This window comes from Pinus tabuliformis, chromosome 4_2 (genome assembly GCF_031772625.1).
Source record: "Pinus tabuliformis cultivar Carrire ecotype Pingquan chromosome 4_2, CPIR1, whole genome shotgun sequence".
Lineage (NCBI taxonomy): Eukaryota > Viridiplantae > Streptophyta > Pinopsida > Pinales > Pinaceae > Pinus > Pinus tabuliformis.
The window spans coordinates 943,865,732-944,154,089 of NC_142304.1; positions in this window are offsets into that span (position 1 = coordinate 943,865,732).

The following is a 288,358-nucleotide window of genomic DNA, read 5'->3' on the forward strand; positions in this document are numbered from 1 at the left end:
GACTAGATCCATGAATAACATCAATCAAACATCAAGTATATCTATATCAACCAATCTCCTTTGCACCAAACAAAACTGAATCAAATAGTCACTTCTCTGAATGTTGTACCCAGAAAACAATAACAGTAACCAGACACCAATTTTGAACCTAGACCACTGCAACAATAAACAGAAGTAGCTAAAACATATATCAAGAGATGTACGCTACTTCAATGTGTACAACCTGCGTGCATACTCTTCTAAATTAAGGCCAACCTACATATACACTATTTTGAATTACAAAACCAGCATGTATATGCGCCTTTGCTTCGCTGAACCTGCATATAGATCTATAAAAGATAATTTATCCTTTTCACTTATTCAGACATCGGTTATACCTAGATTATCAGATTTATAGATCAAGTCATGCGCCAACAATAACAGATCAAAATCACACAAATATACTACTATTCAAGCCTTAAGATCTTGACCCATCAATAATACTTCTCCTTCTTCTTACACTCAGGTTCCTCCTTGATTCAGATCCAGCAATGCACAATAACCAATGACTAGTATTTCAGATTTATCTCTTCATCAGATATTCAATGCTTAATTCAATGTCCATGCCTAATGATCTTCTTCCCCTTTTATAGTCTTAGGCCTTACACAATACCATGTTCCAAAACCATAAAGAATCAATACCTTGGACCAAATACCTAGGTTCAACACTTTGGACGAGATACTATGGTCCAAAACCATAGGTCCAAATACCAAGGACAAAATGCCATGGACCAAAAATAAGTTTTCCCACATGTACATGCTTTTTCGTGCATGAAAGTGCGTGCATACACATACGTGACTTTTGATCGTCAATCCCGCATGTATACATGACTTAGTCATAGGAAACCTGCGTATATCTCTTTTTCATTCATTCTGAGAGCCTGAACAGTGATCTTCCATCTGAGTGAGTTGCCATCAAGGACAAGACCTGTGTCATAGTGCCAAACCTGTGTCATAATGCCAACAAGAAGTACATTGGTGACTCTGCTAAGATCAACACCATGTTGTCCCTGTTAAAGAAGGAAACACAAACTGACTTCGAGATAGTATAATTGAATTCCATGGAGGCTAGAGTTTGCTTCTAGCCTGATCTTGTCACATAGTTTGGGGAAATCATCACACAGTATAAAGCTTGGCATCACTATCTAATCGAGGAGCTACAAGTTGAAGTGTTATTTGTCTTATTAGTATTTGTCTCACTCTGCCCAATTTTTAGTTATATGGGTATGAGAAATATTGTATTTGAAATAAATTTGTAAGTGGAAGTCCAAGTGTCAATTGTGGGATATGAAAAGTCATTATGTAAAGAAGTCAAAAAGTCATGGTTTAGATAGAATTCAAAGGGTGATGAGGGAATTACATGAGTCATAAAGGGAGATGGATATTCATCTCATATGTTATAAATATACCCTCATAACTCATGTGAAGGCACTTTGGCAAGGCTTAGAACCGAATTCTTGGGAGTTTTGTTGAGAGCCTTAGCTTCTCCTTTAGCATAGAAGGGCCATCTTTCTTTGGAGAAACAGGTGTTGGGTTCATGCCTCATCACCAGGTATAGTTTTTTGGCAATTTTATATGTATGATTGGAACTTTCAATTTTAATAAAAACTTAGAGCCGATAGGTCTTCATGCATATATTGTGGATGTAGTAAGACTATTCGTTTTATGTTTGCAATATATTTTATTTAATTTAAGTTAACAATTATGGAATATTTCATTTTCCTTAGTACGAATATTGTTGAATGTGTGTTGTTATGTATTTCGATCATGGTTATCTTTTGACATATTTTGCAAGCTAAATTATGATTCATTTAATGCTCATGTGCCCCTTTTAGCTGTGTACTATTACAGGATTCTAAGGGGCCCACTCACTCTCCCTTGATATGATGGAACTTATCATGCATTTCACTTGACACTTCACAAATTTATACACTTATTTCCACCAAAGTCATGAATACATAATTCTATGTGCTATTGCATCCAAACAATACAACTAACACCCCTTATTTTGGCAACTGGACCATATTCAGGATGGGACTCCTACACAAGATGGTGTGAGGTCTAGTTGGGACTTCACATCGAGAAGATCCACTTAAACGGGTCCAACACCTTCAAAAATTTCACAAGTAATTATCAAGAACGAAAATAAAGTATCCTATTCATTTTATTTGATTTTCTAACATGTTATCAACACTAAGGTGAAGAAAGAAAGATCACATTTTGTTGATAATTGGAGACACTTTTACAAGGTAGAAAGAAGAAGATCATCATTGTAGCAACCATATTTGACAAAAACTCTATTCCATTTCTATATGTCTAATCCAATGGAATTTATATGCAAGGAAAGTTAATAAACTTCATGGAGCATCTAACTTTAAAGCCTGGAATAAGAGAATTAACTTAACCCTTAAAGAAAATGATGTCATGAAATTCGTTCAAGGAAAATTTCCAACACAAAATAAGGATAATGCTCAAGAAGTGGAAAAATATGAAAAATGAGAAATTAGGACTCAAAGGATTCTATTTGAATCCATCAAAGACAACCTTATCACTTTTTTATCATAATTATCTATTGCCGAAGAAGTTTATGATACCTTGGTAAAATTATACTCTGCCGACACAACAAATCAAAAATAGCCTTACAAACTCAATTCTATCAATCAAAGATGATGAAATAAGACACCATAGCTTCATATTTCATGAAGATATGAAATATTAAATACCAATTTCAAGTACTTCGTGGGAAGGTATCTGATTCATAAATCATTACTATTGTAATCAATGCTCTACCTAAAGAATGGGACAATTTTGAAAGTAACATCTATGCTAGAAAAAAAAACACCATCATTTGAATAATTATGGGCTCAATGTACACTAGAAGAAACTATACTAAAGTCTAGTCTAAATTTTGAAACTTTTAATGAGGACTCTCAAGCCTATGCAACTAAATCAAATAAGAAATTTGAAAACAAGAAGAAAAACAAAAATAAAGACATGTCCAAAATCCAATGTTTTGGTTTTCATGAATACATACACTGCAAGGAATATTGTCCTAAGAACCCTAAGAATAAAAAAAAGAAGGAAATATCTAAAGCATTAATAATTGGAGATGAGGAATCTACAAATAAACAAAAGGAAGACTCCAAAGATATCTACTATTAAAAGATGTTAAGGTTTATGACTAGTGTAACATGCACTAGATTTAAGGTTTGATGTTTACATTTTCATAAAAGATAGTCAACTAATCATAAAAGCTAGTATATGTGAATTAAATTTTGTTGAGCAGGAAGATTTGTAGGAGCTTCATGGAAAGAGGATCTAGCATAAGTATTATAGAGACCATGCATGATAAAAACCCTTGAAAATAATCTAGTAGTAGATGGAGGAATTAGAATGTATGTAGGAGATGCAGTGAATTTAATTACTTCTTATCCAAGTGAATTTCATCATATAATACTCAGTAGAAGGCCATTGACCTAAAGGCGTTGAGCTGCATGGGAGGAAAAGGACATGCATTAGTATTTTATCTTATTTTTTTGGCAGGTTGATCTCAAAGAAAGCTAAAATGTGGGTTATTCTGAGCATAAGTATATTTTTATATGTGGTAAATCCGTATATTAAGGACAACCTAGTATTATGTGTTTGAATGAGGGTTGTGACCCTTGGATGATGTGAGAAACAAGGCCTGGTGAGGGATAAATTCCGTCAAGAAACAACACAGAAGATTTCGGATCATGGAGGAGGATTATCACATGTTTTAATGATTATGTGATCGTAAGTTCACATGTGGTCACAGGTTCAAAATGTAGTAGACCAAGAATTGCAATCTATTTGGTGCCTAAAAGTTGTGGCTTCTTAAGGAACGAAGCCAAGTTCCTATGAAGGTGATCCAAGAGGATCATCGTCAGATCAGTTGCACAGGTTCACCGTTGTCATCAATGTTCTGTGTCATCGTCAGCATCCAATTCAATTTCGACAGTTTCGACAATGTTGTTTATGGTTTAGGTTGTTCAAGTAATGTCTATGGTTGATATGGTTTAGCATCTCGTTGTTGACATGAGTTTGTCATCAGTTCTACTAGGATTTGGTCGACGACATGTGTTTGTCATTCTCCTCGAAGGGTTTGGTTTTCAACAAAGATTATCTTCCACCTTCACAGGATTTGGGTGTCGACAAAGGGTTGTCATTGCAAATGTCGCTTGTGTTGACGATATGCATGTGGTTTATTGTCACATTGTGATAGTTGTGTTATAAAAACATACACTATGTGGTGAGCTCCAGTATTGTAGCAATAATGCTACAACTCCTGGGGCTTCCTGTCTCTTAATTTTATCAACCCGGTAGTTCGTACAAACTTGGAAGCGACGGTGCTATATGCACAAGTACTAGCTCTTGTCGCAGCTGTCACTTGGTCAGCTGGCACAAGTCCGCTAGGGCTCAAGCCAACTTCTATAGGCTCTCAGAAGAAGCTTGCTAATTGATGGACGAAAGCTATTCTCAAAGGAAAGCTACTCTACTTGACAAAATGAACTGAAAGCAAATCAAAGCATGTAAACCTAGGAAACCCTAATTTAACTAGTCTAACCTCTATAATGCAAAGAATGTGAATGAAACTTCTACCAATGCTGCTGTTACCTCTAATAAGTGAAAATGCATGGATCTAAGCTGCTTGCATCATAAAATACATGTTTTTGTGTTTTTCCTTTAAGTGTGTGGGATGATTGTGATTTTGTGCTAACTAGGGTTTGGTTGTGCAGATGGGATGGAGAAGGAAGGAAAGCGTGGGAAAGGTTGGGGAGGCTAGGAGAGGTCCCTAGGGATCCTCAGCATCCATCCACAGAGGTTCCTCACATTCAGAAGCTCAGCAACCAAGTGAGTGGCCTCCTACAGGATGTCTGCAGGGGATCCTACAGGATACGCAGAGGTTTCTACAGGATGTCTACAAATTGCTACAGGATGGCCTACCGTGAGTGTTTGAAGTGATGGAGGAGTGATGGAATGGTAGGGGGAGATGTGTAAGGTAGGAATAAGGTTGGTGATGGCTTTAGAAGTGGAGGAATAGGATAGGGAGTGAATGTAGGGAGTAGGTTGGAAGATAGAGGGCTAGGTCAACGAAAGGGCTAGAGAATGGAAGTACATGAGGAGTGAAAGACTTTGGGAGACAACAGAGCGGAGCAGAGGTCAAAGATGTGTTGGCATGCGCGATCAAGATGGAGAATGAGGTAATGGGACGAGATAGAGCAGTGTAAATGAAACAGATGCTTATGACTGTTACCAAACCGAAAATGCATTGACCTAGTCTACCTGTGCTATGAATTCAAATGAACAGCAATCCAAAACGCGAAGGAAAATGTGTATGAAGCGGTGATGAAGGTGTGTGGTGCAGGTGTGAATGACATGGAAGCATCTAAAATAACTGTGACTTGTGTTGCAGCAATCATAAGTAAAGAAATGCGTATTTTTGGTGGCTAGCTATGGACTGCACCCCAATCCCAAATGAGATGGCAGTGAGCCTTAACAACCTTTTTGCTGGAGCTCCAATGGATTATATCTATCCTCTGCTAACCTAAGCAACTGGAAACAAATTCACCATAAGCAAATCCTATCTAAATTCATGAAAGAAACTAACTTAACAACCTGTAATTCAAATTGCATGTGCAAGTAAAAACTCAGAGTGCTGAAATGAAATGCAAACAACACTACAACAGAGGGGATCTATGGCTCTCAGGTTGGGCCCTAACCTGAGAGCTATAGTCTCCTTAGTAATTCAGAATGAGCTCAAATCTGCCTTCTTTATTCATAACCAAAAATCAGATGTCATGCCAAAACTGGCTTACAACTCGAATTACAACATGACTACCAACTAGATACAAAAATGACTAACTAGCTAATCCCAAAAATGACTAACTAGCTACACAAAATGACTACCCCCTAGCTAACCAAAATGAGGTCCCAAGCCTTCTTATTTATACAATTTGAGGACCCAACATTCCTCCTAAAAGTTAGGGACTTGGCTGCCCAAGACTTGTAGTTAACAGCAGTCCTACTTGACTTGCTTGGCTGCCCTTGTGCTCATTGATTTGGTGGCCTTTGAACTCCGAGCTGATGGTGGAGAATTCGACGTAAGGGCCCATAAATGAGGGGGACACCTTCCTACAAATCCTCTAGCTTGTTCTCCCACGAATTTGGCTGCCAAGTGCTCATTAAGACCTTCAAATTTGTCTCCAAGTTGACCAAAAAGGCTACACAAAGCACCCATTAGACTTGTTGGCATAATGACTAACCAAATTCACTCTATTAACATAAAAATAATCAAAAACATGCAATAAACAAATGAGAATGGTGGATCAAGTCGAATTAGGAAGTTGAATGAGCCCAAATAATTGTACATTGTTGGGGCTCATCATCACCCCCTACTGAAAGTGTTGCTCATCCTCTGAGCAACCAAATCTCTCCCCTTGTATTTGATGGCCTTGGTGACTTTCTTGGCTAGCATTTCGGCCGATTTGTCCTTTGGATTCCCGCTTTTCAAACTTTCCTGTAGAAACTGTTCGCTGGCTTCCTGTAGAAACAGTCTCTGTCTTCCTGTAGAAACAGTCTGCTAACTTCCTGTAGGAACAATTTTCTCTGATTTTGCTTGCTTGGCTGGGGATGCCTTCTCCTTGAACTGTGCTGCCTGAAAGCTGACGAATCCAACATGAATGGCAAGTCTAATGTATTATAAAAGCACACAAGTACAATGAACTGCCCGAGAATAGATAGTGCATGCCAAATCTGGATGGGAAAGAGTGTTTCCAGGCCTTTAACTGAATCGAATGGCATTCTTAATCTTGGATTTGAACTCTACTAAGAATTGATAATAGAGGCAGAGCAGAACATAAGATAGATCAAGGGCAGAGAAAATATGACTTGCTCACATATCATTGCTATGAATCAGCATTTCCCTTCAATCTGCAATTGCTTCAAAACAGGCCAAAAATGAGAATTCCCAAGTTGTGTTCCAAGCTGCTGTATAACCAGGAGTAGAGCAAAACTTCATACTGAATCACACTTTTAAGATGCAGCTGTTGTGTCATTTGTTCTTTAGGGCAATGCTGTAGACATAGCAAGGTTTGCATAGGTATTAGCAGCTTTTTCTCTCAAAGAAAATATAGTTGACAGTGGTGTGCATAGAAGGTCCAAGATGGGTCAGACCACCCCATCTTTGATCATTTGTAACGCATTCTCAGGTAAACTTGAAAGATTTTGAAGTGTTTAAATGGCTGCTAATGTTGCCTTCAAATGAACATTGGAAATCATTTCAAGAAGTGGAAATACAACCTCCTCTTTGAGCAATGCAGCGTTGCTTTGATCTGTTAAACCTATCTCTGACAACTTCCTTGCCATAACAATCTTCATTGTTTCAGACCCTTCTCTCAGGTTCTGTATCAAGGGCTTGAAATAGTCCGCCTATGCCATTTGAAGTACATGATGCTCACTGCATGGGAGATTCTCCAGAACTTCGTTTGCATCCTTAGCAGTTTTAGGATTGTCACTATTTGACATTGTTACAAGGAGGAGGATACAACCTTGTACCTTGCCAATCTGTTCACACACAGCCATATCCTTTGAAAGATCTAAAAGCAATTCTATGGCTTTCATACCCTTTGCAATATCACATGCAAGTGAACAAACAATAAAATCAATAGCATGATCCACCTCAGCTATTTTCACCTTTCTTCAAGCTCCAAACTTGATGAAGAGAAACTCAGGCTCCTCTGCTCTGCTGCACTTTCCTGTAGACGACATCGTGTAGGCGGCTCTCGCTTCCTGTAGAACGAAACAGTGCTCCCTGTAGAATGCCGATGAGCCGAAGGGTCTTGAAAAATGGCCGAGAAAGATCGGAGGAGGATATAAAGTTAATAGATTGTGGAAACTTCAGTGGAGGATGTGGAAAGTGCAGATGGACAACAGTTCATGAGTTTCAGCCAAGCCGTCTTTAATTTCTCCGTGATTTGTGATGTGGTGGCAAAAACATGTGCACTAGATTTTTCAAACTGCAGTGATACATGTCTTCTTCTCTCTGTTAATTAATTGACATCCTGTTCATTGGAGTTAAACTTTCTATCACTGTTTTTTCTTTTAATTTTTTTTTAATTTTTACGAGAATCCATTGTCCACGTGCACTGCGTGGCTGCCGGCGGAGTTCTGAAGCAGAAAATCAGTTGAGCCTTGCTACATTCGTGGCTTAATCCCTCATCCCATTCGTTTATGCAGTTCCCAATTAAATCTATGCAATAGAAGAATGAGATTAGTCACATACCTCGAAGTTAAATGGTTGTCGTGAGCTGTTGTGGCCTGTCATTGCTGCATGCATTGGTTTTCCTGATTGCATGTGGCTTGGCTGCTAATCTTTGATTGTTTTTTTCCTTGTGCAGGTGTCCTCTGGCCGGATCTGAGCTGCGTGCATTGATTTCCACGTTCAACTCTGCCCGTTCAAGCTGCTGCTGCTGCATGGTCACAAAACCAGACTTCTTTTTGCCATTTCTCCCAAACGGTAGATCGGTTTGATCTGAAACTTGGTGAGCATGTTACTACCATCATTATGCATCTCCCATATCAAATTCGTGATCAATGGATGCACGGATTTCGAGAAAAATGGAAAATGGCTGAAGATTTCAGAGCTCGATTTCTCGGAAACTGTGCATCGGAATCGGCTGAAACTGCTTGGGTAGGTTACTACCATCCATGTGCATCTCCCCATGAAACAGGTTTTGGAAACGGATGCACGGTTATGGAGAAAAGGCAAAAATGGCTGATGGTGATGGAGGCTGATTTCTTGGAAACCGTGCATCGGAATTGCATGAAACTGTTCAGGCATGATGTCATAAACCTTGTACAATTCCCCATAAAACGGTTTGTCAAATGGATGCATGGTTTTCAAGTTATGGCAAAAACAAATTTGGCTCTAGGTATTTTTGCTTCAAGGCCTTTTGCATTTTGGTTGCATGGTATGACAAAATGAATTTTGGCTGTGATGCAGGTATGGAGATGATGGAGGAGGAGTTGGAAGACTGCATGAGGACTTCTGAACCCTTGAGGAAGCTACCATGTTCGCCAAACCACTTTTTGAAATGCATGCCTAGCTTCCCACAATTTCTACAGGAAGTTCCTGTAGAAGCACAATGAGAAGCACAAGGAGGTGAAACAAATGATGGATGAAGGCAAGGGATGGACACACAAGTGCTTGTAGGCCTAATCAACAGATTCCCACCATCAGATTCACTTTTGAAATTGGATTTGGCTCGTCCAAAGGTTCTATAGGATGTTTCCTGTAGAAATACAGAGCTTCCTGTAGAAGGCACAAGAAAGAGTCCTTTGACCTTGATTTGAGTGCTCCTCCTATCATGAAACGTTCTTCTTTAACCTGCAATGTCATTGCTGCAACATGAACTTATTCAATGGAGATTAGCTTTATTTTTCTTTTTCTTTTTCTTTTTTTTTTGAAAAACAACTAGGGCGCCTCATGGAGGTTTTCACCCTAATTGCCTGCCTTGGGCACCTCCAAGGGAGGTTTTCACCCAAAGATCTTTTTCTCTTTTCTCTTTTTTTCCAACCCATTGACCGCCTCATGGAGGTTTTCAATCAATGAGCCAATCTAAGGCACCTCCGAGGAGGTTTTCACCTTAGATTTCTATTTTCCTCTTTTTTCATTTTTTTTTTCTTTTTCTTTTTTTTTTCTCTTTTTTTTTCCTTTTCTTTTTTTTCTACCCTACCCTACTTGAAAAAAACAAAATCATTTTCAAGTATAAGAATACTTCCAATGGAGCCATGTGCCCATCGAAATTAGAGACAAAACGATGTGAAGGCTCGAAATGCATGCTTTGATAGGTACCCAGATCTTAGAGAGCAAGTGATCTGGCTTTGAAGGGATCAAACGAAGTTGAGGAAGAAAGTACTGCTGCAACTTAGTGACCTTCTGAAACCATATCTCAATATAGCTTTGATATCCTTGGTCCTTTTGCTGATCTGAATCATTCTTCATGTCACCTTCTGTCATGACCGTCTCATCTTCCTCTTTTTGCTGATCTTTCTCTTGAGTACATGGAGGATTTGATGATAACCATAAAGGATCTTTCTTTATCTCTGATTCTGATCTCTTCTCTTCATCAAGTGCAGCCCATGATTCTTTGATCTCCTCTTTTGAATCTTCTTTTGCCTTTGGTCCTTCAATGTTGTCAATAGATTCTCTCTTTTGCAACACTCTCCCTGAGCTATGGTGAAGATCATTGAGCTCAAAAGGAGTCATTTGCACACGTTGTGCCTCAGCTTTGCAATTGGGTTGAGCTGCTCCAATGTGTGGGTTTGGAGATGATGGTACGGGTAGTTGAGTGGAGGTGTGAAATTGAGATGGAGATGGATGGCATTGCAGTTGGGTAGGCATTTGGGGTTGCCTTGGTGGAGGAGGAGGCGATGGTTGTGGATGAGCAGGTGGTGGAGGAAAATGAGCGGGATGAGAATTGTACTGGGGCCTCCACTCCTGATAAGGTGCATTCCACTGAGGCTGTGGCTGAGCATAAGAGTGAAATGAATGAGCAACTGGTTGGGCATAATATGGATCTGTGAAGGAACAAGGAGGATATGACCAAGGAGGAGGTGTAGACCAGGAAGGATGAGCATGGGGACCCCAAGAAGGCATGAAGGTGGCCTGGTAAGGGTCATAATAAGTCTCGGGTGTCCCTTGTAGTTCCTGCTGGTAGGGTACGGGTCCATGTGGCCTCCTTTGGTTCATATAACAGAGTGATTCAGTGGCTCCCTTGGCTCTTTGATATGTAGCTTTGATTCTGGGCAAGGAAGGGCACTGATCTGTAGGATGGTATTCTTCACAGATGAAACACACTTCTAGAGAGTGCATTGGACATTCGTTCCAAGGATGCTTTCTAGTGCACCTAGGACAAAAAATGGCCAAAGCCCTCTTGGCTAAATCTTTCTTCTTTTGGATCCGCAAGGTATCCAATTGCATGGAAAGAAACTGCCTCATATCACTCTTGAAACCTTCGATCTGATTTTCAAATTCATCTTTGGACAAGATGTTGCTCCCAACATCTCTGCTTGTAGCCATTTGCTTCAGAGGAATGTTTCTTCTTCTTCTCCCCTAGAGGTTCTTCAGATATGTCTTGATGTCCACCCAGGGGTTCTTTCATCACAGCCATCGAAGAAGAACGTTGGATGTGTGAAGCAGTGGGGGTGTTGTGCAATCATTTTTCTAACTTATCTCTACTCCTACAAAGCATGAAATGAAATCTTTTTGGTTGATTTTTGCTTTTTTCTACTTCTACTTGCAAAAATGAAATAAATGGAACTACAACTAACTATCTTGCGAAAATGAAAATGCGGAATTGAAATGAAAGCAGGAAAGGACTAATCTATTTTGCTCAAATCAAATTGCAAGAATGAAATGCTAGGTTACGCTTGCGGAATTGAAATGCTACCCTACGCTTGCAGAAATGAAATTGCGGAATTGAAATGCTAATCTATGAAAGCAAGAAATGCTAATCTACTTTTGCATAAATGAAATTACATAATGGAAATGAAATAAACTACTTAGCAGAAGGTTGTAGTAGAAAATAGAAGAATAGCAACAATCACCAATACTCTGCCGCTTCCCCGGCAACGGCGCCAAAAAACATGGTGAGCTCCAGTATTGTAGCAATAATGCTACAACTCCTGGGGCTTCCTGTCTCTTAATTTTATCAACCCGGTAGTTCGTACAAACTTGGAAGCGACGGTGCTATATGCACAAGTACTAGCTCTTGTTGCAGCTGTCACTTGGTCAGCTGGCACAAGTCCGCTAGGGCTCAAGCCAACTTCTATAGGCTCTCAGAAGAAGCTTGCTAATTGATGGACGAAAGCTATTCTCAAAGGAAAGCTACTCTACTTGACAAAATGAACTGAAAGCAAATCAAAGCATGTAAACCTAGGAAACCCTAATTTAACTAGTCTAACCTCTATAATGCAAAGAATGTGAATGAAACTTCTACCAATGATGGTGTTACCTCTAATAAGTGAAAATGCATGGATCTAAGCTGCTTGCATCATAAAAGACATGTTTTTGTGTTTTTCCTTTAAGTGTGTGGGATGATTGTGATTTTGTGCTAACTAGGGTTTGGTTGTGCAGATGGGATGGAGAAGGAAGGAAAGCGTGGGAAAGGTTGGGGAGGCTAGGAGAGGTCCCTAGGGATCCTCAGCATCTATCCACAGAGGTTCCTCACATTCAGAAGCTCAGCAACCGAGTGAGTGGCCTCCTACAGGATGTCTGCAGGGGATCCTACAGGATACGCAGAGGTTTCTACAGGATGTCTACAAATTGCTACAGGATGGCCTACCGTGAGTGTTTGAAGTGATGGAGGAGTGATGGAATGGTAGGGGGAGATGTGTAAGGTAGGAATAACGCTGGTGATGGCTTTAGAAGTGGAGGAATAGGATAGGGAGTGAATGTAGGGAGTAGGGTGGAAGATAGAGGGCTAGGTCAACGAAAGGGCTAGAGAATGGAAGTACGTGAGGAGTGAAAGACTTTGGGAGACAACAGAGCGGAGCAGAGGTCAAAGATGTGTTGGCATGCGTGATCAAGATGGAGAATGAGGTAATGGGATGAGAGAGAGCAGTGTAAATGAAACAGATGCTTATGACTGTTACCAAATCGAAAATGCATTGACCTAGTCTACCTGTGCTATGAATTCAAATGAACAGCAATCCAAAACGCGAAGGAAAATGTGTATGAAGCGGTGATGAAGGTGTGTGGTGCAGGTGTGAATGACATGGAAGCATCTAAAATAACTGTGACTTGTGTTGCAGCAATCATAAGTAAAGAAATGCGTATTTTTGGTGGTTAGCTATGGACTGCACCCCAATCCCAAATGAGATGGCAGTGAGCCTTAACAACCTTTTTGTTGGAGCTCCAATGGATTATATCTATCCTCTGCTAACCTAAGCAACTGGAAACAAATTCACCATAAGCAAATCCTATCTAAATTCATGAAAGAAACTAACTTAACAACCTGTAATTCAAATTGCATGTGCAAGTAAAAACTCAGAGTGCTGAAATAAAATGCAAACAACACTACAGCAGAGGGGATCTATGGCTCTCAGGTTGGGCCCTAACCTGAGAGCTATAGTCTCCTTAGTAATTCAGAATGAGCTCAAATCTGCCTTCTTTATTCATAACCAAAAATCAGATGTCATGCCAAAACTGGCTTACAACTCGAATTACAACATGACTACCAACTAGATACAAAAATGACTAACTAGCTAATCCCAAAAATGACTAACTAGCTACACAAAATGACTACCCCCTAGCTAACCAAAATGAGGCCCCAAGCCTTCTTATTTATACAATTTGAGGACCCAACATTCCTCCTAAAAGTTAGGGACTTGGCTGCCCAAGACTTGTAGTTAACATCAATCCTACTTGACTTGCTTGGCTGCCCTTGTGCTCATTGATTTGGTGGCCTTTGAACTCCGAGCTGATGGTGGAGAATTCGAGGTAAGGGCCCATAAATGAGGGGGACACCTTCCTACAAATCCTCTAGCTTGTTCTCCCACGAATTTGGCTGCCAAGTGCTCATTAAGACCTTGAAATTTGTCTCCAAGTTGACCAAAAAGGCTACACAAAGCACCCATTAGACTTGTTGGCATAATGACTAACCAAATTCACTCTATTAACATAAAAATAATCAAAAACATGCAATAAACAAATGAGAATGGTGGATCAAGTTGAATTAGGAAGTTGAATGAGCCCAAATAATTGTACATTGTTGGGGCTCATCATCACCCCCCTACTGAAAGTGTTGCTCATCCTCTGAGCAACCAAATCTCTCCCCTTGTCTTTGATGGCCTTGGTGACTTTCTTGGCTAGAATTTCGGCCGATTTCTCCTTTGGCTTCCTGCTTTTCAAACTTTCCTGTAGAAACTGTTCGCTGGCTTCCTGTAGAAACAGTCTCTGTCTTCCTGTAGAAACAGTCTGCTAACTTCCTGTAGGAACAATTTTCTCTGATTTTGCTTGCTTGGCTGGGGATGCCTTCTCCTTGAACTGTGCTGCCTGAAAGCTGACGAATCCAACATGAATGGCAAGTCTAATGTATTATAAAAGCACACAAGTACAATGAACTGCCCGAGAATAGATAGTGCATGCCAAATCTGGATGGGAAAGAGTGTTTCCAGGCCTTTAACTGAATCGAATGGCATTCTTAATCTTGGATTTGAACTCTACTAAGAATTGATAACAGCGGCAGAGCAGAACATAAGATAGATCAAGGGCAGAGAAAATATGACTTGCTCATATATCATTGCTATGAATCAACATTTCCCTTCAATCTGCAATTGCTTCAAAACAGGCCAAAAATGAGAATTCCCAAGTTGTGTTTCAAGCTGCTGTATAACCAGGAGTAGAGCAAAACTTCATACCGAATCACACTTTTAAGATGCAGCTGTTGTGTCATTTGTTCTTTGGGGCAATGCTGTAGACATAGCAAGGTTTGCATAGGTATTAGCAGCTTTTTCTCTCAAAGCAAATATAGTTGACAGTGGTGTGCATAGAAGGTCCAAGATGGGTCAGACCACCCCATCTTTGATCATTTGTAACGCATTCTCAGGTAAACTTGAAAGATTTTGAAGTGTTTAAATGGCTGCTAATTTTGCCTTCAAATGAACATTGGAAATCATTTCAAGAAGTGGAAATACAACCTCCTCTTTGAGCAATGCAGCGTTGCTTTGATCTGTTAAACCTATCTCTGACAACTTCCTTGCCATAACAATCTTCATTGTTTCAGACCCTTCTCTCAGGTTCTGTATCAAGGGCTTGAAATAGTCCGCCTATGCCATTTGCAGTACATGATGCTCACTGCATGGGAGATTCTCCAGAACTTCGTTTGCATCCTTAGCAGTTTTAGGATTGTCACTATTTGACATTGTTACAAGGAGGAGGATACAACCTTGTACCTTGCCAATCTGTTCACACACAGCCATATCCTTTGAAAGCTCTAAAAGCAATTCTACGGCTTTCATACCCTCTGCAATATCACATGCAAGTGAACAAACAATAAAATCAATAGCATGATCCACCTCAGCTATTTTCACCTTTCTTCAAGCTCCAAACTTGATGAAGAGAAACTCAGGCTCCTCTGCTCTGCTGCACTTTCCTGTAGACGACATCCTGTAAGCGGCTCTCGCTTCCTGTAGAATGAAACAGTGCTCCCTGTAGAATGCCGATGAGCCGAAGGGTCTTGAAAAATGGCCGAGAAAGATCGGAGGAGGATATAAAGTTAATAGATTGTGGAAACTTCAGTGGAGGACGTGGAAAGTGCAGATGGACAGCAGTTCATGAGTTTCAGCCAAGCCGTCTTTAATTTCTCCGTGATTTGTGATGTGGTGGCAAAAACATGTGCGCTAGATTTTTCAAACTACAGTGATACATGTCTTCTTCTCTCTGTTAATTAATTGACATCCTGTTCATTGGAGTTAAACTTTCTATCACTGTTTTTTCTTTTAAATTTTTTTTAATTTTTACAAGAGTCCATTGTCCACGTGCACTGCGTGGCTGCCGACAGAGTTCTGAAGCAGACAATTAGTTGAGCCTTGCTACATTCATGGCTTAATCCCTCATCCCATTTGTTTATGCAGTTCCCAATTAAATCTATGCAATAGAAGAATGAGATTAGTCACATACCTCGAAGTTAAATGGTTGCCGTGAGCTGCTGTGGCCTGTCATTGCTGCATGCATTGGTTTTCCTGATTGCATGTGGCTTGGCTGCTAATCTTTGATTGTTTTTTTCCTTGTGCAGGTGTCCTCTGGCCGGATCTGAGCTGCGTGCATTGATTTCCACGTTCAACTCTGCCCGTTCAAGCTGCTGCTGCTGCATGGTCACAAAACCAGACTTCTTTTTGCCATTTCTCCCAAACGGTAGATCGGTTTGATCTGAAACTTGGTGAGCATGTTACTACCATCATTATGCATCTCCCATATCAAATTCGTGATCAATGGATGCACGGATTTCGAGAAAAATGGAAAATGGCTGAAGATTTCAGAGCTCGATTTCTCGGAAACCGTGCATCGGAATCGGCTAAAACTGCTTGGGTAGGTTACTATCATCCATGTGCATCTCCCCATGAAACATGTCTTGAAACGGATGCACGGTTATGGAGAAAAGGCAAAAATGGCTGATGGTGATGGAGGCTGATTTCTTGGAAACCGTGCATCGGAATTGCATGAAACTGTTCAGGCATGCTGTCATCAACCTTGTACAATTCCCCATAAAATGGTTTGTCAAATGTATGCATGGTTTTCAAGTTATGGCAAAAACAAATTTGGCTCTAGGTATTTTTGCTTCAAGGCCTTTTGCATTTTGGTTGCATGGTATGACAAAATGAATTTTGGCTGTGATGCAGGTATGGAGATGATGGAGGAGGAGTTGGAAGACTGCATGAGGACTTCTGAACCCTTGAGGAAGCTACCATGTTCGCCAAACCACTTTTTGAAATGAATGCCTAGCTTCCCACAATTTCTACAGGAAGTTCCTGTAGAAGCACAATGAGAAGCACAAGGATGTGAAAAAAATGATGGATGAAGGCAAAGGATGGACACACAAGTGCTTGTAGGCCTAATCAACAGATTCCCACCATCAGATTCACTTTTGAAATTGGATTTGCCTCGTCCAAAGGTTCTACAGGATGTTTCCTGTAGAAATACAGAGCTTCCTGTAGAAGGCACAAGAAAGAGTCCTTTGACCTTGATTTGAGTGCTCCTCCTGTCATGAAACGTCCTTCTTTAACCTGCAATGTCATTGCTGCAACATGAACTTATTCAATGGAGATTAGCTTTATTTTTCTTTTTCTTTTTCTCTTTTTTTTTGAAAAACAACTAGGGCGCCTCATGGAGGTTTTCACCCTAATTGCCTGCCTTGGGCGCCTCCAAGGGAGGTTTTCACCCAAAGATCTTTTTCTCTTTTCTCTTTTTTTCCAACCCATTGACCGCCTCATGGAGGTTTTCAATCAATGAGCCAATCTAAGGCGCCTCCGAGGAGGTTTTCACCTTAGATTTCTATTTTCCTCTTTTTTCATTTTTTTTTCTTTTTCTTTTTTTTTTTCTCTTTTTTTTTTCTTTTTCTTTTTTTCTACCCTACCCTACTTGAAAAAAACAAAATCATTTTCAAGTATAAGAATACTTCCAATGGAGCCATGTGCCCATCGAGATTAGAGACAAAACGATGTGAAGGCTCGAAATGCATGCTTTGATAGGTACCCAGATCTTAGAGAGCAAGTGATCTGGCTTTGAAGGGATCAAACGAAGTTGAGGAAGAAAGTACTGCTGCAACTTAGTGACCTTCTGAAACCATATCTCAATATAGCTTTGATATCCTTGGTCCTTTTGCTGATCTGAATAATTCTTCATGTCACCTTCTGTCATGACCGTCTCATCTTCCTCTTTTTGCTGATCTTTCTCTTGAGTACATGGAGGATTTGATGATAACCATGAAGGATCTTTCTTTATCTCTGATTCTGATCTCTTCTCTTCATCAAGTGCAGCCCATGATTCTTTGATCTCCTCTTTTGAATCTTCTTTTGCCTTTGGTCCTTCAATGTTGTCAATAGATTCTCTCTTTTGCAACACTCTCCCTGAGCTATGGTGAAGATCATTGAGCTCAAAAGGAGTCATTTGCACACGTTGTGCCTCAGCTTTGCAATTGGGTTGAGCTGCTCCAATGTGTGGGTTTGGAGATGATGGTACGGGTAGTTGAGTGGAGGTGTGAAATTGAGATGGAGATGGATGGCATTGCAGTTGGGTAGGCATTTGGGGTTGCCTTGGTGGAGGAGGAGGCGATGGTTGTGGATGAGCAGGTGGTGGAGGAAAATGAGCGGGATGAGAATTGTACTGGGGCCTCCACTCCTGATAAGGTGCATTCCACTGAGGCTGTGGCTGAGCATAAGAGTGAAATGAATGAGCAACTGGTTGGGCATAATATGGATCTGTGAAGGAACAAGGAGGATATGACCAAGGAGGAGGTGTAGACCAGGAAGGATGCGCAGGGGGACCCCAAGAAGGCATGAAGGTGGCTTGGTAAGGGTCATAATAAGTCTCGGGTGTCCCTTGTAGTTCCTGCTAGTAGGGTACGGGTCCATGTGGCCTCCTTTGGTTCATATAACAGAGTGATTCAGTGGCTCCCTTGGCTCTTTGATATGTAGCTTTGATTCTGGGCAAGGAAGGGCACTGATCTGTAGGATGGTATTCTTCACAGATGAAACACACTTCTAGAGAGTGCATTGGACATTCATTCCAAGGATGCTTTCTAGTGCACCTAGGACAAAAAATGGCCAAAGCCCTCTTGGCTTCTTCTTGCTTCTTTTGGATCCGCAAGGTATCCAATTGCATGGCAAGAAACTGCCTCATATCACTCTTGAAACCTTCGATCTGATTTTCAAATTCATCTTTGGACAAGATGTTGCTCCCAACATCTCTGCTTGTAGCCATTTGCTTCAGAGAAATGTTTCTTCTTCTTCTCCCCTAGAGGTTCTTCAGATATGTCTTGATGTCCACCCAGGGGTTCTTTCATCACAGCCATCGAAGAAGAACGTTGGCTATGTGAAGCAGTGGGGGTGTTGTGCAATCATTTTTCTAACTTATCTCTACTCCTACAAAGCATGAAATGAAATCTTTTTGGTTGATTTTTGCTTTTTTCTACTTCTACTTGCAAAACTGAAATAAATGGAACTACAACTAACTATCTTGCGAAAATGAAAATGCGGAATTGAAATGAAAGAAGGAAAGGAATAATCTATTTTGCTCAAATCAAATTGCAAGAATGAAATGCTAGGCTACGCTTGCGGAATTGAAATGCTACCCTAGGCTTGCAGAAATGAAATTGCGGAATTGAAATGCTAATCTATGAAAGCAAGAAATGCTAATCTACTTTTGCATAAATGAAATTGCATAATGGAAATGAAATAAACTACTTAGCAGAAGGTTGTAGTAGAAAATAGAAGAATAGCAACAATCACCAATACTCTGCCGCTTCCCCGGCAATGGCGCCAAAAAAGATGGTGAGCTCCAGTATTGTAGAAATAATGCTACAACTCCTGGGGCTTCCTGTCTCTTAATTTTATCAACCCGGTAGTTCGTACAAACTTGGAAGCGACGGTGCTATATGCACAAGTACTAGCTCTTGTCGCAGTTGTCACTTGGTCAGCTGGCACAAGTCCGCTAGGGCTCAAACCAACTTCTATAGGCTCTCAGAAGAAGCTTGCTAATTGATGGACGAAAGCTATTCTCAAAGGAAAGCTACTCTACTTGACAAAATGAACTGAAAGCAAATCAAAGCATGTAAACCTAGGAAACCCTAATTTAACTAGTCTAACCTCTATAATGCAAAGAATGTGAATGAAACTTCTACCAATGATGGTGTTACCTCTATTAAGTGAAAATGCATGGATCTAAGCTGCTTGCATCATAAAAGACATGTTTTTGTGTTTTTCCTTTAAGTGTGTGGGATGATTGTGATTTTGTGCTAACTAGGGTTTGGTTGTGCAGATGGGATGGAGAAGGAAGGAAAGCGTGGGAAAGGTTGGGGAGGCTAGGAGAGGTCCCTAGGGATCCTCAGCATCCATCCACAGAGGTTCCTCACATTCAGAAGCTCAGCAATCGAGTGAGTGGCCTCCTACATGATGTCTGCAGGGGATCCTACAGGATACGCAGAGGTTTCTACAGGATGTCTACAAATTGCTACAGGATGGCCTACCGTGAGTGTTTGAAGTGATGGAGGAGTGATGGAATGGTAGGGCGAGATGTGTAAGGTAGGAATAAGGCTGGTGATGGCTTTAGAAGTGGAGGAATAGGATAGGGAGTGAATGTAGGGAGTAGGTTGGAAGATAGAGGGCTAGGTCAACGAAAGGGCTAGAGAATGGAAGTACGTGAGGAGTGAAAGACTTTGGGAGACAACAGAGCGGAGCAGAGGTCAAAGATGTGTTGGCATGCGTGATCAAGATGGAGAATGAGGTAATGGGACGAGAGAGAGCAGTGTAAATGAAACAGATGCTTATGACTGTTACCAAACCGAAAATGCATTGACCTAGTCTACCTGTGCTATGAATTCAAATGAACAGCAATCCAAAACGCGAAGGAAAATGTGTATGAAGAGGTGATGAAAGTGTGTGGTGCAGGTGTGAATGACATGGAAGCATCTAAAATAACTGTGACTTGTGTTGCAGCAATCATAAGTAAAGAAATGCGTATTTTTGGTGGCTAGCTATGGACTGCACCCCAATCCCAAATGAGATGGCAGTGAGCCTTAACAACCTTTTTGCTGGAGCTCCAATGGATTATATCTATCCTCTGCTAACCTAAGCAACTGGAAACAAATTCACCATAAGCAAATCCTATCTAAATTGATGAAAGAAACTAACTTAACAACCTGTAATTCAAATTGCATGTGCAAGTAAAAACTCAGAGTGCTAAAATGAAATGCAAACAACACTACAGCAGAGGGGATCTATGGCTCTCAGGTTGGGCCCTAACCTGAGAGCTATAGTTTCCTTAGTAATTCAGAATGAGCTCAAATTTGCCTTCTTTATTCATAACCAAAAATCAGATGTCATGCCAAAACTGGCTTACAACTCGAATTACAACATGACTACCAACTAGATACAAAAATGACTAACTAGCTAATCCCAAAAATGACTAACTAGCTACACAAAATGACTACCCCCTAGCTAACCAAAATGAGGCCCCAAGCCTTCTTATTTATACAATTTGAGGACCCAACATTCCTCCTAAAAGTTAGGGACTTGGCTGCCCAAGACTTGTAGTTAACAACAGTCCTACTTGACTTGCTTGGCTGCCCTTGTTCTCATTGATTTGGTGGCCTTTGAACTCCGAGCTGATGGTGGAGAATTCGAGGTAAGGGCCCATAAATGAGGGGGACACCTTCCTACAAATCCTCTAGCTTGTTCTCCCACGAATTTGGCTGCCAAGTGCTCATTAAGACCTTCAAATTTGTCTCCAAGTTGACCAAAAAGGCTACACAAAGCACCCATTAGACTTGTTGGCATAATGACTAACCAAATTCACTCTATTAACATAAAAATAATCAAAAACATGCAATAAACAAATGAGAATGGTGGATCAAGTCGAATTAGGAAGTTGAATGAGCCCAAATAATTGTACATTGTTGGGGCTCATCACTATGTATTGTAAAACCCTAAACGTAGAGCTAAATGCAACTATGTATAAAAAAAAATACATTAATCCAAAACCTAAGTTCTAAACTATCAAAACCTAAAGTCCTACGAAATCTATCACATTAACACTATGTGTTAAAACTTATGCCTAAGTCATAAAACCTAACACATATAATCCTCAGCATAATGTTTAAACATTATAAAAACGAACAAATAACAATACCCAGTCACCTAAACTGCCAGCTCTAACCGCATCAGAGGTCTGAGCATATGAACAGAGCATTGATTAACCGTTGGGGTCTTCGGAACCACAGAGGTTACCATAACTATGTTGGGAGTGGAACTCAACATGTGAACGTGCTTAGGTTATATCACCGCAAAGGTTAGATTTTACCATCACCTCTAACCGCGTGGGATTCTAACTGCTACAGAGACATGTGATCAAGATACGTAACCATCAGGATTGGAGTTAACTGTTAGATGTTGACCGTAGCGGGGACATGTGAGTGCAACTATGTAAATATCGTTGGGGTTAGCATAGATCATAAATTCTAAATTGTTAGCGGAACTTTCGGCACCCAAACCGCAAGTTCGGTCACCACTCACATGAGCTATCCAACCTTTGCCCGGTTAACCTAACCGTAAATGGTTATGTGCTTATCCAACGTTTATGTTTGGTTTTGTATGGTTTTGTTTGTTCGAAACTAATTCCTCCACCATGTAACTTAATCCTATGTGTCGAATTTCAACTAGACTGAGTTCAAAATCTCGTCTAAAAGCAACCAATTCATCCTGAAATTAGCCAAAGGTGGTTTTGATGTACCTGTAGACCTTTAAAAGGAAGTTTTTCTTCATTGAAGGAAGGAGAGTGGTTTTGGTTTTTGTATGCATATTCTGGAGGTCATAGGCATTTTTTTCAGTGTAATAGGATCATCCAAAGTCAGAATCGAGAGCCGTGACAGGCATTGGAAAGATGGTTCAGAGAGATTCCTTTTGACAATGACCAAAAGTTCTTGTGTGCACATTCAGTCTGGTCTATTCTCTATGTAATTTAACTCCTTGGTTTCAATCCTAATAAAGCGGTCGCCCATCTTGAAAGTAGACCCAGACACGTAGTCCATCAGGGACAAACTCCATAATCCAATTTTCTACCTGGTATCAGTTTGTTTTTATTGTTTTCACTTCTGTTATGCATCTTACTTATGTTTAATCAGCGGTCATAAATTCCTCTTCTCAAGCAAGTTTGCTCGATTTCCGCACTTTTAGCTAACATTCAAATCATTAATGGCTAAGCAATTCTACATTAGTTTTAACTTATGATCATTTCAGATCAGAAGGTATACTTTTTGGTCTTCTGTTGATGATTTTCTAAGGAGGTACGGTTGTCAACAAGAGTATTTAATAATAGTTTATGCATGCCCTAGAGGACAGTGGGGTTTTGAAGAGATAAAATCACTATTGTATGGGATGGTAATTGAGCCCTAGTTATTATGATTCTATGTGACAAGGCACTATTGAGTGGGCCAATAATAGAATCCCTAAGTAAATTAATAAAAGTGTCATGTTATCATTATTATCTAGGCAGATTCGTAAATGGCCTAATTATTTTGGATGTAGGAGACTATTCACTATTATGTCAATGGAATCAAGGAAATGATGAAATTTTGTTCAATAGGTTCATTGGACAATGTGTTGGATGCCTTAGTATAGTGATGTTTGATGAGATAGTGTGTCAATTCCCTAGATAAATTTAATTGATGAACTATATGAGGATAGATGCATTGTGTCATAGGAACAACATCCTAGAGCAATCAGGAAGTTGAAAAGTGGATGCCTAGAAGACCACATGTACAATGTTTATTGAAGGTGTCAATGGAGGTAGTGTATTCTGCCCTAATTCAGTGGGTTGTAACAAGGAAAAATCAATGATAATAGGGAAACCTGAGGCATCTATATGTGAAGTTACAACATATCTCCACAAAAGAACAAGTAATTAACGTAAGGGAAGTATGAGTACTTCTGACACAAGCTTAGGCTTGTAGATATACCCTCCCTATTTCAGAGGGAGTGAGTATGAATTTCTCCTCTTAGGTTGAGAGGGAGTGAGATTAGACACATGGTTCTCCTTGTGTCATGTAATATGAAAGATTAAGATTAACACCCTAAGTCAAGTACATGGACATGTATAAGGAGAATAGGGGGTTGGATTAGCATATTGGAAAAATACTCTTGATTCATGTATTGTAATAGATTAGGATTGAAATCCTAATTCAAGTACTTGGACTTGAATAAAGAATGGTTTGGTGGACACATATTTCCTTGAGGGAAATGGTTTGGTGGAGGACGTACTCTAATAATCCTAGGTGGAGTATGTGCCTCAATGAGACGACTTGCTGTCCTATGGAATGTCTCTCAACATTGTTCTCTGATCTTATGGAGAGATAGAACGTACCTATCAAGGTGTTGTTATTGTGACAATGTTGATTATGATGATTGTATCATCATTGACGCTTCTTATATGAATATTTCAACTTGAGATAGTCTTATTGAGTCATTATGAATACCTCCATAGTTAAGAGGGAGTGTTTTAAATGTAACTAGTGTTAGTATTCTTAATGAAATATAATTATTGTTGTATTTATTATTTTTATTTTATTTTTGGTCAAGCATGTTCTTCATGCTCAATAAGCTAAAAAGAGTCAAATTATTTTGTATTTGAGTCGTGTCATATTTGACATTTGAAAGAAAAAGAAACAAAATTTTTATTTTAGTAAAAAATATTCAAATAAAGGTCCAGGTTTCCCCTCCTTGTCAAGTCAGCATGTATGGTAGTTTAGCACCCTCTTAGACAACTATATAAAGGATTGTATTCAACCTCTTGGGAGACAAGGAATTTCATCACATAACAATTTGATCTCTGCACCAAAAAAGGAAGAAAGAAAGTTGAATTTAGAGGAGAAGTTAAAGTCAAAGGAAGAAAGTAAAATTGATTATTTTTACCTTGTCTATCACACATGTGAAGCTTTGTGAGAGTTATGAGTTAGTCACATAGCCAAAATTCAACAGGGCCTAAAGTTCAAATATTGTTGACAGGTTTGCACAATATTTGACCACCTTTGACTTCCATTGAATTTTACCTATTAAAGAAGACTTAGAGGAGGGTTGACTTGGAATCTTCGATAGTTTTGGTCTTGGGTTGGTGATATAGGAGGATCCCTAAAAGGATTAAAAATAAAAGCCCTCAAATTTTAGTGAAACTAAGACCAAGTCGAAGACCTCATTGCAAATAATCCAACATCGTAAATGATGCCTCAGTATTTCATATGCAAAAGTTATGCTCATTCAAAGTTGTGGTCAAACTTGGAAAAAAGGATAGGATTTAGCTAGTGCTAGATAAATTTGGAGCATTGCCAAATTGGCAGTCTAGCCAAACTAACAACTAAATTCTGTAGAGCTTGGATAAACATGGTGGAGGTTTTAGTAATGATTAAATTTGGGATAATATTTAAATCTTGCAGCACTAAATTTGGAAGCAAAATGGTGGCGCAATAGAATGGGTCCATGTGGCCCAAAGAATGGGTGTCATGTGGCATCCAACTAGTAGCCAAATGGGGCCAACCCAAGCTATTAAACTTGGCTACATTGCTTAATTTTGTTAAAAGATTTAACATTTGGTGGAATATATATAAATAACGATGGTCCATTATATATTTGAATGGTTAAATATTCAGCGAAACTATTATAACAATATATGCTATATATGGGAGGTGGTTTTTTGTTAATGGTTTGTTTTATATATAAAAAAGAGGTTGGCTAGGTTTGGAACCTGAACTAACCATAATGTTAACATTCAAAGTATAGTACCAACAATCGACCTTCCTAATTGATGGTATTTGTAAACTCTTCCTCCCACATTTATTTAACATCATTTTCCCATTCGACTAGGACAAAGCCGGGAGCATAGGAAGGCCAATGGGCCATGGAACCAGAACATTTTAGAACCCTATGCAAGTGAAACCAGGATGGAACACCATATGGGAGTATATTCTTAGGGAATATTCCTTATAACATTCTCTAGTATATTCTCTATTAGATTTTCTATTCAAAAAAATTCCCTTTTAGATTCTGCTATGGAATCTTAAATATTCTCCGAGGGCTCTAGAGTTGACAATGGAAGAATATAGCTAAGTTTATACTCATTTTTCTTAGAATTTCACAAAGATTTCACTAGTGCAGTCAAATTTGGGTTTTGAGCAGCAAATTTAAGGGTTTATGATAGAAGACCACGTGTTCCATTAATTTTTGGAATAAACATTGAGGTAGCATTGCACAGGTGAGAAGGTGGTCACGTTTATACTATAAAGTTGCAAACTTCTGAGATAGAGTTGTTGGTATGGAGTATGCTATAGTTTGAACAACCCATTTTTAGTTCATCCCCATAAATGGAGGTATTATGATGTATTTTTCCATGTACTCTTTTTCATTTTTGTTGATATGAATGAAGAGGGATCCCCACTATTAAAGTAAGGCCTAAATATGTAATCTACATTGAACAAACTTCGTTATCAAATATTGGTTCCATTTTCTTTGTGGTCTACTTTATATTGCTTCTTCTTTAAGTGTTTGCATATATGGTTTTTATATACACTTTCATGCAATTTTGAAAACATCATAGAAGAAAACATCTCAAATCATGTGTAGGTACCAGAGAATACCATATTAGTTGGATATATCATATTGAATTGATTCTACAAGAAGAGGTTTGTTGGGTTTTTCCCCTTGTGGGTTTTTTCCTGACTTGGAGCCTAAATTTTTGTGTCTCTTATTTCTTTGTCATCATGGAAGAATGAATATTGTACAATTTGTCGATGAAGAAAGAATAATAAGAAATAAGAAGAAGATTAACATTCAAAAGTAATTATCAAGAAGGAAAATCAAGCATCACCTTTATTGTCCTTGATTTTCCAATAGACTTAAGATGTTCTACACTTTTCATTTAATTTATATTTAATTTCTTCTATCTCTCTTTATTTATTGCTTATTTTGAAACATTGAGTAATTCAATGAGACATTTCCTCTAATCAACCATACCACATTTCTCTATGGTTTCTTTTCAATTGAACTCAATTGGATAGTAGATTTTGGAAATATTTGAGAAATAATGGACAAGAGTGAGGTAAATTTAACTGACCTCACTCTTTTACACTGAATTCCAAGATATTATCAAAATCCACAATTGAGAATCCATAATGAAGAATCCATAATCAAGATAAGGATGGTTGTTTCCTTTCACCTATAAGTGCATAGCATGAGAGGGCCTTTATAAAAGGTAGCTCACAACAAAGAAAATGTTGTGCCTTAGCATTAAATAACTTTATTGTGTCCAACGACGATTGATTTGGATAGAGAAACAAAATTTCCTTACTTTGCAAACCCATTTGTTAGTGGAGAAATGATGAAACTAAGAGAAATATGTCAATTTAAAAGGCCAAATTTGGTGAAAACCTTGTCTCTTTGGTTTGTGTGAAAGTTGGGTCATTTAATATACACAACCTTTAGGATTTCTACTCCTATGGCTTTAATGGTGACACTTTGCCCAGTCTCTCATGTGGCAGAATTCGATTACCATCTAGGAAAAAAATCACAAATTTGCCTACTAATACGTCTTCCTTGTGTAGAGTCTGTCCCATTTCAAAGCTGAGAATTTACTGATCTATTTGAATAACCCTTCTATATCTATGAATGCTAACTTGTTTACAAATCATAAGCTAGGAAATGTTTTTAAGATGATAATTGTATGAAGCATTTTGATGCATTTAAGATTGAATATGGCTCACTCTGATACTCTCATGGTTTTTCTGCCCATGATGCTAATCTCACTTAATTATATGTGCATGTGTTAGATATTTATTTTATCCTAGGTACAAATGCCACACCTTGAGAGACTATATAATTCTTCTCCAACAGTTCAAAGAGGACACCATCCCTACTCGATGATTGCATAGGGAATTTTGACCTAGGATGTTGAGTGCTTATTGAGAAGCATTGACCTTGAGGGGTCTTAACTTAAAATTGATGTTACTCTTTCCTCTCTCCAAGATCTTGGATGCTTCCTTCCAAAGCCATGTTGTTTCCTTAAGAGTATATGTTCCCTAGAGATGACAGTACACTCATAGGATGGCATTTCACCTACTTGATGGAAGTTGCACTATTTCTAATGATGTTTTATGATGATGGTAAGATGAGACCCCTTTAGAGGGTGTGATACACTATTTTCCATGATGATGTCATGCCCTAGCATTATGATGTCCCATTCATGATGTTTGGATTAATTATGCGAACATCCCTTTTGGAGAACATTGGGGTTGATTATGGATTTCTTGATGATTTAACCTTTATTTGATGAGCACACATGTATTTTGATGAGATTCACCCTTTTGGACCCATACATTGCACTTTTATAGAGAGATGCAACTTTTTGAAGGATGATGTCACCCTTGGAGGAAATTTAACTCACATGCATGGGTTAATTAAGGCATATTTTTATGCTTTATCATTGAATGTTCTATTTTTTCAGGTCATCTTGTGACCTATCCACCTTAAAAATATGATTTAATGGTGTTTTAGGAGTTTTTGGCTAAATTTATAACAAATCGACTTGGTTTCCCTTGTATAGATAGAGGCAAATTGAATTTTCTAAGATCATTATCACACTTGGAGATAAGATGCACTAGCAATTTGTCTCTACTCCCTTGTGCACTATGAAACACTAGTTGAATGAACTTCTGATGGAGGCATGTTGGTTCTATGGTTTTTTCTCTTGGATGATTATTGGTGATTCTTTGATGATATGTGTTAATTTGATGTAATTTATACTCTTCCATCTTTTACTTGATGAATTAGAGATTCATGAAATTTTCACCATAGTTTTGTTTATATTTTATGACTATAAAATCTTCTTGAACAAGATCATTATCACGCTTATCTTAAGGAACCTAGGTTTAGGTTACTCCCTTTCAATATTCAAATAAGATAGAGAGATGATGTGTTTTAAAGGTGTGAGAAACACATGTTTGCCTTCCTCATTTTGTTTGAAATAACTTGCACCTTTATTCTCCCATAAATTTATACTTCTAGACTCCATGAGCCCTTGATATTTATTCTCCCATAAATTTATACTCTTGGATTTTGTTAGCCCTTGATTGAAAAACACACCAATCTTGTATCTTGTGTCAATTCTATAAAACCAATTTAGCCATAAATATATTTTATTTTATTTTATTATTTTTAGGGTAAATTAGGGCTAGGTTACAACAAAATCATCATCTTTCAACATTATTTTCTTTGGACCTTATTTAGTACTTGCATACTTTCATTTGGAAAAGTAAAAATAGCATTTTACATGCATTTTTTTAGCCAATAACTAGGGCTAATGTTTAGGGTGTTTTCCACCATACAAAAGTGGTACAATTTACTCTCTTGTTTACTCATTAATTAGCCCTAATTTTCCACTTTCTTATTATTGATTAGGGGGTAATTTATTATTTTTGTTATAAAATATTTACATGCTGTAAATTGTTGGTCGAAATGCTAGTTTATAACTTCAAAGGGTGCTTTCTTGGTTGTATATATTTCTAAATCTATTTGAGACTCTATTTGGGTGAATATTGTTGTATAATTCTTATGGAGCATATTTCCTATGTCTAGTTGGATTAATTGATCCCACATATTGCTGGGAAGGTTTCCCTTATGGAAATCTATTTACATAATTTCAATTGGAATGTCAAAATTAATATGTAAATCCTCAATCACACGATTGTTCAAGATCCTTGGGATAGTGTAAGCATTGCGTGTTGCAAAATGTTCATTGAAAACTTAGTTTATAACTTACAAGGGTAGTTTCTTGGTTGCATACATTTCTAAAATGTTCATTGAAACCCTAGCTTATAACTTCCAAGAGTGGTTTCTTGGTTGCATAAATTTCTAAAACTATTTGAGACTCTATTTGGTGAATATTGTTGTATAATTCTTATGGAGTATTTAGCCTATGTCTAGTCTATTTGGCAAATATTGTTGTATAATTCTTATGGAGAATTTAGCCTATGTCTAGTTGGATTAATTGATACCCCACATATTTGCTGGTGAAGTTTCCCTTATGGGGATCTATTTACATAAACTCGATTGGAATGTCAAAATTGATATGTAAATCCTCAATCCTTGGGATAGTTTAAGTCTCCCAAAAGTGGAATACATCTCAATCCCTCCCCATGCGATTTGAACCTATGACATAGTGAGAACTAATCCCCACACAAAACAATTGGTCTACACGTCATGGGTGCATTATTCAAATATTTTCAAATCAAAATAAATATATAAATTTTATGCACATATAGAAAAAAATATTAAACATTTCACTATATTATTAAATAACTGAAAAATATAATTAAAAAATACACATCAAATTTTTTCCCTTAGAAAAAGTCGTAATTTCTATTAACTTAAGAAATTACATTTTGTAGATGCCAAGGCATATGCATATGGAGGCATTACTTGCCTTATCAGGAGACATATAAGTCTGTTTACAAAAACTTGAACTGCTGAGTGGTGATTCTCCTTGCAGGGAGTCTGGAATCAGAGTTGTATCAAAACTGCCCTCAACAGCTAGAGGGAAAAAGATGCAAAAATATATATATCTTCTCTATACAGAGAGAGTACTATGTGTATCTATACAAGAACTATTTCTACAGCCGACTGATGGATATAAGAAAATAAAACATGTTTTTACAATGAGCACTACAAAAAACGTGGGCTTAATGCCCAATTTGTCCCTGTTCTATAAACGGTCTGTGGTAATATTGATGGTGAGTACCATCAATATCCTCCTGTATCAACCAGACATTGTCCTGTAGATGTGTTGCCTCTTTTGAAAGTTGGTCAGCCTCCGTGTTTTGTTCCCTGTAGATATGTCGACAGACAAAAGAGTCAAATATGTTTATCAATCTGTGAGCTTCCTCCAGGATATGTCTGAGAGAATATGCATTGCAATGAGATGCATTATTGAGCCAATTACATATGATTTTTGAATCACCAAATAACTACAGATGTGTACAATGATGAGATAATGCAAAGTATATGAGGTGTTTTGCAGAGCAGAGTTCGACAAAATTGTTCGTGCCCATCCCCAAGTTTATTTGGATTTTGAAACAGTGTTTATCATTCAGGTGTAGGATGAGTCCCCCTCCACAGCCTGCTTCCTAGGCTGAACCATCAAAATATGCCCAAGGTTTATATTTATCAATGATCTCTAGGGTGATGATGCGGTGAGGGGCTACGGGGTCCTCTTCTGGAAGGTGATCATAATCTGAGATTATGAGCTGAGTGATAGATTGCCAGTGTGGTTCTCTGAGATTGAAGATGGACTGATTCCTAGCTATCCAGATGGCCCAGTTGACAAGGAGAGGCATGTTCCTGGCTTTGCCTTTGTGGGCAAAGCACCATGAGTTCCATGCATCTTGGATATTGTTTCCCTGCCAGGGGAGTAAGGAAGGGTAGTGAGCAGATATACCGTTCCATAACTCTTTAGATGAAGTGCAATTCAGGAAGAGATGTTCGGTGTTCTCATCAGCCATACGACACAGATGGCAGCGGAAGGGGCCATGAAAGGATCTCTTCATCAGATTGGCACCCGTAGGGATCTTGTCTAAGAGTATGTTCCACATTAACAGGCGGGTGCGAGGGGCGGCCTTGCGTTTCCAGAAGGATTTCCAATTTGGGTCAATAGATTGAGGTTTATGGGGATCCATGAGGCTGATGTATCCCTCTTTTGGGGAGTAAAGACCTGTCTTGGCAAGGGCCCAGATGATTTCGTCGGGTTCCTCTGTTAAGCGAATATGGGCCTGTGTGAGGGCTTCAATATATAGCTGCCAGTCTTGTCTCCAATGCTCAGGTATGTCCAAATCATAAGCTGATTTCCAAGCTTGTTGAAGGACAGTGGAGTTGATGTGGTCGCCAATGTGCTTGATGTATATGATGCCTCTATCATTTAGGTAGCTGATTAAGTCGGCAGGTAATCTGTGAGCGTTCCCGCATCCTACCCATGGGTCCGTTCCAATGCGGACAACGTTGCCTTCCTTTATTCTCCAGGTAATTCCAAGTCGCAGCAGGGGGAGCACGTTCATCATTGCCTTCCATATGTTGGAGATATTGCTAGCTGGGGGCCGAGACTGTCTGAGCCAATCCATCAAATTTGTAGGCCATATATATTTTGCTAGTGCTACTTGGGTCCAGAGACTGTTTGAGCTGATAAGCTGCCAGCCCAGCGTAGCTGCCAAGGCTTTCGAGAATAGCTCAAGCCTTTTTATGCCCCATCCTCCCCATCGTTTAGGTATAGCAATGCGATCCCATTTGACCCAAGAAAAAATTTTCCCAGGTTGATTTTCCTTCCATAAGAATCTGCAACAAATGTTTTTTAGTCTGTTTAATATGCCTTTTGGTATCCATGCAAGTGTCATCCAGAAAACTGGAGTGGCCTCAATAACTGCCTTGATGAGGGTTAATATGCCAGCCTTGGATAGATATTTGTGGTACTAGATCTGTAATCGTTTCTCCAATTTTGCGATAAGCCACGTCCAATCTACTATCCTACACCCGAGAAGCTTTAATCGGAAGCCCAGATATTTAAGCCTGTCATCCAAGTTAAGTGCAGAGAAAGGAAAACGTTGGGTAGTATATATAGACTCATGCTGAGAACAACCGATAATGGTGATGGTGGATTTACCTTCGTTAATCATCATCCCCGTAGCCTGTTGGAAGAGTTTGAAGATATTGTGCATGATTGAAGAATCTTCGATGCTTCCATTTAAGAAGATCAGAACATCATCAACAAACACAAGATGAGTAAGAAAGAAATTATCTGAAATCTTGATGCCAGTAAGCTGTTGTCTGTCCTTCGCAGCAGAGATGGATCTGCTCAGACCTTCCATAATAAGGAGGAAGAGTAGCGGGGAGAGGGGGCAACCCTGTCTGAGTCCCCTTTCTGATAGGAAGAAAGGGGTAGCTTCACCATTAAGGAGGACACTATAGGATACATCCTTGATACAACTCATTATCCATTTAATGTAGGCATAAGGGAAGCCAAGGTTAGTAAGAATTAACCTGATATAGAGCCAATTTGCTCTATCAAATGCCTTAGAAAGGTCCACCTTGAGAATCATGCCCTTTTGTTTCTTAGTATTCAGTGTATGGAGGAGTTCTTGTGCAGTGGCAATCGCTTCATGCATCTATCAATGCTGGAGAAAAGCAAATTGTTCGGGGGATATATGACAAGAAAGTATAGGCTTCAGGCGATTTGCTATGATTTTGGCGATAATATTGTACTGAACATTACAGAGAGAGATGGGTCTAAAGTCATTAAAGGAGGTAGGAGAATCAGATTTCGGAATAAGGGCAATGAAAGTGGATTTGATGGCTGCATGTATGCTACCATTCCTCCTACTGTCCTCCACGATTCTGAGAAGATCATCCCCCAAGATGTCAAAAAATGCAATAAAGAATTCGATGGTCCACCCATCCGATCCAAGGCTCTTGTCTTTTTTGAACCATTTAATGGTGGCCTCTAATTCCTCCTTCGACACAGCCATCATCAGGTTCTTTGAATCCTCTTGTTCTACATATCTGGGGAAGTGTTCAGTGACCCACATTATCTCTAGTATGTTAGCCACATGGGGTGCCTTGTAGATGGTTTTGAAGTGTTCGTTAGCAAGTCTAGCCAGACCCTGCTGATCAGTAATCCTCTGCCCCTGAGCATTTTTTAGTTCCCAAATGGTGTTAATGGCTTTTCTGCCATTTGCAAATTTGTGGAAGAACTTAGTGTTATTGTCTCCCTCAGACAGCCATATGGATCTACTTCTAAGGCGTCAGCTCTCCTCTCTTTCCTTTAGAATATGTGTGCGCTTAGATATAAGAGTAGAGTATAGATCCTTGTTTTCCGGTGCTGTGAAGGTGCCATATGACGAATCCTCAAATGTTACAATGGCTCATTCAGCCTCCTTTAGTATCTTGTCATCGTTAATCCGCTTCAGGTGTGCCCAGTTTTTGGAGAGCCTTTGAAATTCAGATAATTTCCTTAAAAAACCAGTAGTATGCTCCTCCTCTTCCGTGATAGGATTTGATCTCCAATACTACAATACAAGCTGATGATAGTTGGGATCCTTGAGCCAAGAAGCATTGAATTTAAAAGGGCTTTTGATCTTCGGGATATCCTCAGAGAGTTCCAGGAAGATAGGCCTGTGATCAGATAAACCCCCAGTTCCAACCCATTGTCTAATACGAGGGTGGAGAGTAAGGAATGCCTCTTTGATGAGGAATCTGTCGAGTCTTCTAGCTAGACTATGATCACCACTTCTATTGTTGGACCAGGTAAAATGTAACCTGACAGGAGGGATGTCAACCCAATGATGAGCTTCAAGTAAGGTTGAGATCGAGTCGGACAGGTTATCCGCTTGGGCCAAGTATCCTCAAGATTCACGGTGTCCCAAGGAGAAGTTCAAATCCCCTCCCAGGATGATGTTGTCTGCCCAGAAAAGTTCAGATGCGAACAGGGTTCTCCAAAATGGTTCCCTGTCCACACAAGGTCCATAAACATTGATGATACGAATCTCAGCGTTAAGGGAGCGGTCCAATAAGTCCATACCGATGTAGCCTCTGCCTCCCTAGGTGTTTCGAAGAACCAAGGATTTATTACAGAAACCGATAGCAATACCCCCCGATCTCCCTGATGCATCCAAAGCATGGAATGTCCAGTTCGGAAGCCAAGAGCGAAGAATAGGTATGAGAGTGTCAGCCGAGCAGAGGGTTTCCTGAAGAAAGATCACTTCCAAGGCAGTCGAGGTGAGCAGTCTTCGCAGGGCTAGTTTTTTTTGGGGGCTAGCAACCCCTCGGCAGTTGAAGGATAGAAATTTCATGGAGGGACAGGCAGAGGGCCATCCCTAGCTCTAAGGGCCCTGTCAATCGTTTGTTGTCGCCCAAGGGAAACTTCTTCCCCCGCTGCATGTCTGGCCTTAGTGAGTCGGGAGGGGCAGCCTCTAGCTGATTTAAAGGAGGTCGGGTGTAAATAGGTTCAATTCCTATCGCGTCGGCATCCTTTCCCTTTGTTCTGGACCACAGAGGGTTTCGAGGGGAAGAGGGGGGGGATGGAGGAGGGAGTGGGGGGGATAAGTGTTACAGGGAAAAGTGTCTACTCAGAACTGGTTATCCCACTAAGGTGTGACAGCTGCCTTAGAAACAAACAGAGTAAAGCTATTTTTGTTTTTCCTTTATGAATTATAGATAGAGAGGAACAAAAAGACCAACCTCTGTCTTGTGCTAATCTCCTGATTTGATTCCTCTCTTCCTTGATAGTCTTTCGCTACTTTCTCCCTTGCACGCCTAGCTTCACAAAGTACCTGTAAGATCACAGTAGCATGGCACTATACAAAGACATGGATCTATAATCATAAAAAATCTAGGATCAGATGTAAATTGACCATACAAATGCAGCAAACATCAATGACACAAGAGTATGGAGGAAAACTTGAATAGCTTTTATTGATAAACAAGAAAGAGCCAAGAGGAGTTACAACTAGTTGTTCTGACCCAGCATCAACCTCTGAGCAAGGAAGCCCCTCTTCACCTCATACAAAGCTTAGATCATCCAACAATCTGATGTTTGTCTCAAGAAACCAACAACAATTCCTTACAATATGCAAAATTCCAGCCTCTGGATCTCTGGGATGAGGGATCCATATATAGATATCTGTAATGGAGATGAGTCAACTTATGATTTGATTAGTGTCTTCCCTCTGATAGTTCTTACTTCCACTTGGAGATTGATGATCTCTTACTCATCCTTGGTCGAATTCAGAGAAGCAAGTGTCACAGGAGAAGTTTCTTGAAGCTTCCATTGCCTCTCCACCTCGTGGAATGACACTGCCATTTGTCATTTCTCGCCCATCGCACCCCATAGAAGGGCTCTTTGAAATGCAACGCACCCACACAGTGTAATTAGGTGAGATGCAACGCACTTGGCCAGTGGAGTAGCTGAAATGATCCTGTTTTGACCAATTCTGAGCAGTTTTTCGTGGAGAACTTCTGGGAGAAGCTGTAATCTGTTGACCTTGTTCCTTTATGGGTTAGAACAACACTTTTAGGGTCTTAGGAGCCCTTGGTTTATGGACATTTCATGCTTGGGGTTGTAGTGCCCAAAAATGTCTATAATAGTTTCCCCCTAAAGCATGAGGTCGTTAATCTTTTGATGTCGGGTGAAATTCTTTATTATGAGGATCCAAAGTTCTTTCAAGCTAGGAGGAGACCTGTAATAAGATACAATACAATACATTATATTCATAATATTTTCATGATCTAACTGAGGTGGGCATTCCCATGCTCAGCTTTATAAATTCATTTTCATGTACGTAGGAGAGACAATCGTCTGAGTGTAGATTGATGATTCTGATAGAGCCATCATCTCTTTGATTGGATGATTATCTATGCAGCAATTATGTACATTTAATGTTTTTATTTTCTTGAATGTATATCGCAGCCTAGATGGATGAAACTAGATCCGGGGTCTTCAATCTTGTTCGATCTTCACTCGAAGTACAAGTCTATCCATGTGAGAAATGTTCTGAAGTCAAACATGGAAAGACATCGCTTGATTACCAGCCAATGATATAAGCTGTTAACAAGCATGAGAGGAATCACCGATAATGATAATGACCCTCAAGGTACTGCAGTACAATTCACGTGGTGTGAATAAAGGACTTGGCATCGAACACCACGCAAAATCTTTCGGTCGAAGGTCATTGATGTAAACCTGTCGCTGGAAGTGAGAAACTTGCCATTGAGGCATGCAAGCTTCAAAGTACTGAATGGGGTGTTACTAGATCAACTTCTTGGATAATGAGCTGATGTCGACAAGAAGTGATCCGTCATAGGAGGGACTTAATGAATCCCACATCAATGACACGGAACGGAGCAAATGATTTTAATGGAGGTGAAAACGGTCTGGTGATATAAGGTTCAAGGTGGCGGTCATGAAAGAATGGAGTATAAATGTATTGTAGTGGGTGAGACACAGGTGAATTATCTGAATGACTTCTCTTGAACATATAGGCGACACTGACGTGATGGATTGGTAGCATTAACCCCAAATGTGGATGGTATGGTGGGACCATGGCGATGTGACCGATGAATGAAACAACCCAACTCGACTTGGATGCGGAGTGAAAGTGTCATGTTCAAGAGCGACTTGCTACCAACAAAGTTTCTTCAAGTTTTCTTCCCAATTTTTCCCCAGTCATTGCTGACCAGTACCTCTTTATTTTTATCAAGCTTGAGGAGGATAACATATGCTTGTTCTATAATTTGCCCTTCGGGCAAACCCATCGCTATGTTTTAACGAGCCTAGCGATAGTGAAACTCGTTCTCGTCTATAGACAAGTTTGTCTCTATTAAAATTTTAACGAGTTTAATGACAAAGATAACTCGGTCCATTTCAATCTTAGAGAGTTTGAAAAGGAACGTAAAGGAAACTCCAAAATTCATTTTTCGTCATCTAATCCCTTAAGTCCAGAAAAGTATAAAACAATACAGAAGGGATGAATTTTCGGTACTTTTAACGAGCCGAACAAAACAAGCGCTTGATCTTTTTGTGTAATAATCCCTCAGGTCCAAAAAGATTAAAATTTAGAGGAGGGATAGCACTTCTGGTCCCTTTAACGAGCTAGAGATGCCAATGGCTCGGCAATCTTTTCATATTTTACGAGTCAGTTGAAAAGAGCTTAAAGGAGACTTGTCTTTTGAGGAACGAGTGATAAAATGGGTAGCAACTGATTCCAAGTAAGGTTTGGAATTTTCCAATCACGACAGTGTTACAAGGATGGCTAGTGAGATCACTCTTCGTAGTTGTTCCTCAAAATGGGTAAACAATCAAATGGAGGTGAATGATCAGCCAATGTAAAAGTGGAGGTGACGGTGAAAACACGACCAAGGCTTTAATGGCTGAAGTACTACATTCACGATGGTTATTTACCGGGGAATAGTTCATCTTTTAATGAGCTTAAACGCGGGGGGAAACATTTGCTCATGGCTTATGTTTATTTTTTAATGAGCTTGAATTATGCGCTAAAACTGCTCGATTAATCCAGTCGTGTGATAAGAATGTCTCATATATAAAAACAACAATTTTTAGAGTTTTGCCCCACATCCTTTCTTTATGCAAGTTAGGAACGACCAATCCTACGAGTTTAAAGGGTTAGAGGACCTACAAATTTAAAAAATAAATAGTCTCTCTTCGCTTGCATGCCAAAAGGTTTGCATGCCCCCAGGTATAAAATAAAGTTTCAAGGCCACCTTTTGTTCAAATCGACAAAACATTTGTTTTATCAGGAAAGGTATACCTCTTTCAGGTCACCCAAAGATTGTTCTATTCACAGCGCAAACAAAACACTTCTTCAGCGATGCCTACCGAAATAGACAAAGGTGAGTGGAGGAGGCTACTCCACTCACGTAACTTTGAAAAGAGGATCTTGTTCCAGAATAACCCCCTCTTCCAATCACGGACGGGAGTATAGACTGGTCATATTCTCTTACAGAAACCTACCCTATACCCGAAGTTTTCCTACCGAAGCAGACCAGGGTGCATGCCCCCTGGGTTTCAGTCATGTCCCCCGAATCACTCGCGCTCATCAGGCGAGCGGACTGGAGATTGAGACATTTCTTGCGTGAAAAGACCATTCAGGGATGGTATATGACTATTTGCTATGCGTGAACCAGGGAATGAAAGCTGGTCTACGAGCTTGACCACTCTTCCTTCGTGCAGAAAACACATTACTCTAAAGAGTGAGGAGACAATCGCTCCCATGCAATAAATATAGTCTCGTCCAAGGAGTAGATTATAATCCAGGGGTCCTTGAACTACCATTACGTTCATTTGAATAGTTTTCTTTTTCAATGTTATGGGCACATTGGGAAGGATCCCTAATGGTCGACTGGTTCCTTTATCAAAGCCTGTTAGATTTCTCATCTCAGGCAAAAGCGATGGCGAACCAAACGCTTTCCAAGCAGTTGAGGCAAGGATACTCACAGAAGGCCCTTCATCTATGATGGTACCGGACATAACCATTCTATATATTTGAAAAATGATTCAGAATGGTATACTAGCTGGTAAACGGGGTCTGCCTAGTTGATTCCAATCAAAGGAGACAACTAGGTTGCTTGGAGGTGGGATTGAATAGACGGCCGGGTATGACTCTGACGAAATTCCTTCCTGCGGTAAAGGAACGGGTAAATTGCCCCCATGTTCATTGGAGTCTGTGCTTATGAAAAGAATTTGGACGGTGTCATCCTTGTTCTCTTCGATGACTGTATCATCTGAAGATGGAACCTCTGAAGGCAAGACCGGGTCAACTGCCGCCTCGACCTTTTGACTTTCATCTGGTATGGGTTCAGATGGTTTGTCTTCAATGATAGATGCTTCAGCCGACCACTTGAGCAGGCCGACCGGATTTTCAACTAGTGACGGACTCAGCAAGAGTTTTTTATATCCAGGAGGAAGTCGTAATGGTGAAACCGGACGATCATCCAAAACTCTTTTAGCCTCGTCTAAGAAGGGACAATGGTGGACGGCATGATCGCCTTCGCACAGTTTACAAGGAAATCTATATTTTCCTTTTTTTCTTGGGGCTTCACTTTCATTAGTCGATGGTGTGTTTTCAACATGATCACTAGAGGTTGACGACACCAGGTTGTGCAAACGAGGAGACCAGTCCCTTAAGATCCGAAGGATGCAAGGACAATCTCTATGATAGTGGTCTCCTTTGCAAATGACACATGGCGATTTAGGCCTGGTCGGTGCAGTGTGTGGATTTTCGCTAGATGACGCTCGTTTGCCCCCATTAGTTTTTGGCTCCTTCTTCTTCTTCTCTTTCTTCTTCCTTTCCTTCTTCTTCTCAGGTACTTGAATTTTGGCTTTACCAGCTTGATCAAGCAAAGAGGAAGGAGAAGAGGAAGAATTAGAGGAAGTAGAAGGCTGGTGGGTAACTCTGGACTCGTCTAGTTGCTGATTCGATTGTTCAGGAATCGTGGTGTTCTGAACGACAGAGGTTGAGAAGAGCCATACAGGAAAGCCGATCGTCAATCCTGGAATCGACAATGTGGCCATATGGGGTGCACCAACATCTCCCCAAGAGGAGAAGGGACTAGGATTTCCTCCAAAGGGAATTCCTTGGTTGGTGGATTCCATTTTCTCAACCCAAGATCAATGTAGGAAAGGGTGATGAATATTCTGTTTCAAATAAATTTTAGGTGCTTTGACATAACTTGTTTTTTCAATTTTTAAGAGTCAAGAAAAAACAAAATATGACTCTAGTCTCCTTCGATTTTTAATGAGCTTGAAGTGACAAGTGCTCAGATGGACCTTTTCCATTAAAGAGTCTGAAAAGGAACAAAAGGGACTGCTCTGGAAATCTAGGTAGAGGGATTACCAAACCAATCGAAAAACTGCATAATACTTTTTACGGTACGACAATCAGTCTTCCCGAATACTGTGTTCAGTGCATTGCGATCGATAGGGCGGCAAACACGACTTCCTATGGATAAAGGATTAAGCCTATTGGGGTCTCCCAAAATATACTCAATGGTACGTGGGAGCACAAGTCCGTACTGGCACTTATCGTCTCAAAGTGGAGGAATCACCCAACCATCAGTGAGAACAACAGTTACCAGGATTTACGACGCCAGAATATGTCTCTAGCCTAGACTTCTAAATGTTGTGCGTTAAGTTCCAAAGCGTTGTTAGATTCATTGAATTTATTTTATAGTTGATCTTGTTTATGAGGTTTGCCTTTTAGGCTCACCGCGAGATGTAGATGTAATTCCTAAAATGCAATCTAAGATGATAAACAATCTTTTTATCTTCTTTGTGCAATGAAAATCCTAGCTACTAAGGAAAGAAAGACAGAATCTTTTCACAAAGAGCAAAGAGCACACTCTAAATGCACTTTCCTAAATCAAACTAATCAGACTGTCTATATGCAAATGCACATGCATGTATTTGTTTTCGACTTTCTTAGTATATGAATGATAAGAAGAAAGTTGATGCACAAATATGAATTTCTTTTCAAGCGACAAATATCAACAAGTTTCTTTTCGAAATCAAAAATGGAGACGATCACAACACCTTATGATTTTGAAATGAATACTTGTTTTCGACACTAGAAAAATTACAAATTCAGACCAAAAACAATAGTAATAGGATAATCGACCATCAATAGCAATCAAACTCTTTCCTATGATTGAAATTGACACTTGCGACAGTTTCAAACCAAAGGATGACAGTACGATTATGCTACTTTTGCAAAGGAGAACTGAAAATGACTCAACAAACACAAAAACATTTACAGTGCTTTTGTACAAAGGAGGCGGAATAACAACAAGGAAAAGGGGTTTCAAACAGACATATACTGATCACAGGAAGCAAAATTCAGGAATAGAACTGGAAGGAATGAATCACAGAAACCAAAACTGAACAAAGCCTGGTCTGATCAGCGCACCTATAACACAGGGAATTTGAAATGTAGCGCACCTTCTCCACTCGGGAAGTGCGCTGAATTTCAGATTCTCGGAACAGTACCTGTGCTGGGCTAGAAACAAGACTCTATTTGGGTTCCGGGTCACAGTTTGCAGTTCAGTTCATGGGTTTTGGCCGAGCAAAAGGTAATCAGTAATGCAACAATCAGGGGTAGATCTAAGGAGGATCTAAGAGCTATCACAAGGGCAATCAGAGAGTTTGTGAATCAGTTGTTTAAATCATAAACAGATCCCGTAGATGGACTGAAGTAGCATTTATCTACTTTAGCAAATGCAGTTCGAATGCTACCTGTAAGTTTATGAAATAGACAACAAGGAAGATAAACAAACAAACTAATTCGTCCCCAACGGAGTCACCAGTTTATTACAGGGAAAAGTGTCTACTCAGAACTACTTATCCCACTTAGGTGTGACAACTGCCTTAGAAACAAACAGAGTAAAGCTACTTTTGTATTTCCTTGATGAATTATAGATAGAGAGGAACAAAAAGACCATCCTCTGTCTTGCACTAATCTCCTGATTTGATTCCTCTCTTCCTTGATTGTCTTTCGCTACTTGCTCCCTTGCACACCCAGCTTCACAAAGTACCTGTAAGATCACAGTAGCATGGCACTATACAAAGACATGGATCTATAATCATAAACAATCTAGGATCGGATGTAAATTGACCATACAAATGCAACAAACATCAATGACACAAGAGTATGGAGGAAAACTTGAATAGCTTTTATTGATAAACAAGAAAGAGCCAAGAGGAGTTACAACCAGTTGTTCTGACCCAGCATCAACCTCTCAGCAAGGAAGCCCCTCTTCACCTCATGCAAAGCTTAGATCACCCAACAATCTGATGTTTGTCTCAAGAAACCAATAGCAATTCCTTACAATATGCAAAATTCCAGCCTCTAGATCTCTGGGATGAGGGATCCATATATAGATATCTGTAATGGAGATGAGTCAGCTTATGATTTGATTAGTGTTTTCACTCTGATAGTTCTTGCTTCCACTTGGAGATTGATGATCTCTTACCCATCCTTGGTTGAATTCAGATAGGCAAGTGTCACAGGAGAAGTTTCTGGAAGCTTCCATTGCCTCTCCACCTCACGGAATGACACTGCCATTTGTCATTTCTTGCCCATCGCACCCCATAGAAGGGCTTTTTGAAATGCAACGCACCCACATAGTGTACTTAGGTGAGATGCAACGCACTTGGCCAGTGGAGCAACTGAAATGATCCTGTTTTGACCAATTCTGAGCAGTTTTTCATGGAGAACTTTTGGGAGAAGCTGTAATTTGTTGACTTTGTTCCTTTAGGGGTTAGAACAACACTTTTAGGGTCTTAGGAGCCCTTGGTTTATGGACATTTCATGCTTGGGGTTGTAGTGCCCAAAAAAGTCTATAATAGTAAGGTGGGTAGGGGGGGAGGGGGAAAGGTAGGGGAGGGGGACAGAGGGAGGGAGAGTGTGAGGGAAAGGGAAGTGTGCAAAGGAGGGAGGAGCGGGGGGTGAAGCCCAGAGGGAGGGGGGTTCTCACGCCCCTACACCTATGGTAGTCTTCCAACCGCTTGTAGCAAGGTGCGACACCACCGAACGCTTTCTTTTCACCAATACTAACATTCGTGGACTATGCCTACTTTCACATTAACATTACTTAGCTTGTGTTTCGCAACCAAGTAAACATACAATTATCCTTTATACTTAATGAAGCCCAAACTCATTCATTATCATCATGCAATTATACCAAGAACAACAACAATTGCAACAAGTATAAAGGGGAGGGGCAACTCCCCGTAATGTGAGTCTGCCCGACAATATATTAGGAATATAAGTTTTACAATGTACAAGTGTGCCTTGCCAAACCAAGTCTACACTTAGCCAAATATTACAACAGAGAGGCAACCCTGCCTTTCACAATACGTGTGCACCCTTGCACAAAGAGTAGTGCCACTTAAATCCTCTTCACCAAGTCCTGCACAAATCTGCACATTTACCGAACCCCGAGCATGCTTGCCCACACGTCAACCGACACAAGACAAATCCAAAACTGCACCTTAGATAGTGCGCATGAGCTATGCGCAACTCCTATCTAAATCTGCGTAATTCTCACTTTACCCCTTCCTATTATGCGTAGAGAGTGATGAGAATTCGATGGTGAAATGAGCCTCAAGGCTCATACATATATACACTTCATACGTTGGTTTTACATGGGGGTGTGCAGCCCCTTGGCCGACCCCACATACACCCACAACACCACTTCAAGTCGGCTTGCAAGCTTTTAGTCCATCACATATATATTCGTTCAACACTTAGTCGCATTCTAAGTGTCTCCCTTTCGTCGCATATTTTGTCGCATATTGTCGTAGCACCGTCGCACGCCCGTGTTGCCGCGCCCACTTTGTGCGCTCGCGCCTGCTCGCATGCCCGTCGACCGCCCGTGCGCCCGTTGACTCGTCCTGCGTCCAACCGCTCCCGCACTCGGGTAGAACTCGAGGACCTTACAGGGGGTATCTGAAGGGAGCCAGAGGGGATGAGAGGGGAGGAGATACCCATGCAAGAGAGCGATGCAAAAATATGAGATATGCCAGATACAGAGGATGAAATACGGAAAAACGTACCCGCAGTCGAGGCGACATCTCTAGTAGTGTCTGAGCTGATGGGCGGAGGAGGTGAGGCAGGTATGGAGTCCGTTGGACGCTTGTCAGATGCCTTTGTAGTAGAAGTGCCCTGTATATCTCTCGAATCTCTTGGTGCATTGTCCACCGGTAGTTGTGTGGGCTCTCCTTCCATCTCCTGGGGCTGTGATGGTCCACCCTCCGTCGGTTCCGGTTCTCGATTCTGCTCAGGGCCCCTTTTTTTGTGGAGGAGGGGGCAGTCCCTGTATAGGTGCCCAACCTTGTGACATCTGCGGCAGCGATATGGAATGCCTTCGTAATCTATGATCTGCTTGCGGGATGTGTCCTGCCATTGGATGGTAATGTATTCCAATAGACCTCCTCTGCTATCAAGATTAATAAGGATTCGAGCGTAGGCCATCATACCAATTTGTAGATATGATTTGTCGTATTCCATATAAGTGCCGATGGCGTTACCAATCCATTTGAAGATGTCCTCGGACCAGTATTGTAATGGGAGGCCCGGCAGTCGAATCCATATAGGTCCAGTACCAATCTCCTTAGTCTCGGGGTCAAAAAGAGGTGTCCAACGCTTCAGCAATACCGGGGCATGCTCGAAATGCCAGTATGAGGATAGGACCCAATTTGTGTGGTCGGCACGAGCGAATCTCAGGGCGAACCATCCCCTCACAAAGGTCTGCACGAATGGGATGTCGACCAGATGGAGACCCCATACTTCGGTTGCGTAGGTCTTCAGTCGCGCGACCGAGTAATTTCTTCCCCTGATGTGATCGACAAGGACTCTGTCCGCGAAGTCCATGGCTTCACCCCACTGAATGTCCTCTTCCAGTCTCAAGAAAATGTCGTCTGCTTTGGATTTAAAACACTTATACTTCTTCTTTGTACCCTGTGGGGGATGGGGAAGTGATGCCCTGTTATGAGACGGACCCGATGAAGTGTGGGTAGGTCGGTGGCTGTGCGAGGAGGGGGGCAGATCTGCAGATTGGAGGGATCCGGCGAGCGGCGGGACAACGGAGTAACTGCCGGATGGGGGAGCCAGAGATGTGATATTGTACGATACAGGAGGGTAGTCGGTCACCGGAGGAAGAAAGCTAGGGTTTGAGCCCGGGTAAGGGGGATCTAAACCAGGGTTAGGGTTTAGACAAGCTGAGACAAACCCAAGTGTAGACGGAGATGCCAGAGGAGTGGAGAGCGCTGGCCAGGTGGGGGGATCGTCCGGCAGGACCACAGGAGGCTGGGAGGGTTCAGCCAGGGAGAATCCGGAGCTGAATAAGCAGGTCGACGTGGAAAATGGGGTACGCCAGATGGAAACCCCTTCCAACAGGTCTTCGGAGTAATCAACGACATCCAAGTCCTCCATGGTGACAACTGCGCCTAGGAACGGAGAAGTCCTCCTCACGACTGCAGGTAAACGGAAAGCAGGCACCCTCGAACCGGTCAACACAGTAATCGCAAGCACGCCACGAGAGGAGCGGTTGAGGAACAAAAAGAATAAGACCCGTGAAACCCGCACAGTACAGGTGCCTCCGGTGTAGCGACCATAACAGGTAAGCTGAGGGCGGAGAGTATAGCGACAGTAACGGGATGCGAACCAGGCGGAATACAGTGGCCGGTCTGAGTAACCGCTACAGAGAAAAAACCCTAACTGAAACCCTCAGTTGCAGACTTCATCGTGTCTCCCCTGTTTTCTATCCAGTATCAATACACATCAAATTAATATCAAATAAACTTAATTATTTTAATCATGGAATTTCCAAATTATATATTTGAAAATCTATAACTAAATGAGTTACAATCAACTCTCACAAAGACCACAAGTTTTCATTTCATTTAATTTTAATTTCCTCTCTATTTCTCTATTTATTGCTTATTTTGAAATATTAAGTAATTCCATGAGAAATTTTCTTTAATCAACCTCTGTCACAATTTTTATGGGTTTGTTTTGCAGCTATATGAAAAATAATGGAGGATAGATGGCTTTTTTTAAGAAAAGAGCTCAATGCATGGAAAGTTGGGCAACCAATATACCTTCGACCATTGAAGCATTAACATGAGACTAAAGTACATACCAGCCCTTAGATAGTAGACTTGCCATAATCCAAATGACATATACTGCTGCTGGCCATTAATATGTCAATGGTCCACGATATAAACTTTAACCAGTCATTGGGCTTTAGCGTTAGCGTCAGCTGGCCTCATTGTGTCCAGCGACGGTTGATCTGGATAGAGAAACCGAAGTCCGTTACTTGCAAATTCATTTGTCATAATTTGTCAGTCGAGAAATGATGAACCTGGGAGCAGTCCGTCCGTTTCAACGGCCAAATTTTGTGAAACGCCCGTCTCTTCGGTTTCTATGACTGTTGGGTCGTTTAATCTGCTCGACCTTCAGGATTTCTACTCTTGTGGCTTTAATGGGGACGCTCTGGCCAGTTTCTCCTGTGGTGGAAAAATCACTAATCTGCCTAGTACAACGTCTTCCTTGCGTTGGATCTGTGCCATTTCAAAAGAAATAAAGAAGCAAGATCAGTGCAAGTGAGACGTTATCTGGGCAGCGATTCAGAAAGAAAAGAAATGGGAGGAGAAAATCAAGAGGGAGAATGCTGTAGGGCGAAATTGAAATGGAATATATTAGGATTCGGTCACAATATTGCTACAGATGCCAACTCCAGGAGGCCAGCAATGGAAAAATGTGCGGCTCATTGCACAAATGCCAACCCCACGAAGGCAGCAAAGGAAAAATGTGGGGCTCATGACGAAAATAAGAATAATGTATGTGGTTCGACACGGAAGTGGAATATACTAGGACTGCACACTAAAAAACCCACCTGTGATGGTGGGGTTGGCACAGAAAAAGGATCTGAAAATCTCAAAAATGCACCTGTATGTTCTTCATCATCAGCTTTCATCAGCCGAAATGGAATTCTGTGCGTCGTGGGTCTTGCATCCGCTGGACTTGTTTCTTGGTTATTGTCTGTTCTGATCAGTCGCAGACGTGCCCCTTTTGAAGCCGAGCATTCTATCTTACCCTACGCGGCTCTCATGAACATTCCAGAGGGTGAGAGAGTGAGTGAAAGCTGCGCAGTTTGCGCAGATGGATTTCAAGGTGGAGACGAGATTATCAGGCTGAGATGCGGGCACCTCCACCACGACAAGTGTCTAATCCAATGGCTTCAGATCAGAAATATATGTCCAGTCTGCCGATGGAACTTGCCTCCCCGTTCTCGTTTCTTCGCACAGTAATTCTAGACTCTCTTTCTTCCACGCATCCCACGGAGACGGTAGAATGTAAAAATTCTACAAATTTGTTTTCTGTAATAACAGCAGTCTTTCTGGTAAACACCATTTTGCAGTTTCACTAACACTACTTTGCCATAAGTAAAAAGTTGCTTGCTTTTGTTATGTTTAGATTGTGCATCATGTGACAACAATGCTAATTATACATGCCAAATCGATTTAATATATTGTATAGTTTATATGATAGAGCACCATTTTTCTTAATACTTTGTTGCTAAATAGGTGTCAAACCACTATGTCAAATAATCAACTCCTATTCATAAATGTATATATGATTGGAAGTTTGATTGGTAATGGTAAGCATTCCTAGATACTTTCTTATATTAAGTTTTAAGAATGTGAGTCAGTTCAATGGTTTAGAATATGTTTCTTATAAAGAGGTTACACACTCACATGTAGACAAAATAGGGTATGGATATTTTTATCATGTTACAACTTTTTAATGAAATGTTGAAAGTAACAATTATTTGAATTTTTTTCTTAAAATGTATTTATTTTGAATAATGTTTTCACACAATCATTTTCATTTAAACATACATTTTATTTCACAAAGACTTTCTAAATAGTTTGAATTCAAAGACTTCATTATTCATCATTATTGAGAACAATAATAATTTCATAAGTTCAAATCTAGAAAAAGTTGGAATAAGGTTAAGAATTTGTACTTCTTTCTAAAAAGGTTCAAATCAAAATATGTAAACCTTCATTATATCATAATTTTTTTTTATAAAATATTGAATACAAAAATTATTTTCAAACCAATTGTTTAAATCTGATAAACGTCCATACCACAAAATTTATTTTGAATAATATGCTTATACAACCATTTTCAATTCACTAAAACAAACATTCCATTTCACTAACACTTCTTAAATAGTTTGAATTCAAATAATCCATTATTCACTGTTATTGAAATAATAACAATTATAATTATATATATAAAAGATTCAAATATAACTTTAGTATTTTTTTTAATCCAAATAATCCACCATTCACTCTGATTGAAATAATAACAATTATATATATATATATATATATATATATATATATAGATATAGATATAGATAGTTTTTTTAATATATATATATGTGGCTCGCTCTGCCAATTTGGTACTACTACGATCCACCAACAACATCATTATGAGAAAAACAACATATTGTCCCCACCTCAATTGACAATCCTTCACAATAATTGGAATAACCCATATCTAGCATATAAATATGGTAGAATGCTACACAATGAAGGTGATATAAATATGTGATATAAATAAGAGGAAAGTTCTAGGTCCGCGAATATGGTCCAATGGTTAGCGGGGAGGTTTGGTACCTAAAGGTCTTGTGATCTAGTACCGGGTAGGACTATGTATGCATATGGGATGCTCTAGGCATGAATTCTCAATTTGAAAAAAAAAAGTTTTTAGTTTTTAGTTGAAAAAAGAGAGGAAAGTTCTCAATCCATATCCACAGAAGTGAGTTTTGGTGTGGTGTAGCATGGAGTTTATGTATGGTTTGTGCACTACTACATGTTGGGGGGTTTTAAAACAATATTTAAGACAATTTTCGGGTCAATTATCTTAACTTGAGACAAAATGAAACTTGTGTATTGTCTTAAATATTTCCTTTAAGAGGGTGTCTCAAAATTAGTATCTCAAAATTATTTTCTTAAAAAGTTCTCTATAAAGTAAATATAGAACACACATTATTATTGTCTCTATAAAGACACGACATTATTTTCTCTTAAGAGACAATTTCATTTGTCTCTCTAGAGACAATTTCATTTGTCTCTCTAGAGACAATTTCATTTGTCTTTGTAGAGACAATCTCATTTCTCTCTATAGAGACACTTTCATTTTTGTCTCTTTAGAGATAATTAAATTTTTGTCTCTTCAGGGACAATAGCTGAGATTAAAAACATATTGTTTCTATAGAGACTATATGTCCATAATTCCAAATGTTGTCTCTCTAGAGACAATATGAAAAAATATTAAAAAGAAAACAAAATAATTTTAAATGTTATTTTAAGGTTTCAACATTTAATGTTCCCAAATAGTGATTTTAATTACCTTAAATATTTGTTCTATATGGAAGAAAATGAAGAAGAATAAATTCCATTTTTTTTAAAGCTAACAACAAAGTCATTTTAAATCTAAATGAAAAAACAACTTCCAAAACTTAACAATCCAGGAAAGCAACCTTGAAAATACATTCATGTCATTGAATTCGAACATGTAAGATCCTTAGTTGGAACTTCATTTCATGACATATTATGAGGCAAAAGAAAAATGTTCAAGATTTCTCCATCCTACAAAAGAGTTTGTTCTTAGACATATAAATCCAAAAGCTTGAATGGCATTAAATGGTGGAAAATTAAATTCATATCCAGTGGTTAGCTCCACAATTTCAATACCCTTGTATAATTGGAATTGGCTTCCTTGATAACAAAAAAATGTAAGAATGTATATGCATTTGAATCTACAATTGAACAACAATCTTGTCTTGATGAAGGTTTTACAAAACATGGAAAATTGGCACAGGTCTTGACAACATGATATAGGCCAATTCTCAATCTATTGGTGACCTACAAATTTATCTCCTCCATTACTGGCTTTCACAATTCGACGGTTGTTGATACAATATTTATTTAACATTCTCCACTATGTGTGAACCTTCTTATCACCATAAAATGCACCTAGTTGTTGTTGAGCATGAGGCCTTGTATATATTGAGTGTGGTAAAATCATCTCCATGTTTGCAGATTCCAATGAACTTGTCATGGAGTATTCACGGCTATTCCCAACTGAATTGGAGGAGGAGTTAGAAATATTACAGGGAAGTTTTGGTCTCTCTAGTTAAGGAAGAGGTAATGTGATGCAGGAGCATCCAGCTCAGGCACCATGACCGAGTGTCGGTCTCTATCGGGTCAAAGAGTTGAGTTAACTTTTTATTTGTCTTTATGTTAATTGACAGGATAGGAGGTAGGATTTCAATTTTTATCTTAATCTCTAAATTAGTCAAGGGTAGGTTTGATTGGTTAGGGTTATTTGTTTGTCTATTGCTAATAAGTCATGGATTAATAATTGTCCTGTTATTTTAAAATGAAAAAGACAAATGTGTCTAAAAGGAAAATCTTGTCATGAGGACAGAACCGAATGACTAATAACCATGTAACTGTAAAGTCTATAACTGAAAAGAAACTGCACAGTTTCATTAACACGAACAAGAAACATATAAATGTAACGGAAAAAATCATGTAAAAGGTTCAGTACCTCTCGCACTCGAATAATATCAATAACAGAGAAACCAAATTTTGTCCATTTGTATGTCCTATTGTATTCTATTGTATTTTCTAATTGATGAATATCTAAACAGACCACCTACTGTACATAGATTATTGAGTTTAATCCCTTTTCTTTGTTTCCTGAGAGAAAGAACCAGTCCTCATAGCGAGACAGAAGAATAGATACAATATGAGGGTTTATAATTCATTTGAAGCAAACAATGAAGATAGACCAAGAGTGATATGAACAGATTCGGCACAGGCCAAGCACCCATAGGCCAGACGAAAACTTCCAATATTCATTTAAATTGATAGTCAAACAAAATTACCGGAGCATCTACAACATTCAAGCGTATTCATAGAAAAACATCACAAGCAAGCTAAAGAATTATAATTGTAGTTCAGGCTAGGAACGCAGAGTTAACCAAAAGCATGATGGCATGATCACATCCATATCATTTAGGTAAACCAAACCACATTTTATTATATTTTCCTAAAGAATTTCTCTTTTGAAATTGCAATGATAAGTGTATACCAATTACATAACAGTACTGAAAAAGAAAGCCATAGACGCATAAGCAGTGAACGGTAAACCCTAGGTGAGGGTTTTCAAACACCTACTCACACATAGTTACAGATGCATAAAACCTTTGACGACAAACACTAGGTGAGGGTTTCAGAAAAAGTTGTGTTCCTCTACAAGAGAATTACAATCAAAGAAACCCCCAAACAGTGGAAGACCAGACTTCAAAAGTGACAAAACACCACTGACAGCATGAGTCAATTGACAAGAATTGAGGGTGATAAACCCATACAGCCAGACAACCTAAATTAAAACCAGACCGAGGACTGAAGAAAATACAAAGAAGCAGAGCCTATCAGACAAGACCGAGGCATATAGTGCCAAGACCTCCAACCGCAAGCCCTCAACACCTGCACAACAAACAACAACCAGGTGTTAGAAATATATTGTTGCAGAAGTGAAACTACAGAGCCTGAAAAGAGGAAACAATGGAAGTTGCATTCAATTTACCTGAGAATTTGCAGTGAGAGCCGAAGACAGACATTCCACCCAAGGTCCCGACTAACTACGGAGACGAAGGAGTGAACAAGGTCAGAAGCTGAGGAAAGAGAACCACAAATTGAATCAAGGAAGGAGGACTACCTGTGTTTTAAGCCGAGGACGAAAGAATGCCATCGATTCGAGACTGGAGACAAGCCAATCACTAAGTTTCCAACAAGAATGAGAAATACCAGCACATAACTTGAAATACAGCAGCTTGTTGAAGCAACAACAGAAGGAAAAGAAACCATAGCAGAAGTATCACTTACCTAGACGGCTACAGGGCAAACCACACCTGCCCAACAAACTAGGTTTAAGAGCAGCCATACACATAGTAAGAAACCAGTACAGAAAACAACCAGAGGGCACCCAAGACCCATAGCAAAACTGCATTTTCAAACTCGCAGAGCACAACAGAACAAACCCTCGGCAAGCGCAACAACAAATGACCAAAATGGACGAGAAACAAAGGGTTCTGGCATAGCCAAGAGTGGGAAGACGCAAATCGAGACAAGTAATCGTTCATAATTATGTAATTTAATGCCACATAATAGAAATCCAAAATATCCGATGGTGTATTCCTCCCACATGTAACCACAACCGAAACATTTACCCATGCACATAATCACCGCACAATCATTCTAATTGCCAAAGTCTATAAAGTATTGGACTGGTCCCATCATAATGGTATCAGAGCAGGTGAAATTGATTAAAGAAATGGAAAGAGGAAGGTGGGGTCAAGGCAGAGGTTTTCGAAGGATAGCGGAGGAAGGACTGAGAGAGGAGATCATAATTCTTACTGCTCGTTTGGAGGCAGTAGAGGAAGGGAGAGGAAGAGACCCAGAGGTAGGTGATGACAGCGAAGAGGAAGCTGAAGTAGCAACAAATGGACTGGAAGGTGAGACCCTAGAAATGAGACTGTTGAGGTCTATTTTAGTGGCAAGAAGTAAACCCAAGCCAAAACTCCCAACCTATGACGGTAGCCTGTCTATCGAGGTTTTATTGGATTGGATCAGCAAGATGGATAAGTATTTCAAGTGTGAGGAAGTCAGCGAAGAACACAGAGTTAGGTTCATTGTGACAAAATTGAAGGGACGCGCAACCCTATGGTGGGATAGTGTCCAGACGAAGAGAAAGAGATTGAACAAGTTGTCGATTAAAACCTGGTCAAGGATAGTGGCCAAGTTGAAGGGCAGATTTTTGCAGAAATATTATCAGATTGCACTACACTGGAAAGTGCAGAATCTGAAACAGAAAGGAATGACGGTAAGGGAGTACACGAAGGAGTTCTATCGAGTGAACTTAAGAGCCGGATATATAGAGGATACCGCAGAAATAACAACTAGATATGTAAATGGGTTAAGCTTAGAAATTTTAGAAGAAATTAATATTTTATCTCCAAAGAACACTGAAGAAGCGTATCAGAGTGTGATGAAAGTTGAAGATAAAATTACTAGAAGGCAGAATGCCCGGAGAGGACGAGGAGCCAGCAGGGGAAAAGGCCAGTCATATGGTAGAGGGCAGACTGCTAGTAGTAATGATGAAGGTAGCAATTCCAAAGCTTTCGGTTCAGTGGACAGAGGTGATAATGCGAGAGGCGATAGGTCATCCTAGTGAGGCAGGGGAAATGGCCGAGGAAGAGGGATTGGTTATCAGTGTTACAGGTGTCATAAATGGGGACACAGATCGTTTGAATGTCCAGAGGCAGATCAAGCTAGACAGTGGGGTGCATATGTTGCACAACCAGAGGAAGCAGCGGCACCTCCCCAAGAAGTAGAAAATGCTCCAGAGATAGGGGATGCCCTGGTGCTGCACAGGGTGTTTCTAAAACCAGCCAAGGAGGTCACCCAACAGACACAGTGGAAGGCTTTGCTTAGAACAGTTTGTAAGTCACGTGGTAAGTGTTGTAAGTTAATTATTAACAGCGGTAGTACTGATAACTTAGTGTCCACAGAGAGTGTAGAAAAGTTGGAGTTGAAGCGCTTGAAACATCCCAACCCTTACAGAGTCTCATGGCTGCAAAAAGGCCATCAGTTCTTGGTGGATGAACAGTGTGAGGTGGAGTTTCAAATAGGTAGATATAAGGATAAAGTCATTTATGACATCATGCCAATGGATGTATGTCACATACTGCTAGGCAGGCCTTGGCAGTACAACAAGAAAGTGGTACATGATGGATTGACGAACTGTTATAAGTTTGTCAAGGATGGAATCAAGCATACACTTGTACCCATCAAAGAGGAAGGGATAGCAGGAACAAGTGAACAGAGCATTGTTGGTTAGCGGAAAACAGTTTCTGAAACAAGTTGAGGACAGTGAGATGGGTTATGCAGTTGTAAAGAAAGCAAGGACAGTGTTGTTGCATACAGAGGTGTCAGATTTACCTACAGAAATCTAGCAGATGTTGTAGGAATTTAAGAATATAGTGGTGGATGACTTGCCAGACAAATTACCCCCCAAAAGAAGCATAAGTCATCATATTGACTTCATACCCAGAGCCAACTTTCTGAACAAAGCGGCATACCAAATGAGCCCCAAGGACAATGAAGAGATTAGGAAGCAGGTGTAAGAACTGCTTGACAAGGAACTGATAAGGGAAAGCTTGAGCCCTTGTGCAGTCCCAACGGTTCTCGCTCCCAAGAAGGGAGGAGAGTGGTGGATGTGCACAGACTCGAGGGCCATCAACAAAATCACCATCTGGTATAGGTTCCCACTGCCATGGATGGATGACATGATGGATTGCTTACGTGGAGCATCATATTTCTCTAAGATAGACTTGAAGAGCGGGTATCATCAGATCCAGATATGAGAGGGGGACGAATGGAAGACTGGCTTTAAGACAAATGAGGGACTGTACGAATGGCTGGTCATGCCATTTGGACTGAGAAATGCGCCCAGTACATTTATGAGGTTGATGAATGAGATGAAGAAGGAGTACATCAGGAAATTTGTAATATTGTACCTGGACGACATACTAATTTTCAGCAGGACAAGGGAAGAACACCTTCAACATGTACGAAAAGTTCTGGAAAAATTACAGCAGAATAAAATGCTAATAAACTTGAAGAAATGTACCTTTCTATAGAAGGAATTGATTTATTTGGGCTTTGTAATAGCAAAAAATGAACTAAAGATGGATCCAAAGAAGGTTGCTATGATGGTTAATTGGCCATCTCCAAAAAATTTATTCAAAGTACGTTTTTTTCATGGACTAGTGAGCTTTTACCAGAAATTCATAAGGAATTTAGCGAAATTTGTGCACCTATGCTGGACACCATTAAAAAGGCTAGTCATCCTTTTCGATGGACGGATGTAGCAGGGAGAAGCTTCTAGCTATTAAAGCAAAATATCACTGAGATGCCGATCCTAAGATTGCTAGATTTCAAGAAGCTTATTTAGGTTCGCTGTGATGCTAGCGGTATGGCTATTGGAGCTGTACTCAGCCAGGAGGATAAGCCTATAGCATTCTTCAGTGAGAAGATAAATAAAAGCTAATAGAAATATTCATCGTATGATAAGGAGTTCTATGTTATTATACAGGGATTAAAACACTGGAGGCATTATCTGTTGGGGAACGAAATTGTGTTGTTTTCAGATAATTCTGCACTATAGTATGTTATGCAACAACATATGTTGAACCACAAACATGCCAAATGGGTGGAGTATTTGTAGAGTTTCAACTTCATATTGAAACATATTAGTGGGCAGGCCAACAAGGTGGCAGATGCACTAAGTAGGAGAGCTTTACTTTTGCAAGAAAGTATTGTGCAAGTACTGGGGTTTGAGCACTTAAGAGACTTATACTAGATTGATACAAATTTTGAGGCTTATGAGGCATGTCAGAATCCCTTGGTGAGAGATAAAAGTCCATGGTTGGACTACAACTTACAAGAGAAACTACTGTTTAAGGGAGGACAACTATGCATACCTAACTACTCGATGAGAGAGAATATTATTCCGGAGAAGCATAGTGGAGTTCTAGCTGGACATTTCGGCGTGGACAAGACACTCGAGCAGCTCAGTCATTTCTACTTTTCACCAAATATGCCGAGGGATGTGCAGCGACTTGTGTCCAGATGTAAAGTGTGCCAGTTGGCAAAGGGTCACAGTCAAAACACGGGACTGTACACACCGTTACCTGTTCCAGGCAGACTGTGGGACTTAGTCAGCTTGGACTTTGTCTTAGGTCTACCTAAGACATAGCGTGGTTACGACTCGGTGATGGTAGTAGTGGACAGATTCTCGAAAATGGTGCATTTCATCCCTTGCAGAAAAACCAGTGATGCCACTCATGTGGCCCACTTGTTTTTCACAGAGATTGTCAAGTTACATGGGTTGCCTAAGTCTATCTTGTTGGACAGGGATGTGAAATTTACAGGACACTTTTGGCATACCTTGTGAAAGAAAATGGACACACAGTTGAGTTACAGTTCTTCTTATCATCCGCAAACTGACAGACAAACAGAGGTTGTAAACAGGAGTCTGGAAAACTTGCTACGAAGCTTGGTTAGAGAGAATTTGCGGATGTGGGACCGAGTGCTTGCACAGGCAGAGTTCGCTTATAACGACTCGCATAACCGCAACAAAGGCTTCAGTGCATTTCAAATATTGTATGGCATGCATCCTCGTGGAGTGCATGACTTGCGGGATCTTGTACTGCAAGAAAGGCGAAGCACAGATGGAGAAGAGTTTGCTAATGTGATGAGAGATTTGCATGAACAGGTAAAAATTAAATTGCAGGACAACAATTTAAAGTATAAACAACAAGTAGATTTGAATAGAAGGGAAGTACAGTTTAACATGGGGGATGAAGCCCTCACGCATTTGCACAAGGAATGCTTCCCTAGGGGTACATATAATAAATTAAAGTATAAGAAGATAGGACCATGCAAAGTCCTTCGAAAATTTTCGGCAGATGCCTATGAGATACAGTTGCCACCCGGAATAGGCATTTCACCTATATTTAATGTAGCAGACCTGTTTCCATACATGGCTGACCTAGAAGAAAAGGAAGAAGATGGAACCACATGGCCTACATGGAATACCCAGGATGGAGGAGAAGCTTGGATGAGATAGATGCCTTATGTTCAGCCTCCCGAGATCGAGCGCATTCTTGAAACTCAGGTGGCCAAATGAACTTGGCGGAAGGAGTATCTGGGATACCTGGTCAAGTGGAAGAACCATTCTATTGAGGATAGTTTGTGGCTTCATGCTAGGTAGATTGAGCAGACAGGTTCTTCAGCTGAGGAGCTCATGGACTGAAGTCATGATTTTCTTTTGCCTCGGAGCCTGATGCAAGAGCATCTAGCTCAGGCACCATGACCGAGTGTCGGTCTTTGCCAGGTCAAAGAGTTGAGTTAACTTTTTATTTGTCTTTATGTTAATTGACAGAATAGGAGGTAGGATTTTTATTTTTATCTTAATCTCTAAATTAGTCAAGGGTAGGTTTGGTCGGTTAGGGTTATTTATTTGTCTATTGCTAATAAGTCATGGATTAATAATTGTCCTATTATTTTAAAAAGAAAAAGACAAATGTGTCTAAAAGGAAAATCTTGTCATGAGGACAGAACCGAATGACTAATAACCATGTAACTGTAAAGTCTATAACTGAGAATAAATTGCACAGTGTCATTAAATGGAACAAGAAACATATAAATGTAACGGAAAAAATCATGTAAAAGGTCTAGTACCTGTCGCACTCGAATAATATCAATAACAGAGAAACCAAATTTTGTCCATCTGTATGTCCTATTGTATTCTATTGTCTTTTCTAATTGATGAATATCTAAATAAACCACCTACTGTATACAGATTATTGAGTTTAATTCCTTTTCTTTGTTTGCTAAGAGAAAGAACCAGTCCTCATAGCAAGATAGAAGAACAAATACAATACAAGGGTTTATAATTCATTTGAAGCAAACAATGAAGATATACCAAGAGTGATACAAATAGATTCGGCACAGGCCAAGCATCCACAGGCCGGATGAAAACTTCCAATATTCATTTAAACTGACAGTCAAACAAAATTACCGGAGCATCTACAACGTTCATGCGTATTCATAGAAAAACATCACAAGCAAGCTGAAGAATTATAATTGTAGTTAAGGCTAGGAATGTAGAGTTAACCAAAAGCATGATGGCATGATCACATCCATATCATTCAGGTAAATCAAACCACATTTTATTATATTTTCCTGAAGAATTTCTCTTTTGAAATTGCAATGACAAGTGTATACCAATTACATAGCAGTACTACAAAAGAAAGCCATAGACGCATAAGTCGTGAACGACAAACCCTAGGTGAGGGTTTCAAACACCTACTCACACATAGTTACCGATGCATAAACCCTTTGACGACAAACCCTAGGTGAGGGTTTTGGAAAAAGTTGCATTCCTCTATAGGATAATTACAGTCAAAGAAAACCCCAAACAGTGGAAGCCCAGACTTCAAAAGTGACAAAACACCACTCATAGCGTGAGTCAATTCACAAGCATTGAGGGTGATAAACCCATACGGCCAGATATCCTAAGTTAAAACCAGATCAAGGACTGAAGAGGGGCAAGGACGTTTTTCTATATTCGCCAAGATCCCATCGGCTAGCCGGGCATACTACGACGGGCAGAAGCCTTTGGATCGAGAAGGAAAAGAGAATTGAATGGATTGAGGGCAGGACAGGCAGGCTGGACCGCAGGGGATAGAAATTGACCTATTGATCGATCGGGGTGAGGCGGGGCAGGCTAGATAGGAGCTTTGCTTGGATCACCTAACACTTTCGCATTTCACGTTTTAAGCTATTGAAATCTATCTTTTTAGCCCAACCTGGCAAGAGGAGGGAATCATCGCGGGGAATAAAAGAAAGTGATTATTAGTCCATTTTTCCATTTCATAAATGATATGAGCGCGGCATTGATTCAATTTCCTCTTTAGACCCATAATACACAAAACAATTCTTAAGCCCCAGACAGACGGTCACACTTCAGTCTACGCTCGAACCCCGGCTATTGGAAAATGCCAGGGGTTGTTTGCTCGTCTTCAGCATAGCCTACTAGACAAGACCGAGGCATACAGTGCCGAGACCTCCAACCGTAAACACTCAACACCTGCATAGCAAACAACAACCATGTGTTAGAAATATATTGTTGCAGAAGTGAAACTACAGAGACTGAAAGGAGGAAAAAATGGAAGTTGCATTCAGTTTACCTGAGAATTTACAGTGAGAGCCAAAGACAGACATTCCACCCAAGGTTCCAACTAATTGCGGAGACGAAGGAGCGAACAAGGTCAGCTACTGAGGAAAGAGAACCACAAATTGAATCAAGGAAGGAGGACTACCTACATTTTAAGCCGAGGATGAAAGAATGCCATCGGTTCGAGCCTGGAGACAAGCCAATCACTAAGTTGCCAATAAGAATGAGAAATACCAGCACATAACTTGAAATACAGTGGCCTGTTGAACCAACAACAGAAGGAAAACAAACCATAGCAGAAGTATCACTTACCCAAACCGCTACAAGTCAAACCACACCTACCCAACGAACCAGGTTTGAGAGTAGCCACGCACACAGTAAGGAACTAGTACAGAAAACAACTAGAGCCGCACCCAAGACCCATAACAAAGCCGCATTTTCAAACTTGCAGAGCACAACAGAACAAACCCTCAGAAAGCCTAACAACAAATGACCAAAATGAACGACAAATAAAGGGTTTTGGCATAGCTAGGAGCGGGAAGACGCAAATTGAGACAAGTACTCATTCATAATTGTGTAATTGAATGCCACATAATATAAGTCCAAAATATGTGATGGTGTATTCCTCCCATGTGTAACCACAACCAAAACATTTACCCATGCAGATAATCACCGCACAATCATTTTAATTGCCAAATTATGTAAAGTTTTGGGCTTGTCCCATCATAATGAATTGTTTTGATTGATGTAGACTCCCGACCTGAAACAAAGGAAAAACTAGTCAAAAACTCTAAATTCAGATTTCCATAATTTATTATCATCCCCTAAAACCTAGTCGACTATAGTATAGACAGGTGTGGCATGATGCCATGACAAATAAGTACATTTCCATCCTCAAGAATGATGTTTGTGAAATAGTTCATAGCCTACTAGTTAATCAATGATTTATTCTAGATATTGAAATGTACAAGGTTGGGATTGTTGCCAAAGGATTATCTCAGAATGAGGGAGTTGTCTATGATGACACTTTTACTTTAGTTGCAAGGTATATCTCTATCTAAACCATCATGTATTTAGCATCTTGCCTTATTTAGTCTTTACAATAGATAGACGTAAAAGAAAGCATTCCTAAATGGTGTATTTAGGAAGAGGTATTTATAAATCAGCCAAGAAGATTTGAGGTCCATGGACAAGATATTACTACAATGAGACCTTTGCTTCAACTGAAAATGTATAACTATATCAAAACCATCATGTATTTAGCATCTTGCATTGGTTGGTCTTTATATTAAATGTGTATAAACAAAGAATTCTTGAATGGCATGATTGAAGAGGTTGATATATATCCAACCACACAGAAATATCGAAATCATTCTAGTAAGCATTGGCTTCAGTTCAAATCCTACAATTGTAGAGAAAAATATAGCATTGTCATTTGCAATTAGCCAAATTTCTCTAGATTCGAGGTATTTTCAGATGAGACATACATAATTTGAGTTCAAAAATATTTTAAGTTATGGCTAACTATGTGTGTTTAGAAATATTTGTAGCAACATTCTTCTACAAAGAATATGAGCAATTGTGCACAGATCAACTCACTATTTTTAACGCAAAAGTGATATTCCTATTGAGAAAGCCTTATTTGATCTGAGTAAGAACATTTAATACATGAATATTTAATCATTTTGGGTTCTATAAAGTGTCCTAATTGGTGTTCAAAAATTCTCAAGGAAGAGGAAAAGTAGGATTACAAGCTTGACCTATTGGTATTCTGGTTGATGTTTCTATGTTTGTGAGAGAGAAGGTAATTAACACAAACTAGAGCCCAAATTGAGGTTCAAACTCCTCTAGGGAAGATGAAATTTAGAAATATAATCTCAACTTGTTTGTAGATAGTATGGCAATACATAGTAAGTTAGATTGTTTACTCTGAAGTTGCTTGAGCCAGGTGGATATTGATGGCCACCCACCTATGCCACCTAGACCCCCAAGTCAGTTTCATTCGTTTCGCTGCTTATTTCAACATTTACTATTTTTATCAATTTTCTGGGCTATAAACTTCTAGAGAAATTTTGTCCCCCTAAACGCCATTTTTTTGGGGTCCATAACATACCCATAGCCATAGGTAGGGGCATGAAATGAAACCTCTAGTACTTTTAGAGACCTTTCCAACAAGGTATCATATGCACCAAACAAAGATAATATGATCAAGTTAAGACCCTACGAATTTGACTACTCGACTAACCCCAATGGGGCCCACAAACTCTTGGTGTTACATCTCCTGGGTTAGGGTTTCATTTTTTTAGGGTTTTTTCATGCTTTCCAATAATAAATAGGCCCTTTAGCCTCATTGTAACACAATTCAGAGGCATGTAGCCACCATATATCTTCTTAGAGATAAAATACCATCACCCAAGCTATCTTATTTTCATTTTGCTTGTAAGCATAGTTTAATATTTTTCTATTAATGAAATGAAGTGTTTTTATGCTGTATCTTGATGTTTATGATTATATCTGTAAGTTGTTGCATTCATTTTTAAGTTCATATCAATGGTATCAGAGCGATTTGCTCTTCCTTTGTTTTTCTTTGCATGTCTCCAATGAGGTCAGGGTATAAGGAGTTAGGGCTTGACCTATTTGAACCATTGCAAGCTCAGCCTCACAAAACCTGACAACCTCCCATGGTGGAAGAAAACAAAGACGAGGGGGTAGGAGAACCTTTCAAAATGTTTCTTGAGGAATCCCTCGAGCAACAGAGGGATGCACTGATGGATACGTTTGCCCAAATCGTTCGACTACTACCCATAGGCAATGCATCTTCATCCAACAATCACTTTGGAGGGGCACTCCTTTTAAGGTACAAGTTAACTTCGATATTCCCATATTCGAATGCTTGAGAGATGCAGACACCATAGATAAATGGTTAAATCTATTGGAAGGATATTTTTTAGTTCATGAATTTTCCAACTAGGAAAATATTACTTCTTCACTTCTTAAAGTCGCTCCACACATCAAGGATTGGTGGGAAAACTACTGTGAAAAACGGGACGAGAGTGACCCCTCGCAGTTTTGAGCCGCACCCACTTGGAATTATTTCCACGATGCCATCAAAGAACAATATTATCCTATCGGAAGCTATGAAGATAGATACATAAAGTGGACTACGCTACTACAGGGAAGGGACCAAGAAGTGCTAGAGTTCACAAATAATTTCCATTCCCTTTGCATGAAGCTAGGTATTAAGGATATTGAGTGGCATTTGGTGCTCAAGTACCATGACTATCTACACAAGTACATCCAGGATGAGATGGAGTTATTGGACATTTCCTCGCTTGGCACGACATATTGGTACACTGTCAATATTGAGCAAAATTTTAAACAGAAGAAGAGGGACTTTAGATCTACAAATCCAAAGCAAGGAAAAGGCACCCCCAAACCAGAGAACAAAGGACCAAAGCAAGGAAGCACTACCCAAGATAGCCCCCAAAGCCACAAGTAAGAAAAACACCTTGAAGATGAAGAAGGACTTAGGAAAATGGTGTGAGTTCCATAAGAGCTCCACCCACAGTACAAGTGAGAGTTGGGCCAGGAAGTCACTAGTGGTCGAGATGAAGGCTTCCGAATTAGGCACAAGTTATGACTATGAATCAAAACCTGATAAGGGAACTGAAAAATGGAGCTAGATCATTGATCCGAGCTTAGTGCCATCATGGCCACCACCAAGGTCCAGAATATTGAGCCTAAAGATGTAGAGGTGGGGTAACTCCTCTTCCACTCATAGATGTGGGTTAAGGGTTCTCTACTATAGTTCATTGTCGATAGTGAGAGCCAAAAGAACATCATTTCAACAGAGGTCATGAAGTGGATGGGCCTAAAGACTATACCACATCCACAACCATACACCATCGAGTGTCTTGACCAAGGACAAGAGCTTCATGTCAGCCAAAAGTGTCACCTTCCCTACAACATCAAGCCCTTCACAGATGAGGTACTGTGTGATGTTTCTCCTCTTGAATTTTGTGATTTATTGTTAGGAAAACCATACTTATGGAAGAGATATGTTGTATATGAGTCTAGATCTTGCTATGTGATTATTACTTTGGCTAATAAGTTTCATAGGATACGAAGCAAGGCTCCTGTGCACAACAACAGTAGATGGACAAGGTCGTGGAGGAGTATAGGGATATTTTCTCCTCACCCATATGGGTACCTATACACTGTCAAGTCAAGTAATCCATCGGTCTGATCCCATGCATGCCACTACCCAATGGATCAATCTATCGACACTCTATTTTGGAGAATAATGAGATCAAGAGGTAGATTCGGGAACTATTGTAGAAAGGGCACATTAGGCCAACCTCATCACCTTGTGGGAGCCAAATTTTATTTGTACAGAAGAACTATGGGACCTAGAGGCTTTGTATTGACTATCGAGCACTGAAAAAGATCACTATTCAGAATGGGTACCCAATCTTGTGGATTGATGACCTTCTGGACTAGCTTAAGGGGCCAAATATTTCAAAAATATTGACTTGAAGTCAAGTTATAATCAGGTGCCTATCAAACCCTCTAATGTGTGGAAGATTACCTTCAAATCTAAAGAGGGCCTTCCTTTTCGAATGGTTGTCATGCTGTTCGGATTGATGAATGCCCCCGCAACCTTCATGAGACTGATGGACAACATCTTGCGACCCTTCACCAATGCATTCATGCTTGTGTATTTAGATGGCATCTTGATCTTCAGCTAGATTTTGGAAGAGAACCTCCACCATATTCGACAAGTCCTTCAAACCCTACGCCAACACAACCTATGTGCTAACTTGGAGAAATACACCTTTTTCCTGACCTAGGTTCAATATTTGGGGTACATCGTTGATAAGCAAGGTGTACATGTGGACCCATTCAAGATACAAGTCATTCTGGATTGGCCAACCCCAACCACTCTAACAGAGCTCCGTATATTTCTAGGTCTTGTCAATTTATGCCATAGGTCCATGTTGGGGTTCTCTAATATCACTTGGCCTTTAAGTCAAGTCACCAAGGGTGGAGTAAAAGAAATGTTTTTTTGGTTGGAATCCAGACAACAAGTGTTCTCCGAGTTGAAGAATCTCCTCTTTTTTTCACCAGTGCTCACATTACTAGACCTGAAACAACCATTTAAGATTGAGACAGATGCCTCTAGCTATGCTATTAGCATGGTCCTTACTCATCATGGGAATCCAATGGTTTACCACAGTGAGACACTTTCAAACATAGTTTGAAAGTGTCCCACTTACAACAAAGAAATGTATTCCATTGTGCAGGCTTGTTGTTAATGGAAGCATTACAATCTGTTGAAAGAAACGGTCATCCACACAGACCACCAACCTATATAGTTCATTTAGGCACAAGGGAAGTTGCAAAATGATAGCCATCAGAAATGGTCCACCTATTTGCAACAGTTCTATTTGAACACTAAGCATAGGAAGGACAACAACAATAATTTTTCTGGTTGCCTTAGCCGGCCACCGATCCTGGCGCTAATCACTATGCCCGACTTGTATGGACACGAGACATCAGGGTGGCCACATCTTTAAAAGAGAGATCCAAAATTTGGCAGCATATACCAGACACTCCTAGAAGGGAAGAAAGTTCCAAATTTTCACCTTCAGGATGCACTGTTATGCCACTTGAGACACATTTTTGTTCCTTCAAGTGACTGTACCAAGATGATTTGGGAGGCACAATACAGTCAGGTCACTAGATAATTCAGAGTAGAGAAAATAGTAGCGTATTGTAGAAGTATTTTTATTGGCTAAAACTTTGTCAAGATGTTGGGAAGTACATTAGATCCTGCACCGCATGTGCCATTGCCAAACCAACCATCAAGAAGGAAGGCATGTATACTCCTCTTCCTACGCCTAGTCGGCCTTGGGAATTTGTCTCCGTGGATTTCATGTCGGGGCTTCCTTCTACTAAGCACAACAATGATTGCATTCTCATGGTCATTGACAGATTCTCTAAGATGTCCATCATGGCAGCCTACAAGAAGCTTATCATAACAGAGGCCACTGGTAAGCTCTTCTGTGAGCAAGTATGGGTACATTTTGGGTTCCCATAGTCCATTGTCTCAGATCGCAACAACATATTCCTTAGTGCATTTTTGTCAATTTTCTTGTCAATGTTTGATGCAAAACTTATTAAGTCCACAACTTTCCATACCCAAACTGATGGCCAAACAGAGGTTGTCAACAAGATGATCATACACATTTTGTGCATGTACATCTCGAAGCATCCACACACGTGGGATGAAAGTCTCCCCTATGTCCAACATAGCTACAACAAATCTATCCATAACTCAACAGTCCACATCCCCTTTCATGTAGGGTTGGGACTTCAACCATTATGCCCCATTGATGTTGCCATACCATTTTCTACCACTCAGGTAGATTTGGTTCACATTCAATCCGAAGCTCAAAGGGCTAAAAAATTCATTGAGTGCATTTACCACATCCACCAATGGGTCCATGATATATTAGACAAAGCAAATGCTAAGTACAAGTAGCGACATGATCAACATCGAGTGTTGAACAAGTTCTAGGTGGGCGACAAAGTTTGGCTACATTTGCAGAAGGAGTGCCTTGCTGGACTCCACTGCAAGCTTCCCCCACTTTGATATGGGACATACACCATCACTAAGGTCATCAGTGACAATTCCTTCAAGCTCAACATCCCACCATTCCTTGGTCTGCACCCAACGTTCAATGTAGATCACCTTCTGCCATAATTTCCAAAATTGTTGGACACATTTGACATTCCAGAACAACTCACACCAATAGAACTCAACCCAAACTACATGGAATGGGCCATAAATAATTAGATCATGGATACATAGATCAAGAAAACTCACCAACAGAGGATACATCTATATCGAGTTATCAAAGCAAGCCAACTCCTTCACCAAGGCAAGTGGTTCACCAGGGACTAGGTTCAACAAAAATTTCCTCACCACATGGAAGCTCTACATGAAATGGAGACCATTTCTTCCTAAGGGGGGAGGAATGATCCAGGTGGATATTGGTGGCCACCCACTTATTCCACGTAGACCCCCCAATCATTTTCATTTGTTTCTTTGTTCATTTCAGCATTTACTATTTTTAACAGTTTTTTCGGGTCCTGAACTTTCGAAGTAGTTTAGTGACCTTTATAACAAGGTATTGTATGTGCCAAACGACGATAATATGACCAAGTTATGACCCTAGGTAGTTGGCTGCCCAACTAATCCCAATGGGGCCCAAAAAATCTTGGTGTTACAGATCCCGGCATTGGGGTTCTGGTTGTTTATGGTTTTCCCATGTTTTGCAATAATAAATAGGCCCTTGAATGTCAATGTAACACAGTTTAGAGGCATGTAGCTGCCACATATCTACTTAGAGATAAGCTACCATCACCCGAGGTATCTTATTTCCATTCTGTTTGTAAGCATAGTTCAATATTTTTCTATTAATGAAATGAAGTGTTTTTCTACTAAATATTTGTGTTTATGATTATATCTGTAAGTTTCTGACTTCCTGTTCAAGTTCAGATCATTGTTAAATCCATGTATTCCATTTTTAAACATAAAAAGAAAAAAACTAAAGAACCAAGAAAATACATCATTCTTATTAAAACATTGAATTCCTTGAAATTTTCCATCCAATTAATCATAGAACTATCATCACTACATATAATTTATTTAACCAGGCCACAACTAGGTGACCAACCACTACAGATTTTCCAATAGTAAAAATATTATTGGAATTGAAGATAATATTCTCATACTACACATATTCTTCCTCCATCCAAAATAAGAAATCAATGTTTTTTCCTAAATGAGGCAAATGCCATGTAATCAATATTTTCACAACCATAGATCCATTCAGTAACTATTTATTGGAATAGTTTGCATTTAGAACCGTTTTAGGTCATATGCAATCAAAGTATAATTAAGATGTAAAAACATCAATACACCATTATAAATTCATTCGAAACAACCTCAGAAGTTCAAAGTAACAAAAATGGTTGGAGACAAGAAGTAAACAGAATGCTCACAATTATAGTGAATATCTTAGTGTACATAACTAGATCACATGCATAATAATGTCATTGGAAAAGCTTAACCATTCTAACATGGCCAAATAGTTTGTGAAAAATGTAGTAACCAAACAACTTTATGTTAAGGAATAATCAAGAAGTTTTGGATAGTTATTGTGAAAGAACAAATAATTGGACTTACTTACCAAAAGGCTAAATTCCAATCATTCTAAAAGGTTATCAAGAAAAATTGTGTATGTAATAACAATATCATAGTTAAAAAAAGAGAAGCCACTTTAAAATGTCTACAGGACTAAAAGGGATTGGTCAATACATTTCACATTGAATGTGGTTGGTACACTCGTACCCTCCTTAAGAACAAAATATTCTTCCAACAATTTTGTGTGTGAGATATAATAAGAATATTCCATAAATACCTTTTTTTTCCAACAAACTTGTGTTTGAATTTTTGTAAAATAATCAAAGACTATTTTAACAGTGCATGAAAAATCAATATTTTGAATATTCCATCCTACAAGTATAAGTGTCCTATTGTGATTAAGAAAATGAAAGCCAATAGAAAGCTAACAATTTGTTTTATGCAAGCCAAAACCTTGCCCAATAGCTTCATTTGTGCTAAATTTTGCAACATAGCCAAAAAACAAATTAGATAGGTCTACCTCTACTAGTTGATAGCTAATCCTAATTTATCTTATACAAAGAAAAGTTGGCTACCGGTTTCGTCTCGCTCTAAAGGCATTTCCCCTACATGACTGCTCCAGAACTGTCTCACCTTCATAGCAATACTCTGGATGCTCTCCCCTGGTGTATCCCTTAATGACTGCTCTTTCACTGCCTCACCCTCATAGCAGTACATTGGGAAAAATTTATGGTAGGAGACCTAGGGGGATGTGAAATACCTGGAAAATGACCCTAGGAGTTACCTAAGTGAAAAGCGGAAAAGGGATTCGCCTCTAATTTATTTGACCTTATTTATGACACTTGTATTTTTTTCTTAAGCCTCATTTCGCATTGTATGAGTTGTTAGGGGGAAGACAAAAGCCAATAATCATTTCTTTTGGGATTTTATACTTGACTTCTTAGTTATTTAAGGAGGGGCTTCCATTTGGAAATAACTAGCTCATTGGATTGTGCGGAAACCATAGTGAATTGTATTATGGTGCATTTGTGACCTCGGTGTGTTCTTTTGGTGGCCTGCAGTTTGGGATACACTCACTTGGTTGTGTGAACGTAGAGTGATTGACTTGAAATCCTATCATTGTTTTCTGGGACCTAGAAACGCGATGTTCGAGGCAACGTTGCAGTATAGTAAGTCACTGTGCTAGAAATATTTCCTATTCTATTGAAAAGAGTGGGGTGCCTCACTGTAGGTGTTAGTAAGATACCTTGACCCCAATACACTATGGGTGGTAGTAAGATAAGGAATTGAGATCTTCCTCTATCAAAAACGAAACTACCAAAAATCAGTGGTTGTAAAATTATGCAGATGGGGAAGAAAATAATAGAGAGAAATACCTTCCATTTTCCAAGGTTGGGTTTCTGAAGAAGAGAATACAAACTATCAAATTTTTAGCTTTGATACCTTCAAAATAAAAAAAGTATAAACAAAGAAGAAATCAAGTAAAGAGCATGGATCAATAACACTAAGCTTCAGTCTATGAAGATTATGATCTTTCAGTCTTTACTAGTTACAAGTATAGCTAGGGGAACTTGTGAATCTGAGTTTCTATAGAAAGTTCATTAAAAAAATGAGGGACAATAAGGATTACATTTGAGGGGGTGAAATTGGCATGGGTTTGTCCTCCCAATGTTAAGTTTTATTCACAGAGAAATACTCCCAGAGTATTGCTTATGTTCATCAACATGCCAATGTTAAGTTTTACTCACGGAGAACTACTCAGAGATTATTTCTTATCACTGAAGCTTCTTCTGTTGGATAAATAAGATTTGGATATTCTATTTCTCATACATCACCAACAATAATTTGATTCATGTAAATATATATCATTTGGATAAAAAAAATTGGCAGGTTGCCTAAGACACCTGGAATATTTAGCAATGAACCAATAAATGCTTAGAAACGAGTACTTGATGTGGTTCATGAGAAAGGTGGTATAATCTTCTTCCAACTCTGGCATGTCGGCGAGCATTGCATAGTGGTGAATTTTAATTCTTAAACTGATACTCATAATGGATTCCAAACATTCGTTGATTTTCATTTCAATCAAAAACTCATATTCTATAATTGAAATTTGGAGGCGAGACAAATATAAATTAATAATTTTTATTTCTATTTTGAAGGACTAAATCCCAATCTTTTGTGCATCATGTACAATTTATCAACCCAACAGAGATTTAGTTGTTTCATCTATGAACAAAAATATTTCTAATAAATGGAAAATAAATATGCCAGACAAACCCCTGGGAAATTATTCAAATCCTTGAACACTAACCTTAGGGATTCTTCTCTTTGTGCTGAAGGTACAGAGAAGTGCATATCACTAGCTTTTTCTTGGACAGTCAATGGTTTCTTTGAGACACAAAAAAGCACCCATTCTTCTTCCTTTTAAGAATAAAATAATAAATTCCTATATGAAAATTTTTATACCATTGCTCAACAATTTTCAAGAGAGCTACTTATTGAAATAAAATAAATGAAGTAGTGTGTACCTAAAATAAAAATTTGCACTCTTAGTATTTCTTCATTATCAGTTACCTTGCCTTGCCTGATTCCCCAATAGTGTCTAGTACAGACTCAAATGGTAGTCCAGAAGATATTTTATGGAATATCCAAACACGCTTCAACACCTTCATGTCTACCTGTTGTTAGTGCTACAAAAATCCCACAACTTTTAGAACCAAGAAAACATTTAGAATGTTAACAAGTAACTTAAGAGAAAACTATCAAAAGGAACGTGTCTCAAATGAGTTTTCACAATGAAAATGAAATAAAATACATCTATGATAACTATGATTGATTCAATACAACTTGTCAAAAATTAATGTACACCATAATATAAAATGAATAACTGAAACGTTGAAACCATACTATATATTTCCTATGTCATTATCCAATTAATTTTCCTTCATTAAAATAATAATGGCTATGTCAATATCCAACTATTTTTCCTCGGTTAAGGTGACTCAATGCACACAAGAAGCAAGAAAATTCAACAAGTTGTATCATTTTTTTTGATAATCATTTTTAGTCCGATGTTTACAATGGGCTAATGAGATTCCCTTTTTTTTCTTAAACAAGGTCGGGTACTTTTATATTATAAAAAGAGGGAGGACTAGGTCCTTGTACATTTCGAAGGCAGAAGGTTTATTATGGAGGTGCCAAAATGGGAACGCAGTGCCTACCTCGACATAATAGCCTTTGTTTCTAGCAAACTGAAAAAAGAGATACTTGTATTGACGAACAAACTGGCCAAGGAGAAATAAGTACAAAACATAGAAGATTGAGAGGTAGACTGATCACCAAAATTGATTTACAGATTCCTCCAGGTAGTGACCCTTCTTTTTGCTATAGCAGGAGGAACTCCCCCCTGCTCGCTTCTGTTTAGAGAGTTTATATATTCCACAACATCCTCGAGATGTTTTCACTTGTCTTTCAAAGCTTCGATCTCAGCTCTTTGCTTATCAAACTCCATTTGTTTATATTTATTCTCACTCTTCATTTCTGTGTGGAGGTCTTTAAGAGTTTGGATGAATTTGCCGATCATGAAACTATTTGCGCGACACAGAGCGTAGCTGTCATTTTTCTCAACCTTTTCCAGAGGATTGCAAGACATTTTGACAGGCCTGATAGCAATGAAACTCTTCTACTCACTGTGCATTTGTTGACTATCTCTGTTCTTGTTGTTGGAATGATCTGCTCGACTTTTTATATGAGCTCTATTTTTCCTTTTTTCAAAGGACCTTCTGAAGTACCGGCTATCCTGAGATATCTTGCTGATGGTGAGATGATTGTAGGACTACTTCTGAAGGGATAGCAGGTGGAGATAGAGGCTTTTGCTCTCCCTGGGATTGAAGCTGGAGAAGACTCTAGAGGCCGAGCGAAGGCAGGGCAGAGAAGACGCCCAGATATTTTGAAATAATTCACAAGCAGAGAGATTAATGAGGACGAGGATTCTGACTAGGGCCATGAAGAGAAATAGCTGGGAAGGAGTCATCTAAGTGCAAAAGAGAGAGTCCTGAGCAATGGAGAAAGGCCAAAATGAAGGGTGGGAGGTCCGCGAAAGGTTGAGGGGCGAAAGGTCCACCGAGAGGGAGCTTATCACAATGAGGTAGCTGCATGTAAGCAAGGAAGACAGTGCTGTTAGATAAATTAACATTAACATGAAAAAATTGCTTTTACCTTCTTTCTAAACTTGCAAAATGAAGTTTCTACGAGCACTAGCCACTCCAACCTCTGAATATTGAGTAACTGCACGCTTACAGAGATCTATTGCCCTAGCAACATGAATATTTATCCACTGATGAATTATGTTAGAATACTGCGTATATTCTCAGTCGAGCACACTGTTCTCATGCCTCTGATTACTGTTCTCAAGGATGTTCATACCAATAGCATCATTGCACCACTGACAGTTGAGGGCATCTCTGCTGTTGGTTTGACTGATACCAATATTATGCTGCTCCCTTGGATGGATTTCCCTCCATACCTAGAACCTATGCGGATCAATTTCCTGCTGAGGATTTTCCACACTGTTTTAGGAGGATAAGTTGGGATATTATTGTTAGACCTGTGCTAGGCAATCACTTGCTATTTCTGCATTTGTGATGTTGCCATCTTTTGTTTGATTTGATTGACTAAGCATTGAGCCTTAATCTCATCCAAATGCAAAGAACAATCAAGGGATCGCTTTTTCATATAGATCTTGGTTTTCTTTGACAAGTCCGGCCATATTGTTAACTGCCTTGTTCACAAGCGAGTCAGCTGCTTGATTGTGAACTCTTAAAACGTCCTTAAAGCTGATGTTTCCCAAAAAATTGATGTTGCTTAAAACTCTTTATTTGATTCTGTTAAGAGCTTTATTTTTGAATTCTCCACATGAATCCATAGCAGCAATAATTATTGCTGAATCACCGATTATAGTGGGGTCTATAACCTGGAGCTTTTCAAGGATGTTAGAGCCCAGTAACAAACTATAAGCCTCCGCTTTGTTATTTGACATGTTACCAAGCCCCCATTCATAGGAGGAGATGATTTCACCATTTTGGTCATAAATTATCCTGCCAGCTCCTGCTCTGCGAGGATTATTTTTGGAAGCGCCATCAAAATATAGGGTGCATTTTCTTTGTTTTTTGATCCAGTTTTCGATCTCCTTTTCGTTTCTCTAGAGATTCCAACCTCTAGCTCTTCCACCAGTATTTCCTGGCAGTTGTTTCCTTACTGAGAAAACCAAGGGGATTTTGTTATACCACACCTTTTCTTCATGCTACCAATTATTTTGATCCATGGTGTACATAGCATTGGCACTAATCATCTCAGCAATTAACCCCCAAGTTTTGGCTAGAATGGTGCCTAAGTTTAGTTTTTGGCCTTTGAAGATGCAATTGTTCCTTGTGAGCCAAATTTGTCAGCAGAGGAAAAAGGGAAGACACTTCCAAATGTGAATAATGGAAGATTTGTTTTGCTTAGTGTATGGGTACCTTTGCTCCCAGTTCTTATTTAGAGTTGTGAGCTCGTCAAAAGAGTCACTAGTCATCTCCAAAGGACTTGTGATTTTCTTCCGGCATTACCTAGCAGTGGCACAATTTAGGAAAAGATGTTGACTGCTTTCTTCATTATTTTGACATAAAACACACATGGAAGGCCCTTGGATACCTCTTTTCCTGAGATTTTCCACAGTGAGGATCTTTCCTTTAAGAAGATTCCAAGTGAAAAATTTTATTTTAGGGAGGCACTCGTTCTTCTAGATAGCAAGCCAGACATTCCAGTTGTCTAGATTGTTATGAGTTTGAAGGAAATTGTAGCCAGATTTCACTGTGAACTTTCCTCCACTTGGGTCTCAAACATAGCTATCATGAGTCCCTTTTTTTATAGGGGCAACACTATCTAGAGTAGCCTTCATATCATCCCATTGATTTTTCAATCTGTTTGGGAGAGGCAACTCTCTCTAGGTAGTCCAATTGCAACTGTTTTGATCCCAGTCAGAAATATCATAAAGAGAGGTTATGCCTTTTTTAACCATCCAATCTTTCAGAGTTCTTAAGTGTTGGCTTTGATTCAAGGGAGCTGATCCCATGATTCTATCATTCCAAATGGCAGTATCTTTCCCATTCCCCAGACTCTTCGAAATATGATCTTTGATTTGTGGGATGACTTTTTTAATAAGTTTCCACACTTGAGTGCATGGTGGATCTGTGATCATTTCATTGAGGATCTTAGAATACTTGCCATTGAGATATTTTTTTATCAGAGCTTCAGCCCACTAGTTGTCCTTCTCATTTAACATTCACTAAATGAGCTTGAGGCCCAGAGCCTTATTTGTCAAGCTCGGGATCCTAATAGAGATTCCTCCTTTTACGAAAGGGAGGGTCACTTGATCCCAGCGAACAAGGTTGAATTTTTTTGAGTCTTGTTTCCCTCGTTTCCAAAGGAAGCCTCTCATGATTAACTCCATTTGTTTATGAATGTTGGCGGGAACCAAAATTATGGCATACTGATAAATATGTAAGGCTGAGAGGAGAGATTTGATGAGGATACTTCTGCCTGCTAGGTTTAACCACATCGTCGCCCAACTTTGAAGTTTCCCTCTCATCTTTTCAATTTGATTATTCCAAACTTTGGTCTTGACCCCTTCTTTGGCCAGAGGTAACCCGAGATAAATGAAGTGTCCCCATTTCCGCTGAACCGGGATGTCCAAGATTTGTGAAATCCTCTGCATTATGTTTATTGAAACATTCTAGGTGTATATTCTGCATTTTTTGTTATTTAATAGCCCTCCTGAGACAGCAAGGAAGGCATCTAAAACTTTCTTGAACCTCCTAGCAATAATACTAGAGGCTCCTCTGAGGAGAAGAGTATCATCCGCAAAAAGTGAATGATTGATTTCTTTAACCCCTCGGGCTATACTAATGCCAATGATTTCCTTTTATTTCCTTTGGCTTTCTAGATGAATACTTAATGTTTCCACCATAAGAATGTAGAGGAATGGAGAGAGCGGGCATCCTTGTCATAGACCCCTAGAGCTACGAAAGTAATGACGAGGCCTCTCATTGATCAACAGGGAAGTCCAAGGATTTGAGATGCATTCCATTATAATGTTGATGAACTTGATGGAGATTCCGAACTTTTGAAGAACTGCCACAAGGTAATGATGATTAACTCTATCAAAGGCACTGGCCACGTCCAACTTTCTTACCATGCATTTTCCTTTTCTTTCGATATTGTTGTGGATGGCTTCCTGGACAAGAATTACATTGTCCATTATCTGTCTTTTGGGAACGAAACCGCCTTGATTTTCGGAGATGAGGCTAGGTAGAATATTTTTTAGCCTATTTGCCAAGATTTTTGTGATGATTTTATAAGAGGCATTACAAAGAGAAATGGGCCTGAATCTATCAAAAGAGAGAGGATTTTGCTCTTTGGGGATGAGAGCCAAGTGTGAGGCTTTAGTGTTTTCTCCCATTTTGTTTTTTTTGAAGACATTTTTAACCATCCTAATGAAATATTTTTATTATTATTTCCCAATGGTTCTTATAGAAAGCGATGGTGAAACCATCTGTCCCAGGGACTTTATCTGGGTGCATGCTCCAAGTTGCCTCTCTTATTTCCCCCTCTATCACTTCCTTGTTGAGATCACTATTTTGTTGATCGTTGATTTTGCGATTGATTTGTTGAAGGAACTCAACACTATCCTCTTGCTGATCTTTTGCTGTTAGGAGGTTTTTATAATGGTTATGGGCTGCTTCTTTAATTTCCTCCCTCTCCTTTATTTCCTTTCCTTCAACTTGGATCTTGTCTATTTGGTTGCCCACTCTTCTTAACTTAAGGTTGTTATGAAAAAAGGAGGTATTTTTGTCCCCTGCTTTTAGCCAGAGACATCTGGACTTTTGCCTCAAGTCCTCCTCCTCTTGTCTGTTTTTCTTGTAGAGTTCTAAAAAAATTTCTTTTTCATGAGCATGTTCTTGCTCAGAGATTTACTGATTTTCATTCTCCTTGCTCCATTTCTCTAGTTTCTTTTGTAGTTCAGCTTTTTTGTTTTTCTCTTTAAGAGCATTCTCTCTTGCCCAAATTTTTATTTTTGTTCTTAAATTTTTTTGTTTGGTTTACCAAACATAGTGAGGGGAGCCTATGACATCTATTTCCGAGCATTCCTTTATAACCTTGTTGAATTATTCCTTTTTGTCCCAATTTTTATTATATTTAAAAGGGATCGGCCCATAGTTCTCCAACCTATCCAAAGTCAGAACCACTGGCTTGTGGTCAGAGGCTGAAGCATGAACTATCTTGTTTTTTATGGACGGAAATCCTGCTACTATACTCTCTTGTATCAGAATCCTATCAAGTCTTTCCTTAATGTTTTGAGTCCCTGCTCTTTTGTTGCTCCAAGTGAATTTCCCGTTACTTGGAGGAATGTCTAGAAGTTTGTGAGCTTCAATGAGGTCTTCCAAGGCTACTCTTGATGGGTCATTGCAGTAATTTCCTCCCAACTTCTCTTCTATGTTTCGAATCAAGTTTAGGTCACCTCCTACAACTAACTTGCTTCTTTGGCATTCTTGAGCTTCTTCTTTAACTGATTCCCAACAAAGTGCTTTGTCTCTGTAGTGGTTTGGAGAGTAAATATTTAAAATAGTGTACTCTTCATTTGTGTTTTTGTTTTTGAGGTCTGTTTTGACCCACCAATTGTTGATTTTTTGATTGATGAGTTACGATTTCCATTTATTCCAAAAAAAATTTGAGTCTTCGTTAGTTTTTGAAACTCTTGGCTGGTCACTTTGGTCTCTTGGATCATGAGAATGTCTGGCTATTCTTGCTTTATTAAGTCTCGGGCTGCATTGATTTTGAGAGTGGAGCCCAAACCCCTACTGTTCCAAGAGACCAGGATCATTATTTACTTGATTTGTGGTAGACTCCAACCTTCTCCTTCTGCTTTTCCCCACTTCCTTTTTGTTTGGCCAAGAAAGAATCCATTGGTTGTTGGGTTTCGGTAGCCATTTCCTTTGCTGCCGCCTCATATCTAATCTCTTTGTTAGATTTCCCACCTTCTTTTTTTGGCTACTCTGAAGCATTATTGGATTCTTTGACTTTATTTCTTGTGGGCCTATGTTGGGTGGGGGAGTGAAAAGCTTTGTATGGGGGATGATATGATGGCTAGAGTTTTGTCTTGAGTTAGGGAGCGTGGGGATGGTGGTTCTTCATCTAGGAGTTTGAATGGGTTTTTTTTTGTGGATTTTGGCTTAGCCTTGTTTGGGGAAGGAATAGAAGTTGCAGTAGTATTTCCATGGGGCTATTAGGGGTTTGGAGCAGCTTGTTTATTGTTGGTTTTCTTCCTCTTTGCTTGTTCCCAGGTGTCTTCTTGTGCTTCTACATTCTCAGCGGTCTCTACTTCTTTAGGTTTGTTGCATCTATTTGTAAAATGACCATATTCATGACATACCTTGCATTTAAATGGGATTTTCTCGTAGTCCAACTGCTGAATGTGAGTCCACTGGTCCACCTTGATTTTTATTGCCTCTGGCAGTCCTTTCCCCAAGTCCACTTCCACGCAGATCCTAGTGCATGCATGCATATTTTCTTTTGGTTTGCATCTGTCTATATACTTTCCTACTACGTTTCCTATAGCTTTGACCGATTCATCACCCCAGCAGTGAAGGGGGAGATGAGGCAATCTGACCCAGACCGGCACAACACTTGGGATGTCCATCTCAGGGTCGAAATTTGGAGACCATCTGTTTAAATACAAGCCTCTTGAATATATAAAGTATGGGTCGCTTCTGAATATTAAGTTTCGATCTTCTTTGGTTTTGAATAGGAACGTGTAGTATCCCCTTCCACAAAATCTGATAGCTATTTTCCCTTGAATATTGGTGCTCCAGTTTCTCTCCACCCATTTTTGGACCGCTCTAGGGGAGGGCCACAACCCTGTAAATTTTCCAACCAATCCTCTTTCAGATAAAGAGATTGCAACTTTCCTGGGGAGACTTGGGGGTAGAGAGATCTCTGGTATGTTTGCTAGTTTTTTGACGAATTTGCTTGTGGTTGGCTTGGTTTTTGGAGCTCCATTCTTAGAGAATAGTGAAGCAAAGGCTGCCTCTTGATCCTCAGAGCAATGTAGAGAATGGGAGGCCCTATAGCAGGAAGCTGCCAGGAAAGGTGAACATCAGTCTAGGCTGTCAAGGAGCTGCAAGAGGGCTGAGAGCGGGCTTGAGAGGCCTAGCAGCAGGAGGCTTCCAGGCAGGGAAGCTGCAGGAGGTAGTGAAAGTGGGTAGGGGCAGCTAGGTGATAACCTGTGCATGCGATTCCATAATTTATAGTGAAAGCTAGATGCCCTTTTTAATCAAATTATACAGGCGAGATTTTGTCAGATGCTAAATCCATAAAAAATTTATAATTTTCAATACAAAGACTGGATTACCAGATTCTAGTAAAACCAAATAAAAAAAAGTTATTTGTTCACCATTATCTTGATGTAGGACAAGTTTTTTTTTTGCATCTATTTTTGATCTCTAGGTTTTAATTGGGTAAATATTATGCATTTTATTGTGGTTTATTGTAATTATTATTTTCATTTGATTACAAATTTTAGAAATCTGATATATATAAACAATGATTATTCTTATCTCTTGCACTCATTCAAACATTCAGGCAATCATGGTAAGGTAAGATGCTTCTGTTTTATCTTGTCTCTGCTTAGGCACTCCACATTATCAATCTACATATCAATCTTGTGTGAAAAAACTGCAAGTATTGCAAAAATGATTAGAACCACTAACTAAAAGTACTCATTCTACTGACAAATCTACAACAATAAATAGTTCAAGTGTCAAATTCAATGAACTCAATTCATAAAAAAAAACTACTGAATGCTCCAAAAAGAATACATACTGACCATACAGAGATCAAGTAGAATGATTATGGGGAGTTCCAATTCCTTGCCTCTGAGTTTGTTCATTGCATCTTTGTATACAATTTTCAGAGCTCTTTCAACCTGGTCAATCCAATCCATGTAGATTGGAATAATAGGTTTGAGATTGAATACTTGCAACCAGGGGAAGGCATAAACCAATAATAGATATTAGGATCATTTTTTCCAAGTTTTTTGTACTGCATACGATAAACTGCAAATCATTTTACAACCTCTAAAAGGAATATGAAAGGTCAACAAGGCCCACATGTTCCTACCATGCCAGAGATTTGGCACATTTGAGCCAACTCATGAAAAAATCCAAGAGAAACACTTTATTGAATGCCCCATGAGAAGTTGATACAAGCCCAATGGTTAACTATGCCTCCCTTGACTGTTTTCATTTTCATCTCATGCTATGCAAATGTTAGTTAACAAATTACAAACAATAAAAGATTTTAATAGTACAAAGTTTATACATAGGCTATTTTCCTATTGAAGAACATATATCTTGTATGTCATATAGGGAGATTATCTTTAAGATAAGATAATCATTACCTTATTCATCATGTTCCACTGACCTACCTGTAGTAGGCATAATTTTTCCTTCCCAGTGTCGTGGTATTTCAACTACATATGAAAAATGAGTAAATTACAAAGATTGCGAAAACTGATTTCATGAAAGCAGATCTACCAGTGATTTCCTAACAATATCAAAATCATATCAAGTTTAATCCAGAAAAAGAAACTAAGTTTCACTATTTACCCATGGAGCAGGAAAAATTTTAGGTTCCACATAGGCAATTTTGTCACTAATTTTTAGACCAAATTCCTTCGCATAAGGATCTTGATCAAAATTATTCTGATACATAGTCTGCATTAAACATGTCACACTTTAGAAACCAATTAAATTCCACTCTCTTTGGTTTTAGGAATAGAAAATAGGGTCTCATGATCTAGTCCTCCCCATTCTTAATCCAAGTAGTAGAAGAGAAGTTATCCTTTGTCATTTGGACATTTTCAATTGAAGCATCATATATATTATATTTATACATTGATACAGTATCAAATTCAAAATCTAAGGATATCAATTACCAAAGTAGAAGCAACAATTTTATGAGAAAACAAGCAAAGACTGCCTACTTGATTTAACACTAGAAAACAAAGCCTACAAGATGTCCATTTCCATTTCTTGGGGTTATGGACATGTAATTTTTAACAAAGCAGTAATTTGTTTCTCATTTAATCGCTTTGAATATCTCTGACCTTCCACTATCTTGTAAGCCTGCAATTTGTCCAGGAAAAGAAGATGGTCAAGACAAATTGATATTGGGGAAACACTACAGAATGCTCATCAATTCATCCTCATTACACTCCATGTTTATTGGAAGAAGACAAAGACGTAATATTTTAGTGTTCAAACCTCCATTGGTAGATAGTTTTCCTTTTGTGTGTTTCCCACTTGAAGACAAGGAAAATGAGTATGTTGTATTGTAAAGCCATACATTTCTTGGAAATATTCAACTATTGATTTCATTGTTGATTTATCATCCACAAGGAATCTGTGAAAAAACAAGATTATTGAGAACCAGGACAATTTGGACTCATAAGGCATAAAATTTCAAATTAGACATGATTCTAACTTAAGTAATGAAAGATCTCACATTTTGAAACGAATTTTAAGCATGTGCAGTGTACAAAATGCATATCTTTTATCTAATTGGAAATAAATAGGAAGAGACTTTACATCATTCTAGACTAGAACAAAGTTCCAAAATATAAGGCATAAATATGAAGTAGATGACATCAATAATAACATATATTTATTGGCACATGCATCTGAAGTATATAGGAATGGAATCTAATGTGTAATAGTTCCTGAAAATATTAAGAGACATACATCAATTCCCGAGTAGGTTGTGATGTCAATCCAGAGATACAGTACTTCCTACGCACATTTACCCTATGTGTCACTTCTACTTTTACACCTATCAAGGATTTTTTAATCTGATTCACACAAAAGGCCACAGTCACTAAGAGATATGAGTATCTACCACTTTGGTACAACTTTAAAACATTGGTCGCTTGAATCAAAATGACAGAACATATAAATAATTCAAATTTCAAATTGACAGATTCAATTGTTGTCTTGATAAGCTTTACCTTACATTAAAAAATGGTATTGTCTAATGTAGGAGATAGAAGCATGTGAGGCAAGACAAGTAAATGTTAAAAAAATATTCTAAAAAGATAGTAAAATAAAAGAACCTAGCCTCAGACATCAGTCGCCATAAGTTCCTTCAAAGGTCTAGTGAACTTCATTAAATTTGGGGCATTAGCTGTTGGATATTATAAATGGTATTGGTTGGAAAATTGGTCATACTCCCCAAGCTATGGAAGCCTTACTATAGACAAGGGAGGGCTCATAGAAGTCACACATGCCACACTTTGTCCTCATTTATCAATGACAAGCTACTAGTACAACATATAGACCCTAATAATAGCATGTCAAGAAAGAGAACCTATTTAGTATCAAATAAGATATCTGAAGAATGATGTAAAGTAGAGGTTAGTACCTTTATATGATCAACATCATACAGGGTCCTAGTTACCACATCCTTATTTAGAACATTTTCTATAAATTCAATGATTAGCATTAGTTCAATGAAAGTAGAATGATAGACATTGGTTCAATGGAAGTAGTTGAAGACATATCTGCACAATAAATTTGTTAACTTCACTTAGACATGGAAACTAATTTTGATATACTGATCCATTCCTATTTTGGTATTGCCCATTGTCCAAGAAATGGTCTGAAATCCATCATGACAAGTAGAGATAGAAAATCCACCTGAAAGCTAAATACAACATTTAAAATTGATAGGTGCATGGTTAATGTATGAAAATTGTATGGTTGTTTGGATTATGGTCTATTAGTATATTGGTTTATCCTAGTTTGATTCTTAGTGCATTATGGTATGGACTGTACCTAAGAACCCCAAAAGCAACCTATACTAGGAGTTTTCATCCTGTCCCAACCAAACATTGGGTGGTTTCTATCTTACAAAATAAAATCTGTATGAAAATTGTATGAGTGAGAAATCAGAAGCAAATACCTATGTTAAGGGACAAGCCCATTTGGCTTGGCATGATTCTTTGTTAAAAACCATGTCAGGTTGCTTGTTTTATGGAATCCATCCCTAACATTATGGTTGGGATTCCTCTTAGAAACATAAATAGTAAGCATTAAATTCAAAATAGGTCTAATCTAAAATATAATTCTTGACAAAAAAATCTTCAATTATGAACTATCATAAGTGTACAAAGGCATACAGTCCAAAAGATTGATGTAGGAGTGCCACTGAAGAAAACTATTGCTAACCCAAAGTCAGAATATTATTAAATTCATCATCTATAGTCAAGGCATTATTTTTCTATGCACTCACATAGAATAGTGCTACAGGAAAATAAAGTACCTTCAAAAAACAAAGTACCTTCAAAAAAAAAAGTACCTTCAAATTTTTTTTTTCCACAAAGTTAAAAAAAAAGTATCTTCAAAATTTGTTTTCTTACATACAAAATTAGTTTATGTTTGGACCCTCACAACCTAGTGCACTCCTTAGAAGCTGGAGAGATGCAAATTCAAGTTATTAAAATTTAATACATATCAATCCTTTTTGTCCTCTTTCTATGAGGGGCTACTCTAATTGTGTGTGTGGATTTCTCATCAAATTGAAAACCCTCCTCATTATTTCTATCTCCCATTAGCTGAAATTCAACAATGATTTCCTGCCAAGGTTCAAGAATAATAATTGAATGATTGTGTGAAACAAATGATTCATCATGTGCTTATATCTCATCCTCATGTTCACTGCCAAATGTTTCACCTGATGATTTTTATTGTTGGGATTCCTATACACAATACAATTTAAATTGTTAAAATGACATTATACCTACAATGAAATTATTGCATAATTCATAAAATATTATAAACAAATAACCTTAGATGCATAACCAGTAATTAATTTTTCCCCTCGATCTATCATGTGTTGTCAAAGACCTTGGGAACCATGTAATAAAGCATATTTTAAGTCTTCCTCTGAAGCTTTCTTTTGAAATTGGTGAACCTACATTAACAAAGATAATCATATCTATATGGTATAATAACTAATAAGATACAGTTAACTCAACGTGACCACAGTTTTTTTCCCCAAAATAGAAAATATAATAGATGAAAATATTCACTTACCATGCCATCACAAATGTTATTATATCTACCAGAGCCTAATTTATGAGATCTAATTCTTGACACCCTAGCTTGGGTTACTTTTGTTGTATCTCGAAGGCATCCCTTACCGCCTCCTTGTGCAGATGGCCTATAGTTTAGATTATTGCAGACCTTCCTTTTAAACTTGGCATCTTTCATAAGTTCATCACACATCACTTGGTCTGTGATCGAAGATGGCCATCGATACATCAAGTTTTTTGTCAACTCTGACCTTAAATTGTCTCTTTTTGACTAAATGTATTTACGTGAAATCTCTAGAACAATTTCCTTATCAAAACCAAGATTACCAAATGCTATTATGTCATCTTTAAATAGTTCTTATTCTTTAGCATTGGCTTGGTTCTTCCAATCCATTTGGATGGTATTGCCAAATAATTGTTCTGCACAATGAAAACTAAAGTGATAAAATTTTAACCCCATTTCATCCTTCAAGACATTTCCTTCTAAAGTGAGAAATATTGTAACTTCTTGCATTCCTTTTGTAGTTATTGATGATATTGTTATAGCCTTGGGGGTTGATGTAGATGACCATATAGGTACATTAGGCACTTAGTCACTTATTTGCTATGTTTACAATGAAATTGTGGAACTGTTAAAAACCCAACCAAAAAATGAAACTATTATTCATTTCTAAAATAATTATCCTAAACATAACAAATGAATTTATAAAAAATTAAAATATTTTTACTTGCTCGTCTGAGGTAGGCCCTTCACTCTCCAACAATGGAATTCCCCATAACTAAATTTGTTAAATTATTTCTTGTTTGATTTGAACATTTTCTGGAGTAGCTAGAAGGAGCATTAACATTCTTGATTGTGAAGCTATGAGATTCCTCAAGGAAACTTGTTCTGTTCTTGGTGGGAGAATTTTGTCTTAACCCACATTTGATGGATTATTTATTAATTTTGATGTACTCCTAATAGGGACATGAATGTGAAATTCAACAGGAATACTACGAACATCAGTATTTTATGTAGAGGGCATGTTATGGGGTTCTGTTCTAGGTGTAGATCACATAACGTGACATTCTATACCAACATATTGTATACTTGTTGGAGTCACCCTAGAGACATCCTGCAAGGCACAAATACAAATAATAAGATGGAATAATAGATGAATAATGTTGAAATATGTAACTACGTTTAGTCTTCATAATGACATGTAATCATGATTTCATGTAAAGAAGGAAAAATAAAATTATTTTTTTTATGCTTGAGGCATGGGTTTCATGCTCAAGGAATTGTATTCTACATCAAGCTCCCATTGTGAGCTCTTAGGATTGATCATTGAGTCATTTTCATAAAGGCCCATTTGGGCATGATACATACTGCGTAGAGGATTTTTATTTGAGTCAAATAGAGTTAAATGACCATCTAGGACCAAATTAAAATGCTAACAACAAGTCAGCCTCAAGACAGAAACAAGTCAGCTCAAATGGCAGTGACATGAAGACTATAAAAGGAGAGCTAGACCTAATTTTTTATGGCATCAACCACACACAAGAAACTCTGAAATCAATGAAGGGTAGAATAGGACAAGTGAGGCATATGATTTAGACTATCTTTGGGTAAGTGTATGTATATATATATATATATATATATATATATATATATATATATATATCTATATATATATATATATATATATATATATATATATATATATATATATATATATATATATATATATATATATATATATATATATATATATATATATATATATATATATATATATATATACACACACACATACAAACTATGGATAAGGAATTAGCTAGCACAACTAATGCATGCACCAATCATTCTTGTTCTCCATAACTCAATATGTCTTTCAAGAAGATTGATACTAGGTTATTGATTCTGAAAAGGTGATGGAACTAAATAGGTAGAAAAATCTCTATGTTGATATTTGTGGCAAAGAAGTTCCATAAAAAGTCATGCTATAGCTTGAAGGAACACATGAAGAAGCAAGTTCCATTAGAATAATGACAATATCTTTGAACAATCGTTAAAAGAAGGTCATGAAGATGGAAAATGATCAATAAAAGGTATAGTACTATTTCAAAGAATCATGGAAGCCAAAATACTAAGCACTACAGGTAGGTGTCCATGAGATATGTATACTAATTTTGTTTTTAAGGGTCCCTCATAAGATGTAGTGGGGTTGAAGTTATGAGTTTATATTTTATGAAAACCCTAATATTTAGAAACCATAATATTAAGGTATTTGTAGGAATCTATAGGGTAAGTTTGTTAGACAGAACACCAAAGGACACCACTTACAAATAGCTCATAGATCAATACACCAGTATTGTTGACATGGTTAAATCCCTCAAAGAGGGAAACAATCCACGGCCTGAGCCAACACGACCACTTCAGGTAATTTATTAATAAAAGAATGAAAATTTACTTAAGCTTCTCCCATGAATGGTTTCCCTACAAATGACCCTCCATGCTCTTTCAATAGAGATCATGGACCAATCAGGTGTTAAGTCATGGATCAAGTGTCGGTAATACTGAGGAGAGAATGAACTGTCTGATCACTTCATGTCTAGAACATATTGTGACCATTGGATTGTAAGTTACAAAAGTACATAGTAAAGAAACACACTTTGCTTAACTCTACACTAGATCAAGTTATACTTAACTATTTCCTATGTGTCAGAATATCCTAACACCCCCCCTTAAGAAAAAATTGGGATAGGATTGAAGGATGTATAAATGTGACAGAATAGGAGAAGGAAGTAGGCATTAGAGCCTATCACCCCTTAGTGACATCTTCCTGAACTCCGACCATAAATCGAAGTTTAGTAAATTTTGCCTCTTTGAGAGCCTTTGTAAAGATGTCTGCAACTTGATCATCTGTTGAACAATATTGCACTTCAAGAATGTGGTCATGAACGAGCTTTCTGATGAGGTGCATGTGTAGTTCAATGTGTTTGCTATTCTGATGTTGGACTAGATCTTTGCATAGTTGAATAGAACTTTCATTATCACACCAAAGTTTAGTTAGATGCTGCAGCGAAAGCCAAACTCTGACAGGATCTAACGAAGGTACAGAGCTTCCTTACTGGCTTCTATGGCACCATGATACTCTGCTTCTGCTGAAGAAAGAGAAGTGGCACTTTTTTTTTGCAAGCCCATGTAATAGGTCCTAAACCAAGAGTGAACACATAACTTGCAGTAGACTTTTGATCATCAGGGTCACCAGCCCAATCGGAATCAGTGAAACCAACCAATAGAGCAGATGCTTCTGCACTGTAATGAATCCCAAACTAAACTATAAATCGAACATAACAAGTATTCCCTTAGTTTTTTTCCAATGAATTTCATGTGGGTTTTCCATAAACCGAGCAATAAGGCCAACAACAAAGGAAAGGCCAAGACGAGTATGGGTCAGATACAAAATTTTTCCTACAAGTTGACAGTATAAGGGATCATCAACATCAGGGGAAGTAAAAGTGATTGAAAGTTTGGCTCTAGACTACAAGGGAGAAGGGGTTGGATTATAGTCTTCGATGTGAAAATGGCGTAGAATATCACATACATACTTGGATTGGGAAAGGGAAATACCTTCCTTGGATTGCGAGACTTGAAGACTAAGAAAATAATGCAAGTGTCCTAAGTCTATCATTTCAAACTTCTCTTTAAGGCTAGACTTCACATGGTTTATAAGGTTAGGATCACTACTAGTAAGGATAAGATCATCAACATAAAGAAAAAAAATGATAAGAGACTTGCCCACTTTCTTGGTGTAGACAGTATTGTGAGAATGACACCTAGAATAGCCAATTGCTAAAAGAAAGCTATCTATTTTGGCATACCAAGCCCTAGGGTCTTACTTGAGACCATAAAGGGATTTCCTAAGTTGACATACAAGGCTGGAGTCAGTTTGTATAAATCTAATAGGTTGCTCCATATAGATTTCATCATGCAAGTCCCCATGCAAGAAAGTGTAGAAAATTTGTGTAGGTTAACCCAATAATGCATTATAAATCAAAGCAGAATACTATAAACTACTTCTACTACCAATTTGAGGAAGCCTAAAGATAGAGCTGAACAATATAACTAGAATAAGAAGAATAAATGGCATAATACACCTGAAAATACTTCGGGGAAATCTTCAGATAAAACCCCACAATATTGTATTATCATACATGGTGGAAATACATAGGAATTATACAAAGCCTTAGCTCTCACAGCTAGCCAGCTCTTAGTACAATCCTCACATATGCTCATAAGCAATCTTGGCTTCTCTCTAGCCTTCCTCTCTGCCCTCCAAGCTCCTATTTCCTTGCACTGTTCCTTGTGGATTATTTTCCTATTACCAAGTGGAAAAATCTTCGTCCAAAAGTGCACAATCCTGAAGGATAAATCCTTGACTGCATGCATGAGTTTTCTACATGAGAAAACGCATGCAACTGATAATACACTGTCCTTGAAAATTTATCTCAACTGTGTCTTTCTCAGAATAGACATGCATGAGTTTCTGATGAGGGAATCTTCAGTTAACTGGAGTAGCACTAGTTGAGTGCATTAATGCATCAACAGATTGTTAACTCACTATGAGTTCCTCAAACAGTTTGTAACTAATTTAACTGGACTTAACTCAGTAAACTGAGTTAACTAATTACAACTCAAATATAACTCAATATTATCTCCTTAATTTAAGGGATAACTCTTGCATGACTTCATAAAGACTTCTAACTTGAATTTCTCCAACTAATTAATTTAAAATAAATTAATTAATTATTTCCAAGTAGTTGTTAAGACTAAATTCGATTTTAATTCACAATTTAATTCAAGGAAAAACTAAATTGGAATATTCTTGTTGCCATATTTCAACACTCCCTCTCAACAAAAAAGAGATTATCTTCCACCCCGATCCTATCTCTATGGAACTCGAATTTACACTTTGACAATGCCTTTGTCAAAATGTTAGCATCTTCCTACTCTGTCAAAATATACTACAACAACATCATCCTCTCGACTATGAAAAGCCATGGAAACAATTCTTGCCTTATGCTTCTCCACACTACCATCAGTAGCTTGTTTTACCTTGTAAAGCCAACAAGAACTCACAACTGACTTGTTCTCTAGTCTTAGAACCACGTCCCAAACACTGTTACGAACTATGGGGTCATACTCCTCCACCATATCATCAACCCAAATTGGCTGCTGCACTGCTTCCTCAAGGGAAGATGGCTTGGTCTCACCACATTCCCCAATAAGGGCCATGTATCCAATGTACCTCTCAAGTGACCTCCTCTGTCTATGCTGAGAAGATTGTGCTCCCACATTCTCTCTCTCATCCTCCAATAATCTGTCAGCTTCTCTTGTTGGCTCAAGCTTCTTCCATGCATCCTTTATCACATGGCAATATACTGATGAGCTAAAGATCCTGAAGTGATTGTTATCACCCCAAGAAACTCTCCTAGGTTGTAGCTTGGAGATGCCTGGGAACATATAAATTTAACTTATTGTTGCAAATGGATGAATTAAAGGAATGATGCTTGTCCAAGCCGGATAACCACTTCTACTTTGCTTGAATCTAGACATGAGTGAACACCCTCAGACTACAAGGCTTTAGATCACCAACTACTCACATCTTAAGATTGGGTGAACATGGAGAATACTGACCACACCAGCAGATGCACAAGACCATGTGATGGCCGGCCGCAACCAGTTAAAAAGTCTACAAATCTAGTCTCTTAGTACATAGACAGGATGACAACTCTCTAGCACTAGAAGAAGAGAAACCTGAATAAATCATTCAATGATACATGCAAGACTTTAACACAGAGATAGGATGACATCTACTCTAATGCTAAACATCAAGAGTTCAGGAACACAGCATATCAGACACAACTTAGAGGAGAAGAGAAATGGAAAGTGAGCAATTAACAACAAAAGAAGCTTGTATTAGCTGAAAATAAAGACAAGACGCTGCAAGTATCAAAATAGTCATAGTCTCCAGAAGTTGAACCTTACATAAAAACATCAACCCTCAACCTTGATTACATCTTGTTTCTGGGTATATATAGAGTTTCAATACAAAGGCACTTGGCCATTCTAGGTATGGAGGGGTCATAATTGACCACCAACCACATTTATTTTCCTGATGGAGCTTCTAAGTGCTTTTCTTGCTTTAGTGGATGAATTTGATCTTTTCCTATGCTCTGCTGTCCTCTCGGGTAGCTAAAGTGCTTGTATCAATGAAGCCCCATAACTGTTAAATGTAGCTATCTGTTCGTGCTCCGTCCTTTTCCTCCTTGGCCATACTGTTTGTTAAATATGGTGGTTGAGGAGCAACTGCAAATAGTACTGGAAGAATGGTCACTTTCATCCTTTGGGTGCACAGAACAGTCAAGGGACGCGGACTCGATAGCGGGTGGACGAGTCAGATGGACGAGTCAGATGGAGGAGTAATATTGGCCATTAGATCGGGCGGATAGATGACGAAGATGGCTTGGCGGGGGCTATCAGGAAAAGTAGGGGTGGAATGAACATGGGCCGTTGGATATCAAGTGGACAGATCCAAAGGTTGCCAAGTGATTGAAGCATGTGGTGGTTATTGGGCGGGGACGTAGGTTTGAGTGGTAAGCGATTTTGATCGCACCGTCATAGGACATTGGGCGGTAAAAGGACAACAGTGCGCAATCCCATTCAAAGTGTGATGCGTGGCGGTGGAGGAGAGAGGAAACCACTCTCCATCGCGTGTTATCAACCTGACACTTTGTGGATGCGAGGAGAGCAAACGTTGTCTAATCGTGGTGGAGATGATCAGGCGGTGGGGTTTTGATCGCACAGGTCACTTTATTTGATGTGACAGGAGCCATTGGATCAGTGGGAAGAGTGCACAGATGTGATTTAAAGGTGATGATGGGGTTATGGAAGCATGGGGTCATGTGGACACAAATTTATGAGGGTTTAGGCTTTGTGCTCAGGGCCAGAGGAAATAGGGGTTTATGTTGGGTTTTAGAGGAAAAATAGAGGCAGTGGGGGTGAAAGAGAGTAAGTGGAGTAAAGGAGAAGAAGGAAGATGATTGCCATGAGCTTCTTTTGAGCACCACCACTATGGCCAAACTTATCTCTGGCCTTCAAAACCTTAGTTATGTAGCAGGGCTAACACTGGCTCCTTCTGGGGATGAGATCCTCCCTGTGAGGTCTCAAGAACTGCAGATTATTGCCTTTCCTGTGAAAACCAAATTAGCAAAATTTCCTAGTGTTCCATTGGGCATGGAGTCTAATTGAGCCTACACTAAAAATGATAAAATGACATATTTACAAATTTAAGGCCAAAGACCTTAAATAACATAAATTTTCAGAAAACGCCCATTAACTGGGCCATCAAAAACTATTTCTCCTTCTGTACTTTGTAGCATGAAAGTATTGTTCCCGTGGATCTGAGTGATGAAAAAAGGCCCAAAGCATCAAACTTCCCATGGTTTCCTTTCTTCTCCTTTAGTGCATCCCACTTAAGAACCCAGTCTCCAACCTAAAAGTTATATGCTTTTACCTTCTTGTTGAAAGCTTCCTTGATTCTCTTTTGATGTACTGCAGACTTCTCAACTAGTTGTTCTCTAATTTGATGTACCTCTATTTGATTTGATGTTCTCTGATAGAATTAGTGTAATTGTAGGGTTAACTATATTACCAATTCAGTTAACCCTCCCTGTGGAAAAGTTCTTGCAAGAAGAGAAAAATAAGGAAGAGGGTTAACTGAATTGGTAATACAACCTTAGTGCCATATACCAACTTGAATGGAGAACTCCCTGTGGATTTCTTGGTCGTCACTCTATCAGCCCACAGTGCATATTTGAGCTTAGAATCCCAATTATTTTTTTTGTCTTCCAACAGCTTTTTAATTATCCTTATCGGGATTTTGTTGGATGATTCTGCTAGACCATTGAATTGAGGGTAATATGAGGTGGAATGAACTAGCTTAATGCCCATTGAGTCACACATGTCCACCAATACTTTTTCCCTGAAGGTTGCTGCATTGTCTGTAACCAGTTTATGTGGACAACCAAACCTAGTGAAGATATTCTCTATTAAGAACTTCATGACCACATGGTGATCAGCCTTTCTGGTAGGGATGGCCTCAATCCATTTAGTGAAGTAATCAATGGCCACTAAGATCCATCTATGCTGGCCACTGGAATGTGGATTGATTTCTCCAATGAAATCCAAGCCTCACTGCTGAAAAGGGCCACTAGCATGTATGGGTTTTAAGGGCAGGGACTTCAATTGCTTCTTCCCTTCAAATCTTTGGCACCTGTCACAAGATTTAACAAATGAAAAGGCATCAACAAATAAGGTGGGCCAATAATATCCAGCCTTGAGGATCTTGTGAGCTATATTTTTCCAATGATGATTTCCTCCACATATGCTAGAATGAAACTGTCGCATAACCTCCATGGATTGTTCTTTTTCCAGACACCTCAAAAGAATTCCAGAGGGGTCCCTCTAGTAGAGCAGGTTTTCATGAATGCAATATTTAGCTGCCCTGAGCTTAATAGTTCTAGCTTGGCTTGAACTAAGGCCTAGAGGAACTTCTAGCTTCAACAAGAATTGAGCTATTGCAGAGTACCATTCACAAGAAGCTAGATTTTTTGCCAATAACTGATTTTTCCCTGGTTCAGCTATTTCCTCTCCTATCTGGCCATCCTTTGAATTTGTTCTTATCAAATTCATATCCAACATTTTTCAATTTTCTTCAGCCATTAATCTAGCAAGGTTCTGACCTCTGACAAGCTGGGTGGGCTTCAATTCTATGTTAAATTCAATAGGCTTTGCAATCCATTTAGCCCTACTTCCATCAACATTTGGCTGTGTTAGGACATCTTTAACTGAAGTAGAGGATACATATGCAATTACCTTGGAGTGCAGGATGTAAATTCTGAAAGCTTTCAAATATTTGATAAGAGCATATGCCTATTTCTCAATGATATCATACCTTAGCTCATCATCCCTTAAGGTTTTGTTGAAAAATTCCATTGGATGCTCTGAGCCTTCCTCATCTGCTTGCAACAAAACTGCTGCAAGGGTTTCATCAGAGGCAAACGAAAATATATGGAACTCCTTGCTGTAATCTGGGTTGATTAAAGTAGGAGCTTCTATAATAGCTTTCTTAATGGATTCAAAGGATCTTCTTGCTGCATTAGTCCATTTGATCTCTGCCCCCCTTTTCAACATGGAGGAAATGTGTTTTACAAGTTCTGCAAAATTTGGGATAAACCTCCTTACAAAATATATCTTGCCCAGAAAGGACTGGATATCTTTCTTTGATCTTAGGATAGACAAGGTCTGTATTTCCCTTACTATTTCTGGGTTGATTCTAACACCTGTAGTAGAAACAATATGTCCTAACAACTTGCCTTCTTCTAAAGCAAACTGTGACTTTTCAGGATTGGCTGAAATCCCAAACCTTCTGCACTTGAAGAACACTTTCATCAAATGCTGTAAATGGTCTTGATGGCTGCTAGAGTACATTGTTATATCTTCAAGGTACACAAGGACAAACTTATCCTTCTCTCCCACAAATGCTATATCCATAGCTCTCTAAAAGGTGGCTCCAGAATTCATCAGCCCAAAAGGCATCTTGGAATACATAAAAGTACCCCAAGTAGTGGTGAATGCAACCTTATCTTGGTCATCTGGATGCACAACAACCTAGTTATACCCTGAAAATCCATCCAGGAAAGACATCACTTTGGCTCCTGACACTTTCTACAACAAATTCTCCATCTTGGGTAGAGGATAATTGTCTTTCTTAGAGCATTTGTTTAAGTTTATGAAATCAATGCAAAGCCTGATTTCTCCACTTCTCTTCGTTACCACTACCAAATTGGCTACCCATTGTGAATATCTGATTGAAAGGGATGGTGTCTTTCTCTAAAGGAATTTTATGCTAGATGATCTTTTTGTCATAAGTTTTTAGGTCACTATATTCCCAAGCAAAAACATCAGCAAATTGCTTCATTAAATTGCAGTACTCAGAATTTTGGGCAGCAGATAGATGAGTGGACAAATTTATGTATCCTGGATGATCTGGACTCCCTATATTATGCCTATGGACTACGGATTGGTATTCTTTTTCAGCAGCCTTATAAGGCACATCATTCTGGTCAAACAACTTCTCTAGAGGCACTAGTCCTTTAGGTATATGATTATTGGGCAGTTGGACAATGTTATTTTTTCCAACTTGGTTTCTAAGCTGGGATTGGGGACTTTCTTCCAAGGTTTCATTCTCTTGGTCAATTTGCATTTCAAATAATTCATCAATGACTTGCAGAAACCTATTCACCTCATCATCATCTTCAAAAACTTTCCAACGCTGAACATTATCAAGCAAGGATGGTCTATATTTCATCTGAACTTCATAAACTAGTCTGGGAGGCATGGGAGGGATAAAAATGCTAGCAAACACAACAAGGGAATCAACGAGCTGATTTTTAACTCTAGGGATGTATGAGATACAAAAACTATCAAAAGAATCTTTAAGTCTCCATACTTCATCTCTATATGCTTTCAGCCATGGGTGCTTTGCTTGAAACATTTTGTTCACTTGCTGAATGATGAGATCAGCATCTCCAAACACCATTATGTTCCTGATTCCTCTTTCTTTAACTGCATTAAGGCCTAATATCAGAGCCTCATACTCTGCTTTATTGTTGGTGACTTGGAAAGAAAACTTAAAAGACACATATGTGCTTTCTTGTTTTGGAGAAATCAGCACCACCCTTGCTCCTGCAGTCTCCCTTGAACATGCTCCATCAAAGAACATCTCCCAAACCTGGCTTCCTTTATCTCCCTTCGCCTGGACTATTGGTTTCTTGAGCTACAATGTGGCCTTCTGATATTCTTCAATTTGGAGAATACATGCCCCAAAATTAGTGTCCACAGCATAAATGGGATGATTAGAGGGATTCTTCTCATCATTGATGATGTAGGCCAATTGTGATTTCTATAGAATCTCTTGCTTTCCCCTCCAAAAACTAGGATAGTGGCATAAGATAAATCATTTTGTAGTGTCCCACCTAGTCTCTTAATCCATCCTCTGGACAACAGCATGCCAAAATTAGGAGGGACATCTGCTACCACAATGTCCATAATCATGCTCTTCATGGGCAGCTAAGTTAGGGTAATGGCAAAGTCTTTGATTAATCCTATACACTTTACCTTTCTTGAATCAAATGAGAATAAATCATGATATGGTCTAGTGATATCAAGGCCTAACTCTTCCATGATAGCTTTAGGCATCAGATTGTGGCTGGCCCCTATGTCTAGCAGGCAGTTATGGAGGGTTTTGTCATGAATGGTCAAGGAGACATAGAATGATGGGGAGATATTATCAGTAGGTTCAATCATTGGGCTAAGCACAACTGCAGGCTTACCATCTTGCAAATTTACATAGTCATGAGAGGCTTGTGAGGTTTTTAGCTCAAGGGCATCAAAGATAGGTTTTCTAAAAACTTCACTCTTTACAAGTTCTGCCAGAGGCACAAATATTTTGAACTTCTGGACTTCTGATTCAAAACTGAAAGGGGAAGGGGACTTGTCAGGACCTCTTACCTCTTGAGCTAGTGCTTTGAGGATGACTGGATCAGCTACTGGCTTCCTCTGTCTGATGTTTTTTTATTCTATTGGGACAACAACTCTTTGGGTAGGGCTCTCCTTGACATTGTTTGTTTTTTACCTCAGGTTATATCTTTGTTTTTCATCAGTCTGCAGAATAGCCTCTCTGTCCCACTCTTGACTGGTCTGGTCCTGGAGCAATGATTCTTCATAGGCAACTAATGTAAAAAAGGTATCACTGCCTTTATCTTCCATGCAATGAATCTCATCCTCTTCTTCAAACTGCTCCTCCTCCATGATTACGTTCTGGAAAGGAGCCTTAACTCTTTGTTCTTCATTTGCTTCTTTACCCTTCTGAATTATTTGCAATTGTTAATTTTCTCTTCTAAATGGATTTGGGTTTCTTGGAGAAAATGTGTTTGGAAGCCATGCCTTTCTAGATCTCTACTCAACCTTCAGCTTAGATATCTTAGCAGCCAATGACTCTATCATTTTAGTCATTTTGTCTAATTTAGGTTTTGAAGATGAAGCAGAGTAAGAAGAAGCCTCACCTCTCTACCTCCTTCTATCAGCATGACTTTTGAGCTCTTTTGCAACCATGATATTAGATTCCACCTCTAGGGCTGCATCTTGCATTTCAGCTAGAGTGGCACACCTTCTTTCTCTTAAAAGTAGGCAGAAATCAGAGTCAAAAGCATTAGCATAGGTGAGTTTGGTAGAGGTGGGGGTAGGCTTTACTTCATCTGGTATCTTACTATACATACGATTAAATCTTTTATTAAAATTAGGCAATGATTCCTCATTCTCCCTCTTGAGGTTTCCAAACTCGGTATGGTAATATAATAGGTCCTTTTTATCTCCCTAATGCTTCAAAATACCTTATCTAATGCTTCAATGTCAGCAATAGACCTACGGGCCAGTTCTTTGAACCATTTTCTAGCCTCTCCATCAAGGCTTTGGACAAATACTCTTATCCAGACATCATCCTCACTAATATCTAGGTTATCAGAATAACTATAAAAAGACTCAAGGTGTTCTTCGGCTATTACTCCCTCTGTACTAGTAAACTTAGGCATGTATTTATGATACTCTCCTACAGGCATGGCATTCAAAGGAGCAAGAAATGCCAAGGGTCCATGCCTAATAGCTATGATCCTTTCCATCTTCGTGGGTGCTTGTTTCCCTACCATGGCTGGGATAGGTGGAAGGATACTGGCAGTTTGAACAGTAGGGAGCAGTGAAATAGATGACAGAGACAAAGGAATATGATGGAACAAGGATCTTTATGCATCTCTAAGGGTATTTCTTCACTAACAATGCTAGGCTCTATATCTTCAAATTGTACATTCTCAGCTATAATCTTCTCTTGCAGAGATACATAAGATTTTTTAGGCTTACCTGATCTTGATGCTCCTTTCAATGATGTTTTCCACTGCTTGACAATCATCTCAGGGTCAGGCATTGGGTTAGCTGGTGATTTCTGAGGATTTCTCTGAGTATGCCTCACAAACTGAGCCAGAACTATAATGTGGAGTCACCACTAGATTGGTCCTCCAATAGAGCCAGATAGATGATTACAACCAGAAATGTGTCTAGACTTTGTCTATCATCAAAGATGGAGATGTGTCATTCTCCCAGGGAAGATGAGCTTCAATCTGCTCTCCCTAACAATGGTGTCAATTATGTTATCAACCCAAGAAACTCTCCTAGGTTGTAGTTCAGAGATGCCTCGGAACATATAAATTCAACTTATTGTTGCAAATGGATGAATGGAAGGAATGATGCTTGTCCAAGACGGATAACCACTTCTACATTGCTTGACTCCAGACATGCGTGAACACCCTCAGACTACAAGGCTTTAGACCACCAACTACTCACAGTTCAAGATTGGGTGAATATGGAGAATGCTGACCACACCAGCAGATGCACAAGACCATGTGATGGCCGGCTGCAACTAGTTAAGAAGTTTTCAAATCTAATCTCTTAGTACACAGACAAGATGACAGCTCTTTGGCACTAGAAGAAGAGAAACTTGAATAACTCATTCAATGATACATACAAGACTTTAACATAGAGATAGGATGACAGCTACTCTAATGCTAAACATTAAGAGTTCAGGAATACATCATATCAGGCACAACTTAGAAGAGAAGAGAAATGGAAAGTGAGCAATTAACAACACAAAAAGCTTGTATTAGTTGAAAATGAAGACGACACGCTGCAAGTATCAAAATAGTCACAGTCTCCAGAAGTTGAACCTTACATCAAAACATCAACCATCAACCTTGATTACATCTTGTTTCTCGGTATATATAGAGTTTCAATACAAAGGCACTTGGCCATTCTAGGTATGGAGGGGTCATAATTGACCACCAACCACATTTAGTTGCCTGATGGAGCTTTTGAGTGTGTTTGCTTTCTTTAGTGGATGAATCTGATATTTTCCAGTGCTCTGCTGTCCTCTTGGGCAAATGGAGTGCTTGTACCAATGAGGCCCCATAACTGTTAAATGCAGCTATCTGTTCGTGCTCCGTCCTTTTCCTCCTCGGCCATACTGTTTGTTAAATATGGTGGTTGAGGAGAAACTAAAAATAGTAATGGAAGACTAGTCACTTTCGTCCTTCGGGTGCACAAAACAGTCAAGGGACACAAACTGCATAGCGGGTGGACGAGTCAGATGAAGGAATAAGATTGGCCGTCAGATTGGGCGGATAGATGGCGGAGATGGCTTGGCAGGGGATATCAGGAAAAGTAGGGGTGGAATGAATGTGGGGCATTATATCTCAAGCGGACAAATCCAACAGTCATCGGGCGGTGGAAGAGTGCGTTGGTTATCGGGCAGGAACATAGGTTTGAGCGGTAAGCAGTTTTGATCGCACTGCCATAGGACGTTGGGTGGTAAAAGGAAAATGGTGCACGATCCCATTTAGAGTGTGACGCGTGGCGGTAGAGGAGAGAGGAAACCACACTCCATCATGCATTATCTTCCTGACACTTTGTGGACGCGAGCAGAGCGAACATCGTCCAATCGTGGCGGAGATGATTGGACGGTGGGGTTTTAATCGCACGAGTCACTTTATTTGACGTGATAGGAGCCATTGGATCAATAGGAAGAGTGAACGACTGTGATTGAAAGGTGATGATGGGGTTATGGAAGCACAGGGTCATGTGGACACGACTTTATGAGGGTTTAGGCTTTGAAATAAATCCAACATTTACGAGAATAGTCATCAATGAAAATCACATAATACCTTTGCTTTGGTATGGATGTCATCAAGAATGGTCCACACAAATCAGTATGAGCTCACTCTAAGATAGCCTTTGCTTGACTGCCTCGATCATGAAAGGAAGACTTGGTGTACTTTCCCAAGGTACAACCTTTGCATGTGTCAACTTGCTCAAGTTTACCTTTGGGAAGCCCTGTAGATATCTGTTGCACTATCTTCAAATCCCCATGATGCAAATGGCCCAACTGTCTATGCCACAACTCACCAATGTCTTGGCCTTTTACCAATTTTTCTTTCGTACTCAATGTTGCACAATCATCTACCTCTAGTTTATAGACATTCTTCACCCGAATCCCTATCCTCTTGGTCAGACCCGTGGCTATGTGTTTTAGGAACGCCTTTCCTTTACTAAAGACAACATCGTAGCATTTTTCCTCCAACATCATGACCAATACCAAGTTCTTATTCAGTCCAAGAACATACATCACATCAGTCTAGGTGAGAGGAAATCCATGCTCCCTCTGAAAAGCTATCATGCCCACTCCTGAAACACTATACCTTTCATCATCACCCATATCTATGTGCATCTTGAGGTCTTTCTCCTCCAAGGCACAGAATAAATTTTTATCACCGTTCATCTGGAATGAAGCTCCACTATCAAGATACCAGACACAACCCATCATCGATGACATCATGCATGCGATGAGGGTAAAGTCCATTTCGAGTTGAGAGGCTAATGCCTCACCTTCCGACCCTTCCAAGGATCCCTTCTTGGACTTTTTAGATGGGAAATTAGTCACATAATGTCCCATCTTGTGACAATTAAAGCATCTTGCTTTAGACATGTCACCCTTCTTCCCTCCATGAGAAGAATTCGATTTGAAATGGGAAGCCTTTCCCCTCCCTTTCCTTGCCTTACTTGCTAAGGCCAGGTTTTCTTCATCATCATTCTTGGATAAGGAATCATCTTGTGTGCTCCTCCTGATCTCCTCATGCATAAGATCTAACCGCAATCATTCCCAATCCAGTAGTTTCTCCCTTCCATTCACAGACTATTGGTAGCTATTCCAACTCTTTGGGAGGCCAAGGAGAGTGAGGCTCAGCATATCATCATCAGTAGTAGTTATTCCTACACTGCCAAGATCGTCTCTACAAGTGGTGAGCTTGTTCAGATATGTTGAAATAGTATCACCCTTCTCCATCTTGATTCTTCAAAACTTATCCTTGAGCGCCAATTTCCTCTAGTTGTTACTGTTCTGGTAGAGGTCCTTCAGTGTCTTCCACATTGAAAGTGGAGTATCCTTCCCATGGAGAATCGAGACAATATGGTCTCAAACTTCGTCAAGAATGATCCGTATCACCTTTGCCACACACTTCTTCCAGTTAGCCAACTCTTGTGCATTAGTTGAAGCCGCCCTTGGGATTTCTTGATCAATGAATTCCTTCAAGCCATTTTCTTCTAATATAGCCTCCATTATATCTTTCCATGCTATGTAATTTGAGCTAACTTCCAACGCATAATTGAGTCTTAAGCCATTGAACGTCTTTGGCCAACCTTGGAGTATGATATGAATTCAATTTTCAGATGTAACCCCGAACTTCAAACTTCGGATTCTCTTCTCAGTATATTGTTCACAGTTCCGATCCCATGTAGAAAATCTGTGTAGGTTTACCGGATAATGAAATATAAATCAAGGCATAATACTATAACCTACTTCTACTATCAATTTGGGAAGTTTAAATATCTAGTTGAATAATATAACCAGGAGAAGAAGAATCAATCACACAATACACATGAAAATACTTTGGGGAAATCCTCAGATAAAACCCCACACTATTGTATTATCATACATGGTGGAAATACATAGGAATTATACAAATCCTTAGCTCTCACAGCTAGCCACCTCTCAGTACAATTCTCACAGGCGATCTTGGATTCTCTCCAACCTTCCTCTCTACCCTCTAAGCTCCTATTTCCTTGCGTTGTTCCTTGTGGATGATTTTCCTATTACTAAGTGGAAAAATTCTTCCTCCAAAACTGTGCAATCTTCAAGGATAATTCCTTGACTGCATGCATGAGTTTTCTCCATGAGAAAACACATGCAACTGATAGTACACTGTCCTTGAAAATTTATCTCAACTGGGTCTTTCTCAGAATAGACATGCATAAGCTTTTGATGAGAGAATCTTCAATTAATTGGAGTAGCACTAGTTGAGTGCATTAATGCATCAACTGACTGTTAACTCACTATTAGTTCCTCAAAGGTTTTGGAACTAATTTAATTGGACTTAACTCAGTAAGCTAAGTTAACTAATTACAACTCAAATATAACTCAATCTTATCTCCTTAATTTAAGGGATAACTCTTGCGTGTCTTTAGAAAGACTTCTAACTTGAATTTCTCCAACTAATTAATTAAAATAAATAAATTAATTATTTCCAAGTAGTAGTTAGGACTAAATTCGATTTTAATTCACAATTTAGTTCACAGACAAATTAAATTGGAATATTCTTATTGCCATACTTCAACACAAAGTAGATTTAACATCCATCTGATGGACTTCGCATTTGAAAGAGGCAGCAAGGGAAAGAACAAGATGAATAGAGTTCATTTTGGCAATAGGGGAGAAGGTTTTAGTATAGTCAATACCTTCAACTTGTGAAAAACACTTAGCAACAAGACAAGCTTTATGTTTATCAACTTTTCCATCTGGTCAATACTTGGTTCTGTAAACCCATTTGCATCTAACAAGTTTTCATCCCTTTGGAAGAGGAACAAGATCCCATGTATGATTTGCCAATAATGAAGTATATTCTTCATTCATATCTATGTCCCAATATGGATTTCCTGAAGCTTTTGCAAAGGTGTCAGGATCATAATTCTCTGAAGCTTGAGCTAGTAAAGAAGAGGCTCTATCGAACTAAGAACATGTATGTCATTGATTTGTAGGATCACCAGCAAGAGCACCTATTGCATCCTAGGTAGCACGGACCCATTTTGGAAGCTAAGGAGTTGAAGGAGGATCTTGAGAAGGTGGGGGAGAATGGTCATCCTTGTTGTCATCATCTGAAGAAAAAATATTTTCAGAAGTAGAAGGGATAGAGAGAGGTGGCACATCTGCCGAACTAGGCTCGTAGGTCGATATATTTTCAACAAAAATTACATCTCTTCTAATGATAACATTTTTTGACTTAAGTGGAATAATTCTATATCCTTTTACATCTTCAGAATATCCAACAAAAATACATTTTTCACTCTTATGTTCTAAAGCTTTATGTTTCTCATCTGGAATATGGGTCCATGCTTCACTTCCAAAAACACGAAAGTGACTTACATCTGGTTTAATTGAGGTCCACACTTATTCTAGAGTGATATTCTTTAAAACATTAGTAGGAGTACGATTTACTATGTAATTTGCACAGTTAATTGCTTCTTCCCAAAAATTAAGACTAAGTCCTTTAGATTGAAGTATACAATTAGCCATTTCGTTTAAGGTGTGATTCTTCCTTTCAGCTACACCATTTTGTTGTGGAGTATATGGAACTGTATATTGCATTTGAATTCCATTCTCAGCGCAAAATTTGATGAATTTGTTGTTAACATATGCTCTACCATTATCAGATTTTAGCTTAAGAATTTGATGTCTAGATTGCTTTTCAACAAAGGCCTTAAAGGCCAAGAACACGTTAAATAATTTACTCTTGAGTTTTAAGAAGTATACCCAAGTGCATTTGGAGAAATCATCAATGAAATTTAAGAAATACTTGTAGCTAGAGAATGAAAAAACTGGAAGTGGACCACATAAATCACTATGCACAAGCTGTAAAGGGGCTGAGGCGTGCCAAGAGGCATGTTTTTCAAAACTATCCCGATGATGTTTTACGAGTACACATCTGGAGCAAACACCATCTCTGCAAGATAGCATTGGAAGACCTGCCACCATATTTTCTTCACATAGATTCTGAAGGAAGCGATAGTTTAAGTGACCTAATCGCTCATGCCAAAGTTTACTCACTTCATCACTATGAGCAACAAATACCGAGGGAAGATTTGATGACAAAAAGTTGTTAAAATTATACAACCTTATAGAATCATCAGCAATGACAGTAGCTAAAATCTGTTTAGGATCTCTTAGGTCCTTAATTACAACATTGTGAGGTGAAAATTCAACGATTTTAACTTCACCTGAATGAGTTATCTGATATACAGATAGAAGGTTGTAGGATAAGGTTGGAACACATAATACATCATTAAATTGACCATTGTCTAGATGAATAGTTCCAGTCCCTACAACACTAAGAGATCTATCATCACCAACATATATATTTTTAGTGTTACAATCATTTAAAGAATAAGACATGGCTTTGTATTTGGCCATGTGATAAGAAGCCCCAGAATCAATGAGCCACTCATGAAAATGAGAAGAAGAAGATACATCTAGTGCATAACCAGACCGAAATGCTTGACAAACACATGCAGAAAGTGTCATTCCTGAAGATGAAGTTGAAGTTGAAGAGTGATCCAAATGGATGTTATGCTTCTTAGTTGCTGCTTCCAAGGCTTCCATCTTCTTAAAACATTTGGATTCTAAGTAGCCATCTTGATTACCAAAGTGGCAATGTCTATCAGTCTTCTTCCCTTTGTTTTTATTTGCCTTATCATTTTGTTGAAAAGATTTTTCATTTTGAGACTGAAATTGCTTAGGACCCTTGTTTGGTTTAGGACCATTCTTTTTAGGATACCGCTTCTTAGGATTCTTTGAATTTGGTTGCTTCTTGGAGGCTCGGGCTTTCTTAGAAGAGTTTAGAAGATTAGGAAGACCAAGATATAAGAGATTTTCTTGTTCTCTTATTAAAGAATCACAAAAGGCATCAAAAGAGGGGGACATAGTTTTGTCCTTGAGAAATAAAGGCTTCTCTAGTAGAATGGAAGGTGGAAACGAACATAGAGTAGGCTAATCACAATTTAATAAGAATGGAATATATAAGGTTACCATATTCTTTCTTAACCTTAACACCTTCAAAGAGAAGTCTAAGGGTCTTGAACTTGGATAAAAAAATTTCAATGGAAGAAAAAATATTGGGGTCCAATGTAAGCAACGTATTTTCTAGTTGATGGGCTCTAATTTCATTTTTAATTCCAAAAACTTTAGTGAGCTGTGTCATTGCTTCATTAGCAGTATCAAGTTCTATGATATGGAATCTAAGGTCTGGAGAAATAGACATCCCTATCAACCCATGTGCTTGATCTCGCCTATTTTCCCATTTGGCTTCCTCATCTTCATCTTGAGGTTTGGTTTCTTGGCTTGAGGCTATTCTGTAAAGACCTTTACCTCTAAGTAAATCCACAATGTAGGACCACCATTGGAAGTAATTGGTGTTGTAAAAAATAATCTGGCATGGAATTTCCATTTTAATAGAAACTGAAATTGTAGATGCTGAAAGTAGGTGTTCCAATGGAAAGACCTCGAAAAATTAGGTTGATTAGAAAACAATAGCTCTGAAAACAAATTCCAGATGAAGAAGTTATGGATTTTTGAAGAAACGTTTTTGAAGATGCCGACGGAGTGTGTGAATGAGTAGAAATGAATGATAATATTATATTTAAACCCCTCCCCTCCACCCCCACCCTTTTCAAACTTAATATAATTAGCTTACTTTAAATATATATATATATATATATATATATATATATATATATATATATATATATATATATATATATATATATATATATATATATATAGATATAGATATATATATATGTGACTCACTTTTATAAATAAGTGAAAGTCACTTTTACAATGGTACTTTATGAGCTACCCACTAAATTGTAACTTAAATAAAAGATAAAGAGAGTTTAGAATTATAAGTGACTCACTTTTTATAATGGGTGAGAACACTTTTACATAAAGTAACTTTAAAACATAAGTTACATGCGCTTTTTGAAAAAGTAACTCAACAAAAAGAAAGACTTGAACTCAAGACCTCTATTGTCATGAAATAACTTTGGACCAAGTGAGCTGGTTTAAACGGTTAGTAATTTTTGGAAAAGAGGAAAGATTTTTTTTTTTATTATTATTAGTCAGTGAAGCTTTAGGGTGCATGTTCACTTGAAAAAGATCTTTTTTCCTACAAAACAAAAACTGCAAAACCAGACAAGGACATACAAAAAAGCCAAACCTTACAGCTTGAAGTTAGCTTTAGCCAGAAACTAAATATTTTCCTCAATGTTTCTGATTCACTCTAAGGCACAACGAAAAAGAACATACGCAAGAGAAAAATCCTTCCTTTCCATTTTTGATTTGCCCAGATCGCATAGAGTCGCGAGGCAAAGATCATACTCATAGATGAAAGGTATAGATCTGGTAATTAAAAAATAGAGCACTAAATAAATCGAAACAAATAGAGAGATGAATAGCTAGAACTGCAAATAAAGACTGTATACCTCTAGATCTTAAAAATGGTGTATCTAGGGCTACTAGAAACCTTTTCATGTGAAACGAAAGGGGTTCCTCACTGGAACAGATGCTCTTAACACAATAGAGTAGTCCTCTTGGCCTGAAAGCAGTCAGAAATAGTAGATCTAGGAAATTATAGTCGGACACAGTTGTATCGACTTTAGATTTGGATCACCAATAGATGCGGTGTTGGAAATAATACTGAGAGGGGGGGGGTGAATCAGTATTATCAGAACTATAAAACTTCTTTCAATGCTCAGAAACATATACGCTACTTTCGTTAAGTGAACCAGCGTGTACACGCAACTGTGTCTAAAGAAAATAGCGTATAACCAGAAATCTTATAATTCAGTTAGTTTATCTTCAGTTAAGTGCATAAGGACATTTTTCACCATATTAAGAGTAAACAGATGCAGTAGAATAGATCAAACAAAAACCACACACACATGAACACCATGATATAAGGTGGAAACCCAATGTGGGTGAAAACCACCCGCTACAAGTCGTCTCTATCTTTCTTTAATATGAAACTTTAGTTTACAATCTTTTTGTACTGGTGCAGCCTTATACCAGTACGCAGGCTACAACCTGCGGAAGGCTACAACCTTCTCTCGTTCTCCAAACTTCCTTGGGAGGGAGCTCCAACCCCCTTTGCTCTTGTACTAGCCAAGATACTAGTACGTAGGTGCTGGCCTACAATCTTCTTTCTTTCAGGTACCACCTTTCATACATTTTCAGACTGGATATTCCTGAAGCACAACATTACAATCTGAAGACCTCAATTCATTCAACTTTCAAAACAGATCATTGAAGCACAAAACAACCAATACTAGCATCATCAATCTTTGAATCACTGAACCATTGAAACCCTGTCAATCACCAGTTACCAGAACACAGAGCAGACTACAGAACTCTGAAATAACAGTCAGATCCAACTGTAAACCCAAAAATCAAGCTTCAAAAGATATACGCTACTTCAATGAGAGCAACCCGCGTATACACGCACTTTTAACGAAGACAACCTGCGTACAGATCTAAAAATAAATTCTCTCAACTTGCAGCTGTACCAGACATCAGTTAGACCCAGAACATAACATTGCGTCAGTATGCAGATCTAAAAATACGCATAATCAACCATATCATAATAGTGCATTTCAAACCATCAGATCCCGATCTATCCTTAGATCTAGTCTTCCATCAACCGATGTGATCTCTCCTTAGCTTAGATCAAGCAACCCAGAACCTGCATACCAGATCTCTTCCTTTTTCAGATATTCAAGCCTTTTCGAAAGATGTACTTACCTAATGATCTTCTTCTCCTTATATAGCCTTAGGCCTTGCTCAATACCAAGAGCCAAAACCATAGAGATCCCATACCATTAACTTAAAAACTAGGGATCAACACGTCTGTCGAGATACTTTGGTCCAAAGACATAGGCTCAAGTACCGAGGACTAACTACCATGGACCAAAAGGAAGCTTCCCGACATATACGCCCTTTTCTGTTCATGCATCTGCGTGTATACGCGCCTTAGTATATAGCTCTCCTGCGTATACGCGACTTAGTATGCAGATCACCAGCGTGTATACGCAATTTGGACTTAATTAACCTGCGTATATGAGATTTCTCTTCATTCTGTAGTCTGAACGGAGATCTGTCATCAAAGACAGTTGCCATCAAGGACAACACCTGTACCATAGCGCCACACCTGTGCCAAAATGCCAACAATCTCCCCCTTTGTACTTGATGGCAACCCCAAGATCCTTAGAATCATTCTCCCCCTTTGTCATCAAGGGCAAAGGGCTGAGCTCCCCCTGAGTACATGCTGATATCTCTGCTTGGCTGAGCTGAAACATGCTCCCCCTGACTGTAGGCTAGATCTGCAAAAGATGTTCTTCAACAAGAACCAAGACTTATACACCATAAGGGACCTTCCTATCACCAAAAGACTCAATACATACATCCATACTCCCTACCAAGAGAGGACACATCAGAAACAACCAATTATATTACATCATTCATCCCAGGCATAGTGGGGAAACCAACATAGGCCGTTACATGACCTTGACACCATAAAAGAGATATCACAAAAGAGATACATGACATAGAGACAACAGATCTAGACCAAGACTTATGAAAATCACCAGCAGCATCTGATAAACATCTTTTAGATCAGCAACCAGGATTTCTTTCTGAGCTCCTTCTCCTGAAACCAACAACCAAAACATCTAAATGCCAACAATGCTTTATGATACTTTTAAGCTGCTCCCCCTAAACCTGTGCCTGCTGCACCCCCTGAAATTGTGCCTGAAGAATTCTGACATACCCATCTCAGACCTTTTCAAACCAGAGTTTGCCCTTGCTGTTCAGAACTCCATATACGCGATTTCTCCTTCATAAACCAGCGTATGTACGCGGATATACTTTCTGCAACAAGAGTACAACATACACGCGACTTACCCATCATAAATCGGCGTATATACGCCTATATCCCTTACGTAACTTGCGTATACCAACTTTTCTGTAGAACAGACAATCTTTAACAGCAGGATGAAGCATCAACTACTCCCAGCTTTTGTCTGAGATATTAAAAAAAGTTTCCCTGGGCAGTGGTTTTGTGAGAATATCAGCAACTTGTACCTTAGAAGGAACATACTCCAACTTGACCTTCTGCTCAAGCACTTGTTCCCGAAGAAAATGGTACTTGATTGGTATGTGCTTGGTCTTTGAGTGCATGATTGGATTCTTTGAAATGCTAATTGCACTTGTATTATCACATAAGATAGAGACTGGTGGAGTGCAAATGATTTGAAAGTCCTGCAAGGTCTGCATCATCCAAAGAAGTTGTGTGCAACAAGATGCCGTAGCCACATATTCTGCTTCAGCTGTAGATAAAGAAATCGAACTCTGTTTCTTGCTGAACCAAGATACTAATCTGGAACCCATGAAGAAAGCACCACCACTTGTGCTTTTCCTATCATCCACACTTCCAGCCCAATCTGCATCTGTGTAAGCATGAAGAGTGAGATCTGTATTTCTAGGATACCATAAGCCATAGTTTTGGGTCCCTTGAAGATACTTGAAGATTCTTTTGACTGCCTGAAGATGAGTTTCCTTTGGGTTGGCTTGAAATCTTCCAACAATTCCTATTGCATGTGTAATATCTGGTCGGGTACCTGTCAAATAAAGCAAACTCCCAATCATGGATCTATAAGTGGGTTGGTGAACTGCATCTGATTCATCATTTGCACTGAGGCTGCATCCTGTAACCATGGGAGTACATACTGGATTTGAATCTTCCATGCCATACTTCTTCAAGATCTGCTTGAGGTACTTGGTTTGAGACAAGAAGATACCTCCTTCATTTTGTTTGATTTGCAATCCAAGAAAATATGTCAATTCTCCAAGTAGTGACATTTCGAATTCTTTCTGCATAACCAAGGCAAAGTTTTGACTCATAGTCTCTTCATTGCTGCCAAAGATAATATCATCTAAATAAACAACAAGAATTAGCAAGGAATTAACCTTATCCTAGGGGGTAAATTTAAATTTGATTAGATTCTTTGCATTGATTTTTAATTTCCTTTAACTGATTTCCTATATATTGAATTAATAAAAAAACCCCTTTTTTAAACCTTATATGCAATAACATATTTAATTTTAATAAAAAATTTCAATTATTGATTATTTGATGAATATAAATTACTAAATTAATTTTAAGAGGTTTAAATTATAAACAAGAAATTATTAGAAATATATAACATTGAGTTAATAGATATACCATTATGGTATTTACAAAATAATTGTTTAACTAGAATACTTTTTATTTGTTCTTTAATAACATTAGAATTATAAATTAGTAAGTAAATAAAGATTATTTAATAAACATAAATTATATAGAACTTATTATTTGATTTTCGAATGGGCCATTACATTTAAATAATTAATAAAAATGATTTATTTGAGAGAAGGTCTAGTTTACCATTGGACCCTTAAATTTAAACAGTTATTATTAATACACTGTTACCTATTGTAACTATATAATAGTAGTTTAATACTATTTATTTGTATTTAAATAATTAAAGAATAATAATAAATATAGGTACATAAAGATATAATTTATTAATGACCATTATATTTAGTTTACCATTATTTAGTTTACCTTAATTTATTAATGACCATTATATCTAGTTTACCATTGGACCCCTAGATTTAAACAATTATTATTAAATAAATACATAGTTACCTATTGTAACTAAATTCTAAGAATATTAGTAATTTAATACTATTTATTTGTATTTAAATAAATTTGGGGATAATAATAAATATAGGTTATTTAATAAATATGAAGATATAATTTAGTAGTGACCATTATAAATTATATAATTAGGGGTTTGACTTTGATCATCGGGTCAAAGTTAGCCGTTGCAATATAGCTGTTGGAGTCTCTGCACACTCTATTTAATCAAGCTAAGCCAGATTAGTCCTTCAACTTGTCTTGACGATGAACCACACTAGTTGGTTTGAAACGCGTCGACAAAAGATTGATTATGTGATTTTGCCGAAGATTATCTAAACAAGAATTAGCAATTTGTTATTTTCAACTTTTATATAGAGATTGCTATCTGCTGATCCTTTTGAAAAGCCTTGTTGGTGAAGATATTTGTCCAACCGATAGTACCAAGCCCTTGGAGCTTGTTTGAGTCCATAGAGGGCCTTTTTCAATCTGCATACAAGGTTTGGATCATTCCCAAGAATGAAACCATCTGGCTGCTCAGTATATACTTCTTCTTCTAAGTCTCCATTCAGAAAGGCTGATTTCACGTCCATTTGAAATACCTTGAAGTTTTGAAAGCTTGAGAGAGCAAGGAACATTCAGATGGCCTCAAGTCTTGCCACAGGAGCAAAGGTCTCTTCAAAATCTATTCCTTCTTGCTGCGCATACCCTTTACAAACAAGTCTGGCCTTGTTTCTAATTACTTCTCCATTTTCATTCAATTTATTCTTGAAGACCCATTTTGTTCCTATTACATTCTTATCTTTTGGTCTAGGAACTAATTCCCAAGTGTTGTTCTTTTCGATCTGCTCAAGTTCTTCATCCATTGCTTTGACCCAACATTCATCTTTGCATGCCTCTTTCACATTTTGTGGTTCAGTGGAGGAGAGTAATGCCAAATAGCTTGAAGCTTCTGCAAGTGTCCTTCTTGTTTGTACTCCTGCTTCTTTCTGCCCCACAATCTGAGATTCTGGATGATTCTTTTGAACATATCTGGATGGAGTCTTTTCTTCTATTCTTGTCTGCTCCTCTGGTTCTTCTTCTTCTTGAGGTTCTTCTTCTTCATCATTCCGCCTTTGAGGGTAGCCTTCATCTTCTTCAATGTCTTCATGATGAACTTGCCTAGGAATATATTCCTTCTCATCAACCACTACATCAATGCTGTCAACAATTCTGCCAAGTCTTTTATTGTAGCACTTGTATGCTTTGCTATGTGGAGAATAACCAAGAAGAATGCCCTCATCTTCTCTTGGTTCAAGTTTGCCAAGTTGCTCATCAGTATTCTTAATATAACATTTGCTCCCAAAGATTTTGAAGTGTTTCACCGAAGGAGTCTCACCACTCCAGAGCTCATGAGGTGTTTGAGTGCTGTTTACTCGGACATTTGTTTTGTTAAGAATAATAACCGCAGCATGTGCAGCTTCACCCCAGAAGGTTGTGGGAGTACCTGATTCATCAAGCATAGCACGAACCATTTGTTGGATTTTTTTGTTCATTCTTTCCACAACCCCATTTTGCTGAGGAGTTCTAGCTGTAGAGAATTCTCTTCTTATCCCATGTTCTTCACAGAAATCGAAAAATTCGTTTGAGGTAAACTCCCCACCTCTGTCAGATCTGAGGCACTTAATTTTGTGTCCTGATTCATTTTCAACCAAGGCTTTGAAGGATTTGAATTTTTCGAATGCTTCATCTTTGTGCTTCATGAGCCCTAACCAAACAAATCTGGAGAAATCATCAATGAATAATATCAGATATTCTTCTCCTCGAGGTGTCCTCTTCCTAAATGGACCACATACATCTGTATGGACTAGCTCGAGAGGCATGCTAGCTGATCCTTCCTTCTCTGGAAAGTTAGTTCTGGTTTTCTTTCCAAACTGACAAGATTTGCATATGGTATTGTCTGGAATTTTGATATCTGGAAGACCACGAACTGCCTGATATTTGCATGCTTTCCTTATTTGTGAAAAGCTTAGATGCCCCAACCTCCGATGCCATAGCCAATGTTCATCATCCTTGCTTAAGTAGCATTGTTGTCTTTCCTCAAAGATATATAGATTATTTGGAGTCCTTCTTCCTTTGATCACTGTTTTACTTGTATCAAGATCGCGAACACAACATCCATTTGATCTAAATATTACCTCAGTTCCTTGATCGCACATCTGACTGACACTCAGAAGATTATGCTTCAATCCATCAACATATAAAACATTTCCTGCTTTGACCTTCTCTTTCAACGGAGCAACACCTTTTCCTTTTATGACTAAGTAGAGATATCGTTCCCAAAAGAAACTTTCTTCCCCTTTTCTAATGCGGTATATGACTCAAGCTTTTCTTTGTCCCCTGTCATATGCTTCGAACATCCACTGTCAATGTACCATAGATTTTCTTGACCTTCTGCATAAAAGGCTATCCCACATCTTTCTGGTTTTGATTCTTTTATTCTCCATGATCTAACATTTGGGGTTTGTTCCTTCTGAGTTGTCTTCCGGAACCTGCTCCTGCATTCAGAGTCTTCATGACCAAAGTTATTACAAATAGAGCATTCAACTTCATTTTCAAGAACCAAAAAATTGTTATAAGTCCTTTTCATGGTTCCAGTCATTCTCCCTTGCTTTTGAGCTTCTCTAGTCATGATTGTTTTGTAGGCAACACATTGAGCTGCTTTGTGACCGAAGTTATGGCAAGAAAAGCATTGGCCATTAAAGAAACTTCTGCGATAATCAGATCTATCATCCAACCGATTGTAGCTTCTATTCATTCTTGGAGCTAATTGGGAAGATTTTACCTGTGGCTGATTGTAGCTTCTGTTTGTCCTTAAGGTAGTTTGTCCCCGAATTTCTTGATGGTCTTTATTTGTTCTTGAGATAGACTGTCCCTGATTCACCTGATGACTTTTATTTGGCCTTTACTCGCTTCTCCTTGCTGCATCAAGATAAATTTTAGAGGTAGAGGCTTGAGATGTTTCTCCATTATATCCAAGACCTGTCTTGATCAGAGGAGATCTCTGCACATTGATAATCTCATCCAAGGTTTCAGATCCTTTAACAAACTTAAGATTAATTGCTTTGGTTTTGTTAATCTCCTTTCTAAGACAAACAATCTCACATTCCAATTTTTCAAGATGTTTTTCCTTTTCAGCTAGTTGACATTGTAGAGAATCAATAATAGCACTCTTCTCTTCTAAACAAACTTTGAGATCTTTCATTTCTTCATAAAAGCCTTCTACATCTATAGCATCCATGTAGTCATCATCTTCAAAAGCCATTAAAAGTTTATATCTATTACCTTGTCCATCTTCATCACTATTTGAAAGTCCATCACTATCTTCATGAGTGTAATAGCTTTTCTTCTTTTCATATTGTTTCTTGTTCCATTTAACAGGTTCCTTTCCCTTGTCATTCTTATCTTTGTGAGGACATTTGGCAGCATAATGGCCTACTCTTCCACAAGCAAAGCATTTAAAAGGTAACTTACCTCTGAACCTTCCAGAACCCCTTTGAAGATTTCTGACAAAATTTGATTCCTCTTCTTCATCTTCTGGCAGGTGACTTGCTTCATAGTAATCTTCTTTGCCTGAAGCCTTGAAAGCAGCTTCTCTTCTGTCTGATGGACCTCCCTTTCTCATTTCATAAGCGGTTAGAATTCCGTGAAGCTGAGACATAGTAAGAATTTGCAAATTTTTCTTTTCCTCTATGGCAGACACTTTAGATTCAAACTTGGGGGACAAAGATCTTAGAACATTTTCAACCACAATAGCCTCTTTTATTTCTTCACCCAAGTTTTGCATGCAATTGACAATCTCATCTACCCTAAGGAAGTAGTTAGCCACACTTTCATCATTATACATTCTGAGAGTCTCATACTTAATCCTGAGAGTTTGAAGTTTAGCACGCTTTACCTGATCATCTCCTTCATAGCTTGTGACCATTTTATCCCATATTTCTTTTGCAGATTTATAGTGCATTACCTTCATGAATTCTGATTGAGAGATGCATCCCAATAGAGTATTGACTGCTTTCGCATTTGTTTCATATTTCTTTTTCTCGGCTGCATCTGTAGGAGTAGCTGAAGGAAAAGTGTAGCCTGTCTCTACGATGTTCCAAACTTCTGTACCAAGAGATTGAAGATAGGCAGTAACTCTTACCTTCCAATAATTGAAGTTTGTCCCATCAAAAACTGGTGGCCTGATTGATGCTTCTTTCTCGTAGTTGCTCATGATGAACGATCTACCTTCAAGCGGTCAAGCTTCTCTGAAGGACCTACTCTGATACCAATTGTTGGAAATAATACTGAGAGGGGGGTGAATCAGTATTATCAGAACTATAAAACTTCTTTCAATGCTCAGAAACATATACGCTACTTTCGTTAAGTGAACCAGCGTGTACACGCAACTATGTCTAAAGAAAACAGCGTATAACCAGAAATCTTATAATTCAGTTAGTTTATCTTCAGTTAAGTGCATAAGGACATTTTTCACCATATTAAGAGTAAACAGATGCAGTAGAACAGATCACACAAAAACCACACACACATGAACACCATGATATAAGGTGGAAACCCAATGTGGGTGAAAACCACCTGCTGCAAGTCGTCTCTATCTTTCTTTAATATGAAACTTCAGTTTACAATCTTTTTGTGCTGGTGCAGCCTTATACCAGTACGCAGGCTACAACCTGCAGAAGGCTACAACCTTCTCTCGTTCTCCAAACTTCCTTGGGAGGGAGCTCCAACCCCCTTTGCTCTTGTACTAGCCAAGATACTAGTACGTAGGTGCTGGCCTATAATCTTCTTTCTTTCAGGTACCACCTTTCATACATTTTCAGACTGGATATTCCTAAAGCACAACATTACAATCTGAAGACCTCAATTCATTCAACTTTCACAACAGATCATTGAAGCACAAAACAACCAATACTAGCATCATCAATCTTTGAATCACTGAACCATTGAAACCCTGTCAATCACCAGTTACCAGAACACAGAGCAGACTACAGAACTATGAAATAACAGTCAGATCCAACTGTAAACCCAAAAATCAAGCTTCAAAAGATATACGCTACTTCAATGAGAGCAACCCGCGTATAAACGCGCTTTTAACGAAGACAACCTGCGTACAGATCTAAAAATAAATTCTCTCAACTTGCAGCTGTACCAGACATCAGTTAGACCCAGAACATAACATTGCGTCAGTATGCAGATCTAAAAATACACATAATCAACCATATCATAATAGTGCATTTCAAACCATTAGATCCCGATCTATCCTTAGATCTAGTCTTCCATCAACCGATGTGATCTCTCCTTAGCTTAGATCAAGCAGCCCAGAACCTGCATACCAGATCTCTTCCTTTTTCAGATATTCAAGCCTTTTCAAAAGATGTACTTACCTAATGATCTTCTTCTCCTTATATAGCCTTAGGCCTTGCTCAATACCAAGAGCCAAAACCATAGAGATCCAATACCATTAACTTAAAACTAGGGATCAACACGTCTGTCGAGATACTTTGGTCCAAAGACATAGGCTCAAGTACCGAGGACTAACTACCATGGACCAAAAGGAAGCTTCCCGACATATACGCCCTTTTCTGTTCATGCATCTGCGTGTATACGCGCCTTAGTATATAGCTCTCCTGCGTATACGTGACTTAGTATGCAGATCACTAGCGTGTATACGCAATTTGGACTTAATTAACCTGCGTATATGAGATTTCTCTTCATTCTGTAGTCTGAACGGAGATCTGTCATCAAAGACAGTTGCCATCAAGGACAACACCTGTACCATAGCACCACACCTGTGCCAAAATGCCAACATGCGGCCCTAAAATAGCTCTAATACCATGTAGGAATTTATAGGGTAAGTTACTCAGATAGAAAACCAAAGGACACCACTCATAAATAGATCACAGATCAAAACACCAGTATTCTTGACGTGGTTAAAACCCTGAAAGAGGGAAACAGTCTACAGCCTGAGCCAACGTGGCCACTTTAGGGAATTTATTAATAAAAGAATGAAAATTTACATAAGCTTCTCTCATAAAGAGTTTCCCTACAAATGACCCTCCATGATATTTAAATGGAGATCATGGACCAATCAAGTGTTAAGCCATGGATCAAGTGTTGGTAATACTGAGGAGAGAATGAACCATCGGATCACTTCATGTCTAGGACATATCGTGACCATCAGATTGTATGTTACAAAAGTACATAGTAAAGAAACACACTTTAACTAACTCTACACTAGATCAAGTTATACTTAACTATTTCCCATGTGTTGGAATATCCTAACAGTATTTGTTCCCTATGATTTGATTTCTAGGGTTTGTTAGATTTCTAGGGCATGAGATAAAATCTAGAATGACATAAAGGGAAAAGAGTATGATCTAAGGTTTGAATTTAAGAAACCCTAAAATGACCTCTTGATTGCATAAAACCCTATAAAATTAACTTTACATCATGTTTTGGTATCATATTTTTCTTGGGTTACTTGCTAGTATTGCAAGTACAAGAAGTAAAAAAATTGATGGGCTGATCCATTGAAGGGCATGATGAAAGAAGGGAACTATACAAACCCTTAGACAATATTCATAATATAGATGAATAATAAGGAAAAATTAAAAGATGAAAGACCTTTTCCATGGTTGAATGCATCTTAGTAAGAAGGCATCATGGTAAACATACAAATTGAAGCAAGAGCTAATAACTGAAGTAAAATTCTGGATACTAGTCGCAGTCATCATAGGACAATTTAGCTCTTGGTAACCTCATAAATCATTGCATCATTGTCATAAAGACCCATTAGGGCATGTTACATATCGCATAGAATATTTTTTTTTTAGTCAAATAGAGTCAAATGAACCACTAGGAGCGAGTCAAAATGCTAACAAAAAGTCAGCCTTGGGATGGAAACAAGTCAGCTCAAAAGGTAGTGACGTGAAGACTATAAAAGGAGAGCTCGAGCAAATTGGTTAGGGAATCAATCACACACAAGAAAATATGAAATCAACAAAGGGTAGAATATGACAATCGAGGCGTATGATTGAGATTGTCTTTGGGTAAGTACATTATGTATATATATGTATATATATATATATACAAACTATGGCTAAGGAATCAATTGGCACAAATATTGCAAGCACCAATCATTCTTGTTCTCCATAACTCAATCTATCCTTCAAGAAGACTAATACTCATTTATTAATTCTAAAATGGTGATGGAACTAAATAGGAACAAAAATCTCCATGTTGATATTTTGTGGGAAAGAAGTTCTATAAGTCGTCATACTATAACTTGAAGGAACACATGAAGAAGAAAGTCCCATTATAAGAGTGATAATATCTCTGAAGACTCATTAAAAGAAGGTCATGTTGATGGAAAATGATCCATGACAAGTATAGTACAGTTGCAAAGAATCATGGTAGATAAAATACTAAGCACTGCATGTAGGTGTCCATGAGGTATGTATACTAGTTTTTCTTTTAAGGGTCTTTCATCAGATGTAGTAGGGTTGAAGTTATGGGTTTATATTTTAAGAAGATCCTAGTATTTAGAAACCCGAACCTTAAGGTATTCCTTAACTATGATTTGATTTCTAGGGTTTGTTATATTCTTAGGGCATGGCATAAACTCTAGAATGACATAAAGGGAAAATAGTATGATCTAAGGTTTCAATTTACCTTAGAATGACATCTTGATAGCATAAAACCCTAGAAAAGTAATTTGAGATTATGTTTTGGTATCATATTTTGCTTGGATTACTTGGTAAAATAGTATTGCAGGCATAAGAAGTAAAATAATTGATGGTTTGATTTATTGAAAGGCATGACGAAAGAAGGGAACTATACAAACCCTTAAACACTATTCATATTATAGATGAATAGCAAGGGAAAAGTAAAATATGAAATACCTTTTCCATGGTTGAATGAATATTAATAAGAAGGAATCATGGTATGCATACAAATTGAAGCAAGAGATCATAGCTAAAGTAAAAGTATACTATTGTGGGTGAGAACACCTTAGGATCTTGGGTTGACAACCCCAACAAAGCAGAGGGAAAACCACAATAAGAAATGCTCAGGAAATCAACCTAAATCCTTATTCTACTGAACGATGTAAGAGTGTCCTTACCTAGAAGTCCTACGTTTGAGTAGATCCTGTAGGGTGAAAACCCTATCTTGATGTCTTTCAAAACCTGAAAATTATTCAAATGAAGCATATACAACAGTAGAAACATAAAGCATGTTCATGATATTGACTTTAAAGTTCATGAACAAGCATGTTCATGAACAACATTCCTCTATTGAAGTTAGCTACAAGTAAAGTGAAGAAATACAACCTGAGTCCTTCTCCATATCCAAGCAAAACCGTCCTCTGGATCCGTCCTTTCCCGACCTCAGTAATCTTCCTTCACCACCAATACAAGGATATCTCAAGAAAGATGAGGGATATCTCCAACAAGGAAACAAGGGTTTCCTAAAGCATTGGAGAGTGTAGGAGGCACAAGGATTTCATTAGAATCGATCAATGATAATCTCATTATAGTATCAATATCTCACATCTTCTCCCTTAAGACCTTCCCGTGAAGGTTTATTTATACTTCTCCAAATTAGTTTTTTTAGTTGGGAAACAGTTGGGCCACGGGCAATAGGAGGTGAGTAACAGGTAAAACCTATGAACTCCATCTGAAATTAAGGAAATTTATTTTTTTTAAGTGTTTTAATATATGTATGCCGGTTGGGTATATGCTGACCCGCGTGTACACACTTTTATCTTAGGGAAACGTAGCATATAAGGAATAAAACACTATTTTTTAAATTTTGGACCAAGTTTAGAAGGAAGTGTTTCCCTAGGACATAATCAGAGCATCAAATCTACCTAGAGTGGTAAATGGTGCTATAATAGATGCCCCCTAATATATGAGGTAAGAAGGGTTACATTATGGCTGAAATGTATTAATTGTATAGAAGGAATCATGATGACACTGAGGAGGAGTTCACTAGAATTCAGCCTACCAAGCCAACGAAAGAGATTAGAAAGAAATTGTTGTCTGAGGCAGGCATACCCATGCTCAGAAATAGTATAGCATGTGTACATGTCATGTAAAAAATAGGATCCAATATGCATACAAATATAAAGGAATTGGAAATACATAATGGATCATTTGATCATAATCAAGAAAGTACATGTCTGAATATCAGTTATAAAGAGATGATCGTTGATGCTAAAGTATTACGCTGATCACTGAAGTCAAGAAACTGATCCAAATAGTACCACGTGAACATGATGGAATAAATGGTACTACACTACAACTTGGGTGCCAACATATAAGATATCGTTGTAATGAACTGCAATATATAAGGTGGATGGTGTCAACTAGCAGAAACAGGAGCAACTGACAAGTGAACCAAGACATGTTGATGCAAACCCGATGTCTTCACCAACCATCATGGTACATTTCTACATAGAGAAATCACTTGATTACCAGTCATTGATGTATACCATTAAAAAAAGTGAGGCTACTCAACAATAATGATGATGAGAGTTAAGGCACCTAGTATAATCTAACAAGTGCGAATAAATGAGCTATAGTTGAACACATGGAAGAATCTATCAATCAGGGGACAATAATGTTTTCCCATTGTCGATAGAGAAGGAATATTCCATTAATGACTGCAAACCCTAAGGTACTGCTAAATGGACTCTAGATCTCTTTCCCATAGCAATGAGTTGAAGTCGATGGGAAAAGATCCACTAGAAGGAAGGTATTAAGGCATCCTTCATCAATCTAGCGTTAGTGTAACCTGTAGGCTAATAATGTGGAAGGAATTGGATGAAAAAATATGTAGTAACCCAACCGAAGCATGTTTCTGATGTACACAAGATGTGGCTAGCACACGATAGAAACCCTTTGAACCAACCAATAATGAAAGTTGTTTGATATGCCAGGAATCCACCAATAGGGTCAAATGCAAATCAAGTCACTACATGAATCCCATTGTGTGATAATGAAAGCTGATGTCGAACACAAGGGAAATCACTCAGTCAAAGACCTAGGACACTGATTCATGTTGAGCACAAGGTGACCTATCAATAATGAGAATAGGGCCAGGGTGCGGCTCTATATCTGCCCTCAGAGCAATCTATCGTGGTCGATAAGAGCAAGATCCACTAGCAAGGAGTCAATGGAGACCTTCTCAAACTGGAATGAGAAAAGGACCAATATAGCTAATGTGATAATGAACATGACGCTAACAACTAGGGATGGCTGATTGAAAAATATGTCAAGGGACATAGCAGAGAGGTCGACTCAAGTTTTCTTCCCTTGAACAAAATCACGACCCAATTGTGACTACATGGTAGCATATGATAACATTGTACAAGTTTGTCATGCATGAGGAATAAGAAAGCTCTCCATATGATTGGAAGAGGTAACCAATCAGATGAGTACTGAATCAACAACAAGGTTAAGTCTCTCCTAATTCAACTAAAGCCCCTCCCAAAGGAGGAAAAGACTTACTTTTGAGTTCTTTGTTCAAGGGTGACACAACTGACTCTAGCTGCCATCAAATATGGAAATAATGTCCCATTCCCACTCTTTTTGGAATATACAAATTTTTTGTCTTTTTATTTTATATGAAGCTTGAAATAAGAATAAAGAATGCTATAGTACAGTGGAAAGAACGAGTGTCGAAAAAATCGACGCTCTAGCTCCTGGGAGGGGAACTTTCCTATGACCAATGCAAGGTGGCAAAACTGGTCAAGGCCACTCAAAGGAATGTTATTTCCATGGGTAAAATGGTGTGTCACGTTGTAGAGGCTAAGTGATTGCAAGGTTTATTTTACAGAAGAAATGGTTGAAAAGTGGCTTAAACACAATTCCAAGTGAAGTCGGCTCAAGGCCAAAAGGTGCAAATAGTTAATATGAAATGCAATAGTACAACTCAACATAAATGATCCTCTACGGTATAAGGCCATAAAATAGCACATAAGAACAAGAATGAGTCTTCAACACACAAGTCATGGCGAGACTAAAGAGGACTCCCGAGCCTACTCAATATAGCAGCATGGGCAACATATGTCAGTGAGGATCTAACTAAGATGCCCATGTAAAGGTTGGCTCTACCATCATGTCATGATTTTAAAGTGGCAAGTGAAAATGGTTTGTGAACCAAGACATGATGGGGTTGACCCTATGGCAAACATATCGTAGTATGGAGGCTAGTATGAAAAATGTAGTGAAAAGTGGTATTCCCTAACCTATATTCCAGTAGGAAAATGATACCTGCCATGATGGGTCTGTGGTCATGCGGCCAAAATGCTTTCTCAAAGAAGTCTCCGAAATTTCCTATAAAGAAAACCCATTCTTGACACTCCAAGCCAAAAGTTCAAAAAGTCCATAAGATAAAAATCAACTTTTGAAAAAATAATTTTCATGTTGCAACCTATATAAGGAATTTTGGACTCACATTTTTTTCATTTGTGTTTTGAGTAAGGAGATGTGGAGACAAACTCAAACAAACTTCCTTTGTCAAATCCAACTATTCAAATTACTCCAAAACTTCCAGGTAACCCTTTTATCATGCTTTTAATCATTTGTGATACTTTTTAGATGTTTTTTTCATAATTTGACTGTAGGAAAATATGTTAAAAAAATCAACTCTGCATAAACATGGGTTGAATACAAGTAACCTGCACATATGAGGGCCCTACATGTGACTGTGTAAAAAGGGAACCAGAATGTGCATGAGTAAAAAATTGAAAACATAAATCTAATGATTTGAAACATCTTTTTTTGGCAGGATGACAATCACCTGGTGAGAAAGGGAGCATAGTGCCATTGATAACCAAGTAATGGAGGATCAAAATGCCTTAGATTCTTTGAGAGGTTGTGGCTTGCTAAATTATTTAAAATTCAAAAAATGAAGGAAAATACACAATAACTTTAGTTTTTGATTCATTACTGGAGTGCAGAGGATGATTCATTCATGACTGATAAGATGCCCCTAAGGATCGAGATAGAAGATATTTACTTCATTATCGATCTTTCTCGAAGGGGAGAGGTAGTGCATTCTACTGGGAGGATGAGAGGTAGTCTAAGTGTAGAAGACTACGTCCACATATATTGACTTGGTCATCCTAAAAAGATTGGAAGTCATATTCCAATTAAGCACGTAGAGAGTTTATCCTTGAAAATCCTATTATTTACCATCGCTAGGGTACACAGTTTTGTTGCTTTACATCAGGCCCCACATGTATCCATGAGCCTAGCAGTAGAATGCCTCACTATTGTGTTTGATTGGTGTACACCGCTACTAACCAACACGAAGAACCAACTCACTTCCATTCAGAAGGGTCAGAAAAATAATTTTGGATACGACACAATCTTATGCTCATTCTTTGAGAAGTTACCTGGGATTCAACCCAACGTATTATCGACCATTAGTAGCTGAGGGATCTGCAAATGGACAGATGGGATGACCTGATGAAACATCTAGGCGATGGTGATGTCCCTAGGACAACTTTTGATGACGAGTTTTTCCCATGGTGGGATCAACAGGTCATCGCAGTCGGTGACTACCCCTATGCCAGAATGGATTTCCAGGGAGATCTAGATTTAGTATTACCACCAGATGCAACATGGGGCACTATAGGTAACAATTTTTTATTTTTTTGAATTTCTTAATATTTTTTTGGATTTTTAATATAAATGAGCTTAAAAATATTTTTATGAGACAAGAAACTTACAAATTATATGATCATGTTTCAGATGTGGGGCCAGTGAGACCTGACAGATTTCCCTGGCATAGGCATCATGCAAGAGATGTTGAAGGAGATGCAGCTGAGATGGAGAGAGTTCTCCATGCAGTTCAGAGGGACTTAGTGAGACCGTCTCACTAAGAACCCATGATAGCCATAGAGGACTTACCTGAAGAGATGCAGTGTCGCATGGTAGGAGTACCACAGGACTAGGTTCAACTATTTCAATGTGTGGCCAGTGTTGTTGTTTATTTTCTAGCTGCTCATCTTGAGCCAGCTAGATAGATGATTAGATCTTTTTATGATTAGACACAATGATGGGCATAAACCGAAATTTTTTATGGCATTTTGTCTCGATTTTTGTATATTGTTTTAGACACAAGCACTCTATCTATACACATGTGATTTTATGATGATCATATATATAGATGATAATTTGATTATTTTTTTATGTTTTTTAAATTGATGAATGATATATATACCAATCCAATGCTTGATTAGCAATAGAATCTGCTAAAGAATTTTCTGATCGTGGAATGTGAATAAATGTGATATAAACAAATGATCATTGCAACAATCGTACTCTCAGAAATTGGTGATACAAATAGGGATCTCATACTTGATAAGATTTATTCAGCTGAGATACCACCATTTGTGAGTCTAAATAAACCACTAACAAATCAATATCAAGAGATATCACTTCAGATAGAAAATTAATAACGATAGTATATTTGGTAATATTATTCGAAGCAGGCCTGATACATACTCCCCTCAAAACCATCAACTGGTGAGATGGATAATAAATCACCCAAGCCTCAGAAGCAAGGTTCTAGGAATGCCTACTTGCACCACGAGTGAATCATAAATATATTTAATCGTCCATCAATACCTGCCAAAGCAGATAAAAAATATTGACATCACTAAAAATGATAGATAGATATGTACAAAAATACAATATATGCAAACAAGCAAGTGCTCAACCAAAGCCTACGAAAAGTACTTCTTAAGGTGGAGCCCATTTTTGGGCTCCTCCAACTTGTTTCCTTCAAAGTCAATTAATTTGTAAGATCCCTCTTTCAAAACTCACTTGACTATAAAGAGACCGTACCACATAGACTTAAACTTACCTGCCCCCAAGGCATCTTTGTCTTGATTGTATACCAAGACAAGGTCACCTTTAGAAAAATTTCTAGGAAAAACATCTATATCGTATTGATTTTTTACCCTTTTTTAATGGGCTTCATTTATTGTGGCGACATCTTGACGCTGCTCATCAAGATGCTCCAAATGAATGAGCCTCTCCTCGAGACTAGAAGTCTCTAGAAAAAGTTCAACAACTAGTTTACGGGAAGGAATTTCACATTCAACAGGAAAGATATATTCCAACCCGTAAACAAGTTGAAAAGGAGTAAATCCACTAGTAGTCTTAACTGACGTTCGGTATGCCCAAAGTGACAGATACAACATGATGTGCCAATTAGATCTAGCTTTGTTAATCATCCTTTGTAGGATGATTTTAAGGGATTTGTTGAGGGCTTCAACCTACCCATTAGCTTGAGGATAATACATAAATTAATGCTCTTGCCAGAAGCCCAACTTGAGAGCCAATTCAGAAATCATTTGATTTTGGAAATGATTGTCATGATTAGTGATAATCTCTTTAGGGATACCAAACTAGGAAATAGATTGATTGAAGAAAAACAAGGTTGATGTTTCACTGTCATTATTAAAAGTAGGCATGGCCTCAACCCACTTCATAAAGTAATCTATGACCACTATGGTGTACTTGTGATTTCCTACTGAAGGTGGATTACAAGTAGTAAAATCAATGCCCCACTTTATGAAAGGACCGACGGTGATTATAGGGAAAAATGGTGTTGGATGCACGTGCATTTTCTGAGTATAGACCTAACAAGGATGGCATCTTTTGACTGCTTCAATAGAATCTTTGAGAATCGAAGGCCAAAAGTAGCCTACTCGCAATTTTTTTTGGGATGTTGCAAGCCCGGATAGATGACCACCACAAGCTCAACTATGGAAATCATTAAGAACTGACTCGGCTTCCTCCAAGGTTAAACAATGCCTAAGTATTGAATCAGTCTCGAGACATTATAATGTGTCACCTATAATAACATACTTCTTCATGAGGTGACACAACTTTCTTCGATCATATTTGGAAAAAGTGGACGAAAATTTTGAAGTCTGGAGATATATAATGATATCCCTATACCAAGTATCTTGTGAAGAAATAAGAAATAAATGTTCATCAGGAAAATTTTCCTGGTGAATAATTTCTTCCTCACAAGGCAACATTGATATCAACACTGCAAATACTCAAGATTTCATAGATTTAGTAGACATGAATTTGAGATTGAATTCTTGCAAAATGAAAATCCATCTATTATATTTTCCCCCAATCACTCGCCTACTGAGAACAAGAAAATATGGATTGACGATTGCTAAGACGAACACTTCTCGAAGTAGAATATAATGCTAAAGCCGTTGGATAGCATGGACAACTGCCAAAGCTAATTTCTCAATGGGAGAATAGCACAATTTAGGACCTACCAAGCCTCAACTTAGATAGTAGATTACATTCTCACATAACAAATTATATCCTGAACCATAACCATACCAATGGTTGATTCTTCTGCAGTGAGATACAAGACGAAATATCTGCTATAATCAGGTGGACTCAATAATGGAGCATAGGTTAATGCTTTTTTCAAAGCATCAAAAGGTTGTTGCTCGAAATCATCCCATAAAAGTGGGACCCATTTCTTAGGAAAATGCATAAATCCTTTTGTGGTCTTGGCATAATCGGCTATAGATATCCTCAAGAAATTTTCTTTTCGTTGGACAATTTGAAGTTAATGTATGGGAGATGAGGGAGGTAACTGAAGTATTGCCTCAACCTTGAAGAGATCAACATGAATCCCCTCTGTTCACACGACGAATCCTAACAACCTTCTGGATGTGACTGCAAAAATGCACTTATTCAAATTCAACTGGATTTTATAAAAACAACACCACTCAAATATCAACCGAAGGTGCTTAGGATGATGAATTCTCTTTCAAGAATGTGTTGCTAAATCATTTAGATATGCTTTGATAATGTGATTTATGTCGTGAAAAGCATAAGGCATGGCTCAATGAAAAGTGGCTCCAACATTTTTGAGGCCAAAAGGCATAATTTTGTACACAAACGTACCCCAAGGACAAATAAAGGATGTTTTGTGCTGATCTTCTAGATGGATAGTAATTTGATTGTAACTAGAGAATCCTTCCTTGAATGAAAAAATTTCATGACCCACACATTCATCAATAATTTGATCAATAGAGGATGTGGGGTAATTGTCTTTTGGACAAGCCTAATTTAGGTCCCTAGAGTCAATACATAGTCGAACCATTCCTTGCTTTTTTTCTACGGGACTAGATTAGAGACCCACTAAGTTAGAGGAATGAGGTATATGAAACTCGCCTTTTGCAGCTTTTCAACTTCATATTTGATAGCTGTTGCTTTTCTAGGATTAACCAGTCAAAGTTTTTGATTAATAGGTTTAGAATTTTCATATTTCTTGATCTCATGTTGGACAATAGATGGATCTATTCCAGGCATTTCCTCATAAGACCAAGCGAACACATCACGAAACTATTTGAAGAGATCAGTATAAGTTTGAATTTATTCAGGGGAATAGTCAACTCCAATGAAGACATTTTTAATTATGTTAGGTTCCTAGATATGTTCATTGGTATAGTTTGCAAGATAACAGACATGTTACCTTAGGCAGAAAACTATGTTGGGGCCAAAGGGTTTAAAACTGTATGAACATCATAAGTAGAAGGGCTGGACAAATTTGACTCAATTTCTTGCAAATGAGGGAGGAAATATGAAAAATGATGTAGATCATCTCATGGTCTCCCAACACCCATAATTTCTTCTAGGATTGCTTCCTCAAATGGTAAGACTGTATCTAAGCAATAGTGAGCCAAAGTTGAATCGAGGGTCCATGTCGGAGCCACATCTCCATCTAACTCCTATGGTGAGAAAGGAATAGGATGGACATCTACAAAATTAACAATAGAATGATAAACAATTTCTTCTGCAGACGTAGGACATGCCATTCCACCTACCTTCCCTCCATCTAATGTGATGTTAGACGAAGGTAAAGGTCAAGGGTCCAAAAAATAATGAGTTTGAAAGAACTCTCTTCAAGAAGATCCCTTAGAGGATGAAATAACATTGATTCTAGTTCAAGGAGAAGGAAGATAAAAAATACCCATTAAAGAAGAATACATCCCAACTTCTAAATTCTCTACAGGTTGCCTAAGATTTTCCACTAATGGAACAATAGGATCAAAAGATGCATGGGAGTCACTCGAGGAATAGCTCATTTGATCAACTTTTACAATCCTCACCTCATGAGGAAAACAAAGGACACAAAATAATGATGAAACTATTGCATCCATCTCGTAAATCCAATTCTTGCCTAAGAGGAGGTTGTTACCTAGATTCACATTAAATATTTCTACTTCAATATTTACTACCTTTCCCCCAACACAGATGGGAAAGGTTGGAATAATACCGTGTGGCCTATGAGAATGTCCATCAAATGTCATCGATAGAGTCGGTGAAGGAACAACTTGAGGTGATCCAATGGCCTTCCAACATGACATGGACATCACACATGTGGAAGCTCCCTCATCAATAACAGTTCAAAAGATGTTGGTCTTTCGATATGTAGAATTTATCTGAAAAGCCATATGATGGTGGAGTCTCTTTTTGATGTTTGACATATCAAAAGTGAGCATAAGAGAAATTTTTGTATCTACTGCTCTGATTGCCGAGAGTAATGCACTCCTATAGGTGGGGCATGACTCGAGTACCTCTAATGCTGACATAGCACAAGGACTCTACACCAGATCTTCTATAATTGAGTAGTTCTAGGCTGCCCTAGCATTAGGGTTAATGGTCAAGTGTTTTGCGGAGCCCTTCAGCATCCTACATGTAGACTCAACAAAGGGCCTCTCAGTATGGAGCGGCTCTGAGTCATCGGAAGAAGACTTCTCCTTAGATGATTCTGATTCACCATAATCACATGATCACATAGTGACGTCGATATGTGAACTCATCACGTAGACATTTGACAAATTATCCCCTTCCTAGTCACCCCCTGTCGGGGTACTAGCATTAGAGTTTGCATTAGTAAGTAATTTCTGCCATTGGGGAAAAGGGTTGGTGAGGACAACTTGGGAGCTAGAAGACCCCTGTTGTACTAAAAAGCACTGACCGTCTTGGATCTTAGGGCAGAGATGAGTCAAATGATCCACATTGCATAACTTGCATGGAAATTTTACTTTTTTCTTGGACTCTTTCCTACCCCCTCCAACATCATTGTCAGGTTTGTTTGCATTTCCCTTCCCATCATGACCCTTTTTCCTAGCTCAACCTTTCTTCTTCCCATCGGATTTTTAGTTTCCTTTGGGGTTAGAATTTTTAACGACGTTTAGAGATGTCGGTTGGGAAGGTGTGATACAGAAGAAAATGCCTGCATAGAAGAAGCAATTTGTAAGGACAACTACTGCAATTGATTTAGTAGATTAGCTTTGTTAGTATCAATTGATCCGACTAGCCCGTCGGCATGGGGACCTGGCTTCGGTTTGGCTATATCCACCTTGGATCTAGGAGCATTAGGTAGAATTTTTTGAAGAACCCTAGATTGAGAATATATAAGTTCCAATTGCTGGGCTTTGAAAATAGCCTGCTCTTTGGTGAAAACACCAAAGAGAGACACGTCCTTAGAGATCTCAGGCTATAATGATTTAAGAAACCATTTAAGAAGGAATTATTGTGGAATATCGTCTTTAATGAGCCTCTTCATTCTCCTCCATTCCTGGATATGATCTGAAATGTGAGTTGCCTATTCTTGTTGGAAATTAGCCAGAAGCTTAGTTCCAACATCATATCAGATGGGCGATTGAAAATGGTTCTAAAATATAGTAGCCAAATTGTTGAAAGAAGTGAAGGTGCCCCCTGGGAAGTCTTGGTTACCGGGTGCAAGCCCCGGAAGTGATGATTGATGCTATGTGATTCATTTCACTAGTTTCAATCCCACTTCTTCACCCCTGTGAGCATCACCCGATGCAATGAGTGCTAAGTGAACTATTCAAAAATCATGAGAAATTAGTCAGTTACGACTACCTCTCATGGAAATGGTCATACGTGAATGACTTACTTAACGCAGTTGAATCCCAATATGATATCTAATATAATGCACTGCGTAAAACCCCCATACTTAAATATCAACCTGGTTGAATCATCTATCAGGGAGTTGGACAAACACCATAAGTGGAAAGTGGTTAAAAGGTCACTTGGATCTTCACCAATCTTCCCCTCGAATTTTGGTATATCTGAGGGAAGTTTAGTTGGGATTGGAGGCCAAACTAGGTTATACCTAATCAGGTCATTAGTCAATTTAGAGAGGTCTAGAAAGTTTAACGTTGCCAAAAAAAGGAGTTGTGGTGGAACCTGAGGATTCCAGCCGGTGTGGGAAAAACTCCCAATGTTATAAAAAGAATGGCCTTGATTTGTGAAGGCACCAAGTTACCTGAAGTAACTTGTAGACCCAACTGAACTATAAGGAGCTCCTTGTGGTCCAGAAAAAACTGAAGTTTGACTAATTCCTACCGAAAAACCTCCGTAACTAGTAAAATTTTCCCCTAGAGAAGTGTTAAAAGGAGAAAAGAGCCCTTGGTAAGGGTTCCATGCATTAGCATAGGGAGAAAATTTCTAGAAAGAACTAACATAAGAATACAACATATTCCCTTGTTGGTCGAAATAAGATTGATTCCCGACTCCTAACCCACTAGCCGTAGAGTTTGTCCAACTTTGAAACGGATTATAACTTTGACCCATAGAGGAAAAAGGCATTGATCCCAAAGTTGGATTGGAATGTGGTATATGAACACCCCTAAATGGGACATCTGAAAGGAAGTTGATCCACTTTCCATGGATGTGGATGCAGCTGATGGAATACTTAAAGGAAGCAAAGGAATTGCATTTGTCGGCATTCCAAAATGAAAAAAGCCAATGCCGAAGGCGATAGATTGAGAACTTCCACTCAAAGATGGGATGGATATAGAACCAAATATAGTAGTGCTAGGAGTAATGAAAGGTATAGAAATGGTTCCTCCTCTTTGTACAGATACTGGAGTTTTCATACTCATAGCACCTGTCATGGATTCCATGCTTCTAGTAGTGGTTATTGAAGGAAAATATCAATATAAACCTAGGCTCAAAGGCCTATTGGTCGGAGTCTCAATGTATAATAAAACATTTGGATAATCAGGAGGAAGAGGAGAATTAGGAGCCACAATAGACTCAGGAATCTCTTCAACCTCAATGTTGTCTTCCAACTGGAATAGGACTTGAGAAAGAACTAGAGTGATCCTCTCTAACTCTCTACTTGCACTAGGTCTATCTTGCAAATCAATAACTCCAATCAGAGGATCAATCTCTGATGTGCTTACTACCACAGGTTGAAAACCACTAGCAGGGTTTCTCCTATGCCTACGAGGAGAACGCTTAGGACTCATAAGTGATAGACCATGAAGACTCCTTGATCGATGACCAGGGAAGGTTGGTTGTTTGAAGTGATGGGGGTATTAGGTAGAAAATTTCCTAAGTTACCCCTACACAAGGCATGAAAGGAGTGTTTTTTTATTTTCTTTTTGATTTTTAAACTATTTGAAAAATTGAAAGAAAACAAAATTGAATTGCAATTAATTACTGAATGGAACTAATTGCATAATGCAAGAGATAAAAAAAGGAAGGAAGAAAGAATAAATCACTTCCACTTAGACACCTCCCCAGCAACGACAACAAAAAGTGATGAGCACCAGTATTGTAGAAAGGATGTTGCAACTCCTGGGGCTACCAACTTTACTTCATCAACTTGGGGTTCGTACAAACTTGGAGGTGACAATGATGTATACATAAATAGATGTAATTGGTCTACTCTTTGTCACTGCTGAGATGTGGAAATAGACCGCTAGGGTTTCTCAAACCAGCCTTCTTTTGACTAGAAGAAGTCTAATTACCAATTTGGAAACGGGAAATTTACCCTAATTGGAATTAAATAAATTTTGTCTATTACATGAAGGAAGGACAGAAAGAAGTGCTTGCAAACCAACATAAAATCATTAATCTACTTGATAATTTACTTTACTTGCAGAATAACCCTATTTTAACACATGTGAGGTTTTAAATATTCTAACCATGAAATATGATCTAAAGAGTGATAAGTACTGTGTGGAAGAACAAATGTAAAAGAACTCTTTTTATCTTTATCTTTTTCCTTGAAAAATGCAAATTCTAATCTTGCTGGGTTCTTTGGTAGTTGAGATAGGTGTGAAGGAAAAGGAGGAAAATGGATCAGATGACTTGGTGGGAAAGTAGGGACCTAATCCAGGCTTTTAGTGATGAATTTTCTCAAATCGGGCTTAAAACAGGCCACTACAGGTTTTCCTACAGGATGTCTACATGAAGTACTAGTTCACCTATAGGATCCCCTATTTTACTACAGGAACATGCTGAAAGCTTAGGGAATAAGGTGAGGTGGAGCTTTGAAAAGGTGAATAAGGAGGTAGTAAGGCATGGGAGTGATAGGAACTTACTTATAACTCAAGTCAAAGCTTTAAGATGGTTGGATTTGCTCAACAGAGATGGCTAGTTTTCCTCATAAGACAAGAATTTGAATTGAGACCTTAGTGAATTTTGGAAATCATGGGTGGATAGGGCTTGGTTGAGGCTGATGAGATGAGGTCTCCCTGAAATTTATAAACTCTTGCAATCAACAAACATCATTCTTGGTATTCATATATGAACTCATAAAAAACAAGAAAGATGTATTCAAGAAAAAGAAAACGGAGTTATTACCATTTACCTTTCTAAGCCCATCCATGAAAATTCTTGGAACCAATATGAAAGTGAGATGAGATCAATGCAACTTAAGATATCAAAAAATACCAACTGAAACCTATCTAAGAAACTACAAGATAATGACCTAATTAGCAAGAAAACCCTAAATTACACAAAAAGATAGAATTTTGTCTTTTTGGGCTACCTGAGAAGTATTCATCAAACCATGGTCCATGAAAGGGCGAAATGAAGTGAAAACCACTTGCTGTCAGCCTTTTTGGAATATATTCTTATCACTATAGTGATACTATCATAGCTATTCACAAATGGAATAAAACTAATCAAACCTACCAATACTTGCAAATTAACAATACCAAAATCAGTTTAAGAACTAACTATGAGATAACCTAAGAATACATATACAATAAGAGGAATCTTCGTTGCTAGGGTTGGACCCTAACCCAAGAGCTTCAGCCCTCTAAGTCAAGTTAGTGCTGGATCAAGGGAATGCTAGTCATTTTCATTAAAGAAATCAGAAATAGATAAGAGTTCTTGGTTAGAATGCTTCAACTCGAAAACTACTTAGCTATCTTCAATAAAAAATCTGAATGCTAATGAGGACCTAGGCCTCTTAATTTATAAAACTAAAATTCACCAACAACTTCCTCAAATTTGGGAAGGCTTGGCTCTAGTCTCAAGATCAACTAGTCTTTAACTATCACTAGCTTGGTTGCCAATGAACTTCATGACTCGGCTGCTAGTAACTTTGAGCTGCCGAGATTGGACTGAGGAATCTTCGAGTGGGTGAGGAGTTAAGGAGGGAGATATTGTATCCTATAATCCGTCTTTTTTCTCTCCATCGAGTTCCTGCACTTTAATTAGCCAAAATTTTCTCCAAAAGCTACAGCCAATGCACGTTAGACCACTAGACATGACAACTCATCTTAACTCTCCTCATTAAGAAATACATAATTAAAACATGTAAATAATGATGAGAAAAGTTGATTTTAGTAGGCTCGAGGTGCATTAAGGTCCATATAATTTATCCATTGATGAGCCTCATCAAATGGCAGGTAGGTCTAGGAGGCCAATGCCTACCACAGTCTACCAAGAAACTGAGATTCGTCGTTCCCAATAACAAGATGGAGGAATACAAAAAGTATATGAAGGATCATGCCCTCATCTGCAAATTTATTAGAGTGTGGCCAACATAAAAGGAGTTGATAAAATGGATCCAGCTTAGATGGCAACCAAAGGGCCACCATGATCTTAAACTAGGAGCAAAAGGCTTGTTTACAGTGATATTCTCCAACCCGGAGGACAAAGAGAGGGTTCTGAGGATGGGCCCTATTTTTCAACAATGCAAGGCTTTTCATACGACATTAGGAGGGATGCTACAATCCATATTAGGAAAAGCTTCTGGTTGCTACAGTTTGGGTTCGGTTATTTTCCCTCCCAATTGATTTTTATGACCAAGAAATCCTAGAGGGGATTGGAAACTATATTGGAACCTTCGTTAAGGTTGTAGGTTGTACATGACGAGGAAGGTATACCTCATATGCTACAATCTGTGTTTACATGAATATCACAGAGACATTGTCAGATTTCATAGAACTGGAATACCATGATGAGATATGGCAGAAGCCCTTTGACTACGAGCACATTCCTTTTAGATGTTGATGTTGTCATGAATATGGGAACCTATATCGAGCTTGCCCATTAAACTAGAACAAAATCCCTTCAGCCGCAAAAAAAAAGAAGGGGAAACAATGACAAGAGAATATGGGGAAGGATTATAGGAGGTCCACTGATGGAAAAGAAATCAAAGGCATCCTAGAAACCAGAGATATGCACAAAACTAAAAAGTGAAACACAACCAGAACCGATATGAAGTCCTACGGGAGGAGGAGGAAGGAGTTGTAATCCCTGACAATCCAATGGAAATGGAAAACCCTCAAAAAACCCCCTAAGAGGGAAACAAGATCAACCAAAAAGTGGCAATAGAACCTCAAGGAAAATTAATCCCCATGGAAATTGTAGAGCACATCCATATGGAGATTGATAACTAGAAGGAATATCTTAGTGTAGATGAAAAAAGTGATGAAACACTTATTTCAAGAATGGAGGAATTTGGATGAACGTTTCATTCCAAAAGGCTAGAAGCAATTATATAAGGAAACCATCCAAAAATACAAAGCCAAATAGGATACAACTATCATAGTTCAACTAGAGCATCTAGGCTCCCAAGCCAGCCATGTCCAAGGTCTGGGACCGCAAGGAAAAAGGGTGCAAGAAGCATGGATGAAGAACTTTGAATGAGTCCATCCACATGGTTGGGTAGTTACTAGTAAATTCTGGAAGGCTAGTACCACTGTGAGAGGTATTCCACCAACCGAACAAACCGTTGAAATTATCATTACATCTTGGAATATAAGGGGCCTCAAAAACTGATGCAAACAAAGATATCTTAAGGAGAGATTAAATAAATATAAGCCCAACATCATGATAATACAAGAGAAAAAGATCAGTGAAATAAAAATGAAGGAAATTCTAGAAAATTTCAAACTCCAGTATCAAACAATTACTCAGGATGCAAATGGCAATGTAGGAGGGCTCGCAATCCTATGGAACCATACGGAGATAATGTTTGTTGAATGGATCGGCCTGCAAAAAATACTCTTGAGAAAGTTTTAGAATATTGGATCCAGAGAATGGGTTCTACTCAAAGGGGTCTATAGACCCCACATCCCAAGGGAAAAAGGGGAATTTCTTCAGAATTTGAAAAAACTAAGGAACCTATACCCGGATGACTTATGGGTCGTAGGAGGATATTTCAATATGATTACCTCTCTAGCTGAGAAGAAGGGAGGGATGAGACGAACAAAAGTTGATATGGAAGCCTTCAGAGACCTTATAGTGGAGCTTCACTTAGTATATTTACCAACAATTAATGGAGTTTATACTTGGAATAATAGGAGGGGAGGAAGCCACCAGATCACCTCTCGCTTAGATAGATACTTGATTTCAAAGCAAGCCATAAGCAAGGACATATTCATGGAAGCCTCGATCCTCTCATGTATGGGCTCTGTCTACTAGCTGATAAGACTAGAGATAGACTTGAAGGTGCAACCTAAGAACAACCCTTTCTGGTTTGAGGCATTATGGTTAAGAGATATTGATCTTCTAAAAAAATTGAGGAATGTTGGGGGAAGATTGAAGAGCAAGGGAGGAACTACATGCACACCTTCAAACTAAAGTTGAAGGAACTCAAGCACAAGATAAGGAAATGGAACAAGGAATAATTTAGACATATTATGAGTGTCCAACATTAGTTGCACAAGAGAATGGGGGAGCTATAACAAAAAATGATACAATAAGGGAGATTAGATAAACTAGAGAAAGAAGAATGGTAGTTAATCAACTAGTTGGAGGAAAGAAGAAAACATGAGGAAATTATTTGGAAACAAATATCAAGGGTGAATTGGCTACAGGAACATGAACGAAATCCTCATTTATTTCACAAAGCTATGGTCCAACATAGGAAGCACAATCGAATATACTCTTTAAAATATGTGGAGGGGAATCACAGGGTTCAACATGAGGAAATGGAGGAATTACCAGCGAACCACTTGAAAGCCCTACTTAGAGAACCACCAAAGGACCGTTTTGAAGCTATCCAAAGGATTATGAACAACATTCCACAACTTGCATCTTGAGATAAGAATCTACCATTGATGAGAGCATCCATGCTATAGGAGGTCGAAGAGGCTGCAAAAGGAATGAAAAAAAATAAGGCCCCTGGCCCATATGGGTTCATAACAGAGTTCTTCTAGGCAACATGGAGTTTCATGGGACAGGATATTTTGGAGGTTGTGGAGGAATGTCATCATAACTAGAAGGTATTCCCTAGTCTTAATGCCACTTTCCTTGTTATTATTACTAAAAATTTGAAATTTGAAGATCCGCAAGGGTTTCGCCCACTGCGTTATGTAATTCTATATACAAAATCATTGCTATAGTTATTGTGAACTATCTCAAACCTCTACTATCGAACCTCATATCACCATAACAAACTAGATTTGTGGAAGGTAGACAAATCCTTGATGGGTTTGTATCCTCTCAATAAATAGTGCATTCGCTAAGGACGAGAAAGCTCCTAGGGATGATGATTAAGTTGGATCTCTCCAAGGCCTATCACCGGTTAAGCTGGGCATACCTCAATAGCATCCTTAAAGCTTTTGGATTTGATCAATGATGGATAAATTGGATATATGCCATGATATGTTACCCTCTTATCTCCATCCTTATTAATGGTTCTCCCATCCCTACCTTTAATCCATCCGATGGCTTAAATTCGAGAATTAAGGCTTTAGGTTATGAGGATTTTGGGAAATGACCTGACTATCACACACCATCAATTTGTATATGACATCATGCTCTTTTGTCAGGTATCCTTGAGAGAAGCTCGCCAAATAAAAGAGGTTATGCTGACCTTCATGGAGGCTTCTGGGATAATGATAAACAATGATAAATCATGTATTTTCGTTTTTAACACCAAGGGGAATTTTTGAGCATACCTTTACTGGATCCTTGGGTTTGGCATTGGATTACCCATATAAATACTTACAAATTCCCCTATATAATAACTCTTTCAAGACTTCCTGCTTCCAAACTCTCCTACAAAAGATTTGGGGAAAGCTAAGTAGATGGGCCTTCAGATTCCTCAAATTACCATGTGAACAATCCTCCTCAAAGATGTGCTTCAATCTTATCCAATTTATTAACTCTCTCAAATGGATGCCTGGAAAACTGCATGATCCAAAATGGTTGACATCTTTAGAAAAATTTCTTTGGGGCGGTGTACAATAAGTCAGGAAATGGGCTTTGGTCTCATGGTTCGCTCTTGTGAAAAAAAATATGGAAGGGGGACTAGGCCTTAGAGACCCTTACATTTTGCACAAAGGTATGGGATAAAAATTATGGTGGAGATGATTAGGCAAAGGGCTAGACCTTTGGAAACAAATATGAACAAGAAAATATAACATGTCAGATAGAACAGAAGAAATTCTTTGATATAGGGACCCCACCAAAGGATCGGTGGTTTGGCACCTCGCCACCCAAAACATGAATCTCATTCATTAGCATGATTGATGGGAAATTTGCAATGACAAACAAAAAATTTCTTGCACGACTCTTGGAAATAAAGAGAGTGATTTATTGAAAGGAAAGATCTCAGTGACATACTCAAATATAGCAGAGGCAAGAATATCCATTCAGTAGAGAAATTCTAGAAAGAAGAACAAGGGGAGGGAGAACGGAGAAGATGGAAGAAGAGAGAAGACTGACCACAAGCCCCTGAGACTGAGCTGTGGAATCAGCTAGATAAAGAACTGTGATCTAGAAAGCTAACTTTCCTAAATGGCCCTAATATTCTGAGATGGGGACATACTACTAAAGGTACCTTTACCATAAAAGAGGCATACGATTTACAGATGGGGAAAGCCAAGGAAGGGCAGAGTATAATATGGAAAAAGATATGGAAGGGAGAATGGTGGGCGAAGGTGACACACCTTTTATTGTTTGTAAGTAAAGGGCAAATATTAACATGGGATCATCTCAAAAAAATGGGTTTTACAAACCCTCATATTGTTGGTTATGCTAACATCACAGTGGAGACCTTGAACATATGTTCAATACATGCCCATTTGTAGAACAGAAAAGGAGACAACTGCAAGGAGTTTTTGGAAGAATGGATCGGTATCACCATAGTATCCAGGAAATAATTCCAATATGTAGAGGACATATATTCTCCAGCCCAATGGTAAACAGAGCCTAGGGACTGGGCTTAGGACTAACACTATGGGATATATGGTAGGAGCAAAATTGCCAAATTTTCAAGAATCAATCCTTAACCCAAAATTTTTTTGGGAAGGAATCATTTAGAACATTAAGGAAACGATCTTAGCAGAGCAATGGCACTAGGAGGACTGGCAGGTACACCCTCAGGAAGCTCGAATTCTACAAAAATTAAATTTATCACCAGAAATGATAGCTCCTTCTACATGGAAAAAATTCGGGGTGGGTATGACATCTTTGGACCATTTCACAACTCCGAGGGAGGGATTTATAAAACTAATTTTTGATGGGGCCTCAAAGGGAAATCGATGATTAGCTAGACTAGGGGATATTTTATGGGATTCCCAGACCATCACTCATTTAATATATGTAGACTCTTGCGAGTTCGCCAACAATAATGAAGAGGAATTTGTTGCAGCTAAGCAAGGCCTACAAATAATCATTTGTATGGGATAAAAAAACTTCGTGGTGGAAGGAGAATCTAGCCTGGTCATTAACATGTTGATGAAGTTGAACCATGGATCCAAGTGGGATAAGCTCAACCACATTTGGTAAACTACCAGATTAATCCAAGAAATATGAGAGATGACTCGCAAGTTTAACTACATCATGGTCAATCATGTTAGAAGAGAAGGGAATAAAGGTGCGTAATTCTTAGGTAATTGGGGATGTAACCACCAAAATGAACCTATGGAGAAATTGTGGCCAGTTCAACCTTGGGAAACAGGTACTGGAACTTCGATGAAATCCTCATGCAGGATATAACGCAAAGCCATCAACATGGCCAATTATTAGTCCAAGACCTCGATTGGGGTGCGAGCTAGCAGTTAAGCACCTAATCTAGGGATTAATGGTCTGTATCACATCCTAAAGTACCCCTACCTCCCACACGCTTGAGGCGATGGGTGTGATGGTCCCTTACATGATGGCATGAAATGTTTATGGGAAAGGTGGTAGTGGGAGAAAAGACAGTGTTGGGTTTTTTATCTGTGAAGGAGGGAAGGTTGGTGTCTATTGGAGCGACTGTGGATGAGGAGACTAAAGTGGTGGGTTGGTTCTGTAGTGCCACCAACAACAACAATTCTATTGACTGTGTGTGAAAGTTAACAGGTATGTTCTTAGCTATCTCTACGCTCTTGTAATGTTGACCTGCTTTGGTTCTTGATTGAGGGAGAGGGAAGGAATTATGGATGAGGAGTGAAAAATTGAGAAGTGCAAGGGGCATAGGCTAGTGGAATTTTCTTAGTTTTTCTTCTATCTCTAGCACCTGATAGGAATCATTTCAATTTCTCTTTGCTTTGAAGTTCTCCTTTCGGGCATAAGAATTCTGATGGAACTAGGTAGAGGGCTTAGTTTCGCAACACGTAGGAGTCATGCTAGTAAATCTAGGGAGATGGGCCTTGGGGATAGAGTCGTCTAGTCCACCTACATTCTGAGAGGTAGCCTCTGCTTTAAGTCCATGTGCAGCTACAGGGAGGTCTGTAGAAACCTCAAAATGAGGGAGAAGGATGAGAACTATGGGTGGGAATTATGTCAAGGGAGTGGAATTGGCTATGGAAGAAATATTGGAGATTGCACCGTCATGGGGCTCAGGGATGTGTGGATGACTGGGTCGGGTCCTCCGTTTGTGTCCTAGGTAGAGGGTGAAGGGTATGATAGCCATGGTGAGATGATAGCTGGTAAGTGGCTGCACTTATCAACTTGGGACCAGGGAGAAGAAGCAAGGCAGACTGATGCTAAGAGGAGGTGTCTATGGCGAAGTGCAACTGCTGGTGCTGGTTCTGGGTTGGTTCCCTCTGGGGAATTTACCTATGACCCCGAAAGGTCAGGAACTGCAACTAATAAGGGGGGCATGATGAAGGTGTGTTGGTACCTTGTAACTCTACGACTTGTGTGCAAGCTCCCTCTCGTATTATGTTCAATTGTAGCTGGAATGCAATATCTTGTAATGTATAGGGTTAGGTCAGAGATACCATGGCACAAACCGCAAAACCCCGTGGGCATGGAAGGAGGCCCCAAGTGATGAGAAATGACATGGAACGGGGTTCGGTAGAGAGACACAGAGGTAGGAAATCTATTGAAAGGTTAATAATTGAAGCAATAGCTTCCTACCAAGAAGGAACTAATGAGGAAATTTGAAAATGGTTAGAGGATTGGGAAGAAGAAGTGAAGTAGGAGAGGGACACAGACATGAAAATGGGGGTTTGGAGAATCCTAGTCCCGGATCCTAGAAATACGAGGGGTAGAAATACTTGTACTGGTTGATGAAAAGCCTATTGGGCAAGGTGATGGATCAAATTTTGGTGGGCATGGATGTTACTGTCAAAGGCATGCCAAATTACAAACAATAATTCTAGAAGGCATAGTTTAAACTGCACAAACAAGAATTTTGACTTGGCCGAATTGAGAGGCACTTGCATTGTGTCTTGTTCCAAATAGAGATTCCAGGGACAAATGCCAACGATCCATCATTGGTGGAATCAACTTCTTCTGAACAACATGACTAGAAAGCCTACTTTTTAATGATTTTTTATATATATTCAGATAACTTTTACATTTCCTTATGCAAATATATATGTACGTAGATCTCTAGAGTATGGAAAAGAATCTGAGACTTATATAGCATGGATAGAAAGAGTTAGAACCTTTTATCACTGGATGGCATATAATGTAGATAGGTGGCCAACAGACTTGGTTTCCCACTGGGCAAGTTGAGACCACCTAACTAATCTGTGTGGTGTAAATTTTCTATATAATTAATGAAAAAGGAGTATCTACCAAGCTTACCAAAAAAAAATGGTTATGCTCCCAAACTAGAAATGGCCACCAGGTAACAAGTCGTATAACAAAATATCATCGAAAACTATTCCTTAACTTTAGGAATAATGAATTGGAGATAATACACTTGTAAAATTAAGATTTATTGGTGTTACAACTATTAATATTTTAAATGTTAAGTGTGCAATCCAAAGGATTAGAGACTAGAGTTAACTATCACCTTGGTGTATATGTCAAGGTTGTAATGGTGTAGTTACCATGATATGAATATGATGCCAAATATGAGCTTTTCATCATATCTCTAATTGAGTTTAGGCCTACCAAGTTTTTTCTCAAGTAGTAGAGTGTGTGTTCTTGATTCAGGTAGTTTAATTGTGAAAGAAAAACACTAAGGAAGTTGTATGAAGCATAAATCCATTTGAAATGTTTGTAATTTCAAGAGAGAATATAACAAGAGGAATTGCTTAGCTTCACAAAGTCTTGGGAATCATGACTTCCCCAAATCGATGTTGCATATTTATAAATAAATTTGAGGAAAATATGACTAGTATGTGTGTATTTATGGACAACCTGATGGAGGAAATTGTCCTTCCTTTGTACAATATCTACTAGGTGTTTTGTGTGTTGGTTGGGAAATTATATGATGTCACAGACTTTGAAGGTGTCTGTTGTGATGTATTTATTGAATCTGAACCCAAGTAGCATCTTGGTGTAATATATAGCATATATTTGTGGCAATTGAGGTGAATGCGACATTGTCATTGTTGTAATAAAATCATGTGAAAACCACTAGCATGTTCATCTCCCTTATTAGATTTTTCCATCAAGTTATCTAAGTAGAATATTTTATGTATCATGTTATGAGTCATGGCTTGTTGGATGGAGGAAATAGAACTTTTAAAGCCAAAGGCCATGACTTGGTAGGAAGAAGAACTATAGCAAATTTCCTTGTATTTGTAACGGTAGGGTTTGAGACACACATGCTCTACAATGGATGGAATAAATGAAGTCGTCCTTCCATATATTTTAATATTTTCTTGTATAGTAGCTTACTATCCATGGTGTATAATACATTTTTTCTAATAAATTGAATAAATTAGCTACATTTTTATGTGATGTTCAACTATTGTGGGATACAAATTGGGCATCCAAAGATATTAGCAATCAAAATGTTTGAAACTCTTAAAAAAAAATTATTAGGTGTTGACACTCTCTCCAGTGGAATTAACTCCTAGAGTAATGTTTTTTATATAATAGGTAACTAATATATTAATCATGATGGTTATGGATAGGTTGGAGAGGAGCTCTTTTTTTAATTCATTTAGAGTAGGAATGGGAATTTTAAGCCAATTGGTGTTACCATAAATTATGTCTTGTGTCATGATGACTAATATATAAAATTCCACAAGGTTTGATATCAAAGTAATTATGAGTGATGATAAATGTCATCCCAACGGAAGTTAGATTTTTTTAAAGGCCCTTGGAATGTGCTAATCCATGGAAAATGTTGTGTATGGTCTAGTAGTATGGCCATGATGGCTTATATGGTTTTTCTTTAGATATCATCTAAGTAACATCCTTTGTATTAGTCCGTGTAATGATAACTAATCACTATGATTATAAAATAATTTTTTATTTTCTAGCGTAAGGTGTGGGACAAAGAGATCCACAATATGAAGTGGATTTATGAGTGGTGTTGGGTGTTGAAGTTGAATGTTCACACCAAATAGTTGGAAAAAACATGATGTGGTAGAGGATCTTCTCATGTTCTTTGCTACATACATGACGTGAAGGGGAGGGGAAATGAATATCCCTATGTGACGATGTAGAGAGTGTGGAAGAAAGAGAAAGAATGGAAATAAAAAGGGAGGTCTCTAGAATATGATAACACTAAGTAGATAACATGGGAAAATGCTGGAGAGACAAACACCCAAGAGGTGCAAGAGAAAGGATTTTATGCAATAGAGACAGTGTGCTCAAACTAATGGCATGTGATTCTCAACATTTATTTATAACATCTGCTAAACCATGTTGTTGGTTGGATAGTTTAATTTTTCTTTAAATTAAATTATATTAAATTGTCAATCCATGCACTTAGACTTGCAAGGTACACTATACAATATATCTTAGTAAATCAAATTTCAATTGTGGAAATGGTTTGGTCTATGAATGAGAATTAAAGTGTTAAGCTATGTAGGTAAATGAAGCTTATTCTATGAAGGCATAAAAGATGAAATAAAATAAAGCATTACCAAATGAGGTCCTAATCTAACATGCCATGATACCTAATATTCATGTAAACATGATTCTATTCTTCAATCAAATTTTTATTGGGAAAAGGGAGCTTGCACACACATTCTTGATTCTTTTCGAAGCATGAAATTTATATCCTAGGAAAGCATTGAGATGTATTCTATGAAAGTATGAATTTTTAGTCTAACAAAAGTGAATAAACGTAACCTAGTAAAAAAATACAGAAGTATTCAAGTGAAGAAGTAAAATCTAATCTAATGAAAGTAAAACAAATTATACTAAGAAAGTAGTGAAATGTATTATTTGAAAGTAAAGAGAACTATTTTAGCAATATATTTAAATTCTAATCTATGGAATGTGAAGAAAATCTATGCTAAAATATAGTATTTTGTAGAAAGCAAGACTACTATTTATGAAATCCATAAAAATACCACTTTATCTATGAAAATGGTAGACTTGTCTTATAACTCTTCATATTAAATGAGCTAAAATTTATGATATAAGTAACTACAAAAATGAAATGGTGTGCTCATAAACCCTAAACTATATATTGTGAAACTAGAGAATAAATGCGAGATCAAAGAACTAGAAATAAATATGAAAACAAAAAATTGGAAATGCAAATATTTTTGTTGGTTTGAATATATTCCAAGTACTTGATCTAATAATCTAAGAGAGAAAACATAATGAAAGGAATTATAACACAAACTATAAAAAGAAATAGAGCATTTAAGTGTGGAAGAAATAGTCAAAATAAATTATGGTAAGGAAGGTTATGCTACATATCTCACACACTAGCAAAATTATAAACGAACTATGAAAATAAATAGAGCATCTAAGTGTGGAAGAAATAGTTAAAATAGAGTATCGTAAGGAAAGTTATACTACATATCTCACACACTAGACGTGGCCCATCCGGGAATGCACATAAAATTTACTACTAGTGAAACTCTTTCATCAAAAGGCAAATGATAGCAAGATGAAATACTTAACATTAAATTTAAAATACTGCATACATATTTATTATTCACCCATTAACAAAATTTGTTCCTTGCTTGTTAGTGAGTCCTTCTGTAGTATAGTGTTTTTAATGGTGAAATATTGTCGATTTTTTATGAGGGTTTGAATTGAGATATATCTTTTTTATGAATTTGGTTTTCCTTTACATAAGGTGGAAATGATTAAACTCCCTTGGAATTTATAGTCTTTGTTACAGAAAATTAGTATAAAATGATGCATTTATGAATGTATATGGTTTTCCTGTTCAAAAATTTTCTTTTCAATTTTTTGCAAACTTTGGCCATATAATGCAACCAATATTTTTCTTTGGCATCGAATATATTTTGCTTGAATCATTTTTATAAAACAAGATTTACAATGTTATGGATTGATCGAGGTCACGTTCCTCTATCAGATTTGTTTGAGCATCTCATAAATAATGATGCTTACAATATGAAACATCTTCTTTCCCGTATCAATTAGAGGGAATCTGGACATGATTTCAATCATCATGGTCAGAGCCCAAGTGCCTACAACATTGATGAATTTGGGAGGCCCGGTGTCATTGTTTTACTTGGTGTTGCATTTTAACACCTCACACAACTACAACCATTAAAAAGACTTATATTTTTGCTACTTCATTAAGAGGTTGTCTCCCTAGACTATTGGATTAATATTTAGTGCTTTTTCGCTACTCTACAACCAAGGTTCTTCCTGCTAGCTCTATATCCAATGTTGTCTTCATATTTAGCCTTGGATAAACAAGCACATACTCTTCACATTCTTTAAATTGAGCAACACTTATAACCAATGGTAGTCTCATACTTTGGGAACTACAAAGGCCCAAAACAATAAGAATAGTTATAGGGGAGCACTCTTTTGGGGTCCTACATACATTGTTTCTTGTACAAGATCTACATAATGTACAACAACTCAAATTCATCCATGGCCATTATACTCTTTGCTGGGAATAGATTAAAACAACGCGCAAAATTCTGACACCGTGATCTAGCCATACTACAATATCTTTAGGAAATTATTTTTTTAGAGGTTCTACTGATGATCACTACCTATTTAATGGGCTCCATACAACAGCTTTTCCAATAGTACCACCTGGCCATACCTCTGCTGATAAATACAATTTCAAGTCTGTTGAAGAAAAGATATTTGAAGCAAAGATTACTAATGTTTTCCACTATGGATACACTATTGAATTAAATATTGAAGGGAAGAATTTACTTTAGTCGTTATTCTCTTATAAGCTTGGACTTTGTCTTGATATTCATGCTTACTAGAACAGGAAAAATATGGCCTCTAAATCAAATGCCAGAAAATATGAAGAATCCCAAAAGACTAATCTTGAGATTTGTTGTGCAAAAAAACATTTTGTCAAAAAGCAAGGAGATCAGAAGCCCTGGGCAACTAGAAATGAAAAGTCCAATGAAGAAGGTGTTATAATCAAGCAACTTGAATTAAACCAAATTTTAATATTTAGGGAGTAGTACCAACACCATACCTGAGTAGCACTTTCATAATCAATCAAGTTAGAGATTGTACTATAGTTTGAATGTGCTTCACATTCCACAAAAAATAATGCCCCCACATTGACATAACAAGATGGATATGTATTTACATTATTATGTTATTTTCTAGAACTTATTATGAGTGGATATGGAATGATGGAAATAACAGAGAGATATTTTAAAGATATTTGGATCTTTCCAATCTTCATGGAATTCAATATGGATCTGTTTTTTTACTGAAGAGCTACAAGGTTGCAAGGGCCACATTTCCCACTACTCTTGCACTGGATATAATTCACGATCTCTCTAACAAACGCTATCCAAGGTGAAGGATCTTCTAATGGTTTTGAGGAATCTCCTGCAAACAATGGTCCATATGCCAATGACAATTACATGAAGGAATTGTGATATTATATCAATCATCAAAACTTTTATTTACCACTACCATTTGTGCTACATACAGACGACCTCGACCATTCACTTATAACCCTGCACTTTCTCTTAATATTCATGCTTACTGCAGTAAGAAAAATATGGCCTCTAAATAAAATGCCAGAAAATATGAAGAACCAAAAAAGACTAATCTTGAGATTTGTTGTGCAAAAAAACATTTTGTCAAAGAGGAAGGGAATCAGAAGCCTGGGAAACTAGAAATGAAAAATCTAATGACGAAGGTGTTATTGTCAAGCCATTTGCATTAATCCAAAATTTAATCTTCGAGAGAAGTACCAACAACATATGTGAGTAGCACTGTCATAATAAATCAAGTTAGAGATTCTACTACAGTTTGAATGTGCTTCACATTCCACAAAAAAGAAGGCACCCACATTGACATAACAAGATGGATATGTATTTACACTATTATGTTATTTTCTAGAAATTATTACGTGTGGATATGCAATGAGGGAAATAACAGAGAGATATTTTAAATATATTTTGATCTTTCCAATCTTCATGGAATTCACTATTGATCTGTTCTTTTACGGAAAAATTACAAGGCTGCAAAGGCCACATTTCCCACCACTCTTGCACTCAATACAATTCAAGATCTCTCTAGTAAACATTATCCAAGGTGAAGGACCTTCTGATGGTTTTTAGGAATATTCTATCAAACAGTTGTTCATATGCTAATGAAAATTAGGTGAAGGAAGTGTGATATTATATCAATCATCAAAAATTTTATTTACCACTACCATTTGTGCTACATATAGACGACCTCGACCATTGGTGATCTAATTTTCTAGGAAAAACTGAAGAAGGCTTTACAACAGAGTTATTAGATAAATTGGATAATCCCATATTGAAAGAAGGCCTATAAATTATTTCTACATTCATTATAGAACTTGTCAATGGTATTGGAGTCATTCCTGAATGAAAATGTTGGAGATCCACTAGCACTCATGTATACCAAATCTAGAAACAACTATGATCACAAAGAAGGGTTTAAAAAGTAGGTATACCTTGTTTCTAAGGGCTTCAACAAGTTTTCTTAGTAGCACGAGCACATGTTCTGGTTTTTGATCTTCTACAATAGGCATGGCATTCTCATGTATTGGAAGGGAATGATTATAAGGTGTTACCTTGTCCCTTACGTTTAATTGAAACATCTGTACTAATGTCGTAAATTTTGAGTTTTGAGCCTATACGGAAGACTAGATCATTTGATTACATGATCAATGTTGTTGCTTTGAAGTGGAAATTAAAATCACCAATGCTATTGGATCTAATGGAGTGGTCACATTGGGATCATGCTTTTCCTCCTACGCTTGGTCAAATTCTGAAATGGCTAGAAGTGAAGAGTAATTATTTTCTTTGTCTTGTGTTAGTAAGTGGAAAAATGGAAGGCTTATTACAAGTTGTAGTGAATGGACCCACAAAGAAAATGGCAGGCTAACATGTTAATATCATGTCTTTTTATGGTAGCACGCATAATGCCACTACATAAATCACTTGTCGAGTGATAGATATATTGGTAAAGGATTGGGTAGGCTATTTTGTTTTTACAACTTTAATTCCCCGAGATAAGATAGAAAATTGTATTAACTATAAGAAATTTCAATAGAGGGAGATGAATGTTCATCATGTTTTTGTGCAAGCATCAGTTTTGTGAAAACCACATTTTTCACATGATTACAATGACAAGCGTCATGTGGATCATCAGCTTCAAGTAGGTGATGAAGTTTGGATATACATTAGCATGGAAATGACTCAATGTGAAGGTAAAAAGTTGAAACCAATTCATTATGGTCCATTTAAAATTATGGACAAGATTGGTAATAATGCTTTTAGGCTTGATTTTCCTTCATATATGCAAATCTATTACGTTGTTAATGTTGAAAATCTAAGATCCTATGAACTTCCTTTGATTGAAGATCAAGGAGAGAATGTTCAAATTCCATCTATTGAAGAATTTTCTCCAGAATACCTTGATATGCTTCAGCAAGACATTGTACTTGACAGAACGACAAGGATAACTTAAGGAGGAAATGTCGATTATCTTTGGGTGGGTCTCAAAGGTACACATCCATCAAAGGCTAAATGGATTGAAGTGGGGAAGGTGAGGGAACAATACTCTCATTTGTTCAATAACTAAAAGTGATCCTTTTGGGGTCCAAAAGGCTTCCAGTGGGGAGGAGTGATTAGGTGCTCAGAATTATGCTGAAAAATCAAAGTGTTAGAATCTTATCAAACAATTCTTTAGATTGAAGAGCTTTGCATTTTGAATCCAACGATTCGAGTGGCACTCAAATCTGAGTTTGCATGAAGAAGTTAGTGCAAGTGAAAGTTCAAATTTGACTTGCCTACATGGCAGGATTTGGATGATGTTGCAAGGTCTTCAACCAATAAGGAGGCACCAAGTGGTAGCTTGCCATTGGCCCTATAAAATAACATATCATGGCGGTAAGTGTTTCGGCATTACAAATCGACCCTCGACAAGTTCAAGGTTGTGATGCGATGATATTGCATATCGCAATTGCAGGAAAGAAGTGGAAACATGAATCGACCCTGATTTGGTTGAGTTCTGAATGAAATAGATCCAAGCACGATAATTTTTACATTGCATTTTAATACAATAGAGAGTCAGTGAAATCACAATCACATTTTTTTTCTGGGTAAAAAAAAACCTTGTGCATGTCCAAACCAGCCAATTGCGGTGAGCGAGAGGATTCCAGATGCAAAAGTTTTATAAGTTCAAATTTAATATCCCATCAGGTCCGTAATCCCACATCATGACATTTTACAGTGTTAAGAGTTTGTAACTTAGCCAATTGTTATTGTGATATGGCCGAAATGATATGGTCTACAGTGTGGCAAAATTTTCACATCCTCAGCGAATTTTGGAGTAGAAATGGGGTTTTGGTCGGTTTTGGAGCATTTTGTGGAACAATTAGTGGAGGAACTGGGAGAAGTATTAACTCGCTCAGTTCTTATCCAAATTGGATGAAAAAAATAGATTATTCGAGTATTTTTTGGTATTCTAAACTCATTGAGAGAGGTTTCAGAGGCATCTGAGCATTGAAAACACTCTTTTGATGTAATTCGAGCATAATAGAGAGGCCCAAGATATTGGAAGCTGGACCAAGGAGATGTAGCCCAAAAGGGGTGAACTCCTTTATCATGTTCTTGTTGTGTGTTATATTTTTATGTTTATTGTTGTTATATTGCTATTGTTCAACATATTTTTTTATGTTAAATTATTTATAACATTTACATAAGAAACTCTCATGGGAATCTGTTAATTGCAAATGTTTTTGAATCCTTAAGCACTTGAAAATAAAATGATAAGCATCTTGGGTTTATTTCTGAATGGGGAACTAGAATAGCATTACTGATCTACTCCATTTCAGGTCAATATCTCCACCGGGCCCTCCATTGCTCCTCTTTAGCATGCATGTATTTACAGAGTAGTAGCCAACTATTAGGAATCAACCTCTCAAGGGAAATCATGAGTCCACCACTGTTAGGAGGAAACCGTTGCTTGATTTTGTGATCTCACTCCAAGCCCAAACCAAGATGCTTCCCATGTTATTATACTCTCCATCACATTATTCCCACATCATTATTAACGCAAGAAGTCAAGAATCACACATTAAATTAGGCAATTATGGAAGTAATACGGTTCAAAGTTTAATTTATTATATATCAAGAATGTGGAATGGATCTTAGAAGTTATATGTTATATATAATATGTTGGTATGATGTCATATATAGTTTGAGTATGCATGATGTTTAAGAGTATGTATTGCCTCCTAAGAGCTCACATGTTCAAACCTAGAGGGGGATAGAGCATGTATTCCTTTGTATACCTTAGCAGTCAAATCATTGTGTGGAACAAACCTAATATGTCAGTATATACACTAGTATATATACCAACATATTATGCTAGTATACATACCAAAACACATTAACATAAACCTATATATATATATATATATATATATATATATATATATATATATATATATATATATATATATATATATATATATATATATATATATATATATGAAAGTATAAAAGTAAACCACTCAAAGCTAATTTTTATGTAGTGTCTAATTCCCTATATTTCCTCCCTAACCATAGTTAATGCCTCAAGGCCCTTGATCCATTAAGGCTTCATCAAGGACCCAAGGGAGTTATTTTCTTCCCTTAAGCTTGATCAATGCATTAAGAGAATCATCCTAGTACATAAGACTTCATAATGGTACGCATATTTCACTTTTAGGCCAAGACCATCTCTAAAGAGTCCATATTAATGTTTGAGGTTATTATCATGACTAATAAGACTTAAAGATCCAATTATGAATAAGGTCTTAATCTACTTAAGGCCCCAATACACATGACCCTATTATGCAAAAACTCCTAGTCATGTCCATATCCTTCTTGTATCACAAAGATACATTTTAAAGAGTCCATGTTGTGGTCATGGCCTTGATCATAGCCGTTTAGGTCAAGAAACTTAAGTTAGCATCCCTAAATTTATTCGTCAACGACGATCTCAAACTCATCTATAGTTAAAAAAAATTCAAATTGTCCCTAGTGCACAAAGCCCCATATTAATGCCCATATCCCAAGTTAGGAATGATGATATCCTATGCACGGTATGTTTTGTGAGTTTAGGTCTTTCTCATGTCCGTTAGTCCCTAGAGGCTTCATCTAGATCCCATGGGTCTTATTTTCCTCTCATTCCCATTAGAAAGGCCTTGAGACCCATTTATAAAGTCCAAGGCATTATAGCAGAAACTATATTCCACTTAAAGGCTAAATATCCTCATTTTAGAAAGTTGTCAATGAGGACCACCACTGGCATACATACATACATATTTATTCAATATATGTGATTTCATATATATATTAGGCATATGTATCTATTTATATGCTAGAATATCTATGAATAATATGTCAGTATAGATACCTGTGTGTGTGTGTTGGTATATATACTAGTTATATGTGTGTTTTTGTGTGTGTGTGTGTGAATATATATACCTATAAATATATCAATATTATGTTCATATTTATGTCAGAATACATATACCAATACATGTACAAGTATATATACCCATATATATACACCAAAATAATATTATATATAACACACATACACACACTTATATAACAACATATTATGTCGGTATATATGACAATATATATACTCACATATTATGTGAGTATATTATGTTTATAATGGTGGTCATTATTGGGTAAGTGAAATAGAGAGATATATTAGGAGATTAATACTTTAATTTAGGGTTGTAATAGAATCCTAAATTGGTATATCTTAATCCTTTAATCATTATATTATATTCATTTATTAAGAAAATTTTATATTTTTATCCTTGAGATGATAGTGGTTTCCCTTGAATCATGGTTAGGGTCGTAATACAAATCCCTAGCATTCCAAAGCTCTAATGTTGTTTATATCCTACTTGTAGGACAAATATTCCATTTCTTGTGTGGAATTCTTATAATAATGATCTTGATCGAGTTATCGTAATCAAGAATCCCCCACCCCCAAGTTCTAAAAAAAATTCAATCTGTTATGGGTAAAATCAATTTCGTTCAAAATTTCATAAATGATTTTTCTAAAATCGTCAAACCTATTCATATTCTAAAAAATAAAGATCATGAATTTAAGTGGAATGGTTCTACCCAACAAACCTTTATTACTATGAAGCAAGAAACTACCACTATGCTTATTCTAGCTAAGCCTTATTTCACTAAAGATTTCATCATTTGCACTAACGAAATTGAAGAGGCTATTTCAAGCATTCTCACACAAAAACATGATCAAGGGAAATAACATTCAATTAATTTCATGAGTCAAATCTTATTAGGTGACAAGTTTAAATACTCTTCGATTGAAAAACATGCCTTTGCCTTGGTTAAGTAGATTGAGAAATTTAGGCACTATATCCTTGGTAAGCACAAAGAGGTAAAGGTCCCTTTGCTTTTTATCAATTTTCTACTATCTAAAACTTTAATTTTAGGGAAACTTACACATTAGCTTGCTAAGATACAAGAACATGATTTGATGATTACCACTTTAAAAATTATTAAGGGACATGACTTGGAATTACATCTCACTCAACACCTAGAGCCAAGTCATTTAAGGGGTGAAGATGAATCTATGGTTTCCTTTCTTTTCATTAATGAACAACTAATTCATTTGGTTGATCATCAATGGTATAGATATTTGGTTTTCTAGCTTTAGAATAAAAGATGCCCTAAATATTTGAATAAGTTTCAATGCATGCACCTTACATCCTAAATGTTATAAGTATATTATCTTGAACACTATGTTTTACGTTAGATCATATTATGGTTTACTACGAATATGCATTGATGACCAATATACTATTAGGCTTCTCTTAGTTTCTCATGGTTTTTCACTATGGGGTTTCCACATTGGTAGACACCTTGTAGCAAAATCTATTGCATACAAAATCTTAAGGTCTAGGTTTTTTTGACCTACTATTTTTGCAGACTGTTATAAATATCTACAAAGCTACAAAGAATTCCAACAATCTTGACAAAGAGATAAATTTAACACTATGCATCTCTTCCCTATGATTCTTTAAGATCTAGATTTTTATTGGGCCTCTTAATCCTCCTTCATAAGTTGGCAACATTTTCATACTTACTGCTACTGACTATTTCACCAGGTGGGATGAAGCTCTACATTTAAATAATACTCGTGATAAGGAGGAATTTTTTAGAAAACAATATCTTCTCATGTTTTGGACTGCCCTTGAAATTGATTTCAGAAAATGGACCTACTTCCATTTCTTCTCATTTGGCTCAATTATGTAATCAATATAATGTTAAACAATCCACTTTGTCAATGTATTACCCACAGTGAAATTACCTAGCTAAGTCTACTAATAGAAATCTCACTAGAAACTTGAAAAAGTTGATCAATGATAAACCTCAAATCTAAGACACCCTATTAAAGTTCGTGTTGTGGGAAAACTGTACCACTATAAGATCCAATACAAGTTATTCGCCCTTTTAACTTGTATATGGATATGAAGCTATATTACTCACTAAGTTATATCTCTTGTCTCTTCGTTTAACTATACAATCTAAATATATTAACTTAAGAAATGTTTCTGAAAGGGTTTTAGCATTACTAGCTCTTGAAGAGCAACAAAACCATTCTCTAGAAAAAATTCAACATGGGATGAAAAAAGTCCAAAAATATTTTGATAAGAAATCCAAGAATTTCAAATTCAATGTTTACCTAAAATTACTCCTATGGGACTCAACCTATAGTGAAAAGGGTAAACATCATAAGTTTAAGAAATTATGGATTTGCCTCTTCATGATTTCTATTTTTTTTTTGGACATAACACTTATTTTCTCAAAGATCATAATTAACATGTTTTTCCTTATATCAAAAGTGGTTCACATATGAAACCAGTTGTGGAGGCAGGTACTGTTTCAGTCATTATCTTTTCATCCAAATTGTCTGTCTGTAATAATTTCCTTTCTGTTTTTTGTTTTATTTGTTTCAACTCCTTTTGTGTTAATTTTCTCTTGGCTTTAGATTATTTTTTTCACCTCTTTTTTTGATATTGTTGTTTCTTACCACTAACTATTGTTGATTCACTTATGAAAAGCATGGGGACACTGAAAACGTATCCTTCTATAGGTGTTAACTCTTAAGGTTAATTTTCTGAAAGTTATAAGTTGAAATTTTAACCTTCTTTAACATTCTCTTTTACATGAAGTTGGAAAACTTTAATCCTTACCTTAAAATGGGTCATTTTGGTTATGGTTAACCTTATTATTAGTAGTACATTTTCGCCTTAAGGTGCACCTTCTACATCCCGCTTCTTGAATCCCTTGCTTCCTATCCTCATGACAACTTGCATCCTACTCTTCAATGGTTAAAATTATGTCAGTTGCAACCAAAGATATTGAGTTCTCACTTTCCTTCATCACTATCCCTATGGATTCACCAATCTTGACACCTAATAAAATCTATTTTACTTTGCATCCATAATAACAAAGAACAACCTAGTAAGTGGGACCCTCTAATGAAAATTTTATTGTCTTTTAGTTGACATATGTCTAATGAATAATAATTAGGGAAGCCCTAATGAGTTCTTGTTCCTCAGTTCATTGCATTTAAGGTTGGTGGGTTATTCTTTAGATCATTTAAATGATGAAGGTGGTTGCCATGGATCCAATGGTTTGATAAAAAGAATTGATTTTACACATAATTTCTCTCTCTCTCTCTCTCTCTCACACACACACACACACACACATATATATATATATTGTAATAAATATTGAATACATATAAACATATACACTACATTAAATTATGACACTACTTTACATATACAAGCTCTTCATTAAAGGTTTATTGAGGTAGTTTAAAGATTTTTATTTGCAATAGTCAAGCACCATTGCTACATATGTAGAATTCACATATATGTAATAAAATTTAAAAGGTTGTATGGTAAGGCTCACATTCTACAACAACATGGGTCATCACACTCTATTACATCACATCCCCTCTAGGAAGAACAACAAGCAGAATCTACTCCATCTTAAAGGAAGATACATTAGTTTTGGTGCTTGTAGCATGTTTTGTTACATATTGTTGGTATGGTATTGGGAAATACTTAATATTCACATACTTATTTATGAGATTGGTAGTGCTTATTTTGATTACACACTTGATACTTATATTTAGGATGATTAATTTTTTGAGGGATAAAATTATAAATTTGTTTTATATTCAATATCTTATTTACTATGGTACCACATTGGATATATACGAATAATGGAGAAACAAGATTATATGCGAGGCATGTGGGCTTAATTTGTTTAATGATGTTTTGATGTGAAAACTATTATGTGGCACATGTTTTGGTTATATATGGGATATCATATGTTGTTTTATATTATGGTTTTATTATTGTTAGTTATGATTGGGAGTCACATGAAACAAAACAAATGTGATTACACAAATTCTTATTTATATATTTATGAAGACAAATATTTTAAAACACATTTGAAGGAGGAAACATGTCCCACCTACTAGAGTGAAAACCTTTTTTTGAAAAGTTTTTGCATAAATTAGTTTTATTAACCATTGCCTTTAGAGCATCCCTCCTCCTATCTTCTAATCAATTATATTAGAAATAAAACTAAAACACAATGTTTTAAATTGAGGAACTTCCCAAATTAATTTGGAGATATCTAAAAGGAGGAAGGATCTATGAAGAATGAGAGAGAAAATTGTGAATAGATGTATGCTATCAATATTTTTGGTTGTCATTTCTCCTATGATTTTATCATCATTCAATTCACAATTTGTGTTGTTGGTGGCTAATGCCTCTCATCTTAATCATAAGATTTGTCTCTTGAAGATAAAAAAATAGGGTCTCTAGTTGATCCACCCCTTTGAGCCTTGGCCAAGACCTATATTTCCACCCTTATATTATAATCATTGATCCAAATCAAAATAGGTCTCCCTCGCAAATTGGAGTGAGGATAATAGTTTCCATCTGTTAGCATAGAGAACATGTTTCACCCATCTATTCCCTCCCTCCTACAAATTTGGCACACATAATGTCACCTCCAATATACGTTACACTTGCAAGTAAGGTGAGTGCTCATTTAGATGTCAAATATGTTCAATGGTAATGATTTTATTGGTATCTAGCTTGAATAGTCTTCCCAATCTGCTATTTATATCCACATGTAAATTTTCTTCTAACATTTCTTCGATTAACACTCTTGGTTGGTGCTATCCTTACGATATTTGACTTTCTTGGGAGAATAAACACCCTCTCTCTAGTCTATTCTCTTTGGTCATCACCATTCCTTTATTGGTATTTTTAGTTGGCTTAGTCTCCCTCTGCTCACTCCCTACTGAGTTTTCTCCACCTATTTTTGGACAACTTTCTATACTCTCGCTTACAAAATCCTAGCCTCATTTCTCTCTCAACCATATGGCTTAGAAAATTATACACATGGATCTTTCCTCCATGCTTATTTCTTATATGCCTCCAGCTCTAACTTCCTATGATGTAGGAGCATTTTACCCCCCCAATAAAGCAAAGGAATCCAAAGAGGACATGAACCATCGAGCTAAATAAGGGAACTTTTCTGTTTTGAAACGGATAAAAAGATGGAATGGATAAGTCTCTTGAAGACTTATTAATTATAATCTGCCATATATGTATTCTGTAGCGAGCTTTAGGGCTTTAGTTGAGTGATTCAAGGAAAGGATGTGATCAAATCCTTCATAGTGATCCGATCCAATGTTTCCATATAAACATATGTAAGCCAACGGGAAGAGAAGAGAGAGGCCACAAATGTTGCGAATCAGGCCTGTGTGAAACCGAGGTGTCTCGAATGTAATCTTTTCTTTTACATTAATATATGCAGAGTTTTTCCTGTCTGTGTCAATATGTTTAAGAAGTATTTCATGTATGAATTACTTGTGAATTCATAGGCTTTGCAATAGGTTGCAGGCAGAATTCTGAAGGATGCAGAGGAATGGAGTTGATTTAGAGGAAATTCAAAAGGATCCTTGAATCAAGTGGTGAAACAGAGTAAGCTCAGGAGGGAGAGCGCAAAGCGAAATAGCAGAGGACGGGAACCTTCAAAAGAACCGAAACACAAAGGAAAAATTGAAGAAAACGCGGAAAAGCTAAGTAAAGAGAGTCGAGTGGAAAAGTAAAGGATGGACACTGAGCAACCATTGGATCATTAAGATCAGTAGCCAGGATTAAGTCGCATCAGCAAAGACCCTTTTAAAGTGATTGGAATGAGCCTTGGAGGATTGCAATGGACAAGGACCAAATGGGCATTTGAATAGAGTGATTGCAATATTGTGATTGAGCGACAGCCACCGAATTTGATGTTAGATCGATGGTCCAAATCTGATCGCTCATCGCATATCAAAGAGACCAAGGTCTAAGCGAAGTGGAATAGTTAAGGGCGATACGCTGATAGCAATTAAGTGCTAATAGGTTGATAAGAGGTCGGGCCTTAATATAGTGTCACACTATGGAGAAACTAAAGGAAGTGGACCCGACGCATTGATAAATGCAGGTTTAATGAATTTGAAGTCCGATATATATGTTTGGTGGTGTTTTCCTTTATAAACATGATAGTGAAGAATTAAGTGCTGATAGTGTATTTCCCAGTTTGGAAGGGAAATCGCATATCGGAAAGAGGAAGGTATATATGTATGCATGACCGAGGAAAGAGGCGATGGCCGATTGCGATAGGTTTGGCCTCGGGGAGTGTGCAGAGACTGTACCAAAGTGAGAAAATATATCGTTTGTGTGTATAATCCTTTATAAAGGAGTTATAAGGGAAAAGAAACACTAATAGTGTCTTTATGTGTTAAACATATATTAATCGTGTTTAGAGAGGGAAGCTTATGTATAACCTATCAATGGATGGTTTAAAGGTTACAAAGGGGTTTAGCGTTCTAATAAGAAGTACAAAGGAAAAGACCTAAATAAAGCCATAAACAAAGGCTTGAGGGTTGTTTTAAAGTCTCGATAGGAGGTTTGGCGGGGTGATTGGCTTCCGATATAAAGGGACCAAGATAAAAGTTCCTTAACAATTTGGCATTTATGAGATTGAAGTTTTGACTCCTTTGAAGAGCCAAACACCTGAGGCAGAAGTGTGGATGCATATTTATGGATACTGTGGGTATGTGCGGGTTTTACCCTGCACCAGCCTACTCTTCTACCTGCACTGAGTTATCCACTATGTCTTGTTACTGTGTACATGTTCACAAAGGAGTCACCTACTACTAGGAATGGGCCTCTTGAGGGAAACCATGTATCTACCATTACCGAGAGTGTTGGGTATGTATTATATTCTTTCCACAACTTGTCTCAAACTTTTTTATGTTGTGCCAAATATAGTTAGGGAGGACCCTATAATGGTTGAATGGACCCAAGGATGGTGGGTGGACCCACATGTTATTTTTTCACATGGTTTTGGGCATGATGGTATTTTCTAGATCCAGTCAAGGGAGCTATGATTATGTTCTAATCTAGGGTTAATGATAGGAGTTTATGAATTATTTGACATGTATATAATATATTGCAACATCGAAAGGAATATAATGAAAAATCAATATGGTTTTCTCAGCTTTATGTTCGAGGAGAAAATATCTATATATATTTTTTATGTTCACGCTATTGAATATTTTTCTATTTTTAAGAATTCATTTCTAGATAATTTTTGTATAGGACTAAATCATACATTTGGTAGCATAACTATTTTCGCTTTAAGGGGACTCCTTTGTGTCTGAGGGGTTTTTCTTAGGCCTCTGGTAAACCCTATTATAGGGGAAGACTTTTGGGATTGATTCTTGCTTTGAAAGGAGATGGCGAATAGTGGGAAGATAGAGTTCAATAAATAAAATGGACAAAGGTTTGAGTTGTCGAAGAAACATGGATGATGAGTTTGGTGTATATAGGTATGTGTATCACAATACATCCAGGTACTAAACCAACAATAATTTCTATAGAAGACTAGACCAAGTTGTACCAGAAGAAAAATAGAATGATATGACTGTTTGTCTCAAATTCAATACTGTTAAATGTTTACAACAAAGGCTTTGTGGGACAAGTTAAGGGATTTGTATTAATCTAAGTCCCTAGTGAACAAACTTCTATTACGGAAAATGTTGTATAACCTGATGATGAGGGATGGAGACTAGGCAAGAGATCATTTGAATTCCTTCAAATTCTCTCGTAATTCAATTGTTATCTATTGATATTAAAAAATTTGACAAAGATAAGTGCATCGATTTATTGTGTTCTCTACCAGACTCATGGGATAGTCTAGTTGTTGTTATAAGTAGCAATAATGTAACCACCCTCCACCCAAATCTACCCAAGTAACTAACCAACTGGGGTATACATACGATGAGAGGCTACTATGATATTATTCAACCTCCTTCGTTACCATAAGGAAATGGAATCGATAGAAACACATCAACCATACCTTCTACATCAGCAACAACACCCCCGGGAGACTTCCCAACCACTCAGAAATCCTCCCCTGGGTCCCATTATACTTTTAGACCTCTTGACCTGTAGACGATCTCATTCTATGGGCATGTCAGTGTCCAGGGACCTATGGATGCTATCACATTCCTCCATGCCTGAGTCCAGGGAATTTTCCTCGCAAACCTATGCCAGCGTCCTCGAAATTTAATGCACTTTTCTAGCCCAAAATGTCAGCCACTATGAAAAACATGTTGGAACTTTTAGAAACCATTAAACACATTATGGAAAGTATAATAAACCAAAAATAAGCTTCAGTACTAGGCCTGACCATCCCCAGCCAATACTGACATTATGTCAAACAATTGAAATCAATGAAACCCACAGGTTTAGGATCACCACCTTCTCCCTTGAATTGTTATGACATAAATTAGGTCTTGCATCCATCACTTTCATAATTACAAGTAAATACATGAAATAACCATGACATGAACCAGTCAATTAACTATAGTTATAACCAACATAAAACCATGGAAACAACATAGATATAATAGTTATTAAATACAGATATAAACAAGTACAAAAGTAAGAGAAATTAGTTTTAATTAATCATAGGTAAATCTGACCAGGTTTAAGACTTCCATATACAACCTGACCGTAGACCCATCTGAACCAAATCTTTCTTTCAACCAGTCACCATCGTGCCATATTCCAAGCATGAATGTGGGATCTCATGGATAAACCAATAAAAAAAATAAGAGAATCTAGAGATTAAACCACCTCCACTCTCACCAAATCGTGATCACACCAAAAAGGGTTCACTTATCAAAAAACTGAAATGAACTTGGAATTCCATCTAGAATCCATCACTATCCTTTAGCAATTTTTTGTCTCCTTGTATTTCAGGCATTACTGCAATCCAATCTCGGATCACTAGGCCTAAACTCAGACCAGTCTCTTAGGATTTACCGCGATCGAAACCCATATCGTTAAGCCCTAAACCAAGACTCCTTCCTAAGGATTTACCGTTTATCCTACCAAAACTGGTTAAGGGATTCCTAGGCCTTTTGGAATGAACATTGAGACAACCTCCTCCTCAGATCCTGAAATCGATCCAGTAAATCCAAAGCTCAAAACTATGATAAACATCCCAACACACTATGGCATCTGAAAAAGGAAAGGATAGGCTGAAAGGCACTGTCATAACCCAACAAAACCATGCCACTTATAGCAAGAGAACAATAAACCAACATGAAAACCCATGCATGTCAAAACTATCTAGGAAATCACACATGAATATAATGTTACCTGCAAGTATTCCTACAGAAGTTGCTTGATCTTGCTGTTCCTTCCTTTATGCTTACTTTCTTTCCACTCCCTTTGCTTTCTTTTCCTTCCTTGATCGAAAGCTAGAGTGCTCCAAGAAAAATCTAAGTTTCCAAGAGTGAGAGAGAGAGAGACAGAGAGATAATAATGAGGGATCTCCAAAAGGTGAACTAACAAAAGGTTACTAACTAATCCTTAGAAGCCTTTCTATTATTGAGGCCTCCACTCTCTTCATTTTCCATTATTTTCCTTCAATTTCCTACTCACATACAACTTGTGACCTTTCACCTTACTTTTCTCATATTTTCCTTTACTTTCATAAATAAATGTGCCAAGAATGCCTGTTTCCCTTTTAATTCCTTTTCCTTAGCCTTTGCCATAAACACATCCAACGATGCCCACTAGGATATATTTTCCCAACATTTAGCTTGGAATAGGTGTCCCTTAACTGTGGTCGTATTTTTCCTTTATTTACTTCTATTACATGAACTTTTCACTAGGGCTATTACAAATAAAACTACCTTGAAGTTTTGATGAAATAATATCATCCACAATGTCAGAGGAGATGGTATAGAAAAATGTGGAGAGCTAGAATAGAGATGCCTTGTTTGTAAGAGGACAATCCCAAAAGAGAAACAAAAATAAGTCGTGAGGTGGGAGATTTAAATCTAGAAGAAGACCTAAATATCCAGGAAAAAGATGTAAAGGTATGTTGGGAATGTGAAAAATAAGGGTACCATAAAAAGAATTGTAGATCTACAACTCTTGAGAAAGGAAAGGGATATGATTATGCTACTTCTACAGAGGTAAAAATCACCTCGAATAAAGGTGGGGATGTGTATTTGGATTCTTCTTGAAGTAGACATGTAGATCATGAGGCATGGTCGATTGACTTTTGTGCATCCTTTCATATTGCTACACATATGAATTGCTTTCACGAGTATGATAAATATAATGGTGGTGATTTCTTCCTAGGTGATGATAAGAAGGTTAGAATCATAGGATGCAGAAAAGTCAAGTTGAATTGTCAAGATGGAAGTTTTAGAAAATTTCTTGGTGTTACGAACATTCGTGGATTAGCTAGAAATCTAATTTCTATAAGCAAGATGGTTCAAGGAACATTGGTATTGATGATGGGATTTTAGATTAGAATTCTATACAAGTTGTTGGGCAATATTGTTATTGATGAGAGCAATAGCTCTGTGGTTCCTAAAAGTGGAAAAAAAAATCTAGTCTCTAGTGAAAATGTTATGTTTTGGCATAAAATAGTAGGACACATTGGAAAGAAGGGCCTTTGTTTACAACATGATAATGGCATGGTATAAGGTTTGTCTAATTTCTCTCTATATTTTGATTTTTCTGAACATATGGGAAGAAGATTTAGGTGAGTTTGTCCTCTCGTTGTAAGAGGGAATAAGGGATATTAGACCTTGGGCATAGTGATGTGTTTGGAAGGACAAATTTAGATCCCTCTACATAGTGTATGGTAAGTATTATGTTTTTATATATATAAGTTCTAAAATATAATAGTTACAAATATGAATTATTATTTTAATTTGTATTATAAAATGGATCTTAATTTACACATACTACTTACATTTTATATATAATTCACATTTATTAATATTCTCTTTTCTAATTATATGTTTTGAAATATTATGAATAGAAATATAACTATTATGATTAAACTTTACATTAATGGCATGCCTGTATATTGGGAATTTAGTTTACATTATTAACATATAAAATCCTAGGCATCAGTACAACATATCTTCCCTACCATATTTTATAGCAAAGATGCTCACTTTATAGCCTACTGTGAAGGCGATGTGTAAGTATGTCTATCCCTCTTAATTAAGACAAGAGGTTCATTGTATATCTGAATGTGAAGGTGATGTGTAAGTATGTCCATATCTCTTAAAATAAAAATAAAATATATCTAAATAGAAAAACCAATATGTTATGCATATTTAATTAGTTTTCCATAGGACCTAATATAATTTCATGTAAAGTAATTACAAGTTAAAAAAAAAAGTGAGCAAGATGTTTAAACCATATAGTTTTTAAAAATAGTTTAGCACATGATATCAACCTCATATATCTATATAGAAAAAAATGTTAAAATAAAATATTTTAATGTTGTATAGAATAAAATATCCAATGTGGGTTATGAATAAAATAGTTTAATATGAATTAATATTGATGTATGCTTAAAAATATATCAATAACAAAAAAATCAATTTAATGTGCCCTAAAAAAATGACTCAATGCACATGTTATGTAATTTGTATAACATTCAAAAGTACAATTTAAACAATAAAAAATTACACATTATTTTTTGCACTCTAAAATAAATTTGCACCTGAAGAAATTTGATCTCTCTCGACTATGTTAGATTTGTGGCTAAAATAGATTTATGGTAGTTTTTAACTCCTACAAATATTTAACATTTCTTATTGCCTCTAATTTCTTTGGCTCATAAAAATTGACTTTATCACTATAAAAGGAAGGTAATATAACCAAGAACCTTTCAACATTTACTTTACTTTCCTTTATGAAACCAACATTATCTTAACCACTCTAATATTTCCTTGCATACTCGTCCTTAATCATACTTGAGAGATTAATTTCAAAGAAATCTTACATTTTTATATAATAATCATTTCTTCTAGAGTACATTTCAAATGGCTTCCAAATGACATACCTGAGAGCTTAAGTTCAAAGAAATCTTACAACTTTATATAATAAGCATTTTTTCTAGAGTACATTTCAATTGGTTTCCAAATGACATTCTCATTGAAATTGTTGACTTGTCAATAATCCATTATGGAGGAGATGTGTAAGTCCATCCATGCTCAACCTAGAGTTGACACACGTACCTTTTAAAATAAAGATAAAATATTCATCGAATAAAAAAATAATGTCTACTATAATGAAATAAAAAATGATATAAGTGTTTGGTCAGTTTTAATTAAAAGAACCTTAAAATATCAATAAACATAAATAAAATATTACTTTATAGAGAAATAAAGTATCTATATATATATATATATATATATATATATATATATATATATAGATAGATAAACTATTTGAATATGCATGTTGAATATATTATTTTAATCTCAACTCCATATATGTGTATATATGGAGAGAAAAAAAAAAAGAAAATATTTTAATGTTGATCATAATAAAATATTTCAAATTCTTATAGAAAAGGAGTAATTGAAAATTAAAAAAAAAATTTACTTCCTAATAAAATAATAAGATAGAAGTGTAACTGATTTAATTCTTATTGTAAAACTAATATGTAACATTTAAAAAATATTATTATTAATAATAAAATCAATATGAACCATCAATAAAATATTTTAATGCTAATTTTGAGTAAAATATTTCAATTTTAGCTATGTATATATTACGTATGATTACAAAAGCAATATATACATTATATATAGAATTGAAAAAAAACATTGTGGTCAAAATATTTAGTAGGATCACTATTTTACATGGCCTTTTTCCAACCAACTTTGTTTGAGAACAAAGAATTTGAAGGTTAACCTGTGTAGTACAATCAAAATGTTTAAGTAAATTCTCAAGAAAGGAAACTTTGAAGATGTTGAATCCATTTTTACGTTAAAAAATGCAAATTATACAATGAATAATTACACATGGTGTGTGTAATCAACATATATCCACCTTAACCATGGTCTATCAAACATTCAAAGAGATTAGATTTATGGAGGCGTAAACTTTTTATTCATGTTTTGCACTTTAAAAAAGTTTCAATTTCAAGAGATTAGATCCCTCTTGGCTCTTCCTAGATATGTTCTTAAAATAGATCTATACTCATTGTAGCACAATTTCAAATTGCTTCCAAAAAGTGTCTTTATTAAAATGGTTGACTGGTCATAGTTTTGATCCTACCACAAAAAAAAAACATTTAATTGAAGTGGTAAATGGAAATAAAATATTCTAAATTGCTGGAATAATTACGTTGTTACATCTACTTTCTCATCCCATGTAACCATGAATTATCTTTCTCGATCAAATACTAGGAGAAACTTGAGCATCATGAGTTCTCCTTTAACATTGTCAAAAACTCATGCATTCCTATTGAATGTGTGCCCAGGGATACTTCTAGATTATATTTTGATTCTTCATATGAATCTGCAGTTACAATTTAGTGGTTAGGTAAGTGATGTGGTCACTAATTCTTACTAAGACGTTTTGAATGCTTAAACGTTTTTCTTTAACTTCCCCTTCCTGCATGGGATTTTCATTCTTCTCCATTCTTTGAAATTGATCCCAAATTAGCTTTTCTTTGTAGCCAACTGGTGCCATGTAGTAGTTGAGTATTGATGTCATTGGATTACTCCTACTTTCTTATCATGTAGCATGACACTTCCATTCTTAAGCTCTTTTCTATCAGTTTAATTGGCTCTCTTCTATCATGTGAAGTTCAAACACTTTCTCATCACTAATCAATAATCTATCATTCTTATAACGGCCATCGAATGAACAAGGGAGACCATAAAGAGTTTCATTTAGTTGTGTCAACTTCTTGGACAAAGTTTCCAAGTCTGACCCATGGTCATGTGGACGCAAAAGACGGGAGCTGGAGTATAGGGCTCACAATGTATGGAGGGAAGTGATAAGTATGTTAAATTTCCATAAGGAAATCTATATTCCATTAATCAAATAATGTTACAAATAAATATTTGAACTGTTGTCTCAAGATAGGTAAACTATCTTGGATAGACAATCTGTTGGTTGAGAGAATATCTCAATCACACACAAATATAGGAAACAAAATAGGAACAAACTCCTCTAGATAGAATGAATCACAACTGAGACAAGTAGGAATTACATATACCAACACCCCCCTTTAGTGAGTACTTGTCTCAATATCAATATGAAAACCGCTAGTCTTGTAGAATGTCCTTCGCATACATGGTTCAGTCAACCATTATAACATCATACATGTACTTGTACGTGAAAATCCCCCTCAATTTTTTCTTATGCTTCCATCACCTTGCTCTTTGTGCCATCCTTGAGACTAACGCAATTTCTACTCTTCTCACACTTCTCCTCTATTGTACAGTTTTGAGAAACACACGGCCTTTCTCTAAAATCTATATACTGATATCTTCTCTTGCTTGTGATCTTCAAGTCTACTACTATATTTGACCTCTATGAGGCATCCACAAGGGTCCAGTATCAGTTTTTATTTGTCCCAACTTGCTTGGAAAACACAATCCAACTTTGACAGTTGACTGATGCTTGAGAGAATCAGCACGTCACACACTTTCACCCGCAAGGCTTTGTGCAAGTCCAAATGATTGTTGACACCACAAACTTGAAGGGCTAAGTGGTACCTCTTCTCTTCCATCACTAGAACGACTTGGAGAAATTCCATTACCCATGGAATTACGTCCTTGAAAGCGAAAAGGTGATGATTAGATTCAAGATTCCCAGATTTAAACATTGAATTTCCTGATAGATCTTGGAGAACTGGTCTACAAATAGGACTACAATTGCGACTGAAGATCTTGTATCTCAATGCATCTCTTTCTTCAACTATTCAGTCTCAGTAGCTTGAATGGATATCCAATGGAATGGATCCCTCGAAGGAAATGTGAAACAAAAACGAGATTTTGAGTGTTTTCAACATCCCTGGTAAGCACAAATCTCATGCTGGCTTCACTGCACCAATTTTATTTAAAAAACGATGAATTTATCAGTGTTGAAGAATTGATGCAGAGACAAATAAACTACTCCACAGAGGCATGAACATAGGCAATTATAACTTGCAGAGGCAGGAATAAGTAGCTCCACAGACTGGTGAAAAAACAATTGAGCAGAACACAACCCACGAACAGATCCCAAAGAAAAACAGGGACCACTTGAGCTAGGGGAAAATCCAAGATCAGTCACCACTCCTGCTCCAAGATCCAACTAATCAATAGGCTAAATCAATGCTCAACACACAACATTATAGTCCCTCGGCTCTCAGAACCCTACCCTAGACAAATTAAAAATAAATAAAAATATACTCTTTATTCCCAAACACTCCCATGATGGAGGCCAGGCCCAAGCCCATACCATTTTTGATACCATTTTAAATTTCCATGAGGAAATCTATATTCCATTAATCAAATAATGTTACAAACAAATATATGGAGTTTTGTCTCAAGATAGGAAAACTATCTTAGACACACAATCTATTGGAAACAAAATAGGAACAAAATCCTCTCGATAGAAAGAATCACAACTAAGACAAATAGGAATTATATATTCTAAAAATTGGATCACTCCTAAGTTCTTATCATGTAGCATGACACTTCCATTCTTGGGCTCTTTTCAATCACTTTAATGGGCTCTCTTCTATTGTGTGATGTTCAGGCATTTTCTCGTCATTAATCGATAATAACTGAGGATTCTTATAACGACAATCAGATGAAGAGGGGGGACCATCAGGAGTTTCTTTTAGTTTACGTCAACTTCTCGAACAAAGTTTCCATGCTTGATAGAGAAATGTAAACAAGGGGGAGGGGGTGTTCTAGAACCTAGTGGACACATGGTCATGTGGACCCAAAAGATGGGAGATGGAGTATAGGGCTCGTAATGTATGGAGGGAAGTGATAATTATGGAATGGGAAAATTGGACCATGTTATCTCGATCAGGGTTTCCCAAGTAGTTCTCTTCCTAAAGTATTTGAACATTAGGGGAGATCCCACTGGACTAGGATTGGATTAGCCTCCCATTTAAGGCAAGGGAACAAAACCATGGTCAATGTCGTTCCTTTCTCGAAGAAACCCAATAATCCCTGCCAAATGCCCAAATGAAATAAGAACCCAATTACACAATGAATAACATACATTTTGGATCAAATTGGTCAGTTTTGGAGCATTTTGTTGAACAATTACTGAAGGAACTAGGAGAAGCCATAACTCCTTCCATTCTTATCCAAATGGGATGCAAAAATAATCTATTCTAGTAGTTTTTTGGTCTTCTGAACTCATTGAGAGAGGTTTCAAAGGCATATGAGCATTGAAAACACACTTTTGATGTAATTTGAGCATAATAGAGAGGCTCAAGCCATTGGAAGTTGGACCAAGGAGACGAAGCCCAAGAGAGGTGAACTCCTTTATCATGTGCTTTTTGTGTGTTATATTTTGATTTTCATTGTTGTTATATTGTTATTTTTCAGCATATGTTTTGTTATGTTAAATTATTTATAACATTTACATCAGAAACTCTAATGGGAATTTGTTAATTGCAAAAGTTTTTGAATGCTTAAGCACTTGAAAAGTAAATGATAAACTTCTTGGGTTTATTTTTGAATGGGGAATTAGCACAACATTACTAATATTCTCCATTTCAAATCAATATCTCCAATGTGCCCTCCACTATTCCTCTTCAGCATGCATGTGTTTACAGAGTAGTAGCCTACTATTAGGAATCAACCTCGCAAGGGAAAACATGTGCCCACCACTGTTAGGGGGAAATTGTTGCTTGATTTCATGATCTCATTCCAAGCCCCATCTATGATGCTTCCCACTCCATTATTAAGGTAAGAAGTCAAGACTAACACTTTAAATTAGGCAATTATGGAATTAATAAGGTTCAAAGTTTGATTTATTATATATCAAGAATGTGGAATTGATCTTAGAAGTTATATGTTATATATAATATGTTGGTATGATGTCATATATAGGTTGGGTATGCCTAATGGTTAAGAACATGCATTTCCTCCTAAGAGGTCACATGTTCAAATCTAGAGGGGGATAGAGTGTGTATTCCTCTGTATACTTTAGCAGTACAATCATTTTGTGGAACAAACCTAGTATGTTGGTATATATACCAACATATAATATGCCAATATATATACTAGTATATATGTTAACACATATACGAGGTATATATTTATTAGTATATATACCAACATATTATGCTAGTATACATGCCAAAACACATTAACATAAACCTATATACATATAATAATATGTATGAATATAATTATATATATTAACAAAAATCCATAGTTAACAAAAATTGAAATTATCCCTAGTGCACAAAGCCCCATATTAATGCCCATATCCCAAGTTAGGAATGATGATATCCTATACAAGGTATGTTTTGTGAGTTGAGGTCTTGTTCATGGCCCTTGGTCCCTAGAGGCTTCATCTAGATCCTAAGGGTCTTATTTTCCTCTCATTCCCATTGGAAAGGCCTTGAGACCCATTTGTACAATCCAAGGCATTATAGTAGAAACTATATTCAAATTAAAGGCTAGATACCCTCATTTTAGAATGTTGTCAATGAGGACCACCACTGGCATACATACATAAATATTTATTCAATATATGTGTGTTCGTATATATACTAGGCATATGTATCTATTTATATGCTAGAATATATATGAATAATATGTTAGGTTCAATGTCTTTAGGTAACAAGGTTTTAGGAACTTCCATTTTGATTATGTCAATGTCACTGTCAAGAGTAGATTTGATCTCAAGTTAAGAACACAAATGGATAGATGACTCTAGAGGATCAATATAATGAGGGCCAAAGGTAGTTCCCAAAGTTTTAGAGTCATTAGTTTGCACCTTCTTATGCTTCTGAAGATGGCTAGGAGTAGTCTGTAGTGGAAGAGGAGGCTTCATTTTCATTCTACACAAACAATGGGGTGGGGGATTTTGTTCTTCCATGTTGGATAACGAATTTTATTAATGCAAAAATAAATAAATAAAAAATATGGTAATCTAGGCATAAAGGATTATCAAGAAAGCATCGATTGAAATATATACCTTGGTGAACCATGGACTTAACATACGACATCAAATATCCATGGATGTTTTGTTTGGTGTATCATGGTATACAAGGTGGTAGACTCAGTTATCTATGGCTGCATAGCAACCTATAGGGAACTCCAAAAATATACTCGACACTACGTGGGAGTGCAGGCCATAGTAGTGTTTTGTAATGTGTAAATATTCTATGAGAGAATTCCCATAGACTTTATAGGCATGGAGTGTCTTCTAATATACTCAAAGGTATGTGGAGAACAGTCCTCTACACTCACATACATTGAACAAGATCTCACCCATAGGATGCAACATTGAAAAACAATGACATCTCCTGCATTTAACAGTTCCATAACATGTCTCTATTCTAGACCTCTAAATGTTTTCATTAATGTTACAAATGCTCCTTAGGTTCATTCAACGCACTTAATTTTAGAAATGAAGAAAACTACGACGAAAATGTTTAATCACTGATTCAAATTCAGTTTTTAGAATGAGGAATAAAACAACAATTCATCCAAGTGAGCAATGACAGAACAAAATTAGTTTGTAAGCGACCAAATGATAAAAACAAATAAAAATGAAACCAATTCTTACCAGAGGCACTCAAACACAAATGCAAACCAAATGGAAGCTCTAGAGAAAACGCAAGACACTAAAGGCATAGGGAAGGTCAACTAGAAGTAGGCTATTCAAAGAGAGACTCAAAAACAAGGGAAAGTTTTGTGCAAAAATAGGGACCAAAATTAGTGCAGAAGAGGCACCAGTGCTTTGCAACGTAGGAACAAAGTGGACCCAGATGAGTGCAACACTCTGTCAGAGGAACTAGGAGTGCGTTGGTCTAGGAATAGTGGATTCTGACACAAAAATTGTAAAAGAGACTCAAGGAAATGAATTCCTAGGTCTGTTCTTGGCTAGGTAAAGCATCAAAGGTCTATCTAGGAGGTAATCAAACACAATGGACAAAGGAAAATAGGGAATTCTTAGAATTAATATAAATGGAATAAGTTTACAACCATAAATGGGCATTAATGTTGTAGAAGATCTCCTCAAAGGTTCACTGGTCCTTTCCTTTTCACAATGTGCACCTCCAATCACCCTAAATGCATGAAATCAAACCTCTCACAACAACAGAATAAGAGTAACATCACTCTCAGAAATCCAACCTCTTGCATAAGGAAGGTTGTAAATATATGGAGGAGTGCGGTAAGTTGGGAGTTTTTGTCCATTTACTAATATGAGGTTTTAGATCCACCTTTGACAGGAGGATGGGATTAAAGGATAAGGGATGGAAACTCAAAAGTAGGGTTGGATAGAATCTGAATGTTTTATCTAAGGTAAATGATTGTAACAAATTTTGGAAGCTTCTAGAATATGAGGCTTCTGAAATTTATCTCTTTCCCCAAAATTTCAAGAACCAACATAGTTGCAAAGGGGAAAAACCTATAGGTGAAGGTTTTCCAACAAGAGGACAGGTTTCGCTGGTCCTAAAACTAGCTTAGATGATGCAATTTCACATAGAAACTCTGGGGACTTTTGCAACGATGATGAAAAGGCAGAATAGGATGTTGATTGATCCCATTAGGAGGCCTATTGATTGGGTGTGGAAAAATGGCCTATAACAGCAACTTATGAATTCTAGGATTATCTAAACCATCTTATCAATAGTATTAGTAACATATTCTCTTTTATCATTGGGTGGGTGTATTAATCCTTTTAACTTCATACTTTATTTATGTATCTCCTTAATGTTGTAAATAAGTTTCATAGAATATATGGGTTTTGGGAACAAGGTTCTAGGGACCAAATCATCCTCCAATTATTTTATTTGTTTCTTGAACTCAATATTCTCTTTGTGTTAATCAACAATATAATATTTTAGTGCATCTCTAGTATATTCATTGAATTCAAATGTCATTGAAGGTCGCACCACTAAAAAAAAAAGTTTAGAGTTCCATTTCTTAGCAATCTTTTTTTCTTTAGGTTGACCTTTCCAACTTTGTAACATTTTTTAATTTTGGTTAACATTCACATGATGAAGTGTAATCTCTTTTTTCCTCAAAAGTGACAAATTTATATCTTATTTGGCAATAACTTTGTGAACATAAAATTTAAAATTATACTTCCCAATATCATCTCCATTTCTTTTTGAATTTGAAGACACCATATATAATTTCACAAATGGTTTCTTTGTGAAGTCATCAATTTATCCATCTCTAGAACCAACAATTGTTGATTTCCTTTTATTAGTATCAAATATCATGTCCTACTTCTCGAGATATAACTACTTCCTTGATATAATTAAGAGATTTATTTCCTTATGATTACTTGTCTATCCTTTCTTCCTATATGGATAACTAGTGCTCATAAAACTATCAACATCATCCTCAAAAGTTGGTTGTTTAACTTTTGGTATGTTATCCCCGTGTTTTCTACATTAATATTCTCCTGCATTAAGTACTGATGCTCTATTGAATTCCTTAGGGCATCCAATAGAGATAAATTGAGCAAAAAATAAAACATCTAGATTGAATACATTAAAATCTATAACTTCATTCATCTAGAAGTTGTTAAATAGTCAGAGAATTAATTAAGCTAGGAATTGTTCTTGATTAGGTCTCTTCCTTTTGCAATAAATTATGTGATAAATTTTTTCTTCCTTTTCTTGGAAGAAACATAATTGATGCTTGCATTGTTTTCATACTTTCCAAATGGAAATTTTGTAAAAAAAAAATAGGGAAGGAAAAAATATATACCTTTAAAGAAAAATATCTTCACACAAGAACAATCATTTCTTACTTCTATAACACCTTATTCCTCTAGGAATTCAGACAATACCTCTTTCCTTAGATCTAAAGCACATTCATCAAAACACAATCATGAATCCATATTGAATCTAATATAAATGGGAAGGGGATTTATGGTTCCACATGATAGGATATTAGAAAGATATTGGACATTTATTTCTCATCACAATCCTTGACCTCAATAATTACTTAAATACATGACACCATACAATTGTGTAAAATAAATAGGGAGATATGTAGAATATCATGAGCCTATGATAGTTCCTTATCTGAAATGATATCTCATTTGATATGATGAAAGCCTAGTAAAAAATGATACTTCCATGAACATAATAGTGTGGTATAAATGAAATACAAAAGAGGTACATTTTTTTTGTGTTTTAAATCTAACATGATGATAGTACAACTAGTTGGAGAAAAATACACTGATGATTATGTAGAATTTAACCTTAGATTGATGCATGGAGATTCTCACACAAAATACCATACACATTTTGATGCAAAGGTAAAAACTTATATAATTGGGTCAAAAGTATACAATGTAAAAGAAAGATATGGTTATGTAAAATTTATATAATCACGCTTCAACAGAGGACTTCAGTACCAAAATAAAGAGGACTTGAGTACCAAAATATGATGTAGCTTATGTCATAGTAAATAAAACGCATATATTGTACAGATAAACTACATGATATCCACTCAATTGAAATATTGGATGGGAGTGAAAATACTATAAAAAGTTCCATCTAAATATTGGGAGCATATATCATACATATGTTTGCTAAAATAAATAGTTTTATTGTCCCTGTATTGAGAGAAAACGATCTTGGATAAATTAGATGAACCGTTGAGGAATTGGATGCATTACATAAGAATACTTTGGCCAACAAGGTTGATATAAGCGAATTGAATGCTTTCATGAAAGCTTATTACATTAAACTCTAGAAACTTTGTTGAAGTGTAGACACAGACTGGAAGGTAACTGTAGAAATGTAACTTTTTTCTCCTTACACCAATTAAGCTCAATCATATTTAATCACAAGAGAAACTATTTTCTTGATCAAATTTTCATGAAAGATAAAGGTATTTTAGAAAAATAGGAAAACATCGTTAAATATTGTTCTGAATTATTCCATTTCTATTTTAAGGAAAGTATCAAGTTCTCTGCGTGATAAGTTGTAAGAAAATAAATAAATAAGAGGAAAGCATGAGTTTACTCAAAGAGGAGTTAGCAAGAGTGCTTGGGGTTTTCCACAATCCCCCTTTTTTTGTTATATGATGACTTAGTTAGAAGACATCGATTCAAAACTTTCTTATTATTGGGATCCACATAGAGTCATAGGTCACTACCATTTAAGTTTGAGAAGTATGAAATCTTTATAGATTAATATTATATGACATTATGTCATGAAGAAAGTGTGTAGTTTTTCTTTACTATATGAACTAGTTGGAAGAATCAATATGTAGACAAAACCTCACTCACTTAACATGATGTCAAAACTCTTGGGATGCCACTATAACAAAAAAAATTCATGAAAATCCCAACATCACATGTTCAGGGTTAATCATGGTTCAAAGTAAAATGGATTGCATCAACATCATATTTATTAACCACCTAGTCTAGTCATGGCACATAATGAATTATGCAGTTCAAAACCTAAGTGCATATTGAGGGTAGAATAAATGTTTAGGTGATTTATAATGTTTAATATATGCAGAAAAGAAAGAATATTTATGGAATGTATGCAATTAATATGCACCCAGATATTTGGAAGAGAATTTTATGTAACTATAAAGGAACATTGATGATTTATAAGGATTTTATTTTTAACGAAAAAAAATATAATTTTCTTTTAAGGAAAAAAATATAATACTGATGGTTATTTATTCGCCTTTTTTTAACGTTATCAAAACTTTGATCTATATCACTATCATCTTATAAAAATAAAAATTTCCCACATAATTCTTATTTTTAGTGGTTACAAATGGGGAAGACTTTAACTCCTACTGGATTTCTTTGCATCTTGGATCATTAACATGTTTCCCTGTTGTTGATGAACACAAACTCTTTAGAAATTAGTAGTTTTAGGTCATTTTATTGGATGATTTAACTTAGATGGAATTCAAAAGAAGGTAATTATCCTGTATTATCATTGATAAAGCTATATCAATGAGTTGGCTATATGCCTTGAAAGAAAATATAACCTTATTCATGTACATGAAAGGAAAAAACCTAATTAAAATCCCTCACCTATGAGAATTAAGACATTCACTTATTGAGACATTCATATATGAAAAATGGTATAAGAGAAATAAATGAACAAATTTAAGGTACTTTTGTAGGATCGTTAACACTTAGTAATTCATTTTATACTAGAACCAGTAGTGGTCATGAAATTTCCAAATGGAAAGAAATTCCCTCAATTCTAATGTATATAATTGGAAATAGCGGGTTTATAGGTGTGTAGTTTGTAGGAGGATATGTAGTGTTAGGATATTATGTCAGCTTCTATTTTTGACCAAATGGACTTTGCAAAAATAAAATGTCTCAAATATGAGTTTTTAGGCAACTTTAGGACTTGGGACATGAGTCAAAAGTCTCTTGATTCTACTAAAATATATTATTCTTGTAGTTAGATATGTATACCTCTATATAGTTAACACTTGGGATAAGACAAGGGGAACGTGGAGGTAGATCCCAAAGAGATGTAATATAGTTGTAAAATGTAAGAGCTCAATAAAGGATACTTAACAGAGAAGACAAAGAGCTTGGGCAGAGAGCCATGTGAACCATCTATGTTTTTTTCTTGTTAACATCAATAGAATGTGTTTTTATGAACAAACATTTGTATGTGTGTGTATGCACTCTTATTCCATATGAAATCAACATAATCTTAGCGTAAGAAAGGCGAATAATCCATCATTGATATCCTGAGCACCCTTTTAAGACAATCTAAGTGTGGATGTTGTAGAATTTTATTGTAGATTCAAACTACATTTTGTAATATGCTAAAACAATTGACTTGAATCTACTATACTCATCAGCTAAAATAAAAAATTGATCGATGAAATCACGAAGCAAAAAAAGAAGAATTCAAGGACACATAACATAATAATTTTCTGGGGAAAGCCATAGCTAAAAACCCCCTACTATTTGTAGATTTCATTAATAAAAAAATTTGAGAACAAAATACAATTCTTGTTGAACCCGAACAATCTTTGCATAAATAGAATCTATCTCACTGCTTCACAAACTAGCTCAAGCCAATAATTAGCCAAATATGATGCTTTCCAAGCTCTTATTTCCTTGTGTAGTTTCCTAGGGAATTAGCCCATATTTAATTGGGAAATTCCGCAAACAACTACCTAATCCAACAATAGGCCTTCCTTTGATTGCATGCATCACATGCTTAGTTTAGATGATTTTAAATCTAATAGTACATTGTCCATGGACTCTAACCTCAGCTGGGTCTTTCTATGATCTAACATGCATGAGTTAATTATGAGTGTATCTTAAATTTACTGGTTTAGCAGTGTCGGTTACACCCCAAAAATGCAAGGCACATCCCAATACTAAATCTCCCATTAATTCCTCCATCAGTTAGAACTAGTTTAAGAACAGAGGGACTATCTGCTACACCGATCCTACCTATGTGGAACTCAGATTTACGTCTTAACAATTCGTTTGCAAAAATATCCACATATTGTTCCTCTATAGGAATGTAGTCCAGCAACATGATTTTCCTCTACACACAATCAAATAGATGGTGATACTGGATTTCGATATCCTTGGATCGATATTGAAAAATTAGATTCTCACAGAGTTTTATACAACTCTGATTATCAAAGTAAATCACTGCAGGATCCATATATTGACCAAAAAACCCAACAATTATTTTCCTCATCTAGATAGCCTCACAAGTTGCTTAACTAGTAGCCATGTACTCTGCATCTGTTGAACTTGTTACGATCCTATAATAATAGGACTCAATTTTGAATTGACTATGATTAGTTTTGTAATATTGTACATACTTTTTCTGTCTATAAAATGTTTTCCCATATTAAAAAAAAAATGTAAATAGGGTGAAGTCCTAAAACAAAAATTAAGGGACTAATAAAAGAAAAAGATAAAAATAGTATAAAGTATAGAACCCACCAAAAAGAGATAAAAAATATATTTTGAAAGTGACGCAAATTCAAATGCCACTAATTTTTATTTTACTTTGGAAAATAATATTGTGTGCATCTTGTCAAAATGCCACAATCCATGATGGTCAAATAGTTTAATCTTGATTCATTCATGCCTTAAATTTCATGCTGATAGATGAAGAATAAGGATGTAGCCAAACTATTCAATTTTGGCAGCTCAATAGTTAGGTAGAGAATAAAAATAAGCTCAACAGTTTAATATGAGCCATTGGAAAGTCATAATTTTAGAATTAGATAGTTTTCTTCCAAAAGAAAAAGAAATAAAGGGTCAGGAAGCTCAAATGCACCCAATAAATGAAGATAAAATGTTAGGATGAAAGAAGGGTAGGTAGAAGCACTTTCCCAAGGCATGGAGAGCATCAAATTGTTCATTTCATATCATTAATATCCCCCAAAATCCCTTTCCCTTTGCTTAAAACCCTAATGCCACTCTAAAAAGGTATTTTCCCTTGTAAAAATATCCCTTTCCTTTCATGCTAACCTTTTGCTCTTATTCCACACATTCCCCCTTCCAAAACTCCTTTCCCTCGTTTAAAACCCATTTCCACCACTACTAATTCCTTCCCTTTACTAACTTCACTTTTTTGATATAAAACAAGAAAAACCCATTTATCCAAAGATAGCAGCACTTGATATATATCGGGTCCCACTTTATTCTAACTCCCATTATCATATCAACCCCACTTAATTAACCTCTACCCCTCCATATATTTAATTTAATTAAAACTTAGTTTTAATTAAGATAATATATTAATCTCCACCTTATTAATTAACCCGACCCCACACCCCGACTCATCCATCACAACTCTGCCACCCAATTAGCCTTCGATCACCCACCTCCAGATTCAGCAGTCCGCATTCCATATCGCATGCTCTGACGTCCGACTTTTAGCATCACAAAAGCACGCAGGATTAGTTTTTTTCACCTCCCGCCTTTTTGCTACATTCCAACCCCATGTTATATCGCGTCCTCCAAAATAATACCACCCTACCACTCTAAAGTGGTGCAATAAACTACCTTACCACCTCCTTGCATCAGATGAAACCACCCTGTTATTTAAGTTTAACCCCCCACCCAAAGATTAACCATTATTGGTTAAAAACGAGGGAAGTCTCCCTTTCCAATATTTTCACTAATATTATGTTATTAATTGCAGAATAGAACCTCTGTCGACCTATTCTAAAGCACCAAAATATCTATTGAACTATTTTGAGCTATTTTACAACCACAATTCAAACTTCTACTACCAGAAGACGTTGCCGACTCTGTTATGAAGCATTATAAAGACAATTGAAGCCTCAAAAACCCTCCGCATCCCCCATAGAACCGTTCTATATACCGAAGCTTCATTTTCCAGGTATTCTTGAAGTGCCGAAGGCCTGTACTTAAGCCTTGCACAACATTTCTAATATGTTAATCAATGGAACCAATTTAAAAGCTTTGAAGACCTAAAGAAAGCCATTGTTTCATCCTAAACCCTTTTTGCATACTGTATTCATATTTTCACACTATTACAAAGGTCCTAAGCATACTTCTTAAGCCATAGAGTGATAAATTGAATAAAATAAACAAATCTATGGCTTCCCAAAGCATCCTGAATACAAAACCCCTGCAAACCCCTCACCTAGATAATGACCACCACCCATTAGTCGATATAGACTTCCAGATCAAAGACACGGCCTCCCATAACAATCTATTAAAACTCCACTGCTGGAGTAAAGATAAATTCCTCAACCAGAATGACAATATTCAGCTATGGGAGTCAAATTTACTCAAATACTTGTTCCCACAGGTACACTAGTTCCCTAAAATCATCCATCTATGGAAACCCTACTATTTCTAAAGTCAAAGAGCCATAGTCTTTCCTAACTAGAAAATTCTGTTCACAATCACTGCAGGATCAATAAATGAAATGTTGTAGCTCCAAGCAAAGCTTAATGAGGCCCCATTTTCTATTGAAAACCTAATTGATTTGTACTTAAAGCTGGACCTTCCCAAGAGATCCCAAACTCTTCAGACTTTCCTCCTAGAAAAAGTTCAAGTTCCTACAGACAACCCTCCATATTCTGCTAGCATTTCCTACAGACAACTCTCCATATTCTGCTAGCATTTTCTCTGAGAGAGCTAGATAGATTGTAACCATGTTGTCCTATATTCTAGGATATACTACTGATGAACATGTACATGAACCTATACTTGGTTTCCTTTACAATTTTTTCCCAGAAAAGCCTCCAGCTACAGTTTAAAATTTTTCCCAATTATTAGCAAATAAAATCCATGATCAATGGACACCCTTAATCCAAGAATATTCCGCTGATTTCAGATACAAGGATTTCATTGATTAATTTCTTCACCCAGTGGTTAACATGCTAAGAAGTAGCAATCAACCTAGGGTCAGTAATTAAATAAAGAACGTTTTACGGTTGTCCAAACACAGTAGAACAAGAGACTGGTATTTATGCTAGAACTGCACTAAAATTAGGGTGTATGATTGTCAACTCACTCCATATAAGCTTCCCAAATATTTCCCCATGAGGATATTTTCGCTTGAATATATCAGGAAGATCATAAACTTTGAAGATGTTAATTTTCTATCAACCAAGAAGAAATCACAGTTTAAAATCAAGAACCAGCTTCGTTCTTTTATTTGCAATAATAGGGATGTTGGAGAGGAAGAAAAAATATGTTTATAGGAAATGAAGTTCATTGATAGCTTCAAATGGAATTATGATCCATTGGGTGTCATAAAAAAACTAAGACTCAAGTTTAGATTGAACCCTTTTATGGATGAGTCCAAGCCAGAGATTGAAAGATATGCCATCCAGTCAGAGTGGTTGGAAAACACCTTACTAGATATGGAGGAGGAGATGGATATTAATTCTATTCTACAAACTCTAGCACTACAGGATAGAAATGAAAAAAGGACTAGAGAAGAATATTCTTTCTCAAACAAAGATACAAGAGATAACAAATTTGAAAATATGTATAAAAAAAGAACAAAGTTGAATCTAGTAAATGAGAAAGAAGAAAAAATTGATATAGACATTGTAATTAAAGAAAATGCACTTCCATCCGTTCCAAAGGAAACTCATCAGCCTTCAACTTCTAGTGCTCAGATCATCCCGAAGCAGCATAATGTTGAACTCTCTACATCAAGTGAACCATTGGACAGAGAAATGGACATCAAAGAAACACACAAAGATATTAAGGCAAAAAATGAAGAAATAAAAGCTGAAATATATTCTTAGTACTTGAAGCAGACTCCTGGCAGCCATAGCAGATTACTTTCTGCATTTGACTATAAGATAAAAGAAGTGCAGATGACCTTTTTGCAACCCATAGTATAGCATCCTAAGTCATTAGCATATTACAAAAAGACAGATTATGAGATTCCTGGCAAAGATGTTCATCCTATAAACCGAATAGAATTTCATAAGCAAGCCAGAGAAATGCTATAGTCAACTATGAAAGACAAAGCTATGAGTGTACAAAAACTACAAAATTCTCTAGAGAATACCAAAGTACAATTAAAACTAGAAAAGGCATCCCCACAAGCTAAAGACAACATAATTAAATCCCTTGAAGATTTGGTTATCCAAGTGGGATATGATCAAAAGAATGTCAAAGGTGCAGAAGAAATCATTAAGAAAAGGAATGTAAACATTGTTGCATTGAAGAAGTAGAAAAAATTGCTTCCTACTGAACATCCACACACCAAGGAAGTTCTAGAGAATTGAAACCAAAAGGATGAGATGATGAACTTCATTCTTCTGTTAACTACTCAATTAACAGAAATGGAAAATGAGATGGATAAGCTAGTGCAAGAGTGAAAGGCTAGCATGGAATCAATCCCTGTCACTTCTATTCCTATAGTTACTACAATAGTTCCTTCTACTTTAGCAGCTTCAGCAGCCACAATAGTTCTAGAAGCTACATCACTTCCCTCTACATCAGCAACTACATCAGTTATAGAATCATCTACAGCCGCAGCTCATCCTAGTGATGAAGCTAGTAAATTAATCAAATCTATGCAGGATATGTCCATCCAAACAAATGAAATAAATAGACTTAAAGATCGAATAAAAAGTCTAGAATATGAAAAGAAGCTGGCCAAATTCATGCATAAAAATGAAACACAACAGTCAAATAGATTGACTGGGAGAATACAAAAGTTAGAGAAAGAATTGACATTGAAAGAATCACTTACCAAAGCCAAACATCAGCTATGTGCAAATATCATTAACTTTGTTAATGATATTTATCCATCCATCCTAGCTATCTTTGAGAAGAATGAATTAATCAAGGAATAAATTGAAGCTATTCAAAAAGTTAAGGAAGAAATTGGTCATAAGATAGAGGAGGCCAATGAAATCATTAAGTTTCTTAATTCCAGGAACAAATAGGAATTGGAAGAGATTGGCATAAGTGATGAGACTAAAACAATTCTCGAAGTAAAGAAAGTAATCACCAAGAGGAACTCGATGGTACGGCTTGAAGAAAAGTGTCAAAACATGGAGCTGCCAATAGCCAGACTTATGATGAAATTTGATATTTTGAGGCAGAGAGGCCTTCCAAATCCTTTGGTCATTAATGACAGGTTGATGAGGCATGAATACTATGATAAGAAAATCAAAGAAGTGGCAAAGGAACAAGCAAACAATTCAACCATGAAATAAATTCTAATAGGAAAAGTGTTCCACCAAACGTTGAAGAATCTCTTTTGCCTCTAGCATGAGGTAAAATATCTCTTTATCAACAAACCTACATTTGTAAAATACATAGAGGATGATGAAATCTTTAGAAGAATGGTAAAGATTAAATTACCAGATGCAGAGTCTTGGTAAAAGTTGAATGATTTACTGTGAAAAGGAAAGGTAAAACAGTGAAAACAGAGAAGTCAAGAGCAGTCACGGTAAAACAGTAAAGAGTAACATATCACTTAAGTTAGTATTAGATGAAAGACAAAGTTTAAAGTTCAAATGAAGAGTAAAGGGACAACCATCATAAAGAAAAACAATAAAAAAGTTAAAGCAGCAAACTATCAGTGAAAGCAAACAACAAAGCCAAATAGACAGGGAGAAGGTGCATTAGTTAGATAACTCTCTCTCTCTTCTTGCATGAAGATATTTCATTTTCCTTGAATAATTCCTAAATCAATTTTTAGATATTTTGTAATAGTTTTTGTATAAATACATCAAAGTTCGAAGTATTGGGGGTGGATTGTTGAACCTTTTCTATGGTTGTATTGATCTGAAACCTAAGGTTTATTGTAACATTTTCAAGTCAGCAGACTGGATTAAGTAATAAAGGAATTGCATTACAGGATTCATGTGTTGGGAAACTTCAGTGAAGTATATTTATTTGTTAAATTGTTATTTTCTTAAGTATTTCGCATACTTACATGTTTTCCAGATTTCGATGTAACTAGAATATTATTAGAGAATTTGTTGAAGTACAATCTGTCTTGAAGAGTTATTCATTTTGATGTTTTCTTCTGATATCTAGAGTAGGGAATTCTTCATTTCTCCCTAGTTTCGATTGACCTCTTTCATTTCCATCATTATCTGGTTTGAGGAATCCTTAATTTCTCCTTGATCCCGATTAAAACCCACTTCACCATCTAGCCTAAAAGATCTGAAATTACTTAGCTACCGTGCCGTGTGGAAACTATCTTTAGAACTTGATTCAGTCCTGTTTTCTTGACATTTTGACTCCATAGCCCAATGGTAAAAAGAAATTTATCTATCCATATAGATCAGTGATTCCACCACCAAATCAAATCAAAACCCAATCAATATGAAATAACTAGCCTAAAATCAATTAATTCAACAAAGTTAAATTATTAAGAGAGAGCCCTCTCTGAGCATTAGGAAGGCTAGATCTTGATCTCAAAAGTAGGTTTGTGGTTACCTCTACTATTTCTTTAAACAAAACATCGAACAACCACACGAAAATTTTGGAGTGATAACATAGTGGTGACCATACTGGGGAAATAAGTCCTGAGTTTAATAAACCTAGAAGGAAATCCTAAATCTCATCTTTTCACCTTAAGGCCATTTTAGGGTTGTCAAAAAGTTTCATTAAAAAATAAAAAAATTAAAATTATGGCTTCCAAAAGAACATACTATACTACGACACATCCAGATCCAAACCCTACTATAATTGTTGATAATCCGTACAGAATATTAAGAAAAAATAGTAAAGTAGAAAGTCAAGAAAGCACTAGTCAACTAATCAAAGAAAATTCACTTCCTAAAGAGTTATCAAACTTAGAGGAATCTCAATTTGATTTATCATTTGAGCATTCTTTGGTTTGTACCAAATCTGAAAATTCAGTCCATGATACTATAATAGACCCTACTTTTATCCAATTTATTGAATCAAAGAAGAATACTATACATCCTGATTTAGATCAACATGTTCTAGACACTTTTTAAAAACTTGATTCTTTAACCTCAACATTGATAAGGTACATAGACGAAGCCTATTTTCAACAGTCAGTTGAATTAGCTGCTCTAATTGTTGCTACTCCTAAGCCTTATACCATTCCTTCAGAGTCTGTAAATTGATCTTTATTTAGTACCACCTCATCTATTATTTCCACTACACTTCATTCCATAGAATCATTCATCCCCAAGCTTCCTCTTCAGAACAGAGTTCTATTTCCATTTCCAAATACTTCAAGTTCCTCTTCTAGCACTTCTGGTACATTTTCTAGCACTTCAAGCTCATCTGTAGGCACTTCAAGTTCATCTTCAAGAACTACCACTTTACCTCCTAGCCAAACTAGAATCATAGCCATGGCTGTTAGAGATGGTCCTTTGACCTTAGCATCTCAAGTACATGCCATGCCCCAAGACTATGAGAGTAAAATCTTTCAGTTTGATGGTACTGGTCAATATACTGTACAACAACATGTAAACAAAATGAATGATTATTTTGAATTACATGGAATTGATGAAGAATATTTACATATGAGATTATTTTCACAAACACTAGCACGAGATGTCAAGAAATGGTTGAAATATTTACCTGCATGTCATATTGCTGGATTAACTATTTTCCATAGATTGTTTATCAATAGATGGGAAATAAAGAAAATTCCTTCAGAAATATTGTTTGAATATTCAAAGAGGAGTTAGCAAGAGTGGTTGGGGCTTTCCACAATACCCCCTTTTTTGTTATATGATGACTTAGTTAGGAGACATCGATTCAAAAATTATTTGGCTCCACATAGAGTCATAGATCATTACTAGTTAAGTTTGAGAAGTATGAAAACTTTATAGATTAATATTATATGACATTACCTCATGAAGAAAGTGTGTATTTTTTATTTACTATATGAACTAATTGGAAGAATCAATATGTAGACAAAACCTCACTCACTTAACATGATGTCAAAACTCTTGGGATGCCACTATAACCCAATTTTTTCATGAAAATCCCAACATCACATGTTTACGGTTAATCATGATTCAAAATAAAATGGATGGCATCAACATCATGTTTATTAACCACTTAGTCTAGTCATGGCACATAAGGAATTATGAAGTTCAAAACCTAAGTGCATATTGAGGGTAGAATAAATGTTTAGGTGATTTATAGTGTTTAATATACGCAGGAAAGAAAGAATAATTATGGAATGTATGCAATTAATATGCACCCAAATATTTGAACGACAATTTTATGTAACTATAAAGGAACATTGATGATTTATAAGGATTTTATTTTTAACGAAAAAAATTATAATTTTATTTTAACGAAAAAAATATAATACTAATGGATATTTATTAGCCTTTTTTTTTACATTATCGGAACATTGATCTATATCAATATCATCCTATAAAAATAAAACTTTCCCACTTAATTCTTTTTTGTAGTGGTTACAAATGGGGAAGGCTTTAACTCCTACTGGATTTCTTTGCATCTTGGATCATTAACATGTTTCCCCATTGTTGATGAACACAAACTCTTAAGAAATTAGTAGTTTTAGGTCATTTTATTGGATGATTTAACTTAGATGGAATTCAGAAGAAGGTAAGTATCCTGTATTATCATTGATAAAGCTATATCAATGAGTTGGTTATATGCCCCGAAGGAAAATATAACCTTATTCATGTACATGAAAGGAGAAAACTATATTAAAATCCCTCGCCTATGAGAATTAAGACATTCACTTATTGAGACATTCATATATGAAAACTGGTATAAGAGGAATAAATGAACAAATTTAAAGTACTTTTGTAGGATCATTAACACTTAGTAATTCATTTTATACTAGACCCAATAGGGGTCATGAAATTTCCAAATGGAAAGAAATTTCCCTCAATTGTAATGTATATAATTGGAAATAGTGGGTTTATAGGTGTGTAGTTTGTAGGAGGATATGTGTTGTTAGGATATTATGTCAACTTCTATTTTTGGCCAAATGGACTTTGCAAAAATAAAATGTGTCAAATATGAGTTTTTAGGCAACTTGAGGACTTGGGATATGAGTCAAAAGTACCTTGATTCTACTAAAATATATTATTCTTGTAGTTATATATGTATACCTCTATATAGTTAACACTTGGGATAAGACAAGGGGAAGGGGGAGGTAGAGCCCAAAGATATGTAATATAGTTGTAAAATGTAAGAGCTCAATAAAGGAAACTTAACAGAGAAGACAAAGAGCTTGGGCAGAGAGCCATGTGAACTATCTATAATTTTTTCTTGTTAACATCAACAGAATGTGTTTTTATGAACAAACATTTGTATGTGTGTGTATGCACTCTTATTCCATATGAAATCGACATGATCTTAGCGTAAGAAAGCTGAATAATCCACATTGATATCGTGAGCAACCTTTTAAGACAATCTAAGTGTGGATGTTGTAGAATTTTATTATAGATTCAAACTACATGTTGTAATATGTTAAAATAATTGAGTTGAATCTACTATACTCGTCAGCTAAAACAAAAAATTGATCGATGAAATCACGAAGCAAAAAGGGAAGAATTCAATCACACATAACATAATAATTTTCTGGGGAAAGCCGTAGCTAAAAAACCCCTACTATTTGTAGATTTCATTAACCAAAAAATTTGAGAAGAAAATACAATTCTTGTTCAACCCGAACAGTCTCTGCATAAATACAATCTATCTCATTGCTTCACAAACTAGCTCAAGCCATTAATTATCCAAATATGATGCCTACCAAGCTCTTGTTCCTTGTGTATTTTCCTAGGGAATTAGCCCATATTTAATAGGGAAATTCCGCGAACAACTACCTAATCCAACAATAGGCCTTCCTTTGATTGCATGCATAACATGCTTAATTTAGATGATTTTAAATCTAATAGTACATTGTCCATGGACTCTAACCTCAACTGGCTCTTTCTATGATCTAACGTGCATGAGTTAATTATGAGTCTATCTTAAATTTACTAGTTTGGCAGTGTTGGTTACACCCCACAAATGCAAGTTACATCCCACTACTGAATCTCCCATTAATTCCTCTATTAGTTACAACTAGTTTAACTAAATTCAACTCAGTTAAAATCAACTAAATAATTACAACTCCATCAAAACTCATCCTGGGCCCCTAAAATTTATGGATCACTCTACATGACTCTAGATAGACTCCCAACTCGAATTTAATGAGCCAACTAAGTCAACTTAACTTAGTTAACTACTACAAGTCGTTATGAGAATTAGAATTAGAATTTAATGCCTAATTTAATTTATGGACAAAATAAATTAGGATCTTTCTTGTTACACTTTTTCAACACAACCTCTCAACAACAAAGGGATTATCTGCTACACTGATCCTACCTATGTGAAACTCGATTTTGCGTCTTGACAATTCCTTTGTCAAAATATTTGCATACTGTTTCTATATAGGAATGTAGTCCAGCAACATGATTCTCCTCTGCACACAATCACATAGATGGTGATACTGGATGTCGATATCCTTGGATCGATCTTGAAAAATTAGATTCTCAGAGAGTTTTATACAACACTGATTATCACAGTAAATCACTGCAGGATCCATATATTGACCCAATAACCCAACAATTATTTTCCTCATCTAGATAGCCTCACAAGTTGCTTAACTATTAACCATGTACTCTGCATCTGTTGAACTTGTTAGGATCCCATAATAATAGGATTCATAATTTTGAATTTACTATGATTAGTCTTGTAATATTGTACATACTTTTTCTTTCTACAAAATGTTTTCCCATAGTAAGAATACAAAATGTAAAGAGGGTGGAGTCCGAAAAGAAAAATTAAGGGACTAATAAAAGAGAAAGATAAAAATAGTATAAAGTATAGAACCCACCAAAAAGAGATAAAAAATAGATTTTGAAAGTGATGCAAATTCAAATGCCACTAATTTTTATTTTACTTCGCAAAATAAGATTGTGTGCATCTTGTCAAAAATGCCACAATCCATGATGGTCAAATAGTTTAATCTTGATTCATTCATGCTTTAAATTTGATGCTGATAGATAAAGAGTAAGATGTAGCCAAACTATTCAATTTTGGCAAATCAATAGTTAGGTAGAGAATAAAAATAAGCTCAACAGTTTAATCTGAGCCATTGGAACGTCATAAGTTTAGAATTAGATAGCTTTCTTACAAAAGAAAAATAAATAAAGGGTCAGCAAGCTCAAATGCACCCAGTAAATGAAGATAAAATGTTAGGATGAAAGAAGGGTAGGTTGAAGCACTTTCCCAAGGCATGGAGAGCATCAAACTTGTAATTTCATATCACCAATATCCCCCAAACTCCCTTTCCCCTTGCTTAAAACCCTAATCCCACTCTAAAGAGGTATTTTCCCTTGTAAAAGTATCCCTTTCCTTTTAGGCTAACCTTTTCCCCTTATTCGACACATTCCCCCTTCCCAAAACTCCTTTCCCTAGTTTAAAACCCATTTCCACCAGTAATAATTCCTTCCCTTTACTAACTTCACTTTTTTCATATAAAATAGGAAAAACCCATTTATCCAAAGATAGCAGCGCTTCATATATATTGGGTTCCACTTCATTATAACTCCCACTATCATATTAACCCTGCTTAATCAACCTCTACTCCTCCATATATTTAATTTAATTAAAACATAGTTTTAATTAAAATAATATATTAATCTCCACCTTATTAATTAACTCGACCCCGCACCCCGACTCATCCGTCACAACTCTGCCACCCAATTAGCCTTCGATCACCCACCTCCAGATCCAGTGGCCTGCATTCCATATCGCATGCTCTGACGTCTGACTTTTAGCATCACAAAAGCACGTGGGATTAGTTGTTTTCGTCGCTCGCCTTTTTGCTACATGGCAGCCCCACGTTGTATCGTGTCCTCTAAAATAATACCACCCTACCACTCTAAAGCAGTGTGATAAACCACCTTACCACCTCCTTGCATCAGATGAAACCGCCTTGTTGTTTAAGTTTAACCCCCCACCCAAAGATCAAACATTGTTGGTTAAAAATGAGAGAAGTCTCCCTTTTCAATCTTTTCACTATTATTACATTATCAATTGCAGAAAAGAACCTCTGCCGACCTATTCTAAAGCGCCAGAAGATCTACTGAACTATTTTCAGCCGTTTTACAACCACAATTCAAACTTCTACTACCAGAGGACACTATCGAATCTGATATGAAGCACTATAAAGATGATTGAAGCCTTAGAAACCATCTGCATCCCCCAGAGAACCCTTCTCCATACCGAAGCTTCTTTTTCCAGGTATTCCTGAAGTGCGAAAGGCCTGTACTTAAGATTTGCACAACATTTCTAATAGGTTAATCAATTGAACTAATTTAAAAGCCTTGACGACCTAAAGAAATCCATTGTTTCATCCAAAGCATTCTGAATACAAAACCGCTGCAAACTCCTCTCCTAGATAATGACCACCACCCATTAGCTGATAGAGACTTCCAGATCAAAGACACAGCCTCCTCTAACAATCTGTTAAAACTCCACTGCTGGAGCAAAGATAAATTCCTCAACCAGAATGATGGTATTCAGCTATGGGAGTCAAATTGACTCAAATACTTGATCCCACATCCATCTATGCCAACCCTACTATTTCCCTAGTCAAAGAGCCATAGTATTTCCTAACTAGAAAATTTTGTTCACAATCACTGCAGGATCAATAAACGAAATGTTGTAGCTCCAAGAAAAGCCTAATGAGGCCCCATTTTCTATTGAAAACCTAATTGATTTGTACTTAAAGCTTGACCTTCCCAAGACATCCCAAACTCTTCAGGCTTTCCTCCTAGAAAAAGTTCAAGTTCCTACAGACAACGCTCCATATTATGCCAACATTTTCTCTGAAAGAGCCAGAGACATTGTAACCATGTTGTCCTGTATTCTAGTATATACTACTGATGAACGTGTACATGAACCTATACTTGGTTTCCTTTTTAATTTTAGCCCAGGAAAGCCTCCAGCTACAGTTTTAAATTTTTCCCAATTCATAGCAAATAAAATCCATGATCAATTGATCATATTACCAGATGAAAGAGTATTCAAATACTCATTAGTATTATTCCATATGTTTCTATCTTTCCAATTAGAAACATTTACAGTTAACATCCAAAAAATGGACACTAAGGGCAACCCTAGATTTGTTATCTTTTGGACACCCTTAATCCAAGAATATTCCATTGATTTCAAATACAAGGATTTCATTGATTAATTTCTTCACCCAGTGGTTAACATGCTATGAAGTAACAATCAACCTAGGGTCAGTAATTAAATAAAGAAAGTTTTACAGTTGTCCAAACACAGTAGAACAAGAGACTGGTATTTATGCTAGAACTACACTAAAATTAGGGTGTATGGTTGTCAAATCACTCCATATAAGCTGCCCAAATATCTCCCCTTGAGGATATTTTCACTTGAATATATCAGGAAGATCATAAATTCTGAAGATGTTAATTTTCTATCACCCAAGAAGAAATCACAACTTAAAATCAAGAACCAGCTTTCTTTTATTTGCAATAACAGAGATGCTGGAGAGGAAGCAAAAAAATGTTTATAGGAAATGAAGTTCATTGATAGTTTCAAATGGAAGTATGATCCTTTGGGTGTCATAAAAGAACTCAGAATCAAGTTTAAATTGAGCCCTTACTGTATATGGAGGAGGAGATGGATATTAATTCTATTCTACATACTTCAACCCTACAGGACAAAAATGCAAAAAGGACTAGAGAAGAAGGCTCTTTCTCAAACAAAGATACAACAGATAACAAATTTGAAAATATGTATAGAAAAAGAACAAAGTTGAATCTAGTAAATGAGCAAGAAGAACAAATTGATATAGACATTGTAATTAAAGAAAATGCACTTCCATTAGTTCCAAAGGAAACTCATCAGCCTTCAACTTCTAATGCTCAGATCATCCAGAAGCAGCATAATGTTGAAGTCTCTTCTTCAAGTGAACCAATGGATAGAGAAATGGACATCAAAGAAACATACAAAGATATTAACGCAAAAAATGAAGTAATAAAATCTTAAATCTATTCTTAGTACTTGAAGCAGACTCTTGGTAGCCATAAGAGATTACTTTCTGCATTTTTTTATAAGACAGGAAAAGTGCAGATGACCTTTTTGCAACCCACAATATAGCATCTTAAGTCATCAACAGATTACAAGAAGACAGATTATGAGATTCCTGGCAAAGATGTTCATCCTATAAACCAAATAGAATTTCATAAGCAAGATGGAGAAATGCTATAGTCAACTATGACAGACAAAGTTATGAGTGTACAAAAACTACAAAATTCTATAGAGAATACCAAAGCACAAATAAAACTAGAAAAGGTATCCTCACAAGCCAAAGACAACATAATTAAATCCCTCGAAGATTTGGTTATCCAAGTGGGATATGATCCAAAGACTGTTAAAGGTGCAGAAGAAATCATTAAGAAAAGGAATGTAGACATTGCTACATTGAAGAAGCAGCAAAAATTGCCTCTTACTGAACATCCACAGACAAGGAAGTTCTAGAGAATTGAAACCAAAAATATGAGATGATGAACTTCATTCTTTTGTTAACTACTCAATTAACAGAAATAGAAAATGAGATAAATAAGCTAGTGCAGGAGAAAAAGGCTAGCATGGAATTAATCCCTGCCACATCTATTCCTACAGTTACTACAACAATTCCTTCTACTTTAGCAGCTCCAACAGCCACAATAGTTCTAGAAGCTACATTACTTCTCTCTACATCAGCAATGTAAAAATTTCTCATTTCCCAACCCAGTTTTGAGTTTCACCTTATTTCTCCCATATAGTTAAATTCCCTTTCCCATATCCGTACATTCAACAACTGAAAAAATAAATTTTTTGCTGAAAATACAAATTCTGGAAATTTTACAGAATGCTGGAAAATGCAGAGATAAAAAATCAGCAGGTTCAAACAGCCATTTAACACATTTAAACACAGTAATTTTCGGTCAAGTTGACCCTGGAAAAACCCCCCACAACTCTTGGGGAAAACCAGCTCGAGAGCTCCTTCTTATTTCTGAAAAATGCTTTTTATAGTGAGAAATATTTAGCAAAAAATTCAACAAGCAAACTTTACAACTTATCTCGTTTTCCATGCCTCATAACCAACTGGAAAACATTAGAAAATAGAAAAATATGACAACAATAAATGTTGTACGGCCTCCTCGATTTTCATGCCCACTTTCAGCCTTAAATGCTAATGTACGACGTGCAATAAATACGTTGTATGAACCTCGATTTGCGTGCAAAAAACAACAATACGATGTACTAATGTGATAACTCAGCTGTACGGATTTGCTAAACTTCTGCCTTGGAATGTGTGCCAAGCTGTTGTCTCCTTCTCCTCCCTGTCCAGAAATCTCCCTTGCTCTCTTGCTCTCATTCTCTCAATCTACTCATGAAAGAATGAATGACTTTTTCCTCCTTTTCCTCCTTTAATCTAACCCTATGTGACTTTTGGGTGATCTCAAAATCCAATGGCTGAAATAGATTTAGATCTAGGGCTGAGATTAAATGCTCATTTAAATCTCACTTTCTATTTTTTAATTCACCCCACTTTAATAAACACCCACTTAGTCATTTATTTCCAAAGTCACTTTTCCTTTCTAATTTCAAATTGACTTTATTAAAGTCACTTTAAAATTAGACTTTTGTAACTTTATCACTTAAAGTCACTTTTAAATTTGATTTGACTTTATAAAAAATTATAAAGTCACTTTAGGAGAAAAATTAAATTCTTTTGGACACTTTTCCCTAGACCAAAGATCAAAGCCTTAGGGAACCAGCTGTCCTCTAGTACCAAATTTCAACACTCCCTCTTACCGAGGGAGGTGTTCCTCACCACACCCATCTTGTCTCTGAGGTAGTCATGCTTACCCCGTGGTAAGGTTTTGGTAAGAATATCTGCAACCTGCTTATCAGTGGGAATATACTCAAGCTTCACAGCTCCCTTTTGAATATAGTTTCTGATGAAATGATATTTGATCCCGATATGCTTTGACCTGTCATGAAATACTGGATTCTCCATGAGTTTAATGCAACTCTAATTATCACATTAAATCACTGAAGGTCTCAACGGCTGACCAAGTAAGCCAAACAACATCTTGCAAAGCCAGGTGGCCTCACAACTAGCTAGACTAGCTGCCATATACTCTGCTTCCGCTGAACTCAATGCTACTAACTGCTGCTTCTGGCTGAACCATGACACTACTGTCGAACCCAACCCAAAACAGCACGCTGAAGTGCTCTTCCTATCAGAACCACAACCTACCCAATCAGAATCAGTATAACCTGCGAATCTCACTCCATCCCCATACCTATAGTCCAGACCATAATCCACTGTCCCCTGCAAGTACCGCAAAATGTGTTTTACAGCCACCCATTGAACCTTCCTAGGCTCACACATAAACTGACTCATCGTGTTGACTCCAAAACAAATATATGGTCTAGTGTTGACCAAATACATCAAGGAACCAATCAGCTGCCTGTACAATGTGGGATCCACCAACTCGGAATCCAAAGCATGAAGCTTCTTCTATTTGCTGATCATCGGTGTCGACATGGGTCTACAATCCTCCATGTGGAATCTGCCAAGGATGTCCATAATATACTTCCCCTGCCCCAGGAAGAAATGCCGCTCCTCCTGCCACACCTCCAAACCCAAAAAGTAATGCATCAAGCCGATGTCCTTCATCTCAAACTCTGCCCCAAGTTCTCTCTTGCAGTGCTCTATGAGTCTCTCTGCACCTGTAAGGATCAAGTCCTCCACATACAGCACCAGAATGAGTGCCTCCTCACCTATCACAATAAAGTAAAGGTCCGGATCTGCCTCACTCTTTGTGAAACCCATCCCCTGCAAGTATGTATCTATCCTGGAGTACCAAGCTCTGGGAGCTTGCTTCAGGCCATAAAGGGCTTTCCTCAGTCTGCACACATGGGACTCCTTCCCATGCACATCAAAGCCCTATGGCTGCTCAATGTACACCTCCTCCTGTATGAAGCCATTGAGAAATGTAGTCTTCACATCCATCTGGTGGATCTTCCGACCCATCTCTGCTGCTATCGATATAATGGAGTGGATCGAAGTATATCGAGCCACGGGAGCGAAGGTCTACTCATAATCAACTCCCCATACCAGGGAGAACCCTTTAGCCACAAACCTTGCTTTGAATTTCTCAATGTTGCTATCTACAACATGCTTTACATTGTAAAGCCATCTGGAAGTAACCATGGATTTGCCCTCAGGCCTCGACACTACCTCCCAGACATCATTCTTCATAATAGAAGAATACTCCTCCTGCATGGCCTCTCTCCAGACCTGCTGGCTAGCTGCCTCCTCATAGCTAGAAGGCTCAGAGTCAAGGATGCTGGTAGCCATTTCCATATAGCTACAAAACCTCTCAGGTGGTCTACTCTCTTTGACCCGCCACTTAGGCTCAGCAACAGATGTCGCATCTCTCAAGGTGTCCTGAAGCCACTTGGGCTTCCTCTTCCCTGAGCGTACTTCTCCCATAGGAGAATGAAACTCCTCCTCATCATCACCATCAGGAGCCCGAACTCCTGACTGTCTGTCTGCTGCCCTCCTGCTTGCACCTAAACCTGTAGAAGTTGAGGTACCGTGTGAACTGTCCATTAGTGGACTCCCTAGTGAACTGCTCTGTGAACTGCTCTGCATGCTTCCTGGAGCACCACCCCTCTGGCTCGGCGAGCCACTGCTCACTAACAAACCTGACATCCTCATAGACGTACCTTCGAATCCTCCTGATTCCTACCCATTGGATCCCTGCGACTGACTCAACTGCTGCTGAGGGTCTGGCTATTCCAGATACTCTAACTCCCGTGACCTCCTAAGGGCCCTGTCCTCCTCAAACTTCACATCCCGCCTGAAAACAGCTCTCCTCTGTGCAGGAATGTAAATGTAAAAGGCCTTTGAGGTCTCATTGTAGTCCACAAAGATAGCCTTCTCTGCAGTGGTCTCGAGTTTGGTCCTCTTCTCATTGGGTATGTAGGAGTATGTAATGCATCCAAAGATACGAAGATGACCAATATCAGGTTTCTTCCCAGAAAAAGCCTCCTCCGGAGTTATGTGCCCCAAGGCACGATGCAGACTGCTGTTCTGCAAATAAACAACTGTGTTGCAGGCCTCTACCCACAAAAACAATGGCAAACCCTGATCAAGTAACATTACTTTGGCAACCCCTATGATGGATCTGTTCTTCCTCTCCACAACCCCGTTCTGCTGGGGGTTATAAGGAACAGTGAACTACATCCTAATGCATGCCTCCTAATGCCTACCTCCTCGAAGATACTCTGCATTCTCTCTTTCCAAACTCTGTAGTTTGTATGCCCATCCAACCTATCCTCCACCCTCAATTCCAATGACATCCTGTTGTCCTAAAAATGAAATATAGCACTGCTGCAGTAAAGATAAAAGCTGTTGTTTGTGAAAAATCAGCTTGTTGGATTTTTCTGAGTGAAAAATCAGCAGGCTGTAATTTTCCTCCTTGCTGTCCCAAACTGCACTTCAACACTCAAGCTCTGATACCATGTAAAAATTTCTCATTTCCCACCCCGGTTTTCAGTTTCACCTTATTTATCCCATATAGTTAAATGCCCTTTCCCATATCCATACATTCAACAACTGAAAAAATAAATTTTTGCTAAAAACACAAATTATGGAAATTTGACGGAATGCTAGAAAATGCAGAAATAAAAAATCAGCAGGTACAAACAGCCATTTAACACATTTAAACACAGTAATTTTCGGTCAAGGTGACCCTGGAAAAACCCCCTACAACTCTTGGGGAAAACCAGATCGAGAGCTCCTTCTAATTTATGAAAAATGCTTTTTACAGTGAGAAATATTCAGCAAAAAATTCAACAAGCAAACTTTTCTGTGCCTCACAGCCAACTAGAAAACAACAGCAAATAGCAAAACAGGACAACAATAAATGTTGTACGGCCTCCTCGATTTTCATGCCCACTTTCAGCCTTAAATGTTGTTGTACGACCTGCAATAAATATGATGTATGGAGCTCAATTTGCGTGTAGAAAAATAGTAATACGCTGTACTAATTTCCTTGGAAAATGTGCCAGCAAACTGCTCCTGAATTTCTGTGCAAACTGTTGTACGGATTTCCAGAAAATCGTGCCAAAAATTTGCCTTTCACTATGTGTTAACTCAGCTATACAGATTTTCTAAACTGCTGCTTTGGAATGTGTGCCATGATGTTGTCTCCTTCTCCTCCTTGTCCAGGAATCTCCATTGCTCTCTTGCTCTTCTTCTCTCAATCTGCTCATGAAAGAATCTGCTGAGATTAAATGCTCATTTAAATCTCACTTTCTATTTTTTAATTTACCCCACTTTAATAAAGACCCAATTAGTCATTTATTTTCAAAGTCACTTTTCCTTTCTAATTTCACATTGAATTTATTAAAGTCACTTTAAAATCAGACTTTAGTAACTTTATCACTTGAAGTTACTTTTAAATTAGATTTGACTTTATAAAAAATTATAAAGTCACTTTAGGAGAAAAATTAAATTCTTTTGGACACTTTTCCCTAGGCCAAAAATCAAAGCGTTAGGGAACCACCTATCCTTCGGTACCAAATTTCAACAAGAAACTACATCAGTTCAAATAGATTGAATGGGAGATTACAAATGTTAGAGAAAGAATTGACATTGAAAGAATCACTTACCAAAGCCAAACAATAGTTGTGTGCCAATATCATTAACTCTATTAATGATATTTGGCCATCCATCCTAGTTATATTTGAGTAGAGTGAATTAATCAAGGAATCAATTGAAGCTATTCAAAAGGTTAAGGAAGAAATTGGTAATAAGATAGAGGAGGCCAATGAAATCATTAAGTTTCTTAATTCCAAGAACAAACAAGAATTGGAAGAGATTGGCATAAGTGACGGGACTAAAACAATTCTAGAAGTAAAGAAAGTAATCTCCAAGAGGAACTTGATGGTACAACTTGATATTTTGAGGCAAAAAGGCCTTCCAAATCCTTTGGTCATTAATGACAGGTTGATGAGGCATGAAGACTATGACAAGAAAATCAGAGAAGTGGCAAAGGAACAAGCAAACAATTCAGCCATGAAAGGAATTCTAACAAGAAAAGTGTTCTACCAAAATGTTTGAGAATCTCTTTTACCTCTAGCATGAGGTAAAATATCACTTTATCAACAAACCTACATTTGTAAAATACATAGAGGATGGCGAAATCTTCAAAAGAATGGTAAAGATTAAATTGCCAGATGCAGAGTCTTGGGAAAAGTTGAATGATTTACTGTGAAAAGGAAAGGTAAAACAGTTAAAATAGAGAAATCAAGAGCAGTCAGGGTAAAACATTAAGGAGTAACATATCACTTAAGTTAGTATTAGATGAAATACAAAGTTTAAAGTTCAAAGGAAGAGTAAACGGACAACCAGCATAAAGCAAAACAACAAACGAGTTAAAGTAGCAAACTATCAGTCAAAGCAAACAACGAAGCCAAATAAACAGGGAGAAGGTGCATTAGTTAGATAACTATCTCTCTCTTCTTGCATGAAGATATTTAATTTTCCTTGAATAATTCCTAAATCAGTTTTTAGATATTTTCTAATAGTTTTTGTATAAATACATCACAATTTGATGTATTGGGAGTGGATTGATGAACCTTTTCTATGGTTGTATTGATCTGAAACCTAAGGGTTTATTGTAACATTTTCAAGTCAGCAAACTGGACTGAGTAATAAAGGAATTGCATTATAGGACTGTTGTGTTGGGCCACTTCAGTGAAGTATCTTTATCTGTGAAATTTTTATTTTCTTAAGTATTTTGCATATTTACATGTTTTCCAAATTTGGATGTAATAACTAGAATATTATTACAAAATTTGTTGAAGTACACTTTGTCTTCAAGAGTTATTCATTTTGATGTTTTCTTCTGAGATATAGAGTAGGGAATTCTTCATTGCTCCCTAGTTTCGATTGACCTCTTTCATTTCCATCATTATCTCGTTTGAGGAATCCTTAATTGTTCCTTGATTCCGATTAAAAACCACTTCACCATCCAACCTAAAATATCTGAAATTACTTAGCTACCTTCTCGTGTGGAAACTATCTTTAGAACTTGATTCAGTCATGTTTTATTGACATTTTCACTCCATAGCCCAATGGTAAAAAGAAATTCATCTATCCATCTAAATCATTGATTCCACAACCAAATCAAATCAAAACCTAAACAATATGAAATAACTAGCCTAAAATCAATTAATTCAACAAAGTTAAATTATTAAGAGAGAGCCCTCTCTGAGCATTAGGAAGAGTAGATCTTAATCTCAAAAGTAGGTTTGTGGTTTCCTCTACTATTTCTTTAAACATAACCTTGAACAACCCCAGGAAAATTTTGGAGTGATAACATAGTGGTGACCATACTAGGGAAATCAATCCTCAGTTTAATAAACCTTGAAGGAAATCCTAAATCTCATCTTTTCACCTTAAGGCCATTTTAGGGTTGTCAAAAAGTTTCATTAAAAATTAAAAAAATTAAAATTATGGCTTCCAAAAGAACATACTATACTACTTCACATCCAAATCCCAACGCTGCTATAATTGTTGATAATCCGTATAGAATATTAAGAAAAACCAATAAAGTAGAAAGTCAAGAAAGCACTAGTCAGCTAATCAAAGAAAATTCACTTCCTAAAGAGCTATCAAAATTAGAGGAATCTCAATTTGATTTATCATTTGAGCATTCTTTAGTTCGTACCAAATCTCAAAATTCTGTCCATGATACTATAATAAACCCTACTTTTATTCAATTCATTGAATCAAACAATAATACTATACATCCCGATTTAGATCGACATGTTCTAGACACTTTTGAAAAACTTGATTCTTTAACCTCAACATTGATAAGGTACATATACAAGCCTATTTTCAACAGTCAGTTGAATTAGCTTCTCTAATTGTTGCTACTCCTAAGCCTTATACCATTCCTTCAGAGTCTATAAATTCATATTTACTTAGTACCACCTCATCTATTATTTCCACTACACTTCATTCCACATAATCATTCATCCCCAAGCTTCCTCTTCAGCACAAAGTTATATTTCCATTTCCAAATACTTCAAGTTCCTCTTCTAGCACTTCTACTACATTTTCTAACACTTCAAACTCATCTGCAAGAACTTCAAGTTCATCATCAAGAACTACCACTTTACCTCCTAGCCAAACTAGAATCTTAGCCATGGCTACTAGATATGGTCCTTTGACCTTAGCAGCTCAAGTACATGCCATGCCCCAAGACTATGAGAGTAAAATCTTTCAGTTTGATGGTACTGGTCAATAGATTGCACAATAGCAAGTAAATAAAGTGAATGATTATTTTGAATTACATGGAATTGATGAAGAATTACATATGAGATTATTTTCACAAACACTAGCAAGAGATGTCAAGAAATGGTTTAAATATTTACCTGCTTGTCATATTGCTAATTTAACTGTTTCCATAGATTGTTTATCAATAGATGGGAAAGAAAGAAAAATCCTTTACAAATATTGTCTGAATATGAAAACATTAGAAGAGATCCTAGTGAATCTATTCAGGTCTATTGTACTAGGTTTAACATTATTTATAATGAAATCCTTACAAATAACAAACCTCCACTAGACTTAGCACTAATCAAATTTCCTGATGGTTTTGACACTGATATGTCATACCAATTGAGAGAATGAAACCCTCCAACTTTAGAACAGATGCAAAGTGATGTAGTTAGAGTAGAAGCTAACTTGTTGGCTAAAAGAGTTAGAATGAGGATTGAGCAGAGAGCTATCATTAAGGAAGAACCATCCACTTCAAATGTTAGGATAAATACTTTGGCTAAAAGTTTAAAAAATTTAATGGATAGATTAGAGAATATGCAAAGAAAACCTCAGTGGGAAAATCAGCAAGGACCTCAAATCAGAAACACTAACTTTAGGAAAATTACTAATATTGTAAAATCAAAAGAAGGTACACCCCATAAAAAAATTAGGTCACCACTCTAGGAAAATTATGTTGAAATTTCATAACAGCTTGAAGAAGACCAGGACAACTAGATAAACTTGATGGGAGTAAACAATGAAGATGCCATTTTTCTTTCCCATGAAGAACAAGAATTGTAGATGTTACAACAATTACAATTAGAATCTGGGGAGTCCTTTGACTTTAAACATGACTATGAATCTACTATATATGAAGTTCACAAACAATAGAGCCTTAGAAGAAAAAAGAACATAGAAGTTCCTACTAAAAAATCAGTCCAAACCCAAACTAAGAAAATAGCAAAATCTCCTGTGACCAAGGTTCTACAAATTCTACCTAGAGGAACTTAGGAGGCTTCCAAACCAAAATTTGTAGACATAACTTCGGCTGAAACTCAAACTTCAACTGCTACTCAAACTATTCCAAACAAGAAAATTGAAAGCAAAACTACTGATACAAAACTGAATTACCAAGTGTTGGTAAACAAGACAAAAACAAACAAACCCAAATTGCAAAAGATGAAGTCATTCAACTAGGCAAAAGTCAAATGCCATTCAATACAAAATTGAAAATACAAGTTCCTTGAACAAAGTTGGTGAAAAATGAATCATGTCAATATAGATACTTGTGTGTGTGTTGGTATATATACTAGTTATATGTGTCCATATATATGTGTGTGTCAATATATATACCTATAAATATATTAATATTATTATGTTAGAATACATATACCAATACATGTACAAGTAAACCCTATTGACCTCTACATACTCTCATTCTATGGGCATGCAAAAGTCCAAGGACCTTTGGACTCTCTCACAGGCCTGCATGCCTGAGTCTAGGGAATTTTCCTGGCATACTTGTGCCAACGTCTTCAAAATTTAAGACATTTATCTAACCCAAAATTTTGGCCACTGCCAAGAACATGTTGTAACTTTTAGAATCCATTAAATACATGATGACAAGATTAATAAACCAAAAATCAACTTCAATACTAGGCCTGACCATCCCCAACCAACATTGAGATTTTGTCAAACACTTAATGTCAATGCAACCCACAGGTTTAGGATACAATACAAAGCATGAATGAGTGAAAAATATTTTGAAACATGACAATAAAGATAACCACCTTCTCCCTTGAACTATTATGACATCAACATGACATCAATTAGATCTTGCATCCATCATTTTCACAATTACAAGTAAATACGTGAAATAACCATGACATGAACTAGTCAAATAACCATGGTTACAACCAACATAAAACCATGGAAACAACAAAGATATAACAGTCATTAAATCCACATATAAACAAGTACAAAAGTAAGAGAAATTAGTTTTCATTAATCACAGGTAAATCTGACCAAGTTCAAGACTTCCATGTAGGACCAGACCATAGACATGGTTGAACCAAATTTTTCTTTCAACCAGTGACCATCTTGCCATATTCAAAGCATGAATGTACGATTTCATGGATAAACCAATAAAAATAAATAAAAATCTAGAGATTAAACCACCTTCACCTACACCAAACCGTGGTCACACCAAAACTAGTGCTCTGATAAAAAAACTGAATTGAACTTAGAATCCATCGAGAATCCATCACTATCCTTGAGAAATACTCTGTCTCTTTGCCTTTCAAACATTACTGCAATCCAATCTGAAATCACTCAGCTCTAAACCAAGACCATTCTCTCTAAATACCGATTTTTAATAAATAACATGAAACTAAACCATAACTAACCAACAATAAACAACAGCCTAGCCAGCCAAGCCAAGCCAACATAAAAACCGTGGGACCAATTCTAAAAAACTCTCGACACACGGACACATGGCACAACATTTACATACTAATTAGGATGCAGGCGAAATCGGCAAACTGGACATGTAGATCTCATCTTGAGCCATTGTATTATGCACCTTTGTGGTAGACGTGGTTGCATTCGATCTGGCGGGCCTTCTCGCCGGACTGAAATACTTCGATGCAAATTGGGCACTCGTTACTCACATGATTGTCATTCTCTGAAATTTTAATGCTACGCAACTTTCGGATGGCTGTTCTGCTCGCCGGATGGCTTGGACCGAATTCTTCATCCTCCTCCTCTTCATTGACTAGTGGTAATGTCATTACACGAGGAGTAGGACGAATGTTTCTATGAAACGAAGAAATGCCCCTAACTACGCTCCTCCCTGTGCTGTTCCTATTCTGCTCCTCTTCCTCTTCTTCTTCGTCTTCTTCTTGATGATGACCTTCTACATCCTCCTAACATGTTCAACTACAAGATCCGCCGAATTTCGATTTAATGTTCTTCTTGATGATGACGATCTTCTGCCTTCATCTTCTTCCCGTTCAAGCTCAACACGAGACAGCGCGAGGAAGAGGGGAGAATTGTAACGAATTAATTCCTTCTCCTCTGAATGTTAATGTTGATCTCCTCCTCCTCATGCTGTTCTCTTCAACTCCAGCTCCAAGCTGGACAGACGAATCATTGCCAGACGCAGAAATTACGTTGTTTTGTCTACCGCGCTGGCGCAACGAATTCCCACTTCGTCTTCGTCTTCGTCTATGCTAGTGCTATAAATGTCATCGTCACCAAAACCGCCTCCGACAATGACGTCCCTTATTACGCTGGCAGTCGAAGAAGACGGACCTCCATTTCCATTTCTATTTTTATTTCTGCTACCCCGCCGATTTTTGTCTCTTTTTCTTCGTCCTTCAAACAATGCCATTTTTATTTTTATTTTTATTCACCTGCCTCTCACACAGATCGATTTACAACGAGGTGAAACTCTTATTTATTGCCACCGGTATAGTTGGCTTTAGTTGCTTGAACGATAATCAAAATACAAATTTGCCTCGTCCAGCGTTATATTAATACTTTTATTTTCGCTGGTCGTTTCCGTCTCGTCACTCAGCTCAGTCAAGCCGACGTCCATAAGGGTAGCCGACATCCATGAAGGTAGCTCAAGCAGATTTATCTCAATCACTTTTAATCACCCTACTTTTTTACCTCCAGATTTTTATGTACATTGGTGTCAAAGGCCGTAGGGTTGGAATTGGATGCGCAAATTACTTATCATAGTGAGCAAATTACTTATCACAATGAGGGCGAGGGTGATTTGTCTATATAGTTTAAAAATTTATCGAACCGTCATGCTGGTGACTTGTAATTATAAAAATAAAGATAAAAATTGTGGAAAACTTTAAATTTGAAAAGTAAATTTATTTTGAAATTCCAACCATCTAACTCAAAAGTATGAACAATTTACTCCCCACAAAAAAATTAATTATTACTGATATAATAATAAATACTAATTTGTCAATCAGATTTATTAAACATGAAAGCATCAAATTTCCGCAATTTTAATTTCAAATTTATAAATCTTTTAAATGTAATGGCAAAGAATATGCTCCATGTTGGATATATTCGAAATGGAGATAAATTTATTTAGATTTTTAATATATATATTTCATATGTTTTATATTTTTTTTTAATGTTGTGTGTATATTATTAATTTTATATAGAAAATTTAGAAAAATTATTTGATTAAAAATATAAATTATTTATCTCATACATATAATAAATGGAATAAATAGATTTAATATTTTTATTAGTTATTATTTTTTAATATTTATTCAATAATAGTCAAGAAAATAGTGAATGTAATCCTTGTGGAGTTCTAATAAACATTCCTTGGAGTCACAATAAACATCATATTTGTATGTTTGTATATTCGAGTCCTGTATTTGATGAAACATTTTATGTAAGAGATTTTTGAAGAAATATTTGATGCAAATATCTTAAAATACGATAAAGTTTTAATTACCTCTCATTTAATTGTAATTATAATAAGTTTTAATTTACGTTACATTGTAATGAAATTCTTTTGTATGTGATATGTTGTGTTAATAGAGAGTTCTTAATTTCCAACAAAAGAAATTTTTCATTAGATTTTTTCTAAAAAGATTCATAATTTAACTTCTTTTTACAATATGTTTAACATTAATTAACTTTATAATTTGATAAACATAACTTAGGTTGCAATATGAAAAACATTAACAAATATCACATTGTGACAAACATAATCCAACACATTAATCAAACATTACTCAATGTAGCAATGTTGATCAACACTAATGTTGTAGCGTGATGAACAATATTTTGATGTTGAAATGTGACAAACAAATCTTGTTGTTGTAATCTCACAAACATAACTCAATGTTGCAATGTGGTGAAGATTACCCAAAGTTCAAATATGAAGAACATAAATTAACATTGAAACGTGTCAATCATAGATTCACATTGCACTGCGATGAACATAATTCGAAATTGTAATCTAACAAATAATACTAGATGTCACGGCCTAATGAATAATTCTTGATGTCGTAATGTGATGAACATAGCCCTCCATCACAATGCATTGACCGTAGACTAACCTTTCAATGTCATGAACTTAACTACACATTGTGATGTGAAAAGAAACTTCAAACATCACAATGTGACAAACATAACCGAACCCATTACCTAATCATTACTTGATATCACAATGTTGAATATCATAACCCACTGTCGTAATGTGTTAAACATATGTTGACTTCTCAATGTGATGAACATATCCTGATGTCACAATTTCGCAAGTGCACATTAAAGTTGCAATGTCACAAGCACAACCTATTGTTGTGTAAATCCTCCCTACTTTCCTTTGTCAAAATGCATTATCTGGTAGATTGATGGTAGGTTTATGGATAGTTGTGGGGCATCCAATACATCCTAAAAGGAGCCTCTTTCCATCTCTACTCTTCCTTTTCCATATACTTAGATAAGGGTGGTATCTCCCATCAATATGGGAGGACTAAAGTATGTTTCCATGGTTCAAAGGGAATCTTGTGAGGTAGCCATATGTTGTGATGTCTCACAATCAATAATCTAAGAACTATAAGAAGATGAAATTGATATAAGTGCAGGATATTTACATTGATCATCTGATGCTTTCTCCTTATTTTTGGCACCATTGGGAATGTAATCTCCACAATTGTGTTATTCAAATGTTTGTACCATGATGTCAATCTTCTTCGTCTTACATGCATATTCAAGATGAAAGCCACTATTGCAATAAGTGCACTTTTCTTTTCCTTCTTCGTTCTCCCATTTTTAGAGTTGGAAGACCCGCCATTGGATCTCGAATTTGGTCCTTTTTTGTCATCACACTGCTTCTTTCCTTTCTTCTTTTGCTTGCTCTTTTTTCTTTCCTAAAAAGAAAGTGCATCTACATTGGAACTTTTTAGTGTTCCCATTTTGATAAATTTTTCCTTTACTTGAATGTCCAAAAAAAGCATGAAAAACATTTGAAGATAATATTGTGAGTGCTAAGTGATCATCAACTTCATGATAAGTTGAGCTAATACTCATTTTATGAATGCAAATTTACTACATTGGTGAAATTTGGGGAACTATACCATGTTTCTAACTATACTTTGTGGGTTGTTTGAGATACTCAACATGTTGGGTGTTGTAGTGGTTTTGGAGCACAAGTGTACCAAAAAACACCCCCTTAGCAGTGGATTGTTACATGAAAAGGATCACAGTCAAAATTGGTGTTGTTACTAGCCAAACTTAAATAAACACAACATTGTAAAGAATGGATACAATGCATAAAAAACATAAACTTAAACAAAGAGGTACATGAACATAACAATGCTCGAATGAAGGAAAACACATTAATAATATGTGGAAAAATATCCCTTTATTACTTGCTAGTGGTATAGGTTGAATACAATCAGAATACTAGAACACTTGAAGAGAATTCCTTGAGCTAGGGAGCTAAAAAATGCTTAGCAAGGATGCTTCTTTTCCTCAATCTCTTTGCAAGTTTCTCCTCTCTCTCAAAGAAGTGTGAAGACTCTCCAAATGTTGGATTGCTCTTCACTCACTAAGATGTTGGGTTTCTTAGAAGCAATTTAGCCAACATGCTAGTGCTCTTCACTTCCTTGGTTCAACAATGAAATGGTGGTTTGCTTACAAGCAATTGGGCTAGCATAACAATGTCTCTTCTTTTGGCTCTCCCACGGTTTGTTTATATAGAGTTTTTTTTAATCCCTCTTTCATCTCTGGGTACATGTATGATAAAGACACATGAGTAGGACAAGAGGATTCCATTAACGGCTGCACTTCTCCAAGGAGACTCGAATTTGACTATACTACAATGACCTCATATTAATAAAGATGCTCCGAGTGTGTGGAGTGGTCATGGACTCCATGATGTATGAGGTTAGGAGCAGACGTATGTCCTAAATAAATCATGTTTTCATTTTCTTTGGAGACTCTGACTATCTCTTTGAGAGAGAGGATAACTTGTTTTAGAGATGAGTAGAGAAAAATCCTTGACTGAGTATAAATGATACCCATGCTATGGTGTAAAAACTTCAATAATGGTGTGTTTTATACGAGGGGGGCATGTCCCATGCTCATTATGATGGCTAATTGGAACTGATTACAATTGTTGAACAATTGATTTGTGTCCAGCCAATTTTTTGGTGGTTGACCTGCTGATAGTTGATGATGAACATTGTTGACACCGTCAGGGGCACTTTCTGGTCAAATAGGCGAAATATTATTTCCCTATGCATATCTCAGTGAAGCAATGATAGTAAGTTATGCAAAGGTGAAATGTATCTGTTGAGGGTGGGGGCCCCATTGGTAGGTCTCCGTGTCGTGTGGATGGTACAAAAGGGCTATATGATGCAAATGAATGATAGGGCAAATGTAGGATGTGGAGGTACATCTATTAGTATTTGTGCAAGGGACTAGAAGAATGTGGTGAATGTGTAAATGAATGTAGCATAATGAGGCTAAACTTTCATATATGCATGTGAGATGGTTCCCAGGCTGAAGTGAGTGGTCATGGCTCCTTTGTGTGAAGATGGATCAACAACGATGAAGGGAGCCATGGCTAGGGGGGAGTTCTATCGACCGACATGAATGCTTATCATGTACAAGTGTGAGATGATGATAAACATGGTCGAGATGTTGGAACTTATAGTGAATTTTGGAGAAATGATGTTAGGATATGCAAAGCTTTTTAGGGGGGAGCCTATCATCTTGAGTGGAAAATGATATCTTCTCTTTTTCGCTTATCAAGGTGCTAGTTGAAGTTGACCATGTGTGATATTCCTACAATGGATACAACGAAAACCCAAAGTGAAATCATTGTTCAAGGCATAAATAAGTAATGAAAGTTATGGACTTAGAGAGCTAGAGAAGTAACTGACATGTGTGGTAGGTCTAAAAAATGACTTTTGGTATTTACGAGAATGGAGGGTTCCATGATGAAGATGTAGTGGGACTGATCATTGCATCTCTTTCAGTTTCTTCAATTTTGCTGCAAGAGACTTGCATGAAGACGAATGAACCAAAAATTATTCTTGAGTTTGGTTAGAAGTAAAATATCAAGAGTTTGAAGGATTACATCTGAAATACCAAACATCTTTGAGAAATATATTTACAATGAATGAAGCCATGCAACAAGAAGTATTGTGTGAGAGAAGCTGGATCTAATTTAGTTTGGGGGCTTACCAGAATCACAAGATCCTACTATAACTATCAACGGAAGTTGAAGTGCCGTGACTCCTTGGTAGGTTCCGGAACTTTCCAAGATTGTAGAATCACATTTTGAAGCTTGAACCAGATCGTGCATGGTTTGAGGATAGTTTTTGTTTCTGGTTTCAATAATGCTCACCTGATGGCAACCATCTATGTCACATATTCCACTGTATTTTTCAACTTTAACAACAAGATTACTCAAGTGTAGAGGGTCTTGTGATAACAAATTCAAAGATAAATGAATTGTTGAAATCTTATGAACAAATAGATTTGAAGAGTTGTCTTCATGCAAGATAAGAGATGATGAGGGGTGGGAAGGGTTCTCTATGATTTTGACTATTTTTATCTCATCATGGACAACCTCATTGCCTTGTGTTGATCAAGAAGGTAACTCATCGGATGAAGAAGCTGAAGAGAATGGAGTATCTTCGTGGTAGGTAGGTGCATTGAAATTGACATAACACAAGGGATAGTGAGGTGAAGAGGAAGTTGTAGTAAGTACATCTTCTTTGACCAAAACATATTTTGGATATGGGGTAAGATCTTCTTGAGAAACCAAAAGATCAGTTGATATACCTGGGCACTTGTGATTACATGGATCAATGAAGTCATCATCATTGGAATGATTATTTACGAAGGCTAGAGATTGATTGGAAGAATTGATTGTATCTGATTCATTAACAAGATTAGTGGATTGATAATCATCCATGAATGGAAACCCATTGTCTTGACATGGAACATTCTGAAAAAAGAGAGGAAATATTGAAATCATCTTCACCTTCCTACTCCCTTACTGCGTAATGGGACTTCATTATACCTGATCAAAATTTGAGCCAACAACCTCCTAATAAAGAGAATGCGAAGAACTAGCCAGTGGAGAAGATTGATCAAGCAGGTCGTGGTACAAAGAGTCAATATATGTAGATGATATACTATAACAGAAATCTAGATTACCTTTGAGACTAGAGTTGTGAAAGGTGACATCATCTTGTGGAATGGAGGAGTGATTTCTCACCATAGGCTTCATGAGCCATTATGGAATAATAGGATGTTCAATCCTTATATCACCTTCTTGGACCAGTGCCATTGCTAAAGTAGAAATGGAAACATCAAAATATAGGAAATAGTCGCATTGATAATCAGGGGGTTATACAAGAGATGCTTGAACTAGTAAATCTTTTAGGGCATCAAAAACTTTCTGAGTAGCGTCATCCCAATTGAAGGGAACCCCTTTTTAGTAAGTGAGTGAATCCTTTGATCAGCTCAACATAACTAGGGATGAACCTCCATAGGAAGCTAGCTTTCCCTTGGAGTCAATATTACTAAACAAGAGAAGAAGGCATAGGAAAATCAATGATTGCTCCCACTTTCAGGGGATCAATACGAATTCCTTGTTTTGAAATGAAAAAATTGAGGATTCGACCAAAACCAACACATAACACACATTTTTGTGGGTTAAGTCAAATGTTATAATGTCTACAATGGAGTAAAATATCCCTCAAATGCATCGAGTGACTGACCCGATGTTTGAAATGAGTTGGGAGATCATCTAAGAAGAGTTGGATGATAAGTTTAATGTCATGAAAATCGTAATGCATCACACATTGAAACATGGCCCCAAAGTTCTTCAATCCGAAAGGGAGATTTCGATAAGAAAATGTACCCCAGGGATAAATAAATGCATCCTTAGATTCCTCCGTTGTGAGAATGTTGATTTGATTATAGCCCAAGAATCTTTCCATGAATGAATAAATATTGCAACCAACACAGTCATCAACAATTTGGTTAATAAACAAGGTCATATAGTTGTCCTTAGAAAAGAATGATTCATGTCCTGATAATAAAAACAAAACCAGATCGTTCCTTGTTTCTTCATTATAGGGAGAATGTTCAATACTCAATCAGTTAAAGGAATGGGGTATATGAAAATGGACCATAAAATATTTTCAACTTTAGCCTTAATACTGACAACCTTCTTGGGATGGACTAGATGGAGGTGTTCTCGAATGTTTTTACCATTAGGATATGTTTTAATCTCGTGCACTACTATGTTTGGGTCAATACTTAACATTTCTTCATAAGTACAGGAAAATACATCTCAAAACTCACAGAAAAGGGTTCTATAAATCTCGATCTGAGTTATAGAATAAGATGCTCCAATGTATACATTTTCAAAAATTCCTAGTTTAATCGAGATATCGAGAGGTATGGTCTCTTAAATATTTGAAAGGCTCTTTTCAGAGTTGACCTCATGAATAGAGACAAAATTAATAAAAGGCTCAAAAAAATTAGGTTAATATACATGATTGAGATTATCCTCAATGTGTCATAGTAAGGAGGAATGATGGTGATGTTGGTCCCACGACCCATGATCTGGCATCATGATATTCATGATGCTCTCGTTAGTAGAGAATACTCAAGAAAAAGGATCATAAGACGAGTGATAATCCAGTGATCGATCTACCCAATTAATCAAAGAAAAGGTATAAGCCTCACAAGACAAATAGATGGCTTCGTAATCTATCTTAATGGGGCTAAGTGGAATTTGGTCACAAAAACTTTGGATCCTAGTTTCATCAGGTACAATCTAAGGATCATCCAAGATAGTAGAGGATGATATCATATTAATAAAAGAAATCGAATGTGAGTTGTCGATAAGGACAAGAAGAGGGAGTGAAAAGGTTCCCATAAGGGAAGAATCCTTCAACAATCGAAGTCTGACATGTTGATATGAATGTAGAGTTTCCCCTACAAGAGGAACACCTCCAGTAACATGAGAATCAAAGGAAAGAAAGGTGAGTTGATCTATGGTTACAATCTTGCCTTTATGAGGAAAGGAGATCATAAATAAGTAAGTTGAAATGATATTAGCCATGGCATAAAACCATGTAGGTCCCAATAGAATATTATAATCAATAGGTCTGTCAATAAATTTGACCTCTATCAAAATGGTTTTTACCCCAAATTCTACTTGAAGGGAATTCAAAATCGCATGAGATTTCTACGTTCTTACATTGAAGGATTTCAATGTGGTGGTCAATTGACTCAATTTAGGTTAACTACTCACCTTCTAGTAGGACATGGAAATAATGGAGGTCAAGGTTTCCTTGTCCACAATAGAGCAATGAATGTTCTTACTATGGACAATGAACTGAATTATAAAAGCTAACTAATCTGGAATTCGAGGGGTATAGTTTTCATGAGAGAAAACCATTAGCTTGGAATCTGATGGATCCCACATTGGATAGCTAATAACAAGGCCTTCTTTTGGGTCGGCTAATTGTACAACACTTCAAGAGTTGGAATAGCTGACGGAGATTGAGCCAAGTCTTCAACTACATTATAATTTTGGGAAGCTCTTAAACAAGGGTTCAAAGAATACTTATGAACCACACCTTGAGAGGCTTGATAGTCAATTCCATAGGAATAAGAGGTGGATTAGGATCAGATAAAGAGGAGCAGAAGGATGAGAATCTTCCTATGGGATCTCTACAATACTCACAAGTTTGCATGGAAACGGTTCACTGTCGGGTCCAATATATATAGATTATGTCTAAGACAAAGGAAGAGAGGAGGACGGTTCTCAAGTAATAGGTGAAGATTTTTGAGGCTCCTTAGGTTCAACAACCTTGGGAATCAAAGTTTTTGACTCAAGAAGGTTAGGTTCATTGTCCTTAGGCGACAAGTTTTTAGGAACCTCTATTTTGATTGTGTCAGTGTCACTGTCAAGAGTAGATGTGATCTAAAGTTCAGAACTCAAAGGGATAGATGACTCTAGAGGATGAATATCACGAGAGCTAAAGGTAGTTCCCAAAGTTTTAGATTCAGTAGTTTGCATCTTCTTATGCTTCTGAAGATGGCCAGGAGTAGCCTCTAGTGGAAGAGGAGGATTCATTTTCATTCTACACAAACGAAGGGGTGGGGGATTTTTTTCTTCCACATTGGATAATGAATTTTATTAACACAAAAATTAGTAAATAAAAAATACGGTAATTTAGGCATAAAGGATTATCAAGAAAGCATGGATTGAAATATATACCTTGGTGAACCACGGACTTAACATACGACATCAAATATCCATGGATGTTGTGTTTGGTGTATCATGGTATAAAAGGTGGCAGACTCAGTTATCTATGGCTACATAGAAACCTATAGGGAACTCCCAAAATATACTCGACACTACATGGGAGTGCAGTCCATAGTAGTGTTTTGTAATGCGTGAATGTTCTATGAGAGCATTGCCACAGACTTTACATGCATGGAGTGTTGTCCAATATACTCAAAGGTATGTGGAGAACAATCCTCTACACTCACATACATTGAACGAGATTTCACCCACAGGATGAAACACTGGAAAACAATGACATCTCCTACATTTAACGGTTCCATGACATGTCTCTATTCTAGACCTATAAATGTTTTCATTGATGCTACAAATTCTCCTTAAGTTGATTCAATAAATTTTACTATTTATCTTTGATTAAGTTTTAGTTTTGGGCTCACCAAGAATGTCACTAAATATTCTAAAATGCAAATCTAGCATGAGAAAATGGAAATATTTATCTTTCAATGAAATTCTAGCTAAGGAAGAGAAGAAACAATGAGTATGTTCCACACAACATGAAACAAACAAGATGAAAGATGCAATTTCCCTCTTGAATGAAATTGTTCATATATCAATGCACATACAAAACCCTAAATGTTAATGAAAAAAAATTCTTTTCAACGCACTTAATTTCTAAATGAAGAAAACAACGATGCAAATGTTTAATCACTGATTCAAAATCAATTTTTAGAATGAGGAATAAAACAACAATTCATCCAAGCGAACAATGACTAGACAAAATTAGTTTGCAAGCGACCAAATTATAAAAACAAATAAAAATGAAACAAATTCTTACCAAAGGAACTCAAACACAAATGCAAACGAAATGGAGGCTCTAGGGAAACCAAAAGACACTAAAGACATAGGGAAAGTCAGCTGGATGTAGGCTGCTCAAAGAGAGACTGAAAAACAAGGGAAAGTTTTGTGCAAAAATAGGGACCAAAATTAGTGTAGAAGACGCACCAATGCTTTGCAAGACAGGAACAGAGTGGACCCAGATGAGTGCAACACTCTGTCAAGGGAACTAGGAGTGTGTTGGTCTAGGAATAGAGGATTTTGACACAAAAATTGTAAAAGGGACTCAAGGAAATGAATTCCTAGGTCTGTTCTTGGCTAGGTAAAGGATCAAAGGTCTATTAGGGAGGTAATCAAACACAATGGAGAAAGGAACTACCAAGGGAATACAACATATACCCATTATTGTCACCAATTTATTACACAGGATTTATGAATGTGAGAAAAAGTATCTCCCCTAGGTTTGATGACTAACCTAGAACAAGAAAGAGATAAGGAATACAATGATTTCCTTAAAATAAATAGATGAAAATATGAAGCCCACCTAGAATACGTCACGAGCTTGGATCCTTCTTTAGCTTGAATGCTCCAATTCCAACATTGATTGCCAAAAGGAGAATCTACATAGTCATATAACACAAGCCAAGAAGCTACCAGATCTATATAGTATCATATATATATATATATATATATAGATATATATATCAATATGGCATTGAAATATATGAAATAACAACATAACATATAGGAAAATATGGAATTCTTTGCGTTAATATAAATGGAATAAGTTTACAACCATAAATAGGAATTAACGTTGTAGAAGATCTCCTCAAAGGTTGACTTGTCCTTTCCTTGTCACAATGTGCACCTCCAATCACCCTAAATGCATGAAATGAAACCCCTCACTACAACAGCATAAGGGTAACATCAGTCTCCAAAATCAAACTCTTGCATAAGGAAGGTTGTAAATATATGGAGAAGTGGGGTAAGTTGGGAGTTGTTGTCCATTTACTAATATAAGGTTTTAGATCCACCTTTGACAGGAGGATGGGATCAAAGGATAAGGGATGGAAACTCCAAAGTAGGGTTGGATAGAATCTCAATGTTTTACCTGAGGTAAATGATTGTAAAAAATTTTGGAAGCTTCTAGATTATGAGGCTTTTTAAATTTATCTCTTTGTCTAAAATTTCTAGAACCAACATAGGTGCAGAGGGGGAAAACCTATCGGTGAAGGTTTTCCAATAAGAGGACAAGTTTCGTTGGTCCTAAAACTAGCTCACATCATGAAATTTCATGTAGAAACTCTAGGGAATGAAAAATGTATGCTTAGGGATTTTTGCAATGATGATGAAAAGGTGGAATAGGACGTTGATTGATCCCATTAGGAGGCCTATTGATCAGATGTGGAAAAATGGCCTATAACACCAACTTATGAATTCTAGGATTTTCTAAACCATCTTATCAATAGTATTAGTAACATATTTTTTTTAGCATTAGGTCGGTGTATTCATCCTTTTAACTTCATACTTTATTTATGCATCTCCTTAATGCCGTAAATAAGTTTCATAAAATATAGGAGTTTTGGGAACAAGGTTCTAGGTAGCAAATCATCCTCGAATTATTTTATTTGATTCTTGAACTCAATATTCTCTTTGTGCTAATCAACAATAGAATATTTTAGTGCATCTCTAGCATATTCATGGAATTCAAATGTCATTGAAGGTTGCACCACTAAAAATAAAGTTTAGAGTTCCATTTCTTAGCAATCTTCTTTTTCTTTGGGTTGACCTTTTCAATTTTGTAACATTTTTTAATTTTGGTTAAGAGTCACATGATGAAGTGTAATCTCTTTTTTCCTCAAAAGTGACAAATTTATATCTTGTTGGCAATAAATTTGTGAACATAAAATTTATAATTATACTTCCCAATATCATCTCCATTTCTTTTTGAATTTGAAGATACCATATGTAATTTCACAAGTGGTTTCTTTGTGAAGTCATCAATTTATCCATCTCTAAAACCAACAATTTTTTATTTCCTTCGATTAGTATCAAATATCATGTCCTACTTCTTAAGTTATAACTACCTCCTTGAGATAATTAAGAGATTTATTTCCTTAAGATTACTTGTTTATCCTTTCTTCCTATATGTGTAACTAGTGCTCATAAAACTATCAACATCATCCTCAAAAGTTGGTTGTTTAACTTTTTGTATGTTATCCTCGTGTTTTCTAAAATAATATTCTCCTTCATTAAGTATTGATTCTCTATTGAATTCCTTAGGGCATCCAATAGAGATAAATTGAGCAAAAAACAAAACATTTAGATTGAATACATTAAACTCTATAACTTCATTCATCTAGGAGTTGTTAAAATAGTTAGAGAATTAGATTAAGCTAGGAATTGTTCTTGATTAGGTCTCTGCTTTTGCAATAAAATACATGATAAATTTTGTCTTCCTTCTTATGGAAGAAACATAGTTGATGCTTGCATTGTTTTCATACTTTCCAAATGGAAATTTTGTAAAAAAAAAATTAGGGAAGGAAGAAATATATACCTTTAAAGAAAAATATCCTCACACAAGAACAACCATTTCTTACTTCTATAACACCTTATTCCTCCAAGAATTCAGACAATAGCTTTGATATTCTTTCCTTAGATCTAAAGAACATCCATCAAAACACAATCATGAGTCTATATTGAATCTAATATAAATGGGAAGGGGATTTATGGTTCAACATGATTGGATATCAAAAAGATATTGGATATTTATTTCTCATCACAATCCTTGACCTCGATAATTACTTAAATACATGACACCATACAATTGTCTAAAATAAATAGGGAGATATGTAGAATATCATGGGCCTATGGTAGTTCCTTAATTGAAATGATATCTCATTTGATATGATGCAAGCCTAGTAAAAAATGATATTTCCATGAACCTAATAGTGCAGTATAAATGAAATACAAAAAGGGTACATTTTATTGTATTTTAAATCTAACATGATCATAGTACAACTAATTGGAGAAAAACACACTGATGATTATGTAGAATTTAACCTTAGACTGATGCATGGAGATTCTCACACAAAATACCATACACATGTTGATGCATGGTAACTCTATATGGTTTTTTATCCAATAAAATTCAATGTAAAATGATATAAACTGAATGAATGTAAACTATTTACATTGCATATTTGGTTGCTAAGGTAAAAACTTATATAATTGGGTCAAAAGTATACAATGTAAAAGAAATATATGGTTATGTAAAATCTATATAATCAGGCTTCAAAAGAGGACTTGAGTACCAAAATATGATGTAGCTTATGTCATAGGTAGATCTCTTCATTGGATATGGGTAGAAAATGCGAATGAAATAAAACACATATACGTTAGAGATAAAGTACATGATATCCGGTCATTTGAAAGATTGGATGGGAGTGAAAATACTATAAAAATTTCCAGCTAAATATTGGGAGCATATATCATACATATGTTTGCTAAAATAAATAGTTTTATTGGCCCTGTATTGAGAGAAAACGATCTTGGATAAGTTATATGTACCATTGAGGAATTGGATGCATTACGTAAGGATACTTTGGCCAACAAGGTTGATTTAAGCGAATTGAATGTTTTCATGAAAGCTTATCACATTAAACTCTAGAAATTTTGTTGAAGTGTAGACACATAATGGAAGGTAATTGTAGAAACGTAACATTTTTCTCCAATTAAGCTCAATCATATATAATCTCTTGATCAAATTTTCATGGGAGCTAAATGGATTTTAGAAGATTGGGAAAAGATCATTAAATATTGTTCTAAATTATTCCATTTCTATTTTAAGGAAAGCATCAAGTTCTCTGCGTGATAAGTTATAAGAAAATAAATAAAGAAGAGGAAAGCATGAGTTCACTCAAAGGGTAGTTCGCAAGAGTGGTTGGGGCTTTCCACGATCCCTTTTTTTTGTTATATGATGACTTACTTAGAAGACATCGTTTCAAAACTTTATTATTTGGCTCCACATAGAGTCATAGATCATGACCAGTTAAGTTTGAGAAGTATGAAAAGTTTTTAGATTAATATTATATGACATTACGTCATGAAGAAAGTGTATAGTTTTTATTTACTATATGAACTAGTTGGAAGAATGAATATTTAGGCAAAACCTCACTCACTTAACATGATGTCAAAACTCTTGGGATGCTACTATAACCCAACTTTTCATGAAAATCCCAACATCACATGTTTAGGGTTAATCATGATTCAAACTAAAATGGATGGCATCAACATCATATTTATTAACCACTTAGTCTAGTCATGGCACATAAGGAATTATGCAGTTCAAAACCTAAGTGCATATTGAGGGTAGAACAAATGTTTAGGTGATTTATAGTGTTTAATATACGTAGGAAAGAAAGAATATTTATGGAATGTATGAAATTAATATGCACCCAAATATTTGTAAGATAATTTTATGTAACTATAAAGGAACATTGATGATTTATAAGGATTTTATTTTTAACGAAAAAAATTATAATTTTATTTTAAGGAAAAAAATATAATACTGATGGTTATTTATTAGCCTTTTTTTCTACATTATTAGAACTTTGATCTATATCAATATCATCCTATAAAAATAAAACTTTCCCACTTAATTCCTTTTTTTAGTGGTTACAAATGGGGAAGACTTTAACTCTTACTGGATTTCTTTCCATCTTGGATCATTAAAAGAGTCGAGTGGAAAAGTAAAGGATGGACACTGAGCAGCCATTGGATCATTAAGATCAGTGGCCAGGATTAAGTCGCATCAGTGAAGACCCTTTTAAAGTGATCAGAATGAGCCTTGGAGGATTGCGATGGAAAAGGACTCAAATGGGCATTTGAATAGAGCGATTGCAATATTGTGATTGAGCGACAACCATCGAATTTGATGTTAGATCGATGGTCCAGATCTGATCGCTCATTGCATATCAGAGAGACCAAGGTCTAAGTGAAGTGGAATAGTTAAGGGCGATACGCCGATAGTGATTAAGCGCTAATAGGTTGATCGGAGGTTGGGCCTTAATACACTGTCGCACTATGGAGCGACTAAAGGAAGTGGACCCGACGCATTGATAAATGCGGGTTCAATGAATTTGAAGTCTGATATATATGTTTGGTGGTGTTTTCCTTTATAAACATGATAGTGAAGAATTAAGTGTTGATAGTCTATTTCCCAGTTTGGAAGGGAAATCACATATCGGAAAGAGGAAGGTATATATGTATGCATGACCGAGGAAAGAGGCGATGGCCGATTGCGATAGGGTTGGCCTCGGGGAGTGTGCAGGGACCGTACCAAAGCGGGAAAATGTATTGTTTGTGTGTATAATCCTTTGTAAAGGAGTTATAAGGGAAAAGAAACACTAATAGTGTTTTTATGTGGTAAACATATATTAACCGTGTTTAGAGAGGGAAGCTTATGTATAAGCAGTCAATGGATGGTTTAAAGGTTACAAAGGGGTTTAGCATTCCGATAAGAAGTACAAAGGAAAAGACTTAAATAAAGCCATAAACAAAGGCTTGAGGGCTATTTTAAAGTCTCGATAGGAGTTTTGGCGGGGTGATTGGCTTCCGATATAAAGGGACCAAGATAAAAGCTCCTTAACCATTTGGCATTTATGAGATTGAAGTTTTGACTCCTTTGAAGAGCCAAACACCTGAGGCAGAAGTGTGGATGCATATTTATGCATACAGTGGGTATGTGCAGGTTTTACCCTGCACCAGCCTACTCTTCTACCTCCACTGAGTTATCCACTATGTCTTGTTAGTGTGTACATGTTCACAAAGGAGTCACCTACTACTAGGAATGGGCCTCTTGAGGGAAACCATGTATCTACCATTACCGAGAGTGTTGGGTATGTATTATATTCTTTCCACAACTTGTCTCAAACATTTTTATGTTGTGCCAAATATAGTTGGGGAGGACCCTATAATGGTTGAATGGACCCAAGGATGGTGGGTGGACCCACATGTTATTTTTGCACATGGTTTTGGGCATGATGGTATTTTATAGATCCAGTCAAGGGAGATATGATTATGTTCTAATCTAGGGTTAATGATTTGAGTTTATGAATTCTTTGACATGTATATAATATATTGCAACATTGAAAGGAATATAATGAAAAATCAATCTGGTTTTCTCAGCTTTATGTTCGAGGAGAAAATATCTATATATATTTCTCATGTTCCCACTATTGAATATTTTTCTATATCTAAGAATTCATTTCTAGATAGTTTTTGTATAGGCCTAAATCCTACATTTGGTAGCATAACTATTTTTGCTTTAAGGGGACTCCTTTGTGTCTGAGGGGTTTTTCTTAGGCCTGTGGTAAACACTATTGTAGGGGAAGACTTTTGGGATTGATTCTTGCTTTGAAAGGAGATGGAAAATAGCGGGAAGATAGAGTTCAATAAATAAAATGGACAAAGGTTTGAGTTGTCGAAGAAAAATGGATGATGAGTTTTGTGTATATAGGTCTGTGGATCACAATACATCCAGGTACTAAACCAACAATAATGTCTATAAAAGACTATACCAAGTTGGACCAGAAGAAAAATAGAATGATAGGACTGCTTGTCTCAAATTCAATACTGTTAAATGTTTACAACAAAGGCTTTGTGGGACAAGTTAGGGGATTTGTATTAATCTAAGTCCCTAGTGAACAAACTTTTATTACGGAAAATGTTGTATAACCTGATGATGAGGGATGGAGACTAGGTAAGAGATCGTTTGAATTCCTTCAAATTCTCTCATAATTCAATTGTTATCTATTGATATAAATTTTTTTGACAAAGATAAGTGCATCGATTTATTGTGTTCTCTACCAGACTCGTGGGATAGTCTAGTTGTTGTTATAAGTAGCAATAATGTAACCACCCTCCACCCAAATATACCCAAGTAACTGACCAACTGGGGTATACATATGATGAGAGGCTACTATGATATTATTCAACCTCCTTCGTGACCATAAGCAAATGGAATCGACAGAAACACATCAACCATACCTTCTACATCAACAACAACACCCCTAGGAGACTTCCCAACCACTCAGATATCCTCCCCTGGGTCCCATTACACTTTTAGACCTCTTGACCTCTATACGATCTCATTCTATGGGCATGTCAGTGTCCAGGGACCTCTGGATGCTATCATAGTCCTCCATGCCTGAGTCTAGGGAATTTTCCGGGCAAACCTATGCCAGCGTCCTCGAAATTTAATGCACTTTTCTAGCCCAAAATGTCGGCCGCTGTGCAAAACATGTTGGAACTTTTAGAAACCATTAAACACATTATGAAAAGTCTAATAAACGAAAAAAAATCTTCAGTACTAGGCCTGACCATCCCCAACCAAGACTCACATTATGTCAAACACTTGACATCAATGAAACCCACAGGTTTTGAATCACCACCTTCTCCCTTGAACTGTTATGACATCAATTAGGTCTTGCATCCATCACTTTCATAATTACAAGTAAATACATGAAATAACTATGACATGAACCAGTCAATTAACTATGGTTATAACGAGCATAAAACCATGGAAACAACATAGGTATAATAGTTATTAAATCCAGATATAAACAAGTACAAAAGTAAGAGAAATTAGTTTTAATTAGTCATAGGTAAATCTGACCAGGTTTAAGACTTCCATGTACAACCCGACCATAGACCCATCTGAACCAAATCTTTCTTTCAACCAGTCACCATCGTGTCATATTCCAAGCATGAATGTGGGATCCCATGGATAAATCAATAAAAAAAATAAGAGAATCTAGAGATTAAACCACCTCCACTCTCACCAAATCGTGATCACACCAAAATGGGTTCTCTTATCAAAAAATTGAAATGAACTTGGAATTCCATCTAGAATCCATCACTATCCTTTAGCAATTTTTTGTCTCCTTGTATTTCAGGCATTACTGCAATCCAATCTCGGATTGCTAGGCCCTAAACTGAGACCAGTCTCTTAGGATTTACCGCGATCCAAACCCATATCATTAAGCCCTAAAGCAAGACTCCTTCCTAAGGATTTACTGTTTATCCTACCAAAACTGGTCAAGGGATTCCTAGGCATTTTGGAATGAACATTGAGACAACCTCCTCCTCAGATTCTGAAATCGATCCAGTAAATCCAAAGCTCAAAACTATGATAAACATCCCAACACAGTATGGCATCCAAAAAAGGCAAGGATAGGCTGAAAGGCACTGTCATAACCCAACGAAACCATGCCACTTATAGCAAGAGAACAATAAATCAACATGAAAACCCATGCATGTCAAAACTAACTAGGAAATCACACATGAATATAATGTTACCTGTAAGTATTCCTATTGAAGTTGCTTGATCTTGCTCTTCCTTCCTTTATGCTTGATTTATTTCCTCTCCCTTTGCTTTCTTTTCCTTCCTTGATCCAAAGCTAGAGTGCTCCAAGAAAACTCTAAGTTTCCAAGAGTGGGAGAGAGAGAGAGAGAGATAATAATGAGGGATCTCCAAAACATGAACTAAAAAAAGGTTACCAACTAATCCTTAGAATCCTTTCTATTATTGAGGCCTCTACTCTCTTCATTTTCCATTATTTTCCTTCAATTTCCTACTCACATACAACTTGTGACCTTTCACCTTACTTTTCTCATATTTTCCTTTATTTTCATAAATAAATGTGCCAAAAATTCCCTTTTCCCTTTTAATGCCTTTTCCTTAGCCTTTGCCATAAACACATCCAATGATGCCCACTAGGATATATTTTCCCAACATTTAGCTTGGAATAGGTGTCCCTTAACTGTGTTCGTATTTTCCTTTATTAACTTCTATTACATGAACTTTTCACTAGGGCTATTACAAATACAACTACCTTGAAGTTTTGATGAAATAATATCATCCACAATGTCAGAGGAGATGGGACAGAAAAATGTGGAGAGCTAGAATAGAGATGCCTTGTTTGTAAAAGGACAATCCCAAAGGAGAAACAAAAATAAGTTGTGAGGTGGGAGATTTAAATCTAGAGGAAGATCTAAATATCCAGGAAAAAGATGTAAAGGTATGTTGGAAATGTGAAAAATATGGGTACCATAAAAAGAATTATAGATCTACAACTCTTGAGAAACGAAAGGGATATGATTATGCTACTTCTACAGAGGTAAAAATCACCTCGAATAAAGGTGGGGATGTGTATTTGGATACTTCTTGAAGTACACATGTAGATCATGAGGCATGGTTGATTGAATTTTGTGCATCCTTTCATATTGCTACACATATGAATTGGTTTCACGAGTATGATAAATATGATGGTGGTGATTTCTTCCTAGGTGATGATAGGAAGGCCAGAATCATAGGATGCATAAAAGTCAAGTTGAATTGTCAAGATGGAAGGATTAGAAAATTTCTTGGTGTTATGGACATTCGTGGATTAGCTAGAAATCTATTTTCTATAAGCAAGATGGTTCAAGGAACATTGGTATTGTTGATGGGATTTTAGATTAGAATTCTATACAAGTTGTTGGGCAGTATTGTTATTGATGAGAGCAATAGCTCTGTGGTTTCTAAAAGTGGAAGAAAAAATCTAGTCTCTAGTGAAAATGTTATGTTTTGGCATCAAATACTAGGACACATTGGAGAGAAGGACCTTTGTTTACAACATGATAATGGCATGGTATAAGGTTTGTCTAATTTCTCTCTATATTTTGATTTTTCTTAACATATGGGAAGAAGAATTAGGTGAGTTCGTCCTCTCATTGTAAGAGGGAATAAGTGATATTAGACCTTGGGCATAGTGATGTGTTTGGAAGGACAAATTTAGATCCCTCTACATAGTGTCTGGTAAGTATTATGTTTATATATATAAGTTCTAAAATATAATAGTTACAAATATGAATTATTATTTTAATTTGTATTATAAAATGGATCTTAATTTACACCTACTACTTACATTTTATATATAATTCACATTTATTAATATTCTCTTTTCTAATTATATGTTTTGAAATATTATGAATAGAAATATAACTATTATGATTCAACTTTACATTAATGTCATGCCTGCATATTGGGAATTTAGTTTACATTATTAACATATAAAATCTTAGGCATCAGTACAACATATCTTCCCTACCATATTTTTTAGCAAAGATGCTCACTCTATAGCCTAGTGTGAAGGCGATGTCTAAGTATGTCTATCCCTCTTAATTAAGACGAGAGGCTCATTGTATATCTGAATGTGAAGGTGATGTGTAAGTATGTCCATATCCCTTAAAATAAAAATAAAATATATCTAAATAGAAATACCAATATGCTATGCATATTTAATTAGTTGTCCATAGGACCTAATATAATTTCATGTAAAGTAATTACAAGTTAAAAAAAATGAGCAAGATGTTTAAACCATATAGTTTTTAAAATTAGTTTAGCACATGATATCAACCTCATATATATATATATATATAGAAAGAAATGTTAAAATAAAATATTTTAATGTTGTATAGAATAAAATATACAATGTGGGTTATGAATAAAATAGTTTAATATGAATTAATATTGATGTATGCTTAAACATATATCAATAACAAAAAAATCAATTTAATGTGCCCTAAAAAAATGACTCAATGCACATGTTATGTAATCTGTATAACATTCAAAAGTACAATTTAAACAATAAAAAATTACACATTATTTTTTGCACTCTAAACTAAATTTGCACCTGAAGAAAATTGATCTCTCTCAACTATGTTAGATCTGTGGTTAAAATAGATCTATGGTAGTTTTTAACTCCTACAAATATTTAACATTTCTTATTGCCTGTAATTTCTTTGGCTCATAAAAATTGACTTTATCACTATAAAAGGAAGGTAATATAACCAAGAACCTTTCAACATTTACTTTATTTTGCTTTATGAAACCAACATTATCTTAACCACTCTAATATTTCCTTGCATACTCGTCCTTAATCATACTTGAGAGATTAATTTCAAATAAATCTTACATTTTTATATAATAATCATTTCTTCTAGAGTACATTTCAAATGGCTTCCAAATGACATACCTGAGAGCTTAAGTTCAAAGAAATCTTTCAACTTTATATAATAAGCATTTTTTCTTGAGTACATTTCAATTGGTTTCCAAATGACATTCTCATTGAAATTGTTGACTTGTCAATATTCCATTATGGAGGAGATGTGTAAGTCCATCCATGCTCAACCTAGAGTTGACACATGTACCTTTTAAAATAAAGATAAAATATTCATCAAATAAAAAAATAATGTCTACTATAATGAAATAAAAAATGATATAAGTGTTTGGTCAGTTTTAACTAAAAGAACCTTAAAATATCAATAAACATAAATAAAATATTACTTTATAGAGAAATAAAGTATATATATATATATATATATATATATATATATATATATATATATATATATATATATATATATAGATATATATATATATATATATAAAAGCTCTTTGAATATGCATGTTGAATATTTTATTTTAATCTCAACTCCATATATGTGTATATATGGAGAGAAAATAAAATAAGAAAATATTTTAATTTTGATCATAATAAAATATTTCAAATTCTTATATAAAAGGAGTAATTGAAAATTAAAAAAAAAATTACTTCCTAATAAAATAATAAGATAGAAGCGTAATTGATTTAATTCTTATTGTAAAATTAATATGTAACATTTAAAAAATATTATTATTAATAATAAAATCAATATGAACCATCAATAAAATATTTTAATGCTAATGTTGAGTAAAATATTTCAATTTTAGCTATGTATATATTACGTATGATTACAAAAGCAATATATACATTATATATAGAATTGAAAAAAAGCATTGTGGTCAAAATAGTTAGTAGTCACACTATTTTACATGGTCTTTTTTCAACCAACTTTGTTTGAGAACAAAGAATTTGAAGGTTAACTTGTGTAGTACAATCAAAATGTTTAAGTAAATTCTCAAGAAAGGAAACTTTGAAGATGTTGAATCCATTTTTACATAAAAAACGCAAATTATACAATGAATAATTACACATGGTGTGTGTAATCAACATATATCCACCTTAACCATGGTCTATCAAACATTCAAAGAGATTAGATTTATGGAGGTGTAAACTTTTTATTCATGTTTTTCACTTTAAAAAAGTTTCAATTTCAAGAGATTAGATCCCTCTTGGCTCTTCCTAGATATGTTCTTAAAATAGATCTGTACTCATTGTAGCACAATTTCAAATTGCTTCCAAAAAGTGTCTTTATTAAAATGGTTGACTGGTCATAGTTTTGATCCCGCCACAAAAAAAAAAAAAAAAAACATTTAATTGAAGTGGTAAATGGAAATAAAAGATTCTAAATTGAAGGAATAATTACGTTGTTACATTTACTTTCTCATCCCATGTAACCATGAATTATCTTTCTCCATCAAATACTAGGAGAAACTTGAGCATCATGAGTTCTCCTTTAATATTGTCAAAAACTCATGCATTCCTATTGAATGTGTGCCTAGGGATACTTCTAGATTACATTTTGATTCTCCATATGAATCTGCAGTTACAATTTAGTGGTTAGGTAAGTGATGTGGTCACTAATTCTTACTAAGACATTTTAAATGCTTAAACGTTTTTCTTTAACTTCCCCTTCCTGCATGGGATTTTCATTCTTCTCCATTCTTTGAAATTGATCCCAAATTAGCTTTTCTTTGTAGCCAATTGCTACCATGTAGTAGTTGAGTATTGATGTCAATGGATTACTCCTAATTTCTTATCATGTAGCATGAAACTTCCATTCTTAAGCTCTTTTCTATCAGTTTCATTGGCTCTCTTCTATCATGTGACGTTCAAACACTTTCTCATCATTAATCAATAATCGATCATTCTTATAACGACCATCGAATGAACAGGGGAGACCATAAAGAGTTTCATTTAGTTGTTTCAACTTCTTGGACAAAGTTTCCAAGCCTTACCCATGGTCATGTGGGCGCAAAAGACGGGAGCTGGAGTATAGGGCTCAGAATGTATGGAGGGAAGTGATAAGTATGTCAAATTTCCATAAGGAAATCTATATTCCATTAATCAAATAATTTTACAAATAAATATTTGAACTGTTGTCTCAAGATAGGGAAACTATCTTGGACAGACAATTTGCTGGTTGAGAGAATATCTCAATCACACACAAATATAGGAAAAAAAATAGGAACAAACTCCTCTAGATAGAATGAATCACAACTGAGACAAGTAGGAATTACATATACCAACACCCCCCCTTAGTGAGTACTTGTCTCAATATCAATATGAAAATCGCTAGTCTTGTAGGATGTCCTTCACATACATGGCTCAATCAACCATTATAACATCATACATGTACTTGTACGTGCAAATCCCCCTCCATTTTTTCTTATGCTTCCATCGCCTTTCTCTTTGTGCCATCCTTGAGACTAATGTAATTTCTACTCTTCTCACACTTCTCCTCTATTTTACAGTTTTGAGAAACACACAGCCTTTCTCTAAAATCTATATAATGATATCTTCTCTTGCTTGTGATCTTCAAGTCTACAACTATATTTGACCTCTATGAGGCATCCACAAGGGTCCAGTATCAGTTTTTATTTGTCCCAACTTGCTTGGAAAACACAATCCAACTTAGACAGTTGACTGATGCTTGAGAGAATCAGCATGTTGCACACTTTCACCTGCAAGGCTTTGTGTAAGTCCAAATGATTGTTGACACCACAAACTTGAAGGGCTAAGTGGTACCTTTTCTCTTCCATCCCTAGAACGACTTGGAGAAATTCCATTACCCATGGAATTATGTCCTTGAAAGCGAAAAGGTGATGATCAGATTCAAGATTCCAAGATTTAAACATTGACTTTCCTGATAGATCTTGGAGAACTGGTCTCCAAATAGGACTGCAATTGCGACCGAAGATCTTGTATCTCAACGCATCTCTTTCTTCAACTATTCAATCTTAGTAGCTTGAATGGATATCTAACGGAATGGATCCCTCGAAGGAATTGTGAAACACAAACAAGATTTTCAGTGTTTTCAACATCCCTGGTTGGCACAAATCTCAAGCTGGCTTCACTGCACCAATTTTATTTAAAAAATGATGAATGTATCAATGTTGAAGAATTGATGCAGACATAAATAAAATACTCCACAGAGGCATGAACATAGGCCATTATAACTTGCAGAGATAGGAATAAGTAGCTCCATAGGCTGGTGAAAAAACAATTGACTAGGACACAACCCATGAACAGATCCCAAAGAAAAACAGGGACCACTTGAGCTAGGGGAAAATCCTAGATCAGTCACCACTACTGCTCCAAGATCCAACTAATCAATAGGCTAAATCGATGCTCAACACACAGCATTATAGTCCCTCGGCTCTCAGAACCCTACCCTGGACAAATTAAAAATAAATAAAAATATACTCTTTATTCCCCAACACTCCCATGATGGAGGCCAGGCCCAAGCCCATACCGTTTTTGATACCATTTTAAATTTCCATGTGGAAATCTATATTCCATTAATCAAATAATGTTACAAATAAATATATGAAGTTTTGTCTCAAGATAGGAAAACTATCTTAGAGACACAATCTATTGGTTAAGAGAATATCTTAACCACACAAAAATCTAGGAAACAAAATAGGAACAAAATCCTCTCGATAGAAAGAATCACAACTGAGACAAATAGGAATTATATATTCCAAAAATTGGATCACACCTAAGTTCTTATCATGTAGCATGACACTTCCATTCTTGGGCTCTTTTCAATCACTTTAATGGGCTCTCTTCTATTGTGTGATGTTCAAACATTTTCTCATCATTAATCGATAATAACTGAGCATTCTTATAACGACCATCATATGAAGAGGGGGGACCATTAGGAGTTTCTTTTAGTTTACGTCAACTTCTCGAACAAAGTTTCCATGCTTGACTGAGAAATGTAAACAAGGGGAAGGGGGTGTTCTAGAACCTAGTGGACACATGGTCATGTGGACCCAAAAGATGGGAGATGGAGTATAGGGCTCGTAATGTATGGAGGGAAGTGATAATTATGGAATGGGAAAATTGGACCATGTTATCTCAATCAGGGTTTCCCAAGTAATTCCCTTCCTAAAGTCTTCGACCATTAGGGGAGATCCCAGTGGACTAGGATTGGAGATTAGCCTCCCATTTAAGGCAAGGGAACAAAACCATGGTCAATGTCGTTCCTTTTTCGAAGAAACCCAATAATCCATGCCAAATGCCCAAATGAAATAAGAACCCAATTACACAATGAATAACATACATTTTGGATCAAATTGGTCAGTTTTGGAACATTTTGTCAAACAATTACTGGAGGAACTAGGAGAAGCCATAACTCCTTCCATTCTTATCCAAATTGGATGCAAAAATAATCTATCCTAGTAGTTTTTTGGTCTTCTGAACTCATTGAGAGAGGTTTCAAAGGCATGTGAGCATTGAAAACACACTTTTGATGTAATTTCAGCATAATAGAGAGGCTCAAGATATTGGAAGTTGGACCAAGGAGACGAAGCCCAAGAGGGGTGAACTACTTTATCATGTTCTTTTTGTGTGTTATATTTTGATTTTCATTGTTGTTATATTGCTATTTTTCAGCATATGTTTTGTTATGTTAAATTATTTATAACATTTACATAAGAAACTCTAATGGGAATCTGTTAATTGCAAAAGTTTTTGAATCCTTAAGCACTTGGAAAGTAAATGATAAACTTCTTGGGTTTATTTTTGAATGGGGAATTAGCACAACATTACTAATATTCTCCATTCCAAATCAATATCTCCACTGTGTCCTCCACTATTCCTCTTCAGCATGCATGTGTTTACAGAGTAGTAGCCTACTATTAGGAATCAACCTCGCAAGGGAAAACATGTGCCCACCACTGTTAGGGGGAAATTGTTGCTTGATTTCATGATCTCACTCCAAGCCCCATCTAGGATGCTTCCGACTCCATTATTAAGGTAAGAAGTCAAGACTAACACTTTAAATTAGGCAATTATGGAAGTAATAAGGTTCAAAGTTTGATTTATTATATATCAAGAATGTGGAATTGATCTTAGAAGTTATATGTTATATATAATATGTTGGTATGATGTCATATATAGGCTGGGTATGCCTAATGGTTAAGAGCATGCATTTCCTCCTAAGAGGTCACATGTTCAAATCTAGAGGGGGATAGAGTGTGTATTCATTTGTATACTTTAGGAGTACAATCATTTTGTGGAACAAACCTAGTATATTGGTATATATACCAACATATTATGCTAATATATATGCCAAAACACATTAACATAAACCTATATACATATAATAATATATATGAATATATTTATATATATTAATAAAAATCCATAGTTAACAAAAATTGAATTATCCCTAGTGCACAAAGCCCCATATTAATGCCCATATCCCAAGTTAGGAATGATGATATCCTATACAAGGTATGCTTTATGAGTTGAGGTCTTGTTCATGGCCCTTGGTCCCTAGAGGCTTCATCTAGATCCTAAGGGTCTTATTTTCCTCTCATTCCCATTGGAAAGGCCTTGAGACCCATTTATACAATCCAAGGCATTATAGTAGAAACTATATTCTAATTAAAGGCTAGATATCCTCATTTTAGAAAGTTGTCATTAAGGACCACCACTGGCATACATACATAAATATTTATTCAATATATTTGTGTTCATATATATACTAGGCATATGTATCTATCTATATGCTAGAATATATATGAATAATATGTCAGGTTCAATGTCCTTAGGTAACAAGGTTTTACGAACTTCTGTTTTGATTATGTCAGTGTCACTGTCAAGAGTAGATGTGATCTCAAGTTAAGAACTCAAAGGGATAGATGACTCTATAGGATCAATATCATGAGGGCCAAAGGTAGTTCCCAAAGTTTTAGAGTCATTAGTTTGAACCTTCTTATGCTTCTGAAGATGGCCAGCAGTAGTCTGTAGTGGAAGAGGAAGCTTCATTTTCATTCTACACAAACGATGGGGTGGGGGATTTTGTTCTTCCATGTTGGATAATGAATTTTATTAATGCAAAAGTAAATAAATAAAAAATATTGTAATCTAGGCATAAAGGATTATCAAGAAAGCATGCATTGAAATATATACCTTGGTGAACCATGGACTTAACATACGACATCAAATATCCATGGATGTTGTGTTTGGTGTAGCATGGTATACAAGGTGGTAGACTAAGTTATCTATGGCTACATAGCAACCTATAGGGAATTCCCAAAATATACTCGACACTACGTGGGAGTGCAGTCCATAGTAGTGTTTTGTAATGTCTAAATATTCTATGAGAGAATTCCCACAGACTTTACAGGCATGGAGTGTCTTCTAATATACTCAAAGGTATGTGGACAACAATCCTCTACACTCACATACGTTGAACAAGATCTCACCCATAGGATGCAACACTGAAAAACAATGACATCTCCTAAATTTAACGGTTCCATAACATGTCTCTATTTTAGACCTCTAAATTTTTTCATTAATTTTACAAATGCTCCTTAGGTTCACTCAACGCACTTAATTTTCGAAATGAAGAAAACTACGATGAAAATGTTTAATCACTAATTCAAATTCAGTTTTTAGAATGAGGAATAAAACAACAATTCATCCAACTGAGCAATGATGAAACAAAATTAGTCTGCAAGCGACCAAATGATAAAAACAAATAAAAATGAAACCAATTCTTACCAAAGGCACAGGAACACAAATGCAAACCAAATGGAGGCTCTAGAGAAAACACAAGACACTAAAGACATAGGGAAGGTCAACTAGAAGTAGGCTACTCAAAGAGAGACTCAAAAACAAGGGAAAGTTTTGTGCAAAAATAGGGGCCAAAATTAGTGCAGAAGAGGCACCAGTGCTTTGCAACGCATGAACAAAGTGGACCCAGATGAGTGCAACACTCTGTCAGAGAAACTAGGAGTGTGTTGGTCTAGGAATAGTGGATTCTGGCACAAAAATTGTAAAAGAGACTCAAGGAAATGAATTCCTAGGTCTGTTCTTGGCTAGGTAAAGCATCAAAGGTCTATCTAGGAGGTAATAAAACACAATGGACAAAGGAAAACATGGATTTCCTAGAATTAATATAAATGGAATAAGTTTACAACCATAAATGGGCATTAATGTTGTAGAAGATCTCCTCAAAGGTTCACTTGTCCTTTCCTTTTGTTATATACCTAGGGGGGATAACATGGGGTACAAAGGGAGGTATCCAAGGGAATAATGTAATAATGGGATGGGCCATAGTGATAAATAAGGTGGTTAACCCATATGATGTAAGGGACCACAAGTAGTTAGTAGTAATGTAATGGGCCCATGGTATTAGATAGATGGTATTGAGGGAACCATGGTAATGACCCATGGTATTGTATGTATAAGGCCTATAAAGAGGCTAGAGACTCCACATTGAGGGATGTGAAGGATTATTTTATGAACATGCATATGGCTTGCGGAGCGTTCTCCTTCCTTAAGGAGTGAATATATGGTGTTGCCCTACCTTAAGGGTTTGATCAACAAAGTGAATCATTTCTATCTATATTTAGATCTTTTTATTTCTTGGGTTTATTTTCATTGTCTTATATTTTCATATCAGATCTATAACAAGTGGTATCAGAGCACTTTCCTGGGTGAAAAAGTGGAGAATTTTTCTTATGTTTTGTAGGAAATTTTTGGGGCGACGAGTTTTCAGATTAGATCTGTATGTTTTGGTGCAAGATCTACAAAATATAATTGCAGATCTGGATTCTATGTGAAAAAATACCTGATTTCAAAAAAACAATGGTCGAATCGGAGTCCAGATGAAGGCGATATCGCTGATTTAAAAATTAGTGGGGTTGCAGACAATTTTTCGGGGCAGCGAGTTTGTGGCACAGATCTAGACGTCCTAGTGTAAGATTTACAAAATCTAATTGTAGATATGAATTCTTTATGAAAAAATACTCGATTTAAAAAAAAATCGGTCGAATCGGAGTCCGGATGAAGGAGATATCGCTGATCTAAAAATCAGTGGTGTTGCAAATAATTTTTTGGGGCAGCGCGTTTGCGGCACATATTTGGACGTCCTAGTGCAATATCTACAAAATATATTTGTAGATATGAATTTTTTGGGAAAATTTACCCAATTACAAAAAATAAATCAGTCGAATCGGAGTCCGGATGAGGGAGATATCGCTGATTTAAAATCAGCTCTTTTTTGCAGAAATTTTGGTGACGACGGGAGAGTTGTAGTGCAGATTTGAAATTCCAGTGCCTGGATCAAGATTTCTACCACATGGGTAGATGCAGAATGGTTGTTCCATTTCCAAAAATAGGTCATAATATGGATTCTGAACAATATTGACGAAATTGTGGCCATTTCAAATTTTCACCAAGTAAGTGAAGTTTTCTCAAACCCTCTTCATAAAAATTTTTACTGGAAAAGATGATAGCTCTACTATTGAAGAATACATAAAACAAACTAAGTTAGTATGGGAAAAAAATTGGAAGGATTCAGTGTGGCTTAATTTCAAAGATGAGGCTTACAAATGGTATTTCTCACTTGATGACAAGCAGTTGTCCAAACTTTCAGATGTAGAATTTGAAAGTGTCCTTTTAAACAAATGGTCTCAGACTAGAAAAAAGGAGAATGAAACATGTAAAGGGTTATTTACTACGGGTGTCTCCTTATTGCAGGTTCATGGATTGATTCAGAAGGAGAAAATCGTTGTATCTATAAATCCTAGTTGCAAGCACAATTTTATGAATGTTAATTTGGTAAAAAAATTACAAGTTCCAGCAAAACACATTGAAAACACACAAGTGGATGATGAGGATGTTCAAGTGGATAAGGATTTGAAGATTTCTATGGATAAGTATGTGTGGCATGGTGATTTTTATACTTCAATGATGGATAATATGGATGTTGTTTTAGAATATCCTTGGATGGAATCTATGGGTACTATCAATATTAATGTGCAGAAGAAATTCTTGAAGCTCTGGTATAAAAATTAGAAAATTACATTACAGGATATTTCCATCAATAAACAAGTGGAGTCCATGAAGGTTGACGCAGAAGATGTTCCAGGGACTGACATATCAAATGATGAGCCATTGATGATCAACAATCAAACATAAACAGAGGCTGAAGCAGAAAAGGATACAGGTGCTGATACATCAGATGAGGGCTCAGTGGTTGAAGTAATATTGGAAGATAAGACACCATAGCAGGCACCACAGCAGGGTGAATTAAATAAAAAGACACCGTGGGTTAAAACTTCAACATATCATCACCCACATCACCCTACAAGAAAGCTACCAACAAAATGGCAACCAATTAGCCACAAGGACAACAACCCCCACATGACAGATAGAGAGGAGCGAAGATCCACCTACTACACATCAACACAGAAGAGCTACCATGGTCAACTTCCATCTCAAGCGAGCGAGGCACCAGCAAGATCGAGGGTTCACCTTTCTCTTGAATGGCTAGATGCACGTGCATGGTACCAGTGGACTACTCTTTTGAGTAGATCTTATTATTTCTGTTCTTCTCATGTTTCGGGGACGAAACATGTTAAGTGGGGTGGAATGTTATATACCTAGGGAGGATAACATGGGGTACAAAGGGAGGCATCCAAGGGAATAATGTAATAATGGGATGGGCCATAGTAATAAATAAGGTGGTTAACCCATATCATGTAAGGGACAACAAGTAGTTAGTAATAATGTAATGGGCCCATGGTATTAGATAGATTGTATTCAGGGAACCATGGTAATGACCCATGGTATTGTATGTATGAGGCCTATAAAGAGGCTAGAGACTCCACATTGAGGGATGTAAAGGATTATTGTATGAACATGCATATGGTTTGCAGAGCGTTCTCCTTACTTAAGGAGTGAATATATGGTATTGCCCTACCTTAAGGGTTTGATCAATAAAGTGAATCATTTCTATCTATACTCAGATCTTGTTATTTCTTGGGTTTATTTTCATTGTCTTATATTTTCATATCAAATCTATAACACATTTTCACAATGTGCACCTCCAATCACCCTAAATGCATGAAATGAAACCTCTCACAACAACAGCATAAGAGTAACATCACTCTCAGAAATGCAACCTCTTGCATAAGGAAGGTTGTAAATATATGGAATAGTGAGGTAACTTGGGGGTTGTTGTCCATTTACTAATATAAGGTTTTAGATCCACCTTTGACAGGAGGATGGGATTAAAGGATAAGGGATGGAAACTCCAAAGTAGGGTTGGCTAGAATCTGAATGTTTTATCTAAGGTAAACGACTGTAACAAATTTTGGAAGCTTCTAGAATATGGGGCTTCTGAAATTTATCTCTTTTCCCAAAATTTCTAGAACCAACATAGTTGCAAAGGGGAAAAACCTATAGGTGAAGGTTTTCCAACAAGAGGACACGTTTCGCTGGTCCTAAAACTAGCTCAGATGATGCAATTTCACATAGAAACTCTAGGGATTTTTGCAACGATGATGAAAAGGCGGAATAGGATGTTGATTGATCCCATTAGGAGGCCTATTGATCAGATGTGGAAAAATGGCCTATAACACCAACTTATGAATTCTAGGATTATCTAAACCATCACTATCAATAGTATTAGTAACATATTCTTTTTTATCATTGGGTGGGTGTATTCATCCTTTTAACTTCATACTTTATTTATGTATCTCCTTAATGTTGTAAATAAGTTTCATAGAATATATGGGTTTTGGGAACAAGGCTCTAGGGACCAAATCATCCTCCAATTATTTTATTTGTTTCTTGGGGTTTTGGGAACAACATTCTAGTGAACAAATCATCCTCCAATTATTTTATTTGTTTCTTGAACTCAATATTGTCTTTGTGTTAATCAACAATATAATATTTTAGTGCATCTCTAGTATATTCATTGAATTCAAATTCCATTGAAGGTCGCACCACTACAAAATAAAGTTTAGAGTTCCATTTTTTAGCAATCTTTTTTTCTTTAGGTTGACCTTTTCAACTTTGTAACATTTTTTAATTTTGGTTAAAATTCACATGATGAAGTGTAATCTCTTTTTTTCCTCAAAAGTGACAAATTTATATCTTATTGGCAATAAATTTGTGAACATAAAATTTATAATTATACTTCCCAATATCATCTCCATTTCTTTTTGAATTTGAAGATACCATATATAATTTCACAAATGGTTTCTTTGTGAAGTCATCAATTTATCCATCTCTAGAACCAACAATTGTTAATTTCCTTTTATTAGTATCAAATATCATGTCGTACTTCTCGAGATATAACTACTTCCTTGAGATAATTAAGATATTTGTTTCCTTATGGTTACTTGTCTATCCTTTCTTCCTATATGGATAACTAGCGCTCATAAAACTATCAACATCATCCTCAAAAGTTGGTTATTTAACTTTTGGTATGTTATCCCCATGTTTTCTACAATAGTATTCTCCTGCATTAAGTACTGATGCTCTATTGAATTCCTTAGGGCATCCAATAGAGATAAATTGAGCAGAAAATAAAACATCTAGATTGAATACATTAAAATCTATAACTTCATTCATCTAGAAGTTGTTAAAATAGTCAGGAATTAATTAAGATAGGAATTGTTCTTGATTAGGTCTCTTCTTTTGCAATAAGATATGTGATAAATTTTGTCTTCCTTTTCTTGGAAGAAACATAATTGATTCTTGCATTGTTTTCATACTTTCCAAATGGAAATTTTGTAAAAGAAAAAAATAGGGAAGGAAAAAATATATACCTTTAAAGAAAAATATCTTGACACAAGAACAATCATTTCTTACTTCTATAACTGATCTGAAAATGGAATGTACTTGTTTAAGGGTGCAAGGTATCCATTTCCAATAATTTCAACTCAGCTAGACACTCCAAATGACCGCTAAAAATGTATAAAATTCTTATTTCTTATAAAGAGGTAGATTGTAGGGGCATTCACCGGACATGTCACCTCTAAAAAGAGGATGAGTTCCAGAGGCTACCTGGACCTCTGCAGGCTCTGCCTAAAGAAATAACAAAGTAAACACTTAGAAGTCTTTGACATACACATACTTGAAGCTTAAAGTCTTGCGGAATAATACAAGTAACTTTCTGCAGCTGAACAGATGATTATGTGTGTATGCCAGTTATATTTATTTGTTGTTTAAAACTTTATATCAGTTTCGTTTAGCATCTCATCTTCAGCAAATAAAGACATCAAAATGATAAAGCAGTTCACCCCCTCCTGGGCTACATCTGCTGGACCAAGCCTCTCCAACTAGGCTTGTCCTCTTGTATTAAAATTGCTACAAAGGCTAATACAAGAATATGGGTGTCTCAAAGGACAGATTTGATTGTAAATACAGAATCAGAAGATAGGAATTAGCTAAACATGCTCTTTCCCTTTCACTAAACAATGAATTTTGTACCTTATACAGTACTTTCCCCAATTGGCCCTAGTGGCCCTTTAAATTTTCATGGAGAATTTCGAGATGAAGATGACCTCAATTGGTTCTGAAACCTCTTCCATTAGACTCAGGAGGTCGAAAATAACAGACATGGGCTTTTGAATCACCAAAAATGGATGAATAGAGCCCCCAAACAGCTCCAACACTGAAATGGCCCTCGTGGCCCTGAAAGCTTCCCTGAAGCTAAACAGTGAATAGAATGCATCAAAAGGAGAAACGAGCTGTAGAAATGGATTCAGAAGGTTGGAAACCTTCAGGAATGACCTTCGTTCCACATTCAATGGCTACACAATTCCTAATGCAGCTCCCAAACTAATTTGGCCCTAGTGGCTCCTGGAACTTCCACGAAGCCAAAACACCTGCAAATGACCTCAGATGGCTGTGAAACCTATGCCAATGGCTTCATAAGGTCAAAAATACCCAAAATAAAAAAACAAATCATCCAAAACTGACTTTCCTAGCCAAAGTTATGGCCATTTAAAGTTTCTCCAGTTTGCCCCTAGAAAAACTCCATCTAACTTTAGTTAACTCTAGTTGTCTCCGCCAATTATGGCGGGTCCGCCAAATTTGGCGCTCCTGCCAAAATTACGCCAACTTAACTGCAGTTACATTTAATGTTTGGTGCTTGCCTTGGATTTTGTGCCAGGCGGAATATTCCTTTTTCAAATTTTTTTTTGAAAAATTAAAATTTCTAATGTTATGGACAAATTCTTCTTTTTGCCATAACTTCCTCATACGGCGACCGTTTTTCGAACCGTTTGCAGTGCCGGAATCGGGAAGACGAGAAATTTCTATTCATTCAACTTTTAATCAATTATAAGCACTTTAAATTTCGATCATTTTACGACACTTGGTACTGAGCTCCTGATCACACCTCCCAAATGAGAAGGCTTTTGGTCCCCAAAAGCTCACTGAATCTCTGAACTAAACTGTACAGCACTTGAGATCTCTTGAAGGCTTTATCATTTTGATATCTTTATTTGATGAAGATGATATGCCAAACAAAACTGATATAAAGTATTAAACAGTAAATAAATATAACTTGCATACACACATAATCACCTGTTCAGCTGTAGAAAGTTACTTGTCTTATTCCACAAGACCTTAAACTTCAAGTATGTGTATGTGAAAGAATTCTAAGTGTTTACTTTATTATTTCTTTAGGAAGAGCCTGTAGAGGGCCAGGTAGCTTCTGGAACTCATCCTCTTTTTAGAGGTGACATGTCCGGTGAATGCCCCTACAGTCTATCTCTGTATAAGAAATAAGAAGTTTACACATTTTTAGAGGTCATTTGGAGTGTCTAGCTCATAGTTGAAATTATTGGAAATGGATACCTTGCACCCTTAAACAAGTACATTCCATTTTCAGATCAGATGGTATCAGAGCACTAAGTTGCTTGACTGACATCACTAGCTTGATTGTGTAGCTTGAAAGGTGTCTTAAGCAGTGTTGGAGATTGACTGCTTTATTATTCTGCAAAGTACTTGTTGTTTGAGTTTGTTCAAGCTCTTTGATTCATTTTTATAATGAAAATTTCCATAAGTGAGTTCTCAAAATCGTCCTCTTTCACAATATTCTTTGATGAAGGCTTGAAGCAAGAATTTTTCATCATGATGAATATGGTGAGAGAAATGTATGAGGATGAAAGAAAGAGCTCTAGACTTCAAGAGCAGTTAAATTCCATGAGGGAAGAGAATCAGTTGCTTTCTAACCAATTGCAGGAAATGGAAGGCCAACTTCATATTGCAAACATGAAGCTGGAAAGGATGCATGAGTTGGAGACACAACTACTTGTTGACAAAGAAGCCTTAGCCAAGTATCAGCTTGAAGAGGAGGTAAACAATTCTAGTTTGTCTTCAAATTTGCATAAGAATGTTTATGTTGGTTATTTTGAGAAACATACCAGAGGCATAGGGTCCAAGTTGATGTCCAAAATGGGATATGAAGGAAAAAGATTGGGAAAACATGCACAGGGTATAGTTGAGCCAATAATGGTTGAGGTAAGGCCTAAGAATTTGGGTCTTGGCTATGAACAATCTTGTGGAGAAAGTTCTAAAGCAGCCATGAAGGCAATTGAAACAGTTCCTAGAAGGAGTTTCATTTCAGGTTCTCTATCTCAAGGTTGTAAAGGTTGTATCCTTGATGAATGCAATAGTTTGAAACATACCTTGTAGGAAGAAGGTGTGCATAATCATGCACTTGAACAAGAGAATTGTGAAAGCTCTAAAACCATTGAAGGGATTCATGGTGTTCCAAAAGGAGCTTCTTCTTCGTTTGATTCATCTCCTCATGAAGGTAATGAAGGTGAAAGGTATAAATCTGATTTCAATCATATTTCCTTTGATCATGTAAAGCATGGAAAATTTCCACACAAGCATTGGAAAAGAATTGCATGTTCTTTTTGTGGTTTGTTTAACCATAGTGTTTCTAGATGTTGGAAAAGAATGGCAACATGCAGGAAACTTTTGAAGGAAAGGAGGAAAGAAGCCAAAGTTCCATTGAACAATGCAAATCATGCTGTCAAGAAGATGAACATGTGTTGCACTTATTGACATAAGCATGGACATACTGTTGAAAGGTGTTGGACTCTGAATCCAACAATGCTTCCACGAAAGTTGAAGAAATTGGAGAAAGAGTATGGCAAGAATGGGAAGGAAGTTTCCATCATTGAGATGTGTCAGGATGATACACATGTTGATATCGATGTGCAGTTAAAGGAAGCACCTTTGAAATGGATTGGTAAGAAATGGTTAGAATTCTTATCCAATTAAAGTTGCATGTCTTTGATTGAATGCATTTCTTTGTTAAGGAATGAAAGTTGCAGGATGGAAAAGGTTAGTATGAGACTCACTCTATTGCAGCGAAAGTTATATTCATTTCAGCTTTGAAAGTACATGTACGTGTGATCGAGGATCTTGTACTTATGATTGTACTTAAGGAAAAATTGAAGGATAAACTGCATGCATGAGAATGATATGCATGAGCACAGGGATCATGATGATTTCCTTGTATTTTAAACATGTATGTGTGATTAACTTGAAGGGTTGATTACTTTATTTTTAACCATGCATGTAATGTAATATTGACTTGGAAAAAGTTAATTTGATCTCCAAGATTGTAAAGAGGAGAAATGATGAGGTGTTTCATCTTTGTAAAAGCATTCTCATTTGGGAGGCAGCTCTTCTTCTGGAGCAGAGGTGCCATGGATGGGCATCGTGACAGTTGGAAAGCCCACATATGCAGGAGAATATTTCACCTCCTATATCAACAAGTTTCATTGCTGGTTGCTGCAAATTTTTAGTTTGTCTGACGAACAAGCTTGGTCGAGATTCGACGAGTGTTTGGCTTATGCAGCGAAAAGTTGCCATGACGACAGTTGATAAGGCAGGACATTTTGGCATCAGTATGCTCTATTGGCTGAATGGAAGAGGATATTTCTGTTCCTCAAGTGCTGTATAGTTCAGTTCAGAGATTCATTGAGCTTTTGGGGACCAAAAGCCTTCTCATTTGGGAGGTGCGATCAGGAGCTCCGTACCAAGTATCGTAAAATGCTCAAAATTTAAAGTTTTTAGAACTGATTTAAAGTTGAGTGACTGGAAAGTGCTCTTCTTCCCGATTCTGGTGCCACAAACGGTTCGAAAAACGGTCGCAGTATGAGGAAGTTATGGCAAAAAGAAGAATTTGTCCATAACATTAGAAATTGAATATTCCGCCTGGCACGAAATCCGAGGCAACCACCAAACATTAAATGTAACTGCAGTTAAGTTGGCAGAATTTTGGTAGGAGTGCCAAATTTGGCAGACCCTCCATAATTGGTGGAGCTAACTCGAGTTAACTAAAGTTAGCTGGAGTTTTTCTAGGGACAAAGTGGAGAAAATTTAAATGGCCATAACTTTGGCTAGGAAAGTCGGTTTTGGACGATTTGTTTTTTTGATTTTGGGTAATTTAGACCTTCTGAAGCCATTGGTCCAGGTCTTATAGCCATTTGAGGTCATTTGCAGGTGTTTTTGCTTCATGGAAATTCCAGGAGCCACTAGGGCCAAATCAGTTTGGGAGCTGCATTGGGAATTGTGCAGCCAGTGAATGTCGAACGAAGGTCATTCCTGAAGTTTTCCAGCCTTCTGAATCCATTTCTGCAGCTCATTTTGCATTTTGGGGAATTCTTCTCACTATTTAGCTTCAGGGAAGCTTTCAGGGCCACGAGGGCCATTTCAGTGCTTGAGCTGTTTGGGAGCTATGTTCATCCGTTTTTGGTGATTCAAAAGCCTATGTTTGCTACTTTCGACCTTCGGAGTCTAATGGCAGAGGTTTCAGAACCAATTGAGGTCATATTCACCTCGAAATTCTCCATGCAAGCTTAAAGGGCCACCAGGGCCAATTGGGGAAAGTACAGTAGAAGGTACAAAATTCACTGTTTTGTGTTTGGGAAAGAGCATGTTTGGCTAATTCCTATCTTCTGATTCTGTATTTATAGTTAGATCTGTCCTTTGAGACACTCATATTCTTGTATTAGCGTTTGTAGCGTTTTTAATACAAGAGGACAAGCCTATTTGGAGAGGTTTGGTCTAGCAGATGTAGCCCAGAGGGGGGGTGAACTGCTTTATCATTTTGATGTCTTTATTTGCTGAAGATGATATGCTAAAAAAAATTGATATAAAGTATTAAACAAAAAATAAATATAACTTGCATACACACATAATCACCTGTTCAGCTGTAGAAAGTTACTTGTCTTATTCTGTAAAACCTTAAACTTCAAGTATGTGTATGTCAAAGACTTCTAAGTTTTACTTTGTTATATCTTTAGGCAGAGCCTGTAGAGGGCCAGGTAGCCTCTGGAACGCATCCTTTTTTTAGAGGTGACATGTCCGGTGAATGCCCCTACAGTCTCTCTCTCTATAAGAAATAAGAAGTTTATACATTTTTAGAGGTCATTTGGAGTGTCTAGCTCACAGTTGAAATTATTGGAAATGGATACCTTGCACCCTTAAACAAGTACATTCCATTTTCATATCAATAACACCTTATTCCTCTAGGAATTCAGAAAATACCTCTTATATTCTTTCCTCAGATCTAAAGAACATTCATCAAAACACAATCATGAATCCATATTGAATCTAATATAAATGGGAAGGGGATTTATGGTTCCACATGATGGGATATTAGAAAGATATTGGACATTTATTTCTCATCACAATCCTTGACCTCGATAATTACTTAAATACATGACACCATACAATTCTGTAAAATAAGTAGGGAGATATGTAGAATATCATGAGCCTATGATAGTTCCTTATCTGAAATGATATCTCATTTGATATGATGCAAGCCTAGTAAAAAATGATACTTCCATGAACATAATAGTGTGGTATAAATGAAATACAAAAGAGGTACATTTTTTTTGTATTTTAAATCTAACATGATGATAGTACAACTAGTTGGAGAAAAACACACTGATGATTATGTAGAATTTAACCTTAGACTGATGCATGGAGATTCTCACACAAAATACCATACACATTTTGATGCAAATGGTAACTCTATATGGTTTTATCTCCAATAAAATTCAATGTAAATTGACACAAACTCAATGAATGTAAACTATTTACATTGCATATTTGGTTGCTAAGGTAAAAACTTATATAATTGGGTCAAAAGTATACAATGTAAAAGAAAGATATGGTTATGTAAAATTTATATAATTAGGCTTCAACAGAGGACTTGAGTACCAAAATAAAGAGGACTTGAGTACCAAAATATGATGTAGCTTATGTCATAGGTACATCTCTTCATTGGATATGGGTAGCAACTGCGAAGGAAATAAAACACATATACTGTACAGATAAACTACATGATATCCACTCAATTGAAAGATTGGATGGGAGTGAAAATACTATAAAAAGTTCCAACTAAATAGTTAAAAAAAAATTGAATAAATTTTGGATATGTGTGTTTATTTTAGAGTTGAGTTTTTTGCATTTTAATTTAATTATCAATAATTATTATGTGGATGGTAGAGATTTAATCTCTACTAAATATTTTAGAATATTTATAGTATTATACAGAAATTAAAGATTGAGATTTATCTTGAAAGTAGTTGTGTCATTTTCCCCTTTGAACTAAATTGATTATTATTTTTTAAATTCAATATGAACAAGTGTTATATGAAGTGAATGATGGTTTTTTGGGTATCCATGATTGATAAGCCATGGTATTGACCCATGGTATTGCAAAAATGCCCATTTACAGACTAGGATTATCCATCGCAAAGTGAGAGTAAATCTGTGTGGTTAAGAATACTTTTCCATGTTATTTTAAATGTATATATGTTTAGCTTATATATTATTTATTTTTATTATCTATCAGGGAGACGATATAAATTAAGTATTTGGTCAAGTAAGCATCAAACGTAACTAAATTATAAATTTATTTTAACTTAAATCCTTATAAGTATATCTCCATAATAAGTATCAAAATAATTACTACATGATACATCTTGATCTGCTAAAATTTAAAAAATTATAAAAACTAACTCAATTATGGCTTTATTTATTTAATTATTATTATTAATTATTGAATAGACATGTTTATTTTGGAACAGGGCTTCCATAATTTTAATGTCATTAATAGTGTGCCAGTGTTTATTTTGGAATAGCTCTTCCCTAATTTTAATGTCATTATTAATAGTTATTCCAGTTTTTATTTTGGAATAGGGATTCCATAATTTTAATGTCATTATTAATAGTTATGCCAATATGAATAGCTATTTTGGAATACATATTCCAAATTTTTTATTTAATTGTTGAATTTAGTTTTCTATGATCCATATTAAGTTTTTTTAGAAGATTTTTGGGCATAAATCACATCAGAATGCTTTTGTCAAATCACATCGGATTTCTTTTGTCGACACCCACAAGTATAAATCACATAAGAATGCTTTTGTCCACAGCTACAGTCTAGTTCATCGTCAAGACAAGTTGAAGAACCAGATCCTGGCTGCAAGTTAAATAGACGAGCGAATCATCCAACGATTATATTAGACTAGGGAACGAGTATATTGGACTAGGCAACTAGACTTTGTAATGGCTATATTTGACTGGGAAATGGTTAACTGGACTTAACCAAGGGATAGGGATATGAAAAATAAATAAAAATAGTTAGTAAGTCAGTTATATATATTAAATTGAAAGGAATTAATTAGTTACCGAAAGGACTTATATTTTAATTAAATAATTGGTAAATTTATTTTAGTTAGTTTCATAACTATTACCATATATAAATGAAGTTTTGTATTTAATTAATATGAAACAAAAGGGCTAGTATTAAATTTATATCAAAAACAATATAATTTAATATTTAATATTATATTAAAGATATATAATTAATTATAAAAAAATGTTAATATTATATAATTTAATAGTTAATTGTGAGTTAGTTAATATCATAATCTATTAATAGAAACTATTAAATTACATATAAGCTAATACTTAATTTATATAAAGGTATATAATTAAATATTTAATATTATATTGAAGTTATATAATAAATATTTAGTTAAATAATTGTATATCTATTATCAAGTATGTATTTAATTAATACGAATCCATAGGGAGTGGTTTTTCGAATATGAGAAACATGATGGTGGTGACGTCTTCCTAGGTGGTGAATGGAAGACCATAATTATAGGGCAAGAAACATTCAATCTAGATCTTATAATTGGAAGGATTAGAACACTTCCCGATATTCTCCACATTCTCGGATTTTCCAGAAATCTAATTTATGTAAGCAATATGGATGGTGCAGGTGTAAAGACAATGTTCGAGAAAGATACTTGCAAGATGGTTCAAGGAGCACAAGTACTAATGAGGGGATTTCAAATCGAAGCTATATACAACCTTATGGGTTGTAATTTTATTTATGGGTGCAATAATTCTATCATTGCTAAAAGTAGAGTAGAAAATATTATAGTCTCTAGTGAAAAGGTTATGCGATGCCATCAAATACTAGGGAATATTAGAGAGAAGGGCCTTTGGATACTACATGGTAATGGTATGATAGAATGTATGTCTAATTTCTCTATGAATTTTAATATATGTGAGCATTATGTATATGGGAAGCAAAATCAGATGAGTTTTTCCTATGGTGTTGTTGTGGCCACAACCACCACCCTATTAAAACCTGCTCTGGGGGGCAAATTTGAATGGGTCCCCTGAGAAGTTTGATCTTTCGTTTCTCCACATGATAACTGGAGTTTTCGGATGGAATCATGTCTCCAAAGTTGAATGGTTTAATGATTATGGTTGCAATGCATTTTGAGATCAAAATAGAAATTGTGACTGTGCATGCCTGAAGAATGTCATGAAATGCTTAATGCTATAATCCGTGGAATCAACCTAAAGGTTCCTGAAGGTTGAATTATGTATGGCATTAAAACCTTGCCTAAGATAGGAGGAGTCCAAGACTAGCATGTGATTGCTTCCCTTGATGCCTAAATTCTAGATTTTGGGAAAATTCCTTGGGGGTTCTCAGTTCACAGTACTAAATATGAATAAATGAAAACAAAATTCAAACATATGCATCCCCATCATGCTGAAAGACTTTAACCATTTCATCGCATGGCTATCCATTTCGCTTTTAATCATCAGTCCCCCAAAAACATCACCTAGCTAGTTTGGAGCCATCATTGTGTCGTGACCAAATAAAGATCATCGCGCCCTTTTGAGATTTAGAGCCGAAAGAACTCACATAACCCCTAGTTGTAGAGGTTGTCTCCTTATGAAAGTTTTAATGAAGGTAAGGTTTGTTTTAGGCATTTTTGTCATGTCTCTCATAATCATAGCTAATGCTAATAATTTCTGCAGGCGAGGACCAAGAGGAGAAAAGAGAGGTCGACGAGCTGATGCGTAAGAATCAGGAATGGTTGCAACGAATAGATGCAAGCGAGACATGGTCAAAACAGAGGAATTTATGATAGGCAACAGAGAAGGCATACATAGTGTGGAACTATGCAATAGACTATGACAATTTCTTGTCGCTTATCATCCCTCTATCCCTTCCACTCCTGTAACAAAGCCTTTTATTGCAACTGCTGACTTGCAAAAGGATCTTACATCCTGAAATACCTATCCAGTAAAAGGAGGTGTGGGCTTAGAGATTTGTTTCATATGTACAGTGTTCTGTGGATCCTAGAAAACGCCTTCGTCTGATTGATCTATGCAACTTATATGAAGTTAATTGGATGGACATAAACACTTAGTGCTCTACTTCACAATATGTTGAAGAAACATATGAACACATCGAATAAATGCTGAATGAGTACGAAGTCATTGTTGATCGTTGGCCTGAATGCTTGGTTGACTTGGAAAATGCAATCACCTTCATAGAGAGGTAATGGTGGTGGCATTGGAGAAACAGTATTTTGAAGTCTTCATTCCTTGAGAGATGGCGTGATACCAAAGAAATTCGGCCTTCAGTACATGTAAAAGTAACCAGGGGCGATGATGTATTCCTTTACAGTGTTCCCCATCAGTTGGGATTATTTGTGAAACGCTATCAAGAGGATCCTTGATGTGTTGCATCCTAAAGTTGAGCCACAACTCAGGTCCTAGACATCCTGCCTACTTACACATGAAACTGTAGATAAGAATATGGTATTTGGGGAGTAAGCGAGTGGGATAACTATCATGTCGAGAAATAAATATAAGTCTTTCTTGCAAGCTACTGTAGAAAATTCTTAGACAATACACAGGGACAATATATAACTGAACTCTAAAGAATTCTTCGAGATGCAAAGGGATCGAAAGGTGGTAATGAAATTCGAGAAAGTAACGTGGCCTTTAAATGATCATCATATGAACAGTACTCCTAGTCCACATGATACCTCTACCAGCTGGATTTTTTTTTCCATGTGTCATGGTTTTGGGATAGAATGGGATAGGACGTCCTAAAATTCTAAGAAGATAGGAAGTAGAATATATGTTGGTATAAGGATTCTTGTGTTGCTTTGGGGACACTAGATGAGACCTCTGCATCACCGATTTCGATGTTGTGAAGACATACTCCGCTAGAAAGGGATATGGAACCACCATGTTGTATAATGGAGGCATGCTCTATGCTAAGTAGAGGTACTCCTAATAGTGTAGATCCATCAAGTTATTATTACCTCTAGATACACCTTAAATCATGCCAGATGTTGGATGATGAGTGCATTTTCTTCATTTTCCTTCAAGAAATAATAAGGAATAATGTTTAGTCAATACGTGTGCGAAGAAATGGAATGCAATAATTCTTCTTTCCATCGGCATCCATTCATTTTCTCCAGGAAATAAAATGCTCCAGCAACAATGGCCTCAATGTGTCAGCAGTTTCATTGACCGTTCTATTTTTGTATATTTTAATTTGAATATTGAAAAGAACAGGAAGGGGGAAGGTCATGGAAGACCTGGGGTCAGTTCTCTTTCTGCATAAGTATTACCTCTGAATATGGGTAAAGGACCTTTTTTTGGTTGGCAGAATAGGGTTCAATTTTATTATGCTAATAAAGAGGACTTTTTTCAGTCAAGAAGAGGCCTTTCACAGTTTCGATTTGTATGTTTGGAATGAGAGCGTTGTCGCTGGCATGAGGAGATATAAGTTTTGTTTTTGTGCACAATAATGACATACAATTTATGATTAGTCTTTGTTATTCGAATATAATTCGTTAGCATGGTTAACTCATGAGCGGTCTCCTATTCGAAACCATATTAAACATCTGTTGCAAGTCTGATTTGTATGAAATGGAATGTATATTCCTTTATGAGTAATTAGATTTCAATTAAGATTAAACATAATCTTTTTCATCGGTGAACCCAGTAATTGATTCATTTGGACTTGGAATCCACATATGATGTTTAATATCTTTTAATTATGCTCTTATAAGATAGGTTAGAATAGCTAGGACTAACACAAGTAGGTAGAATTAGTATAGATAAGGAATGATGCACATAGGTTAGCTATTTCTTTTGTTGAATTAATTGGAGTCTTCTTCCGGGAAGCAATCTTTCAGCACTTGTAACAATTTACGGGATCCATTAAAAAACATTGGAATTAGCTGCTTCAGACGAAAGTGTATCTAATTAGGATCTACAATTGGGTTAGTTCCCCTTGTTGACATAGCGAAACTTCTTCGTGACAACAAATTTGCACTAGAAGGAGGGCTAGAACCTCTATTCATAGATTTTCAGGATTTCATCTATAAATGTTGCGTTTGTATTCGAAAAGATTAATGTATGGATCTTAAAGGTCGAAAAGATCCTCCCACCCATTTGGAGGAGCCTCATTTTGAAGAAACAGATCTCCCTCTAAGTCCTAGGTTTGGGTTACCCAAGGAAGAGAGACAGTGGGAGTATCCTGTCACTCAGGAACAACCAGTTAGAGCACTTACTCATGCCTACGCTCATTTCATCTCTCAACTCCCCATCTTTCATTCCTTACCTCTGACAGCTAAAATAAAGCCAAGGATCTTTCCCATAAACGAAGAGACGTCTGCAACCTTTTTACTTGAAGATATTGTGCTAGTGTCCCTACAAAGTATCGACACTCCTTGGGAGGAAACTCCTGAGGATCCCCTCTTTAGAGGTGGTTCGTGCTCAGAAAATCAAGGAAACAGGCATCCCTATTTTGATTTGGAAAATCGTAACAAAGAATTCCCAGAGGAGACCTTTAACCAGAACTTCCCAAATCACAATATGGCTAACATTCCTTGTCTAGGTGGAAATCAACCTCCACTGCCTCCTCCAGGTGGCAATCAACTGCCACCCCCCTGGGACAACTCCCTCCCTGGCTTACACAGGATGTTGTGGCAGTACCTGGACAGTAGCATACCTTACCAAAAAACACAGAAAGAGTACTACCCAAATTCGACCCTCATTCACTCTCACTCTTTCTTCCTAGCCGTGCACATGTTAAGGGTAACAGAAGAGGACGTGGTATGTAGTCTATTCCCTTTTACCCTGATTGGTGCAGCATCCACATGGTACTTTAGCTAGGGAATTGGATCAATCAATTTGTGGGATGATTTTCAGCGGGCCTTCATAGACAAGTTTGGTGATGATAAATCACCTGCAACCTTGGTTTTAGAATTATCATGTTTAAAAATGGAAACCAAAGAAAAGGTGAAGGATTTTAACATCCAGTTCAAGACCCTGTTCAACAGAATCCCAGCTAACTCAAGACCTACTGATGAGGTGCTCATGGAATTTTACATCACCGCTCTGCCTATCCCTACTGTGATGTGGGTCAAAAGGAGTAATGTACAAACCTTACAGGGTGCCATTGATGAAGCCGTAAAAGTTGAGAATGAAATGATTAGTCTCAAAACATTTCAGCATACAACCAAAGAAAAGAAAGCCTCTCAGTCATCAAAGAAGAGTAATGCGACTGATAATAATGTGATTGAGAGAAAAGAAAAGGATACCACTGATGTGGAGGTTTTGCATCGGATCATTAAGAAATTGACGAACACAGTCATCAATATGAAGAGGAATTCTAGGGAGAACATAAATGGAGATGGAGGAAATAATAGAAAGAGGAAGTCCTTCAAACCTTTCTATCGTAAGAAAACAGAAAGCGGTCAGGTCAACCTGCATTGCTTGCTCCACCTAATGAACGGATTTTAAATATGGAAGACATGGCTCTTATCGGATCATTGCTCACCAAAGAGGAACCTATAGCAGATATGGAGCAAGAACATGAAGATGAGGAAGATTACGAAGTAGAGGAGCCCAGTGATGAAGTATCTCAAATCAATGTGCTATGGGATTTCTATGCAAATAGGAACGATGATGAAAAAGAAGACAGTGTAGAGGAAATTGACACTAATGAAATCCACACACGAAGTAAAGGACCACTTGCAGATGTGATGAAGCCTATAGACCAAAAAAAGAGGGATGTTCGCCCTTTGAAGGCATCTGCTCCCAAGGTTCCTATTGAGAAGAATAAACTTGGTGGTAATTCCAAGAGTACTCCAGTCGTGAGCTCTCCAGAGAAGGATAATACATCACCAAGTGCAACGAAAGCAACTCAAAATGGTAAATTCCCACTGAATAATGGCAAAACCGATATGTTTACTTTGCCCTACCCTATTTATAGCATTGATTACAACATTGTGGATGATCTTAAGAAATCTCGAGCCAATATCACATACTTCAATTTGTTAATATTAACGCACCAACGAGATTTGATTTTGAAAGGTATGAATGAACGGAATTACAAATCTCCCACCAATTCTAGTAGCCAAACCAAAAACGCAATGCCCAGACCCATTAGTACCTCTAGTACATCTTGTGCACCACCTGCCATGGAAGCCACTCTAGCAAAAATAAATCGAATGCCCCAAGATGTCAGTGCAGCCATGATAGGAAGGAAATCAAAGTCCATCACTCCACCTTTCCTTATCACATTTGAATTCTTCAATATGAATGTACACAATTTCCTGGTAGATTCTGGTGCCTCGTCCATTGTTATGCCTTACACTGTCACTAAAACACTTCATGCAGTGCCCAAGAAAAATGGAACTCAAATTATGCAACTGGACATAATGAATGTAAAAGGGATTGGAGAATTGAAATATGTACTAATTCGAATGACTACCAAATCATAGTACATGCAATTCATTGACAAAGTTGTAGTCGACATACCCGAGGCATATGGAATGATTCTTAGTAGGGATTGGTCACCAAATCTGAATGGATGTTTCTCAACTGATTGGTCCCATCTCTTGTCGCCTCAGAAAGGAAAAAATGATATGTTGAGAGTTGATCGAGAAAGATACATGAAGTATGTAGTGACAGAACTAAATGACCCAATGGACCTGTAATGTTTACCAACTATATACTTGGGAATTATAATTTTGACATTTGTGCAATGGAAACCTATTTTAGAGAATTCCATGCAGAGACAATTAAAGAAATTGCAACGAACACGCAGTTGGAAGCTCTCCCCCATAGTCCAATTGATGAGCTACCCTGTAATATGGTAGATGATAGGACTAATTTCGTAGAAAGTAGTACAATAGATGTAGCATTAAACTTTATATGTTGGACACTCTACTTTTATGGCTCTAACTGCCCAGAGGGTGCAGGTGCTGGGAGCATTCTCATAGACCCACAAGGGAACCAACATTTGATGGCTAGCCAGTTGGAGTTCGTGTGCACCAGCACCACGGCAAAATACGAAGGCTTGCTGCAGGGCCTGAAGAAAGCCATTGATATGAAGGTGAAAAATCTCAAAGTTTTTGGTGACTCACAGATAATTTTCGACCAGGTAAGGAAAAGGATACATTGTAATTCACCACACCTAGTGAGATATCAGCATGAGGTATGGAGCTCAATTGACAGTTTTGATTATTTTAATATCACATACATACCTCGAGGGAAAAACCAAGATGTCAATCTGACAGCTGGTATGGCTTCAAAATTTTTTCCTGATCTTAGATTAAACAAGAATAAATATTATGTTGAATTGATTTTCAGACCATCCGTAGCACACATCTCAAGTTGGTAGGTATTCAAAGTTGATGTGCGGATCCTTGAGTTCCTGCATTACGAAAAGACATTAAAAAAGCATTCATTGATTAAAAAGAGCATGAAAGTCTTATGAATGAGAGTGAGGATGAGGAAAAATATCAATCCAATATAATTCCCAGGTCAAATGTCAAGATGGAGCACTTTTTTGACTTGCATGATAAATTTAAGAAACCAACTAACTGAAAAACGTATAGCTCATCCATGAAGTTTCAATCTTGGAACTAAAAAAGACCCAATAAATGTTAATTTTGGCTTAGGATGCCCTCCATAAGAAAAGGCCGCATTTGTCAAGCTGTTTAAAGAGTACAAGGATGTCTTTGCATGGAAATATGGCGACTTAAAAACCTTTGATACCGACATTATGTAGCATATGATTCCTTTGGAAAAGGATGTTAAGCCTTACCAACAAAAACTTTGTAAGATGCATCCAATTCTGGAGCCATTGGTGAAGAAAGAGTTGAACAAAATGTTAGATGCTAAAATCAATTTTTCGGTTAGGCACACCCATTGGGTGGCCAATCTCGTGCCAGTAAGAAAAAAAATGGAGACAACAGATTATTTATCGATTTCAGGAACTTGAACAAAGCATTGCAGAAGGATAACTATCCTATCCCTTCCATGGAACACATTCTTCAATGTGTTTCTCGGTCTGAAATGTTGTCCCTACTGGATGGGTTTTCGGGATATAATCAAGTGTTGGTGTCAAATGGGGATCAACTTAAGACAACATTCAACATTAAATGGGGCACCTATGCGTATCATAAGATGTCGTTTGGTCTTATCAATGCAGGAACCACATTTCATAGAGATATGGACATAGCTTTAAGAGGATTGATCCTCAGATCAATAATGGTTTACATGGATGATGTTATTGTGTATTCATATCCCAAAAAGGATCATATTTATCACTTGAGATAGATTTTCAAAAGATTCCGAAGGTATGGAATATTGTTGAAACCCAAGAATAGAAGCTCCATAGTTACATAAGGGAAGATACTGGGTCATATCTTCTCTACAGAAGGAATTACTATCGAACCTTAAAGAATAGATACAATCATGAGAATACAACCTCTTGCAAATAAAAAGGTGATGCAATATCTTTTCAGGAAGATTAATTTCATTAGGAAATCTGTTTCAGGATTCACGGAAATAGTGTGTCCCATGCAGCTAATGATGAAGAAGTACATCGTGTATAGGTGGAGCGATGAAGCTAGGAGATTGTTTCAGCAAATTAAGGAGGCCATCACAGAGGGTCCTGCGTTGGTCAGTCCCAATTTTGACAAAGAATTCCTCCTGCATACTTTCGCTTCTAATATTTCATATGTTGCGATGCTCACCCAAAATAATGATAGATGCAACGGAGTCCCCATTTCTTACATGAGCTCCAATCTTTAGGGAGCATAACTGAATTACCTAGACGTGGAGAAACAAGGTTTTGCGATTTTTAAATTCGTGAAACATTTCCGCCCTTATTTACTAAAGGCCAGGAGCAAGGTAATCGTTCCCCACCCTGCTATAAGGACCCTCTTTGTGCAGAGGTAAATGAGACAATGGAGAGGGAACTGTATAACAGCTCTTCAAGAATACAACCTCGAGATTAAACCAGCAAACATAGTTTAGGGGTAGGGTTATGTAAGCTTGCAGTAGAAGCCTTGGAAGGTAAAGAAGGAACGTTAGAGGAACCAGAAGCGCAGTGTGTGTAAAATGCGTAAGTAGAATTCAGGGAAGAGCCTATATGGGATAATGAAATGTTAATATATGAGCGTGAAATATTGGAAGTCCCATTGGAGTTTAATTTGTGGTACTATGACATATGCTTTTACCTAACACGGGGATCATGTCTTGAGCACATGGATGCATCACGAAGGAGAGTGCTCAAATTAAAATCTAATCAATATCACTTGGCCAATGACACATTATACAGGAAAAATTATGATGGATTTTGACTGACATGTTTGGAAAAGGATGGCGCAGATCATGTCTTAAAAGAAATTCACAACAGCCTAGCAGGTGGTCACTACGGTAGAGGGACCATTGCTCACAAACTATTAAGAGTTGATTATTATTGGCCCATAGTGTTCAGAGACTCACATGCCTACACTCAGAAGTGCAGGGTATGTAAAATTACCTCAGGGCGAGAAAGAAAGCTAGTCGTTCCCCTCAAGCCCATTATGATTTATCGCCTGTTCTAGCAATCGGGCCTAGATGTCAAAGGTGATATCACTCTGAACACTTCACAATAGCATAAGTATATACTCACGGAAATGGACTACTTCACCAAATGGATTTGAAGCCATCCCACTTTAGAAGGTTAATGAAGATGAGGTAATATCTTTTATTGAGAAATTCATTATCAACAGGTTTGGTATTATTGATGCTCTCATATTTGATAATGCTTCTTACTTTTCATCACTAAAATTGACTGAATTTGCTATTGAAAAATCAATTAACATATGGTATGCCACATACTATTATCCCAGGGAAATGGAGTTGCGTAGTCCTCAAATAAAAACCTCATCCACATAATCCATAAATCTGTCGCCGACAACCAGAGAAATTGGCACAACACTCTAACAAATTCCCTTTGGGCCAATAGAGTCACCCAAAAAGTAGCATTAGGGAACTCCCCATACATCCTCGTCTATGGACATAAAGCGATTTTACCTCCAAATGTTACCCTTTCCTCTTTACATCTCTCCCAAGCCTCGAGAGGGACCCCTTCAGCCTTACTTCAAAAAAGAATCAACCAACTCATGAGATTGGAGGAAGTTAGGGATAATGCCAGAAATAAGTTCAGGAATCACCAAATGATTGTGAAGAGATGGTTTGATCACCATTGGGTAGGAAATAAAGATTACTAATTCAGAGAGCTATTCTTGAAATGGGACAAGTTGAGTGAGCTGAAAGGTAAGCACACGAAATTCCAACATTTATGGTTGGGTCCATTCCAAGTTGAGGAAAAAATTGGTCTGGGAACCTATAGATTAAAAACTTTACAGGGAGAAACTGAAAAACCCCCTGTTAACGAACAACATCTTAAGCGGTATTTCTAGTAGCCACCCCATGGTGGTTACCTTCTCAGTAGGTTACGATTTATTTTATCTACTGTTAGCTGAAGTTATATTTTTCTTTTTTTTTTTGCAAAGTTTTACCTTCCTTTGTTTGGAACTTCAGTTTCTTTTAGCCTTTTGATTTCTATCTTTCAATTTCGCCTTTACCTTTTGTAGTTTTCTTTCGATTTCCCTCACTTTTCATCTTCAACATTTTTTCTTCCCTCTCTAGCATGTTGATGATTCTGCAAATCCTAAATTCATCGTTACTTTGTGATTCAAACTAACCTATGATGAGCCTCTGAGAACTAGAAAATCAGGGCTAAAATACAAATCGAAGCCACTCATTGGTATCTATTGGGAAATAGGTAGGCTTTATTGATAACCTAGATACCCTGAGCATGTAAGGTTTGCAGTTATTCTCCATTGGTTCCACCCACCACACTAAAATTACCAATATCTATCAGTTGCAAGTAAACCTCCTTTCATGGGCTAAGTTGGCTGTCACATATCCCATGGAAAATTTAATTGTGCTCTAGTCCTTGTTCCCGAAACTGGAAGGACTTATTTAATAAAAAATAAAATGTCAAGTCCTTGTGCCAATCTGGAATGATAGGTTGTTTGGGAAGCTGGTTGGAGTAGGGACTGTTGTTGGGCTTAGAGTAATGGTTGACACAGCAAGCCCAAACCTTGCTTAAGCGGTTTAAAAATTTGGTGTAACCCATGACTGCACCCCATTCAATCATATGAAAGTATAGCACTAAGAAAAAAATTCTTACATGAAGTGCGGATGACTATATTTATATGTATACATCAAGCTTGATGCATGATAAAGAGCTGAGGTACACACCTAAGCAGGTGTTGAGCAGCAGGTGATGGCCCCGAAAGGATTTTGAAAGTGGAAAAATGGATAAAGGATGGTTAATGAATCCCATAATACGACCATTGGAGAATGCCTATCAAAACCCTATCAGTAAGAAGAGCTATTTGTCTTTATCCTACCTAAAGCGAATAATGCTAAGTGGAACCCATGCATATCCGTCTATACATTTTACATTTTAATTTTACCTTAACTCCCTGATTTTCTACTGGTCCAAGGTTTATTTGTTAACAAAGGTAACTAGTCTGCCCAGTGGTTTGCCATTTCTTGTGGTGACACCACCACCCTATTAAAACATGCTCTAGGGGGCAAATTTGAATGGGTCCTCTGAGAAGTTTGATCTTTCGTTTCTCCGCATGATAACTGGAGTTGCCGGATGGAATCATGTCTCCAATGTTGAATGGTTAAATGATTATGGTTGCAATGCATTTTGAGATTAAAATACGAAATGTGACTGTTCATGCTTGAATAATGTCATGAAATGATTGATGCTATAATGTAATGTCCCTTAATAATAAATAATAATAAATAATAATAATAATAATAATAATAATAATAATAATAATAATAATAATAATAATAAATAATATAATATAATATTAAAATACAAGAAAATAAATAATAGTAATAGTAAATAAATAATAATAAAATAATAAATAACAATATTAAAGCTCTAAATAAATAGAAGTAAAAACAAAAGAAATAAAACAAGAAAGCAGTAAAAATCAGTAAAGCTATCAAAAACTAAAAACAAAATAAATAAAAGAAGAAAGCAGTAAAGTTGCATGTTGACACATGGAGTGTGTGCATGTGGCTTCCATTCAAATGTTTTCTCTATTTAATAGATAGTGAGGAAGATGATAGGCATTCCATGATTCCATCATTCCATCATTCATTGTCTTGGGAGAATAGTGTTGTGAGACAAAGGATTCCCTGGCAATAGTAAGTTGATTGAGGGCTCGGGGGTGACCAGTTGTAGCATGATTTTGTGCAATTGAGCCTACAGTTGGGTGGAGAGTTGTCCCCAAGACTTTGTTGCAGTTAGCAGAATTCAACTAGCGTTCAACCCTGAAATCACAAGTGAGAAACATCATCGCCACATGTAAGTTGTCTCTACTCATATTTCTAAAATTTGATGTTAATCAGTTAATAAATTGCGTGTTGATTATAAATCACCTAATTAATCTAATTAATTAGATGTTTTTATTTTGGGGTTGTTACATATAATCCATGGAATCAACCTAAATGTTCTGGAAGGTTGAATTTTGTCTAGCGTTAAAAACTTGCCTAAGATAGTAGGAGATTGAGACCATCATGTGATCGCTTCCCATGATGCCTAATTTCTAGATTTCGGGAAAATTTCTTGGGGGTTCTCTGTTCACAGTAGTGAATGTGAATAAATGAAAACAAAATTTGAATAGATGCATCCTTGTCATGCTAAAAGACTTTAACCATTTCATTGCATGGCTATCCATTTCACTTTTAATCATTAGTCCCCCAAAAACATCGCCTATCTAGTTTGGAGCCATCATTGTGCTATGACCAAATAAAGATCATCACACCCTCTTGAGATTTAGAGCTAAAAGGACTCACATAACCCCCAGTTGCAAAGGCTATCTCCTTAAGAAAGTTTTAATGAAGGTAAGGTTTGTTTTAGGCGTTTCTGTCACATCTCTCATAATCATAGCTAATGCTAATCATTTCTATAGGTGAGGACCAAGAGAAGAAAAGTGAGGTTGAAAAGTTGATGCATAAGCATCAGGAAGGGCTACATCGAATAGATGCAAGCAACACATGGCCGAAACAGAGGAATTTATGACAGGCAATAGAGAAGGCATACACAGTGTGGAACTACGCAACAGACTATGAAAATTTCTTGTTGCTTATACTTCCTCTAACCATTCCAATCCTGTAACAAAGCTTTTTATTGCAACTGCTGACTTGCAAAAGGATCTTACATTCTGAAATACCTGTCTAGTAAAAGGAGGTGTGGGCTCAAAGATTTGTTTCATATGTAGAGTGTTCTATGGATCCTAGAAAATGCCTTCGTCTAATGATCTGTGCAAGTTAGATGAAGTTCAATGGACAAAAACAACCACTCAATGCTCTACCTCGCAATCTGTTAAAGAAACGTATGAACAAATCAAAGAAACGCTAAATGAGTATGAAGTCATTGGTGATCGCTGGCCTGAATGCTCGGTTGACTTGGAAAATGCAATCACAGTCATAGAGAGGTAGTGGTGGGAGCATTGGAGAAACAATATTCTGAAATCTTGATTCCTTGAGAGATGGCGTGATACCAAAGAAATTTGGCCTTCAGTACATGCAAAAGTAACCAGGGGAGATGATGTATGCCTTTACAGTGTTCCCTGTCAGTTGGGATTGTTTTTGGAATGCTATCGAGAGGATCCTTGATGTGTTGCGTCCTAAAGCTGAGCCACAACTCAGGTCCTGGACATCTTTCCTACTTACACCTGCAACTGTAGATAAGAATATGGTATTGCGAGTGGAATAATTGTCATGTTGAGAAATAAATATAAGTCTTTCTTGCAAGCTATTGTAGAAAATTCTTAGACAATACACGTGGACAATATATAACTAAACTCTAAAGAATTCTTCGACATGCAAAGGGATCGGAAGGTGGTAATGAAATTTGAGAAAGTAATGTAGCCCTTAAATGATCATCACATCAATAGTACTCCTAGTCCACATGATACCTCTACCAGCTAGATTTTTGTTGCCATGTGTCGTGGTTTTGGGATAGAATGGGGTAGGACTTTCTAAAATTCTGTGAAGACAAGAAGTAGAACAGATGTTGATATTGGGGTTCTTGTGTTGCCTCGAGGAATCTAGAAGACACCTCTGCATCATCGATGTCGATGTTGCGAAGACATATTCCCCAAGAAAGGGATATGGAACCACCACATTTTATAATGGAGGAACGCTCTATGCTAAGTAGAGGTACTTCTCATAGCGTGGATCCATCAAGTTATTATTACCTCCAAATAAACCTTAAATCATGCCAAATGTTGGATGATGAGCGCATTGTCTTCATTTGCCTTCAGGAAATAATAAGGAATAACATTTAGTCAATACGTGTGCGAAGAGATGGCATGTAGTCATTCTTCTTTCCATCGACATCCATTCATTTTATCCAGGAAATAAAACGCTCCAGCAACAATGGCCTCAACGTGTTAGTAGTTTCATTGACTGTTCTATTTTTGTATATTTTAATTTGCATATTGAAAAGAACATGAAGGGGGAAGGTCGTGGAAGACCTGTGGTCAGTTCTCTTTTTTCATAAGTATTCCTCTGGATATGTGTAAAGGACCTTTTTTTGGTTGGTAGAATAGGGTTCAATTTTATTATGCTAATAAAGAGGACTTTTTTCAGTCAAGAAGAGGCCTTTCACAGTTTCGATTTGTAGGTTTAGAATGAGAGCATTGTCGCTGGCATGAGGAGATATAAGTTTTGTTTTTGTGCACAGTAATGACATACAGTTTATGATTAGTATTTGTTATTCGAATGTAATTCGTTAGCATGGTTAACTCATGAGCGGTCTCCTATTCGAAACCATATTAAACATCTGTTGCAAGTCTGATTTGTATGAAATGGAATGTATATTCCTTTATGAGTAATTAGATTGCAATTAAGCTTAAACATAATCTTGTTCATCGGTGAACCCAGTAATTGATTCATTTGGACTTGGAATCCACATATGATGTTTAATCTCTTTTAATTATGCTCCTGCAGGATAGGTTAGAATAGTTAGGACTAACACAAGTAGGTAGAATTAGTATAGATAGGGCATGATGCACATAGGTTAGCTGTTTCTTTTGTTGATTTAATTGAAGTCTTCTTCCGGGAAGCAATCTTTCAACACCTATAACAGTTTACGAGATCCATTAAAACCTGTTGGAATTAGCTGCTCCAAACGAAAGCGGATCTAATTAGGATTTGCGATCAGGTTAGTTCCCCTTGTTGACACAACAAAACTTTGTCGTGACAACAGGTCCTAAGAGGGCATAATTAATATTAAATCTTGTGCATAGTGATGTGTTTGGACCTATTTTGGTTCCATAACTAGGTAAGTTTATGTACTATGTCTCATTTATAGATTACATCTCAAGTAATACATGGATATATTTCCATAGGAAGAAATTTGTAGAATTTGACAGGTTTAAAGAATCTAAGGCTTTGGTAGAAAATTCGACAGAGAACAAGATCAAGGTGTTGATGTGATCTGTTTATGAAAATTGAAGGTGATATACAAATTGCAAGTGAAATTTTATGTATTTTGGGTAATGGATCAATGACAAAAGAAATAAAAAAATGATTTTTAAACTTAGCTAACAACCAAAACAAAGACAAAATAACATATCAAAAACACATAACAACAAACATGATAAAGGAGTTCACCCATCTCTTGGGCTACATCTCCTGGTGTAGCTTCCAATGCATGGCCTCCTTCATCAAGTGCTCAAATTTGTGTTCTCGTGGCTTTAAAATGCTCAAAATGCAAAAAACATGTCTCTAGTGGATCCAAAACTGTCAAAAATCCTCCTCTGGGTTCTTTCTACACCTCATTTTTCCAGAACCTGAGAAAGTTATGCTTGTTATAAATTTTTCCTAATTTCCATATCTAACCATCATCCAATTTGGCCCAAACATGGATTGAGTACCCCAAACCTAGAACTGGCACACAAACCTAGCCCTACAATCTCGCTTGTCCAATGAAATTGTCATGCAGATAAATTGTCCATTAACCCCCCAATTCCAAAATTTATGGTCATATGGGGGTTACGTACCCAGGGTTCAGGGCTAGCCACGTGCCTAGGGGTTAGGGCTAACTGCCTACCCTCTCCGACCGGGTGCCCATCACATTGCATTGTGGTTGTATGTGCCCATAAAACCTGGGCTTGGTGCCCACCTGGTGTATGCGCTTAAAACTCTGCAGGATGCGGTCATGTGACAGGTTTTATAACCCGGGGCTGGCCTGGATGCAAGCACCAAGGGATAAGCCCCCTTATACTCTTCAATGGTGGTCGTATTGGCCGCATGTGGCCCAAGGCTAGTCCCCTCTGCCCTCTGTCTGCGGTTTTATGTTATGGCTTTGGTGTGGTTTCATGGTGTGGGCATTGGGACTGTGGGTTGGGGCTAAGCCCTAGCCCTAGGCTTCCTCTGCCACGGTCCTATGGTGTGGGGTGTGGCCATGGGCTAGGGCTTAGCCCTGGCCCCTTACCCCATTACATTTTCTCTACCACTTTAAATATAACCCATGAACACTATGGGTAAGAAACAAATGAATAGTGCAACAATATGGCTTGTTGCTTCTTGGTGGTAGGTCTTGAGTTCGATTCCTATGGGGTGCTTAGACCCCATACTAAATCTCACTACATAGTTCGGAGGCTACGTGACAGCTAGCCTTTGGAACACATCAATTACCCCATAACCAATCAAAAACGAAGAAATTTTGACAAACCAAATTGAGACACATGGCAAAAAACCATTGGCCCACAAAGACATAGTGAACTACCCAGTCGCCTGCCTAGTCAATGTATAGACTACTAACTAGGTGTACCTACAACCGATATTACAAATATTTTAGTTCTTTCTATCAGAACATGATATCAAGAGCATATAATATCATTTTTCATTGAAACGACATCTGTTAGATTCAGGGCGATGAGATCTTTGATTTGGCAGTAGTTTTGAGAACTTTTGAAGACGTTGAATTTTGAGAATTTTACTGATCCCCCGGATCATGATGATATATAATAGTGGATAGTTCTACAAGAAGGAATTCAAATTGTTTTAAAAGAAGTGTGGTATAGAATGGTAGAATATTACTCCATACAAGTCTCAATAAAATGGAGTTATATAAAGGATGAATAGGATGTTGATGTAAAATGAAAGAAGCATTCTTAGTGGCATTGGATTAGGGTAGGAGTTATGGATGGAGGAAGTCGATACTCCATGTTACTTGCCTAACAAGTCACCTTCATCAGTGTTGGAGGATAAGACTCCACATGAAGTATGGACTCGTAAGAAATCCTCTCTTTCACATCTCAAGGTGTTTGGCTGCAATGCATATGTACATGTTCCACAATAGAAAAGAACCAAGATGAGTAGTAAATTTGAAAGGTGAATATTTATCATAGGGTCTTCACTGGGGAGCAATACCATACAACGTGGTTTCATATTGGGGGATATATCTTGAGGAAAAAGTGACATCATATATTGAGCATATATTAGGGGGTAAAGGGCTTTTATATTGGCAGGTATAAACAATGGAGGTCAATGTTAGAGAAAAAAACATAAATGGGTATAAATAATATTAATAAAAAATTGGATACCTACAATATCTAGTGGAAGTAGGGGTTTTTAAACTGGGAAGGTGTATTGGATTTGTATTGGTAGGGGGTTAAACGATTTTTAGAGGTATTTTCCAATATGTAGTCAAATTAGGGGTATTTTTTAGTATTCCACGAACTCACGTGATATGTCAAAGGTTAATTGAGTGAATCCCCCATGATATTTATTTGGTGTAAAGATGGTTTAAAAGGTTACAATCTTTGGAACCCATAAACAAGGAAGGTTTTGTACTATCATGATATGGTACTTATAGAGGTGAAGGATGTTATGAAATAGGAAGTCCTATCAAAGGAAAATGAATGATAGAAGTAGAGTTTGAACTAAATGAGGAAGAATCAAACTCTATAAGAGAATAGGAATCAGAAGAGGAAGAACCACACACTCCGGTTTTGAGGAGATTAGTTCAAGAAAGAAGGAAGCTAGAGAGGTATAGTCCATCTACTTTTAGTTCAAATTCTTATTTATTTTTTACTGATGATGATCCTATAACTATAAGGGAGGTAGTGGATTCAAAGGATGGAAAACTCTAGAAGAAGTCCATGATGGAAGAAATATTAGCCCTAAACAAGAATGATGAGTGAGATCTAGTAGAACTATTGGCTGGAAGAAAATCAATTAGCAACAAATGGGTGTTTAAGAAGAAGATGAATGTTTAAGGCAAAGTGGAGAAGTACAAAGATCGATTAGTAGTGAAAGTTTATTCATAGGTGTCATGAATTGATTTTTGTGATATTTTCTCCCATGTTGTCGTGTTATCTTTTATTATATTACGTTATCTGTTGCTACTAATTTATATTTTGAGGTAGAACAAATGGATGTGAAGACATCATTCCTACATGAGGATATGGAAGAAGAGATCTTCATGAAGCAACCAGAAGGTTTTGAGTTAAACGGTAAGAAAAAACGTGTATGGAGGTTAAATAAGTCTTTTTATGGGTTAAATTAATCTCCAAGGATGTGTTATTAGAAGTTTGATACATATATGCTAGGACTTGGCTTCAAAAGGAGAATGCGAATCAATATGTGTATTTTAAAATAGTTGGTGATAGTGTTATTTATTTGGTCTTACATGTGGATGACATACTGCTAATTAGAAATGATAAAGAAACTATCTAGGATGTGAAGACCTAGTTGTCCTATAAATTTATCATGAAGGATATTGGTGCTGCAAACTTAACATTGGGCATAGAAATTAAACGAGATCAAGAAAAGAGGAAGCTCTGGTTAAACTAGAGGAAGTATGTCGAGAAGATATTGCAAAATTTTGATATGCAAGATTGAAAACCGGTGAATGTTCCTATTCCTATATGTGGAAAGCTATCTATAGAACAGTGTCCCAAGACACAAGAGGAGGAAAAGGACATGTCCATGTTTCACATGCAAGTGTAGTTGGTAGTTTGATATATGCAATGGTATGTAACAAACCAAAAATTACACATGCAATGGGAGTATTAAGCAGGTTTATGTAAAGCATGGCATGGCACTAGTGATTATGGTCTGAGCTACTAAGGAAGACTAGAATTGGATAGATTGTTGGACATATACAACTTTGTTTATGCAATCTAGGTTGGAGATTTGGATCAAAGAAGATTTACAAGTGAGTATTTTTTTAACCTATTTGGAGGAGTAGTGAGTAGGATAAGAAAGAGACAATATGTTGTGGCACTTCAAACTATAGAGGTTGAATAAATGGCAGCTACGCATGCAAGCATGGAAGCAGTTTGGTTGTAAATATTAGGTTTAGGTATGGGGTTGGTACAAGAAGTTATAAGGATAGATTGTGAGAGCCAAAGTAAATTGTTCTTAGAAAGTGCATTGCTCTTAGAAATGAACCATGCTTATCATTTGAAGAAAATACATATTGGTGTCCAGTATCACTTTGTGAGGGATATGGCTGAAGACAAAATGGTGTTGTTATTAAAGGTGGAAACATTGAAGAATATTGTAGATGCATTGACAAATTTTTTGAGCACTAAGAATTTTTCTTGGTGTAGAGAAACAGTGGGCATTACAACCCTGGACTAATTACTTATGTACTCTTGTGACCCCTTGTGTGCAAAGAAGACAATAAGAGGGAGACTATTGGGTATGTGTTATATCCTTTGCATGACTAGCACCAGGTGTTTTCATGGTGCACAGTGTCTAGTGGGGGAGTCATAAGGGGGGTGGAAGTGCCCCATGTTGGGGGGATTATAAGGGGGAAACAAAACACCTTGTCGAGGGGTTCATCCAAAAAAAAACTTATCCAGGCTTGAGGATAGTTGGGTGGAACAAGGATGGAAGTGGACCCAAGGATGGGAGCAGACCCAAGGATGGTGTGTGGACCCACCCATGGTTTTGTGCATGGTTTTGGATATGATGGTTTTACCCATGATATTTTGTAGATCTGGTTAAGGGAACTATGATTATGTTCTAATCCATGGTTAATGGATTGGGGTTTTATGAATGATTTTACATGTATATAATGTATCTTAACATTGAAAGGAATATAATGAAAAATAAATATGGTTTTCCCATTTTTGGGTTCCAGGAGAAAAATCTTTGTGTGTATTTTATTTTCTCACCATTGTATATTTTTCTTTCTTTAAGAATTCATTTGTAGGTAATTTTTGTACAAAGGTTAAAACCTTCAATTCCTTTGTTTTTCATAGATTCAAAGGCCATATTTCCCTTGTTAATGAGGAACTTTGACTAATGAAAACTTTATTTGGAAAGAACCATGACCACAAGAACAATGACGTGGCAACTTTGATGATGAATGGAAATATGACATTTCTTCTTCAGTCATAATTCTAGGGAATAATTCCATTGTCACTTAGGAACCTTGACTCATAGGAAGTATGAACAATGTTTATTAGTCTTATTTATAGGGAATTTATTGATCATGAAGTTTGATCAACAAACTATTATGACCATTGACCTATAATCATCTCATTCATTCATTGATCAAAGTTCTTGACACTTAGAGTCACTATGGTAATAGTGCCAATTGGTTATAGTTACTATGGGTTACAATTCCTATTGGCTAGAGTACTTAAAATCATAGTTCTTGTTAAATTTATTCCAAAGTCTATTTTTTCAATGTATCCATTATTTAATAAAATCTTTTTGAGATGGTTAATTTCATGTTCTAGTTATTCCTTATCTAAAAGCATTATAGCTCAAATTGTTAGAGTATTTATTAATTTAACCTTTGTTGGGTGGTCAATCAAGAACTCTAAGAACTATGGCCATAAGAAATATGATGAAGGAATGCTTACAAACAAAGGAACTATGACCTTCACTTGTTGGTCGTAGTTCTAGGGAATAATACATATCAATCAAAGTTCTTGAGATCATAGTTGGAGGGTGATAGAGTTGGAGGGTGGAGAGAGAGAGAGAAAGAGAAAGAGTGAGTGATGGGGAGAGGGGCAGAGAGGGAGGTGAGAGAGAGGGAAAGAGAGGAAGGGAGAGAGAGAGGAGAGAGGGAGGTGAGAGTGAGAGGGAGAGAAAGGGAGAGAGAGGAAGCAAGAGAGAGATGAGGGGAGAGAGAGAAGAAGAGAGGGAGAGACATATAAATGGAGTTGGAGGGGGAGAGAGTGGGAGGAAAGAACAAATACATAGGGAGATAGAGGTGGAGAGACAGTGAGGGAGAGAGGAGAGGAGGGAAGAGAGAGAAGAGGAGAGGAGAGAGATAGGGAGACACATAGATGGAGGCGAGAGAGAGACACAAGGAGAGAGGGAAAGAGGTAGTGACAAATTTAAAGCGAAGAGAGAGGGAGAGAATGATGGGGGAGGGAAGACAGAGGGAGGTGGGAGAGAAAGGGAGAGAGATAGGACTCAATAGAGAGAAGGAGAATGAGAGAGGGAGAGAGAGGGAGATGGAGGGGAGAGAGGGAGGAAAGAAGAAAGGCATAGAGGGAGAAAGGTGGAGAGAGAGAGGCGGTGACAAGGGAAATATGGAGAGAGATTGAGGGAGAGAGGAGAGTGGGAGGGAAGAGAGGGAGGAGAGAGAGAGGGGGAGAGAAGAGGAAGAGGGAGAGGGAAAGGAAGAGGGAGTGAGAGAGAGATAGATAGATATGGAGAGAGAGTGTGAATATTTTGGGGGTGAGATAGAGAGAGGGAATAGAAAGAGACAGATAGATACAACTATAGATATTATATAACTAGCCTAGATCTATATTAACCTTGGATATATAAAGCTCCAAGAGGGATAAAATACCTTGAGGTGAGAACCTTTCCTCAAGTTTTGCACTCAAAAAAGAGGTTTTCACCTCCAAATATTTGATTCCTCTCGACGCTTGATAGATCGGGATTAAGATGGATTTAGGATGGTTTATCTAAAAAGGTGTTCATAATTTATTAAGAGAAACAAACTTACTATATTAAAAAAATTGAATTTAGAAAATATTTATGTATAACATCTAGCATCTAACTCTTACATATCTAGTGATTAAATAAAATATTGAAACAAGATTAAAAGAGGAGTTTTTTTTTTACTTATAACTAATATATTTTTATATGAGATTTATTTTATTTCGATTTTTATTTAATTTTTAATGTCTTTATATGATATTTTTTAGATATATAATTTAGTGCAATGAATTAAAAACAACATTTTAAAGTTAGGGAATTGCACATTCCACAATTTTGAAGAATGATTAAAATGAATTCAAATATTCTATAACAAGTTCAAAAAAGTAAGACATGTAACAAATTAATATATAAGAAGTTAATATTTTCATATGAAACTTTTGGGAAATAATTTTACATTTATCTTTATTGTGATTTATATTTTTGTATAAATAATAATTTTACTATTTTGGACTAAGTTATGATGAGGATAATTTGGTTATTGATAAAAGTATATAACCATTCAAAAGGAAAAGGTAAATTGAAATTATATAAGTTCATGAATATGAGTAACTTTACGTGAATATAAAGGTTTATTATTACATTTTAGATATAATGAGGTTTATATAGTTAATTACGGGAGGATAAAGGGATTTGGAACCTTATTTACTGCTACAAGAGCGAGGGAATATAGATACGACTAATAAATAGTTGTAATGTGTGGGAAAACAAATTTTAATAACTATTTTATGTACTGATTGTCTTTTATACTTGTCGTCTTAATAGTATATTTTTATATAATTAATGAAAGTAACAACCTAGCAATCATGACATAGTTTGAAAATGAAATTCCATTTGATATGAATGATGGGTTCAAATACAAAATGAATTCAAGATAATTGTTGAGCCTGACTCCTAATTAATGGTTATTGGATTGTCTTTCTTTGAGGATGTTGCATTTTGAAGATGGGAATAATGGAAATAAAAGCCTAACCATGGACATTAAGAAAATAACATCAAATATAAAGTAACATACAATCACATAATATGTTAAACTGGTCGTCGTAACATGTGGTAGTAAAGAAGACACTAGTCATTCAGGCAAGATGTGGAGATGATCAGTAAATTGTCGTGGTTATTCCATTGGAACAATTCATCATAATAGATATGATAAAATATTGAAATTTTTAATGTGAATGTTAATTATTTTTAGATCTCAGATTATTTATTTATTGTTTGTATGCTTAAATATAAATTAGTTGAAATGCAAGCAATATAAACTGAAAATACATATAGACACTAACAAAAATAAGCACAATTTTTTCATTGGTAAACCCTTACGGGAGAAACCTAGCTAGAAGACGAGGTTTCTTTGATCTCTATTCTCTAGTATGGAAAAATGTGTAAATACAAAGAAAGAGGCACTCTCTATAGATTTTCCGAAGACCTATGCCTTGTAAAGTTGCTACAAGATCTTAATCCCCTTTTTCTTCTCTCTGACATCCAACTCCTAATTGCTTTGCTCAAATATGAAAGAAAATATAATAGCATGAAATGGAACCCCTACTCCTCCTAGTGGCATAGTATCTAAATTAACCTAATATTTAAGTAGACGAAAGGTTTGACTCCCTCAACCCTCAATTAGAGTTACAATTTTGGACATTCTAGAGTATATTTGAAATTCCATACATGGCTAGACCGATATGCATGAGTAACAGGGATTAACATGACATCAAATTTTACCGTGGAAATCAGTATGGTAGATCAACTTGTGAGAGGCATAAATTTTTCATACAAACTTCGATTACTGGATGGTCTCGCACAAGTGATAATTTTTTTACCCCAAAAAAAATTGTTTAATGCCTGAAAATTGCTCTGGGAGATTTCATACCCAAATTTTCCAAATTGGGACCCATTGATAAAAGATACCCTGCAAGCTCATTCATCTAATTCTTCCACTCTGAAATCATTGAGATAGACAACAAACAATATAATAATTCAATATGAATCAAGAGAAATTATAGATGACAAATAGTATCACAATTCCCTAAATTACATACGAATGAAGTCAAAATTGGAAGAAACATACCCCTCAAAGAATACAAAACCTATGAGAAAATAGAAAAATAAGTATAAAGAAATGGGGGTGTTAAGAAATGAATGATGACAACCTATTGTAGTGATCATAACCATGAACAATCTAGAATGATGATATGAACATAAAAGAGTAATAAATGGATACATAAAGTTAAATATGTGAAAGTTTCTCAAATAAGTGTAAGAAATCAACCAAAACATGATGGAGGCTTTTGTAATTAGGGAATAGTCATACTGAAATAACTTAGCACTCTACTCGTATATTGTAAATAAGAATGTGGAAAGTGGTGGTCGAATATGATGTGTGGAAATGACTTCATACATGGAAAAAGAAATAAACTATGTAGACTAATGAGAAAACACCTAGCATAATTGAAAAAACTAGTGAGAATCAACTAAGGGAACTTGCACAAGAATGATGAACCTAGAAGTGAAAATGGGGTTGTCATGAGGAACACATGCCCACAAGAATGTGTGTCTGTCCTTAGGAATGCACACATGATCCTAGTTATCTAGGCTCTGTAAGGCCCAAACTAGGCTACCTTCTTAGCATGGCTCAAAAGAGTATGTGTGTTATTAGGAAATATCATTATGCAATTTGAAAACCTTCACTTTATGCACTATGAAAACCCTAGATTTGTGAAATTTGAAAATGCTATCAATGTGGATGTGGAAACTACAATATAGTGAGTTCAAATTTGAGTGCATAATTAGAAAATTTAAGTAAACAAATCATATTTACGTTGCTTCACAAGTTGGTAATGTTTGTCAATGTATATTGAATTGAAATTTGAAGACCTTAAGTTTGCGCAATTTGAAAACCCTACTTTTATGGAATTTGAAAACCCTAGTATTGTAGAATTTGATGGAATGGAATCGTATGGATGTAGTTTTTATTTATACCATTATTACTAATTTATTCCCAATACTCTCTATCTCTCTAATTCTATTTACACATTTTCTAGTCTATCTGTCTCTCTCTCTCTCTCCCTCTCTCTCTATATTTATATTTCCCTCTCTCTCTCTCATTGTCCAACAAGCACTTCATCGACTCTCATTAAATAAATTTTATGAGCTTTCTTATCATTCGAATCTCTAACCAATAGAAAATACGACTGATGATAAATATGACCATAGTAACTTTGACATACAAGAACTATGGACTTGAGAAATTTAACCCTTACGAACTATGGCGCATAATAACTATGACCTCGACAACTTTGACCATCGTAAACTAGGACCTTAGGAATCATTCCTTTGTTGTTCATAGTTCCCTTGTCAATTAGGAACTTTTAATTTATTTTACAAGATTCATGACCATAAGAATAATGATGTGGGAGCTTTGACTATGAAAATTAAACTAGGACCCTTTTTCAGTGAAAGTTCTAGGGAATAATTCCTTTGTTAGTTAGGAACGTTGACTCACAATAACTATAATCAATGTTTATTAGTCATAGTTATAGAAAATTTCTTGATCAGAGAACTATTACGACCAACAGCCTATAATCATCTTATTCATTCTTGATCAAATTTCTTGTCATCTAGAGTCATTGTGGTAATAGTTCTCATTGGTTATAATTACCATGGGTTACAATTCCTATTTGATAGAGTTATTAAGGTCACAGTTTTTCTTGAATTGATTCCAAAATCTATATTTTCAATGTATCCATTATTTAACTATGAGTAGTGGGAGAACGACGAGAATTATCCACCAGGATGAAGAGTCCTTAAAATGATGTTATCCAGATGTATGCATGTATGATATTGACAATCTTGGCATTTTTCCAACATCCTCTTCCTCCCATATTTTGGTCATCCATTTTTTTCAACCCCTAATTCTAAATTATTGTTCGCTAGGATGACTACTACAGTTTCCAAATGGTGGAGTAAGTGATATGGTCAGCTGAAAAGGTAGTTTAAATATTAAATGTGATGGGGTAACTTTTTTGAGTTTTAAATTTAAATTCAAAATATTAAAGTTGCAGTATACCACCTCTCATTTGTCCTGGAGACTGTTTAAAAAACTCTTTGTTTAGTTCAAATTGATGCAGGGAGATGGAAGAAAGTAGAGCCAAGATATAATCAAGAGGCTCCATAATGGAAATTTCGTTGTAGTATATGTTTTGTGTCTTTTTCACTGTGGAAGCAGTCTTAAAATAATATCTTGTACATTCTATAGTTTATGCATTTTCAATTCAAGATATTCTCTAACAATAATTTTACATGGCATATTTCAAACAATGAGTCTCTCATTGGAATTTTGGACTAATTTTTGAGTACTCTCCAGTTATCAATCTCAGATATCAAGTGATCTGAATAGGATCCTAAAGAACTCTCTAAGTTTTCATAACTCTGTAAAATTCATGCCAAAGCTTCAAATTCTTACAAAGGTCGAGCTTATCAGAATTATCCTCGAATAGTTGTAATTTTTGAGCAGCGCCCAGCAACAAGGACCCTCGGTCAAGAACACAGACTGTTGGCCCATGGTAATGTGCGCTACCATGAAATAGCAAAATGAGAAGCCTTTTTGAAAAATGAGGGAGGTTTCTAATATGAGATTAGTGACAAGTCACTAATCACATATCACCGGGCAATCCCTTTAGAGAAGAAAAATCCTCGAGCGACCTAGACCCGAAAAGTCATATAACCATATAGAATTCGTCGATCTCGTCAGAGGTGGGTCCCACACAAAAATCAGTAGGATATTGGAAGGGCTTCGAGCAGTAAGTGGTTTCGATCGAGTCTTGCCTGATGCCACACACTGGGTGGCATGCGTCTGGTGGAAGAGAGAGAAAACCATTCACATCGGACGGGTAAACATGATGCTACTTACCTGCCCGATATGGATGGAGACCATAGGATCTGGAGACCCTAGATCGACGATGGAAATGCAATCCGATGGATGACAGGATTCAACAAGGTAATTAGGCCGAGTTGTATAAAGGTTTGAAGTCCAGCATGAACAATGAGTTGGCAGATGAATCATGTTTGCTAGCATTCTTGGAGTTAAACAGAAATAACGGCAGTTCAAAAATTTCCAAGAGAACTGACAATGAGTTCATTGTGAAATAGGTGGCCACCTCTCTGTAAGGCGTTACATAGAGATGATGATGTAGAATAGGGGAATTCAAACAAATAGAGGCAGGAGAACCAGAAGGTCGGGAAGTAGAAATGAACAGTTAGAAAGCATATTAGATTTAAAGCCACAAACTGATAGAAACAAAGCAAGCAGTGAGAAAAGAGAGTTAAGAAAGCTAAGAGTAGAGAATAGAGGGAAGAAGTCGAGTTGACCTAAAGGCAACATCGAGCCAGACATAGACAAAGAGAGTCAAATAGTCTTTATACTTGAGAGAAGGCTTGAGAGGTTCAAGCGAACTCCTCTGTACATGCCTGTCATGTATGAGTCTCAGATCGGGCTCATACTACCGTGACCAATAGAGGTTGAGTTTCATTAAGGAGAGTCTGTGTACTCCAGAGACTTGGGGGATCCTAGTCCAGTCGTACTAATTTATATCTGTTGAGTGCGACTCAAATTAAGCTCATTGTTGTAAGAAACTCTGCTTTGAAAACATAATATAGAGGCCACTGCTGAAGGCTGGACCAGGAGATGTAGCCCAGGAGCGTTGGGTAACTACTTATTAAACTTGTCATGTTTATATGTTTTCATGTTATGTTTTCTCTAACTACTTCAGTGTCTATGTATTTCACAATCTTATCAATCTGTTGCATAAAGTAACATAGGCACATCCATGCACATGAGTCTGTAATGCCTTTAATTCTTTGTCCTAGATAAATTCCAAATCAAGTGGTATCAGAGCTCTAGGTTACTAAGGTTAGACAAGATTTTGTTGGATTTTTTTGTTGATTGCTAACTAGATCAAAGCTTAAATTAGGAGAAGGAGAGTTGGTTGAAACTAACCATGAAATTGGAAGAGTCTACCCTAAGAGGAAAATGTCAGAAGAAAGTCTCTTGGAATCAAACCCTCAATTCATGGATAGTTTCATGACCATCAGAGCCATGGTAGAGGAAATATGTAGAGAATTTAAGAAAGGTAGAGAGGAAGATTCATCAAACTCCAAATGAGATAAAGAAGCAGAAGAGTCTCTCCTCCATGACCACTCTAAAGGCAAAGGGAAAGAAGAAAAACTTCCCACACCTCTTAATAGCCTTGAAAACAAAAAGAAGACATCTTTGATTAAATTAGATGTTAAATTTGATTTACCAATATATGATGGAGAGTTGAATGCAGAGAAGATGGATAATTGGATTAGACATATTGATGTGTATTGTAGGGTGCAGAGCATTGATTCAGACAGTATTAAGATTCAGCTGGCCAGCCTACACCTTGGAGGCATTGCCTTAGTATGGTGGGAAGGCAGGACACAAGGTGACATGAAGAAGCATGGTAAAATTCTTTCTGTTTGGAGTGAATTTGTTTCTACAATTAAAAAGAAATTCTATCCACTAGCCTATATGCAGTAAGCCATGATGAGTTGGAAAACTCTTCGACAATTAAAAGGGCAAAGTGTACAAAGTTACACCCAAGAATTTAGGAAAAGAGCTTTGATTCTAGGAATTTCTTTAGACTCACCTGAAACTTTGCTGAAGTATATAGGTGGTCTACATAGCTACTTAAGGCACACTATTCTCATGTTTAATCCCACTAGCATAGATGAGGTATCTGTTCAAGCTACACATCTAGAGGCTAGAGGGAAGAATGTGAACCCAGAAGTTGGGGGATCATCAAAACCCACTGCAAGCAAGAATAACGAGAAAAGAAAATAGGAATGGAAAGAGAAGAAGACAAATATTGTACAAAAGACCAAATCTTCATGCACTCACTATAAGAAGGATGGCCATGATGCTGAACACTATTGGATTCTGCATTCGAAGTTGAAACCCAAGAAGTACGATGGCAAAAAGAAGAAGGTCGTTGTAGCTATTCATAAGGATTTGGGTTCAGACTTCGGAGATGAAACAAAAACTGCAGCCACAGGTATAAAAGGTAAAAATTTTGAAGCATCTACTAGTAATTCTGCAGAATCTACCGACAATGAAGAAAATGATAGGAAAAGACATGTGCTTTCCCATATTCAAGTTGTTTCCAAGCATCAAAAGATTGATACTTTGTTTGATAGTGGGCCACAAATAAATTTAATTTCTGAAGCAATTGAAAAGAAGTTGGGATTACTAACCACACCTCACAAAAATCCATATCCATTAGGTTGGTTATGTGATAAAGCACAACTACAAGTGACTAGACAATGTAAACTTAGGTTTTCTTTTGGGTCAACATTTGTCGATGAGGTTGAGTTACATATTGTTCCCTTGGATATATATGGAATTGTTTTAGGAAGTCCTTACTTGTATGATAGAAAATCTATTTTCTATAGAGTTGAAAACAAGTATCAACTTGTTAAAGATGGAATCGAATATATTGTAAGAGCTCATAAACTCAAGAATAATTATACTCTCATAAACTCAGGGCAGATGAAAATAATTGTAAATTCATGCAAACAATTTTCACTGATGGTTGTAAAGGAAAAGGAACCTGACAGAACCAATGTATTTAAGGGTTGTAATGCTAAACAACAGGCATATTTAGAAAAAGTTGTTTCAGAATATGATATACTATTTGAAGAACCTAAGGGTCTACCACCCAAAAAGGAAATAGTACATGATATTAATTTGCAGCAAGATGCTCCATTGCCTAACATTAGAATGTATAGGTTGCCTGCTTTAGAGAATGCAGAAATCAAGAAGCAGGTGTAGGAGCTGCTTGAGAAAGGGTTCATAAGACCTAGCACATTGCCTTGTGGGTCTCCAATTGTCTTCGTGAGAAAGAAAGATGGCTCATCAAGAATATGCATTGATTACCGAGCACTGAATAAGATAATGATAAAAAATCAGTATCCCCTTTCCTCGCATAGATGATCTATTAGATCAGTTGAAAGAAGCTGTTTATTTTTCCAAGTTGGAGTTTCATAGTTGCTATCATGAGGTCAAAGTTGCTGAGCAAGATGCATGGAAGACTGCTTTCAAAACAAAGCAAGGATTGTATGAGTGGTTGGTTATGCCTTTTGGCTTAACTAATGCTGCAGCTACTTTCATCAGAATAATGAATGATGTACTCAGACCTTTTATTGATCATTTTTACATTTTATATTTGGATGACATTCTTATATTTAGTAAAACATGGGAAGAACATTAAAAGCATGTCAAGAAAACTCTAGATGTCTTAAAAAAATAGAACCTTTATGTTAAGCTCTCAAAATGTGAATTTGGCAAAACATCTTTGAATTATTTGGGTCACATTGTAGGGGGTGGTGAATCGAAGATAGATCCCTCTAAGGTCATAGTCACCGTAAACTGGCCTAAACCCAAATCCGTTGCTGAAGTTAGAAGCTTCCTAGGAGCAACACAGTATTGGAGAAAGTTTATTTCTAACTTTTACTTGATTGCATCTCCCTTACATGCTTTAACAGGATTGAACAAGCTGTTTCAGTGTGGAGGCAAACAACGGAAAGCCTTTGACACCTTAAAGGAAAAGATTAGTACAACACCAGTACTAGCACTGTCCGATCTTCAAAGACCATTCGACATTGAAACCGATGCCAGTGACTATGCCATGGGAGAAGTGTTGTTGTAGCACAGTAAACCCATATGTTATCATTCTGAGACATTTAATTCTGTAGTAGTTAACTATCCCACATATGATAAAGAAGTGTTTGCATTAGTACAGAGTGTGAAAAAAGTGGAAACATTATTTAATGTGCAAAGAGATAGTTATACATACTGATCATCAACTACTTCAATATTTGCACTCACAAACTAAGTTGCAGCAATCAAGACACTTTAGGTGGATGGTTTTTCTACATCAATTTCATTTTATCATCATATATAAAAAAGGCATACACAATAAAGTTGCAGATATGTTTTCTAGACCAATCATAAATGCATCCACTATACCTAAGCATAATTCAGTATTTCATGAAAGCTGCATTGAATAGTATGCTCAAGATATAGACTTTAAAGATGTATATGAAACATTAAGTCATGGAAAACAAGTAGAAGAATTGGATTATCATGTTAAGGACCAACTCTTGTATCATTTGGGAAAGTTATGCATTCCTCAAACAGAAAGAGTAAAGATAATTTGAGAAGCACACACTTCTCTAATATCAGGTCACTTTGGTGTAAGTAAAACATTTGCACAGCTGCAAATATTTTGTTATTGACCAAAAATGCATGAGACAATTTTTAGATATGTAAGAGGGTGTACCATGTGTGCTAAAAGCAAGCCCAACAATAGAAAACTAGGCTTGTACACTCCATTACCAGTTCCTTCTCGCCCGTAGGAAAGTATTTCCATGGACTTTGTTGGGGGACTACCTAAATCTAGAAAGGGTCATGACTATTTATATGTTATTGTGGATAGGTTCAGAAAAATGGGTATTTTAATACCTCGTAACAAATATATTACAAAAGAACAAACTGCAAAGTTGTTCTCTCAACATGTATGGGTTCATTTTGGATTACCCACTTCCATTATATTTGATCAAGATACTCGATTTGTTGGGAAATTTTGGTCGAGTTTGTGGGAATTGATGGACACCAGACTGAAGAATAGCACAACTTTTCATCCGCAAATAGATGACCAAACAGAGTTAGTTAACAGGACAATGATCTAGTTGCTAAAAGGCTATTGCAGCAAGCATCCCAAGCTTTGGGATGAACATTTATGTTATGTGCAACATGCTTACAATTGAGCTAAACATTCTTCTACACAAAGATCTCCTTTTGAGACCTATTTTAATTTCACACCAAGGTCTCCCTTGGATTTTGTCTTTCGTAAAGACATCATGGTTGATGAACATAATGATGTGGACAAGGCAACCAAGTTAATTGAACAAATCCAAGAGATTCACCAGGAAGTACAGGAACAACTGGAAAAGAGCCAAGCCAAGTGCAAGGCAAGGCATGATAAGCATGAGACTGAGTATAGTTTCCAATTTTGTGATCAAGTCTGCCTGTACATCAGCAAAGATAGAATGCAAGGTGAAGGTAAGAAGCTGAAGCGAATAAGGTATGGACCTTTCAAGATACTTGAGAAAATTGGTGAGAATGCTTTTTGCCTTGATTTATGAGCTTGCATGCACATCTACTGAGTTGTTAATGTAGACAACTTGAGACTATTCAAACCTTCATTGATTGAAAATCCCAAAGAGCAGAGTCAATTGCCTTTTATTGATGATTTGTTGCCTAAATATCTCAATGAATTGCAGGAAGATACAGTTTTGTATAGGAAGGTGAGAACCATGCATAGAGGGGATGTTGAGTACCTTTGGATTGGGTTCAAAGGTTCAAAACCAAGCAGTGCAAAATGGATAAAAATTTTACGAGTAAGGAATTTATACCCTCACTTGATTGATGCTTAAAAACCAACCTTTGGTGGTCCAAAATATTTTTCATTGGGATGGCCGTGATCCGAATTGGATCCTAAAGAACTCTCTAAGTTTTCATAACTTTGTAAAATTCATGCCAAAGTTTCAAAGTCTTACAAAGGTCGAGATTATCAGAAATATCCTCAAACAGTTGTAATTTGTGAGCAGTGCTGAGCAACGAGGACTCTCAGTCAAGCACGCAGATCGTTGGCCCATGGTAACACTCACTACCACGAAACAAAAAAATGGGAAGTCTTTTTGAAAAATGGGGGAGGTTTCTGATATGATATTAGCGATATCGTTGGGCAAACGTCTCAGAGAAGAAAAGTCCCTGAGTGATCCAAACCTGAATAGTCATAAAACCATACGAAATTCGCCGATTCTGTTAGAGGCGGATCCCACACAAAAACCGACAGGATATCAGAAGGTCTTTGAGTGGTAAGCGGTTTCGACTGAGTTCTGCCCGATGCCACACACTGGGTGCCATGCGTCTAGCAGAAGAGAGAGAAAACCACTCACATCGGATGGATAAACATCATGCTACTTACTCGTCCGATATGGACAGAGACCGTAGGATCTAGAGGCCCCAGATTGATGGCGGAAATGCGATCCGATGGATGAATGGATTCAATGGGGTAAACAGGCCGAGTTGTATAAAGGTTTGAAGTCCGGCATAAATGATGAGTTGCGAGAGGAATCATGTTTGCGGGCATTCTGGGAGTTAAACGGAAATAACAACAGTTCAAACATTTCTAAGAGAATTGAAATGGAGTTCATTGTGAAACAGGTGGCCACCTCCCTGTAAGGTTACACAGTGATGATGATGCAAAATAGGGGAATTCACATAAACAGAGGCAGGAGAACCAGAAAGCTGGGAAGCGGAAATGAACAGTCAGAAAGCAGATTGACTTTAAAGCCACGAACTAATAGAAACAAAGAAAACAGTGAGAAAAGCGAGTTAAGAAATCTAAGAGCAGAGAACATAGGGAAGAATTCAAGCTGACCTGAAGGTAGCATCGAGCTAGACAGAGTTAGAGAGAGTCAAAGAGATTGTGTACTCTAGAGAAGGCTTGAGAGGTTCAAACGAACTCCTCTATAGAGTCTCAGATGGGGCTCATACTACTGTGACCAATAGAGGTCGAGTTTCAGTAAGGAGAGTCTGTGTACTCCAGAGGCTTGGGAGATCCGAGTCCAGTCCTACTAATTTATATCTATTGAGTGAGACTCGAATTCAGCTCAATGTTGTAAAAACTCTACTTTGAAAACATAATAGAGAGGCCACCACTGAAGGCTAGACCAAGAGACGTAGCCTAGGAGAACTGGGTGAACTCCTTATTAAACTTGTCATGGTTACATGTTTGCGTGTTGTGTTTTCTCTAACTACTTCAGTGTCTATGTATTTCACAATCTTATCGGTCTGTTGCATAAAGTAACATAGGCACATCCATGCACATGAATATGTAATACCTTTAACTCTTTGTCGTGGATAAACTTATCCAGATCATCAACCAACCTCAACTTTGGATAACTAATTATGGCATATTATTACCTATTTTCTCATTCCTTTCAATTTTCCAGCAAATAAGTATATTCAAACGTTCTACGTTATGATTAGCAGGTAGATTGTTGAGTTACTACTTCCAAAAAGCATCCATTTGAAGTAAATTTAGCCAATTTGTAGACTATAATGACGAATTTTTCTAACATAGAAAGCCAAATGTTTGCAGCACAATTGCACATGAAGCAAGTGAAATCTTTGTGTACACAACTACAATCTCCATTGTCACCACGCCACTATTTATATAGATAGATGCTTCATCAATTCCTTTAAGATACCATTGTCTTATAAGGGCAAGGAGAAACCAACATGGAAATCAAAAGTAGACTAAATCTACATCCTATCATATGGATCATTAGTATAATATAATCAATGGAATCCATCTACACGATTAGGCCCCACACATAGAGACATATATAATAGTAGGTAAAAACCAAAAATAAAATCTCATATCATTAATAAATACTTAATTGATAAGTTATCTTTATTTTGTAAGACATTTATTAAATTATTTAAATTTATATGTTTTTTTTTCTTAATTATTTTACTTCTAATCTTATGTTTTTAACAAGAAAGTGTGTTCTTATCTAAGGTTTTTTACTAATTTGAATTACTATAATGCTTTTTACAAATTTTAAACCCATCAATTTTTTTTTTTTTTTTTTATCTATTAGACTAACCTAAGTACCCACAATGGATTTGAACGGGTGACCTATCACAAGGAGTGCCTTAACAAGGCACCCATTCACCATCAATCTCAAGCCCAGTGGGCATTTTAAACCCATCAATTAAAGTAATTATAGTTCACAATTTTTTTTAAACAATATGAAAGACATGATTTAAATACTTCACTATTTTAGATACCAATCAAGGTGAAAAGTTTGTACTTACAAGGAAAGAGCTTTCCATTCCATCACCTCATAGAACCTTGCCATAAAACAATGTATTAACATTTTTTTTTTATGTTTCCTTGAATTTATGCCTTCTTAGTGAAGTCAAACTGACAAAAATAAATTGAACACTATAGAATGACTTAGCATATTACAATTAAACTCCCATAAATATTTTACCTTGGTTTAATAGTTGAAGTATTTTTCCATTTTTCTTATTTATTGAAAAAAATTGTCTAATATATTTTTATGAATAAGCATATTGTGAGAGTAAACAAATAGCTTAAAGTGTAATATGATCCTTCTCCTAGAAAACCACAATTTCAAATTACTTGATATAAGAAATAAGCAATAAATAAATTATTTAATATGAGAAATATTCTCTATTGTTTTTTTATATTTCTCTTAAATAAAATCTCTTGTTTTAGGTCTTGCAATTTTAAAGAAACTGAGAATTTTTACATTTGGGAATCCTCTGACTTATTATTAGTCATTAAGTTATTGTTTTTGTATATTTATCGTAAATAAAATCTCTTGTTTTAGGTCTTACAATTTTCAAGAAAGTGAGAATTTTTACATTTAGGAATCCTCTAACTTCAAACCTGTACTGCTATTATTAATTATTAAATTAGTTTTGGTCGTAAATAAATAATTTTTTTTAAGACAGTTAAGTGACTTTTGGTTTTTATTATCAGAATTTTGTTTTCAACCCCTTAATCGACAACCCTAAAACCAGCAACCGACATTCATCATCAAATTGAATCTCAGTGTCGTGCTGATCTTGGTCTTGAGAACGATTTAGTAAATTACTCATGCATTGTGAATAATTTACACAATTGTACGGGGCGGGAAAATTCACCAATGCCCTCTTTGTATTTAAGATTAGTTCTTGTTCTCAGAATTAACTATTGAGAAACCAATATGGACTTATTTTTCTGGGAATTAAGTTCCAATTTTATGAATTAAAGGTAATATGGTTATACAAAGAAAGGAGTTTATCTCAAACAACAACTTCAAACTCAAGTTCGTCGTCACTTCCTTCTTTAACAGTTAATAAATAAAATGATACTAATAACATGTAAATGCATCCAAAGTACCTCTTCCTACCAAAAGCGTTCGTTGGACTTGCACATCATTAAAGCTTTATATTTGAAATTGAATTGAGCAGCCTTAGTTTGGTTCTCGGTTGGAATTAGCTGAATCGACCCTGAGAATAGATATCCCGGGATATGTTAACCCGTTACAGGATTCGACATCCAAAATCTCTTTTAATAACCTGCCGCAGGCGTATCAACAGCTTGTTTTGCCTTCAATGCTACTGATTTGTGTCCTCGCCTGCATGGGAACATCAATTAAAAAGGAACGGAATTCAAGTAAAATAGTTTTTAATTCCCAATATAAACTTTGATTTTAGAAGTGCGAAGATCATAATATGGTGTTGAAGATTCTAGCGGCATTGTGAAGAGAGCTTACATAGCCTGAATGCCTAGATTTCATATCCATGCCCCCCAACTCGAGAAATTGCACCTGTAGCCGCAAATGGAGAAGAGATTTGGCCATGAGGAGCCTCTTTCTGATGTCCATTATGGAGTTGCCTTGATGTTGTTGCAATGGGGGACGGTGCCGAAGCTGGAGAAGAGATTTGGCCATGAGGAGCCTCTCTCTGATGTCCATAATCCACGGCTGCTGGGAGTCAGAGTTGTCGAGGTATCGGAAATAAGGAGAGCTGAGGAGTTGTCCGAATACTGAAAATATTAACAGAACATCTTAACGGAACGGCCAACTGAGAGAGATGGGGCCCCTACCCACCTCAATACAATACAATACAATAAATTATCACTCCCCGTACATTTCTCATTTATTTCCCAAGGTAGCCTGCAGCTGGATGAAAGAATTGCACTAGTAGTAAAGTTTACGTGTACTTTTAACCTCATGCATCCGCGGAGGCGATTCCTATTTCCAATCCCATAGGAAATTTATTGCGCCTGACATGCGCCCGAGATAGCCATATATAACACGCCAGTATTTTTTTTCTCTGTAGCCATCACCACCGGCGTGTATTTTTTTTCTCTGTAGCCATCACCACCGGCGTGTTATATATGGCTATCTCGGACGCGTGTCAGGGCGCAATAAATTTCCTATGGGATTGGAAATAGGAATCGCCATCCGCGGATGGCCCAGATGGCCCACGTCTAGTGAGACACAGTATAACCTTCCCTACCATACTCTATTTTAAATATTTCTTCCACACTTAGATGCTTTATTTCTTTCTATAGTTCGTGTATAATTTCACTAGTGTGTGAGATATGTAAAATAACCTCATTTACCCTAATTTATTTTAAGTATTTCTTCCGCAATTAGATGCTCAATGCTCCATTTCTTTTTATAACTATTTCTTCCATAGTTAGATGCTATATTTCTTTTTATAGTTTGTGTATAATTTCAATACTGTATAACCTTCCTTACCATAATTTATTTTAACTATTTTTTCCACAATCAGATGCTCTATTTCTTTCTTTTTATATTTCTTATTATAATCCAGCTCATTTTGTTTCCTCTCTTAAATGATTAGATCAAGCACTTGAATTAGTCAGATCAGAAAAAATACTTGCATTTCCCACTTTTTGTTGTCACATTCATTTCTTATTTTTTGATCTCACATTTATTCTCTAGTTTCATAATCATAGTTTAGGGTTTATGAGAATATCATATCATTTTTGTAGTTACTTACTTCATAAATTTTAGCTCATTTCATATGAAAGAATTACAAGATAAGTTTACAAATTTCATAGATAAATTGGTATTCCTATAGATTTCATAAATAGTAGTCTTGTTTTCTACAAAATATATTACTACTTTTTTAGCATAAATTGCTTTCACTTTCAGTGGATTAGAATTTAAATATATTGTTAAAATAGTTCTCTTTACTTTCAAATAATACATTTCACTATATTTTATTTTACTTTCTTTAGATTATATTTTACTTCTTTACTTGAATACTTCTTTATTTTTTTAATTAGGTTTATTCACTTTCTTAGACTAAAAAATCATACTTTCATAGAATACATTTCAATACTTCCCTAGAATATAAATTTCATGATTCAAAAAGAATCAAGCATGTGTGTGTGAGCGCCCTTTTCCCAATAAAAATTTCATTGAAGAATACAATCATGTTTACATGAATATTAGATATCATGGCATGTTAGATTAGGATCTCATTTCATAATGCTTTGTTTTATTTGATCTTATATGCCTTCATAGAATAAGTTTCAGTTACGTACATATTTTAACACTTTAATTCTCATTCAAATACCAAAGCATTTCCACAATTGAAAATTGATTTCCTAAGACATATAATTTATTGTACCTTTCAAGTCTAAGTACAGGGATTCACAATTTAATATAAAGTAGTTTAAAGAAAAAATAAAGTATTCAACCAACACCACAGTTCAAGAGATGTTATAAATCAATGTTGAGAATCACATGCCATTGGTTTGAGCACACTGTCTCTAGTGCATAACATCCTTTCTCTTGCGCTTCTTGGGTGTTTCTCTCTCCAACATTTCCCATGTTGTCTACTTAGTGTTAAGCTATTCTAGAGACCTCTCTTTTTCTTTCCATTATTTTTTTTCTTCCACACTCTTTACACCATCACACAGGGCTCTTCATTTCCCCTCCCCTTCACATCATGGAAGTAACAAAGAACATGGGAATCTACTCTACCCCATCATGTTTTTTTTCAAGTATTTGGTGGTAGACATTCAACTACACCACTCGCAAATCCACCTCAGATTATGGATCTGTTTGTCCCGCACCTTAGGCTAGCAAATACAAAACTATGTTATAATCATAGTGATCTCTTATTGTTGCAGGGGCTAATACAAAGGATGTTGCATACATGATATGTAAAGAACAACCATATAAACCACCATGGCCATCCTACTAGACCATACAACACATTTTCCATGGATGAGCACATTCTGGGGCCCTTTAACAAAATCTGAATTCCATTGGGATGCCATTTATCATCACTCATAATTACTTTGATATCAAACCTTGTGGCATTTTAGGTATTAGTCATCACAACGCAAGACATCCCTTATGGCAACACCAGTTGGCTTAAAAATTCCATTCCTACTTTGAATGAAATAAAAAAAGAGCTCCTCTCCAGCCTATCCATAACCATCATGATTAATATATTATTTACCTATTATATAGAAAAACATTACTCTAGGAGTCAATTCCACCCGAGAGAGTGTCAACAGCTAATAAAAACATTTAAAGAGTTCAAAACATTTTGATTGGTAATATTATTAGATGCCCAATTTGTATCCCACCATAGTTGAACAACACATAAAAAAATGTAACTAATTTATTCCCTTTCTTAGAAAAAATGTATTATACACCATGGATAGCATGGTACTATACAAGAAAATATTAAAATATACGGAAGGACAACTTCATTTCTTCCATCCATTGTAGAGCACGTGTGTCTCAAACCCTATCCTTACAAATACAAGTAAATCTCTTATAGTGCTTCTTCCTACCAAGTCATGTCCTTTGGCTTTAAAAGTTCTATTTCCTCCATCCAACAAGCCATGAATGATGACATGATACATAAAATATTCTACTTAGATAACTTGATGGAAATATCTAATATGGGAGATGAAAATGCTAGTGGTTTTCACATGATTTTATTACAACTATGACAATGTCACATTCATCTCAATTGCCACAAATATATGCTATATATTACACCACGATGCCTAATTGGGTTCAGATTCAATCAATACATCAAAACAGACACCCTCAAAGTCTACAACATCATATAATTTCCCAACCAAGCACAAAAAACCAACTAGATATTATACAAGGGAAGGACAATTTCCTCCATCAGGTTGTCCATAACTACGTACATACTAGTCATATTCTCCTCAAATTTCTTTATAAATATTCAAAATTGATTTAGGGAAGTCATGTTTCCCAAGACTTTGTGAAGCTAAACAATTCCTATTGTTATATTCTCTCTTGAAATTACAAAAATTTAAAATGAATTTATGCTTCCTATAACCTCCTTAGGGTTGTTCTTTCACAATTAAACTACCTGAATCAAGAACACCTTGAGAAAAGACTTGGTAGGCCTAAAGTACTTTAGAGATATGATGAAAAACTCATATTACAATCTACTACTTGAGGAAAAACTTGGTGGGCCTAAAATAAATTAGAGATATGATGAAAAACTCATATTTGTCATCATCTTCATATCATGGTGCATGCACCATTACATCCTTGAAGTATACATTAAGGTGATAGTTAACTCTAGTCTATAATCCCTCAAATTGCACACTTAACCTTTAAAAGATCAATAGTTGTAACACCAATAACTCTTAATTTAACTGTCTTCTCTCCAATTCTTTATTCCTAAAGCTAAGGAATATTTTTCCATCACAAATTTCATTATTGAGTAATCCTCCAATTTCCATGATATTTTATTAAATGACTTGTTACCTAATGGCCATTCCTAGTTTGGAAGCATAACCATTTCATTATGTTAAGCTTGGTAGATCCTTGTTTTTCATTAATTATATAGAAAATTTACACCACACAAATTGGCTAGGTGGGCTCAACTTGCCTAGTGGGAAACTAAGTCTGTTGGCCACCTATCTACATTATATGTCATCCAGTAGCAAATATTTCCAGTCTTTCTATGCAAGCTATATAAGTCTTATATTCTTTTAAGTACTGTAGACATCTACATACAAATATATTTTCATAAGGAATTGTAAAAGCTATTCGAATACATAAACAAAACAATTAGAAAGTAGGCTTGCTAGTCATGATGTTCAATAGAAGTTGATTCCACAGTGCTGGATCGTTGGCATTCATCCCTGGAATCTCTACCTAGAACAAGATACAAGGCAAGTGCATATTAATTTGGTAAAGTCAAATATCTTGTTTGTGCAGTTGAAACTTCACCTTTTGGAATTCTTGTTTGTAATTCGGCATGCCTTAGGCAGTAACATCCATGTCCACCGAAATTTGTTCCATCGCCTTGCCCAGTGGGCTTTTCATCAACCAATACAAGTATTTCTACCCCTTGTATTTCTAGGATTAGGGACAAGGATTCTCCAAACCTCCATTTTCGTGCACGTCTCACTCTCTTGCTTCACTCCTTCCCAATCCTCTAATTGTTTTCGATTTTCCTCGTTAGTTCCTTCTCGGTAGGAAACTGCCACTTCACTTATTAACCTTTTAATAGATTTCCTGCCTTTGCATCCCTCTAACAGACCCAGTTCCATGTCCTTTGTGGTCACTTGGGGCCTCATTCCACGACCATGGGTTTTTGCAGGTCGTGCCATGGTCTCTCTGACTCGACCCTCGATAATACAACATACAACATTCCAGTTACAATTCAGCTTAATACAATAGGGAGCTTGCACACGGGTGGTAGGATTACAAGGTACCAACCCGCCTTCATCATATCCCCCCTATGAGGTGTAGTGACTGACCTTTCGGGGTCACAGATCAATTCACCAGATGGGACCGACCCACAACCAGTGATAGAGGTTGCACTTCTCCTTAGTGTTACACAATATTTTTTCACACCTCTTGCACTTCCCCGTGACATACCTCAAAATTCTTGAAACATGAAAATTATGGAGTTTACTCATTCATTTATACAACTCAGATCCCTCCTAAAGACTTTGATTGGAAAACGCCTTCAGTTTTCCCTGAAGAAATAGCTCTTAAAACCCTTAAATGAGAATCATCACTCTTATAAGTCTTAAAATAGTGATGGTTGCCTATTGCACTGTACTTGACCAGAGATGGCATCACTTTGTTCCCCTATATACCCACTGTAGTGTTGTTTTAATCAATTCTAATTGACCGAGACTGCAACATTTATTTGTCAACCCAGGGTAGGTCTTGCTATTTCAATGGAGTTTTCACTATTTGTGCCGATATGCTACAACCAAGAATGAAAAATAAAAATAATAATAAAACATGTCGTTGAATCAAATTGTTGAAATCAAATCATTCATGTAGAAATAAAAACACTCCACAAAATTTAAATTACACTTCGCAACTACCAAAGTAAGGGCGCGCCACACAGTAACTAATATCTACTCCAGCTGGTTACTACCATTTTGTTGATTACTCAGTGTAACATCATAATATAAATTGAAACAACAACGAATGTAATTAACAATTTGTATAGCAACAACAGTAAACCATATGAAAAATAATCAAAACAAGAATGTAAACTACCTCTACCACTACAGTCCCTTCCGAAGAGGAGGGCCCTTCCTCCTTAGTAGGGGTGCAAGAATAACACGAAATTAATTAACGAATCAGCTCAAGAGTAGTAATAGCATCACCATAGTGATTTAATATTAAAAGTAATTTAGCATTATAGAAGCAGAGTAACAATACCCTTCTATATGTCGTCCTTGTACATAGGACATCGAGTTTCTTTTATAGTTATTACATGCCCGAAATTAGAAATATATCAGTCATGAGAATCTCATGGTTCTCATGCTCATAAAAAATAAAAGTATTTACAACCTATTTCTAAATACAAGTGTACATTAGTTAGGATTATAGCCACTTAGGTGTGTTGCTTCCAAAATAAATAATTCCTAATGCCGACAATTGTTATGTGGAATAGTACCCACACTTGCCAGCTACGTTGCAACAGAATCCTATGAGTGGATAGAGGTTTGGTATGTAAAGGAAATCATTGGCAACATCACCCTTGGTGTAACAGTAGTCCTTTGTATCAGCGTGTAGTGTAACAGCATCTTGTAACATCATTCAATGTGTAACAACATACAGGGTGTAACAACGAACTTCTCTACCCTACTCTATAATTGATCAGCGCTGCCTATTTACTCCATAGCCTTGTTCCTGCGAGCAACACCTAAAAAGGAGAAAAATGGTGATTAATCATGGAAATTTCATAGGCCTCGAGGATAAGAGGATCAAAACTGGGGAAAGAAGGTGTAGAAAATAGGTAAAAAATCACACCCAACATTTGCTGCCAACTGAAGCAACTGCATGTCCCCATGAAAAATCTATGCTTCTCCTGTTATGCCCCCGATACAAATCTATAAAATTGTAAGCACTAGCAGTGTCTTCACCCGGAGCTCTATACCCTTGAATGGCTGTGAACTATCGTGGCCAGGATTCTTCTTCATAATCACATAGGTGGTAGTCTGGATGATACTCTTCTACTGGCAACCAAATCAAAGGAAATTTAAATTTCAGCCCAATCCAGAACACCCCCAATGTCTGCATGATCCAAGCATACTTAGGCACCCATGTAACAACAACCACAAAATTTATGTATTCAAAAGGATCCCCTTCTTGCAACTCAACGTTATAGTTTTCGGTGCATTTAAGACATCGTGCTAATGCTTGGATTTTCATATGTACATGCAAATTGAGGAAAATCCTCACAATCCTTTTCCTGTAGAAAGTTGATCGTTCCCTGATCTCTAGAGTGTTCAGGAACAACTTAAACTCATGCCTGAGTTCATAAACCATCCTTGGTTCTACTCTGACCCATAATGTTGTCCTTTCTTCATTAATTTCAGTTGATTTCATGGTGATATGCCACTCAATCTGGTTTCTCATAATCGAAAGAAAGGCCTGCAACTACAAATCTCCCACATAGGAGAGGAAACTTGCTACCATTTTTGTGATGGCATACTCACACATGATATTATGAAAAAATAGCTTGCAAAGCAAGCTTTGTTCATCAAAAACGTAGGAGTGGAAATTCTCAAGAAAATATCAGGTCAAAGAACCCAAATAAGACCTATTCTCAAAAACTGCATTCAATTGAAATAAATAATATCATTCCTAAAGGAACACTGGATATGACATGGATGACCACCTGCATGCTGGCAGGTTTAGGGCAAGATCACAGAGCTTGGTCGTGTCATTCGCTAGGTCTGAGACCAAGCTCTATGTGTGATGAAAGGAAAGAAAGATTACTCTACAGATTATATTCTAACTACAGAAAGGAGAAAGACTATAATGTAAAGCAAAACCTAGTAAACCCTAATTAACGAGCTAACTCTACTTTTGCCAAAAACACTATGAAAACCATGAAAGAAATGCCATTACCTACTCAAGGAAGTAAATAACATCTAACCATGCTATTTCTGGAAGTAAATAAGGAAAAAACATGTTTTTGGATTTTTATGTGTTTTTATGTGAATTTAACATGCATCTAATTTATTGTGTGTGAGTGTGGCAGCGAGGTGGCATTAGAGGGTGGTTTTGGAGATTGGGAGGATGTAGGATGGTGTGGATGGGCCATAGGAGGTCTTAGGTGGCCTTCTGGAGGCTTTCCTACAATCAGCTTTCAAAAGAAATCCTACAGGAAAAACTACAGGAGGACACAAGTAAACTTTAGGAGGAGAACAGGGAAACTACAGGAGGCTTACAAGAGGAGGCCGAGATCAATTTTTGCTATTTTGAGGGTGTGAGAGTGGGTGGAAAAGGTGGATAAATGTTGTAATTAGGTGTTAGGGCACCTAAGGTCTACCATGAATCACCAGGAGAAAGAAATATGATTGGGTTTGCTAAATGAGAGAGGAAGAAGTTCTATGAAAAATGAAGGAAACTAGGGCAGAATTGAGGTGAGGTTTTGGAGACCTATAGGGAATGGATCAGAAGGAGGGTGTGATTGCTGGTAAGCTGGTCTACTGCTGGAAGAGTCTACTACATGGAAACTTACAGTCAACCAAGAAAATAAAGCAACCAAGGAAATGAGTGCATCCTAGAAAAAACATAGTTTTGGATTAAAGTGGCCTAAACTATGATGTATAGAAGGAAATGTTGGGAAATGTTGTAAGAAAGAAAAGCATGTAAGAGGAATATTGAAAATGAGGAAGTGAATCATGATAACGAAGATCTAAAGCAAAGCAAAACTGGACTATCAACCTACGAGAGAGCTGCAAACACTAGATGTCCTAGGAATAAGGAAAATTTGTGTTTTTTCGGTAGCAAGAGAGTCTCTGCCTCAAATCATGGTCCTAGAGGGAGGAAGAGAGGCCAAGTCACTGTTGCTATCCTTTTTAATCTTCTCTAATCACTTATTAACCTGCTACAGAAAGCGGAAATGGAAGCAGGATACTAAATCATCAAAAGAAACCTATTCTTAACCATAAGAGAAATACATCTAACAGTAAGCTAATCTACAAACTGAAGTAAAGCATACAAATACAAGTAAATAGAAGCTTGGTTTCTTGGATTGGGCCCTAACCCAAGAGCTTCAGCCCTCTGAGGTAACTCAGTGCTAGCTTAAAAATGATTCCATCTTCATTATCATAAAATAGCAAGATTACATAAAACTGTCATAAAATAGTAAGCTCGAAATTTGAGCAGAGTTTACACAAGAAAAAAAAATTTGACCCTAGTGAGACCCTAGGCCTCTCTACTTATATATCTGAAGCTACCAATAGCTTCCTTAAAATCAGGGAGGCTTGGCTGCCAAAACTCGAGATAACTATCAATCATCTTCCACTTGCTTGGTTGCCTTCTAGTGCATGATTCGGCTGCTTGTACTCCAAGCTGAATGAAGGGGAATTGGAAGTGAGGAGCGATAAATAAGGGGGATTCCCTCCAATAAGCTATCTCCTCTGTCTACTTTGAGTTATTTTTGTAGTTTGACCACTAGATCCTTGACTTTGACCTCGAAATCCATCAATAATCTGCATTAAATACATGTTAGACCACATGGCATAATAACTAACTCAACACACCCTATAATCATAAATATAATCAGAAAATCATACAATAAGCTAAGAGAATGGTTGATTTGACTAGGCTAGGAGGTAAAATAAGCCCATATAATTACCCATTTATGAGCCTCATCAATTTTTTTTTTAGTGGTTACAAATGGGGAAGACTTTAACTCCTACTGGATTTCTTTGCATCTTGGATAATTAACATTTTTCCCTATTGTTGATGAACACAAACTCTTAACAAATTAGTAGTTTTAGGTCATTTTATTGGATGATTTAACTTAGATGGAATTTAGAAGAAGGTAAGTATCTTGTATTATCGTTGATAAATTTATATCAATTAGTTGGTTATATGCCTTCAAAGAAAATATAACCTTATTCATGTACGTGAAAGGAAAAATCCTAATTAAAATCCCTCACCTATGAGAATTAAGCCATTTACTTATTGAGACATTCATATATGAAAAATGGTATAAAAGAAATAAATGAACAAATTTAAGGTACTTTTGTAGGATCATTAACCCCTAGTAATTCATTTTATATTTGACCCAATAGGTTTCATGAAATTTCCCTCAATTGTAATGTATATATTTGGAAATAGTGTGTTTATAGGTGTGTAGTTTGTAGGAGGATATGTGGTGTTATGATATTATGTGAGCTTCTATTTTTGGCCAAATGGACTTCGTAAAACTAAAATGTGTCAAATATGAGTTTTTAGGCAACTTTAGGACTTGGGACATGAGTCAAAAGTACCTTGATTATACTAAAATATATTATTCTTGTAGTTAGATATGTATACCTCTATACAGTTAACACATGGGATAAGACAAGGGGAAGGGGAGGTACATCCCAAAGAGATGTAATATAGTTGTAAAATATAAGAGCTCAGTAAAGGAAACTTGACGGAGAAGACAAAGAGCTTGGGCAAAGACCCATGTGAACCCTCTATATTTTTTTCTTGTTAACATCAATAGAATGTCTTTTTACAAACAAACATTTGTATGTGTGTGTATGCACTCTTATTCCATATGAAGTCGACACGATCTTAGTGTAAGAAAGGTGAATAATCTATCATTGATATCATGACCACCCTTTTAAGGCAATCTAAGTGTGGATGTTGTAGATTTTGCTGTAGATTCAAACTACATATTGTAATATGCTAAAAGAATTGACTTGAATCTACTCTACTCATCAATAAAAACAAAAAATTGATCGTTGAAATCACAAACCAGAAAAGGAAGAATTCAATGACACATAACGTAATATTTTTCTAGGGAAATCCATAGCTAAAAAAACCCTACTATTTGTAGATTGCATTAATAAAAAATTTTGGGAACAAAATACAATTCTTGTTCAACATGACAATCTCTGCATAAATACAATCTATCTCACTACATCACAAACTAGCTCAAGACAATAATTAGCCAAATATGATGCCTGCCAAGCTCTTATTTCCTTGTGTAGTTTCCTAGGGAATTAGCCCATATTTAATTTGGAAATTCCTCAAACAACTACCCAATCCAGCAATAGGCCTTCCTCTAATTGCATGCACCACATGTTTAGTTTAGATGATTTTACATATAATAGTACACTACCCATGAACTCTAACCTCAACTGGGTTTTTCTATGATCTAACATGCATGAGTTAATTATGAGTGAATCTTAAATTTATTGGCTTAGCAGTGTTCGTTACACCGCACAAATGTAGGTTACATACCACTACTAATCTCCCATTAATTCCTCTATCAGTTGGAACCAGTTTAACTAAATTTAATTGAGTTAAAATCAACTAAATAATTACAACTCCATAAAAACTCAACCTGGGCCCCTAAAATTTATGGATCACTCTACATGACTCTAGATAGACTCCCAACACAAATTTACTGAGCCAGCTAAGTCAACTTCACTTAGTTAACTACTACAAGTTGTTATGAGAATTAGAATTAGAATTTAATTCCTAATTTAATTTATGGAAAAATTAAATTATGATTTTCCTTTTTGAATTTTTTCAACACAACCTCTCAACAAGAAAGGGATTATCTATTATGCCGATCCTACCTCTGTGGAACTCATATTTATGTCTTGACAACGACTTTGTCAAAATATTTACATACTGCTCCTCCATAGGAATGTAGTCCAGCAACATGATTCTCATCTACACACAATCACATAGATGGTGATACCGGATGCTAATATCCTTTGATCGAGAAAAATTAGATTCTCGAAGAGTTTGATACAACTATGATTGTCATAGTAAATCATTGTAGGATCCATATGTTGACCAAATAACCTAACAAAGATTTTCCTCATCCAGATAGCCTCACACGTTGCTTAAATAGTATCCATGTACTCTGCTTCTACTGAACTGAGTGCAACTGATCTCTTCTTCTTGTTGTACCAAGAAACTGTTGTTGACCCAATACTACAGATATCCCTAGATGTGCTCTTACTTTCGAATGGACTCCCTTCCCAATATGCATCTATGAAGCCTTGGAGCTTCACTCCCTTTGTATGTCTATACCAAAGACTAAATGAGTGGTGCCTCTAAGGTATCTCAACACATGTTTAGTTTCCTTCCAATAAACTTTGGTTGGCTCGACCATGGCTTGACTAAGATCGTTAACTACAAAATACATGTCTAGCTATGTGACCAAATACATAAGTCAACCCACAAGTTGTCTATAAATAATAGCCTCCACTACATCACCTGAAGTAGCATCCACCTAACTCCAGTTACCTTCTAGAGGAGTATCCATGGGTTTTCTACTCTCCATGTGGAACTTCTTCATTATCGCGTTGGCATACTTTCCCTAAGAAACAAACAGTTCCTCATCTCATTGTCTTGGTTACATACCAAGAAAGTAATGTATGAGCCCCAGGTCCTTCATCTCTATCTCTCTTGCAAGATCGTCTTTGCAATATTTTATCAACTTCTCATCCCCTATCATAATCAAATCATCGACATATAATACTATAATAAACCATTTACCTTCAACCACAATATGGTAAAGGTTCGCATCTGCTTCCCTTTTGGTGAAGCCCAATCTAGTGAAATAGTTTTCAATCCTGGTGTACCAAGCATGGGGTGCTTTTTTCAGTCCATACAACGCTCGCTTGAGTATACACACATACGACTCTCTGTTGAAGTTCTCAAATCCTTCCAGATTCTCAATATACACCTCTTCCTTAATCATGTCATTGAGGAATGTTGTGTTTACATCCATTTGATGTTACTTCCATCCCATATGTGTTGGCAGTGCTAGAATAGATTTGGTTGACGAGTACCTTTCTACAGGAGCAAAGGTCTTATCGTAATCAATTCCTTCTAGCTAATAAAACCCTCTAGCCACAAATATGGCCTTGTGCTCAACAACAATTGCATCTATTGCTTGATTTACCTTGTAAATCCATCGGGAACTCACCACCGACTTGTCTGTTGGTCTTGGTACCACTTCCTAAACACTGTTTCTGATAATGGATTCATACTTCTCAACCATAGAATCAACCCATATTGGTTACTACATTTCTTCCTCGAATGAGGATGGCTCAATGTCTACACTCTCGCTCATAAGATCCATGTATCCAGTGTACGTATCTCATGATCTCCTCTACCTACACTATGATGTGGGTTCTCCAGTGTTCTCTATGGAATCATGCATCAACCTATGAGGCTCTCTGGGGTGCTTCCTTCAATCTCTGCAAGTCTCTACATGTGTTGGTGCTTCTACTCTCCGCTCCTCTCCATGTGGATGTTCCACATCATCTTGAGGTTCCTCCTTTGTAGGTACAAGC